Below are 288,358 nucleotides of genomic sequence, written 5' to 3'. Positions count from 1 at the left end.
GCAATTCCTACCGCCAGTGAGTGCAGCCCCGGCCCTGCTGCAGAGCTGTGGGGAGTGGGGGCAGGGCTGGGGCGGAGCAGGGGCAGGAAGAGGCGGGGCTGGAGCAGGGAAGAGGTGGGGCAGAGCAGGGGCGGGGGCCTTGGGGAAGAGACAGAGCAGGGGCTGGAGCAGCACGCAGCTGTGCAGGGCACCAGGAAATTTGGTGCCCCAAATTCCTTGGTGTCCTGTGCAGCTGCGTACTTCGTGTATGAGAAAAGATAGCCCTGCAGATTATTAGGGTAGGTTTCTTCAGTGTTGGTTGAACTGTTGTGTCTTTTGAAGACAGAAGGGAAGATTCTTTTTGTGAAATGATGAGTTGGCTATTTCAGACAGAAATGGCACCAGTTGTTCATGACTCTTTCAAAAGCCAACTAGGTCATGGGTCGACTTCACAAGTTTTGGGTTGAGACTTTAGTCTTCATTTTGTAGGTTTGAAATCAGCTGGAAATTATAACAAAAACATTATTTTAAGGCCTTCTGGCTAAGGGCTTTTTTGCCGAGTGGTTACTTAGAAGGGGTGCCATCTGGTTTGCCACTTGCATCCTTGCATTCTACAATGTGACTTTGGGTTGGTTAACCTAGTTGAGGACTCCTGTTACTTGACTGTGGCTGGCTGACCTAGTTGGCTGGGTCACCCCCAGCTTTCATTATTTGCGTGATGGCCATAAAAGAGCCCATGGTGCAATAGGAGGCCTTTTTTTGCTTTCATGCATATACACCTCAAGAACCCAGCAGGTACATCATGTGTCAATCATGCCACATGTAAATTATTACCATAACCTTTTCTGCAGCCCTGCAGCATTGATTCCCCAATACCTCATTGACCATTTTTGAGATGTACCACAGTAGCATGAATACAGGTAAGGTGAAGATGTATAAGATAACCATGACATCACTCACATGAATCACTGTGAATGTGCTATTTTCACTTGTTTTATTTATTTGCAGTAGCACCTATTATGTGTTAGGTGCTCTCCAAACACTTCAAAAGGTCAGTCCCTGCTCTGAGGAGCTAATAATTGAAGGACAGAAAAATACAGATTGGGGAAGGGAAATATAAATTGCCTAGTGTTATACAAGTTAACTTGAGTCACTGTAGGCAGCACCAGAGAAATAGGTCTTTAAGAAGGACTCAAATATGATAGGACAGGGGCCCTTCTGATGAATTCAAGGAGATCATACCATGCATGGAGGACTGCGAGGAGGAAAGCAGGAGGTGACGGTGTGAGAATTTGACAGACAGACTGATGAGGTTGGGAGTGTTGGAGGAGTGGGAGTGGTGGTTTATAAGATTTTGCTTTTAGAAGAAGAATACTGAAGTCTGATGTTCCTAATAGACTCTAACAACTTGAATTATGGTGTCTAAGTAATGTTCATTGGTTTATCAGGCATTTTATTAGACTCTGTTTGTAAATTGTACAAATTTAGGCTCATCTATAAAAACAAGCAATAGCACTGTTAGCCTTTTCAGAAAGAAACCAAACTCTGAATAGACCTAGCTCTTGGACTCTTCTCTCACCCCTAGAACTGGGTTTACCAGATCAGGATCCAACTTTCCATTGTGATGTCCTGTAAACTTATTCTTTTGTATACCAATCAGTGGTGCTGTTAATTTAATACTGCTCCTCCCCCCAGCCATTTTGCATGTAGTTAGGCTTGTGTTGCCACCATTCTTTCAAGAAACAGCTTACACGTCTGTATCCAGGAGAGGGGTTCCTGGCTGTGGATCATAGACAGAGATGGGATTGGGTACCTCCTTCCAGCGCAGACTCAGGTACCTCTGTGAGAAGGAGGGGGCTTAGGAAACACCTCTTTCTTCAGTATCTTATATTGGCTAACTTAGGCAGCTCCCTGCCTAGTGTGCCAGCTTTGTGGATTCTATTCTCAGGTGCTTAACACTCCCGATGCATTGAATAGGGAGCCTACATGCTTAACTCAGGGCTTGTAGGTTCCGCTGAGTGGCTTAACACCTAAAAATTAGGCGTTGCAACATCTAAGTGCCTTGGTCAGTTTTGAAAGTAAGAGTTACAATGCCTAACTGATGTAGGAGCCTAAAGTTGTGTCCATGCAGCACTTAAATACTTTGGGCCTTAGTCTATCTACCAACCTGACAAACTTGTTTTTTCATAGCTATTCTTTGTAGTGGCCTAAAAAGCCAGAAGGGACTGATTTAGTGTCCTAACTGAAAACATCAAGTCAATCCACCAAAGTGATGAGGAAGGACTGGAGGGAAGGGAATTTCTGACACAGAGTATCATTTTTTAAAGGTAAAATAAACCACTAAAACTTAGACCCTAATCCTGCAAGCTGTTCCATGGTGGGAGACCCTGCAACCAGGAGCTGTGTTTGACTAGTTATTTCAATGCCTTTTCTTTGAGAAGCTTATTATATTTATATTGTATTATAATTGTCTTACAGGCATTATTCATAATATGAAGATATTAAAGAAGGTTGGCAGAGTTGTGATAAAATATCTGCAGAGATTTATTTTCCTATTAGATAGTATTCCAAAAGTGGCATAAATCTCCCCCTTCGGTTAAACAAGTATTCTAACTGTCACCATTGTTTACATTATTAACAGAGCTCTCATAATAACAATGATCTGTGTTCGTAGTGTGCAGAAGACTCAACAAACAGCCTTCAGATTTATCATTTGGGGAAAACTATCTCATTATCTCTAGCAGTAAATTCCTTTCATAAATAATCTTGTGTGCTCTGGCTGAAAATAATGTTGGATTCAGTCTAATGAAATATAATAGCTTCTAAGTGGTCTGATTTGCTTTCACTCACAAACCCTCCTCCAAACTCATCAGTGTCTAGCTTTCTTCATTGTCTAGAAAGTCTAATGAGTTTGTATCTGTTAAGACTTTTTGTCTTTTACTGCACTGTAAATTCACAGATTCCAAGGTGACAAGGGACCAGTGTGGTCATCTGGTCTGACCTCCTGTATAATACAGGCCAAAATAATTCCTAGGGTGATCTCTCAGAAAACCATTCAATCTTGATCTAAAAATAGCCAGCAATGGAGAATCCCTCATGACCCTTAGTAAATTGCCCCAATGGTTAATTACTGTCACTATTAAAAATGTATGCCTTATTTGAAGTCTGAATTTGTCTAGCTTCAACTTCCAGCCACTGGATCATGTTATATCTGCTAGATTGATGAGCCCATTATTAAATATTTGTTCCCCATGTAGTTACTTATAGACTGTAATGAAGTCACCCCTTAAACATTTCTGTGTTAAGCTAAATAGATTGAGCTCTCTGAGTCTCTAACTAAAGCATGTTTTCTAATCCGGTCATTCTGGTGGCTCCTCTGTAAACCCCCTCCAAGATAGCAACATCCTTCTTGAATTGTGGGCACCAGACCTAGACACAGTATGCCTTCAGCAGTTGCACCAGTGCTCTCTTTTCCTACTCCAGATTCCCCTTTCTATGCATCCCAGGATTGCATTAGCTCTGTTGGCCACAGAATTACACTAGGAGCTCATGTTCGTCTGATTATCCATCATGACCACCAAACCTTTTTCAGAGTCACTGCTTCCCAAGATAGAGTTCCCCCTTGTGTAAGTGTGGCCTGCTTTCTTTGTGCCTAGATGTAAACATTTCCATTTAATCATATTAAAATGCATAATGTTTGCTTGCGCCCCATTTGCCAAGCAATCCAGATTGCTCTTAATCAGTGACCTGTCCTCTTCATTATTTACCACTCCCGCATTTTTGTGACATCTGCAAACTTTATCAGTGATGATTTTATGTTTTCTTCCTGGTCACTGATAAAAATGGTAAATAACATAGGGCTAAGAGCCAATTCCCGTGAGACCCCACTGGAAACACATCCCCTCAGTGACAATTCCCTGTTTATAATTACATTTTGAGACCTATCAGTGAGCCAGTGGTTAATCCATTTAACGTGCACCATGTTAATTTTATGTCATTCTAGTTTTTTAATCAAAATGGAGCAATGTCTCAATGTAGTATTCATGTGCAGCTAGCTATAGAAGAGAGAGACACATTTTGTACTCTCCTAGGGGACCTTACTTTTGTTCTCTCTTAAATCCAGTTTTGTGCAATGGTTCAATAGCTATAAGTGACATGTGAAATCGAATATGAGAATTGTCATGCTAGATCAGAATGACTTACACACTGTCATAAATTAGAATCTGTCCATGAAGATTTTGTGAATGGAAAGCAGGACTTAAATTTGCGTTGAATGTCATTCACAATGAATAATTCAAGCAGCTCAAATACTAACCCACATCAAAATAATGTCATGAGGCTTAATTAATGATCCAAATTCTACTTGTCTTATTCAGATGAACTGAATTTGGCCAAAAGCATGTAAAGTGCTTTGAGTGGAAATTATTATTTAGAATCCATGTTCTAAATACCTCTGTGAAATAAAAATACATATTTTATGTATGTAGGGGGAAAGCATAAGAGTACTGTGCATAGCATCATGAACTAAAGAGCTCCATTGTGTCATGATTGTTTTTCCAATGACACTAGCCAATATCATGAATTTCCTTCTCAAAATAGATCCCTAAGCCTTCATTCAGGATACATTTACAAAGCTGCATGTGAAGCTATGGAATTTCTGAGTTCTAAATGCTTAGCACTTCTGCAGATTTTTGCCTTTATTTAGCCATATAGATCAACAAGAGTCATGAATCTAAACCCATGAGAAACTAGAAAAAAATACTTCTGATTGTACTGTAAATGAAACCTATAGGAAGCAACAATATGTCTGTTCTAATTACCAGTAATTTGTTTTATGGTGTAGCAATTATAAAGGAATTTCCATACTAATACCAGTCCTTTGCTGTTTCATTTTTATATGTATCCTTGTGTGAGAGTATAGTAGGATAAGGAGGACAAAAATGTATAATTCACATCTAACAGTCTGATCTACTTTTAATGAATCAGATCTACAGAATTTAATTTCCCCTCATGTAATCTACATTGGATGGGCAGATAGCTCTGCAGAAAGAGAGCACCACGGCAGATAAATCCCTTTCAGCATCAGGACTGGGAGACACATACACCCACCAAACAGGAAAAGCAAAGCAGATGAATGCTGATAATGAAATTGGAAATTGAATGACAGTTTACACCACCATTTCCCCTGAGTTCTCTCAGTAATTTTCTTGTGAATGACTAATGGAGCAGCAGCAGCTGTTGCTGCTGCTGCCAACAGGAACTGATATCCTATCAGGACTGGTGAGTCACCAACCTGACTCTTTGTATTCATTTGAAAATGTCAAAAGAAATTAAAGAGGCATCACTACATTTCTGGGGTGCTAACTACACACCAGTGACTTAGAATCTTGTCATATTTTTACCCCTCTTTGGAATGAATACAGAGTATTGCTTTTAAATAACCTGCCTTTGGACAGCTAATTATATCTACCACTTAATTGTTTCAGTGCATCCTGTGAATTTAACTGTCTGAATTATAATCCTAAACTCTCATTCTGTGGCTATAAGCATCCAGTTACCCCTAGATGTGATTTTTGCCCAAAATATTCAACACTAATAATATTCACATTTTTACTCATCCTGTATATTAACAGAAAGTCAATATGCCAATTAACCCCAAAATGTGCTTTTCAAGGGCTGCAATTTTAAAATAAAACAAAAAACACCAGCACCTCTGTTTGGTTTTATATGCTCCATATAGGCCTTCCCTTTTGTGCATTCCAGGATAATCTTATGAGTTAATTGGATAATGCTAAGTGCTGTGGACAGCCAGCAAGTTCCTTGTGCTTCCAAGCAGAGAACAAAAGCATGATATAAAACCCTAAAGAGACAGGTAGGGAAGCGTCCTCAAATGCACTGCATGCGTAAATTCATTGCTGCTTTTAGACTATGTTGCTGCAGACTTGAGTCTTGCTTGACTGGTTCACAATATTTGTGCCACTTGCACCTTTTGCAGGGGAAGATGTGCTGGAGGTGAGCAGGTCGTGTTTCTACTGCTCCCTTCCCTGGAGGTGTAACAGAGGAAACTGGTCTAGCTTATGACAAGGAATCTACAGAACCTTGACGGGTGAATTTGCCTGGGGAAGTAAATGAATAAGTACATTCCCCAGATCCCTAGCCATGCCCTTCTCCAGCAAATGCTGCACACTTTTGAGGCTGCACTGGCTGGATTTGGATAAATCAGTGGTTGTAGGTGATTTGTACGGTTACAACCTTATTGTGCATGGACTTGCTGCTGCTGGGTACCCATAGCCCTGAATTTCTCTGATAGAAGCCAGCATATCAGAGTGGTGAATCTGGTCACAGGTCTCCAACCCTAGGCAGAGTGAATGGGAGTATGTTGGCCTAGCTAGTGCTGGCCCTTCCAGTGCTTGGAATGCAGAAGAATCCACTATCTAACTCCTCAGGCAGGGATGTGGCAAGTGGAAGAATTAACATCTGGCCCAACACCATAATTTGAGTAACTATCTGTTAAGACTTACTCTGTGTATGTAAGGAAAATCCAGCTCACTCTGAAATGCTCATTCCAAACCAGGTGCACAAATGATTGGCCTGGGAAGTTTGTGTTAGGGGAAATATACACTCCCTCTCCTTGTGGTATTCTCTGCACCAATCACTGGTCCCAGTCTTGGGCCTCCACATCACAACTTCAGACCCGGGGCTGGTAGAAAGTGGGTACCTTTCTCACTAACTCCTTTCTTCCTGCCAAAGAACGGCCACTTAACCACGTAATAGTCCATTTTATTTTGTTGACACCTGGCTGAGGCATTAGTTTATCTTTTGTCTCTGAAGAACTGTTTTGTGCCTGCTTTTTTAAACTTGGAGCAGGTCTCAGTAAAGTCATACAGTAGAATCTTATAACTTTACATACAATATTGGTACACATATTTTACCAGGACAATAATGTTCAGTTGATTATGAGTTTTCAGTTATACCTCTGTGACGTTCCCCTCTGATGTTATCTGGACCAGTGATCTGCTAGGTCACTCCAATCTTTGACTCTGGGAGCCAGCCTTACCCTGCTCTGCTGTGAAAACCCCCACTCCTGGGCTGTTCACTCACAATCTCTGGCATGTAAGCTGCTCCTTGGATTGTGCAACCGAATGACACATGCCAATATCTCCCGTCCCAGACACAACCCTAGGAACCTCTGTCTTGCAGCATCCAGTTATGCCTGCTGGACGCTGCAAGCTTATATGAGTTTGTCAATTTAACAAAGAAATTGATATGTACCAGGCTTGTTATCCCAAGGAGAGTCTTTGACATGCTTCAAACCAAACACACTGCTTCAGGTAGAATAAACAGATTTATTAACTGTAGAGATAGATTTTAAGTGATTATAAGTCAAAACATAACAAGTCAGATTTGGTCAAATGAAATGAAAGCAAAACGCATTCTAAGCTGATCTTAACACTTTCAATGTCCTTACAAACTTAGATGCTTCTCACCACAGGCTGGCTGGTTGCTCTTCAGCCAGACTCTCTCCTTTGATCAGTGCTTCAGTCGCTTGGTGTGGTGTCTGTAGATGTATGTGGAAGAGAGAGGAAGAGCATGGCAAATGTCACTCCCTTCTATCATGTCCTTTCTTCCCTCTTGGCTTTGACACCCCGCCCCCCCCACCCTTCAGAGTCAGGTGAGCATTACCTCATCGCAGTTCCAAACTGACCAAAGGAAGGGGGGGTGACTCCCTCGGGAGTCTAACAGATTACTTTGTTGCTGCCTAGGCCAGTGCCCTTTGTTCTTGTGAGGCTGGGCTGGGTTTGTCCCATACCTGCCCTGATGAGGTGTGAACTGCCAAATAAGGAATTAAAATAATTATATGTTTGATATTTGTACAGTAGCTGATCTTCCAGGAAAATAATATAGCATAAAGATGAATATGTACTGTACTTTCATCCCTACAGACTCTGACATTGGTACTGGAGGAGGACTGCAAGTTTTCAAGTGACTAGTAATGGGATGTGGATTTTTTTCAACTCTAATTCAGATCCAATAGACGTAGTCAGTGGACAAAAGCTCTTATCAACTGCTTTCTGTCTGGCAACTATGTCCAAAATGTTCTCTCTCCAGTTTCTTTTGGAGAAGTGTCCACATCATTACTGATGCCCATTGGCATCCTTGGCAATCTCAGTAGAGAGGTCAATAGTCGAAGGACAGCAGTGACTGGACCATCCTTAGAGATCCCTTCAGAGTACAAATAAGGCAAATCGTTTGGCATTCAGCTTGCACTGTATCTCTTTGGTGGATAAACAGAGGCTTTGATCCAGCAAAGCACATGCTTAACTTTAGGAACCTGATTAGTCTATTCCCTTTTTAAAGTTATTTGCTGGATCAAGGCCTCAGTTTCCAATGTTATCAAACCAGTACAATGTGAAGGCAGTTCACTAAGCCTGGAACATTTTTAGAAGTTACTTGCTCTTTTGCTTCATGAAAATGTGGTCAAACTAAAGAAACTTCATGGAGAAGATTTGTTTATGCCACATTTGTACCTGACAGATTGTTTGCCATTTTCTCGATCACTTTTCTTGTACCTGACAGATTGTTTGCCATTTTCTCGATCACTTTTCAGAGGGTGGGGGTGCTCAGCATTTCTGAAAATCCGGCCCCTTTCAGGCGTCTCAAACAAGGCACCCCAAAATCACTAGACACTTTTCAAAATGTAGTCCATATAGTCTCACTAGTTCCTTCTGTGGTCTTTTTTGTGTATTCTGCATCTGCTTTGGTTAGATTGCAATGTCCCTTTGGTGCAGGGATTGTCCATCTTTTTGTCTTCTGCAATTACAGGCACGTTCCTGATGTTTAACAACAAACAAAAGTAATAAAATAATAATAATAATATAATATGTTTCTTCAGAGTACTGCAACAGCAAGTTAGACTCAAGAACATAAAATTCCTAATGGAAACAGTAATACAGTCCTATGATTAATTAATCTTATGAGTTGTTGCTAAAATACCTTTGAGAGAGCTAGAGCATTTTCAGATCACTGAAGAGCCTCTCTGTAACCAAAAGTAATTGTTTTCATTAAAGTGCTGTAGCTAATTGCTATCTCAACACTTTAATATCCGTACTAACGATCACATTTTGTGCCAATACTATACTGTGCCTGCTAATACCACTAACTGTTTTGTTGTCCTTTTAGTACTTTCTAAAATGGACTGAAAAACATACTGCAGTCAAGATGATGGCCTCGGTAATTCACTCACTAAATCGAACTGCATTCTCCAAATGAACTATCAAGTTGCCCTGCTATTCATCCAGCCATGTAAAATGGCTAGATATGTAAAATTACAGTGGGTAAAGCAAATGATCCGGTTAGTATGAGTTAACTATCACATATCTTAGAACACTAATTAGGGTATTTTAAAAATGGAACAGCATAAATCAGATCATTGTACTTCTTGAATGCTGGAGACACCTGTCTTCCAGCCTCCAGTCTTACTACACACCTCCTCCATATGGTCATCTCACAATAACTGTGTGCTCTCTTATGTGTTTTGTATGGAATCTTCCAATAATCCATTTACCAAAAGGATTCCTGTAAGCCTGTTGGAGGTGCTCAGATGGTCATATAAATATCTCGGAAGAAGAAGGGTTACCTCCTGTTCTCTGCTTCACTTGTGCAAAAGGATGGAGGGGGCAGAAGGAGTCTCTCTACATCACATGCAAGCAGACAGGCAGAATATGTCCATGATATACAACAGTGTGCTCAGATATACACCTGGCTGATGTGCCTCAGTATGCCTGTGGGAATGTGGTCCACTGGAAAAGGGGTGTACACAGCTTTTCTGACAACTAGCAGGTAGCCTGTGATCAGCAGCAAGGGCTAGTTTGTAGTAGGTGAGAGGAGCAGTAAAGGGAGCATCTCATTCTCATTGCACTTCCACCAAGGGCAGGATTTAGCACTGCCCTAAGATGGTAGCATGCAACTCGTATGGACATCAATAGGAGATGCATGTGTGTATCCAATAGAACTATTCGGCCCTAAATGTTTATACACAATAAGTAATAAAACATTTGCGACTTGAAGTTTTCACTGGGGGAAAGAAACTCTGTAAACTACAACAGATTCATATTGTGTCTAATGTGAAGAAATTAAAGCAATTTTTAAAAGTGGGACGATGATAATTATTCATACATTTCTCTCTCTTCTCCTTCAATTCACTCCTTCAGGCCTTTTTTTTTTTTTCATGGCACCTTCTCAGCAAAGATATTTCCATGCCTGCCCACATCTGCTCTATTGACCCAGTTTGACGATGTGTTACACAAAACCACAGTCCCTGCCCAGAAGAGTTTGAAATCTCAGTTACTAAAGTGCATTGTTAGTGAAACGCCACTCTTGCACTTAAGTGCATCCACTGAAGCAACAAATGGGTATATGTGAGCATAGAATTTGGCCCAAGATAAATAATTAATAATCATTAGTGAATGCTTTTCTTAAAAAAAAAAAAATCGGACACAGGGCCAAATTCACAGTAACTCAAGTCAGTAGAGCTGCAGCAATTTACACCAGCAGAGAATTTCATCTACTGGCTACAAACAAAATTCCACATAAAGAAAAAGAGAATAAATACAAAAGCTAATGTTTTCAGAGTTCCTTTGGATCTATTAGTGCTTAATAGCTTTGAAAGTCAAGCTATTTTAATATACATATCTAAATATGGATGTAGGTGCCTAATTTTCAACACCCAAGGTTGAAAATTTTGACCAAAAGACATAACACCTAGATAGTGCTAATAAAATTCTTTAGGCCTTGTCTAGCGCCGTTCATCAGAGACCCTGAGTGCTTTGCAAATGTTGTTTAGTTAAGCCTCACAAAATCCTTGTGACGTACGTAAGATAGAGAAACTGTGGCAAATTGCTTTTAGTGGCTTGCCCGTGATAATATGACAAGTCAATGATAGAGAGGAGAATAGAATGCACATCATCTGATTCCCAGTCCAGTGCTCTAAACGCTAGAACACTTATTTCTCTATCTCATCTAGATATATGTTATCTACCCTACTTTTTCCTAATACCGGAAATACTTGTTGCTAAGTATAATAAAATAATTAGAATTATAAAAGTAGATGATTGATATTGTTTGGAACAGTGTGTTTTATTTTTTCTGAACACCTATTAAGGATTATTAAAGAAACTAATTCTCCCTTCATTTCCTTTTAAAATGAAAAACAGACTTAAAATAAAATAGCAAACTTTAGGTCTGACTTTGTATTCACAGTATGTGTAGGAGGACAAATAATCATAACTTGTTAGCCGCGTATGGAGCTAATAGATGAATTGTTCGTTCATCAAAAAGCACATGAAGGCTCATCCACTGAAGTATATAGCTCAATAGGCAAAATATGCAATAAAAATACATCCATGTTCAGAGGATAGAGAGAGCATTTTCACTAAGAAAGAATATTTAAAATAATTTGTTACTGATACTTGTGCTGTGACTATTTAATTGACCAATGAGTGAATGACATAGTACAACCAGAAATGTGTACTATAAAAGATGAACTACTAAATTGTGTATGTTTATTAGTAAAGTTCATGTAGATTGGATGGAGGGAACCATGCCTTTGACCATCATCTGAGAAAGAAGGAAAGAGCAGGGCGGGGCGGGGGGGGGAGTCAAGATTGTATTGAATGCTTGATTGCTTTTCAGACTCTTTCCATTAGGGATTCTGTCAATCAGCCTTGGAGAGACCATTCCTTCTGATGACATTAATGGACTTACTGAATAGTCCTTATCATGAGTCTGAATACATTTCTGTATTTGAGTGTAGCTCTGTGTTTTTAGGCTCAATCTTCCAATTTACTTGTAAAGAGGAAGGGAAATTGCTATGTATGAATAGTTAACTTCCTAGCTTGGAGCCAAGAGATGAGTAATGATGGCATAGATATTTATGGGGAAAATGGATTTATCAAAGATGAAAAAATTAATAAACAACTCTTTGACTAATTTTTTTTCATTTTTCAAAAAAGTTTTGAAACAATTTCTCCAAAAAAATCCAAAATATTAAGTATTTTTGAAATTATTCCTTTCAAAATGATTGTAAAATTGCATTACAACCCAACATATTTTGTTCTGCTTTTACTATATTTCAGCACCCATCAATATTTTAGATTGAAAATTTGTGACACATTTCACCACTCCAGTTCTATCTGAAGCTAAGGATATTGGTCACTTCCTATTTCAGTTACAATTTCATACATCTGCATTTATCATAACCCAGATCAATCCAACAATTCTTCTCAACTCCATGCCTTACAATTTTCACTATTTTTGTTGCTAAATCCATCATGATGACAGAGTTGTCCTCTGGATAGGCACAGAGATAGGAACCTGGTAACCAAAGTTCTCTTCCTACATCCAACACTGCCTTGTGTCAGTATGGGCAGTTCACTTAATATCTCTGTATCTTGGTTTATCCATCTTGAAAGTGGGATAATAGCACATGCTATTATAAAGTGCTTTGTGATCTATAAATGAAAAGTGCTATATTTTTAATTAGTTTTTATATAATATCGGAATCTACTCAGCAAATACTGATTATCATTATCATAGCTTTAACATGCCTTTTGTGTAGGATGATGTCCATTTTTCAACATAAAATACTGCTCAGAAAAAAGTAGCCCAGCTCTGCATGACAGTTACAGACCATTAGATCAATGAAACTGGCAACCACCCAGAGGGAGGTTCATGAGTGCAGAAGACAGAACTTTCACAGGATTTAAACCTGGCTATGGAATCCATCTCCACAGGACATTAGCTTGACCATGGACTGGCACACTTTCAGAACTAAATGCAAAATTCATGGACTCATGGGCTCTTCAATTTAGCAGAGAAGGGTATAACATGATCCAATGGCTGAAAGTTGAAGCTAGACAAATTCAGATTCGAAATAAGGCATACATTTTTAATGGCGAGCGTAATTAACCATTAGACCAACTTATCAAGGGTTGTGGTGGATTCTCCATCACTGACAATTTTAAATTCAAGATTGGATGTTTTTCTATAAGATGTCCTCTATGAATTATTTTGGGGATGTTCTATGGCCTGTGTTATACAGGAGGTCAAACCAGATGATCACAATGTTCCCTTCTGCTCTTGGAATCTATGAATGATGCACTTTTTCCTCTCTAATTTATAGAAATAGCTTCAAAAGATCTGGACATTTCTTCTCATTGGTCATTGGACAATGTTCAACCAGACCACCTTCTCTGGACAATTAAGGTAATGCCCAATACAGCATGATGGACTAATGCTCTTGAAGTCTGCACATTTTGAGCAGCTCTTTTATTGGGAGCTTGCTTGAATGGGGTCCCAACTGCCTTCTGAATCATAATAAATCTAAACATTTTATTTTTGGACAGACACCGGGTAGATTTTGGGATGAATATCACTGAGTGGCATGTTTAGGTTTGCTGACAGCGAGTCTGAGATTGTCTAAATAGCCATAAAACTGTGGAACTTTCATAGCTCATTGCCTGTATTTTTTTTTCAGCAGAAAAAATCTGTGAAGGGTATGCAAAAGTTCTGTCTGTTGGATGTATAGTTTCTAAATAATAAAACTGCTGGTTTTAAACTAGGAATAATAATAATATAGCCATAGTATATATGTACAAATGAATTGGAATTTGGTCCCTTTTATTCCTTTATGAGGGGAAAAAACATTTTTAAGTGAACCAGCAGTTCTAAGGTGTTTGCAGATACACAATGGTTTCCTGGTGTAACAAGATCTCTTATGGGAAACATTAAACACATTTAATCAGTCACATTTACAGCTCTTGCAACATGAATTATTAAACATCTCTAATGTTCTAGAATCACCATCCAAAAGGCAGGAACAAAGTTGCTCTTCAGATAATTGACACTGATTCAGGGCTCATCCTTCCCATTCTATACACTGGAGGCTTGGCACTTGATTGCTTCTATTAATTTGATAGTCTTGTAGTGCTGACTGAGTTAAATCTGACCTTAGGCACAGAAGAGGTGAGCAAATTCAAAGATGGACTGACCTTGCATAGTGCAGTAACACATTGGAGAGGCTACACAGGGTACAGTTCCCATGCACAACTGGCGGGGGAGGGATAACTCAGTGGCTTGAGCATTGGCCTGCTAAACCCAGGGTTGTGAGTTCAATCCTTGAGGGGGCCATTTAGGGATCAGGGGCAAAAATTGGGGATTGGTCCTGCTTTGAGCAGGGGGTTGGACTAGATGACCTCCTGAGGTCCCTTCCAACCCTGATATTCTATGTTTCTATGAATTAATGGCCACAAATAAGTCATCCATATAAATTCCCCAATTCATTGATATGAAACTATAGACTTTCTCCTGAACTTCTTACCACAGCAAAATTCCTGCTGAAGTCTATGGAAGATTTGCCTGTGTAAGGATTGTAGAATGAGAGTTTACAACAGTTTATTTTCCTAAGATAATGATGATGCCACAAGACACAAGTGGCAGAGTGAAACCTATGGCTAGAGCACTGGACTGGGACTCAGAAGACCTGGATTCTATCCTGGCTCTGTCACTGCCCAGTTCGGCAAGTCATTTCACAGCTCTGTGATACTGACCTCCTTTTGTGTAAAAAGTTTTAAGATCTATAGATAAAAAAGTGCAATTTAAGAGCTGGGTGCTAGTAGTTTTCTTTCCTCTCACACAGTCCATGTGATACCAAACCAGACAGGATTATGTGGTAAATCAGCCTTTGCTATGGAAAAAACAAGAATTGATGTGCTAACATTATTTACATAAATACCTCTTTTCGAGAACAGTTTTTTCACAGGTGGAGTTCACTATGTAAACCAAGATTCATCACATCTAGAAGATGACGGGAGTGCCTCCTCTTCGCTGCCCGGGAAGTGTGGAGGCTCATCAGCCCATCCATCTATGCAGGTACTTTTATGACCCTTGTCACTGAGAGCCTCACAACCATTAATGGGTTTTATCCCCAGCAAGGGACGAACAGCATCTCTTTTCTGAGTGTAGGTCTACATTTGACCTGGGAGGTGTGATTCCCAGCTCACAGAGACGTACCCGCGCTAGCTCTGCTTGAGCTGGTGCCTAAAAATAGGTATGTGCCACACCAATATGGGCGGGAGCTTGGGCTAACCACATGAGTATGTACACAGGAAGTCAGGCTTGATTGTACTCAGGCAGCTAGATCAGTGGCCACCTGTGCCACTGTAGGACACGCTGCTGGTTTTCGGCACTAACTCAAACAGCTTGTGCAAGTACAGCTACAAAAACTGGGTATCACACTTCCCATCTCAAACGTGGACATACCCCTAGGCATCAGCACTTGTCTCTTAGTGTCCTTTCCCACAACTAGCGATTTCAGCAGTAGAACTCCCCCCCTCCTTCTGCACCTGCAGAAAGGACTTCCGCCAATGGGGAGACTCCATTCTTGTCCTTACATCCAGGAAAATAGGGCAGGTTTGGGTACTAGCTGCTCAGCATTAGGGAGGCTTCAAAAACTTCTTCATAGCCAGAGAAAGACATTGCTTTAAAAAGAATGAAACCTAGTGTTGACTAACGCCTATAAGAAGGGTTGAGTGAGGTACAGCTCCAGGTACCTAAGATAGTGGCCACAAGCCTGATGAGGCATTAATCACAGGGGGAGGGGCTAGAAGGAGCCAATCAGCAGCCCATCTCTTCCAAACCAGCTAATAAGCAGCTGTAGAAGGCAGAACTTTTTGTCCTGCTCTCTTCCCATTGCGCTCTCTGCCCTCCTCAGAGGCACTATGTGCGCCCATGGGGGGGGGGGGGAAGCGTAGGGACATGTATTCAGAGGCTTTCAACCACCTCCCCTCACAGATGGACCACAGGGGGTGGGTGTCTGTATGCTTGGCCTTCTCTTCTGGGAAGGGAGCAGGGCATTATATTACAAATCCTGATTCAATTAAGCTACTTTTCCTGCAGTACCTAAAGCAGAACCAGTGCATTGTAATGGAGATTTCACCAGCAGCTCAGCAACTTTTACACAGCCTTCGTAGTAGTACTTTTGTTCCTGGGGACCTGTGGGTGTCTAGCAAAAAGTACCTACAGCAAGCCTTGACTCCTTTAAAAAAGAAAACGTGGCCAAAGTGAAAAAAAGTCCCCAGTAAATATCCCCAACAACCAAAAAAAAATTAAGCCAACATGCAAAGTACATACACTAGTTGAAGCCGCATATAAACAAATGCAAAACCAAACATTGTCTTGCCTTAAGGTTGGCTCTGCTGATAACTGCGATATGTGCAGGAGGAGAACATTCAACACTTGTCAGCTCTTGATAGCGAAGGCCCCGTATACCATTCTCTTTAGATTATATTGAAAGGCAATCAGTCACCCGTTTATTGGAAGTGGAATTTCTGCCCATTTTGGCTGAGGCTGATAGTACTGAATTACAAATATGAGACAATTCAGGCCCTTCATAGCCTGCAGGATGAGAAGATCCATGTGTAGCATATTCTTTTGCCTGCCTAGCCATTAAGTTATCTGGAACGTACAATCTAAAGAGCATTGTAGAATCTTATATCCCAAGAGCAGAGTTTTAAACTCCATGCTTCTGGGAGGTCTGATTCGGCTAAATTTACTCATTAAAGTCAATGGGAGTTTTGCCTGAGTAAAAACAGTAAGTGTAGATATCTTATTTCATATAAAATAATAAGTGTGGTATTCAGTATAAGGTACAATATGCATTCTATTTGCATTATTAACAGCATGACTATTTGTCCCATAACATGCATAAGGAAAACATAAAAAAAAAGTAAAATGAGAGCAGACACCATGTTGAGTATTAGAAACAGTGAAGCACTAAGATATATGTTATGAGATCTGGCGAGTTATTTTGGAGTGGCTCAGCCAAGCAGATATGATGAACCATGTGACATTCTCTTGTGCATTTTGGTAACTATAGCCTGTGAACTCAATTATAAACAACTGTTGCTTTACAAGATCCTGGGTTAAATACCATGGGATTACACTTGCTTTACCAAGATGTTCTTAAGCACTGTTCTCCTTGCAGTCTTGTTTTTATAATCATGCATATCATACCTGGGTTAGGCTATTTTATTTAATACTTTCCTATTTTATTGCTGGTTTTTTTGGTGGTAAAGTGCAACTACTTTTTATGGATTTTTTTATTTGTTTTTTAGTGACAAAGGCTTTACACTGTATTTCCCAAGTAAATTAAACATTTATTGTATTTGCTTTCTGAAAATGGAAGAGTAGAAAACTTTGGTGAATCTTTTAAATGTTAAATCTACTTAAAACCTCAAAGATGCTCAGTTATACCATGCAGACCTATTATGTCATTCTCAACAACCCAACTGCTGTTCCTCAGCTATCATGAGTATAAGTTCAATGGGGCGAGGAGATATGAAAAGGAAACAAGGCCATGACTATTCCTGGAAAATCTCTCCATGGCTCCCTTTGTCAAGGACCTCCAGCACACCATCTTCACAAATGATGGAGAAAGGCAGAAGATGGGTGGCCAATTTCTCCCTTTGTTTCTGCTTCTGGATGTGTTTTCTCTGGTGGGAGCACAGTGCCCACAAGGATGTGTCCATATGTACGTATTTAAGAAACTGAAACTCCCTTTTATCAACTAGATTCATTATTATCATTCTTTTTTCCAGAAGATTAATTTAGATTCCCTTGTACAGAATCCTTTGGGGTCCTGTGTATGATAAGCGACATCAAAGAGCTTTCCTTTGACAAAGACCTTCACGAGCTTAGGGAGAACATAAATCCAACAAATTGAAAAATAAATCTGTTGCTTTGGCTGCAGCACAAATCATGTGACTTGACTTGTAAACAAATGTATATTGTCTTCTGGTAAAACAGTCAACTAATGGCCGAGGAGGAAACCTGTGAAACTCAGATTCCCTGCAGGTAAAAATGTCCTCTCATGAGAAATGTAATGCCTTAAAGACATAATAATAAACTGAGTTACATACCCTTCTTATTTTTAAATAACTTTTGTGTTTCTAGTATTAAAAAGCCTGTGGGTAAAAAATACATTATCAAGAGTTGGTCTCTGCAGAAGATATTGAGTACTACTTACTACATGCTTGCTGAGTAACCTCTACTCCCGTGGTTCTCAACATATTTACTATTGTGGGCCGCACATGCAGCTCGCTATGTGTTGTGTGGGTTGCATCCACACAATATATATACTACCTGCATGGCCTGAGGATGTTACATGGGCTTCAGCTGTATGCTGATAGGGCCGCAAGTAGGCCACAGGTTGAGAACCACTGCTCTATTCCCTTCCAAAATCATTAGAATCTATCTGGTTTCAATGAAATTAGTAGAACAAACAGTGCTTAACAATGCTTGTACATATTGAGTCAGTGAAAAAGGGAATTAAAAATAATTCATTGAGCTCATTGCACAAATCTAAATGCAAGTTAAGGCTTAAAGGTCTGGGTGGGAGGCTATGCCTATGTAATTTTTAACACAAAGCAGAAACCAAGGTTGAAACTTGAAAGCAATTTTAATCAGCAAGTTCTTTAGCACCAGGATGCATTGTTCAGTTACCATCTAACAGAGTGGCCAAGCAATGAACCCCTCACTGTGCTGATCTTGTCCCTGCTGCCATAGCAACCTGTTGGTTCAGAATTGACTGCTCGCATCATGGCTAGAAGGGAGGCTGCAGCTCTGAGGAGTTCTGTTTAGCAAGCATCGATGGAGAAACAGAATAGACATTATTTTTATAAGCCACTGTGTGTCATCATTTAGAAAATGAAGCAAAAATCAAACTTTAATTTCCAAGTGACAAGTAAAAAGGGTGATTTGTTTATTATTTTATCATCTCTTTTGGAGGCATGGAGAAAAATCCTTATATAGTACCTTTGAGGTACAAGAAGTGACACAAGATGTTAGCTCTGATGTGTGACCTTAATATTGATCCACAACCACTCTGTGTATAGATTTTAAAAACCACAGGCACAGTAATCTAATATAAGAAAGTGAGTCTAAAGTCTCTCTATGAGCATCTAATAATGTATGGGACAGCCTCACAACTGAGAAATGTATTGTCCTGGAGCCTTTTCCAAAGCCCATTGAAGTCAATAGAAAGACTCCCATTGACTTCAGTAGGTTGGCATCAGGTTTCTAAACAATGTTATCATAGAATCATAGAACTGGAAGGGACCTCGAGAGGTCATCAAGTCCAGTCCCCTGCACTCAAGGCAGGACTAAGTATTATCTAGACCATCCCTGACAGGTGTTTGTCCAACCTGCTCTTAAAAATCCCCAATGATGGAGATTCCACAACCTTTCTAGGCAATTTATTCCAGTGTTAAACCACCCTGACAGTTAGAAAGTTTTTCCTAATGTCCAACCTAAACTGCCCTCACTGCAATTTAAACCTGTTACTTCTTGTCCTATCCTCAGAGGTTAAGAAGAAATTTTTTTCTCCCTCCTCCTTTTAACAACCTTTTATGTACTTGAAAACTGTTATCATGTCTCCCCTCAGTCTTCTCTTCTCCAGACTAAACAAACCCAATTGTTTTAATCTTCCCTCATAGGTCAGGTTTTCTAGACCTTTAATCATTTTTGTTGGTCTTCTCTGGTCTTTCTCCAATTTGTCCACATCTTTCCTGAAATGTGGCACCCAGAACTGGACACAATACTCCAGTGGAGGCCTAATCAGCGCAGAGTAGATTAGAAGAAATATGTCTTGCTACAATACTCCTGCTAATACATCACAGAATAATGTTTGCTTTTTTTGCAACAGTGTTACACTGTTGACTCATATTTAGCTTGTGATCCACTATCACCCCCAGATCCCTTTCCGCAGTACTCCTTCCTAGGCAGTCATTTCCCATTTTCTATGTGTGCAACTGATTGTTCCTTCCTAAGTGGAGTACTTTGCATTTGTCCTTATTGAATTTCATCCTATATACTTCAGAGCATTTCTCCAATTTGTCCAGATCATTTTGAATTTTAATCTTATCCTCCAAAGCACTTGCAACCCCTCCCAGCTTGGTGTCGTCTGCAGACTTTATAAGTATACTCTCTATGCCATTATCTAAATTATTGATGAAGATATTGAACAGAACCAGACCCATAACCGATCCCTGCAGGACCCCACTCATTATGCCCTTCCAGCATGACTGTGAACCACTGATAACTACTCTCTGGGAATGATTTTGCAGCCAGTTATGCACCCACCTTATAGTAGCTCCATCCCTAGTTTGTTTTATGAGAAGGTCATGTACCACAGTATCAAAAGCCTTACTAAAGTCAAGATATACCATATCTACCAATTCCCCCCCATATCCACAAGGCTTGTTATCTGTGTGGCAGGACCAAGATGCAGGAGCCCTGCCCAAGCAAACAGACATCCCCCAACAAGTCTTGGGTGGCGGGGACTGGAGGGGCTCTGCTACAATCCCTGCCATTCTTAGGCCGGGAGGGAACTCCTGCTGCCAGCCCTGATGCTCCTGAGGGGAGAGTGAGCTCCTGCTGCCACTTCTGGGAGGTGAAGGGGGCCCTGTGCTACTGCTCCTGACTCCCTGGTAGGGGAGAAAGGCCCCTCTGTCACTCCAAGTGGGGCATGGGAGCAGGGCCCTGACCTAGGCCTAGGGCCCTGATTGCCTTAATCTGGCTTTGAGGCTACAGTCTGATGCTGAGAAATACTGAGAGAACAGTGCGGAGACAGTGTCCACTCTGCACTAGCTGGGACCCATTCAGGGGTGAGTCCCAGGGAGCTGGTTAAACATCTTTGTTCAGGGATGGGAGGGGTAGTCCAATATAGTGCACACTGTGATAATTTAATCTAGAGGTAACATTTTTAAATGTGGTTGGGGGAGCTCAAGATTAGTTTTCAAAAGAGATTTAGGGTCCAGTGCACAAAGGGCTGTAGGTGCCTAACTGGCACTTTAAGCATGGAAATCTAAAGTTTAGGTACCTAGAACACTCACTCAGCTGCTTCCTTACCCTGTAAATGCGTAAATTGTTGCTGGAAGATGTGCATAAAGCTGCCTTAATCCTGACATCTGAGAAAGACTCTATAGCCACTATAACCACTGGGTTAGAGCACTCACCTAGCACAATCAGGTTCCAGTCCCTGCACCAATGAATGTTTCAGTCTTTTATACAAAGTGAAACTGTTTCAACAGCAAGAGAGGCAGACCCATCCCAGAATAGCTCATAGCCTGGTGGGCAGTGCACACACCTGGGAAGTTGGAGATCTGGATTTAAGACCATACTCCAAATAAGGCAGAGTAGGAATTTGAAGCGGGGTTTTCCATATCCTGGGTGAGTGCTCTAACCCCTGGGCTATAGGGTAAAGGAGGGGCTTAGACCCCACCCCTCTCCTCACCCTTTCTGCTGGCTAGTTTGGGCAGTGCTGGCTTTTGTGAATCCCATTCATAGGTGCCCAGTTCTCCCCAGGTATTGTACAGGGAGCCTGGGCAAATAACTCAGGGCTGTAGATTCCACTGGGGGGGAGGGGGGGAAAGGTTCCTAAATTTTAGCCATTGCAATGCTGAGTCTAAGTCCCTTTTGTCTCATTAAAACTCAATGGGACTTGGACTCTTAAGTCCTTTCTGAAAACTAGACTTTGGCGCTATTGGCCATTTTACCCTTGGCATGGATAACTGGTAGACTCTAGATTCAAAAGAAATGCAGTCTCATTTGATAAGACATAAATGGAGCGGGGGAGTGGGGGACCAGCACTTTTGGCCACTGGGGCCAAATAAGCACTCTCCAATTGTGACAAAGTGTGGGCACATAGTTTTAGTAATCCTAGCAAACAATACCCTCCATGCTTTCAAGATGCTTTCCCCTACCTGCCCATCTCATCTCCATCAGTTCAACTTCAACCTGATGCCTTTCATGGAGGTCCCAGGCTCAGCTACACTCAGGAAAAGCAGACAAACACACTAGCTGGGCTCGATGGCAGCGACATAGGGCTAGATCGTGATGGTAAATCCCAATTGGCCTGATGTGGTCACTTAGAGTAGTGCTGGGCAACCTACGGCCTGTGGGCCGTACGCGGCCTATCAGAGTAATCTGCTGGAGGGCCACCAGGTAGTTTGTTTACATTTGCTCGGCCGCCCACAGCTCCCATTAGCCGGGAATGGCAAACCGCAGCCACTGGGAGCTGTGGGCGGCCGTTGAAATGTAAACACACTGTCTGGCAGCCTGCCAGTGGATTACCCTGATAGGCTGTGGGTTGCCCACCACGGACTTAGAGGCACAAATGCAATGAAAACAATGTTACTGCCAGAGCAATGGGCCAAACCCGAGAGAACCTCTGCGAGGAGATGGCACACCATGCACTAGAGTGCCATGGCAGCTCTGTATTTCAGAGTATAGAAGGGGAAAGTGTGTAAGTGTTGCCACTTTGGATCCATGTGAGACATTGTTTGGAGAAAGTGGGGGGTGGGGGCTGCCTCTGCTACTCCCATTATATCCTGTGTCTGAACTGGCCACATGCCTGGTGTCCCAGCCTGGAGTGGAGGATTCCATCCCGCACCTATTTAATGATTGAGAACACTTTCTTTTACTGTCACTCTACTTGGGCTGAGCACGGTTCTCTGGCTATGGCTTATTTCCAGTGAAACGTGTATATGCTATAAATCTTGTCTTTTATGAAGAAAATAAGTTTTAGAGCACAGGCAAAATATGGAATCGCGTAGTATTGTCTAATGAGATCATGTCTTCTGGAAATTTTTAAGTTGAACTTTAACATGAAAGTGGCAGGATTCATTCCAGTCATTCTGTGGTTTAGCATTTACATCATATTATACAAAACAGAAGATCAGTATTTGCTGACGACAGCTACCTGTGGAATATATGTCCTTTGGAAGCAACCTGATGGTTACTATTTATTGAAAACTGCAAGCAGTAGGCTACTTCCTAACTTTTTTTAAGGCCTGCTAATCATGTCATAGTTTCTTCCAGCTGAATCGACATCAGTACAGAATATGGGAGGAACCCTACTTTGGCCGCCATCCTGGTACATTAGCCAATCAGATAATTAAAAAACAAACAAAAAACAAAAACCTGTAATATGAACGGTTTTAAGAAACATCACTGCCATGATGAAGTGTATCGCCATCAATAGCAATGAAGTTATGCCAGCTTATTCCAGTGGCAAATTTGGCCCAGCATGGTATGTTTCATTTTTGTGGATACATTTTTACTCGTGCAACTAACAGACATTTTTTTAACAAAAAATCTAGCCCAAAGCAAGGAACCCTGATAGTGGAACCCTGATAAACTGCAGCTGAACAGGGATAGTGATGAGACCTAAAATAATCATTTCTCTCTGCAGCATTTGTATAGTATCTTTATTAGCAATTTTATGACCCACTCCCGCTAAAACCATATCCTCCCACACCCATTCACCATAAGTAGTGATCAGATGCTTGAGAATATGGGAGGAACCCTACTTTGGCCTCAGTCCTGGACATACTTTAACTACGCCCATGAATAGTCCCCCTGAAAATCAGGGGCCATCTCGTATGCATAAGCATTTGGAGGAACAGAACCTTAGAATTTTCAGGGTGTCTTCTAAAAGGTCTTAACAAGGTCTGGAGAAGAATTTTAAAGGATCCAGAGCTATATCTCACTATTAAATCCTTCCTTGACTGATACATAACCTAGGAAAGACAGTTATGGCAGCCATTTGCCTTTACCAGGAGCCTAATTAATGGAACAAACTTCCATGTAGAGTGGGGCCATAATAGCCAAAACTTTTTTAAATGGTAAGGGAAGCAGTCATCATTTTTATAAACACAAAAAATATGTAAGGAAGGAGTCCCCATCCATTGTGCTACCATAGTCACAAAAATAAGTTGTCTTAGCTCATAGCTGTGGGTTAATGCCTGCTTGCTACACAGCAACATAGGGAAAATTTATGATATTTTGAAGAACCTACTTGCTGGAGCTTTCTCTTTTCTGATTAGATGTAGAACTGTCATGAAAAGTTTGGTTTTCACTTTTTTTATATATATTTATAGGCTTCCAGTGCAGTGTGTCTTTTCTGTTGAATAGATCAACCTCCCCTAGATCCATAACCAATCATCTTATGTGGCCAGATTTTCAAAAGATTCCATTCAGCCTCAGCTCCAAATGATACCAGGAAAGAACTGCAATTGCTCAGCACCTTCACCAATCAGGCCAGTACATGACTGTGTAGCCCAAAAAGCCAGAAGTATTTTCTGCTGAATAATTTCAAAAAATCAGTTAAAGCTAGGAAGATTGGATATCGAAGTAAAAAATGTTTTTCTCCTAAAAATCACATTCTATCAACTGTCATAAAGAAACACAGTCTACTGTCCAGAAATAATATTTATTCATCAACAATAAAACAAAGAATAGAAAAAGCCTTATAAATAAAACTATATATATGCTGTATTTTTATTCAGTACTCCACAAAAAAACACTACAGACAGTAATAAAATAATTGAATTAATTTAAAAAACTTCAAATATGATAGCACTGTTCATTTATCATGTTGTATCAACAATGCAATGGTCATTTGTTTACATATTACTATTTTACTTAAATTCATAACCCTGCTCATTAAAACAATTGAACCAATTTGTACTTGATCCAAGATTTATAACACATATGTATATCCATAAACAATAACAGCTCTGAGAAAGTTATGCAGACTGTTCAACGGTAACTGCAAGTTGTTTAGGGGGGAAAAATCACAAATGAATTGGGGTAAAAATCAAAACATTGCAGAAAAATTATATGTGGGTAACAATTACATATTTTCCATTGCCCTTTTATTAATGTGATTTCTTCCTTTGTCTGATTGCTCCTGGTTTAGGTACTCCAGCACCTTCACTAACATATCTTCATCCAGATACTGCCTGTTTTGTGTGTCGTCATTCTCCCGGGCCATGGACAGCCTTTTGCTGAGTGAGGCTAGTTTATCAGATTCTTGTGGTCCCAGCTGATTTAGATGTTCTTTGATTGCTTGCTCAAACTGGTCATCTTCCTGTAGATCATTTTCAGATGAAACTGGGACTGGAACGCGTTTCAGCTGGTTTGTATCGATAACTTCAGGGTATTTTGCCAACATCTTTGCCAAGTAATCTGCTAGTTCTTCATCTTTTACATTTAGTTTTTCATATTCCATTTGTCGTCTTTCCAAATCATTAATCCAAGCAGCTTTAGGAAGTTGATGTCCTTTAGGTCTTCTGGGAATGTAGGAAAGTCTTGGAAAGCTGTTCTCTTCATTAAGCTGATTTACAAAGTACGAGGTTTTCTGATTAGCTAAATTATCAGTCCCTAAAAGATTGACAATATCTTCAATATTGAGGTCTTCAGGTAGATTATCTGGCATAACATTAATTGGCTGCCTCATGTAACCATTTTTAGGGTTCATTTTATTTTTAAATATATCTGTGTGGTCTAGATTAGTTTCAGAGATGTCATCCTCAAGATCTTCTGGGAGCTCTGGTTCTTGCTCGGTCTCCACCCTTTCACTCTGCTGCTGCTTTTCTCCAGTTTTCAACATGTCTAGTAAATCCTCTGGAGGGATTTGTAAATTCCTTGAGATTTCTACTAGTTGAGAGATAGACTGAGGATCAAGTTTTTCCAAAAATATACCTGCCCTTTTTTCTTCATGTCCAGTCCTTACCCTGCCATTTCCAATATTGCTCATCAGCCTCTTCAGATAATAATTCATTAGCTTTGTAATGTCATCTGACATTTGATCTTTACTGTCTCTCCTCATTTCATCTTCCAGGAAGCCTTGCTTCCCTGATCTCTTCATTTCATCATCAATTTCTTCTTCATTTTTATCAATTTCCTCTTTACGATCTTTTATCTCTTCTTGTGTTTGGCTTTCCACTTTTTCCTCTATTGGATTCCAGTCTTCTCCTCCCACTACATCTTCATAAGCAATATTATTAACTTTATATACATCATCTTCATCTTCTGTGTACAATTTCTGATCTTCATCCAGCCTCTCTTTTTTGTGATTATTTGGTCCTGTCATTTTCCCCAGCTCCTGAAAGACAGACTCCAAAGTAGCAAGGCTTTGGGGTGTATATTGTTCTTCTACTATTTCATTGGTGCGCTTGAAAGGACTGTCTCTTGAACTTTCTTCATCATGTACATGTGGCATTTTGTCATGTTTGTGTCGTCTCTCAGGCCACTTATAAGCCTCATAATTATCACTCACTCCAGCTGGGAAGTTATCTGAACTCATACTATATGGTTTATTTTCTTTTGATCCAGCCTTTGACTCTTTTTCTGTTTGCCTCAAGGCTTCCAACATTGACCTAACCCATTGTGACTCATCTTCAGTCAAAGAATCTCTTCTATTATCTGATAGGTGACTCTGATCTTTGCTTTCTTTCTGCTGCAGAAAAAATGGCGCACCTTGATAGAAGCTGTAATCTTGGCCATTTTCTCCCTTGTTAGCTTGTTTGCGGAGATTTTCTATATATTCCAAGGCTTTGATCATATCTGGGCTTGGGAGCCTTTGTAAATTTTTCCCTAAATAGTCTGGGTTTTTCTGAAGCAGCTGATAAGGTTCGATTGACGCTGCATCAACACAACAGATTAGGACAAAGAAAAAGGTGAGAGAGGAGGCTGCTCCAAGCCAGCAGGGTTTAGTATCTGCCATGTTTGAAATCTTTCCTTAAAATAAAGAAAAAGGACAGTTAACATACAGAGACAGTTAGTAAAGTGTGAAGCAAAAGCAAATTTGAGATTGCTGCTTTGAACTGGAACTCATGGTATTTATGTTTTTATTAATTATGAAAAGCCAACAGAATTCCCATATGATCCCTTTATGGCAACTCTAGATTTATTGTGGGTTTATCTGGAAGTCTTTTGGGTCATTCCTTTGATAAGGTTAATGGAACCAATTGGTTTGAAATGATAAAACCTTTGCATCTTTATACTTTGTCAGGTAAAAAGCCCCTAATAAAGTTAACTTATATATAAAGGAACTTGATTTTCCAATCTAAACAGAAAACCGAAATCCTACATAGTTCATAAAATACCCATTTATGCATCTAGATACTGATTTGAGCATCAGCATTTGAAAATTTGGCCTAAAATATTAATACAATCTTAGTGATAAACTGTACATAGAATCCTGTTGCCCAGTTGTCCAGTCTGCTACTACACTGACTCCACTGAATGGTTTTATTCCAGGCTAATGCCAATGTGACAGAATGGCCAATAAAATCATGAGGTGATTTATATGTTTACTTGTATGAATATTTAAAAAATATTAAAATATTCCCTTATGCTGCTTTTCAAGAATATTATTAATACACACGTTTGTTAATTTTTCCATAGGCAGTGAGGAAAGCTAAGACCCTTTGTGGGTTAATCTATTCTGTCCCTTAAGGGTATCATATGTTGATGTCTTCCTAAATCACTGTTTTTAAATGGACTTGGTTAGGCAGAGACGGAGTGGCAATTTCTTCTGTGGTGGCTAACCAGTCTTTCATTTTTGCTTTGAAATGAAAATGGGTGTTTTGCCATTCACTTCAAGCGAGTAGGATGGATACACATGTAGAATCTTGGCATTACGGGCCAAATTCTCTGATGCGTGAAAGCCCCATAAGTTAGTGAAAGTGCACGGCACCAGAGAATTTTGCTCTATAAAAAAACAGAAGTAAAATAAGTTAAAATATTATACCATCATATATAAGTAACACAGTCATGTCACTGCAACATATGAAAATATTTCTATAAAAGGCCCAATCCTACAAGGTGCTGGGCATTCTTGCCACCAACTGAGGTTAAAGACTCCACTCCCAGGAGATGCTTAGCACCGCAGAGGACTTGGCTACAACAAATACTAGCCTATTTTACCCAATTCAATTATATTATTCCTTCAGTCATGCATAAAGTACAGTAAATGAGAAAAATGGTGAGGATAGAAAAAAAAACACTGAGCTTAATTGGCCTTTTTTGTTTCATGCACTTTTCCCATGAGCCTATGGAAAACATCCTGGTAAGATGTTAGTGATTCATACTAGCAGAAGGACCTACATAGAGTAGAATTTACCCATGGTTGTAACAGTGGATATGTTCACTTCAACTTACACATAGTGTTTCCATTCAGATGATTCTTTATTGTGGTTTAACATGAAATAATTGGACAAAATAAAGCAAATAAAGTAGCCTCAGTTACCCACAATTGCTTTTTTTCCCTCCATGCCTGCAGCAAATTATCATTGTGAATATCAAATATTTTATCCAATCACGTATTAATACTCCAGAATGGATTATTTCAGAGCAATCAATAAACACCATCTCTCTGTATCCTTAAACAAAAGCAAGAGAACCCTGTACCTTCTGTTATGGAAAAGGCTTTAGCTTTGAAAGGGATAAAATCTGTCCAAAAAACCCCACAAAACCCTGCACAGTTAACATTTTTATGTTGATTAGAACCTATAGTTGCAATAGAATGAAGCTAATGTTTTTCAGTGGAGAAGTTGGTTATTGATTAATCTTTAGTTTATTCATAAATAAAATACTGTGCATTTTTAGTTGCTGAAAAATTATTTCATAATAATAGATCTAGATCTTCCAGGTAAAACAGTCCATTAAAATCCTCCCTCTGATAAAGATGATTAATTCAGCCTCTGACAGTACATGCTATTTATACACTTTTATATCCTCTGTAAAACTCAGGAAAATCTAAGTAAAATCATGAAAGATAAACACAGGCAAAGTTTAGACTGGCATTCGACTAGCATTTTATTTAAAAAATATTTCATTTTGAGATATGATATTTTATTAATTCCCTTCTGAATATTTCATATGCACTTCTGTCTGGATCAGTTTCACTTCCAATTTATTGGTAGATGATATTTGAAATATTTGAAAATAACAGTTGTATATAATTTGTTTTAAAACCCCTGAAACTAGATTACAAAAATCAGTTCATTAAATGTGATACCTTATTTAGGGAAAATAGGCTCCTCCCCAATCCTAATTTATAAATATGAGAAAAATAGAGTACATTTCTCTTTATGTCAAATCCATAAAAAACATTCTCTATTATTCCTTTTAAAGCACATTACAATAAAACAGCTGTTTTCCCAACAGCTGTATAATTGTGGTGCTACTCTGTATGTGCTGTCCTGTTAGCGCCTAACAAAGAGAGAAGTCATCTCTTACCCAGACTCTTATCCATCAAATTAAGTAGTCACCATTCATAAAATGAGGGGATTGAGTTCTCAGGGTAATGTGTACTGTCAAAGGAAATACAGAGTGACAGAGGGTCTTCTGAGAAGAGGCAAACAATCAAAACCAAAATTCCCTTTCTGGGGTGTTTCCATGGCAGCAGTAATATTTCCCCTTGAGCCCTTTCCTGTAGATTCACATGGTGCTCTGATAGGAATATAATATTTCCAATTAAAATTTTGCATGAAAACTCATAAGCTTTCCTATGGAACTTGCACAGAATTCATAATGCTCTGTGAACTACAGCAGGAATCCCTATGGGACTTGTCTGTAAGGAAAATGTGAAAATGCAACACCCCCTCTTCATCATTTGTTTGCTTTTTGAGCAATTAAAATTGGTTGCAGTCAATTAGCTTTCTTAAAAGTTTGTCTTATTGCTAATATACAAACTAGGGTTCGTATTAAGATGAATTTTAGTATTTTGTAAATCGAGTGGTTTCTGAATTGGCATACTTGATTATTTAGATGGGTGGAAGATTAATTGAACTGTACATGTATCCAAGGCAACCTCTTATTTTACACAATGATTTTACATGCCAGTGAACCATCGGGAGTGAATGAAATCACAAAGAGAAACATTAAATGATGTGTGATAGCTTCAGCGAACAAATTAAGCTGATGTCAAATTGTAATCGCTAGCTGTAGAACCATTAACTTTTCCCACTTATTCAGAATTTTAATTATATCCTTTTAATTATTTTTAAATCCATATCTAAATCATAGGTAAGAAATAAAAAAGAGAAAGATTAATTCATCTGGAAAACCCTATTTCTATGCTAAATGAAGTGCATCAGGTTGTTATGGTCCCTAATTGTGCTGGTTTCCTGGTGTAGAGTGAATGGGAAAAGCTCTGAACAAACAACTTTACATTCAGTCTTTGACAGTACAAAGAAAAAAGCTCCCTTACCTGTGTGACTTAGATAGCAGAGCGAACCCAAAGCATGATCTTCCTTGTCGTTTTGCTGTGAGTTTGTGGACTGTTTTCAGCACTAGAACAGCTCCCTCTGCTTATACTGTACATCACCTGACTCTGCATTGCCACGTTGACGTCACCTCACCCAGTCACAAACCACAAGCGCGGCAGAGCTGTTGAGAGAATGCTGGAGAAAAATAAGTTTGGGCTATTTTTGAGATAATTCTTCTGTACAATTATGCCCTCTGTCTGCCTCTAGAGATCACTACAGTTTTCATAGAATCCAAAAGACTAAGGGCCAAAGAGACCCTCTGAATAACAGAGACAAGAATACTGGGAAAAAACCCTCAACAAAAATTTTAAAAAACTACAATGAACATTCTGTGATCTGCATACAATTAATAGACGGCATTGTGACTTTCAACTCTCAGCACCCTCTTTGAGAATACCAGCCAAAATGGCTATGAAATTATTTTTCTAATCTAATACAATAATAAATGCTTTCAGTTTATAAAGTCAGCATATACCTACCCCAGCTTTTAAACTGCATACAGCCCCTAACATGTATACATTGGAAGGAGCCCACAGTACTGTTTCCAGTTTGATTTCGATAGGCCCACACAGGTGACCAGACTACATGTGCAAAGACTGGATAGCAAAGTAGAAATACGTGAGTTTTATAAAGCATGTGCCCTGGTGGCCAAGGATTAGGACACGGTATGGAAGGGCTCACATGATACACATGGTCAGGCTATCTATTGCCCAGTTTTGCATATGCCTTTCCTGTGGGGCCACTGTGCCTCTCAGGAGCTGGACCTCCACAGTTTGAGTGGGATTGTCAAAAGCACTTGAACAGGCCATCATGGAACATTTATGAAACTCCCACTTCTTAACCGCATAAGGAGTCAATCCTGTCCTTCCCATCTCTCTCTGAGCTGTCATAGAAGGCCCCCCCCTCAAAAAAAAAGCAGTGGTGAGGGGAAAAACCCAGGCATGAAAGAGTGTTTCCACACTGCCTGCGTATTGTGGGTACTGTGGGGGAGGTGGTGTAGCCATTCCACTACACTAATTCACTGGCCAAAGCCTCTGCATAGACATGCAGAGTACAATGCAGTTTCTACTGCATCCCAGCATGACAGTAGAATGGCTCTTGGCTTCAGGATGGAACAAAGGTCCAGGACTAGCTCTCCCACTCTGTCCTGCTTTTGTTTCCTTCTGGGTGCAGAAGTGGGTAGGAAAGGCTCACACTTTTCGCGCCCAAGTATTAACTTATTGACATGTAAACAATGATGTGTCATTTAGTAAACTCTGCACTCAGTTATCAGCATACCAAAGCTTGTACATATAGGCAAGAGGACAAAAATACTGCTTGGCTATAAATCAGAAAGCACAAAATATAATGCATGGGTCATAAATATAAAGGGAAGGATAAACCCCTTTAAAATCCCTCCTGGCCAGAGGAAAAATCCTCTCACCTGTAAAGGGTTAAGAAGCTAAAGGTAACCTCACTGGCACCTGACCAAAATGACCAATGAGGAGACAAGATACTTTCAAAAACTGGGAGGAGGGAGAAAAACAAAGGGTCTTTGTCTGTCTGTATGATGCTTTTGCCGGGGACAGAACAGGAATGGAGTCTTAGAATTTAGTAAGTAATCTAGCTAGGTATGTGTTAGATTATGATTTCTTTAAATGGCTGAGAAAATAGCTGTGCTGAATAGAATGAATATTCCTGTCTGTGTGTCTTTTTTGTAACTTAAGTTTTGACTAGAGGGATTCTCTATGTTATGAATCTAATTACCCTGTAAGGTATTCACCATCCTGATTTTACAGAGGTGATTCTTTTTTTACTTCTATTAAAAGTCTTTTTGTAAGGAACTGAATGCTTTTTCATTGTTCTAAGTTCCAAGGGTTTGGGTCTGTGGTCACCTATGCAAATTGGTGAGGATTTTTACCAAACCTTTCCCAGGAAGTGGGATGCAAGGGTTGGGAGGATTTTGGGGGGAAAGACGTGTCCAAACTATGTTTTTTCAGGAACCCAGATAAAGTTTGCTGGTGGCAGTGGAAATCCAAGGGCAAAGGGTAAAATTAATTTGTACCTTGGGGAAGTTTTAACCTAAGCTGGTAAAAGTAAGCTTAGGAGGTTTTCATGCAGGTCCCCACATCTGTACCCTAGAGTTCAGAGTGGGGAAGGAACCTTGACATGGTGGCAGAGTGGTGGGATTAACCTGAAATCATTTTGAGATCAATTTGAGATTTTATTGAACCAGAAACACAGATTTTAAAAAGGAAATATTTTTTTTCCTTTGGGGCTGCTGGAAAGGAGGTCCAACTGAAAGTTATTATTATTTTATTTATTTATTTATTTTGCTTTGCTTTGGGGCCAGAGCAGAGACAAAAGGGAATTGTCTTTGGGAGCTGCAGTTTCTCTTCCTAAAGGCAGAGTAGTTAACCTCCTGCAGGGAATTCACAAGTCTTCACAGACCTAAGGGCAACTAGAGGGGATTTCTACCTATTTGCCTGAAGACAAAAGTGTTAGTTTTTGGGTTTTTTAGGATTTTTATTTTTATTTTTGAACAAAGAACACAGATTTGAAAAGGAAATTTTTTCCTTTGGACTGCTGGAAAGCAGGTCTCCAACTGGAAATAGTTGAAAGCTTTTTTGCTTTGTTTTGGGGCCAGAGCAGAGACAGGTTTTCTCTACCAAAGGCAGAGTAGTTAACCTCCTGCAGGGAAATTCACCAGTCTTTTCAGTTTTTTTAAACAGTTCATACTTGTTCATGTGTTCTTTAGGTTTCAGAGTAACAGCCGTGTTAGTCTGTATTCGCAAAAAGAAAAGGAGTACTTGTGGCACCTTAGAGACTAACCAGTTTATTTGAGCATGAGCTTTCGTGAGCTCATGCTCAAATAAATTGGTTAGTCTCTAAGGTGCCACAAGTACTCCTTTTTTTGTGTGTTCTTTAGGCATTTCAGCCGCCACTTCAGCTAAGGGTCCACTGAGCTGTGGCCTCAGCTCTACCATGTATTGGTCTGTAGAGATGCCGTACCCAAGGCAGGCCCTTTTGAAGTTTAACCTAAGCTGGTAAAAGTAAGCTTAGGAGGTTTTCATGCAGGTCCCCACATTTTTAAAAAATAAAAAAAAAATATTTCCTTTTTAAAATCTGTGTTTCTGGTTCAAAAAAATCTCAAATTGATCTCAAAATGATTTCAGGTTAATCCCACCACTCTGCCACCATGTCAAGGTTCCTTCCCCACTCTGAACTCTAGGGTACAGACCTGAAAGGTTTTTTTTTCCTTTTTTTTTTTTTACCGAAGAGTAACTTGAGGGGATTTCTACTTATTTGCCTGGAGACAAAAGGTGTTAGGTTTTGAATTTTTTTTTTTTTTTTATTTTTCTGTAGGCTGATAATCACTATCAGAGAATATAGGTATCCTATTCCAGCACAGCAAAATTTTACAAGCCAAGTTTTGTTTGTTTTATTTCTAACCCTTGGGTATAAAGTTAATTAAAAACAGAGAGGTAAAGATGACAGACACCAAGGCACTACACAAATTGGAGTTAGCCAAACTGGGGACAATGAAAGAAGCCGAAAAAGCTCTAGAAGCTGCTCACAGGAGAGCAATGGAGGCAAAGGACAAAGAAATGGAGGCAAAGGATAAAGAAAAGGAGGCAAAGGACAAAGAAAGGGAGGCAGCGAAAGAGGCAGAACAACACCAAGCGGCTGCTCACAGGAGAGCTATGGAAGCAAGGGACAAAGAACTGGAGGAGAAGGAAAAAGAGAGGAAGCATGTGGAGGAAATGGAGAAGATAAAGGCTCAGCAGAATATACCAACAAACCCTAGCAATACTTCTCCAGGTACCACTTCCCATCCCAGAAAGTTCCCCACCTACAAGGCAGGCGAGGATACTGAGGCCTTCTTAGAAAACTTCAAAAGGGCCTGCCTTGGGTACGGCATCTCTACAGACCAATACATGGTAAAGCTGAGGCCACAGCTCAGTGGACCCTTAGCTGAGGTGGCAGCTGAAACGCCTAAAGAACACATGAACAAGTATGAACTGTTTAAATCCAAGGCGAGAGTCAGAATGGGGATAACACCCGAGCATTCTCGTCGGAGGTTCAGAGCCCTAAGGTGGAAACTAGATGTGTCATTTACCTGACATGCCTACCACATTGTGAAACATTGGGATGCCTGGATATCAGGACCAAGTGTTGAATCTCCAGTAAATTTGCCCTTCCCAATGCAAATGGAACAATTCTTAGTGGGTGTTCCTGAGGAAATAGAAAAATACATCCTAGATGGGAAGCCCAAAACTGGAATCGAGGCAGGAGAGATTGGAGTCAGATGGGTGGAGGTGGCAGAGAAGAAGAAAACGGGTCGCAGTTGGAGCGGATACCAGAAGGGACAATCCCAGACCACACCCTATTACCGGGGGCCGCCCAAGGCCCCACCTACCTCCCAAAGAACCCTCCAGACACCTTATCGTCCCACCACCCCGTTCTCCAGCAACCCACCTCGCCCCAGTGACCCGTCAGCTGGACGATGTTTTAAATGTAATGAGCTGGGGCATGTAAAGGCCAACTGCCCCAAGAACCCCAACAGATTACAGTTCATTGCACCGGAATCACACCAGAGGTCCGCAGGCCCAGATACCTCCCAGATACCCTTGGAGCGGAGGGAAACTGTGAGTGTGGGCGGGAAGAAGGTCACCACATGGAGGGACACTGGAGCACAAGTGTCAGCTATCCATGCTTCCTTAGTGGACTCCAATTTAATCAACCCAGAAATCCAAGTGACGATTCAACCCTTCAAGTCCAACTCTTTCAATTTGCCTACAGCCAAGTTGCCTGTCCAGTACCAGGGCTGGTCAGGAACGTGGACTTTTGCAGTCTATGATGATTATCCCATCCCCATGCTGTTGGGGGAAGACTTGGCCAATCACGTGAAGCAGGCCAAGAGGGTGGGAACGGTCACCCGCAGCCAGGCTAAACAAGCCGTGACGCCTAGCTCTGTTCCGGAAACTTCTATCAGGACCCAGTCAGAGGTGATGGGCCTGGGGTCCAGGCCAATGTCTGCAACAGCAGTAGTGGATCCAGTCCCAGAGACCCAGACAGAACCAGTCCCAGAACTGGAACCAGCGGAACAACCAGCACCAGACCCATTCCCAGCACTGAATCCAGTACTTGCAACCTCAAAACCAGAGGGCCCCACCGAACCTAAACCGGCAGCAGCCCATAACCTTACACAAGAGGCTCAGTCGGAGCCTGAACCCCAACATAGTGTCCCAGCGGAGAGTGGTTCACAGTCAATGGAAAAAGCCTCATCCCCTACATCGCTTCCAGAGGGACCAAGCGTAGGTCCACAATCCAATGAGGAACTGATGTCTCCAGCACCAAGGGAACAGTTCCAGACCGAACAGGAAGCAGATGAAAGCCTCCAGAGAGCTTGGACGGCAGCACGGAGCAACCCACCACCTCTCAGCTCTTCTAATCAATCCAGTTGTAGAAAGAGGACTTTTATACAAGGAAACTCTTTCTGGTGGACACCAGGAAGACTGGCATCCTCAGAGACAGTTGGTAGTTCCAACTAAATACCGGGCCAAGCTCTTGAGCTTAGCCCATGATCACCCTAGTGGCCATGCTGGGGTGAACAGGACCAAAGACCGTTTGGGGGGGTCATTCCACTGGGAGGGAATGGGCAAGGATGTTTCTACCTATGTCCGGTCTTGTGAAGTATGCCAAAGAGTGGGAAAACCCCAAGACCAGGTCAAAGCCCCTCTCCAGCCACTCCCCATCATTGAAGTTCCATTTCAGCGAGTAGCTGTGGATATTCTGGGTCCTTTTCCGAAAAAGACACCCAGAGGAAAGCAGTACATACTGACTTTCATGGATTTTGCCACCCGATGGCCAGAAGCAGTAGCTCTAAGCAACACCAGGGCTAAAAGTGTGTGCCAGGCACTAGCAGACATTTTTGCCAGGGTAGGTTGGCCCTCCGACATCCTCACAGATGCAGGGACTAATTTCCTGGCAGGAACTATGGAAAACATTTGGGAAGCTCATGGGGTAAATCACTTGGTTGCCTTGCCAAACAAATGGCATGGTGGAGAAGTTTAATGGAACTTTGGGGGCCATGATACGTAAATTCATAAATGAGCGCTCCAATGATTGAGACCTAGTGTTGCAGCAGTTGCTCTTTGCCTACAGAGCTGTACCACATCCCAGTTTAGGGTTTTCACCATTTGAACTTGTATATGGCCGTGAGATTAAGGGGCCATTACAGTTGGTGAAGCAGCAATGGGAGGGATTTACACCTTCTCCAGGAACTAACATTCTGGACTTTGTAACCAACCTACAAAACACCCTCCGAACCTCTTTAACCCTTGCTAAAGAAAACTTACAGGATGCTCAAAAAGAGCAAAAAGCCTGGTATGATAAACATGCCAGAGAGTGTTCCTTCAAAGTAGGAGACCAGGTCATGGTCTTAAAGGCACTCCAGGCCCATAAAATGGAAGCATCGTGGGAAGGGCCATTCACGGCTTGGCTATAAATCAGAAAGCACAAATATAATGCATGGGTAAAAGCCATTCCTTGAACTGCAGTTCTGAATGTTAGTGAATTCCTTCTACTTCCTTTCTATGCCATAATGGTCAGTTTACTTCAGCTACTTCCTTTCCCCTAAATAAATCTTTCTTGACAATTCTGACCTTTTACAACACAAAATGAAAAAACTAGGATGAATGCCCCATCCAAACCAATAAATATTACTAAATTAAATTGTCATAAGGAACAGTAAGGCAGAGAAAAACTCTACCCGGAAACCACACACCCACTCACTACACTCATTGCATTTAGTGTACCTGACATGGACCTCTAAAGGGTATAACAGTCCTCTCTTCCTTTTCACCTAACATAGTATGATGGTAAAATACAGGGCCATGCTGTGTCTGGCCCCTGTATGGATACACAAGGGAGAGCCTTTTTTTCCCATTGCATTCGTTATTCGGGATCTGGTCAAAATCCTGCACTTTCCGTTAGGACCTCGAACCAAATGGAAGGAAGGGACAAGGAGAACTGTGGCCCTTTGCAGCTTCCCTACTGATAGGAGAGCGACAGTGATTCAGTTGCAATGTAAACAAAAGTGATTTTCCTCATTTGAGACATTTGACGTATGCCGTGTAGCTTGTTGGTTCTCTGGTTTACAGACTGCAAAGCACAGTGTTGTGAGGCCTATTTCCCCCACACAATCCAGCTAAGTCAAGGCCTGGATTAAGCAACTGTGGAATGGATTGCTGACTACAATACATCCTGTCTCACTCAGCATGGACTCTGCACTCTCAAGAGGCTACAGTTACAGGTATGCTCCTCCAACATCCTGAAGAATACTTTGAGGCATTAGCCTTCTCTCACACATATTTCCCAGTGCAGCAAAGCCACTCTGTACTGCAACAATTTGAAGCCCTATGAGCCAAACATAATCTTTGTTCTTTTCACTTACACAATTATAGTCCTTGTCCCCTGTGTTATAAGTAGCATGGATAACCTTAACCTGCTCTCTTGGCCCTCTAGCAATAGGCCCAGAATCATTCAGTGGTTTTGGAAATATATCAGCTACTGCAACTGTCATCCAGCTTTTTCCTTCCTCATGAGGTCAGTCATTCAGGGCCCCTAAATCATGTCTCTCCTTATACCACTTACTCTCAGTTGAAATCAATGGACGTTAGGCATCTAAGGGTATGTCTACACTACGAAATTAGGTCGAATTTATAGGTGTCATTTTTTAGAAATCGGTTTTATATATTCAAGTGTGTGTGTCCCCACAGAAAATGCTCTAAGTGCATTAAGTGCATTAACTTGGCGGTGTGCTTCCACAGTACTGAGGCAAGCATTGACTTCCGGAGTGTTGCACTGTGGGTAGCTATCTCACAGTTCCCGCAGTCTCTGCTGCCCATTGGAATTCTGGGTTGCGATCCCAATGCCTGATGAAGCTAAAACATTGTCGCGGGTGGTTCTGGGTACATATCATCAGGCCCCCATTCCCTCCCTCCCTCCGTGAAAGCAGCAGCAGACAATCGTTTCACGCCTTTTTTCTTGAGTTACCTGTGCAGACGCCATACCACGGCAAGCATGGAGCCCGCTCAGGTACCCGTCAACGTATGTCTCCTGGGTGCTGGCAGACGCGGTACTGCATTGCTACACAGCAGCAGCAACCCCTTGCCTTGTGGCAGCAGATGGTACAATAGGACTGGTAGCTGTCATCGTCATGTCCGAGGTGCTCCTGGCCAGACATGGGTGCAGGGACTATATTAGAAGTGACTTGACCAGGTCATTCTCTTTAGTCCTACTGAACCATCTTATGGTGAGCAGGCAGGTGATATGGATTGCTAGCAGTCCTATTGTACCATCTTCTGCCGGGCAGGCAAGAGATGAGGATGGCTAGCAGTCCTATTGTACCATCTTCTGCCGCGCAGCCATGAGATGTGGATGGCTTGCAGTCCTTCTGCACTGTCTGCTGCCAGCCAAAGATGTAAAAGATAGATGGAGTGGATCAAAACAAGAAATAGACCAGATTTGTTTTGTACTCATTTGCTTACCCCCCTCCCCCATCTAGGGGACTCATTCCTCTAGGTCACACTGCAGTCACTCACAGAGACGGTGCAGCGAGGTAAATCTAGCCATGTATCAATCAGAGGCCAGACCAACCTGCTCGTTCCAATAAGAACAATTACTTAGGTGCACCATTTCTTATTGGAACCTCCATGAAGTCCTGCCTGAAATACTCATTGATGTAAAGCCACCCCCTTTGTTGATTTTAATTCCCTGTAAGCCAACCCTGTAAGCCATGTCATCAGTCGCCCCTCCCTCCGTCAGAGCAATGGCAGACAATCGTTCCACGCCTTTTTTCTGTGCAGACGCCATACCAAGGCAAACATGGAGGCCGTTCAGCTCACTTTGGCAATTAGGAGCACATTAAACACCACATGCATTATCTAGCAGGATATGCAGCACCAGAACCTGGCAGAGCAATACCGGGCGAGGAGGTGACGTCAGCGCGGTCACGTAAGTGATCAGGACATGGACACAGATTTCTCTGAAAGCATGGGCCCTACCAATGCATGCATCATGATGCTAATGGGGCAGGTTCATGCTGTGGAACGCCGATTCTGGGCTCAGGAAACAAGCACAGACTGGTGGGACAGCATAGTGTTGCAGGTCTGGGATGATTCCCAGTGGCTGCAAAACTTTCGCATGAGTAAGGGCACTTTCATGGAACTTTGTGACTTGCTTTCCCCTGCCCTGAAGCGCATGAATACCAAGATAAGAGCAGCCCTCACAGTTGAGAAGCGAGTGGCGATAGCCCTGTGGAAGCTTGCAATGCCAGACAGCTACCGGTCAGTTGGGAATCAATTTGGAGTGGGCAAATCTACTGTGGGGGCTGCTGTGATGCAAGTAGCCCATGCAATCAAAGATCTGCTGATATCAAGGGTAGTGACCCTGGGAAATGTGCAGGTCATAGTGGATGGCTTTGCTGCAATGGGATTTCCTAACTGTGGTGGGGCCATAGACGGAACCCATATCCCTATCTTGGCACCGGAGCACCAAGCCACCGAGTACATAAACCGCAAGGGGTACTTTTCAATAGTGCTGCAAGCTCTGGTGGATCACAAGGGACGTTTCACCAACATCAACATGGGATGGCTGGGAAAGGTACATGACGCTCGCATCTTCAGGAACTCTGGTCTGTTTCAAAAGCTGCAGGAAGGGACTTTATTCCCAGATCAGAAAATAACTGTTGGGGATGTTGAAATGCCTATAGTTATCCTTGGGGACCCAGTCTACCCCTTAATGCCATGGCTCATGAAGCCATACACAGGCAGCCTGGACAGTAGTCAGGAGCTGTTCAAATACAGGCTGAGCAAGTGCAGAATGGTGGTAGAATGTGCATTTGGACGTTTAAAGGCGTGCTGGCGCAGTTTACTGACTCGCTTAGACCTCAGCGAAACCAATATTCCCACTGTTATTACTGCTTGCTGTGCGTTCCACAATATCTGTGAGAGTAAGGGGGAAACGTTTATGGCAGGGTGGGAGGTTGAGGCAAATCACCTGGCTGCTGGTTACACACAACCAGACACCAGAGCAGTTAGAAGAGCACAGGAGGGCGTGGTGCACATCAGAGAAGCTTTGAACACCAGTTGCATGACTGGCCAGGCTACGGTGTGAAAATTCTGTTTGTTCCTCCTTGATGAAACCCCCCGCCCCTTGGTTCACTCTACTTCCCTGTAAGCTAACCACCCGCCCCTCCTCCCTTCGATCACCACTTGCAGAGGCAATAAAGTCATTGTTGCTTCACATTCATGCATTCTTTATTCATTCATCACACAAGTAGAGGGATGACTACCAAGGTAGCCCAGGAGGGGTGGTGGAAGAGGGAAGGAAAATGCCACACAGCACTTTAAAAGTTTACAGCTTTAAAATTTATTGAATGCCAGCCTTCTGTTTTTTGGGCAATCCGCTATGGTGGAGTGGCTGGTTGGCCGGAGGCACCCCCACCACGTTCTTGGGTGTCTGGGTGTGGAGGCTATGGAACTTGGGGAGGAGGGCGGTTGGTTACAGAGGGGCTGCAGTGGCAGTCTGTGCTCCAGCTGCCTTTGCTGCAGCTCAACCATACACTGGAGCATACTGGTTTGATCCTCCAGCAGCCTCAGCATTGAATCCTGCCTCCTCTCGTCACGCTGCCGCCACGTTTGAGCTTCAGCCCTGTCTTCAGCCCGCCACTTACTCTCTTCAGCCTGCCACCTCTCCTCCCGGTCATTTTGTGCTTTCCTGCACTCTGACATTATTTGCCTCCACGCATTCGTCTGTGCTCTGTCAGTGTGGGAGGACAGCATGAGCTCAGAGAACATTTCATCATGAGTGAGTTTTTTTTTTCTTTCTAATCTTCACTAGCCTCTGGGAAGGAGAAGATTCTGTGATCATTGAAACACATGCAGCTGGTGGAGAAAAAATAAGGGACAGTGGTATTTAAAAAGACACATTTTATAAAACAGTGGCTACACTCTTTCAGGGTAAACCTTGCTGTTAACATTACATACATAGCACGTGCTTTCGTTACAAGGTCGCATTTTGCCTCCCCCCCACCGCGTGGCTACCCCCTCAACCTTCCCCCTTCCCTGTGCCTAACAGCGGGGAACATTTCTGTTCAGTCACAGACAAACAGCCCAGCAGGAAGGGGCACCTCTGAGTGTCCCCTAAAGAAAAGCACTCTATTTCAACCGGGTGACCATGAATTATATCTCACTCTCCTGAGGATAACACAGAGAGATAAAGAACGGATGTTGTTTGAACGCCAGCAAACATACACTGCAATGCTTTGTTGTACAATGATTCCTGAGTACGTGTTACTGGCCTGGAGTGGTAAAATGTCCTACCATGGAGGACGCAATAAGGCTGGCCTCCCCAGAAACCTTTTGCAAAGGCTTTGGGAGTACATCCAGGAGAGCCGCGAATGCCAGGGCAAAGTAATCCTTTCACATGCTTGCTTTTAAACCATGTATAGTATTTTAAAAGGTACACTCACCGGAGGTCTCTTCTCCGCCTGCTGGGTCCAGGAGGCAGCCTTGGGTGGGTTCGGGGGGTACTGGCTCCAGGTTCCAGGGTGAGAAACAGTTCCTGGCTGTCGGGAAAACCGGTTTCTCCGCTTGCTTGCTGTGAGCTATCTACAACTTCATCATCATCATCATCTTCTTCATCCCCAAAACCTGCTTCCATGTTGCCTCCATCTCCATTGAAGGAGTCAAACAACACGGCTGGGGTAGTGGTGGCTGAACCCCCTAAAATGGCATGCAGCTCATCATAGAAGCGGCATATTTTGGGCTCTGACCCGGAGCGGCCATTCGCCTCTCTGGTTTTCTGGTAGGCTTGCCTCAGCTCCTTCAGTTTCACGCGGCACTGCTTCGGGTCCCTGTTATGGCCTCTGTCCTTCATGCCTGGGAGATTTTGACAAAGGTTTTGGCATTTCGAAAACTGGAACGGAGTTCTGATAGCACGGATTCCTCTCCCCATACAGCGATCAGATCCCGTACCTCCCGTTCAGTCCATGCTGGAGCTCTTTTGCAATTCTGTGACTCCATCATTGTCACCTCTGCTGATGAGCTCTGCATGGTCACCTCTGCTGATGAGCTCTGCATGGTCACCCGCAGCTTGCCACGCTGGCCAAACAGGAAAAGAGATTCAAAAGTTCGCGGTTCTTTTCCTGTCTACCTGGCCAGTGCATCTGAGTTGAGAGTGCTGTCCAGAGCGGTCACAATGGAGCACCCTGGGATAGCTCCCGGAGGCCAATACCGTCAAATTGTGTCCACAGTACCCCAAATTTGACCTCGCAAGGCCGATTTAAGCACTAATCCACTTGTCAGGGGTGGAGTTAGGAAATCGATTTTAAGAGCCCTTTAAGTCAAAATGAAGGGCTTCATCGTGTGGACGGGTGCAGGTTTACATCAATTTAACGCTACTAAATTTGACCTAAAGTCCTACTGTAGACCAGGGCTAAGAATCTTTGTGAATCTGGGCCTGAGGCCCCAGTGTCATAGGATGCCGAGTGTCTCTAAAGAGATACAGTGAAGTCTCCACTTCTGTTGAAGTCAATGGCACTACATGTATGAACAAGGGTTACAGGACTACCAGTCCATTCTATGGACATGGGTAGGATAAACATACATTGTACCAGCCTGCAATCCCTTACTAAGTAATCATGTCTTGACAGTGGTTTTCAAAAACATTTTAGCCACATTAAGCTCTCCACTACACTTGGGGCAAAACCACAGTAGATAAATCCAATGTTTTAAAAATGCTGTGTCTATATGGTGTGTTTTGTAGCGTAGATAAAATTTAAGTGAGAGCCCCAGATGTACAACCATTAATATAGTAAGTAAAGTCTCCATCCTACTGCATGAAGTAAAAGCTAAGAGACTCAGAACGTTGTGTATGAGTTTGAGAGTAAATTTTAAAGAGAGATTTTATGTCACATGTTAGGAAAAAAAATACCCTCTCCTTTTTTGAAACAAAACCAAAATGACTTCAGATTGCAAGTGTCCTGTATAGCACCATCAATGTGGTAATAATGGAGAGGGGAAAAAAAATAAAAATTTGGAAGAGCTGCTGCTGGAAAACAAGTGAGAGACAGCATGGTCTAGATTAGAGGACTGGGAGTCAGAACATCTAGGTTCTACTACCATCTCAGCCCCTGACTTGCCAGTTGACCTTGGTCAAGGCTCTTCCTCTCTCTGTGTTCCTGTTACCTTTCCCACCCTTTCTCTATTTGTCTATTCAGACTAAGCTCTTAGTTGTAGGATGTCTCTCACAATGTGTATGCACAACCTGTAACACAATGGGGCCCTGCTCTGGGGTGGTATAAGTAATAAACAACAATTGATAGCATGCTCATTTGTTGCTGTAACTGTATTTGCCAACAGCAAAGTGATTTGCAGTTTGTGAAGAGTTAACCTCAGTCTATTTCCTAGTTCATATAATTGGTGTCAACAAAGGTCAGTGCTGCTTAAAAATAAAATGGGATTGTGTCAATACTGAAGTAAATTGGATTTTTTTGTCACTCTCTCCCGCTGGCAACTAAAAATAATTTACTATAAATGCATAGTTTATATGCAGTCACAACATTTTGAAATTGCTTTCTTATCTGACATCAATATCCATATCATCTTTTCCTCTGGGGAGAGGGGAAATGGAGCTTTTCCTTAACTCAGAAAATGACTGTCATTGTAGACAGAAGTTGGTCCAATAAAGGATATTACCTCATCCACCTAGTCTCTCTAATTGCAGCTATGGATATTTTACTCAATATATACATTTGACATCAAACTTTAGCGCTATATTGGACCACTTATTTCCTGCGCGTGGTTGGTGCTCAAAAGATCAAATGTATTTGTATGCAAATCTCTCTGACCTCAATAAACTTAGTTCAGAATAAAAGGCTCACATTTCATTATCTGATTTATACAGAAAAACAGTACAAGAACAAGTTAAGGAAAAAGTTGGTGCTTTGCTGGTTTCAGGTTGTAATGACAATCCTGAAGGATTGTAGGGCAAGAGTCTGTGGGGGTCCTAGATCAATGGGAGAAATTCCACATTGCAACAGGATTCAACAGATTCAAAGCCAACCTGGCCAACATGCCTCACTGATCAGCTAGCGCTCATTCCACAGGGACACTTCTAGAACACAGATCTCTAGGAAGAGCAAAATCTACTTGCATCCAACATTTACGTGTTAAGGATCTTATTCTGCTTGAATTTAAAAAAGAAGCCTAACTCTGACTTCTGATACATGGGTGAATATTTACAGCAACTGCGCTGACCTCATATTCCTTTCCACTAGGATATTCTCCTGAGCACCCAATTCTGTTTTGTTCTTCCGGTGTAAATCACAAGTAACTCCAGTTAAGTGGAATTACATCAGGTAAACTGGGGTAAGCAAGATCAGAAAATCAAGCCCTGTGTGAAGTGCAAGTGCTCGTGTCCCAAAGGCAATGAGAAAAATCTGTCCTCATAAACACATTAGTAATTTCCACTACCTGCGGTGGGCTCGTCCCTTGTCTGGTTGTGACTGTTACAGGCCAAGTTGTGCTTTAGACCCCTTTTAATCCCTCTCAAGTGCATTCCTATGGTGATAGGTTTTGGGTAGAAGCCCACCCTTAGACTGAGGTTCTAGGTTGCAGCCCCCTATGAGAAAAACAACAAGCTCAATTATATTTGGCACCTGCAAGAGCTTTCCTTCTGGGATCCTAGGATCAGTAGCTGATTAAAGGAACTCAAAACAGCTTCTTCAAAACACAGCACGATTGAGTCACCCAAAGGTACATACCTTCAGAGAAGTGAGTTAAAACAGTTAAAGGCCTACAGACATGGGTCTCACCTAGACATTATCCTTTCCTGGAAAGTTTTGGCAAGTTCCACTCAGTCCAGACACCCCTACTCATGGGCTGGGAGATATTGGCAGCCACTACGGAATAGGTTGCATTTCCCTCAGTCTCTATCCTGAGCAGCTGCTGCCCACTCACCACCACCCTTCCTTTCTAGGAAAGGGTCTAACCATTTCGTTTAGGAGGGACTTTTTTGTTTTGATTTTAATCTTAAGATCAGGCAGCTGGGCATTCCTGAATTCAGAGCTCCTCCATTATTCTCTTAAGGCCCTTTGGTATTTTCCCTGGCAATATCTTATTTCTCTCACTGTTTCATTTCCTGCTCATTTCCTAGTAGCCTTTGATTTAATTCTGTGTGGTCAGACAGAATAATATCAGGCAGAGAAACTGAGTACGTATAATAGTCATAAACACAATACAGCTCTCTCACTTATTCTCCACAATGGTTTAGTTCAGAGCTTTGCTCAAAGAGCTTGATTTCTTCAATGCTTCCTTGCCTATGTTGCTTAGGAACCAAGATCACTCCCACAACAGGAATCTACAAAACCATAACAGACTAGCCAAGATGGAGCGTTTGCATATTATAACAATAGCTTCATAGCACCTGCTCCTGCTCCTGCAAACCCATCCTGTGGCACCAACTTGCCTGGGGAGTTGAGCAGAAAACCAAACACAAGAGACTAACATATTCAAACCCAAAAACAGATAGAATAAGATTATTGGAAAGAGAGGGCCGACGCCATGACCAATGAGTGACCCTGATTATTTTGATTTTAAGCATTGGAGAGGATTCAGGCAAGGCAGAGTTCTAGGAGACGTGCTTCATATGCTAGGGACTGTCACAAAGAAACCTCAGCACCTTCCCACCCCAGATGGAGATTGGGATAAGACTATTATTGTGTAGTTAGAGCACTATTACACTACCACCTAGGGGGACTCAAATAGAGATCAGGGCTCCATTGTGCTAGGCACAATGAGTTGCCTAAAGCCAGTAGCAGAGCTGGGAATGAACCCCAGTATTCCTGAGTTTCAGTCCAGTGCTTGATCCACTAGACAATACTGCCTCTTGGGACCCAATTGGTTGTTACCTTATGGCTTCTTTGTATCAGTTTGAACTCCAGAAACAATGTGTTCAAACCCAGTGTGTTTGAAAGGGTATCTGTTTTCAAAAGGCTCTGAACAGATACTAATCTGAGGTTACTGAAGTGTATACCAGGAGTAATCCCACTGAATTTGAGGATGTTTTTCACTACCATAATGGATCAGAATCTGGACCGCCTAGTTTTCCCCCTCCTGTAACACTTCAAGACTCTCATGCTTCTCTTGTATTCATAGTTGGGGAACACCCATCCTGGGGGTGGTGCAAAGCATCTCAATTTGTCCAGCTATACAGACAGGGCTTTCTGCGATAACATGAGGTGCAAATGCTAACGACAACGGACAAGATCCTCAGCTGGTGTAAATCTGCCCCGCTCCATTGAAGTCAAGTCAATGTGTCAAGTTCATGATTGTGTGACTCCTTTGAAGGCAAGAAAATTGATACAGTTACACCATGAATTAATTTAGCCAACCATGCCAAATCCCCATCAGATTCAAATGTATCAAAAACTTAAGCATTTGTCAATTAAAGTAACTTTCTATTGAGTGTATGTGGGAAGCATCGTTCATGATTTTAGTGTTGCTCCTTTCTCTGACACTAGTACCCACTCTCTGCTGCATGATAGCCAACATCTGAAGCTATGCAAGTTGGCTTCCTTTACGCTGAGTGTACTTGCTTCGTTTATACCTATACACCATTCCTGAAATGAGATGATCAAACAGCATGCACAGCAATCCCTTCTTCCAGTTCCTAGGGAGCAGGTCTGCCTCAGGAATTGACTCTAATCAGAGACCAGGACTCAGAGAAAACTTGCTTGTTGAGCTCACAGCTCCCTCGCCCCCGAAACTGCATTTACATGGAACCTGGTGTAACCCAAAAACTAAGTAAATACATATCACATCTTCCCAAGAGTCAGTCCATATTTTTACAGTAGTACATTCAACTCAAATCAGACCTAACAGTGAGCAGAATGTGTTGGGAACTATTCCAGTCCTCCTCTGGTGGCTCTATCAGGACTTTTAGCAGAGACCAGGTCAGCATTGTCTTCCTGAGTCTGCAGACACCCAGAAACAATGAGCCTATTCCTTGGATCCAACTGAGCTGCCTCAGCCCCTGGCATAGGTTAGAGTTGATTTACACCAGGTGGTAATGGTCCTTAACTCCCAATAGACAATGAATCACCACAGCATTGCAAATGGGCCATATCTGAGGCCAGGTTCGGAGAGATGTGAACTATCCCCTTCATCTTATCAGGAGGTGAATTCTGATGGCAAATTTTTCAGTTCGTGGGCCAACTATTAATTATTTCACCATTGTTCAATGTGGTTAAAGATCGCAGAATGTAGAGATGGAGTAGAACTATTTGCTCATCAACGGCTTGAGCCTGTGCCCATATCAGTGAGTAGCAAAGCTACTTTTGACTTAAATGATGCAAAATTAGGCCCTTAATTTGCTCGCTGCCAGTGGAGGTTTTGTCTCTTACATTATTCCCTCCAATGTTTTGTCCATTTCAATTGTGGGGCTTCCACTAATTCTTTTGGGATACTTGTCCACACTGTGGAAGGTGCCTGGAAGCAATTCATGATTTTTTTGCCTGGCCTCTTAGTTACACCCCTTGCCTTGAACAGAGAAGCCAAAATGAGGTCAGCAGCCACCACAGAATGGAGAAGGGGACAGAACCCACCACAGGAAAGAGAATGTAAAGGAGAGAGCAAAACCAGCATGACTAGAGTTCCACTATTCTTTTCCAGTTCAGCCCCCGAGGTGGGTAATGTGTACTAAGGCAAGAAAACATTCTAACAAATTAAAATGTGCCTTTTCTTTTAATTAGCAAAGTATTTTATCCCCTTCCTGTCTCTTCCCCTCCCCTGTTCCCCCCAGTAGTTTAGATGCCTTTACAGGCATATGACATCGGCTTCCCAACGTTTGGTGTAAAAATATCAATATCTGTTTTGCATGACTGCTATGAGCGAGTTACATTTACCAGCTGGCAAAGATCAAGAGTCTTCTGGGAGCTTGCTGGATCAAACTGTCATGATTTCAGCACTGCTTTGCGTCAGACAGATGAATTTAAAGTCAAAACACACAGTTTCAGGGAATAAGACAATGAGCAATTCTGACTCATACTCTGCTGAGGGTGAAGAGAAGAGATTAATAGACAGCAAACATGAATGAAAGTGAATGTCTCATTTCAGTCATGCTGCCACTTCTTAAACTCAAAATAGGATTTATTTTTAGTCATCCGGAATGAAGAGGATTTCTTTGCACCTTGCCAAAGAGAATTTAGAAAAGATTTTAATCACTGCGGGCCAGACTCCGATTTCATTTTCACCAATTAGAATGTGGCTCTGTGTAGTCAGAAAAGGTCTGCTGTTCGCTATTAACTCTTAATGATATTTCTTCATCCATCAACTTTAGCACAAATTGCACTTATTGGAGCTTTCAATGTCGTTAGGGTGCAGCATGACATAGTCCTGTCCCGTCAATTCAGCCAGACGAGAAAACAAGTTGCAGACATACCAAAAGTTCAGCCAAAATTGAAAAATAAAATAATTTCAAGAAAATAAGGCTCTGTACATCCTCACAGGCTGGGTCACTGGAGAACCACCTACTGCAAGTGTTGACGTGAACCAAACCTCGGACCTCTTCACTACAGCAGTGGTCACAAAGGACAACATCAGCTCTTGAAGCCCCATTATTTCTGCTTCTCAGAATAAAGACAACGGACTGGGTGGCCTGGTTCTGCTCTCACTCCCATTGGTGTAATTCTATTGACTTCAGTGGTGTTATTTCCAATTTTGGAATTCCCTCTGAATGTAGGTGCTTAAGGTTAATTCAAAAATATGGCCTGCCATTTGTGACTTTAGACCAAGGCCACTGAGCAAGTCTATGTCAGAGCTTGAATTAATCTCAATGCATTAAATCTCTCTAGTGGCCTCAGAACCCCACCTTATTTAGACAGTTGCAAAACTTTCTAAAAAGTTAGCAGCTAAGCAGAGCTCCCAGCACAAGGTACTGAACTCCATTTCTCCCACAGCAGGAGGCTGGGATTGCGAGGGACAGAACCTCCATGTGCTTCAAATAAAACGAGTCCAGGTGGGGACTATACCAAAGAATTAGTTCGCTAACCCACCCCTAACTCCTCAGTAAGCTTGTTGTAGTTAAATCCTTTAGACCAGGGAGCAATTAAAAAAAACTGGTTTGCAAGCCCACCCAAGAATGCAACATTTGGCTCCTGTGTTGAGCACCACAGAAATACCAATAGAGAAAACAACCATTCTGCCTTTGATGAATTCCCCCAGACAAACGCACGACAAAATCTTGCTGGAATGATAAAGACTACGGTCTAGAACCTCATCTGGTCTAAAACAATGCAGCAACATTAAAGGCAATGAAATTATGGTACGGCTCTGGCCTCCCCTCATCACTAGACAGGCTTTACTTCAGTATGAAGAATAGGCTGGAGTTACTAACACACGGGTTATATTGCACATTTTCTGTGCCCCGTACTGAGACTGAAGCAGAACATAGCTTAAAAAAAACCACCCACACTGATCAATACCTACTTGATGTTTTCGGTGCGTCAAGACAGACAATGATCTCAGGATCTGTGATGAACTCACTGGGACTTGAACTGTCAAATAGGCTCATGTAAGACACTGTAATAGAGGAATTCATATGCAAAAAAAAAATCAGAAAGGGCAATCTGCACCTTTGAGCTGCTTGAGTCTGAGTCAAAAATAGTTGCAGTAAAAGTCTGATTACCAGGCACTCAGATTTTCGAGGCACAAAACAAGATGGAGGGGAGAGGTGATCGGGAAGGGGTGCATAGAAGGGGCTTGCCAAAGTTGTGGGGAAGGCATGGGGGGGGGGTGGGAATGCCCATTCTGCCCTCTAAAATTTTTCCTTTCTTTACTCTCTCCTGTGTACTGTACGCGTTTCTCCTTCCTTTTGCATCTCTCATTCCTCCCCATGTGTTATTGTCTCTCCTTAGTGCCCCCTCTCTCTGCTATATTTATTCATTCTTGGTCACATTTCTTTATGTTCCCCCCTTACTCTCTTTTGGTTTCCCCCTACCACAATTTGCTGTGCACTTGTGATGAGGGAGAGGTGAGCAGAAGCATGAATGCTGGCCCTAGCCTCAGTCTGTAGCCACCTGCACATGGTCGTGGAGCAAGCTGAGCTGTTTTTTGGCTCTCCACCCACAGCTGTCTCAACATGGCGCAGACACTATGTGGGGGAAGGCTGGCTTGAGAGGGCTGTTCTCTGGGAACTTCATGGAGAGTAAGGTGACGTCACTACGGAAAGACAGACCTGGGGGTAGTCCCTGAAGTGCTCCCTTCCACCCTCCCATCCCCCGTCAATTCACCAGCTCAGCTGGCTGCTCTATGAGGTAGCTACTATGAATAGGTTTAACAAAAACCAGCAGCTCTGTTTGCTGAAAAAGGAGTGGGCATTACTTGGGGACATACCTGGTTTCTAGGGACACGTGCTTAGCTTATTTCTTTATAGCCATGGCGGGTGTGGTTTTCATTCACCTGCATATAGAATGGGGTGTGAACATCATGGACAAAGGCTAGTTTCGGGGAGTGTGAAGTGGATCAGGCGTCAGTAATTTTGAGGATGGTGATGGTTTGGTGGGAAATATCTGGTAAAATGGTTCAGAGTCCTGGCAAAAGTATGTTAAGGCTGGCACTGGAGATGATAGACTGTCTCCCTACCTTTCAAGAGGCATTGGCAAGCTCAAGGGGAATTAATGAACTTCTTTCACAGTCTATTGTGCTTTTAGGATGTAAAACATACACTTTCACAGTGTATGTCATTAACAATTTACCTTGAATGAGGGTTTCATGAATGAACAAATACACGTGTGGGAATGTGGATTCACATTAGCTCAGCAAGGATCTATACATTAGACTCCTCCACAGTAATCACTGGTTTGAGCTTGCTACATTTTAAACAAGTGGATAAAATTGTTTGAATGCTTATGGACAAGGATTATTTACACATTAATTCTTATTCTGATAAAGGACTTGCAGAAACTCTATGCCACAAGAGATTTTGGGGCTAAGCCATCTGTAGCCCGTAATGACACTAAAACCTCATGAAGTTGCACATTAGTCATTCATAAACCTGAAGAACGTTCAGTGATTTTGGATCTGTCGCTAGCATTCAAACCCTCACATTTTTATCAGCAGGTCTGTCTGGGAATATGGGGCACCAGTTTATAGTAGGACATTTGCCATTTATTAATACAACTTATTTCATTGTTTGAGATATTAAATAATTCACAAAGGGTAGCACAGTGACCAGAGCAAAGTACATGCTCAATTACAGAATAGAGGCCAAATTTTCAAAACGGCCTCGGCTGTCCCCAAGATGCTAAAATGATATGTGCTTTAGCAATGCAGTTAGATGGAACTCAGCTTCTAAAGCACTCGTACATGACCAAGTTTTTGTTCACCGAAAAACTCAGCAGGCGACTGATTATACATCCCTTGCAAGGGTTGCCAACTTTCTAATAGCAGAAAACTGAACACCCTTGCCCCGCCCCCTGCCCCCACTCACTCCATCCCGCCGCCCTCCATCACTCACTCTCCCCCACCCTCACTCATGTGCTCATTTTCACCAGGCTGGGGTAGGGGGTTGGGGTCCAGGAGGGGTTGAGGGCTCAGGATGGAGGGTGTGGACTCTGGGGTTGGGCTGGGACCATGGGGTTTGGAGTGCAGGAGGGGGCTTAGGGCTGGGACAGACTTTGGGTGCAGGGGGGGAGCTCCGGGATGGAGCAGGGGATTGGGATGCAGGCGGGGGTGAGGGGTGCTGACTCCAGGTAGTGCTTATGTTAGGCTGCTCCTGGGAAGCGGTCAGCATGTCCCTCCGGCTCCTAGGTGGAGGTGTGGCCAGGAGGCGCCGTAAGCTGCCCCCACCTGAAGGCACTGTCCCCACAGCTCCCATTGGCCATGGTTCCCAGCCAATGGGAGCTGCAGAGTCGGCACTCGGGGTGGGGCAGCGCGCAGAGCAGCTGTGGCCGCCCCTATGCCTTGAAGTCAGAGGGACATGCCGATCACTTCCCAGGAGCTGCACGGAGCTGCGTAGGCTGCCTGCGTTGACTGGACTTTTAATGGCCTGGTCAGTGGTGGTGACTGGAGCTGCCAGGGACCCTTTTCAACTGCTCAAGTTTGTTTTCATTAATGCCACTAACCCACTGTGACACACGGACCCCCTTCATGCTAATCGTGCAGGGCACAGGGGGAACATAGGGTTTAATATAGGCATAATTGTTCATTGAAGCATGGCATAGAAGGTCTCTACCAGAAGCCAGTAGCTCACTCATTGTCATAACTGTTGTGAAATGTCTGTATGGATAATATTTAAGAAGTCATGGCTCTACACTGAAAATTATGTTTTTAAGGTCTTGGAATTAAGGCAGGCGACATACCTCAGACATGTTCCTTTCTGGCAGAAGATAGCAGCCACATCTCCCTGGGCTTGTGTACATATACAGTGCTGCAGTGGCATTCTTCTGTTTGTGTTGGTACTCTGTCTCCCTGAGAGGCAGTAGATATGTCAAGAGGAGAAGCTCTCCTGGCAACATAGCTCTCTCTACACTGGAGGTTAGGGCTGTATAACTACATCTCTCTGGGGTATGGAAAAGCATGCTAAAGGCAGGTGGTATTGAGGTGCCTCACAACCTTGGGTATCCCTGGAAGGCATCACACCTGCCAGTAGTGTTGGGATTGATCACATAAGCCTGGGCTGTAGACATATGTCCACATTGATTCGCACTTCTTTAGAGATAGTTGGAAACCAGAATTTATATTCCATGGGCATTTCCAAAATTCAATTTAAAAATCATTCTAAGTCAGAACAAAAAAAGCCAAAATTTCAAAATTTTCTGCAGAACAGAAATTTCCCTACCACCCCCAAAAATGGAACCAACAAAACGTTTAATTGGAATAACTTCAATTAATTTAATTTAGACTTTCATGTTACATGTTTAAATGTTATAGTATTGTATAAAATAGAATTTTAAAATATCTTTAATATAAAAATCAAAACAATCAAAATGATAAAGTGGAAAAAAACAGACTTTCTGCCATTGAAAATTTCATCAAAATTGATGAAACATGATCCAGCAAAATGTTTAGACAAAGCTGTGTCTTTCCCTGGGAAATTGTTCCGCTGAAATCAATTTTTGACCAGTTTTTGTTCTTTGTATTATAGCAGAGATGTTAAGCTTTCATGGGTGAATACCCACTTCGTCGAATGCATGCATGTCTATAAGGTGCCACAGGACTCTTTGCCACTTTTACAGATCCCAATTGACATGGCTACCCTTCTGATACTTAGCAGAGAGTTTGTATTTTATCAGTTACATTATTTTTATTTAAACCATACGTGACAGAACAGCAACATGAGCCTGCTGTAGGCTCATGACGCCCTGCTCTCTGGCGTGCTGGCCCCCACCTTCCAAAATGGAGGGTGATCTTTGATCTCTGCAGCCACATCCCACATTCTTACACTCTGACAGCTGCTCTGTGGGGTTGCAGAATCAGCTCTAGAACTGGCTGGAACATTTTTGTTGAAAGTTTTCAACTGGAAAATGCTTTTTCTGTAAAACTGATTTTTTTGTTGCTGCAGTCAAAAAAGCAAACGGGATGTCAGGAATCATTAAAAAATGGATAGAGAATAAGACAGAGAATATCTTATTGCCCTTATATAAATCCATGGTACACCCACATCTTAAATACTGCGTACAGATGTGGTCTCCTCATATCAAAAAAGATATACTGGCATTAGAAAAGGTTCAGAGAAGGGCTGAAATGATTAGGGATTTGGAACGGGTTCCATATGAGGAGAGATTAAAGAGACTAGGACTTTTCAGCTTGGATAAGAGGCGAGTAAGGCAGGATATGATAGAGGTATATAAAATCATGAGTGGTGAGGAGAAAGTGAATAGGGAACAGTTATTTACTTGTTCCCATAATATAAGAACTAGGGGCCACCAAATGAAATTAATGGGTAGCAGGTTTAAAACAAATAAAAGGAAGTTCTTCTTCACACAGTGCACAGTTAACCTGTGAAACTCCTTGCCTGAGGAGGTGGTGAAGGCTAGGACTGTAACAGGGTTTAAAAGAGAACTAGATAAATTCACGGAGGTTAAGTCCATTAATGGCTATTAGCCAGGATGGGTAAGGAATGGTGTCCCTAGCCTCTGTTTGTCAGAGGGTGGAGATGGATGGCAGGAGAGAGATCACTTGATCATTACCTGTTAGGTTCACCCCTCCCACTTCCCGCCCCCTGACTGCCCCCCTCAGAATCCCCAACCCATCCAACCCCCCTTGCTCCTTGTCCCCTGACTGCCCCATCCCGGAACTCCCTTCCCCTAACCGCTCCCCTGGGACCCCACCCCCTAATCAACCCTCCCCTCTAAAGCCGCTTTCGGAATGCAGCCCTGTGAACATGGGCGGAGGACTCAGGGGGAGCAGAGGCAGCCACACAGCCAGAGAGAAGGGGCAGTTTCCCCTTCAAAGCGCCACTCCTCTCTGGCCAGCTGCGCAGCCACCCGGTGCTCCTCCTGAGTCCTTCAGCCCATGTTCTCCGCGCTCCCGCCACCCACACATCAGGCTGTAGATGAGCCTCCCTCCCTGCCCCCGCAGTGCAGCCCTCTCCCCGCCCCAGCGGGGGGTGCGCCGGTGTTGAGCTGCCTGAGTGCCTGGCCCTGGGACTCCCTGTTGTTGGGGGGGCCCGTGCCAGGGCACCCTGTGTTTACTGGTAAATCTGCCACTGAGCCTCATTGCTCGGCTGAAGCCAGCCATGCTGCCACGCTGCCTGGCAGGAGCTGGCAGCCCCACCACGCAGAGCGCTGGTGGCATGGCGAGCTGAGGCTGCGGGGGTGGGAGAACAGTGGGAAGGGGCCAGGGGTAGCCTCCTTGGCCCAGAGCTCAAGGGCCGGGCAGGATGGTCCCACAGGCCGGATGTGGCCCGCAGGCCATAGTTTGCCCACCTCTACTCTAATAGCACCAGGCCTGTGTCTATGGGATCCTTAGGGTACATATTTATTTGCCCAATGCACCCTGCAGTTGTCATTAGTGCAATATGTATCAAAGTGCTTGTGAATCTCGTCAATTTAGTAAATTTGGTCACAAAAAAAATCCACTAAAAATATAATTTAATACATATAAGTCACCAAAAAGGTCATCAGCCTTCATTACTCAGGCAAAAATCCCACTGAAGGTAAAATCAGGATAACTGCAGCCACAACTCTCAAGGAAATATGCAAAGAGAACAGAAGTGATATAGGTTAATAAGCTACCTCCAGACAAGCAGGAATCTACTGGTACTTAAAATACTTGTTCACCAATATTGCAAGATGCTCTACATCAAACTTAATAGATAGTATGTGAGCATGTTCAGTACCTTTAACATTTCTCACAGAAATATGAAATCCATAAACCTAACATAGAATTGGGAATAGAAGGGAGAATTATTTGAGATCACAATGGAGCTGACAAAGGCTACAATTCTCTGCCATTTATTATTGACATTTCTCCATACTGTTTTTGGCTGCAAATGATTTTGGCTGCCTTTGAAAATGATTGACTTGTTGCTTTAAAAAAAAATAATTTAAAATCAGGGAAATACAAAAGTGTGACAGTTCTCGGAGGCTGCGAACAACCATAAATTATTTCTGTGATGTTTTATCATTTTGAAAACTCAGTTATTGATTAGACTTAATATCACTCAATCTAGAAAAGCTCATTTGAGCTAGATGAAACAGACAGGTTGCACTCCACATTATCCATCAAAAGTCAAAATGCAAATCAATCAATATTATTCCCCCAAACTAGCTGCAAGATAGATGAAAACTAATAATATATCTGCAGGTTGAAGAAAGAAATTGCCTTAGACCTCCAAACTGTACTCCAGATAGTCCCTGATGGATGAAAAGTAGTGTGTTAATGATAGACAGCTCTGCTTTAGCTAGAAGTCTTCTAAAATCCCTACTTTGCTTCTCTGTCGGGTGAAAGGGTCTTGACTGGCAGGTATAGTACATATAATTAGGGGAAAGTACTGTGATTATCCATTACACTACAGTAATACATTGTTCTTCAGCCTGCTCTCTCACTTGCAGATCACACACAGTACCCACCAGTATTAGAGACCAGCATAGTGCCCGCCCTAGTCACAAGGATTCTGCTTTGGAATGCTCCAGCAGGAGTGATTTGGAATCCCCCCTTAGACTACCAGTTAGTCTCTATGGGCATGTACTAGAAGTTGAGATAATGGTTGGACAAATTGAATCCTACCAGTGCTTACTGACTGGACTGAACACCCTCCCATAGGGTAAAGGCAACCAATGGAAGGAGAGAGCATTTGTGTTCTTTCACAGGCATTGCTGAGCTCTTCCTTGCCCTCCCTTTCTGAGGAAGTCGGAAACATACACTTTGACTGTAGACACACAGTGGTGCAGACAGTAGGAAAGATTGTCAGGATGGACAGATGTTGGAGTGATCTTTGCTAGTTCTGCTATTGATACACTGATCACGAGGGGATTTGGCAAAAGCTTTCCGCCTGAAACAACAGTCTTTCCCATACAAGGGGAAGAAGGGGGAGAGAGAGGAAGGAAAAAGAAGTTTCCATCTTCCTTAGAATTTGGAAAGGATCAAAACTTTTTACCTAATTATAGTATATAACTGGGGGAAGGTCATCAGAGATGATAGGGGATGGATTCTTGACTGGCTAGTTGCTCACCACAGCAGCAGTAGGTGAGTATGTTAGCCTCCCTCAGGCTAAACATAAAGCCAGAGGAAAGGGCAGAGGGGAACAATATATGGTTTTGCTCTCAAACAAGAGAATTTAATGAAACTTTGAAAGTTTTTACAGAGATTGTCATTTCCGCAGTAACACAAAAGAAATATACAACGTGGTTTAGAAAACGTTAGACATATGCTATTTTCCCAGTCTAATAAAATGTGCTCAAACAAACTGTTTACGTCAAGGGATCCTCAGAGACAGCAAAAAGAAAAGGAGTACTTGTGGCTCAGCTGTAGCTCACGAAAGCTTATGCTCAAATAAATTAGTTAGTCTCTAAGGTGCCACAAGTACTCCTTTTCTTTTTGCGGATACAGACTAACACGGCTGCTACTCTGAAACCTGTCAGAGACAACAGAAGGTTTGTCATAAAGCTAAGTGCCAGAGTGTTGGTCTGATGATTCATTTTCAAGAGGGTATGAATTCTTAAAGCAAACAGACACACAGTTGAATCTCATTCTCCAAATCTGCAGTGTTCCTACTTCTGTGATTTCCCCCATGACACATTCAAAAATGAGCATCAGACTCAAAAAGCATAAAACTTCTCAGGCAATGGGTGCCTAAATTCCAGGAGCCAGAATCCACCATTATGTTTTGGTGGAAGTAAACAAGTTTTCAATAGGATTCAGCTAGACTCTTTATTTAATTTAACTAGACTAACTCAAAGGGCCCTTACTCATGGTGAGTAGTACCTTAATTCACAAAAGGTTCCACTGACTTCAATGAAGCCACCCATGGTGAGTAAGGGTAGCAGAGGCTGACCAAAGATGATACAGTGCTAGACCCTTGTCTTCTCTTGGCTCCACACCTAAACTCCTTCGACTGTTCTCGAACAAATACTGCAATCACTCACACCTGCTCCATTAATTAATATTAGATATGTCTGCAATCAGATCTGCCTTTATGCACCTCTGAAAAGCATAGTTATGCTTGCATTTGTGAGGCTGGACCACCAAGTGGTAATGGGATGATGGTATTCTGCCATCCTCCAAATTGGGCAAATCTCTGCATCTTTATCTCCTGCACTTGTGCAATGAGGGATCCCTTAGAAGGAACAATATTCATCCAAAAATGTGTGTTTTTAACCCAAGACAAAAATGATTCATTAGCTACTGTCTAAAAATCGATCGGGTGGCAAGTCACTGCCAGCCTTACCTGGAATAAGCTTTGCATATGTGCCTGCATAGATGAGTATGTCAGTAGGGAGCTATCTGTGGTTTTCTATTGCTATGTCTTACAGTTATACCAAAGAGCCAGATACTAAATCTAGCACTCCAAGATCTTGTTTTGAGGACTAAAGGGATTACTCATCCATGCATGGAGATTTTCTCCATCTGTTGCAGATGTAATATTGATGAGTTGCTTAATTGTATTTAACTGCTTCAGGATATCATGCGATAAACACCCCAACAGAGTGGAAATTGCTTATTTTTAATTAGGGTAATCACAACCATAAATGGTGCAGGGGACTTTGTGTTGTGCTATAAACAAACCTTGGTATTGCATTATAATTAGCCAACTTTTTGCATTTTAAGTTAAGCGCTATAGCAGCTAATCAAACTCACCCTCTCTCTGGAAAGGCTCAATTTGCTCATTTTTTTCATGGGCAGATAAGATGTTCTTTCCCCTCCACCCTACCTCTGCTCTGCTGGCATGATTTATAAGATGGCACAATACTGGCTGGATTTTGAGCAGAGGTGATTCTCTTTGCTAACGAGGCCATGGTACAATTTCCCTTCCCTTCTCTTTTTAACAATATTGTGAAGGCTGGCAATCCCTTAGTTTCCTTTTCTATGCAAATTCATGAACTCTGTGCAATTCATGTGCTCTAGTCACTGACTGTCAGAACTTTATTTAAGATGTTTGCAATTGTGTCGTCTAGATGACAGCTACCAAAGGGATTTTAAACACTTAACCTTCACTCCCAATTTTTGGAGACTTGGAAGCAGGGCTTGGAACTAGCTGGTACAATGGAAAAAAAGGGAAACGATCTTGCCTTGCACATGAAACATGTATACACTGAGGTTGAGATAGAAGCAGATGGCAGACCTATTGAAAGTCCCTGCGTAAAGATAGAAGGGGTTAAAAAAAAGGGTGAAGTCATGGTAAGTGACTACTATAGAACACGTAACCAGGAAGAAGAGGTGAATGAGGGTTTTTTTAAAAACAACTAACAAGATCATTAAAAAAAAACAAACCACAGGACTTGGTGGTGATGGGAGATTTTGACTAATGATACATCTGCTGGGAAAATAATCCATCTGAAACCAGATTATCCAACAAGTTCTTGGAATGCATTGGACACAGCTTTTTATTACAGAAGGTGGAGAAAGTGACTAGGGGAGAGGCTATTCTGGATTGGATTCTGACAAATAGGATGGAACTAGCTGAGAATCTGAAGGCAGAGTGGGTGAAAGTGATCATGAAATGATAGGAGGAAAAAACAGCAGAATAAAGACAAAGCACTTCAAGACCTTTAGCAAACTCAGCAAATTGGTAGGTAAGATTCCATGGGAAGCAAGTCTAAGAGAAAAGAGTTCAGGACAGCTGGCAATTTTTTAAAGAAACATTATTAAGGGTACAAGAGCAAACTATCCCAGTGTATAGGAAAGATATGAAATATGGTAAGAGGCCACCCTGGCTTAACCAGGAGATCTTCAATTCCCTGAAACTAAAAAAATACAAAAAGTGGAAACTAGGTCAAATTACAAAGGATGAATATTAAAAAAAAACACAACACAAGCATGTAGGGACAAAATTAGAAAGACCAAAGCACAAAATGAGATTAAATTAGTGAGGAATATAAAGGGTAAAAAGAAAGCATTTTGCAAATATATGAGAAGCAAGAGGAAGACCATGGACAGGCTAGGCCCATTACTCAATAAGGAAGGAAAGACAATAACAGCAAACGCAGCAATGGCCAAAGTGTTGAATGCAATTTTTGTTTCAGTTTTCACCAGAGAACGGTTAGCATTGAGTATACAATTAACATAGTGATCATCAGTGTAAATGAGGTAGGATCTGAAGCTCAAATAGGAAAACAACAAGTTAAGAATTACTTAGACAAGCTAAATATCTTCAAATTGGCAGGGCCTGATGAAATACGTCCTAGGTTACTTAAGGAACTGGCTGAAGAGATTGTAGTACCTATCTATAAAAAGAGAATAAGGATAACGCAGGGAATTACAGACCAGTCAGCTTTAGTACCCAGAAAGATAATGGAGCAAATAAGCAATTTGTAAGCACCTAGAAGATAAAGTAATAAGTAACAATCAACATGGATTGGTCAAAAACAAATCACAACAAAAACAACTTAATATCCTTCTTTGACAGGGTAACAAGCCATTGTGGATATGTGGAAAGCAATCTATGTGATATCTCTCAACTTTAGTAAGGCTTTTAATATTGTCTCACATGACAGTCTCAGACAAATTGGAGAAATACAGCGTAGATGAATCTACTGTAAGATGGGTGAACAAGTGGCTGGAAAACCATGCTCAGAAAGTAGTAATCAATGGTTCATAATCAAGATTAGAAGTGGGTTCCTGCAGGAAGAATGGGTCAGTAAGCCTTCAAGAAGGCCAACACTAAAGGTATGGGAGGGTTACTTCAAGTTAGCAAGTGGGAGACCAGCTGTAGCACTCACCTCAGGTTTTATATGATACAGCTTCCTATTTTTATTGGTTTCTATGTTCAACACGATGTGACTTTTCAGGCATGTGCTTCTGTGATTGACTCCTGACCCTTCGCCATGTAAAAAATGTGGTCTATTCCTTATCATCAGACACAGTTATCCTCCTATTTAAGTTTTAAATTGATTTGTTAGTTTCCTGAATCTGTGCAATACCTCCTTAACATGTTCTTTTAACTATTGAAATTAGTTTAGAAATTTAGAATCAAGTCATCCAACTACCATTTCTAGCCTATTCTTATTAACTTCTTGGTGCCAGATTTTGTAGCTCTTGCCTAAGTTGAACTGACTTCAAATGGGACTATTCACATGAGTAATTACTGCTCAGTTGGAATAAAGATTACAGAATTTGGACTTGAGTAATTCTATTGGAAAACTGTCCACCATTGACCTTTGTGTGGTGAATATTATACAAGGCTGGGAGACAATGACTTTGTGAAGTGTTTTAGAAGAGTGAAATAGTAACTTAAAAGTTTGAGACAAAGCATGTAGAACACAGACTTCATCATCACCTTCTCCTCCTCCTCCCTCCCACCCCATATCCCCTGGCTTCTTGACCTTGACTGAGACAACACACTGGTGACATTTCTTTCAAAAAACTAAGCAGCAACGTTCAATTTTCAAGCCTGTGCAGAGCGTTTAGTAGCCAGAGACGGAACAGATTATGGCATGTACATATTACAACATTCTTCAGCAACTTTCCACACCTCAATGCAAACAACTTTTTGCAAAGAGACAGTACCATCTGCTTGGTTCCGTCTAATGCTTGGCAGCTCACCCAGTATCAAGACACAGCAGGTTCTCTGTTACAACAGAAAATTAAGCCATAAATTCACTCAAGTCGTTTGAAATAAACAAACACTCATGCTCTGCAGACACAGCAAACATGTTTACTGTTTCGGAAATGAGATTTTGGGTCGCTATGTTTGTCTCTATTATGCTGTATGGAGGAGAGACAGAAGCAGCACATCATGTGACCCCCACCTGCCAAGCCCCAGTCTAGCACAAGCAGTGGGGATTCAGCAGCTGTTCGGACACCAAGAGGCAGATGGGTCGCCAGATCTTATTTACAATGAAAAGGCACATGGACCAAAACGTTGGGTTTGTTTTTCTTCCAATTTCACCCCAAAGTTTGTCATGTTTCAAGAGTGCATTTGTTTGGGCACCGACCCCTTGTTTCATTACAAAAATAATCAATTTCTCAATAGTCAACAGCTTGGGAATTCAAGTCAGAACAAATCAGTTGGAATTTTTGAGAAGAAGGATAGTCTAGTGGTTTGGGTGGAACCTAGGATTTGGGTGTTGTGAGGGTGGATACATTAAAGATTGTGAGGTGCTCAGACATTATGGTAAGGTACTTGTATGGCACTCATTACCTAAGTTCATTCATCATCAGTGTATGGCACTCATTACCTAAGAGTATCTTCATCATCATCACCATAAAAAAACCCTCTCACACACACCACACAAGCCCCCATCCATCTGCACACACACTTTGCAGGAAAGTAAAGTTTGTGGGGCACAAGATTGCCCAAAAACTAAACAGTGAATGTTTAAGAGAAACTTTGTGGTGGAATGTTCACTCTTGTGCTTCAGAATTTTCTAGAGTTGCATGATTCTCTGACAACATTCCTGTGCATCATAAGGTTATTGCCTTCAGATCATTCTAGTTCTGAAGCATAATGAATTTTAATGTGGCAGATTTTACCCGTCTAATTAAAAATGATGATAACCTCACATCATAGGTTTCACATTTTCAAAGCGTCTCCCTAAACAAAACATGAGATGAAAGAGTCCAGGTTTGCCTATTCAGAGCACTTTCCATTGATGTGCTGTACAGTGAAAGGCATTAAGGGTATAACATAAACATTGAGAAATCTGTCATCTATATTGAAAGGCCAGGCTCCCCAGGGCTCACTGTTAACAGCATTGAAAGAAATAGCTTCACCTGGAATCACATTTTAATTCATCTTGGTGAACAATTTGGACTGGAAACTCTCTGCTTCAGATTTGGATAACATGCCACTTATTAAACAAAACAGAAATGAAATCAGCCATTCATTATTGCCAGGTTCACATTTCTAGGCCCCAACTGTGACTCTAATACACGGCACTGCTGATAGCTAAATATCAAGGATCAACAATTTTTAAATGTAGTTACTTTTAATTTCCTCAGGCAGTCTTACATAACTTCCACTATCAACTCTTTGGTGTGTTCCTATTTTATGCATAGTTTCAGCTGACTAACACACAGCTAGTTCAAATAACTAGTTGCACATTGTCTATTTTCCTAATTTTTCCAGCACCCTTTTTTCTGTCTATGATACTTATCTGACTCCCCAACACCACAGTATCTGAGAGCCTCACAATCTAATGTATTTATCCTCATAACACTCCTGTGTAGTAAAGCAGTGCTATTATGCCCATTTTACAGATAGGAGACCTGAGATACAAAGAGGCTAAGTGACTTGGCCAGCGTCATACATGGATGTTTGTGGCAGAGCAGAAATTTAACTCTCAGCTCTCACAGCCCAGGCTAGTGCTCTAACCACTGGATGGCACTTCCTCTCTGATCCAGAGATCTAGATTCCTCACAAAGTATAAACACACACAAATTAGAATGGTAAATTTAATGCAAAACTTCAACTCATTTTTTTAAGTTAGAGATTTTCCAGTTTTTAGACTCTCCCACAGGAACCAGAGAGCTACTCTACTCCTCAAAATCATGAGGCCCTTTGCTACTTAAATCCACTTGAGGGAAGAAAGGCAGTAAAAAGGCAACTGCCCATTCTCCAGTGGCTGCCAGATTCATTCAGGCCTTCTGCGGCCCCACAAAATGCTGATGGAGACCAATTTAAAGAGGGGGGAGTTTCAAAAACATTCAGCAGTGACCGAACTCTGCTCCTGTTGAATAAAGGCTTTACCAGTAATTTCAACAGCAGCAGAGTTATGCTACCTAGAACTCTCTTAAAAACTCCACTCTAAAAACTGATGTTAATAAAGATAGAAATTGAGACGTCAGATCATTAAGGTGAGGAAATTAGAGTCTAAATGTTACTGCCTCCTTTGTGGTGCATATAAATATTGAGAACAGCTGGGGATCTGTCTTACACAGGCAGCAATATATGGGCGGAGCTGGATAAAAGGAGGATTGAGAGGCAGGCTATTTTTCTTTTCATTGCATTTGTAGGTTTAGTTGAGATTCTTGATATTATTATTTCAATGCTTCTCTTCCTTTCCCCTCCTCTCCCCCCGCCCTTCCCCAATTTAATCATAAGGGCCAGATATTTTAGCTCTGACTTCCAGTTTTGCACATGCTTTTTGATACACAGTCACCCATAAACTGGGAAGTTTCATGAACAGATACCAATCTGCATGCACAAGCATGGGTACATTTGTCAAATAAATACTCATAACCATATAGTCATTCTATCTGTGCAGTCACAGGCACATAAAAGCCACCAGAAGGCTAGGTATGTACAATTGCCCCTTAATATATGCTCTGTTAGATTAAACAAATAGTGTGCAAATATAAAGCTAGGTGGATGTGCAGTTCTTCATAATTTGCTTTTATTGGACTCATATTTGAAACCCAGCTGGATGTATCTTTCCATTTTAGCTAAATACCAAAACATTTTGATTTGCAAAATTATATTAATAGCTACTGCAAGAAGCTAGGCAAACAGTGATGGATGACAGTTTTAGTTCCCTGTCCTTTATTCCCCCTTAGAAGAAGTGCGTATGGAACAGCAGTGAATACTGTGCATCGCATTTTAGAGAGCTGATCCTATTACTTTGTGGCTGTGTTGCAGTTGCAGCCTCTCTTGAGATCTGCCAGGGGAGCTGAGATTTATCAGGAAAGCGATCGTGCCGAACATCCAGCAGCTTGCAGTCAACTTGTTTACCATATTAGCTGCTGTCCAGTACTTCTGGATTAGGAGACCTTGAATGCTGCCACTGTTCATCACATACGAGAAGACGACGTGTGTGAAACAAGATGCTTCTGTGATTTTGCATTTGTCTGCAGGGAACATCTATGTTTCTATTAAAAACATTGAAGGACAGATTTAAAAAAACAGATTGTGCCTGCAGCAATTTTATACTAGATTGATTCTAACAAGCTACTGGTGTTTAATTATTAAGGTGTTGAGGGTGACTCATGCAAGCAGAGTTCTCTTAACTAATACTTCCAAAAAAGACTAGTGCAGGGCAAGAGCCTATTGTCTATTCTCTGATGCCTTTGACAGAGGAGCTGTTTACATTCCTATCTATGCAGCAATACTCCCCTGCTTGTGAGCAAGTCAACAGCCCCAAGATATTAAAGTGGAAAGAAGTTTGTGCATTTCATTCTTCATCTTGCAGTTTGCTGCAGGCACATGGAGTGTCAGTTGGGTTCTATGTGGTCAAGCTGCTGTGAGTTATAGCAGGGAGGCAGATATTAGGAGGAATTAATTGATGCCTAGAAGGAGAGCTGTAAAATGCAGAAGCTCTTTCACACGTTAAAGGAACAGTAGCAATTTGAAATCTAGTCAATTTCTAAAAGTGAATTAACTGTAGCATCCGGTGCTGTATCTGCCCCTGAATTCCCCTATTAGTTTTTGAGGTTTTACCACCACCACCTGTTTAGAATACATTTTTTCCTTTCACCATTACTGTGCAACAGAATCACACAGTGGAAACTGACTAGAATGAAACAAATGTTACATCGTGGTGAATTCACAGAGTAACCAAACTGGAAAGATAAAGAATTGTTTTCCCCTAATAGCTTTAAATTCGAGCAATACTAAGTAGCAAAATTTCAGACAGAAGAGGGGCAGCATGAATTTTTAAATACACACACACACACACACACACACACACAGGACCCCCCTGCCCCCATGAGTCACTGAGCATCTGGCAACTTGAAACAACACCAACTGGAGTTGTATAGCCCAGCAGCTCTCAGGATTAGTCCCAAGTTTAAGGGGATAGTTTCCTTTTACTACAGGCTGGAGTAGTCTCTGGAATGTCCATATCCCACCTGTGAGAATGTTGTGTTATTATTATTGTTATTCAAGAAAGTGGTATTTTAAGTGTCTCCTTCCGCCTCATACTTGACAAGGAGTTAAGACAGTCATCCACTATGTCAGGAACTTGCCATATTTAGCTTTGGGCCTGAGTGACTTTAGTTGGCCCAATGTTTAATGAAAGTTAGCATTGCTAAGAGAAGTTTGAATCAGCTTTTAGGTGTGTAGGCAAAAGATGATTAGAACAGTCACTCACTTGCCCTTCACTCTGCCCCCACTTCTTAGACTACTTTTCCAATGTCAGGTTTCAGAGTAACAGCCGTGTTAGTCTGTATTCGCAAAAAGAAAAGGAGTACTTGTGGCACCTTAGAGACTAACCAATTTATTAGAGCATAAGTGAGCTGTAGCTCACGAAAGCTTATGCTCTAATAAATTGGTTAGTCTCTAAGGTGCCACAAGTACTCCTTTTCTTTTTCCAGTGTCATAATTAATTAATTGCCATGAGAATGTATAAAAGTGAATGAGTGATGATGCTGATTGGGTAATTATATTGAAACAATCAATACACTCATGTCTGGGATCTAAGCAGAAGTTTGCCTACCAGGTCCTTATGTTACCTTTTTGCATCTGATTTTTGAGACACATCTGTTTTAATAGCAAGGACTCAGTTTATGACACGTATGTACCAAACTGGAATCTTCAGTGTGAATCTCAGACTGTGAGGTCATTAATCCATAATGAGCTATCGCCAACATGCTGGAACCCCTAACTGGGCTCAGTAGAGGAGTCCCTGATTCCTACAAAAGATGCCAACCATGCAGAGTAGGGGAAGGGGTCTTTCTCTCGCAACGAATACCTGAAATTGTATCCTGCTCTCCTCTTCCTTGGACTGGCCACCCACAGGGAGAAAGTTGAAGGACTCTGACCATCAGCTGAGACAAGCCTGAAATGCAACTAAGACAGAGGACAGATCAAGCCCACTGCATGCAAAAGCACAAGCTACATCTTATAATTGATGAAGATACTGGTAACCATTTACTTGTTCCAAGAGCCAAGACCAGCCACGTGAACTATAGATTTTTAGACAGTGTGAACATCCTGTAGGATAACTCAAGGATGCTTGAATCATGCCAATGCCCACAATTGTAAGAGTGTGTGTGTGTGTGTGTGTCTGTTACTTACTGTTCCACAATTTAGACACTAACCCCTAAATCTGTTGTTAAAACAGTATAAGATCTTTGGACCAGGGTTGCTCTAGAGCTGCTAGAAGTCTGGGATTTTAGAAATCATTCTGACAGGTTTCAGAGTAACAGCCGTGTTAGTCTGTATTCGCAAAAAGAAAAGGAGTACTTGTGGCACCTTAGAGACTAACCAATTTATTTGAGCATAAGCTTTCGTGAGCTACAGCTCACTTCATCGAATGCATACTAATGTAGCTCACGAAAGCTTATGCTCAAATAAATTGGTTAGTCTCTAAGGTGCCACAAGTACTCCTTTTCTTTTTGAGAAATCATTATGTGTCTGTGCTAATCTGCCAGAAGGATACAGGCATTGTGTTAAAGTGGGGAGGGAAATATATGAAACAAATCAAGCTTAATGTAATCTTTGCAAACAGTGAAGCGTAACAGGGGAAAAACAGCCAAAGAGGAAGATACCAAGAAATTATTTGGAGCGATGTACTTCCTTAAAACTAAAGCAAGTAACAGCTTTGGCTGCTGACAAACACTGAACTAAATAGCGTACATGAAAGGAAACAGATTCTCCCCTTCTCCTTATTGTAAGTTGTTAAAATAATAGTTTTGTTTAATTTACTCATTGTTTGATCCCGTTATTAAGTACAGTAATTGGTGAACCCGATAAATCGAATCATTGGACCTACTGACTGTCTCAATATAACCTCAGTTTGACCAGTGTATTGTAATTTAAGTTAGGAAAACTAGACTTGAACTTACCTAATGACGTTTTGCTTAAGACTTTTTATATAACTCCTTGCTTAAATCTTTTAATAAAAATGTAAGAGTTACTACAAACTGGTTTATTTCTCAAAATTTTAACTCAGACAAAGTAACCTATGTAGGAGAAAAAGCTAAAATAGTTAAAAATCATTCCTGAGTCCATCCTCTATTTTAATTACGTAAAATAACACCTTATGATTCCTACAGTTGAGCATGCATAAAAATCAGATCTGGTAACCATCTTTATTATGCTAATAGTAGCTCCTTCATTTTTAATTGTTACTTTTATGCATAAAGGTGTCGAGATGTGTTCTATACAATTACTGTGTGACATCTGGGAAAGGGTTAATCCGCTCTTGGTGGTTGCTAGGCAATAGAGGTCTGCTCATGTGGTATGTTCTGCCAATGAGAGGCTATTCTGGTGATGTAATGTTCCTATCGCTTACGGGGAGAGTTTTATGAAAAAACTCGTTCTGCCATGGAATTAGATTTCCAGCCTGTTCATGTAGTTATGTTTAGCTACTAAAAGCCGTTATTTTTTAATTGCCTTTGAAACTGTTGAACATTCGACTCAAAAATGACCAAAATCTATTTAAGTCATATTATTATGTTTGAAAAAAATGACAGAGAGCACCCCCAATAACCATTTTTGGACAACTAAAAGGATTTCAGCGACATCTAGAATTTCGTTATTAATGCACCTTGAGTTATGACTCTCAAAATAATAATAGTAGAGATGGACCAAAGCAAATCCCCAGATACGAACCTCTCAAACCTTTGGAAATGAACCTTTGGATCTGGATTCAAACTTAATAGCTGGCCCTCCCCTCCCTGGGAATAGGGCATATAATCACTTATTTTATAGATGCCTGAGTAAGGGTGGTCACATCGGGTCAATAATAAGCAGAACCAAAAACCTGGATTTGGACACAGTGTGGGGGGTGCTGCACATCACAAAAGAAACGGAAGTGCCTAGGGTTTTCCCAGCTATAAGGCACCCCTCTCCTCAGAATTCACTATATCTTGTTTATCCACCCAGGAACCAAACGCTACCTTTGTGAGAGAGCAGCCTTACTATTAGGTCTTGATTCATCAATAGCCAATGTTTCTTGCCAAATTCTTATTTCCTCATCTTATTCAGAGAACTATTCATATTCATTTGGAGTGTGTTCTTTGCTTAATGTGAGCATAGGTGCTGGAACTAGGGGTACTGGGGGTGCTGTAGCACCCCCAGCTTGAAGTGGTTTCCATCATGTACAAGGTTTACAGTTTGGTTCAATGGCTCTTAGGACCCCCACTATACATATTGTTCCAGTAACCCTGAATGTGAGTGTCCTCAAATGACAGCTGAAGAATTCCACAATAACTATTCTGGCAAATGCTGGCCAGATCTAGAAAGATGCTGAACACTCACAATACCCTTGACTCAGTATCTCTCATAATTATTTGTTTGCTGTTATTTGCCAGCTAAGATGGCATCAACTTAAGGAAGATCATTTGGCTATCAAGAGGTCTTCCTCCAGCAAAGAATCCTAAAGCAGACTGGGAGCACTGAAGTTCACTGCCTTGAACTTACTGGGACGAAGTACAAGCTTGAGTGAAAGTACGTGATTGCTCTGAGACAAGTCTTTTAATTTGGTTCTTGCGATTTTCATTAAGGGGTAGATAATGCATTTGGTTTTCTTTCAGTCTGTTAATGCTTACCCTTTACTGGACTGGTCTTTACTCTCTGGAGCTTATGATAAGACAAACGAACAAGCCATTTTGGCAACAGTACTGGGATTTACAGTTCTCACAAATTGGTTTGCTCTCAAAAGAGAAAATTAAAATCTTTTAGGAGAAGGTGGCTGTACTGATAAAAGGTCAAGAGAACAGCAACAATAAAGAAGAGATTGTTATATTAAAATAAATGTAAGAAATAATTTGCTAACTGGCCTTTTCTTGATTTTCAAAACAAACCTGGTTTGGTTTAAAACAGTTGGCTCTCCAGCTATTGTTGGGATAGCTTACTCAGCGTGACGTGAAGGAAATAGGATCCTTTGGCCTTTGAAGAGAGGTAGAAGAAGCTTTCAATCTACTGTCAGCTCAATTTCTTGGGCTACAAAATGGATCAGGAAGGCCCTGGAAGGGTCATGAAACACACCAGGGATGAGAGATAAGCTGTGAGGAGATAGCAGCATTTGTGGAACAAGGCGTAGTGAGCTCCAATATTCAGATCATCAAGAAGAAAGAGGTGCAGCTCTTAACTAGGGGATCTCACACTTCCCAGCTTCTGCAGGCTGAGTTAATTGCACACACCGGGGCCCTCTTGCATTCCAACATTCCATCCCACAAGCTTCCCATGTGCACCCTCCCATCCTTCTCTAGTTCAGGGACTCCCTGAAACTTCAGCTTTGCCCTCCCTTGTGTCTGGAGTTGTTTATCCTCACTTCCCCCTCCACTACATGCCAGGGTCCCCCATTCCAATAGCTCTGCATATATCCCCATTCCTAGTCCCCCCAGCTCCATGTCCTCCATTCCCTTCCCCCTCCCTTGTTGAGACTTTGTATACCCCTACCTCCATACCAGGTTCCCCCATCAAGGGTTCTGTGTCTCCCCCTGCCCCGCTCCATCCCTCTACCCATTCCAGGGTCCTGCATTCCCCCCACATGGCAGATGCTCTATGAACCCAGTTATTCACCTCCCCCCATCCTAGGGGCTCTGTCTGCCCCTCCACTTCCCTCCCCCATACCAGGATCCCCCATTTTGCTCCCTCCATGCCAGGAGTTTTGTGCATGCCCCTTCCCCCCATTATTCTTTCCATCTGGGAGACGTGTTATTCAGGGAGTCAGCACTTTCAGCTCTGTTGGGATAGTAGGCAGGAATACTAGATAAGGGTGTTATGTTGGAAGGCATTTAATGGGTGTCTTAAGTTTTGGTGCCACTAAAGACCTGGTGAGGATTTACACACACACACACACACACCTTTCCCCCGAGTCAATAGGGTTTTGATCATTATGCCTAGAACATTCCCTGAAATTCTGGAATGGAATGGCTGTGACATTCAAATTCAATGCATTACATACGGACAAACATCTCTAGCTGAATGTAAGGCCTTCACAAGCTCAGCCAATTATGGGGCCTCATCAAGCTGGCGAGTCCCCTCAGAAACCATGCCAGGAGCTGCTTTCACTTGAAGCTCATGCACCATAACAAGGTGAGAGAGAAACTGATGAAGTGCTAAGTGTCAGCATCCACGGAGCAGGCCTGGGGAAGAAAGGGCCAGGGGAAGAGGAACAATGAAACACTTTAGAACTGGGCAGGGAGGATTCTAAAGGGCTATTATCTTCCTTCAGTGATTGGCTTTTGTAGTATAAGCACATTTGGCTGAGAACTAATGCTAACAGGAAATGGGCCCTAGCCTTGAAATTTGCCTAACTTTCCTCACAGGCTGCTGGAGTTGGCAATCAGGATTTTAGGTCAGGTCTGCTACAGATAAAGGCCCAGTGTAGATTTAGATCTAGTTCAAAGTCTGTGGGATGTTTGGCTGCAGGGTCTGAGTTTGGACTCATCTTTACCTGTAAGCCACAGGAAAGGCAAGTGCATAAGCCCTTTAAAGGAATGGCCAAATATAACACCTCTGATTGATCTCTCTCAGTGCAGCTGAAAGAAACAAAGACAAATTTAAAATGCCTCCTCTCCAAAAAAGAACATGAAGTGCCCAGGAGTTCATTCTGAGACTTTTTCATGGAGTTTTTAAGCATAAACATGAGCTCTGACTCAGTGACTAACTAAAGGAAATGAGTCATGAAAAAAGTGTGCTTAGTAAAAAAATCTGAGTGTCCGACTCTTTTAGCCAGTTTGAGTGAAAGCCTAAGCGGCTGGATAGTATTTATATTGTATTTGCTGAAGAGAGCTAATGAAATAAGCTTGGAACCTGATAACTATACATTTCATCTTTAAAAAGCTATGTCTCATTATACAATACTGTGGCTCTCTGACTCTTATCCTTTATTCCACAGGGGAAATAGTCTTCTATTTTTGTCTGTGGCATTTCCAACATCTGCATGCGGCATACACACGTGGACTGACAGTCCTCTGTATAAGGCAGATGTTTTGTTTTTGTTTTGTTTTTTTGTCTCTAAGCCCATAGATATTCAAAATTCCAGCAAAGGGAGATCAGGAACAGCTATATAATCATATAGCATCTCAGTCTATTAAGTTAATCATAGATTGATACATCAATAGTGTAAAAGTGACGGAAATGCATAGTTATTCAAGGCTACAGGAATTGGGCTATTCACGTGCCCAATTTATTCATTTATGCTCACTCTAGCCTACAGTTGGATAACCATGATTATCAATCTGTTATTTCAATAATCAATCTAGGTTTCTATGAGCTCACAGTAGAATATCCCTGGAATCCCAACAGCCTGAATAAAGATCTCCTTTCAACATAAGGTGGTCCAGCACATTCCATTTCAAACTCCTCTCAGATGATGGCCTTCTAATCTTCTGCTGCCCTCCTGTATACCTGTCCCAGCAGGCACTGGATTGGAGCAGAATCTCCCTCCACTTCTTATTTTAAAAGGGAAACATTAACATGCAAAATCTAAAAGCCAAAACATTTCAGGAGTGTTTTATGACACATACTTATCATTTTTGCACCAGCAGTACATTCTGAACATATTTAATCCCGTATATCCCAGCATGCTTTTCAAGTGCGGCCAGCATTTATCAATATTAGAATTTTACATGACTAGTAAGCGATTACTACCTAGAATTAAGCCATTTCTGCTAAAAAGGAATCAAGTTCAGATTTTTCACATGGACTTGAACCTAGAAGACAGGCATCTAGTGGTGGCAAGAAGAGAGGCACCCTATTCATTTGAAAATTCAGAATTAACTGTTGCTGTAAGAGAAACCAACTCATGCATGTAATGCCTTCAGACTGTGGCTTCATGTTTTTCCTCACTAGAATTCTAACTACATCCATGAACATTCATCTAAAGCACAAACACATAGTGAAATGAATGTAACACGGACCATGCTACGCTGTGTGGGAAACACCCTGAGGTGCCAGTCAGCCCTGATCATTTCCTAGCCTCAGCTCACACTCTGCTACAGAACATTTGCACCCTTATATATATGGAATTATCACTTGTGTTGCCACAGATCCAGAGGGTACCTCAGGGCTACAATCACACTGAAAGCATTGGGATTACAATAATTGTCATTCCACAAGAGACCGCTAGACTGTTGGGTCTGAGATCCTGCCTTTAGCAGTAATCTATAGAGGAAACATCAGAATAGGAAACCTACATACTTCTTGTCACACTGTGTGATGTTACACCATGTGTGGATGCAAGGAGGGAAATTCCTTACTTACCCTATGAGGAGAACACATATATTCCCAGGAGCATGAGAATAAGTGTCATTTGTAACTAAAACCTAGCTAGTATAACTGTAGGTGCTATTCATAGTCATATAAAAAAATACAAGCAATAAAAACTGTATGATCTAGCCTTAAGTATTCTGCAAATAATTAATAATGATATATTAAACCTAACATCTGTGGCATTAGAAGAAATCCCCTTGCTGAGTGGGTAGATATCAACTGCTGTATAAAAGAGGCAATGGAGGCAATAAATCCAGGCAGCATCTCCGAGATGAACAGGACCTGATTTAAAATGAAGGGCCAAAGGTGAGCAAAGAATTTAGAATATTTGACTAAATGACAGGTTGTACTTTGATGATCCCTTAAGAGATGATAAAATTCACAGATATGGTGAAGTTTGGGATAGAGGGAAAAGCAGATTTGTCTGTGCTCATGAGTTTCTTTCTTACATATATATGCTTCCCCAACTTCAAAACAGGGCTACAGTCATGATGTCACTGCCCTGTATCCTCCTCGCCCCATGCTACATACAACCACAGCTCAGACTGAGTGAAGAATCAAGGCCATTTTCTATAGACTACCAGTCCTATAGCTGGTCTTCCATGTCCACTTAACCTTTGCTTCGTCAGCTGATACAAACTATAAGGTTACCAATTAATACCAACTTTAGGCGGTAATTCTTACCTTTCCCTTGGGAATTAGGTTGAGATTTACTCTCTTTTCACATATAAACCATTAAACAACCATCGGAGGGTTAACAACTTTTGGCTACTACTGACCTAGGCTGGACCTGTAAACAAATAGCTGAAAGTTTGTGTATCTCTTTACTAATGCCCAGGTTGTTCCAGTCCCTCATGATAATGTTTTGTTTCTCTCTTCAAAGGCCTTTTTTTTATTTTTTAAAGTTTTTCCAGAAAATAGTCTAGACCTGTGGTTCTCAAAGCCGGTCCGCTGCTTATTCGGAAAGCCCCTGGCAGGCTGGACCGGTTTGTTTACCTGCTGTGTCCGCAGGTTCGGCCGATCGCAGCTCCCACTGGCCGCGGTTCGCCACTCCAGGCCAATGGGGGCTGTGGGAAGGGCGGCCAGCACGTCCCTCTGCCCGCGCAGCTTCCCGCAGCCCCCATTGGCCTAGAGTGGCGAACCGTGGCCAGTGGGAGACGCGATCGGCCGAACCTGCGGATGGAGCAGGTAAACAAACCGGTCCGGCCCACCAGGGGCTTTCCCTGCACAAGTGGCGGACCAGCTTAGAGAACCACTGGTCTAGAGAATTGCTGGAACAGCAGTTAATGTAAAACTAAACTAGGGCTACATCTCATTTAGAAAAAAAATAGATGTGGTTGGGAAAAACTGAGACAGTTCTCTTGGAATTTTCCATTTAATTTTTTTTCCTGACCAGCCCTAGCGAATGCAAGTCAGTACAGATATGATCACGACGGGGAATTTATATTCACCTCAGCTCTTGTCATCCACCACACTGTTCTTCATCTTACTATCCTTCTCTGAAGCTCTTTTATTCTCATGGCTTGCATAACTTGCATAACAGTCTGACTGGACATCCCTCCTAGCTTTTGGTTCCATAGAAGACCTCTTGTTGATGTCTTTATCTAGCTGCAGCTCAATCTCATAACAGACCTCCCCTGGCCAATTACTCCAGGTGGCTCTTAATAAGTTTACAATTTTCCCTATGTCAACAACTCTTCAGTAAGACCTTTTAAATAGATATGATACTTGAATTTACAAAATATATTTCCTTTGAGTGTCTCCTTGATGCTAGGCTTCAGGGAGATTGTGCTTTTTAAGTTTTAAAATCTTTTCCCACTATTGATACTGTTCATTTTTATATCTAATATGTTTCTTACTCAGTCTTTAATGCCCCCCTTTTCCATTTTCTTTAATGTTTTAACTTCAATTTGCCCTGAAAAGTCACTTTGTAAAATTATGTTTTTGGACTCTATATAAAATTTGCCCCATTTGCAAGTAAAAAAAGTTAGCTTATTTGCATTCCCCTGCCAGTCCAATCAATTCACGGTCACACTGGACTCTTTCTATCTGACATGTCACAGATTTGCCAACCCTGCTGGTTTTATAGCAAGTCTCACAATATTTGGTGTTTGTGAAATTTGGCATCATACAATTACACCAAAATCTCAGCTTCCATTTAAAAAAAAGTTCCAGCTCTCATGGTTGCTGGGGGTGGGGAGGTGGGAGACAAAAAAAGAACACCTTGAAAATACACTCCCAAAAGTCTCAGAAGCCAGAAGGCAAATAAACTCCAAGAGTGAAATTTGACTTCAATTATTTCACCCAAATGTCTTATTTTTAAAATATTGGGGCTTGGTGGTTGTGCTGGCTCATGATTTTTGAACACTTGGGCTTCAATACGGCTGTCATTAATAATAAACGTTCAATATGTCAACGTCAGACCTTTGGTGACATGACACCTATGAAAGCCCATTGTCTCCAGATTATGCCCCAAGTAGGTTTGAACAGATGTCACTAAAGGCACAATCTGAAGGGAGACAATGGAGTAGCACTGGTATTTTGGAGTGTGTGTACATTGCAAACAAAAGACCCTTGGCAGTGAATCTCACAGCTCGGGTCAACTGACAGACATGCAGGATTAGCGCTACCCGGCTAAAAATAGTGAGTTGACTGGGGTCTGAGACTGGTTTTTGCAGATCTTTTTTTGCAGTGGAGACATACCTCTAGAGTTATATTCAGCCTGAAGACTCCTTACTGCTATGTGTGATTGGCAGGGGGTGCAGTGGGAGAAACAGTTTTAAACTGTATCAAAGCCCAGGGTGAGCTTGCAGGCCTGGCAGTTAGAAAGAAGTAAGTATCTTTGTACTTGCAAATTGACGAAAGTTTGCTAGGGAAATCAGCAAATCATGAATATGGAATACCACACGGCCATTCTCACATGTTTTTCAGGTAGAATGACATTTTTAAGATGGTTTTTAGGGCCGGGAATAGGTCTTTTTGTTCCACTTCAGTTCCAAAGAATGCCACACATTTCAGTTCTATCACTGAAAATGCTAAGTACTTACAGAATACATTTTAACGTGATGAAAAGCTTTAGAGTGAGGGCAGAACAATTTTGATATTCAGATGATTATATTGCCAATTAAACTGATGTACTAGGCAATTAGAAGTGGTAAATCTACAGTAATTGGCCACCATGCTGAAGGAAGTAAATTCTACCCCTTTCTTTCACAAAGCCTCATTAGTTTACTCTTTCTGTGGATGTGGCCTAACAGCCTCTGTCTCCTTTTCTGTAGTTGGAAACTGTTGTATTTTAGCAGTGATAGCCAACTACAGAAGGAAAGTGACATCCTTTGTCACTCTGTCTAGCAGATAAAAAATGATGGTTTGGTATTTTTATGTAATGCAAATGATTGAATAGAGCATAGTAAGTTTAGGCCTTACCATAGGTTTCTATCACTTCAAAAACTGAAGTAGATTTTTTAACAAAATTCTTAAATTAAAAGTCATTTCAATTAATCAGTACATGCTTGCTGCCAAAGTTTTAAAGAAAGTCAGACTACTGAATTGGTGGAAGCCACTGGCTAACCACCTGGAACCAACTTTTGACAGTGGTAATCTCTTCTGCAAATGCAGAGAGAATAAGCTGAAATGAAGAAAATATTATACTTGTTCAGTTCAGTGACTAATTCATTCAACGTTAGCAAACTGATTAGGAGTTGAAGAGGCAGGAAAGCTTGTTTTTCCTTTTCCAACTTGTGAATAAAAATGAGGTGTGAGGATGAAATCTACCAATTCTAAAATCTTGAAAGATAGAGGAACAAAATCAGTTCAATTAGCTAAATACAGATACTGTCTCCTTTAATAAAATCAGTTCATTTTTACTGCTATATATGTTTTGATACAGAAGTTTATCAGTCCATTTAAAGGTGATTTTTAAAGTGTGCATTTTTAATGCATTCCAATTTTAATGCAAATAGAGCTTGACCCAAATCACAAGTAAAATGTTAATTTAGTAAAAAATGCATCACTCATGATTTTCGAACAAACATGTAAACATAAAAATTCAAATAAGTATTTTAAGCTATATAATTGCTTAAATAAGTATATAGATACAATGTAGCCTCCTAGTTAGCAAAAAGTAGTAATCATACTACTATTACAAAAAGTAAGTAGCATAAATGCTATATTTAGTTGCAATTAAACATGTTGTCATAGTTACCAACCAATGAGAATCAACCTCTCCTTAGTAAAAATCAAAACTGCAAAAAAAAAAAAAAGTTTAAAACCAATTATTTAAATAAAGGTTTTTTTAATTTAAAATAATAATAAGTTATTTGAATTGTTCTTTTTGTTTAAATTCACCCAGCCTGTTGTTCAACTTCAGTGACCTTTGCTCTCGCTTCAGAATAAAGTGAGTTTTGACTACTTTCAGTTTCAATACAACTCCCACCATCCCGAAGAAGTCAGTAAGGTCAGTGTATAGGACTCACTTTACTTACAATTGTAATGCACCAGCTCTTGTTGAATACCCAGAGATAAGACAAAGAGATGGATAATGCTATATATGGTTGGACCATCAGTGGAATTTAGGTATGCAGGATGTTCTTACCAGGTTGGAATAACAGTTCTATCCACTCTTCCGAGAAGCCCCATATGATGGGTTCTAATGATCACAAGTGGTCAACACCTCCTCTTTCTCTCTCATCCAGCAGAAAGCAGTATGGTGCCCCCTAAAACCATAACTGGGGCATTGGTTCAGTATTAACTCAGAGAGCAACATCTCTTCCTGGAGCACCTGTGGGTGTTTTTGGAAGGGAGCCCTCCAACAAACAAATCTGACCAACCTTAATTAGTTTGAGAGCTCAAGGTTGTATGGCTACAGGCTAGAAATACCAGTCAAGTGTGTCTATATTAGAAACACTACAGCGGCAGCACTGAAGCTGTGTCACTGTCACACAGACATTTACTACAGCGAGGAAAGGGGTTCTTCTGTTGCTGTAGTAAGTCCACCTCCCTGAGAGGCAGTAGCTAGGTTAATAGAAGAATTATTCCACTGATGTAGCCCTGTCTATTTTGAGGCTTAGGTCAGCTTCACTATATTTCTCACGGGTTTGAGTTTGTCCATACCCCGAAGCAACATAACTAGGTCAACCTAACTTTCTAGTCTAGGCCAGCCCAATTTATCAGCTAAAAGAAACTCTTTGATCTCTTTTCATACAGAGTACAATTACTAGTTTCCCCCAACACCTTCATCCTGTGGCTCTTTCTTAGCAAGTATGTGTATGGATAAAGTGCTCACTACAAGCAAGACAACTGTGCTGATAAAAGCCAAGTTACATAACCTGTTTTGTATGAATCTGGTAACTCACGTGCACAGTTGATTGGCATAGATGACGACCCAGAAGCTATTTATAAAAGCATCAACAGAGAGCTATCTGAAAATTCTCTTTGTCAATACCTGGCTTCACACAGATCCTTCCCATAAATCAACCACATCCTCATAATGAAAATAGAAATTTAATTATTCACAGGCATGTCCTTTGAGCTTTCTCTGATCTTTTTGTGAATGACTAAGAGCAGCTGGTGCACACAGAGTACACCATCTCTGCTGGCTGCCCTGTTAAAAGCAGTGACTCATCAACACATGACGTCAACCTCTCCACTCTTCTGAAATGGCAATAAATAAATAAATAAACGAATAAAGTTTAATTAAGAAAGGGGAAAAAAGGCACCTGAACAAAACAGCCTGCACTTCCTCCCAAACAATCACTTCTTTGGTCATATATCATCCGAGTGGCCATGAAAAAAAAAATCCAGCAAAAGAAGACTACACACATCTAGTTTGGTCTTTTGAGTGGAAGAGTGCTTTTCTATTAAAGTGTCAGCTGATAAAACATCTTTCCTCACAAAAACTGGCTAATTACACAGTAGCTGTTACAAAATAGCATTATTCCCCTTGGTAAAACCTACATACATATTTTGCACGTGTATGCTTCATCTCTAAGTAGTGTTCAGTGTCTTCCAAGGGAGAATAACTCAAACAGAAGAAACTGATATAAGGAAGACTGAAAGCAGAATATAGCGATCGCTGTGTGCTTATAAAGAATTTTCATAAGATGTTTTCATGATACCAGGTATCACAGATTTCAAGTAGTTCTACAGGCTCAAAATACACACAAGTGAGGGAGCCCTTACAAGAATATTATGAAGGATCATAATATTTCAAGGAATCCCTGTTGAGGTTACAGGGACAAACCATCCCGATGAGTCGAAAGAATAGTAAATATGGCAGGCGACCAACTTGGCTTAATGGTGAAATCCTAGCGGATCTTAAACATAAAAAAGAAGCTTACAAGAAGTGGAAGGTTGGACATATGACCAGGGAAGAGTATAAAAATATTGCTCGGGCATGTAGGAATGTTATCAGGAGGGCCAAATCGCACCTGGAGCTGCAGCTAGCCAGAGATGTCAAGAGTAACAAGAAGGGTTTCTTCAGGTATGTTGGCAACAAGAAGAAAGCCAAGGAATGTGTGGGCCCCTTACTGAATGAGGGAGGCAACCTAGTGACAGAGGATGTGGAAAAAGCTAATGTACTCAATGCTTTTTTTGCCTCTGTTTTCACTAACAAGGTCAGCTCTCAGACTGCTGCGCTGGGCATCACAAAATGCGGAAGAGATGGCCAGCCCTCTGTGGAGATAGAGGCGGTTAGGGACTATTTAGAAAAGCTGGACATGCACAAGTCCATGGGGCCGGACGAGTTGCATCCGAGAGTGCTGAAGGAATTGGCGGCTGTGATTGCAGAGCCACTGGCCATTATCTTTGAAAACTCGTGGCGAACCGGGGAAGTCCCGGATGACTGGAAAAAGGCTAATGTAGTGCCAATCTTTAAAAAAGGGAAGAAGGAAGATCCTGGGAACTACAGGCCAGTCAGCCTCACCTCAGTTCCTGGAAAAATCATGGAGCAGGTCCTCAAAGAATCAATCCTGAAGCACTTGCATGAGAGGAAAGTGATCAGGAACAGCCAGCATGGATTCACCAAGGGAAGGTCATGCCTGACTAATCTAATCACCTTTTATGATGAGATTACTGGTTCTGTGGATGAAGGGAAAGCAGTGGATGTATTGTTTCTTGACTTTAGCAAAGCTTTTGACACGGTCTCCCATAGTATTCTTGTCACCAAGTTAAGGAAGTATGGGCTGGATGAATGCACTATAAGGTGGGTAGAAAGCTGGCTAGATTGTCGGGCTCAACGGGTAGTGATCAATGGCTCCATGTCTAGTTGGCAGCCGGTATCAAGTGGAGTGCCCCAAGGGTCGGTCCTGGGGCCGGTTTTATTCAATATCTTCATAAATGATCTGGAGGATGGTGTGGATTGCACTCTCAGCAAATTTGCAGATGATACTAAACTGGGAGGAGTGGTAGATACGCTGGAGGGGAGGGATAGGATACAGAAGGACCTAGACCAATTGGAAGATTGGGCCAAAAGGAATCTGATGAGGTTCAATAAGGATAAGTGCAGGGTCCTGCACTTAGGACGGAAGAACCCAATGCACAGCTACAGACTAGGGACCGAATGGCTAGGCAGCAGTTCTGCGGAAAAGGACCTAGGGGTGACAGTGGACGAGAAGCTGGATATGAGTCAGCAGTGTGCCCTTGTTGCCAAGAAGGCCAATGGCATTTTGGGATGTATAAGTAGGGGCATAGCGAGCAGATCGAGGGACGTGATCGTTCCCCTCTATTCGACATTGGTGAGGCCTCATCTGGAGTACTGTGTCCAGTTTTGGGCCCCACACTTCAAGAAGGATGTGGATAAATTGGAGAGAGTCCAGCGAAGGGCAACAAAAATGATTAGGGGACTGGAACACATGAGTTATGAGGAGAGGCTGAGGGAGCTGGGATTGTTTAGCCTGCAGAAGAGAAGAATGAGGGGGGATTTGATAGCTGCTTTCAACTACCTGAAAGGGGGTTCCAAAGAGGATGGCTCTAGACTGTTCTCAATGGTAGCAGATGACAGAACGAGGAGTAATGGTCTCAAGTTGCAGTGGGGGAGGTTTAGATTGGATATTAGGAAAAACTTTTTCACTAAGAGGGTGGTGAAACACTGGAATGCGTTACCTAGGGAGGTGGTAGAATCTCCTTCCTTAGAGGTTTTTAAGGTCAGGCTTGACAAAGCCCTGGCTGGGATGATTTAACTGGGAATTGGTCCTGCTTTGAGCAGGGGGTTGGACTAGATGACCTTCTGGGGTCCCTTCCAACCCTGATATTCTATGATTCTATGATTCTATGATCAACAAATGCTTCATAATAAATGCAAAACACCTACCCTGCTCTAGTGCAATATTAACTTAAAAAATGGGAGTTACAGTTGAATGCACAACCATTACTTCAGCCTCTTGTGCAAACATTTGGTTTTGATCCTGTTTCCAACAAAGTCAGCAGCAAAACTGGTACTGCAAAGAACAGCATATGTAAGATGCAGATTCTTCTGCCAGAAAGGCTTGCTTTCCTGAATAAGTGTGGAGGCGTTTTGCATACAAAGATGATAAAGCAGTGGAAAGAGAAACAAATGAGATTCAGCCTTTGTCAAGGTTCCTCCCCCACTCTGAACTCTAGGGTACAGATGTGGGGACCTGCATGAAAAACCTCCTAAGCTTATCTTTACCAGCTTAGGTCAAAACTTCCCCAAGGTAACAAATATTACCCCCGTTATCCTTGGAATGGCCGCTACCACCACCAAACTAATACTGGTTACTGGGGAAGAGCTGTTTGGACGCGTCCTTCCCCCCAAAATACTTCACAAAACCTTGCACCCCACTTCCTGGACAAGGTTTGGTAAAAAGCCTCACCAATTTGCATAGGTGACCACAGACCCAGACCCTTGGATCTTAAGAACAATGAACAATCCTCCCAACACTTGCACCCCCCCTTTCCTGGGAAATGTTGGATAAAAAGCCTCACCAATTTGCATAGGTGACCACAAACCCAAACCCTTGGATCTGAGAACAATGAAAAAGCATTCAGTGTTTTACAAGAAGACTTTTAATAAAAAATAGAAGTAAATAGAAATAAAGAAATCCCCCCTGTAAAATCAGGATGGTATATATCTTACAGGGTAATTAGATTAAAAAAACATAGAGAACCCCTCTAGGCAAAACCTTAAGTTACAAAAAAGATACACAGACAGAAATAGTTATTCTATTCAGCACAATTCTTTTCTCAGCCATTTAAAGAAATCATAATCTAACACATACCTAGCTAGATTACTTACTAAAAGTTCTAAGGCTCCATTCCTGTTCTGTCCCTGGCCAAGACGACTACAGACAGACACACAAACCCTTTGTTTCTCTCCCTCCTCCCAGCTTTTGAAAGTATCTTGTCTCCTCATTGGTCATTTTGGTCAGGTGCCAGCGAGGTTACCTTTAGCTTCTTAACCCTTTACAGGTGAGAGGAGCTTTCCCCGGCCAGGAGGGATTTCAAAGGGGTTTACCCTTCCCTTTATATTTATGACACGCCCCCCAAATCTCAGCTAGGGTGAAACACTGGCTGGGATTTCTTCCTGGAGCTCTAGGAAAACAGAGTTAATAAGACACATGCATCTCTAAATATACTACCAAGTACATAAAGACTAACAATATTTTCCACATCTCAAGGACGATTTTAACCAGTTGATTCTGGGAAACTTTCACGGGAGAGTGCATCAGCCACTTTGTTAGAAGCTCCTGAGATGTGTTGGATGTCGAAATCAAAATCTTGGAGAGCTAAACTCCACCGAAGAAGTTTTCTGTTAGTTTCTTTGACGGTGTGAAGCCACTTTAGTGCAGCATGGTCGGTTTGCAGGTGGAAACGCCGTCCCCAAACATATGGGCGTAGCTTTTCCAGAGCGTAGACAATGGCATAACATTCTTTTTCAGTGACTGACCAGTTGCTTTCCCTCTCAGACAGTTTTTTGCTGAGGAACACTACAGGGTGGAATTCTTGATCAGGTCCTTTCTGCATTAAAACTGCTCCCACACCACGCTCGGATGCATCTGTGGTTACTAGGAACGGTTTGTCAAAGTCTGGGGCCCTTAGTACAGGGTCAGACATGAGTGTCGCTTTAAGCTTGTTAAAGGCCTTCTGACACCTTCCGGTCCACTGAACAGCATTTGGCTGTTTCTTTTTGGTTAGGTCTGTCAGTGGGGCAGCGATTTGGCTGTAGTGCGGTACAAATCGTCTGTAATAACCGGCCAAGCCTAAGAAGGATTGAACCTGTTTCTTTGACTTTGGGACAGGCCACTTTTGGATAGCATCCACTTTGGCCTGTAGGGGGCTGATAGTTCCTTGACCCACCTGGTGTCCAAGGTAAGTCACTCTGTTTAGGCCTATTTGACACTTCTTAGCCTTAACAGTTAGTCCTGCCTCCCTTATGCGCTCAAGGACTTTTTGTAGATGTTCCAGGTGGTCTGCCCAGGAATCCGAAAATATGGCCACATCGTCAAGGTAGGCGACTGCATATTCTCCTAATCCCGCTAGGAGACCATCTACAAGTCTTTGGAAAGTGGCGGGTGCATTTCGCAGCCCGAAAGGGAGTACATTAAATTCATACAGCCCGAGATGTGTGATGAAGGCTGACCTTTCCTTGGCAGATTCATCTAGCGGTACCTGCCAGTACCCCTTGGTTAAGTCCAAGGTAGAGATGAACTGGGCCCTTCCCAGTTTCTCTAATAGTTCATCTGTGCGTGGCATGGGATAGTTGTCTGGGCGAGTTACAGCATTTAGCTTACGGTAGTCCACGCAAAAACGTATTTCCCCATCTGGTTTGGGAACTAGAACCACTGGAGATGCCCATGCACTTTCAGAGGGGCGGATTACACCCATCTGTAACATATCCTGGATCTCCCGTTCTATAGCAGTTTTAGCTTGAGGAGACACCCGGTAAGGGTGGACCCTAATTGGGTGAGCATTACCTGTGTCAATGGAGTGGTATGCCCGTTCAGTCAGTCCTGGGGTGGCTGAGAACGTTGGCGCGTAGCTAGTGCACAGCTCCTGGATCTGCTGTCGCTGCATACGCCCAAGGGTCATGGAGAGGTTCACCTCTTCCACACCACCAGCACATTTCCCTTCGTAGTAAACACCTTCAGGCCACTCAGCGTCGTCTCCTCCCTGGGCTGTAAACTGACAAACCTTTAATTCTCTGGAATAAAAGGGCTTTAGAGAATTAATATGGTACACCTTAGGCTTTCGGTTGGAGGTGGGGAATGCTATGAGATAATTAACAGCTCCCAGGCGCTCCTGGACCACGAATGGCCCTTCCCACGATGCTTCCATTTTATGGGCCTGGAGCGCCTTTAAGACCATGACCTGGTCTCCTACTTTGAAGGAACGCTCTCTGGCATGTTTATCATACCAGGCTTTTTGCTCTTTTTGAGCATCCTGTAAGTTTTCTCTAGCAAGGGCTAAAGAGGTTCGGAGGGTGTTTTGTAGGTTGGTTACAAAGTCCAGAATGTTAGTTCCTGGAGAAGGTGTAAATCCCTCCCATTGCTGCTTCACCAACTGCAATGGCCCCTTAACCTCACGGCCATATACAAGTTCAAATGGGGAAAACCCTAAACTGGGATGTGGTACAGCTCTGTAGGCAAAGAGCAACTGCTGCAATACTAGGTCCCAATCATTGGAGTGCTCATTTACGAATTTACGTATCATGGCCCCCAAAGTTCCATTAAACTTCTCCACCATGCCATTTGTTTGATGATGGTAAGGAGTGGCAACCAAGTGATTTACCCCATGAGCTTCCCAAAGGTTTTTCATAGTTCCTGCCAGGAAATTAGTCCCTGCATCTGTGAGGATGTCGGAGGGCCAACCTACCCTGGCAAAAATGTCTGCTAGTGCCTGGCACACACTTTTAGCCCTGGTGTTGCTTAGAGCTACTGCTTCCGGCCATCGGGTGGCAAAATCCATGAAAGTCAGTATGTACTGCTTTCCTCTGGGTGTCTTTTTCGGAAAAGGACCCAGAATATCCACAGCTACTCGCTGAAATGGAACTTCAATGATGGGGAGTGGCTGGAGAGGAGCTTTGACCTGGTCTTGGGGTTTTCCCACTCTTTGGCACACCTCACAAGACTGGACATAGGTAGAAACATCCTTGCCCATTCCCTCCCAGTGGAATGACCCCCCCAAACGGTCTTTGGTCCTGTTCACCCCAGCATGGCCACTAGGGTGATCATGGGCTAAGCTCAAGAGCTTGGCCCGGTATTTAGTTGGAACTACCAACTGTCTCTGAGGATGCCAGTCTTCCTGGTGTCCCCCAGAAAGAGTTTCCTGGTATAAAAGTCCTCTTTCTACAACAAACCTGGATCGATTAGAAGAGCTGAGAGGCGGTGGGTTGCTCCGTGCCGCCGTCCAAGCTCTCTGGAGGCTTTCATCTGCTTCCTGTTCGGTCTGGAACTGTTCCCTTGATGCTGGAGACATCAGTTCCTCATGGGATTGTGGACCTAGGCTTGGTCCCTCTGGAAGCGATATAGGGGATGGAGCTGTTTCTGTTGACTGTGAACCGCTCTCCGCTGGTGCACTATGTTGGGATTCAGGCTCCGGCTGAGCCTCTTGTGTAGGGTTATCGGCTGCTGCCAGTTCAGGTTCGGTGGGGCCCTCTGGTGTTGAGGTTGCAAGTACTGGATTCAGTGCTGACACGGGGTCTGGTGTTGGTTGTTCGGCTGGTTCCGGTTCTGGGACTGGTTCCGTCTGGGTCTCTGGGACTGGATCCACTACTGCTGTTGCAGACATTGGCCTGGGGTCCAGGTCCATCACCTCTGACTGGGTCCTGATAGAAGTTTCCGGAACAGAGCTAGGCCTCACGGCTTGTTTAGCCTGGTTGCGGGTGACCATTCCCACCCTCTTGGCCTGCTTCACATGATTGGCCAAGTCTTCCCCCAACAGCATGGGGATGGGATAATCATCATAGACTGCAAAAGTCCACATTCCTGACCAGCCCTTGTACTGGACAGGCAACTTGGCTGTAGGCAAATTGAAAGAGTTGGACTTGAAGGGTTGAATCGTCACTTGGATCTCTGGGTTGATTAAATTGGGGTCCACTAAGGAAGCATGGATAGCTGACACTTGTGCTCCGGTGTCCCTCCACGCGGTGACCTTCTTCCCGCCCACACTCACAGTTTCCCTCCGCTCCAAGGGTATCTGGGAGGTATCTGGGCCTGTGGACCTCTGGTGTGATTCCGGTGCAATGAACTGTAATCTGTTGGGGTTCTTGGGGCAGTTGGCCTTTACATGCCCCAGCTCGTTACACTTAAAACATCGTCCAGCTGACGGGTCACTGGGACGAGGAGGGTTGCTGGAGAATGGGGTGGTGGGACGATAAGGGGTCTGGAGGGTTCTTTGGGAGGTAGGTGGGGCTTTGGGTGGCCCCCGGTAATAGGGTGTGGTCTGGGGTGGTCCCTTCTGGTCTCCGCTCCAACTGCGACCAGTTTTCTTCTTCTCTGCCACCTCCACCCATCTGGCTCCAATCTCTCCTGCCTCGATTACAGTTTTGGGTTTCCCATCTAGGATGTATCTTTCTATTTCCTCAGGAACACCCTCTAAGAATTGTTCCATTTGCATTAGGAAGGGCAAATTTACTGGAGATTCAACACTTGCTCCTGATATCCAGGCATCCCAATGTTTCACAATGTGGTAGGCATGTCGGGTAAATGACATGTCTGGTTTCCACCTTAGGGCTCGGAACCTCCGACGAGACTGCTCGGGTGTTATCCCCATTCTGACTCTCGCCTTGGATTTAAACAGTTCATACTTGTTCATGTGTTCTTTAGGCATTTCAGCTGCCACCTCAGCTAAGGGTCCACTGAGCTGCGGCCTCAGCTCTACCATGTATTGGTCAGTAGAGATGCTGTACCCAAGGCAGGCCCTTTCGAAGTTTTCTAAGAAGGCCTCAGTATCATCACCTGCCTTGTAGGTGGGGAACTTTCTGGGATGGGAAGTGGTACCTGGAGAAGGATTGCTAGGGTTTGTTGGTATATTCTGCTGGGCCTTTATCTTCTCCATCTCCTCCACATGCTTCCTTGCCTCCATTTCCCTCTTGTGGGCAGCCTCCTGTACCTCCTTCTCCAGCCGCATGAGTTCTATCTGTCTTTCATGTTCCCTTTGTTTTTCCTCAGCCTGAAATTTGGCTAATTCCAGCTGTAGTCGAGCTGAGGATTTGGTCATTCTAACCTCTCTGTTTTTAACTAACTTTACACCTGAGGTTTAGAAATAAACAAACAAAACTTGGCTGTAAAATTTTGCTGTGCTGGAATAGAATACCTATTCTCTGATAGTGATTGTCAGCCTACAGAAAAAGACAATTCCCTTGTCTCTGCTCTGGGCCCAAATTAAAGCAAAAAACCTCCAACTACTTGGAAACCTGCTTACCCAGCCCAACGAAGAAAAAAAAAAATTTCTTTTCAAACCTGTGCTCCTTGTAAAACAAAAAAAAAAAATCAAAATCCTAAAAAAAAACCCTGCCACTTTTGTCTCCAGGCAAATGGGTAGAGCACACACCCCCTATTTACTTTTAGGAAGAAAAGAAAAAAAAAAACAAACCTCTGGGTTGGAAGACTGTGAATTTCCCTGCAGGAGTTAAGTACCCTGCCTCCAGGCAAATGAAACCTGCAATTCACAAGATAATCCCCTTTTGTCTCTGCTTGGCCACAAAGCAGAGAGAAACCAAGCTGCTTTCAGTTTCAAAGCTGCCTTCTGGACTTCCTAAAAATTCCTTTTTAAAATCTGTATTTCTAGTTCAAAAAATCTCAACTGGATCTCAAAATGATTTCAGGTTAATCCCACCACTGTGCCACCATGTCAAGGTTCCTCCCCCACTCTGAACTCTAGGGTACAGATGTGGGGACCTGCATGAAAAACCTCCTAAGCTTATCTTTACCAGCTTAGGTCAAAACTTCCCCAAGGTAACAAATATTACCCCCGTTATCCTTGGAATGGCCGCTACCACCACCAAACTAATACTGGTTACTGGGGAAGAGCTGTTTGGACGCGTCCTTCCCCCCAAAATACTTCACAAAACCTTGCACCCCACTTCCTGGACAAGGTTTGGTAAAAAGCCTCACCAATTTGCATAGGTGACCACAGACCCAGACCCTTGGATCTTAAGAACAATGAACAATCCTCCCAACACTTGCACCCCCCCTTTCCTGGGAAATGTTGGATAAAAAGCCTCACCAATTTGCATAGGTGACCACAAACCCAAACCCTTGGATCTGAGAACAATGAAAAAGCATTCAGTGTTTTACAAGAAGACTTTTAATAAAAAATAGAAGTAAATAGAAATAAAGAAATCCCCCCTGTAAAATCAGGATGGTATATATCTTACAGGGTAATTAGATTAAAAAAACATAGAGAACCCCTCTAGGCAAAACCTTAAGTTACAAAAAAGATACACAGACAGAAATAGTTATTCTATTCAGCACAATTCTTTTCTCAGCCATTTAAAGAAATCATAATCTAACACATACCTAGCTAGATTACTTACTAAAAGTTCTAAGGCTCCATTCCTGTTCTGTCCCTGGCCAAGACGACTACAGACAGACACACAAACCCTTTGTTTCTCTCCCTCCTCCCAGCTTTTGAAAGTATCTTGTCTCCTCATTGGTCATTTTGGTCAGGTGCCAGCGAGGTTACCTTTAGCTTCTTAACCCTTTACAGGTGAGAGGAGCTTTCCCCTGGCCAGGAGGGATTTCAAAGGGGTTTACCCTTCCCTTTATATTTATGACAGCCTTTATATGGGATTCTGTGGTGTCTGACTTCAAATTGTCTGAAAACAGAGCATGTATCCACCACATTTGAGCCTCAGCCTCACTAAGATAATTTGAGCCCCAGCTCCCTTAGACAGTCCTTCGCAACTGGAAAGCTTTCCCCTTTTCTTCAGACATGTAACTGTAATGCGGGGTGGGAGGCGAGAAGAGAGAGCTTCTGTCTGAAAGATGAATTTAGTTGTATTTCAGGGTTGCCTTGAAGGTAGTATTGCTTATAAACAGCAATTCACCAGTTCCTCAGGACAGTTATGCTAGAAGCAGGAGAACTGGAATTACTGGCTCAGTCTCTTCAGAGGGAGTCAAATGGGTTTGGAAAGATCAGAGAAGGTCTGAAAAGGCAGTATGGCACTGAGAAGTTAAGTGGTACGCTAACGGTCACATTCTGTAACAGAGTTGGGACGAGAACACAAATGCCCTGATATGCACACATTTGCTTTTTCCTGCATTAGTCTGTCTCCAGTGTTTCTTGCTCAGGTTAATTGCATTAGTGTTTAAATGCAAGAACCAAGGATAATTGCCCAACCACATGGCAGTATCAGGATGTGTTTAATACTCAGTGCAGAAAACATGGCATCAGAACCAAGAGTTGTTGTTTAACAAAACTGATGCACACCTCCCCCAGTCTTTTGGTCACTTAGCAGAGATGCTTTTACAAGCTGACCTTTTAAGCACTAACTTCATTCTTAGTGCCATCCTCTCATAGATTTTCTACAATGCTATTTTCCTAGCAGCATTTGTATCCCTAGAGGTAGATGTGCTGTTTTCTCACTCCGAAAGGATATGAGGCTTTTCCCTGGAGGTTTCTGTCATAACCATGGACACTAGAGTCTCCACTAATGCTTTAGTAATGGCAATCCCAAAGGAAAATAAAAAGCAAATAGGTCACTGACTTGGTCCCAGATCAGCATGTGCTTAATTTTAACCACGTACTTGGTACTTAAAAAGTGTGATTAAGCATCAAATCATGAAACCATAGGCCCGTTCACCTAACATATACTTTGCATGAAGTGCTAATCTGATAACTAAAAGGTTAATCATCTCATTGTATGCCTGTGAAGTAGGCTGGATTCCATGATTACTCATAATACAGTATCAGAGGTTGGGAACCATACTAGGAAGCGTAAAAACTCAGAAGGGCAAGCCCCTTCCCAGAATTTACAGGTGAAAGAGATAAAACGTTTAATCTCTAGGAGGGCAAAGGAAAGGGGTAAGTAAACAAACCGAGCAATCAGAGGGAGGAGGGGCACATACATACTTGATTCCAGATCTTTATTTTTTTCTGGTGGGGGAGCGGACTGAGTAGGAAATGACAGAGGGAGGGAGTAAATAGGACTTGGGGGTGGAGGGAGAGAATGACTGAAGAGGAAGAGGGAGGATGGAAAGGAACATGGAGGGCAGAGAGGGAGACCAGCCAAGGAAGGACTTAGGAGGGTGGGGGGAAGCAGGAGGAGATTGGAGAAAACAATATGCTAACAAATAAAAGTCATCCTTAGTTCCCTGTTGAGCTCACTCACCTCCAAGGGCTGTGAAGGTTGGTGTCCCTGGATGGGACCTCTCCCTTCCCCCCCCCCCACCATTGCTGTTCCTGGGACAGGTTCTCCTTTGCTTCTCCCATCCCAGGTGGTGGGGAAACTTGTTGAACCCTGAAAGCGGATGCCTCCAGAAGTCTGTTGCTAAGGAAGAACTTGCTGCTTCTGGGGATTAGCACCAGCCCCAGGAGATCAGGCTTTGCTTTCTCCATGTCATGTGACCAGGGAAGAGGGGAGTGCTGGTGTACCACAGAATTAGCTCCAACATCTCCCCTAAGCAGAAGTGTTATTGTTTTTTATGATTGGTGATATCCCAGCTTTGCTTGTTTTGTGGCTGATCGGACATCACTTTGCAAAACAAAGGGAGCAGGAGTTAAATTTCTACTCATGAACCACCCCTCCAGAGCTGCACCACAAGGCCAGGGCCTCTCTTCAGTCAAATACCTCCTTCTAGTGAGTCTACTTCTTCTGTAGTGCTGACTAGACATTAGCTGCTTAAGACATTTGATTATTAAATCAAGAACAGCCGTCACTCCTTCATTCTGTGGACTAGCCTTCACTGAGCAGTCACACAATCTGGGCCCTGTCTCGTCTCTCGTGACACATCACAGCTCTCTTGTTACTATTCACACACACACTTTGTTGGGGGGCATGGCTGAAGTAAGTCGGCAAGCTTTCGGTGGCAAGGATGTCTTCTTCCTTGAACTGAGGTATCTAGCATAGTAAAATGAAGTGGGCCACACTCATAGGGAGCTGTCCTGGTGCTGAACCCCACTTCTCCACCAGGACTGTCATTCAGAGACAACGTTGCTCCTGCTTTGACTTTCGTGTGCAATCTCCATTCCCCACAGCAGAAGGAAACAAATATCTGCTGCAGAGAGTGAGGATGCAGGAAGAAGGTTGCGTCTCTCCCTGATCTTCAAGCATGGTAATTCCCATTGCTGCTTGCCGCAGTGCAGGGATCGCCAGGGTCCCAATGCAAAGGAAAATGTGACTGAGCTCAATCGGAGAGCTTTACTGAATCCCCAGGACTGTGCTCTAGAGAATCTTTTAACTTAGCCCTTCCAGTCACAGGAGCCAGACCAGCCCTGTGCAGAAAGGGAAAGTTCACCAGAAAATACCATAGATTTTCCCTTGTATTTTCTAAAAAGAGTTTACCAGAAATGGATGAGATGTTTTAAACTTTGGCTGCACAAAGCCTTGATTTCATTTAAAACACCTGGCTATGGAAAGATCTTCAGCATTGCTATACTGCATCCTAGCTTTAGGAAGCCTCTGCCTTTATTTATTTGACTGGCTATGGGTTGCTTATCATTGTCTTGACCATGTCTCACTTTACCTACTGTATCACTCAAAAATACAGCCACTTTTAAAGCTTTAGCTTTCTTCCCCTCCCCGCAATCAACTCCCCAGGCTATTGCTGCTGCAAACAGTTCTCCTGCCTTATGTTCAGAAAAAAAATAACCATGGAACTGTCTAAACAAATCTATGCCCTGTATTCACTATTTTACCTGCTTAATTCTAAGTAAACTTTTACTCCTATCACTCTAAAATCAACTCTTATGGGAGAGTGAACTGAAGTCTGCTGCCTCACACATCAAATGATGGACCTAAATTCCAAGGCCCCAGTTCAACCAAGCACATAATCACGTTTAACTTCAAGCCTGCATCTAGTCCCATCAAAGTCAGCTGGGCTACTCATATGTTTAAAGGTAAGCCTATACTGAAGAGATTGGCCTTACTGCCAGACTGTTATTAGCAGTTAGATATAGCTAGAAAATGGAGGAGGAGAAGAATTTTTCTAGAATTGCATTTCTGGTTTTCCAACAATTTATTCTTCATCTCCCTTGTCTAACCAGCGCTATTAGTTAGCCAACAGTGAACATGGCTTGAATATCAGCTCCTAGGGTAAGTTTGCAGGGTTGGGGCTTTTGGATAGTGGGGGGACAGGCACAGAAATCTCTTTATACTTCAACACTGTGAATATTACATGGAAATTAGACATTAAGCACAGAATCCCACAATGCTATCTTTAGAATGCTGTTTCAGAGTACAACCAGATTAGGTTTGCTTTGATTATTTTTCAGCTTTATTGGGACAGTGCTGTTATCCTAAACTTTGTCATATTTTCCCCAGTGTAATCCAGTTGGGAAGCCATTAAAATGACTTGCTCTTTTGTTTGTTACCTTTTAAATCTGTTTTCTCATGTTTCATTCAGTCCTCTGCACACACACACTTTTCTGACAGCAGTAGATTTACAATCCATTCTTTACCTAGTGTTTTGGATAAGGCCAAAATATCTGTTCCACAAGTTTAAATTTTTCCCATCAATTGCAAGAGACATGATGGGGGGGAACAGCATCCACTAAAGCCAGCAGGAAACGGATTGTGAAAGCCCTACTCCAAAGACCAGAATCCCTGTTATCCTTTAGTCATGGACAATATTTCCTGGAAATATTCTGTCTTGATTCCATAATCAGCAATCATTTTACAGCCTCACCTGGCACTCTTGTTTTAGCTCTTCTCATGGAAAGTTCCTGAACTGAGATCTTCTTTTGTTTATTTCCTCCAGCGCTACTCCTCAGCACACTGTTCTCCCAGGACCCTTTGCCAACCTCTTCAAAGTAATAAGTGTGACTGTGACAGGCCAGATGCCAACTCATGCCAAAGCTAATTCACTTGTGTATAATATAGATCAAAGTGATTGTTACATTCATAAGAGTATATTTGGTGTTTAAACTTCATGAAAACTAGTGAGATGTTATTTGCATTGTTTTCACTTAAATCTATATCCTGTTATAATGTAGCATAGTAGTAAAAATTTACATTGTATTTACTCCTGTAGTTAAATATCCCCATCAAAGGAGAAAGAAGTCTTGTGGAATATAAATGAAGAACTTTGACAAAGAAGTGCTCATTTCAAAACATTTGGTCATTGTGTGTGATGATTGGAGGTCAAAGATTCAAAAAGCATTCCTCCTCAACCTGTCATCCAAGGAAAGCCCACCTGGGTAGTGACACTATCAGCTTGTTTTCTGTGAGAAGCTAGAAGAATGGATTCAAAGAGCCTTCATCTCTGGACTAGTTGGCCTCTTACCGGGAAGTGTACCAGATGCAAAGTGGAGTTCACTAGAGACAATCTGGGAACCCTGAAAAGACTTTTGGGAAACTGGCTATTTATTACATCAGTGTCACCATTTGGGATTATAAACTGTGACTCACCTGTTAATATATTTCAAATGCTTTAGCCTCTCAATAACTCTCCTTTATCCAGCATTAGAGGAAAGTAATTCTTGCTGGATTCGCAAAAAGAAAAGGAGTACTTGTAGCACCTTAGAGACTAACAAATTTATTTGAGCATAAACTTTCATGAGCTACAGCTCATTTCATCGGATGCATTCAGTGGAAAATATCAATACCTGGATTGATACAGGTGTAACTGAGTACTCAGTATGAGCTTATGTATGTTGAAATGTTCGGGGTCAAGTAGCAGAGATGGAGCTTGTTACTAGAAAGACATCAGCTCTACTTAAAGGGGTCACCTATGTTGTTAGGTCTAGTAAGGGGCAGATCTCCAGCTGGTGTAAATTGTCATAGCTCTGTTAATTTCAGTGGAACAATTTATACCAGCTGAGGATCTGTCCTATGTGTCTGAACATGTCTTTTTAATAAACATCAAATACAGAAATGATTTTGGTGGAAATTCTTGTTTTCTTACTTTTTTATTTTTTTGTATATTAAAACATCCTGTTATGAGAGCTGTTATCCTTCTTTCTTTTACTAGATAAGCCAGTGGAATTTAGAATAAATATAACTTCATTGTATCATCATAAACATTGGTCTTTTTTAGGGTTTGCTGAATAGTTACATCATTTCTTTTAGCCTGGATCCCATTAGTCATATTCTGAGTCAATAGGTTTCCATGACAGCAAGTTTCTGTGCAATGCAGCAATTCATTCTTTATTTCGCTTCCATTGATATATTTCAACCTCGACCTTATAAAAATTTCCTTTATCAAAAGTCATTTAATACAACAACTGGATTTTATTTATACATGATATTGCTAAAGAAAACATACACTATTTAATTCAGTAAAGGTTGCCAAATTCTCCAGATTTTCTTTCCAGAAAGATGCTTTTTACCTGGTTCTACCTCACAGATTTCTGGCAGCAGTTAGCCCCCTTTCCCCCACCCCGTGTCAGGCCTTGACTTTGCAATGAGCTCCAGCTGGGTTGATCCCTGTGCTCATGCAGAGCCCCCAAATCTCCACTAGCATCTGAAGCTGTGCTTTAAAAAAAAATTCAAAACATATTTGTTGAAGACTAATAGAATTTTAATGACCAGCATAGGCAGGGGATTTTTGCTCCTGAAGAATTGTTTTCAGTCCTATTATTTTCAATGAGAATGGTGCATCTAAATCACATAGGGCAGCTCTGAAAATCTCAGCTACAGTATTTAGTTTTTATTCTTTCTTCATAAATCATTTCTCCCCCACCCTCTGATCTCCTTATTGTGTTGTATTTCTTCTATACAAGATAGTGCTCAGCCACACATTTCCTGTTGGAAGGACCATAAAATAAATAACCAACCATTAATTCAGTCCTCATACTCATCTCTCCAACAAATATTTTCAAAAGCCAAAACTGGACCCAAACATTAAATATTTTCCCCCCTGGTTGTTGGTTGTTTTTTTTTTTTTTTAAAGAGTACACATTTCATAGACTTTGTTTCACATAGCCTTTTTTTTTGTGGGGGGGGAAGGGAGAGGGGTACAGCTCCATTTGAAAGGGCCTTTGTTAAACACATGCTTTGTAGGAAGTAGCCGATCAAGGTGATTCCCACCCAGATATGTGTAAACAGTCAATATACTTCAATGAGCTAGAAATTGAGGAACAAAATACCAACCACAAATTCAGTGACAACTAATAAGAATCCATGAGACTTCATGAGGTCTTGCAATACTTGGGCACCCTCCCCCGCACCCAATTGCATTTAATTGTCAGTTTTTAATATGGAAGTATATCTGTTATTGATATCTAACTGCCCTACTACACTCATTGATGCCCCAGCCCACCAGTCACAATTAGCTGCATAGCAGAGAACCAGCCCTGTCACCACTGGTAGGTGAACAGATCACAGGAAGAATCCCACAGGCAGAGAATGCTAATAAGAAAATGGAAAAGCTTATAGTCAACACAGCCGGCAACAGCAAAGAAAGAAATCTAGGCCAAAACATGCCCGTGTTGAATGGTTATTTTGAAGCTATATGAGCGCTAAGCTCTTCAGCACGGAGAATTCAGATAACTGCATTTTATCTTGGTATATAGGTTGGTTATTACAAGCAGTATCAGTATTACTTATCTCCTGTTTTATTGATAACTGTTTGAAAATCAGTCAGTAATGACACCAAACAGTCTCTCATAGACTTAGTAAAGTTTAAATCGGACATTTTCTATTGGATGGAACATACAGAGAGATTGAAATTTAGTAGGGTAACTACCAATACTGTCAAATTGGGCAACACTAAGACAGTTGTAATTTTGTACCTTGGCTATTTTAAGAATAACCAAGATCAAATCTAATATGAGATATTAAGGCTCCAACCCTGCAATACACTGAGTGCAGCCCGGTCCCTGCATCTGTATAGGGTCCCTTTGAAGTGGGGCTCTCTGTAGGAAAAGGGACACCCCTACCCACAAAGCATTGCAGCATAGGGCCTAAAAGTGATTCTACAATGTATTTGGGGTTTTTTGCTATTATGTAACAATATGAATTAAGTCATCTGAGTTACTGACACTGTACAGAAAGTGAAATAAATCTAACGTTCCATAATCCTTCTGAAAAATAACTTGTTCCCATTCCATCCAGTTGTAACCCACCTATACCATTCTAAATAGGGTCTCTTCCTCTTCGTTGTTTAAAACCTTCATATGCTGATAGCTGTAGACTTGTGCCTCCCCATTAATCATTACTTAGCCACACCATGTGGACAAAGTTCAGCTCCTAGCACCAGTGGAAAGTAGCTGGTTTCCATCTGCTGATGAGTTCACAGCAGGCCAGAGAGCTAGGCATTTGCAGCCTCTATTATTTCCATTCTGTAGCCCTTGTGTACAGGGTATTATTGGTGGGAAGGGACTGAGGCTGGAGCACACTGCACTTCAGCAACCCTCAGCTGGCCCCTTGGGAGCTGCAGTTAGCTAGCATAAACCACAGCACCTCATGAAGTGCTAATCTATGCAGTGTCTATAGCATGTATAGGGTAGATGCAACCTGACAGTAAGGGAGCCACAAACAGCCTTCTTGCAGTCCCCCAAACTGGGCATGGCAGAGAATTTAGGCCACATTATTTAACTCAGATATGATGCTGATGTGGGCTATACGAGCACCTAGCTCTCTACTAGTGAGATTAATACTTCTTCATAAGCATCCCTCCAGGTCTCTTATTATTATTGCTATGCAGGATAAAGTAAAGCAGTAGGTGAAGCCTTATGTTCCTTCTTAGAACGACCATAAGGGCCAGATTTTGATATTACTCAATCAGTGTAAGAGTATCTTATCCCTTTAGCTGCTCCATTTGATCTCACTGAGACTGCTTGAGGAATAAAGTACTAATCAATGTGAGTAAGAGTATCACAAATTGGCATAAAATAAGTGAGAAGAAAGGAAACTAATTATGATTCAAATTAAAGTCACTTAATCTGAATAGCCAGTATTTTAAAAGATCTGTACACAGTATGAACTGATTTAAAAATACTGAATTTATTGTTAAATTCCTGCATTTCAAACCACGATGAAATAATATGCAGTCACCCAGTTTCACGTACTTGAATGTTAAAACCAGTGTTCTGAAGCTATTTAAAGCCTTCAGTGTTTTCACTTTTTCCATGGTATTGGAAGTATCACTTTGACATCAATATGGAGAAAACAGATGGCTACAGTAATGAACAAGTGAGCAGTATGATACTACCAACTGACTACTCACAAGTTTGACTAACAAATTAGATAACACAGACAGAAAAGAAGTGGGATGGTAATTAACAAAGTTGGTGCTGTATGTCAAAGTATTTAGAAAACCAGTAAGATACAAATAGACTCTGAAGGGGGTAGCAGTGAAATATTTAGAATAATAATTCAAGAAGTTTAATGATGAAAAAGGAACTGAAATATGGCTTTTACCATTCTGCCAAGAAGATTAGAAGTGAAGGAGAAAAAAACCATACATTATTGGGGAAATCAAACCTGTACTTTTGGTGACAAATACACAGAGATTAAAGAATTCCCTAAATTATATAGAAGACAATTTCATAATTTGGAAAGGCTCTAGAGAGGAATAATGTGATGAAACAGAGAAAAGAAAAACTTAATAACTAGGAAAAAGTCTCTTAACTTAGAAGCCTATTAGAATGAAATAAGAAAAGGAGTACTTGTGGCACCTTAGAGACTAACCAATTTATTTGAGCATAAGCTTTTGTGAGCTACAGCTCACTTCATCGGATGCATACTGTGGAAACTGCAGAAGACATAGACACAGAGACCATAAAACAATACCTCCTCCCACCCCCTCTCCTGCTGGTAATAGCTTATCTAAAGTGATCACTCTCCTTACAATGTGTATGATAATCAAGGTGGGCCATTTCCAGCACAAATCCAGGTTCTCTCACCTCCCCCCCCCCCCTTTTTCCAAAAACCACACACACAAACTCACTCTCCTGCTGGAGAGTGAGTTTGTGTGGGGGGGGGGGGGGGGGCAGAGGGTGAGAAAACCTGGATTTGTGCTGGAAATGGCCCACCTTGATTATCATACACATTGTAAGGAGAGTGATCACTTTAGATAAGCTATTACCAGCAGGAGAGGGGGTGGGAGGAGGTATTGTTTCATGGTCTCTGTGTATATAAGGTCTTCTGCAGTTTCCACAGTATGCATCCGATGAAGTGAGCTGTAGCTCACGAAAGCTTATGCTCAAATAAATTGGTTAGTCTCTAAGGTGCCAAAAATACTCCTTTTCTTTTTGCGAATACAGACTAACACGGCTGTTACTCTGAAACCTGTTAGAATGAAATAATCACTCAAGTGATGAGAGTTCAGTCAAACTACAGACAGGTCAAAGCACTCAAGATCAACCCAAAGGGAAAAAATACGTCATTGGAAGGAAACTAGACAAGGCAACATGCTATTTTTTTCCCCTCTCCTGAAATGGTTTATCAAAACATTATTATAAAGTTAGTCCAAATATTTGATTCTTCTCATCTCTCTTGTTATTCGTGGTCCCTTCTATCTTTGTGTAGTCTGCAAAATTACAATGGGGTTTATTATAGTGTCCATTCTTATCAACATTAGGCCACTTGCAACTTTTAAGAAACAGGCTAATCTCTATGTGTATGTCAACTTTGGACAGGCTAGTTTTCAGGGGACTGTGCTGGAGAGGAGTAGCCATTTCTGGACACTAGAAGGTATAGTAAGCTGGAACTCGAGGGAGGAGTAAATTCCACCAGACACCAACAGTCCCTCTTGCCAGGACTAATCTCTCCCTCTCAAGACCTGCCCTCCCAGTGGGGTCTATCAGTCATTCTCTTCTTTGGTCCCAGGATCTAACAAGGGGGAAGGTTATACCAGGTCAGGCTGGGGTGGGGGAAAAACATGGAAATAAATAAGCCATCAGAACATAACGGCAGAGAGGGCTCTCACAGCCACATAGAAACATGAAGGGCATAGAAGATCACAGAATCCTACTTAGGGTATGTCTACACTAAGGAATAAGGTCGAATTTATAGAAGTCGGTTTTTTAGAAATCGGTTCTATAAATTCGAGTGTGTATCCCCACAGAAAATGCTCTAAGTGCATTAACTCAGCGGAGCGCTTCCACAGTACCGAGGCTAGAGTTGACTTCTGGAGCATTGCATTGTGGATAGCTATCCCACAGTTCCCGCAGTCTTCGCTGCCTATTGGAATTCTGGGTTGAGATCCCAATGCCTGATGGGGCTAAAACACTGTCGCGGGTGGTTCTGGGTACATATCGTCAGGCCCCCGTTCCCTCCCCTCCTCCCTCCGTGAAAGCAAGGGCAGACAATCGTTTCGTGCCTTTTTTCCTGAGTTACCTGTGCAGACGCCATACCACGGCAAGCATGGAGCCCGCTCAGGTAACCGTCACTGTATGTCTCCTGGGTGCTGGCAGACGCGGTACGGCATTGCTACACAGTAGCAGCAACCCATTGCCTTGTGGCAGCAGATGGTACAGTACGACTGGTAGCTGTCATCGCCATGTCCGAGGTGCTCCTGGCCACGTCGGCTGGGAGCGCCTGGGCAGACATGGGCACAGGGACTAAATTTGGAGTGACTTGACCAGGTCATTCTCTTTAGTCCTGCAGTCAGTCCTATTGAACTGTCTTATGGTGAGCGGGCAGGCGATATGGATTGTTAGCAGTCCTATTGCATCATCTTCTGCAGGGCAGGCAAGAGATGAGGATGGCTAGCAGTCCTACTGCACCATCTTCTGCTGAGCAGCCATGAGATGTGGATGGCATGCAGTCCTTCTGCACCGTCTGCTGCCAGCCAAAGATGTAAGAGATAGATGGAGTGGATCAAAACAAGAAATAGACCAGATTTGTTTTGTACTCATTTGCCTCCTCCCCCGTCTAGGGGACTCATTCCTCTAGGTCACACTGCAGTCACTCAAAGAGAAGATGCAGCAAGGTAAATCTAGCCATGTATCAATCAGAGGCCAGGCTAACCTCCCTGTTCCAATAAGAACAATAACTTAGGTGCACCATTTCTTATTGGAACCCTCCGTGAAGTCCTGCCTGAAATACTCCTTGATGTAAAGCCACCCCCCTTTGTTGATTTTAACTCCCTGAAGCCAACCCTGTAAGCCGTGTCGTCAGTCACCCCTCGCTCCACCAGAACAACGGCAGACAATCATTCCGCGCCTTTTTTCTGTGCGGACACCATACCAAGGCAAGCATGGAGGCCACTCAGCTCACTTTGGCAATTAGGAGCACATTAAATACCACATGCATTATCCAGCAGTATATGCAGCACCAGAACCTGGCAAAGCGATGCCAAGCGAGGAGGCGGTCAAGTGAGTGATCAGGACATGGACACAGATTTCTCTGAAAGCATGGGCCCTGCCAATGCATGCATCATGGTGCTAACGGGGCAGGTTCATGCCTTGGAACGCCGATTCTGGGCTCGGGAAACAAGCACAGACTGGTGGGACCACATAGTGTTGCGGGTCTGGGACGATTCACAGTGGCTGCAAAACTTTTGCATGCGTAAGGGCACTTTCATGGAACTTTGTGACTTGCTTTCCCCTGCCCTGAAGCGCATGAATACCAAGATGAGAGCAGCCCTCACAGTCGAGAAGCGAGTGGCGACAGTCCTGTGGAAGCTTGCAACGCCAGACAGCTACCGGTCAGTTGGGAATCAATTTGGAGTGGGCAAATCTACTGTTGGGGCTGCTGTGATGCAAGTAGCCCACGCAATCAAAGATCTGCTGATATCAAGGATAGTGACCCTGGGAAATGTGCAGGTCATAGTGGATGGCTTTGCTGCAATGGGATTCCCTAACTGTGGTGGGGCCATAGACGGAACCCATATCCCTATCTTGGCACCGGAGCACCAAGCCACCGAGTACATAAACCGCAAGGGGTACTTTTCAATAGTGCTGCAAGCCCTGTGGATCACAAGGGACATTTCACCAACATCAACATGGGATGGCTGGGAAAGGTACATGACGCTTGCATCTTCAGGAACTCTGGTCTGTTTCAAAAGCTGCAGGAAGGGACTTTATTCCCAGACCAGAAAATAACTATTGGGGATGTTGAAATGCCTATATGTATCCTTGGGGACCCAGCCTACCCCTTAATGCCATGGCTCATGAAGCCGTACACAGGCAGCCTGGACAGTAGTCAGGAGCTGTTCAACTACAGGCTGAGCAAGTGCAGAATGGTGGTAGAATGTGCATTTGGACGTTTAAAGGCGCGCTGGCGCAGTTTACTGACTCGCTTAGACCTCAGCGAAACCAATATTCCCATTGTTATTACTGCTTGCTGTGTGTTCCACAATATCTGTGAGAGTAAGGGGGAGACGTTTATGGTGGATTAGGAGGTTGAGGCAAATCGCCTGGCTGCTGGTTACACGCAGCCAGACACCAGAGCAGTTAGAAGAGTACAGGAGGGCGCGGTACGCATCAGAGAAGCTTTGAAAACCAGTTGCATGACTGGCCAGGCTACGGTGTGAAAGTTCTGTTTGTTTCAACTTGATGGAATCCCCCCGCCCCTTGGTTCACTCTACTTCCCTGTAAGCTAACCACCCTCCCCTCCTCCCTTTGATTACCGCTTGCAGAGGCAATAAAGTGATTGTTGCTTCACATTCATGCATTCTTTATTCATTCATCACACAAATAGGGGGATGACTACCAAGGTAGCCCAGGAGGGGTGGTGGAGGAGGGAAGGAAAATGCCACACTGCACTTTAAAAGTTTACAACTTTAGAATTTATTGAATGCCAGCCTTCTTTTTTTTTTGGGCAATCCTCTGTGGCGGAGTGGCTGGTTGGCCGGTGGCCCCCACACCGAGTTCTTGGGCGTCTGGGTGTGGAGGCTATGGAACTTGGGGAGGAGGGGGGCTGTAGTGGCAGTCTGTGCTCCAGCTGCCTTTCCCGCAGCTCAACCATACACTGGAGCATACTGGTTTGGTCCTCCAGCAGCCTCAGCATTGAATCCTGCCTCCTCTCATCACGCTGCCGCCACATTTGAGCTTCAGCCCTGTCTTCAGCCCGCCACTTACTCTCTTCAGCCTGCCACCTCTCCTCCCAGTCATTTTGTGCTTTCCTGCACTCTGACATTATTTGTCTCCACGCATTCGTCTGTGCTCTGTCAGTGTGGGAGGACAGCTTGAGCTCGGAGAACATTTCATCTCGAGTGCGTTTTTTTTCCTTTCTAATCTTCACTAGCCTCTGGGAAGGAGAAGATCCTGTGATCACTGAAACACATGCAGCTGGTGGAGGAAAAAAAAAAGGGACAGCGATATTTAAAAAAGACACATTTTATAAAACAGTGGCTACACTCTTCCAGGGTAAACCTTGCTGTTAACATTACATACATAGCACATGTGCTTTCGTTACAGGTCGCATTTTGCCTCCCCCCCACCGCGTGGCTACCCCCTCAACCCTCCCCCCTCCCTGTGGCTAAAAGCAGGGAACATTTCTGTTCAGTCACAGGCAAACAGCCCAGCAGGAATGGGCTCCTCTGAGTGTCCCCTGAAGAAAAGCACTCTATTTCAACCAGGTGACCATGAATTATATCTCACTCTCCTGAGGATAACACAGAGAGATAAAGAACGGATGTTGTTTGAACGCCAGCAAACATACACTGCAATGCTTTGTTGTACAATGATTCCCGAGTACGTGTTACTGGCCTGGAGTGGTAAAGTGTCCTACCATGGAGGACGCAATAAAGCTGCCGTCCCCAGAAACCTTTTGCAAAGGCTTTGGGAGTATATCCAGGGGAGCGGCGAATGCCAGGGCAAAGTAATCCTTTCACATGCTTGCTTTTAAACCATGTATAGTATTTTAAAAGGTACACTCACCGGAGGTCTCTTCTCCGCCTGCTGGGTCCAGGAGGCAGCCTTGGGTGGGTTCGGGGGGTATTGGCTCCAGGTCCAGGGTAAGAAACAGTTCCTGGTTGTCGGGAAAACCGGTTTCTCCGCTTGCTTGCTGTGAGCTATCATCTTCTTCGTCCCCAAAACCTGCTTCCGTATTGCCTCCATCTCCATTGAAGGAGGGAAACAACACGGCTGGGGTAGTGGTGGCTGAACCCCCTAAAATGGCATGCAGCTCATCATAGAAGCTGCACGTTTGGGGCTCTGACCCGGAGTGGCCGTTCACCTCTCTGGTTTTCTGGTAGGCTTGCCTCAGCTCCTTCAGTTTCACGCGGCACTGCTTCGGGTCCCTGTTATGGCCTCTGTCCTTCATGCCCTGGGAGATTTTCACAAAGGTTTTGGCATTTCGAAAACTGGAACAGAGTTCTGATAGCACGGATTCCTCTCCCCATACAGCGATCAGATCCCGTACCTCCCGTTCGGTCCATGCTGGAGCTCTTTTGCGATTCTGGGACTCCATCATGGTCACCTCTGCTGATGAGCTCTGCATGGTCACCTGCAGCTTGCCACGCTGGCCAATCAGGAAATGAGATTCAAAAGTTCGCGGTTCTTTTCCTGTCTACCTGGCCAGTGAATCTGAGTTGAGAGTGCTGTCCAGAGCGGTCAAAATGGAGCACTCTGCGATAGCTCCCGGATGCCAATACCGTCAAATTGTGTCCACAGTACTCCAAATTCGAGCCGGCAAGGCCGATTTAAGCGCTAATCCACCTGCCAGGGGTGGAGTAAGGAAATCGATTTTAAGAGCCCTTTAAGTCGAAATAAAGGGCTTCATCGTGTGGACTGTTGCAGGTTTACATCGATTTCATGCTGCTAAATTCGACCTAAAGTCCTAGTGTAGACAAGGGCTTAGACTAGGAATGTGGGCTTCTAGTACTAAGTGGGGGTGGTGTGCTTAGGGGGTGGAAGTGCTCTCCTTTTATTGGGTGGAAGAGCCGGTGGTAGAAGGAAAATAGTACTCCTACTAGGAAGTGGCAGGAGAGGGTGAGCTGAAGAGATGCATATGCATTTTAAGTGTTAACACGTCTTCAAAGCAGACTCCATAAAAAAAAACAACTCAGCTTTTAAGAAAAATTATTAGTATTAGACCAGAATAATCATTACATTCAAAAAATATACTATTACAAAAGTATACTGATGCAATCAGTGATGGATCAAAACTAGTATAAATATCTTTTGCAAATATTTTCTGAGACTGAAAAGTTCATAGCTAAAAGCCATTGTATAAAACTAGTTTTTAAGTCTAGGAGGAGGATAGTGGCTAGATTAAGTGTAATAACAGTTTTAAGAAACTCCTAGGTAGAACAATATACACTACTGGAGCTGACCTTCATTTTGACTACTACACAAATCCCTTTAGTTATTGGTTTTTGGTATTTCTCAGAGGATCTGGCACATAGAAAAGCAATTTCAACAAGTGAATTTTACAGATAGTAAGCAGCATCTCTGTCCCTCCAGGAGGTTTTAAAGTTAAAATGCAGGTTTGTTCATATATTCCTCCATTGTCTGGAAAAAAAAATAGCAAGTGAGGTATTACAGATTGTAAAATACTATGAAATTCAGTAAGGACCTGACCTGTTCCCATTGAACAGGGTTGGAATTTATTTATTTATTTCCATCAGATCCAGGCCCTATGAACAAATGCTAATCAATTAAATAGCTACAATAATAATACTTTAAAACCCAGTTAGACTGAACATCTAACTTGCACATGTAGTTGCCATATCTAGCTGGCCTTTTGTACGTGCCACTACTGCAAGCTGGTGGGCTCCTCAACAGCCCAGGAAAGAACCAGTGTCTTGCCCATGCCTCCCTCAGGCCCTTGCTCCAGGGCAGAGAGTATTCTTCAAACACAAAACAAAGCTTTTCCTTTGACCAAAGCAGACGCCTTTCTCCTTGCCTCTCACCCCACCCCCTTTAAATCCATGCTGAGTTATGCACAGGCCACTCAACGCTCTCCTGCTGTTTCACCCTGTTACCCTATGAGCATGTGCAAATACCAGCTTGTACTGAAAAAGCCGGCGGGGAAAAAACTGCAAAGGGCCTATTCATGTAGTATTTCCCTAACTAGTTCTACCAGCCTCATTTTTTCCACGCTAATGATCATCCTGAAAACGGAATCACCCATAGCGTTTGCCAGTTCTTACCATTCTCGGCTCCTCAGGTAATTTACAACGTAAGAAAATGAAGCGCATTCCTGCAGGTTTTTGAATACAAGTCTCACACCTATTCCTTGTAGGAACCATTACGTGGTCTAGTTATGGACAAAGTGGAGGTTACCAGCACATACTTGTGCTGATTTTGATATGACCATGTAGGTCATTTGTCAATTTATTAATGAAACAATAAAAAAACAACCAAATAAACTTAAACATTCAGGCTCTCTACCTTGATGTGTTAAACATCATTTAAAAATTATATAAAACAAATCCTTAATGCAGTGTCTAATATCTAGCAACTGACATGACTGATTAACCTCCTTGCAAAGTAGCCAGGGATAGCATATGAATAACTTGACACCATATCACAGGATGCCAGAGGGTTGAACTAAGGGTATTATATGTTGCCACCTTTTGTAATTATACATTTTGTACCTCATAGTACTAAACTTCAGACATGTTGGGATATCAAACACTAGTCCTATCAGACAGAACAACTGTAGTGAGGTGTGCGCCTCTGCTGTCTGCCTCTGCCTTACCTCTTGTAACATATCAGAATCTTCTATGGCTTTCACTGCTGATTTCTTTGATGTTTCTTGTATTTCTCCACCCATTATAAACTCATCAAGAATAAAATAAGCCTTTTCAAAATTAAAGATAATATCCAGCTCGCACACCTGATGAAGCAAAATACACATTTAGGCACAATATTATAGCATTATATGTATTAGCATTCCTAGAGCATACAGATTGCCAAACCTATTCAACGTATGCACTCTTGTGGCAGACAGTAAAGAAAGAAATAGAAATATGAGTATTAAGTGATATCACAACTTCAGCACTAGTGAAATCATATTTTTTCTCTGGACAGAGACCAAGTATAGACAGATTTGTTTAAACACTCTGTTACAGAATACTTATAAAAAGTCGTTTCATGGAGTAAGACATATTCCCTGCCCCAAACATCTTACAGTCTCTGACAGACCAAAAACAAAAAGACAATGGAAGACACAGCACAATGACTTATGTTAAGGAGGAGTCAGAAAAATCAACTGCTCAAGAGAACATGGTAGAAAACATTCATAAAAGGGGGTCTCCTGTAGCACCTAATGCCTCCAATAGACCATCTCCATGTCCCCTGGCTCATATCACCCTCATTATGCCCCCCACAACCACCACCACCCTGCTGATGTCTTGCCTTCATGCGATGTTTCTTGTTGCTTGATATGAGCTAAAAAAAGTCAGGTCATTTTTGAAAATTTAAAACAAAAACAAAAAACAATCCTCCCCCCTCACCCCACCATTTTAAAATTCTTTTGCTCATTTTTCCCCAAACTTTCTAGATATCATCTCCCCTGGAAAGAGAAGTGGCATGTGAAATGTCAGGATTGGCTTCTCTTTTTGGACGGGCACATTATGGAACATTAACTGCTTATAAATAGCCTGGGCACTATTTTACTGTCACATCCACCTAATGCTGTGCAAGCAAGGCAGAGGGAAAGGATGAGTAAGAGCAGCTACAGAGATTTTCACGCCTGACTTTGTGGTAAACAACTAAAGGGCAAAAATCATCATAACTAACTTAAGGAAGAAAAGGAAACTTACATTTCCAAAATACCTGTCCAGTAGTTCTACATAACGATGAACAACCTCCAGTGTCAGCAGCTCATTATCCTGGTCTTCTGTTGCACAGCAAAAATATAAACTAGCATACCTACAAAAATAAAAATGAAAATGGGTTAGTGCTTGGTAAAACATGAAGTAATAACTCAATCACAGAGATAATTTGGTTCATATCCCTGCCTATGCAAGTCCGTTCGCTACAGTAAGGCTAGGTCTACACTAGCACTCACTGTGGTATAATTTATGTTGCTCAGGGGTGGGGAAAAAGCCATCCGCCCTTAGCATCATAAGTCATGCTGCCCTAAGCGCAGGTCATTGTGAGAGCTTCTCCTGCCAACATAGCTACAGCTGCTCATGGGGCTGGAGTAGTTAAGCTGACGGGAGAGCTCTCTCCCACTGGCTTAGAGCAGTTACATCACAGAGCTTATAGTGGTGCAGCTGCACCAGTACAACTCTGCTGCTGTGAACTCTCTAGTGCAGCTGTAGCTTAACAGGTGAATTGATTTTCCTTTCTCAGCACCTTTCTTTTAAAAGGAATATATTAACAACAGGAAAGAATTATTCTTTTTGTAAAAAAGCTGAGCGGATTTGTTGAATACCTCCTCAATGTTTAAGCTTCAGGACTACGCATAAAAACAACAACTGGTAAGGGACAAAACTCTCCCCAAATGCTGCAGTAGCCCCTACTGTAGGTGTATTGTTTTAGAATGTAGAATAATTTTGTGCTTTAAAAAAAATATGCACAGAAAGAACAAACATTTGGGCCACTATTCAGGCTACCAAATGGTTAATAGGGTAATTTATGTGTATTTCAAGAAACAGATTACATGTAACTACTCATGCTGATCAATTCTTTCTACTGATTGGTAGCAGAGTTTTATATTTAGTTAGTCCAGCTTCATGGGGGGTGGGGGGGTGGGAGAATAACCACCTGAGCATTCTTCCCAGGGTAATGGCTAGAGCACCATTTCAGCAAAGCATCTAAACCTGTGTCCATCTATCCCTTTTCAACAAAGCTCTTAAGAACATACTTATTTTTAGTGCTCTGTTGAATAAGGGTGGACTTCTGTTTTAGGGCCTTCATTTCTCCCTTGTAACTAAAAAGGCAGGGATAAGCCTGTTATCACTAAGGCTCATATACCTGGGGAAGATACAAGTTCCAGAATGGTAAATACTTCAAAGATATGATTTGGCAGAAGGCTCCTCCATACCATGCGTGTAACCTTGCAATACACTGACAAAGCACAACATGCTTTTCAGCACGATACCTTTAAATTAGCAAGATTAGCTAGGCATAGCATCTTCTATCATTTAAACTGTCAATCAAGTCAATCATTTTTCTTCAGTGGTAAGCAATACCAGTATTTTTTCTAATGGCAATTTACTGTGTCAATTTATGGAATGGGGAAAAGGCAAGCTGATTTTGTTTAGAATCAACCTGCATTATTCCTAGTTTCAGGCTCTTACATACAGCATTTTCAAACCTTCATGGCACTCATTGTTCCTCATGTGTTTCATCCTAGTAGCATTTATAAGATGGGGGGTGGAGGGGATCGGTGTGTGTCTCTCTCTATACATACCACACACACACACTTACTTTATTCTTTTAAAACTACTCACACCTTTTGTAAACTAGCTTTAGGTCTTTCCAGTCGACAAAACTGCTCATCTTTTGACTGCGAGCCAGAATAATCTGAACAATTTCCCGTGTGATCTTTTTCCTCTCTTTGTCAGGTAACGTTATGTACCACTTCTGAAGTCTTAATTTCCCTTGTCGGCTGAACAGCAGTATAAAGCGTATCTAGAGTAAACAAAGCAACATGTTAATACCAGGTTACACGCAATTGTTTTTCCAGGAAGCAGCAATTCAACTGCCATTCTTTACTTTATTATAAAGGAACATGGCAACTGCAAAAGAACAATTCACCCATGTGCAGAGGACCAATATAATGCCTATGGCACCTACGCTCTCAAGAATTTTCTTATTACCGTACACATCTAATGTCTGCCCTAGTAAAACACATTCCTCACTTAAGCATATGAAAGAAATGAAGATGCAATCAAATGCATGATTTTTATTTTATCAAGAGGTTTTAAGGGCTAATCTAAAGAGTTTTGTGCATTATATAATGAAAGATACCTGGATATATATTAGAATATTTCAGATGTGGCAAGCCACTAGTACAGTCCCACCCCTCTCCTAATTAGAGGGAAGGAATATTTTGATAATTGAGCCTACAAATTTACCCTAATTCTGAGCTCAACTGTAAAAAGTATGTAAAAATTCATAAGTTGTCACAATAACCTATAACAACAAATGTTGATGGGAAAAGGTATGAAAGGGAGACAGACTAAAATTAATCTAAACAAAAAGGCCCACTGATATAACTCAAGGACTGTGTTACGATCATGCTTGGCAGACAAGAAAATGTGGGTCCGGAAATTAATGAACCAAAATTGGGGTGTCAGATATTAGGCCTAATTGGAGGACAAAATAATGAGAGGCTGTGCTATTCCAACCATTCTTCTCTGTTTGGGTACTTAAAGAAAGACTTGGATGTGGGAAGAAATGATGATGAAATCCATCTTAAATCTGGTATTTTTCCATTTAAAAAGGTGGGGGTCGGAACAAGCAGAGACAAAAGATTTCCACCTTGTGCCAAAGCTATAGAAGGGAGTGGAGCAGGACAAAAGGGGCTGCTAGTCATGAGAAAACCCCTACTTACCTGCATTGTTTCTAGTTTCAGGTTCTTACATACAGCATTTTCAAACCCTCATGGCAATCATTGTTCCTTACCACCTGAGATGTCTGCAAGATCTAACAAAGACTTTACCAGGGGAAAGGACTAGGCCCAGACAAGGAAGGAGTCTAGTCTGTGAAAGAAGCTTATTGGAACATCTCTGAGGGGGAGATATAACCTGTCATTGGTTTCTTAATGTATTAGGCTGACTTGCATGTTTTGTTTTATTTTACTTTGTGATTTGCCTTGTTCTGACTGTTACTACTTGAAACCACTTAAATCCTACTTTTTACACTTAATAAAATCACTTATTTATTAATAAACCCAGAGTGGGTGGTTAATACCTGGGGGAGCAAACAGCTGTGCATCTCTCTCTATCAGTGATATGGAGGGCGAACAATTTATGAATTTACCCTGTATAAGCTTTATACAGAGTAAAATGGATTTATTTGGAGATTGGATCCCATTGGGAGCTGGGTGTCTGGGTGCTGGAGACAGGTAACCTGCTGAGCTGTTTTTAGTTAAAGTCTGCTGCTTTGTGGGCATGGACCAGACCCTGGGTCTGTGTTGCAGCAGGCTAGCATGTCTGGCTCAACAAGGCAGGGTTCTGGAGTCCCAAGATGGCAGGGAAAATGGGCTCAGAGAGAATTTCAGCACACAGGTGACAGTCCCAAGAGGATCTCTGTGACTGAACCCATCACTGTACCTTACTGTGTAAACAGTCTCATTGATTTCAGTGGCATTACTCATGAGTTCTACTTATTGCAAGGGAGGGCAGTCAGAGTCAGATCTAAACTAGGGTTGTCAATTAATTGCAGTTAAGTCACACGATTAACTCAAAAAATTAACTTCAATTTCAAATATTGTGATTAATACAATCACACTGTTAAACAATAGAATACCAATTGAAATTTATTAAATATTTTGGACGTTTTTTTCATTTTCAAATATATTGATTTCTATTACAACACAGAATACAAAGTGTACAGTGCTCACTTTATATTATTTTTATTACAAATATTTGCACTGTAAAAATGATAATAGTATTTTTCAATTCACCTCATACAAATACTGTAGTGCAATTTCTTTATCGTGAAAGTGTAAATTCCAAATGTAGATTTTTTTTGTTACATAACTGCACTGTTACATAACAAAGGAAAACTTTAGAGCCTACAAGTCCACTCAGACCTACTTCTTATTCAGCCAATTGATAAGGCAAACCCTGAGCAAGATTCACCAGCCAGATACCCAGGAAAGAATTCTCTGTAGTAACTCAGACACCCCATCTAATATCCCATCACAGGCCATTGGGCCTATTTACGATTAATATTTAAAGATCAATTAATTGCCAAAACCATGTTATCCCATCATACCATTTCCTCCATAAACTTATCAAGTTTAATCTTGAAGCCAGATAGGTCCTTTGCCCCCACTGCTTCCCTTGGAAGGCTATTCCAGAACTTCATTCCTCTGATGATTAGAAACCTTCATCTAATTTCAAGTCTAAACTTCCCGATGGCCAGTTTATATCCATTTGTTCTTGTGTCCACATTGGTACTGAGCTGAAATAATTCCTTTCCCTCTCCGGTATTTATCCCTCTGATATATTTATAGAGAGCAATCATATCTCCCCTCAACCTTCTTTTGGTTAGGCTAAACAAGCCAAGCTCCTTGAGTCTCCTTTCATAAGGCAGGTTTTCCATTCCTCGGATCATCCTAGTAGCCCTTCTCTGTACCTGTTCCAGTTTGAATTCATCCTTCTTAAACATGGAAGGCCAGAACTGCACACAGTACGCCAGGTGAGGTCTCACCAGTGCCTTGTATAACAGTACTGGCACCTCCTTATCTCTACTGGAAATACCTCGCCTGATGCATCCCAACACTACATTAGCTTTTTTTACGGCCACATCACATTGGCGGCTCACAGTCATCCTGTGATCAACCAATACTCCAAGGTCCTTCTCCTCTTCCGTTACTTCTAATTGATGCGTCCCCAGCTTATAACTAAAATTCTTGTTATTAATCCCTAAATGCATGACCTTACTTTTCTCACTATTAAATTTCATCCTATTACTATTACTCCAGTTTACAAGGTCATCCAGATCCTCCTGTATGATATCCCAGTCCTTCTCTAAAATGGCAATACCTCCCTGCTTTGTATCATCCGCAAACTTTATTAGCACACTCCCACTTTTTGTGCCGAGGTCAATAATAAAAAGATTAAATAAGATTGGCCCCAAAACCGATCCCTGAGGAACTCCACTGATAACCTCCCTCCAGCCTGACAGTTCACCTTTCAGTAGGACCTGCTGTAGTCTCCCCTTTAACCAATTCCTTATCCACCTTTCAATTTTCCTATTGATCCCCATCTTTTCCAATTTAACTAATAATTCCCCATGTGGCACCGTATCAAACGCCTTACTAAAATCTAGGTAAATTAGATCCACTGCATTTTCTTTGTCTAAAAAATCTGTTACTTTCTCAAAGAAGGAGATCAGATTGGTTTGGCACGATCTATCTTCTGTAAAACCATGTTGTATTTTGTCCCATTTATCATTGACCTCAATGTCCTTAACTACTTTATCCTTCAAAATTTTTTCCAAGACCTTGCATACTACAGATGTCAAACTAACAGGCCTGTAGTTACCCGGATCACGTTTTTTTTCCTTTCTTAGAAATAGGAACTATGTTAGCAATTTTCCAGTCACACAGTACAACCCCCGAGTTTACAGATTCATTAAAAATTCTTGCTAATGGGATTGCAATTTCATGTGCCAATTCCTCTAATATTCTTGGATGAAGATTATCTGGGGTCCCCGATTTAGATCCATTAAGCTGTTCGAGTTTCGCTTCTACCTCAGATATGGTAATATCTACCCCCATATCCTCATTCCCATTTGTCATGCTACCATTATCCCTAAGATCCTCATTAGCCTTTGTCATAAATATAAAGGGAATGGTAAATACCTTTAAAATCCCTCCTGGCCAGAGGAAAAACCCTTTCACCTGTAAAGGGTTAAGAAGCTAGGATAACCTCGCTGGCACCTGACCAAAATGACCAATGAGGAGACAAGATACTTTCAAAGCTGGGGGGGTGGGAGAAACAAAGCTTCTCTCTGTCTGTGTGACGCTTTTGCCAGGAACAGAAAAGGAATGGAGTCTTAGAACTTAGTAAGTAATCTAGCTAGATATGCGTTAGATTCTATTTTGTTTAAATGGCTGATAAATAAGCTCTGCTGAATGGAATGTATATTCCTGTTTTTGTGTCTTTTTGTAACTTAAGGTTTTGCCTAGAGGGATTCTCTATGTTTTGAATCTGATTACCCTGTAAAGTATTTACCCTCGTGATTTTACAGAGGTGATTCTTTTACTTTTTCTTCAATTAAAATTCTTCTTTTAAGAACCTGATTGCTTTTTCATTGTTCTTAAGATCCAAGGGTTTGGGTCTGTGTTTACCTATGCAAATTGGCGAGGATTTTTATCAAGCCTTCCCCAGGAAAAGGGGTGTAGGGTTTGGGAGGATTTGGGGGTGGGGGGAAATATATGTTTCCAAGCGGGCTCTTTTCCTGTTATATATTTGTTAGACGCTTGGTGGTGGCAGCAATAAAGTTTAAAGGCAAAAGTTAAAATGGTTTGTACCTTGGAGAAGTTTTAACCTAAGGTGGTAAAAATAAGCTTAGGGGGTTTTTCATGCAGGTCCCCATATCTGTACCCTAGAGTTCAGAGTGGGGAAGGAATTTTGACAGCCTTATTAAAGGCTGAGGCAAAGTATTTGTTTAGATATTGGGCCATGCCTAGATTATCCTTAACCTCCACTCCATCCACAGTGTTTAGAGGTCCCACTTCTTCTTTCTTTGTTTTCTTCTTATTTATATGGCTATAGAACCTTTTACTATTGGTTTTAATTCCCTTTGCAAGGTCCAACTTTACTTGACTTTTAGCCTGTCTCACTTTGTCCCTACATGCTCTGACCTCAATAAGGTAGCTGTTCCCTCCCATCTTCCACTCCCTGTATGCTTTCTGCTTTTTCTTAATCACCTCTCTGAGATGCTTGCTTATCCAGCTTGGTCTACAACTCCTGCCTATGAATTTTTTCCCCTTTCTTGGGATGCAGGCTTCTGATAGCTTCTGCAGCTTTGACTTAAATTAATCCCAGGCCTCCTCTGCCTTTAGATCCATAAATTCTTCAGTCCAATCCACTTCCCTAACTAATTTCCTTAATTTTTGAAAGTCAGCCCTTTTGAAATCAAAAACCCTAGTCAGATTTATTTTTGTTTATCCTTCCGTTCAGTTTGAACTGAATTAGCTCATGATCACTTGAACCAAGGTTGTCCTCTACAACCATTTGTTCTAAGAGGTCCTCACTACTCACCAAAACCAAATCTAAAATGGCATCCCCTCTAGTCGGTTCAGCAACTACTTGATGAAGGAATCCATCAGCTATCGCATCTAGGAAAATCTGAGCCCTATTATTATTACTAGCACTTGTCCTCCAGTCTATATCTGGAAAGTTAAAGTCTCCCATGATCACGCAGTTTCCATTAGTATTTACTTCATTAAAAACATTAAAGAGGGCTCTATCCATATCCAAATTAGATCCCGGTGGTCTATAGCACACCCCAAGCACTATCACAGGGGAGACTCTAGTAGTTTTCTTCCCCAGTGTGATTTTTGCCCAGACAGACTCTGTCTTATCCATTCCATCACTTATTTCTTTACATTCTACCTCATCATTGATATACAATGCTACTCCACCACCTTTACCTTTATTTCTGTCTTTCCTAAACAGCACATACCCTTTAATAGCTGTAGTCCAGTCATGACTACTATTCCACCATGTTTCTGTTATCCCTATAATATCTGGTTTCAGTTCCTGCACCAGTACTCTAGTTCTTCCATTTTGTTACCTAGGCTCCTCGCATTGGTGTACAAACATCTTAATTTTTGCTGTTTGGCCTCGCTCACATTCTATACCCGATTAGGCATGGTCATTCTACAGCCAGTATGACCCATTAGACTTGTATCCACACTGCCCTTCCTCCTTATGTCCATTCTCCTACCCATGGCTTATCTGCTGACTGCTTCTTATTTACAATGTCACCTGAAAGTGAGAACAGGCATTCACATGGCACTTTTGTAGCTGGCATTCCAACGTATTTAAATGCCAGATATGCCCAACATTCATATGCCCCTTCATGCTTCGGCCACCATTCCAGAGGACATGCCTCCATGCTGATGATGCTTGTTAAAAAAAATAATGGGTTAATTACATTTGTGACTGAACTCCTTGGGGGAGAATTGTAGGTCTCCTGCTCTGTTTTACCCACATTCTGCCACATATTTCATGTTATAGCCATCTCAGATGATGACCAAGCACATATTGGTTTTAAGAACACTTTCACAACAGATTTGACAAAACACAAAGAAGGTACCAATGTGAGATTTCTAAGGATGGATACATCACTCGACCTAAGGTTTAAGAATCTGAAGTGCCTCCCAAAATCTGAGAGGGACGAGGTGTGGAGAATGCTTTCAGATGTCTTAAGAGAGCAACACTCTGATGCGGAAACTACAGAACTAGAACCACCAAAAAAGAAAATCAACCTTCTGCTGGTGGCATCTGAATCAGATGATGAAAATGAACATGCGTCAGTCTGCTCTACTTTGGATCGTTATCATGCAGAACCCTTCATCAGCATGGACGCATGTATTCTGGAATGGTGGTTAAAGCATGAAGAGACATATGAATCTTTAGCACATCTGGTATGTAAAATAAAGAGATTGCACTATAGTACTTATATTAGATGAACTGAAATATACTATTTCTTTTGTTTTCTACAAATATTTATAACCAAAAATAAATATAAAGTGAGCACTGTACGCTTTGTATTCTGTGTTGTAACTGAAATCAATATATTTGAAAATGTAGAAAACATCCAAAAATATTTAAATAAATGGGATTCTATTTTGTTTAACCGCAATATTAATTTTTTTAATCACTTGGCAGCTCTAATCTAAACTATTAGTTTTAAAATAAGAACACCAAGCACATGTGCAAAAACTGGACTGTGGCACCTTGGTTCAAATTAAGAACCACCATTTCCCTCCCTTGATAAAGCTTCATTTACACATTAGAGAAAATAAAAAAGATGGGCCAGAACCAAATTCCTGGATCCAAACACCCCTGGACTCTGGGGTTGTTCAAAATCAGGCCCTATATCTGAATTCCATAAACTGTCCCATCTTTACTGTGAGTCAAATGGGTCCAGATTCACTGGGACAGATTCTCTGGGACAGAACTCAGTAGGTGGAGGGAGAAGGCAGCTTTGCACCACCTCTGCATTCCCCCTGAAAACAGGCCAAGCCAGGAACCAACCTGGCCCTATCACAGGTCAAGAGCATTTTTGGCCAGCTGCCCACAGCCCCAAGAGGCTATTCTGTCAGCTGAGGATTGATGAGACAGAACAGCGCACAGCCCCTCGCTTTTTCTCCGTCACAAGAATCCCCACATGCTGTGGGCTGGGAAATAGGGTGACCACATGTCCCGAATTTATTGGAACAGTCCTGATATTCAGGACTTTGTCTTATATAGGCACCTATTACCCCCACACCCGTCCCAATTTTTCACACTTGCTGTCTGGTCACCCTACTTGAAAGGGAGTTGTGCAAGGTGGCTTTACACTACCTGGGGATTCCTTGCATACAGGGAGAATCGTGAAGAGGCTGAATTTGCTGGGTTTCTGACTCCTTTAAACTGCAGGAGTGGATGCAAGAGTCAGGCTCTAGACAGCGACATTTCAGATATGAAATGCTCAGACTCCAGATGTAAATGCTGAGCCATGCCCTCTGCTAGTGTAAATCTGTGGAGTTCCACTAAAGTCAATGGGGCTACTCTGATTTACATCAGCTGAAGATCTAATAGGATGTGCCATGGACCCATGTCTTATCTCTGGACAATTTAAAACACATTAAAGTATTAAAATTCAGATGATAGTTAAGATTCAGGATTAAAATTAAGGATTCTGCAAAGAAAGCCTTGCACTATAGTAAATTATAAATACATCCAGCAAACAGAAGTGCACTAGTGAAGCTTCTTTAAAAAAAAAAAAAAAAAGAACACCACCCTGCTTCTAATCTCTCTGCAGCTGGTTTTTAAACAAAATATTTATTCATAATTCAGAACTACTTGGTGTCTAATAAAAGCCCACATTTATATATTCCACATTGAAGAACGCTCAGTGGGAAGAAAAAAAAACCTTTGATCATGTTTTCTTAATTACAGAATGATTTGTTTAAATATTTCAAGTAGCACCAGCAGAGAGAAATAATTGTTTAAGATTATTCAGGATATAACAAATTGCTTTTTCTAGCTGTAAATCTTTTAGAGAATAAAAATTGGCTTGCTGTGCACAAGTCACACACACATTGTATGTCCCCACATGGAATGAAAAACCCTCTTCTAAGAGCATTAACAGACAATTCTGTTGGCAACAGAAGAAAATACTGTATCTTATTCACGGCATTCATATTTCATAATGGATCTGAACTACAACTAGTTTGTTTTTTAGTAGTTTTGTATGAGAAATCAATGGCCTGAAATACTCTGTGATGGATTCTAGGCCCTTCCTGCCTTCTGAAAGTACTGTACTGCATTCACACCTTGATAATGTGCCTGTCATATTGGTAGGCAAATGACTTATCTGGAGACTAAAAGTTGTGAATTAATCAGGAAGGTTTCAAAAACGTGATCATTTTGGGGAAGGTGAAAGGTTTTATTCTATTCTCCCTGTGGAAGGATTAGTAAAGCTCCAGGAAATGGCCGTTGCTACTATTAGACTGTTTGCTTGATAAAATGAACGGGATTTTGTAGCTGCTGAATATCTAATAGTTTTAATGGTGTTCCAATGAGTTACCTAAGTAAAAAAATAAGTTTCTGGCAGCTCAGCAGGAATAGCCCAATTACGATCAAAGGACTATGTCCCAGCATGGCTCTGTTTGTACTATCAACTTGTTTTGACATAATGAGGTTATAATAGTTCTCTAGAGTTGTAAAGGCCACCTCCACAGAGATTCAGGCACAGTGCTCACTGTACATAGAGTTGTCTGCTGACCGGGGGTTGGGTGGGCTAAGGGTTATTTTGCCTTCTGCACAGCAAGTTACCTCTGCGGCCTTTGTTAAGATGCTTGTATTTTCAAAAGCACAGCGTTAACTCTCAGAGGATGAAGGCAATTGGTGCACTGGGTCAGCAGATGAACAGCTTCAATAGAAGTAGTCCCACAACAAGAGAATTCCTTAGCTCGCTGGTTGGAGCCCTCCCCTCAGAGGTGGGAGACCCCTGTTTAAATGCTCCCCTGCCCCCTTTCAGGAAAATTGAACCCTGATCTAACCATTCGGCTAAAAGTTATAAAATAGGCACCAGAACCACCTCTTCCTCCCCCCCCCAGCCCAATTTTGAATGGGACCTGATCCAATAGGCAGCTTCTGAGCATACTACCAGAAGTGGCCTTGCACACTACATTACTGAGCAACCAAATCAACATGGAAAATGTTCATTATAGAATTAGCTAATCTGTAACATCTCAATATGCCAACCATTTTTTTCATACATTGCAAAGCACCCGTTCTTCAGTGAGGACTTGTGTATATCAGACATGAAGTGTTAAACAACCCTCCAAGTTACCCACATTCAATAGCTGTATTTGAACTGCTTGCTAAATCCCAGTAGAATGGTAAACCCACAAGACAGTTCACTTACACATTCACTCACTCATTTCACACACAGTTCACTCACTCACACACCAAACAAAGGGTAGGAAAAATGTTTGAAAGAAATGGAAGTGAACCTCTTTTGTTGGGTGCACTTGCCCACTGATGTTTTCACAGCTCTAAGCCGTTTTCCTGCTGCACAGCCAGCAGCTTGAGCTCACATTTTGTTTTTGTGGTCTTTCAAAAAGTAACAGTTTACATTAGAACCCTAGGACAGTTCTCCTCATGCTACACAAAGCAAACCTAATTAGGGGCCAAATTATTTAACAACAGTTTTCAATAATACATCATGGCAAAAGGATTGCACGTTATTAAATGTTCCCTTGCCCCTTATCAGCCTCCTTCACATCTGTTCCTTATTTTATTTTGCTTCTTTTTCTTTATATTTTCTTATACGATAGGGCTTTTAATGTAAATGGGCTTTACTACTGTGTTTGTCCTAGCCTAACGTTTGATGTTCATCACAGATCCATTTCCAATGAGATAGTTTCTTATATCTGAAGAAAAGTAAGTTGGTTGCCTGAAAGAGCAATTTAGCATGGCAGAATAGTGAAAGGGGGTTCTATTTTATATTTAGCTGTTTACATAACTAATCTCCTTTGGGTCTTAAAATCAAGTACCTCTGAACAATAAAATACCTCTAAAAAATTTAATCTTTTTTTTTTTTTTTAAACCAGTCACCTGGAGTAACTGTGACCATTCTTTTCCTTTTCCATGCATCAACTGCTTTCAAATGTGAAACCTTCTTCTCAAGCAGTTACTTTTTCAGCAGCTTATTGCTTCTCATATAAAACATTGAAAAAATTATAGCCACGATTGTGTGTCTGTAAACTTTATTTTTAAACACACACTACTGGATTTTTTCCAATCTGAGGAGATTTCAGTGAATAATACATTGTATATTTTTCTGTAGCAAACTGATATGTTTTATTAGAGCTTGGCAGGAAATTATTTTCCTGAGAGAGAGAGAGAAACACACATACACACAGATTACCATTCCAGCTATGCCTGATTTGAAACAGAGACTTTGAACCCAGGTCTCCTGCATGCTCAGCGAGTGCCCCAACTACCAGGTTATAGGCTGGTGGTCTCTTGCAATCTCTCCTGTTGGAGATGATCCACTTGTTATAAATAGTTAAATATTCATTGACAGAGATTGACTCTGCGGCCCAGTGGTTTGGGCACTCACCTGGGATTTGAGATACCTAAGGCCAAGTCCCCGTAGCAGGGATTTTAATGTGAATCTCGCGACATGCCAGGTGATGCCCTACCACCAGGCTACTAGCTACTCTTGGGTGGCTCCCTCCCAGAAATTCCACCCTGGACCTGAGAAACATTCCAGACAAATGTTACATTAAAACTGAGTCTTTCCAGTAAAAAATTTTGGTTTCACTGAATCGGTGTTTTTTGAAACAATTTTGTCAAAAAAAATTCCCAACCACTTGTGGTCTATGCATGCTCTTAAATGTGTGAGTATGGGCACATTTGGGCTTTTCATTCTATACATACACGTTGTGAGATAAGGTCTCAAGGGGAATATTGTGCCCACTTCTGGGCATCACACTCCAAGAGAGATGTGAACAAACTGAAGACCAGAAGAAAGCAACAAAAGTAATTAAAGGCCTAGAAAACATGACCTTTGAGAAAAGATTGAAAAAATTGGGTTTGTTTAGTCTAGAGAAGAGAAGGCTGAGGGAGGACATGACAACAATCTTCAAGTTCCAACAAGGTTGTTATAAAAAAAGAGGGTGACAAATTCTTCTCCTAACTGCGGAGGACAGGACAAGAATTCATGAGTTTAAATTGCAGCCAGGGAGATCTAGGTTAGACATTAGGAAAAACTTCCTAATGTAAGGTAATTAAGCACTGGAACAAATTATCTGGGGAGGTTGTGGAATCCCCGTCATTGTTAAGAGCAGGTTAGACAAACACCTGTCAGGAATGGCTTTTCAGTGCAGGGGACTGGATTAGATGACCTATTGAGGTCCCTTCCAGCCCTACATTTCTATTATTCTATTATTGTGTGCGTGCAGCATGTAATTGTATACAAACTAAACTAACGTTATTATTATACTTTCAAAAGATTTCCAATGAGAGGATAGGTGAGAGTCTCTACATCTGTCCCCCTCCTACATTACAGTTCGCAGTAAAATAGTACACACTAAGCTCAAGCTTATTGCAAAGCTTTGGCCACTCCACTACTACTCTAACAGAAGCAATTTCTGAGAAAGCAGCAGACAATTATACTTAGAAGAGGAGAAACCATTTGTCTTTCTATTCCCTCTCCTCCCTTTTCCTAGTCTCCAAATTTCACACAATCTGGAGCATCCTCAGGGAAACAAACAGCAATATTACATCCACAAGAGCTCAGTCCTACTTCCCAGGACCATAGACCCCAAACTGCAGCTGGCATTATGATGTCACTATTGGATAGACACTGCTTCCTTCACTTCAGCTTTGCTCGTCTCAAAAGTATTGACACAGTATAGCATGTTGCTCACCCTCACAAATATGTTCATGAAAGCATACCGTAAAGCTGGGATCTCAAACTCAAATCACCACGTGGGCCACATGAGGACTAGTACACTGGCCTGAGGGCCACATCACTGAAACCTTTTCATACAATGATATAAAAGTATAGTCAAAAATGAAAAAAAATAATAATATAGTATGCTATTAAAAGTCAATGTAAAATATAAACACTCAGTAATGCTCCTCATTCAAATGACAAAACACGCATTTACTTTTAGAATTACTTTGGTTAAAGCCCCACTCTGCCCCCAGCCCCGCCCCTACTCCACCCCTTCCATGAGGCCTCGCCCCGCCCTGCCTCTTCCCACCCCTATTCCAACCCCTTCCCCAAAGTCCGCACCCCAACTCCACCCCCTCCCTGCCCCTATTCCAACCCCTTCCCCAAATCCCCGCCCTGGCCATTCCTCTTTTCTGTCTCCTCCACTGAGCATGCCGCATCCCCGCTCCTCCCCTGTGGAAAGTCCTAAGCACCGCCAAACAGCTGTTTGGCGGCGGGAAGCGCTGGGAGGTAGGCAGAGGAGTGGGGATGCGGCGCACTTGGAGAAGAGGGGAGTTTGGCTGCTGCTGGAGTTGGTGCCTATGGTGGGCAGCAGGAAACAACTCCGCAGGCTATGTGCCCCACGGACCGCGTGTTTGAGACTCTTGCCGTAAAGGAATATTTTTTTATACCGATGGACTTGGAAGTACTGAAATGTGTAGACAAAACACTAATATCCTATCTATGCAGTGTTCTTTGAGAGTGAAAACATATTTGCTTTATCACTTTATTAATAAATTAATTATTGACATTGCCATTTGTCAATCAGATCCATTTTATAACATGTAGCAATAGATAACCTGTATTTGGATGGTCTCCATAAACATCATTAGAAAAAACTAAAAGGTCATACTTTGTATTACATTTGTAAACAGTGATTTTATATTTTCATTCTAGTCCAAAGAAACCTAGAATTTATGTAATCTTATGGTTCAAAATTAAGCTCTGAAAACCCGAAAATACAGAACAAAGAAAGTTAAGGTTTAACTTTGCTCTCATGGTACGTTCATATATGGTCTTTCCACATATCTTTATAATTTATCTATTGCCATTAAATAAAATATATAATTAAGTACAAACCAGAATTTCTTATATAACCTGTCTTGCAGGCAGTTACAGTTCACAGAGTCTCAGTGAAATCTACAAACCCAACCCTGGAGGAAGAAAGTCATGGCAGTAGTTTTAAAAATTGAATGTTTAAAAGTGGAATGGCCCAGAGTTTGACAATCCAAACATTCTCACAGTAAATTGGAAAAGATCAAAACAATTCTTTTCATTTTTTGAACTTGCTCAGTTTACAGATTAATAAGTAGTGTGTGGGTCCTTTACTGCTTTCTAAAGATACAAAAACCACATCTCACTTACCTCATTTTGGTTGTGGGGCGTTGGCATAATCTGGTGGTACCGATTTATGTGACCTCGTTACCTTAATTGTTTCCTTCCCACAATCAACATCCTCTCCAACTTCAGTTTAGTTTAGATTGATGGGTCACACCTGAAACTCTGGGTAGGGTTGCCAACTGTCTAATCACATAAACCCAAACACCCTTGCCCTGCCCCACTCATTCCATCCCCCCTCCCTCCATCGCTCACTCTTCCCCCACCCTCACTCACTTTCATCAGGCTGGGGTGGGGTGTTGGGGTGTGGGAGGTGGTGAAGGCTCTGGCTGGGGATGAAGGCTCTGGGGTAGAGATGAGGGGTTCAGAGTGTGAAAGGGGGCTCTGGGATCAGGCAAGGGGTTGGGGTGCAGGAGGGTGTGCACAGTGCAAGCTCTGGGAGGGGGTTTGGATGCTGGATGGGGTGCAGAGGTTGGGGTTGGGGTGTTGGAGGGGGTGTGGGCTCTTGGAGGGAGTTTGGGTATGGGAGGGGGCTCAGGGCTGGGGCAGAGGGTTGGAGTGCGGGAGGAGGTGAGGGCTCCGGCCGGGCGACACTTACCTCAGGCGGCTCCCAGTCAGCAGCGCAGCAGGGATATGGCAGGCCCACTGCCAGCTCTGGCCCCATGCCGCTCCTGGAAGTGACTGGCACATCCCTGCGGGTGGTAGAGGGGGCTCAGCACACTGCCCCTGCCTGCAGGCATCGCCCCCACAGTTCCTATTGGCTGCAGTTCCCGGGAGCTGTGGAGTTGGCGCTTGGGGCAGAGGCAGCGCGCAGAGACCCCCTGTCCCTCCCTGGGGCCGCAGGAACATGCCAGCCACTTCTGGGAGTTGCGTGGAGACAGGGCAGATAGGGAGCGTGCCTTAGCCCCGCTGCAGTGCAGGACTTTTAGCGGCCTAAAAATCTCCCAGTTTGGCTTCAGTAGCCTCCAGGAGATAGAGCCCAATTCCGGGAGACTCCCGGTGAAACCGGGAGGGTTGGCAACCCAAACTCTGAGCCACTCAACTTCAAACATTTCTAACTCACAGAAAATCAGTCAAGTTGTTTCAAACTTGGAACGTTTTGTAGATCTCACAGTTTCAAACCTGGCCATATCGGAATGTACTGTATGTTACTTTAATCTTGCATAAAAAATTCCAGTCTATATTCTTTTATATATGGACTTAAGAATCTAACAATTGATGAAGATATAAAATGAGAGAAACTATAGGTGAAGACATAAGCATAAGGGGGCAGAGTTAAGGTTGAGCTTTACACCTGAACTGATTTATCCTGACTTCTGAGAGCTTGATTTTTCAAGCTTCTGGCCCAATCCTGCACACACCTAAAGGGTGTAGTGCTTCCTACTGTGAGCAATTCCTCTGGGCATGTGGGTTTAATGCTGCTGTGGGAATGAAGGTGCTAATGTCAGAGATGCTTCTCCCACTCCCACACAACATACACATCCAGCACAGCACTGTTTCCAGAGGATGTCAGGCCAGCCACATAACATCTAGTAACACCACTTCCTTTGTCTAGGGCATCGCATGTGGGAAGAGTGTGGACATGGGAGAGCTCCATCATTATTGGCTATGGTGCAGGAGAAGGTGGAACAGAGGTGGGGCAACCATAGGAGTGGAAAAGAAAGCAAACTTCTCTTTACTTCCTCTCCCCAGGTTCTTGCTGAGTTCATGGCATTTTGTCAGGATTTTTTCTCCTCAACAGGTGAGTGTGATTCACTTCCTGATCATGCTCTGCCATTCAATACCATAATTCTAGACTCCTTACTTCGGCTTTAGGAAGAAGATTTACACATCCAACTTAAAAGCCTCACTCATCCCACAAAGTTTTGAAAATGGTGAAAGGTTTCTGGAATTTATGGATATACATCATTGCAAATTAGAAGGAAATTAAAAGATTGTATGCCTGGTGAAAGGGGAAATTGTGTTAACATAGACTGACTGATGGAACTTAATCATATTTATTTTATTTATCAGTGACAATTGTACCTTTGTACTGATGTTACAACAATTGGATGAGGTCACATACAACATGCTAATAAAGACATAATACAAATTCACATAATATAAAAGATTGTGGGAGAAATTAAGAGACACACCTGTCATTGTTATGATATGACACACAAATTGCCAGAGCACTGAGAAAGCAGACAGGCTGGCCACAGCTGGCTGAGACAAAATGACTTTGAGATATAATTACAAGGTGTTGTAGCTATGTTAGTCCCAAGGTTATGAAAAAGACCAGGTAGTTGAGGTAACATCTTTTACTGGACCCACTTCTGTTGTTCACATGAGTTGGTCCAATAAAGAAAATATAACCTCACCCAACTTTTCTCTTTCAAATGTAAGATTTTCATCTTGCTTAGCCAAATATTTCATTTAACACAACTTGAAGTCTAGCTAACTATCTATCTTTTTGTACTGTTTCAGGTTAGTGGGGTTCACATTATGCTTAGCTTTTATTGTTTGTTATTTTCTATGCTAAATAAACATTGTATTTACCAACAAGTAGGGCTGGTCAGAAAGGTTTTCAACCCACAATGACAAAAACTTATGATATGAAAGGGTTTTTTCCCCATTTTCATTAATATTTTTGTCAGTAGGGATGATTTGTTTTTATTCAAACACAAATACACAGAAAAATAGCAAGAAACACACAGCCACTGGCAAAGTTAACTACATTTTTTTTTCTCTCATAGATGTGATTTTTTCCTTTTGCTCCTAGGTTCAAACTCCCTAGTTCCTATACCAAGGCAAAAATCTATGTCAAGAAGTTTAGTAACACGGGAGGACAGTATAATGCACAATCATCATTTTAATTATATTATTGTCTCTGATGCAAATGTCAACCCCATTTATTAGATGAGGCTTCAGGATGTTGACACCATTTAACATTGAACCAGCTCAGAAAATATTCTGACCACAATGGCCTCAGATAAGTTTAAAAGAAAACCATTACAAATTCTAAGCCACTTTACAGAACCCACAACTTGGACTAGAACTATTCCTCAGGGGTTTAAATCTCACTCCCTATCCAAGGACTGACATGCTATCATCACTGTTGTCTATGCCCTTTTTCAGTCACCAAAGCTGTAGCAGGACAGGTTAGATGTGCCCCGTCCTCTCGACCGAATCCCACACTTCATCAGTTGATAATATTCTCTCTTAATTACCTCCTCCTGGACATACAGGCAGTTCACAATGTTCCTTCCTACAAGCAGCAAGGCTAGTCTCCTCTCTCCAGAGAGATGCTTGGGTTCATAGCATTTCAACAGAGAAGAGACAGGATGTGGTTGTAATGAATATAAAGGGGATTTTATTTTCAAATAGCTGGGCAAAGACAGTCCCTGGAAATTCTCTCAGGCTCAAAGACTAAACACAGCCTGCTCTCCCAAGTATCACAAGAATAGTGCCTTGTTCTTCTCCTGTCACTTACACCTATATAATTCTACTGACTTCAATGGAGTTACTCCCAACCGAGTTACCCTAGTGTAGGTGAGAGGAGAATCAGGCCTAAAGTCTCCCTGAACACTGGCCTGGCTAGTAATCATAGAATGCGTTGTGACTGAATTACAAGGGTTCAAATCCAATTAGCTAAAACAAGAGAGATATTTGTTGTACATCTGAGAAGATGACATTTAAGGGTGATAAATTTTAACCTCAGCACTTGAGAACCTAGATGGTTCTGGTGATGCTATTGATTATCTTAGGTCACATGAAGCAACAGCATTTAAGACATTTAGAACAATTAACTATGCAATCATACCCTTCTTTTCCAGTCAACTAGTTTTAATGGCAGTCTGACCCCAAGCTAGAGTCTTTCACAGAGAAGCTCACTGTCAGCACAAAATGGCATCTCTCTCTGCTCTCCTGGTCTCCGAGGTCTGCTTTTGTAACTGTCCGTACACTTCTGAAAATAGCCACTGCTCAGTTACCATATGTACGAGGAGAGAAGCTAAGGGTGAATGATGGAACAACAATCTGAAAGGGCCACAGATGACGAAGAAATGACTCAGCAGAAAAAGAAAGAAAAGAACCTCTTGGTCAGCCAGGCTTTTTTCTTAAGAAATTATGTTTATACCAAGAACTTAAAGTAAGTTGAGCAGAAAATTCCATATCTAGAGGTTCAACCGAGTCCTACAACCTTCAGTGCAGAGTCCTAAATTCCAGGACATTCTATACTCCCTACCCCACTGGCAGCTATTCTAATAGCTGTTTCTCTGAATACATGTGCAAGCAGAGAGGGAAACTGATCTGAAATTAAGCCCATGTTCGTGGTGGCGGATAGTGCCCCTGCACTCTGTCACAGCACATTTAAACGTCCCCATAACTTTTAGCATATCCAAGGTTATCTGCATCAGTACAACCACAAAGGAAAGCCCTGCTACCTGGGAATTTAATCCCAGCACCCTCCTCTGATTCTGACCTTGCAGGGAACCAAGCACTTTGTTGTTCTGGGGATGTGAGGCACTTAAAAACTATCAAGTTTCAATGACTTCCCACCCAGCTGATGGCATAATATTTCATCCTGAGGAAATCAGTGTCTGGTGGAACAAGAATGTTCTGAGCCATCCAGCAGCCTCATGAGTCATGACATGAGACTAACAGGGAAGGGTGTGCCTTTGTTCCCTTCTCCAGCTCACCCTCTGTCCTAACACAAATTTCAAAGTTCTTCATGTTAAAGGAGATATTTTCAATTTACATCTTACAGTTACATAATTAAAAGGCACAGATTCAGATTGAACTAAATCAAATAACAGCCCATCTCACCTTCCATCTGCAACACACTCTAATCCGACTCCCACTTTATTGTTTAGCTGCATTTTACAGATTGGAAACAGGCATAGAGAGACTAGTGACACTGGAAGTGTGGGGTAGATCAGATAATCAAACCTGGCCCTCCAGGCTAGCATCAAAACCACTAGACTATCCTTCCTCAACTTTGGAGTTTGTTTCCTTATCCCTTACACACCCTTTTGGTCTGTCAGGACCTGGAAGTGTTAATTTTAGACAAACCACAAGGCTTACCTCTTGGGCAGTGCTTTTGGGGAATGGCTGGGTTGAGAAGGAGAGTTGACAGAGTAGGGATGTTACTCCCATAAAATAGAGAGTCATTCATACTCCACAACAGCTCCAATTAGTAGTTCTGAGAGTTTACAATGGCTGAAATTTAATACAAAAGGAAAGTGCATTTCTAGAACTTAGAATGGAAAACTGAACACTAGCTAAGAGCTTAAGATATTTGCCTTGGAATGTTTGTTATGGAGAACTTCTGTAATATTTTTATGGAAAATATGCATGACTCAGTTATCCCCTCTCACATTTGTATTATCACCAACTCAGATTGAGGGTTTAATGACAGGGGAATCAGAGAAGAGTGCTGGTCATGCAGGCATGTCTGGGTTGGTAAGAATGAAAATACAAGAACTGTCAACTTGTGAATGGAGCTACCTTGGAGATGCAAAGGACAGCAAGGACCAGACCATTCACTTTTAAGACTGCTGGGCCAAGAGGAGTTTTCACAACCCCCTCCCTGGCCTGGGCCTCAGGAGGGATGGAAGAGGGTTGTAAAATTTTAACCTGTAAGCATTAGTCTTACCAGTTAACCCGCCTTAATGGGTAAACCCCAGGCTGGCTGGTTGACCCCAGAAGCCCTGTACTGGCCAGAGCAGCCCCAGCCATGCTGGCCCCTCTCCCTTTAATCGATTAACCATTTAAACAATATAATTTTAATCATTTAAATGGTTAACTTTTTAAACAATATTTACATCCCGAGTGTGAGCAGCTCACATTAAATCAGCATGACAGCAGTTTGAAACGAAGCACTGAGCATTAAGCATGCTACTGCCCAGTGCAGTAAGAAGTTTGAATTGAGGGGCAAGAGAAGCAGATTGTGTTGCCAGCATGCAAGCTTGCTTTTCCATTCTAACCAAAGGAGCCTATACACTGTATTCCTGTTGACTAAGACATGCAGTCTTATTTTGAAGAGGCTGTCCTGTGTAACTGCAAACATCTACTGGTTGCATAGCTCCCAAAAGGGTAAGTCTCTGACACAGGTCTAAACTCATTAGGACCTGCTGGAGGAGCCATGGTGAGAAACAGAGGTGCTGAAGCCAAGAACTCAGTCTTGGGTAAGCAAGGACTGCTGGGCTCATCTTTCCAAAAAGGGGAGGCCCTGGGCTTAGCACTAAAAGGTGTCCACTGCCAGAGGGCAGTGAGTAAAGGCCAGAGGCAGAAGACACCCTTTAGAACCATGATAGTACAGCAGTTAACTAATGGCAGGAACAGTTAAATTCTTGACAGGGGTAGAAGCTGCGCAGGTGTGGTAAAAGAAGAGTTATTGTACTCACACTTTCAATAAGAGTTCAATTCTACTCTCATAAACATCAATGGAAAGGCTCCCATTGACTTCCATGAGAGCTGGACTGGGGCCTAAATGAATTGTGGTAAATACTGTATGTTTTACAAGTGAAGTGCTGTTGCCCTAATGTTTATATTTTCATTGTTCAAAAACAAAACAATTATAATTTTCACTGTAATCTGCAAGAATATTTTGCTAGCCAAAACACAAGACTAAAAATGGGAATCTTTTAAAAGATTCCCATCATATAATATTAGTTACCCACATTTGGTGGCAGTGGAATATACCAATCGTCACCAGACAACAAGATAGCAGTTAGCTTTGTATTTTTTTCTTTAAATTGATGGCTTCATCATTTTAATGCTTTGTTGCACTTTGTTACCTTTTACTGTATATCCGATTCTTTATATCCTATCCTGTGGACCTTTTAAACACATCATACAAAAGGGCTGCTAAAGATCAGGGTGCTGGAGCCTTCCCAAAGGTGAGTGGGTCCCCCACCTGGGTAGGTGGAGGGACCCAGGCTCCCCACAGCTGCCCATATGGCTCTCCCTGACCCGGCTCCAGTCAGGGCCTCGAAGCCGCAGCCCGGCCACGATATGAGCTGCACTGGCAGCTGTGAGGAGCCATGGCAGACCCTCTACCTGCCCTGGGCTGGAGGGCGGGAAGGGAAGGGGCACCCAGAGCAGCCTCCAACCCGTATCCCCACCCCTCACCCCCCCACCAGGGTAGGTGGAGGGTCCTGGCCAGAGCTGGGTCAGGGAGAGCATGCGTGCAGCTGTGTGGAGCTGGTGTGGAGTCCTGGACTCTCCTCCTCGACCTGCCTTGGGTCAGGTGGGAAGATGGACCTGGGGCTGCTCTCAGTCCCCTCGTACCGTGAGCAGGTGGAGGGGCTGCACGCGTGGCTCCCACAACTGCCCAGGCTCCTGTCCCCGGCCAGGCTCCATGCTGGCTTGGCCAGGTGGGCAGGCCCCACCCCAGCGAAAAGTGGACCAGCCAGACCCACCCATTTTCAAAAAGTGGGAGGGCCATGGTCCCCTGCCCTCCTGGCACTACTGCATCTTGCATGACATTCTTACGTTTGGCAGTTTGACATTCTCACATGTCTGCACATAGCCCAGCTATTTTTCATGCATTCAACTGCCTCAGTTTCTTTGCACATCCCCACAGTCCCATGATCTCCCAGCAACCCTCCCCCTGGCTTTCCCCATCCACCCACTACATCCTCTCTGGGCTGCACCACTGCCCCAGAAATCCTCCAGGCTCTCCCTACCCTAACAATCTCTCTTCCAGACTGTCCCCGCTACAACATATCCTTCTACCGGCTCTCAACTCCTTGCAATACCCCCAGTTCCCAGGCTTCCCTGATGTTTCCTTCTAAAGTGTGCAGAAAATAGGTTCCTACCTCTCCCATACCTATTCCCAATGCTCAAGCTGATCTTGAAGGGGAATCTATTAATTTTTTTCACTTTCCAGAAATGTCACTCATGGAGTGCACAAAACATGGCAGCTGGATTTTCACTCAAACCTATGTGGGCCTTATTTCAAAATATGACCCAAACTAGTGGTGCAGCTACAGTTCTATACCTAATAAGTCAATTGTTCCTTTTCTCCAGGCCTAAGAAGTAGATTATGGTATCCTGGATACAGATTTTGCTTATCTTATCAGACTTTTTGTTTGACAGGAATGATTTCCCAATCCTGAAAAGGTGAACTGGTTAATTTTTTGTGTCTGCACAGTCTCAGCTGGGAGCATAATAAAATAAATAATAATATCTGAAACAGTTAGGGAGTTAAATGTACTCTTTTTAAAAAGCCTTTCCCTTGATGAGAAATAATAGTTGGGCAGAACAGAGTGACCTTCATGGCATGAATTGAAGTTATGCTACATACCGTGCTTATAGAGCATTTTTGAAGTGCATAGATCAGGGAGACTCTGGAATCAGCTTTCCATGTTGGTCAGGCAAAGCCCAAGTTTGTTGACTTTCAATGTCAAGTACAAGCTCGAGTTTTACTTACACTTATGGGAATGACGGAGTCAGCTGACCTAAGGCGGCGATCAGAAAGGTAATACATTGTAGGGATTGGTGGGAAGAGAGGGAAGGCAAATAAAAAGAACACAAAATGTATTATCTTTTAAAAATCTCATTATTTGGGAGGGGGACTGATTTATTTCTTTTAAAACACTTGGAGGTAGCAATACTGAACACTGTTGATGTAAAAATTGGATTTCTTTAAATGTACATTTTTCCTGTGTCTAAAAACAGCTCAGATTATTAAAACTGGAATTTTGAACATCTGAATTACCTTTTTTTCCCCATTTCTCTCAGTGTGAAAATAAGGGTATGGCTACACTTAAATACTACAGCGGCACAGCTGCACCACTACACTACGGTGTAGACATTCGCTACACCAGCGGGAGGGGTTCTTCCCTTGGCGTACCTAATCCACCTCCCCAAGAGGCAGTAATTAGGTCAAGGGAAGAATTCCCTTCCATTGATCTAGAGCTCTCTATACTAGGGGTTAGGTTAGCTTAATTACACCACTCAGAACTGTGGATTATTCACACCCTTGAGTGATGTAGCTACACCAATTTGATTTTCTACTATAGACCAGGCGTAAGCTAGTCAATTTCACTTTTGTTCAGTATCTGGTTCACTTTCAGGGCCTTATATGCTAATTAGTACCTATGCTGAATGTTTGCACTGTGGAGACTGTTAATGAATAATTGTTTAAAAGATCTGTTTCCACTGGATTGTTTTATACTTTAAGTGCCATGCAAACATTTCTGTTTGTCTTAGGTTTTCACAATATTTATCTGGTCAAATTTGAACGGAGTGTCTTAGGCCCTGACTACACAACAACATTTTGCCTCAATGAATCTATTCATGGGCACAGAACATCTTAGAAAACTGAGGCCTTAGGTTTGGCCTACACACAAACCTGCTCTGGTTTAATTAAACCAGTTTAAACCCCTGGGGTGGACACACTTATTTCAATTTAGCTTAAACAGGTTCCTAATTGACTTAAGGTCAATTATAATAAGCCTAATTTAAACCAAAGTAAGTGTGTCCATATAGCCTTTTGCACCAGTTGAACCAAGTCAGTTTAAAATGAGCCCTAAAGTGAAACCAATGGAACTCTGCCTGTAGAGCAGCCCTTAGAAGAGAAGTGGTAGATGTTGCAAAAGCATATGTAGCCACAAAACTGAAAGGCAAAGAAAGACAGTACCACTGCCTGTCTGCTTGAAAGCCCATGATCTACAGAGTACAAGGAAACAGAAGTAGATGTCACAGAAATATGATGTTCTCTACCATGTTAGAAGTCACCCTCTGCGGGGATTGTGCTGCAGGGGTGGGTGAAGTGATTTAAGCTCTAAGCACTGGGGTAGAGTACAAGAGGGGAAGCGGACAGGTCACCCACCTACAGGCCTGGGGCACAGAAGGGGTCACTTGCCCAGGGCCCATTTGCGACAGCCCCCCCCAGCGGCGTTATGAGCCCGTGCGCAAGGTGGCCGTGCCACCCAGGACCATGCTTCAGGGAGCGGTGTGGTGACCCGAGGGGCCAAACCCTAGTAGCACAGCCAGCCTATGGGCCTGCTGGAAGTGCCCAGAGCGGGGCCCAGCCCTGCCCACTGGAGTACGTGCCCCAGGCAGGATCTGGCCAGCCTCCCCTCTGGGGTCACGGGGGGAGGGAGCGGGCAGCCTCTCTTTCAGATGTTGCCCCCAGCCCCGCAAAACCGGATTTTATCCCGGCCCAGCCTGAACAGTGGCAGGAGGCTCCCACGGCCGTGTGGCCGAACCCCTGCCTGAGGGGAGGGGGCTCTCCCCAGGGCGGGCCCTGCCAGGCTGAGCGCGGGAAGGTGTCTGGGCCAGGGGCGGCCCCAGCCCGGCTGGCCGGGAGCAAGTTCCCGGCACCCAGTGCCCGCCGCGGCCGGGGCTCGCTGCCTGGCGGCTCCTCGGGCCCCTCAAACCGCCCTGGAGCCCGCGCCCCCGACTCACCATGGTCCCTGCTCCGGGCAGCTCGCCCCGGCTCCCTCCCCCCTCAGTGCCAGGTGCGCTCCCCGCCGCCCATCCTGCCTTCCCACAATGCCCGACACCGAAAGCGACTCCGCCCCGCCTTCACCTGCGCCGGGCAGCCCTCGGGAGGGGCCGGGCACCTGGCGCCGGAACAGCCCGTCGGCGGGCCCCGCCCCAGCGCCAGGGGGAGCGGCGAGCCCCTGCCGGGCGAGCCCCGCCGGCCAGCCGCCGCCCCCCGCGCTGCGCCAGGTGGCGGGGATGGGCGCTCCCGGGGCGCGGGCGCGGGTCGCTGCTCCCAGTCTCCAGGGGTTTCCCACTTGCACCACGAGGCCAGCAGGCGGACCCAACATGCAGCACAGAAATAGGCAAGGCAAGCTGTGTCCTGTAACTGTATATAAGCGCCCGAGTGAAATTCACGCACAGGTTAACCAGTTACATTTACAAAATACCCAAGCACACAAACAGTGGCAGATAGGCAGGCTAGACTGAAACTGTTCTTAGCAAATTCTAGGCTCCTGGATTTCCCACTGCTTGGCGTTCCCAGCCGTCACCAGGCGCAACAGGACAGATGAATAAGGAGGAGGGTGGGGGAGTCAAGATTCCGGGCTCTTGTTCCCATCTCTACCCCTCGCATATCTCTTGGAGAAGACTCCAGTTCAGCAAAGACAGCCGAGAAGTTCTGTTGGTTTCAGTGGGACTATTCATGCTTAAAGTTAAGCACACGCTGAGGAACGTTACCGAATCAGGACCGAGAACCTGTTTTAGTGAGAGAGAGAAGGCTGGTGAAGCCACCAAGATTACACCCCCCTGCCTGTTGTTTTGGTTGGTTTGGATCTTTCATCTCCATTTAGATAGTTACCAGAGGTGGGCAGAAGTTATCTCAATTTAGTGTCTAATGAGAAGGATGGTGAAGCCTGCCTTACTCTAGTACTGTAAGGTGATGAAGTGAGCTGTTGCTCAGGAAAGCTCATGCTCAAATAAATTGGTTCGTCTCTAAGGTGCCACAAGTACTCCTTTTCTTTTTGCGAATACAGACTAACATGGCTGCTACTCTGAAACCTCTCAACATGAAGATTGAGTAAGAGTGCTGATTTGCAACTTGAACCTGTGGACATTTAGTCCAGAGGTGAGAGCGCTCGCAGCAGGGCAATACTGATTTGGCATTAAACTCATGCTGCAATCTCTATGTTGAGGATTTATCAAGCTACACCGAGGCTTGGTGAACTTCCAGCATATTGAGTAACCTCAGGCCCTATCTCCTGTAGTTCCACTGAGAACATAATGGCTCAAATGGAGCTTTTGCAGTCTCAGTGGAAAGATCATAGTGACTAACTGAAGTGATACCAAGTTCAAAAGACCTGATAAAAATGCAGTGATGGTAGGTCATGCATTGTCTCAGTGAGAGATGTTTGAAAAAGAAAACAAAACTTGGACTTGAGTGGTAATGCTAAGGTAAAACCGCAAACAAATAACTTTCTCTACATCTGTACTAAGAGCAGGTTAATTATTAAAAGTTAAAGATTTTAAATCCAATTTACCATTTGCTTGCTTGCTCTTGGAACTCTGTGGTACCTAGTTTTGATTTCTGGTTCTCAGGCATTTGTACAAAGGTGCAACGTTGGGAAATATATAAATCCAAACAAAAAATTCCAGATAAACTATTTTCAGTATCTTTTATAGAAAAAATCATGACAATATTTCTATACCTATACGTCTTTATGTTTTTTCAAAACACAAGCAACCTAAATTTGAGGCCTGGATGGTGGCTCTTTAAAATTGCTAAAGGTCTGAATCAAAGCCCCAGAATCTAGGCTTAAGGCTTTTCATTCAATTGCCATGGATCTCATTAGGGAGATTTTATGTCTTGCATGTACTGAAATACCTAATTATAGTAGCATGAGACTGGGAATAGAAAGCCTAACTTCTGTATTTATTGATTTTGGGTGGAGATTTAGGGTAGCCCTGATACACCAGTCATTTACTCCATGTGTCATCAAAAAGATGGGCCCCATCCCACAAACTGCAGCCTTTCCATGCTTTGGGGATTCATATTCAGTATCTGGCTCAGGCCCATTATACAGAGAGGTTTTAAGGCTTGAGTGTCCAAATCCCAGGTCTTGTTCATCCCCATATAATTGAGAATAACAGATAAATATGGAGGAGTGTAGAAAGTTACCTACTGATGTCACATGTCAGCCACAGCTCACACTTAATAAATTCCCTTCTTCAGTCTTTGAAAAGGCAAAGGCATTAGTTATTCTTAATTATGCTTAGCAACGGGCAAATTGTCTCCAATAAAAGCATGTAATTCCCACTAAACTCCCTGGGCAGTTGCATAAGTGTAGCCAGGGCTGTCCTTAGGATTTATGGTGCCCTACGCAGTATTATTAAATTGGTGCCCCTATATTCCACTAAAGGCAGTCCCCAGCCGGCACCACTGACCCCAGTGTGTCGAGGGGGCACAGCCACCACCCCTGTCTACAGACCCCCAGAACTCCTCTCATTGCTGACACACACTGAGCTTTGTAGGTAAGAGATGCTGCAGTGGTGGCTCAAGGCAGGCTTTGGGCTGTCACATGGGGGCTACATCTTCCCGGAGTCCATAGCCCTCCTGCACCCCCGAGCCACTCCTGGCCTTCCATGACCATTTTGAGGGAAGTACCAAACCGTAATAACAACAATAATACAAGTGTATGTGTGTGTGTGAGAGAGACTGTGTGACAGTGTGTGTGTTGGGGAGTGTGAGACTGTGTGTGTGTGAGACAATCTGTTTTGGAGGACTGTGACTGGTGAGAGGCAGAGTGTATGTGGGTGTGAGAGCCAGTCTGTGTGTGAGAGGGTGTGTATGAGTTAGGGAAGTGTGAGATAGTGATCACACTGTTACTTTAAGTGTCCCCATCCTTTCCCCACTCCTCCCAGCTTTCCCCCGCACTGGCTGACTCATGTCAAAGTTTTGCTCCTCCTGTCCTGACCCCGGCCCAGCCCCCGCCGGAGACCGAGTGACACAGGCAGGTAGATCCAAGGAGGGACTCCATTCTGGGTGGCGATGGACCGGGCCGCCACACCGCCAGTGACCAGCTGTGCTGCTCTGGGCTCCAGCCAGCTGAGGAATGAGCGAGGGATGGGGCAGGGTTGGGGTCGGGGGGAAGTCTTCCAGCCCAGCATCAGCGAGGGGTAGGAGAAGAGAGGTGCTATACACAGCCTTGTATGCCTAAGGACAGCCCTGGGTGTAGCAAAGGAGACAGTTTGGCCCAGGGTACGTGCAACTTGCCTTTGATATCCCTTTGTAGCTGAAGAAGTTCCTGTTTATAAGAGCTGCTCATAAAAAAGAAAACATCTTACAAAAGTAGTTTTAGAAATTTTTCTCCACTTTTAAATTTGAAAAATCAGCTATCATTTGTTAAAAAAAACCTATTTGAAATCCCCTTTTCAAAAATTTCAAGAATGAAATTTACTTTGAAAAAAATGACTAGCTCTGCAGGTGGTCAAACAGGAAAATAATTTTGCTAAAATTTAATAGAAAATATTCCAAGTTTTGAAATTTAAAAAAATTCAGAAATAAAAAATGACTACCCCTACACTTCTTTATTTTAATGTAGGTTTGAATGAGTCAAAGAAAACACTACTGCAAATAAAGAGCTCTACAGCTCTCTAGCAAAGGTAAACCTAACAATCAGAAATCAGTCTTCCTGTTTCTTTAATGGATTAAGTATTAAAAACTGAACATTTTAAGCTATGGTCACAAAAAACACACTCTTTCATGTACTCACATCCAATCTACCCTAGTGTTTTAGTCTGCTGTCTGTCACCGTAGTATCTATTTTTGTGTGACAATCATGTATCAATAATTTTATTTTTTTTTAAAACAAAGACCTAAATTAGTTTAGGCATAGGAGTTCAGGTACATTGGTTCACAGTATCTGAATTTATGCAAATATTGCATAAGAAAAAGAAAGGGAGCAGGGAGAAAAGGAAAACACAACCAACAGGTACGTATCACATGTTCATTGCCTGGCACCAGCTTTCCTAATTATTTATTCTTGAGGGCTGATCTAGCAGGTTTATGGAGGTAATAATTTGGCAACAGAGGTTCAGAGGTATTTGCAGATACAGTAATCATGCCAAGATATGTACCCATTTAAGTCAATGATATTAAAAATCAAACAAGTAACCTCTGGCTAACAGCCAACTAGAAGCTGGAGATAACTGTTTACTTGTGGGTGTGCATAATCTTGCAATAAATCATCTAACTGAATGTCACTTACAAACTTCCTAAACAAGCTACTGATGGTTATCACCATTACACAGAGGGGAAAAAACCTGTAATTTCACCTTTGCACATGTCAACAGTCACATTCACAATGGAAGTCAGTGTCTTGCTTGGCAGTGCAACAATTTCAGGGGGAGTTGTGCATACACAATTGATGGCATAAGAGGGCCTCTGGTGTCCAGGGCTGGGACTCTAATGAGTTTGATAATGCTACCAGATTGCATGGTTTATTACTGACAGCCTAGGTGCTGTCATAAGGCACTGATTTTGTCATGGTGGAAGGTCAGAAGATCTGGACACATGGGGTCCCATTCCTTACAAGCTTCATACAAGGGTCTATTAACTTTAGGAGGTTTCACATGGATTCAGAGCTCATGGCATAATCATGGCCATTGTAAGCAAAGATATACATATTTGATAATTAGCTGGGAAACTATATTTTTGTACATTTCCAACATAATGGATGAATCCATGCCAGGTCACAGCTGAAAGGAAATGAAGAGCAGCTGTTATGTAAAAAGGTAGCAGGAAATAAGTGGACAAAATAGAACATTCTTGTTCCCTTTTGAGAAGCAGCAAGCCCTGGCCCTGGCAAGCAAAGGCCCTGGATAAATCTACTTCAACCACAACAAATGTGGCGGAACATTTGCCTATTATATTAATTCTAGCCAATGGTAGCTATAGGCTGACTTCAAACCATCTAGGTTCAGATTCTCTCAAAGGTACACAACTGTGGAATAGTTAGGATAAATAGCTCATAGTAGACTAAAGAGTTCAGGCTGATTGTTATACCAATAAAATAAAAACCAGCATGATCTTATTAAAGAGGAAAAGGCAAAATACCACTTTTATTGTGAATACAGAAAGAATCATAGTAAGCAGTTATAGCTATAACATTCCATTCAATCTCGTATTTATTCACACATTCATTCATACACACACACACACACAGGTTCTGCAAGGTTGTTATAGTTACCAGCCTTAGAGTTGCTCATGCCAAGCCACTGGCCAGGTGGCCTGGACATGAGGAGGGAGCAGGGCCTTGTCAGATGCTCATCTGATGCTCCTGGAAGTTGGTTTGCAGAATCAGACCCCCGAAGTTCTCACTTTCTAGAGTCCATTTTTATAGGAATTTCTTCCTATGCTAGTCTATGGGAATTGCTTCATCATGCTGTTGCTGAATCAATCAGCAGATAGCACATTCCTGACAGCTCCGTGCTGCTAGATGTTATCTTATTCTTTGGTTCTCCCATCCTTGAGGCTGTTGGGTGGATTCCAGTCTGCCCTCCGGGGGTCCTCTGGTTATTTCCACTTGATGCCTTCTTCAGCCAACGGGCACTGGATTCTTAGGCTGGCACCTCCCTGATCATTCAGTTATTATCCACACCAAGCATCCATCCACATACATCCTCCATCTCTATTTTAATCACAATTGTTAACAAAGCAAGATGAATACAACAAAAAGGCAGGGAGTCTCTGGGTGCTGTTTCTGTTGTTACAGAGTATTGTTTTGAGTCTCTCTCTGTGTGAGTAGTTGTTATTACAAAGAATTGCTTTGAAAACAGACTCTGTCTTAGAATGTACTAACGCAATTAGCAGCTTGCAAGTTTAACACATAGAGGGAGAGAAACAGTACCAAAAACCAAGAGACCTCTTAATTAGTAATACCCTGGAATTTAAACTATGGGGAATCAAACTCATTTGTGATTTTAATACAGAACTTCTTTAATATGATCCAACATGATGAATCACACCCCACATGCTTTTGTATGAGGCCTGTGCAGAGTTTTTTTTGGGGAGGAGGGGAAAGATGAGAGGGAGAGTCTACTTTATACTAAACCTCATTTAAAAAAAAAAAAATCGATCTAAATTCAACAGAAGGAGCTACTTACTAATTACGTTTTGTTCCTAGATTGATCACTTTTTCCTCGATTACAAGGGTGACCAGATATCCCAATTTTATAGGGTCAGTCCCAATATTCGGGGCTTTGTCTTTTATAGGCGCCTATTCACCCCCCTAACCCCTGTCCTGATTTTTCACATTTGCTATTTGGTACCCTAGTTACAAGATAGCTATCTCTACTTCTACATACCAATTTCTCCCTGTATTTTGCTTGCTCACTTTTAAATCATTTGCAGGCAAGATTTGATTTCTTCACAGATCAAAGCTAGAAGAAGATTGTGTTCTATAAATCACATATAGCATCATACCCTGGCCATGGTGATGTAGGTTTTGGTACAAGTACTGCCACGGATGGGATGTGCATGAAGTAGCCCTAACATCATAGAAAAAATGTGATCAAATTTGCAGTAATTATAATCTATACTGAGCTTAATGATATTTTTAGGTACTTCCAAGTATGTAGAATAGTTCTCTACAGCTAGAGAAAGGAATAAAATGCTAAGAGCAGAAGAATATTGATGGGGCATTCAGGAAAGTTTCAGACTGAGCTCCATTTTCCTCAGTCAAAATGTGTTATTGGAGCCCTCTTGTGTTCACTTTGACTAATAACCACAGTATCCATCGATTGCCTTCCCACTTCAAAATCTAGAGCAATCTGCCCCGTAGCTCCATTATGGCAGGCTTTCTGCTTGCTCAAACTGAACCCTTGCTCTCCTTTTCACAGTCCTTTCTCCCTGGTGTAGTCCCTACCTCCCCTTCACACACACTTTTCCTCACTGATCTCTTTCACTCCTTTGTCGTGTCCTGTGCTTGCTAACTGCTGGTAATGGGAGAATAATGGATGTGAATTATGCCCTTTGCAACCCGTGAAGCATTCAGCACAAGGTAAGCAAAATCAGTTGTGTTTGTTTAGAGGACTACAATATTTTATTATGTATAGGCTACATCTACATTGTATGATTTGCAGTCTGGGTAGACATACCCTCGCTAGCTTTAATCTAGCTAGCATGGCAAAAAAACAGTGAAGACACAATGACGTGGGTTTCAGTGTGTACTAGCAACATGACTACATACTCAAAAGGGCCCAGGCAGACCATACAGAACTTCCGTTATGCTGCCACCTTTTCACAGCCAATTTTAGCAGGCGAGCTAGATCAAAGCTAGCAGCTGCAATTACACTTGTAACTGCAGTGTAAGCATAAGCACATCTTTACCCTCCAGTACCCTTCACAAAGTAAGTTTGGAGATTGGAGTGAATGTGCTAGAGCCACCTTGCCTCACTTTACTAGATCAGGTCTAGAAGAATACATTTTAAATTTAGTTTTCCCTAAGCAACAAATAGACCCTTAACAGATAGTCTCCACCAGTAGCATGGAAATTAACTGGTAGTTTCCAAACCCACTAATATATAACAACTTGGGCAGGAGCTAGTTTAGATAGGCAATGGTGAGTACCACATTAGGCTTTAATGCCATATATAAGATATAAATGCACTTTCACAGAAGAGTAGTTTCAGTGGTAAGTGGGGGGTTGAGGCTGCCTTCCCAGTTGGGTGGGCAGTACAGGGGCCATATGTCCTCCCTGCCAATAGCAGGTAGCAAGATTGCAAGGACTGGGGGCCATAGCCTAAGTAACTAAAGGTTTAAGGTCTGCGACGTTGCAGGCAGGCGCCTTTGCAGTATTGTTTTTCCATCATGGGATGACAGAGAAGAGATGAATAGGAAAGGGTGAAGAACGCTGCAGGGATGCTGGACCTGCCCCTGCTAATGGAATAATGCTTTTGCAGTTGTGGGCAAAACCAGCAAGTGACTTCTTGAAAGGCATGTACCCTTCTATCCTAGCTGCCCCACCCATCCTTAGTTCAGCCAGTCACAGGAACAGCTCCAAGATCTCTGCCCTGTTAAGCTGCAGGAGCATGTGCTTGTGAGCCAACGATGGATGCCCCAGACCATGGCATCATAGAGGAGACACAAAAATGTAACCAAAAGGACACAATTGGAAGAGAACTGGCAGAAAGGAGTGGTCAGAAATGCAAGATTGTTACTCAGCAGAACTGCAGCTGTGTGAAGTGACTTGGCAGATGGGTACCACACTCCTATCCCTCACACTGAAAGCTGGACCAGAAAGAGGCTGGGCACCCTTGCTTTACACTGTTACCTTTCAGCTGTGTGTTCCTGGGGAACCAAGGCACAGCGTCCAGCCTGTCTGACTCACAAAAGACCTTCCCAGCAGCCCCCACCACGGCCTCTGCTTGAACCAAAGCCACTCAGAAGACAGACTTACAAAAAGCAATGAAAAGGCAGTGGAAAACACACCTAAACCTCCTGGACAAGGGTGACAGGATTAAGGGAACTCCCCTAGCCTCATTTGCATTGAAGATAGGAGAGAGAGGCATCCCTATTAGCATATAGAATGGAGAACAGATTCCAAGGCAAGAACCGCACTGAGCCCTAGGACCTGAAAAGCAGAGAATCACTGCATGATGGGGGATGGGTTGGGAGAATCTCTGCTCCTGATGTTAATGAACCCACACCTACACACACCCAGCTCAGTAGTTATCAGACCAATTCTAGTAATAAATCCTTTATTGGTATCCAAAATATTGAAGCTGCCTAATTGCATTGCAAGCTCCCTTGAAGGACCACCACCCATAGTCAGGAAAAATCAGTTCCTATTGTCTAGCCTGAACAAAACAACTTTGGTATACTCCCTTAAGCCCTCAATTTACCCATAAACAAATCTAGTGTTCTCCCTTGAACTATTGTTCTTTCCCTACAAAAACCCCTACCCACGCTCATGTCGGTGTTCTGATGCCTGGATCCAACATCTGCATCAGTTCTGTTGGATCATCTTCTCCTGATTGATTGTGGTGGCTCTGCCTGGCTCCAGCACTCCAGACCCTCAGCTACCACCACCACCACCTGGGACCCCCAATCGATTCAAGTTTCACAGACTGGTGAGAACCCAATGAGCTCTCAGTATAGCCTTCTGACCCTGACTTGTGTGATCAGTTATAGTTTTGTAAACCTGACTTTTATAATCAAATTTAAGTTATAATATTTAAATCTAACTGTTTTGTTTAGCTCCCCTTGTATGGTTATTACCTGTCAATAAATAACTTTCATGGTGAAGCTGTTTGCTTCTCTCTCCCCCACTCGTGTTTTTTGGCTTCCCCATTTGCTCTGCAGCAATGCTCCTCGTACCTAAGCTAAAAGATCCCTGTGGTGCCCAAAAATCCTGTGGGGTTTGCTCATCAAGTGGGTTTCTACCAGAACAATTGTAATGTGAAAGTGGGGATCGGGACGTGCTGAACCTGGGACATATGAAGGGGGCAGCTTGGAAGTGCTGCTTGCCCCAGTCTGCTCAGGCATACTCTATTCCGGTGCGGTGCCCATAGCATATGAGGGTGACAGCTTGGAGGTGCTGTTTGATCCAGCCTATTGAGTCCAGGGGCATACAAGGGGTCAGCTTGGGAGTACGGATTAACCCAGTCCTCTCAGATGCTCTCTGGTGTGTGGGTTGGAGTGTGTGCACACGCAGCTGATTCTGGGGCTGGAAGAACCCAGCCCTATAGGGAACCTAAGTCCTGCAGGACAACTCCACTGGGGGGGAACATAGAGCAGGAAGAAGTAGAGCTCTGTATGAGAACATAAGTGACACAAGCAGTACATTGATAGAAATACAGAACCGCCCCCCACCCTGAAGAGTAACCCTAATAAGTGAGCATACCCCAAAGTACGGGAAAACCTGGTAACACCACCATACCCACATTCAACAGTTTCCTTTAATGCTGCATGCACATGGTACTGGCAGTAGAACATTTTAATCTTAAAGCCAGATTAAGGTTTTAGGACGCCAAGCTAATGTCCTTCTCTACAGGAAGGGCCATGCTGCTATAGGTGCTATGTATTCTTATTAAAGTAGGTGCCATGGGATCTTCTGTATGTCAATGAAAATGTAGTGGTAAAGTCAAAACACACTTTTTATCCACTTCCATGTCCTTTCTCTCACTTTGAGGGCAAACATCAGCTTACTTCACTATCTGAGGTCTTAAGAGCTGCTAATGCTAGTGACAAATTTAGTCAAGAGGGCTATTATAAGGCACTTCAGAGGAAGGATGGAATGAATGTACATAACAGACTGAGGAAATGTTACAATCAATGAGATTTTTATTTTTTGCATTGGGTACATACAGATGCAGTGAAACTGCTCTCTTTTCCAAAAAGCATTATTGACAGTCCTTGAGTACTGGCCAGTTTGAAAACAAAAATTGACTGACAGAAGTTAAGAAAGTTGTAACAGCTAGTTACAGGGAACACATGCTATCTGTTTAGTGAACGATGCAATGGGTTAAATTGTCCATTTACAAATCATACAATCTCACTGAAATCAATACAATCACATGGAGTGTAAATCACAGTCTGGCTCTGCTTTTCTGTGTAAATTCAAATGTTATAAAAGCTGGTAAAAAAATGTAGGGGTGGAGAAATACAGGAAGTCCATGCTGACTACACACATGGACGACTAAAGGAAATTCAGATGGAGAGCACAGCTTCTGCTTAGTATAGTGCCTTTAGAGAGAAAGACCGATTTTAGAGTCACTGAGGCTTAGGGTATGTCTGCCCTGTAATAAAACACCTGCAGCTGGCCTGCATCAACTGACTGGGGCTCGGGCTCCAGGGCTAGATAACTGCCCTGTAGATGATGTTCAGGCTCAGACTGGAGTCCAGGCTCCAGGACCCAGTGAGTGGGGAGGGTTCTGGAGCCCAGTCTCCAGCTTAAGCCCAAGCATCTACAGCCCCTACAGCACAAGCCCTGCAAGTCTGAGTCAGCTGCCGCAGGTGTTTTACTGCGGTATAGCTATATCCTTGAGGATTTCATTTAATGAGGTGTGTGGTGCAGGGGATAGGGCACTGGCCATGGATTTAAGATCTAGGTTCCATTCCTGGCTCTATCTTTTCCTTAAACATAAAGGTTCAATACACGACATCATGAAAAAGGCAAAAGGACTACAGTTGGAGGTTATATTCTGTAGTCTAGGACATTTCAGAGGGGGAGAAGTGGCTTCAATTTCATCTCTTAGCTGCTGCGAACTAGGATCCTGATCCAGTGATGTGCTGGGAGGAGCACAAATCAATGGATGTATTCAAAACAAGAATATTCAGGGCAACATAGGATGTTTCCTAAAAATAATGTCACCTTATTGTTCAATGTTCTCCATAAAAAGTGAGATTTAGGGCCAGATTGTCAGAGGGGTTTCAACTCCACCTTCTTCTCTGGGATTGTGTAGATACCTGTGTACACATTTTTCAAGCAGATACTTACAGATGAACTTGAAAGAAAACAGGGAGTTTGCACACAGTGGCCCTGGTGGGGGTCAGCCCATGCCAAACCACTTGTGGGCTTCTCCCTGCCACTCAGCTGAACTTCTACTATATATGCAGTTATGAAGCCACCTTCAGTACAGGTCCTATGAAGGACTTACTGTGATTGATTGCTGCAGCTGATATTCCCCTAACATCTAGGAGAAATCCTCAGAGGACAGAGTTAATAAAAGAGCAGGCATCTCATCATTGTTTTTAGGGCAGCGCTGCTATAGTCATTTGAGTAAGTTGGCAGTGATTTGCTGTTTTCTGTAGAGTTCAGATACATGAAAATTACTTCTCATGATTAACTAAGCCGGTCTTTATCTAGGATTTTTTTAAATTTTGTAAAAATAAATTTTTTTGAAGAACTCTTTTCTAAAGTTGGTTGGTGGTGGATATGACAGAACATAACCTATTTAGTGCACAAGGGAAAAGTGGCTGTAATTTAGAATCCTGTTTGGGATGAGTGTTGGTATTCTAAGTATGCATTTCTTTTAAGGCTATGCCTGATGGGCTATTTCACACACCAAAGTACTAAACTTTTTGCAATAATATATGGTGAGGGTGGAACCTGAAAGCTTAGCACTGAAATGCCAGATCAAGGTACTTTAAAAAGTATGACCACATTTACAAATAAAACACAAACTTACCTTACGACATGGCGAGCAGAGGTTACCGTAGATCTCATTAAATAAGCTCACGTTAGCTGAAATATAATTTACAGAAAGGCTGAGGTGGGAGCTGACCTTATGTTCTCAGGCAATTTTTTTTCCCTATTGAACTGAAAAAGAGCAAAGACATGTTTGCATACAGCCCAGAGCTGCTGCAGGACCTATCAATATTGTTCTCGCATGAGGTGGGGAGAAAGTAATAGAAATCATAAGCTAAACTGGTCATTTTATTTAATAGTCTTGTTGATGAAACATTAGAGGTACTGTATTGCATGGTTAAAAAGATTCTTCTCAGAACCAACAGGAAGAAAGATACAGCATAAAATAAAAATGTAGGGTCCTCAGGCTTAGTCTGATTGCATCTTATGCACTGAATACCAACAGAGTAGAGAGCTTGGCTACATTTCACGTAGGAAAGAACCCTCAAGCCTTTAACACTACCCATTCTGGTAAATGCTTCAGTACACAAAGCTGTCGGGAGAGAATTCTCAACCTGGGGGTCATTAACAAGTGTCAGGGGATCGTGACCCATATTGCTAAAAGGAAGGGGAATCCAGCTATGGAAGAGATTGACCACCATTCCATGCATTTCAAATCAAGGGGGCTTAAAATCTGACATTGTAAGTGACGTCAAAACTAATATCCTTTAAAATAATTTGAAATCTAACGGAAGTGCAATGCTTTCCCCTCCCCCATATACTTGATACAAAAGGGATGCACATGATTTGAGCCTTCTCTCCAATGTTTGGAAAGGCTCTTTTCTTGACAGTAAGCTAATTAATAAGCAAGATCTCCCAGCATGGTATAATGAAGCAACTCCATTAGGGGCAAGGAGAAGGTGTTCTCCTCTTCTGGCTTAACTGGACAACAGAAGTGAGTGGGTAGGGAGGGAGAAGTCTGTGTTCTCAAAACACTCCACTCTGCAGAGCCAGCTGCTCAATGGTGCTACAGGCTCCATCCTGCAATGTGTGCTAGTCTCTGGTTATGGGGCTCCTTTACAAATCATCTGATTCTAACTGTGGATCTAAAGGATGCCTTCCAGCCAAAAGCCTGGATCCTGCTTTAATCCACCCCTATTCACAAGAACACTGTGTAGTTTATTTACCAATATTTGCTGCAACAATGAAGACCAACTGAAGATGGGTCATCAGAATAAATTAAGTGACTATCAAGAAATTTTATTATACATGTATTCGAAGTTAAAAATCCAAAGAGGGAGCAAGATTTATCTAGCATCTCTAAACCATGTGGAGTACAGTATTTTGTAGAAACACAGCTGGTAAAGAACTTACAATACATTAATGGTACCCTTTGCTCCAATGAAAAAAGGCCATACAAAAGAAATTGGTAATGCTTCAAAATAAATCTCCTGAATAATTGCACATTTGAACTCACTGGAATAGTTATTGTATTTTAAATTGCACAAAACAGTATATTTCTTCAAAAATAGGTTAGGTGTTTTTACACAAGCAATATATTCTTCAGTGCATTATTAGTTTGTTAAATCTCAAGGTTTATTTTTGTGACCAGCTGGTGTTTTGCCAGCCATAATCACCTTGTTATATCTAAGTGATGCTATAACTATGTTAATTTCATATATTTATTATAGAAAATATATTTGTTAAATTTAAAAGCTATGTAGCAGATTCTAGATTATCTAGTGGTAAAACCTTAATATGATTGCCACGGATGGGGGAATTATCCACAGGGAAGGGGAAAAAAAATGCTAAATATGGGAGAGGTGCTAGATAGCCAAATTGACAATCTGTTTTGCAAGAGAACATCCAAAGAAGCTGATGCTAGCGGGTACTAGCTCTTTTTTTGCTGGAAAGGGGCAATCCCAGTAGTATAGATTGACGTAGGGGACAGATTGAAATTAAATCAGCTAGCGTTTAATCATACAGTTCATTATCAAATCTACATAGTTTAATTTCCCGAGGCAGGCACATAGCTCCTGTTCATATTAATAGGAGGTGTGCGTCCCCACTCCCAAATCTTTGGGGCACAGAACTTACAGTGTGGCTCCAAACCTCCCCAAGTTTTATTTTTGCTGCAATTTAATCTAAATAAGAAATTGATTAAAAGGATTGTAAATACATAACCCATCTTGGTTTTTTAGGGTAGAGAGAAACATGGAGAAGAAAGTTTTCACAGATCTCTTCTTGTTAATCTTTACTCTTAAACCAGGTGATTGGAACAAAAGAGTTTGATCCAACATGTGTGTGAAAAAAACCAAATGTCAGTTTCCTCCCTGATTTACATTAGCTCATTACCTAACTTCAGGTCCTTTCTGGCACACATGATATTTCATATAACTTGAAAACAGAAGTCTTTCCAAAACTAAAACCTTCCATCAGGTAGCAAGGAATGGAACTAATTAATGTAACTCTTCAAATGTAAAACATTCAACATATTCCTTTCAATACAGTTTCAGATCATTGAAATCAGGCCCCCAAATGTATCTCTTCCTAATACAGACTTGCCAAAAGCTCTAAATTAGCGTTTACTCATTCAGATTTCAAATTTAAGTGGATAATACAATCAAACACTAGCCTGATGCCAGTTTCTGAGGGAAGCTATGAGAAGTATGAAGAATTAGGAAATATCAAGTTAAAAAAAATCCTTTAGCAAAATATTTCTGGAGAGGGCCCATAAAATGGTAAGTCATAAAGCCAGTTCCAAAATATGTGAATCAAGAATATACCAGAGATAGTATTTAGTAGCATGGAATCTACCATATTATTGTTTTTGAAATGAAAACTGAGTAAGATCATGACGCATTACAGTCCCATGATATTAGCATACACTAGCTATAGCAGGCTATAAATGCAAAATTTTTGTATCAAAAGTATATGACAATGATTTTAATTCAGCAGTGACAATAGCACCACTTGGTTGTTGCTGCAAGGCTAAAATCGCAGTTCTTTCCAATAGCTCAATTTTTCTGCAAGAATGAGCACGTCACTTCCAACGGCAGCAGAAAGAGCTGACCTGCACATATTTCTTCCCTCACTACATAACACACTATAACATCAGCTTTTGTGAAAATCCAACAAACTCCCATCTCCTTTGCAACTCCATGGTACATCATGATAAAGTTACATGAATTTCATTTTCAAACTGTTTAATAAGCTCTTGTAAGACAACCTTATGGCATTACATATATCCTAACATTTATGGAACATAGGTAATTCATGTACTTGACAGAGCAACATACAAGGGAAATATTTCCCTAACTGCCAGCTGGAATCATGCAATCCATGAAAATGTCAGACTGCCTCACTCAGCGTATAACAGCAAGGACCACCACTGCACATAGCATTTAAGATTAACAGCCCTCATCTGCACTCAGGCCAACTATTCCCAAGAAATATTTTGTATCTTCATAGTTATTGCTTCAGAAGAGAAATTTTAGAAATGTTTAACATTAATTTTTCTTCAAAACAAAGACAAGGTGGTAATTAAGTTAATGCTATAGCTACATATAGTTTCTTCATGATAAATGGGGAACTAAGCTTTTCCACATAAAAAATTAGTTCATTAATGTAGGAGGGGCTTTTTATTTTAGCGATTACTAAGATAACAGGCTTGCATAGCCCCCCATTTTAACAGCACTGTAAACATACTGAATGAGCATATGTTTTGTGACATATCATGGGCTGCCTTCACTATTGAGAATGTGCAGCTTATCCACTAAATAACAGCTACAAAAGTTCACTCGTTATACGTTAGCCAAGAAGAGGGAATAAATATAGTTTCAGCATGTCTAAGAGCCTGGGATTATTTACAGAAACTCTCAAGCTATCTGAACAGAACAGATTATTTTAAAGTAGTTTTACCAATAACTGAATTTGCAGACAACACTCCAAGAAAGCCAGTAGATCAGGATCTCTCATGTCAAGCATTTACTCTTACTGCCACTCCAACAGAGAGGGAACACCTGCCCCTTTATTCAAACATTGCTTAAAAAAATAAGTCAGTCTTTCCTTCTTCCAAAGTTATAACCAATACTCCTTTTGGAGGCAGCCTAAACAGCTGCACACCAGACAAAGAGTTCAGTGGGGGACTGCTTATTGGAAGGGACAGTAAGTTATTTATTATTTGCACAAACCTGAAAAAACTAAACGCATTTTACTCTGGTAATCCTTTAGCTACTGTACAAGATATTTCAGCAGAGAAAGCACATTGTTAACACTACATGTAAACCAAGTTATGACAGATCCTTTTATCGCAGTGTCACGTTGCAGGTAAGCCATTTTATGTTACATCAACAGGCTGGGAAATTGCATTTCTGTATCAAGGTGATTCCCACTGAAGCCTATAGAAGAGCTTTGCTCTACAAAGGTGACTGTCCATCCTGGAAGAGCAAGAGAAAAAGGATCCAGCAATCAGTGCTTTTGTGACGATATTCCTAGGAGGGATTTCATTCATTCGGTGTATGTTGCTGTACATAAGGTGCATGAACCTGTCAGGTCCTAGGTCAGTGTGAGGAGAAGCTGGTTGCAAGGCTGCAACCAACTACTGGCGTCATGTCCCATATCTATAAGAAAAACAACATGTGGGAAACTACTCAGCATATCATATAGTATTAAAATCAAGAGTATAAAGACTTACACATGTAGCCAAAAGATTAGAGTAACAATATGCCCTAAAAAAAAAAAAAAATCAGCATTCAACAGGATTTTGAAATAGCACTGTTTATTTTCAGCTTGATCACCTTCTAAAAGTTATACTAGCCTTGTGAACCAACATAGCCAAACTATGTTTGAAGAAAGGATTCTAGCTTGCACAGCACATTGTTACAGAGCTACAGAACATTAAATGAAGAGGGTTTCCAAAGCCAAAACTGTTTTTCCCTACACACAGGCTTATGAAAGAGTATAAAAGTTACTGGGCTGTTTCATTACTAGTATTTGCAGGAAGTATAACCACAGTATAGCATATTATCAAAAGATTTTATGACTTAAGGAAATTGAGTATCACTGCATTAGAGCCAAAAATAGGGCATGTTGCCCAAGGGTTATATGAGCAGTGCTCTGAATTGCTGCTTATGGCATTCCACTTGCTTTCTCTAATGTGTGTTACAGAAGCGTTCCAGGCTTTCCAACACTCCAGGATACACCTGCAGGCACTAGGCAAACATACTGGCACTGTCAAGATCCTCTCTCATCTGCCCAGCCAGCCACAGTAGTGAGGAGACAAAGCATAGTGAGACATGAGAACAGGGGGAAATGAAGATAGGTATCAGACAGTAGGAAGTTGGTAGTGTCAGATGGAAGATGGAATACCAAACAGGCAATACTAATATAATGTTTGCATCATGGCAATTGTACACAGAGATTCCTCAAGATGCAGTGCTGAAATACAATCTTTACTTCTCAAATAGAGTATCTGATATTTGTGAGCCTGAAGCAATCACTGTTCCACAGTTAAATCCCAAAACAGCATCCAGACATTTAATTTCCTCTACAGTCATCTCAAATGGAGTGACACAAGGGGTATTAAGACAAAGCATTTTAAAATGCAAGTCCTTGGGCATGTGCTGACAAACCCCTTTGCTGAATGTACGCTATCAGCAAGAGATAGCTCAGATTAAGTTTCTCATTTGGAAGCCTCAGACTCTAAATGGCAGTTAATTTAATATCTTAATCAGATTAGTACGCGTCTGAAAACAGTTTCACTAAGAGACTGGATGATCTCTAGGAGGTCACCGATTATAGGGAACTCTGAATAAGGCACATCCATCCCTCTTGGGGTTTGTGAAGAGCCCAGTTACCTGTAGAAACTTCATACTTGGACCATGTGTAACACAAACGAACTATCATATAATTTAGGGAAAGTCCTTCAAACCTCAGCGACCTGAGTAGTTCCCCATTGAGCTTCAATAGGATTGTTTTGCACCACAGAACCCTTTGATTTCAGATTCCTTGGGAGCAGGGACCAAATATCTCCTTAATGTATGGTGCTTTACAGACACTGTTACTCAAACTATACAGTCCTTTTAATTCATGGGGATTTCCGGCATATTCACCATATAGAGGCTGAATGACAGTAGTAGTGGAATCGATTATTAGAAAGTCTTTGTCCTTCACTACAATAATCAAGTACTGCTAAGTTTTTGACTCAAGCTTAACTCTTCCTGTTCACAAAGCATCAAACTGCCAGCTTGATTAAGTGTTTGCAACCATTAGGAAAGGCAAAAGAAAGTGTCACCTTAACTGATGCATAAGCTATTTAATATTGTAAAACCCAAAGTAAAAAAGCAAGTTATATAACCTGCAGAGAAGAGAAATCCTACCTTCACAATCCGATCACTTCCACAGGTCACCATTAGTCCCCTAGAAATGTCCATAGACATGTGGGAAATGTTGTGTTTTCCTTCATGAAAGGTTGCCAGGGAAGTACGACTAGTAAAAGAAAACAGCTTAAATAAAAACCATCTATTAGACATTAAAACTGGATGGCGTCATTGCAGCAATACAAAATAAAGCATTTACAGGGAAATTTCTGAAAAGCTAATAAGTTAGACCTGACAACATCGCCTACCTACATGACAATGAAATAATCAGTAAGCTCTGCCCAGAGTACACTGAATTATAGGAGTGACACATGCTTACCTGGGCTCCCACTTGATATTTGGAAGTCCCTCAAAACACAACACAAAGGAAAACAGGAACATGGTAGAGAATACAGTTCTTTACTTCTAACATTTAACAGCTGTAAAGTCTACTTTCCAACAAGCTTCTCAACTTTTCTTCCAGCTGTATTGGCTACTAGATTAAGCAAGTGGCTGCTGCCCCTCTTCTCCTCACCCCCCTCCCCTTCAAAATGTGTGCAAAGAAGCCCCAAAAGAACCACCAATGTAATACAAGCAAGTTAACCTGACTGTGAGGCATCAATGTTTGCTGCCTTGTGAAAGACAGAGGTCAATAATATTTCCACGCTGGTAACTTATGTATATTCTTTCCTGTGAGAAGGCTGCACATTAGAACTTGAAGGTATCGGATACATAAGTAAGAGTTCCTTATTTACATATTGATTATAAACATGGTATGTAGTTTCTGACATTTAATAAAAAGGCTGATTACAAACAGATGGAGCCAGAGCTGCCAGAATTGTAACCAGAGAACTTAAAAGCTACCAGTTAGGTTCCTCCAAAAGTTTCAGCCTTTAGTGTATAAAGTCAGTAATGGAACAACATCAGATCTTTAAGCATACTCACTCTTCATCTTTGATTGACTCAAAGCAAGAGTCACAGACACGGACCTGGAACTCAAAGCCCATGATTGGGTAGCTGGACCGCTTAGTGCTGCACTTGCCACACACTGCTTGACCACATTTTCTGCAGTGATGCTTCAAAGAAGAATTAAAATAAGATGGACATTTCAGGACACGAAGCGCTACTTGAGAACTCCCAAATCATCAGGAGGGATGACCAAAGAAATTATGTAACATCCTATGATAGTTACCTTTCAAAACCAGTTGTAACCAAGGACCAAGAATCCCTGGGTTATATGCCAGCCCCAGGGAATTTTGCCACTGACTTCCAATAGAGACAGGATTTTACCCATATACTCTACACAGTGGTTCTCATACTTTTGTACTGGTGAATCCTTTCACACAGCAACCCTCTAAGTGTGACCCCCCTCCCCATAAACATACAAAAAAGTGTTTTTGTTTTTTTTAATTTAACATCATTATAAATGCTCGAGGCAAAGCAGGGTTTGGGGTGGAGGCTGACAGATCACAACCCCACCCCCCGCCATGTAATTACCTCATGACCCCCAGTTTGAGATGGTAATTACATGTAATTACCATCTCAACCCCCAGTTTGAGATCCCCTGCTCTACATCCCTTTTCTCCAAGGGATCTGAGGGAAAGTGCCTTACAAAATGAAAGATGTTCTTTACACTCTTGCCTTCACTATCATCAAGGGTTGGGGGGGGGGGGGGAGAGGGAAGAGGGGAGAGGGAAGAGGGGCATGAGCATGAGTGGATTTCTCCTGGAACATTCAGGAGGTGAAAGTTCCTTTCAACATTTACAAGAGATTCACACTCTGGCGTAACTGAAGGAGGGCAAGGCCATTAGTGCTTCAGCACACCGTAAGGTGCTCAATTTAAGGCTGACATTTTGGTAGTAATTTGCCAGTATAAGATTGTAGGCCATTTTGTGCATTCAGTATTTACTAACTGTAGCTCTTTCTTACATGCACACTTGTGCGCAAAACAGGTTTTACTTTTTTTAAACCCCATTATTCCCACACAGGACAACCCAATTTAATGCTTTTTTTCCACTGTACTTGGTAACTTCTCAGCACCAAGTTGAAATTTCCTGATTCACAACACTTTGCTGGCAACGCAGACGCCAATGACCTCTGCTGCTTTATAGTATGTCTTTCTACTCATTTTTTCCTTTTCAAAAACGGATTGGAGATGAAGTTTAGAAGTGCTGAACAGCAAGTCAGGTATAAAGCTAGAACACCACTGACACCAAATTCTTTACACAATGAACAGCACCATGAATGATTTACAACCACATCCTCACCTGTCTCAACCCTAGTGTCTTTGTGTCCCACATCTGCTTTATATTCCAGAAGAAAGGCTGTTCACATTTCTGACAAGAATCACTTTCTAACCACTGAGGAGCCTAGTGGGGGAGGGAGAAATAAATACTCTTAGCACATGTTCAAAATCAGCAAGGTTATGAACAGCTCGGGTTTTCATTTTTGTTTTCAAATGAAGATATATAGTGAAATTTAAATACATTTCAAGAGAAGCCCCCTCTATCAGCTATGGACATTACAAACAATACACAAGAAAATCTGAATTGCTTCACATTCAGTGCGAAAGTTGGCCACACTCTAAAAGCAACTTGAGAATTCAGTGCTGAACTGTGTGCAGAAGGCAGTCATAATTATAGTTATCTGTTACAAAGATCTTTATGCTCTTCTCTCACAGTTTTTACCCCACAGCATTTCTTGTTCCTGCCCTAATGAGAAAACCTGCTAAGATGCATCTGAATTACTGGATTGCTGCTGGGGTTGTAGACCCCCGGGTCTTGCTGCCAGGACGATTCAGAATGGCTACAAAGTAATCTAAGATACAGAAACTCTACAGTGAATCAATTACTCCCTCAGAAGCTGTCATTCTCATCATGTCCTTTTCCTGGGGCTGTAGCATTTGAAGCAATTAAGAAAACTTATCAGCTGCAACCCCCAACCCTTTGCCCTCACTCTAAGTATACACATGCCTCTGCTTCCTTATCCGGAAATAATGCTTGACTATATTGGGCTCTCTGGATGATGCGAGATATAGATATGCTAAGTAGTACTAACATTCTCAGATATTAGTGTGCTATAGCAGAGTATTCAAAGCATAACTCTGAAGTTAATACTTGCATTTTTTAGTAAGGTACTTTTGTGGGATGATACAGAATAGTTCTAGGGCACCTCCTTATGTGTTGGGTAAATATTCCCATGCATCTGATAAGGACCATATACCCTGAAAGCTATTTCAAGGTTAGTTTAACGCCCTTAAATTTCACACCACTGCAGTATTGCACTTGTCTCTTTTTCTATTCTCTTGGGCATATTATTGTTCTGTGATGAATCACTTCCCATCTCAAATTTCAGAATAACCATGACTACCCACACTGACTGCTGATTCAGTCTCTCCACATTCCATAATGCTCTCTCTCAATAGACTACACAGTAAGTGACATCCATTAACATTCCTTTTTCCATCACATTGGTGGACCTTCCTAAAATAGATGCATCAGTAAAAGAGTAGCAAATTCTTGATGGACAACAAGTCAATTAAGAGTGAGTGAATATTGAAAATGAAAGACTGTCTCCATTTCAATAATGATGTGATGACAGTTTCAGGGGCCATTGTTTTCATCTCCTGCCCATTTGGGTTCCCACTATTGGTTCAGTGGCTTCTGTTTCTCATTTCTCAATCTCTATTTAATGGCAGAAAATAGATAAGCCATTACAGAAGTACAGTACAAACCAACGGATAATACATTATTAAAAACTACCAAAGTTTAATCCAAACTCCCACTAAAAATCTATGCTGCTAGTTTTGGGAATTTCCTCACCATGCTGCCAACAAGGGTCTAAAAAGCTCTAGTGCATGAAGATTTTGTCTAGTCCATACTTTGTTCTTTAACTTGGTAAACAAAAAAACAAGCTCCATAAAAATCATCTCCTCACTGCTCTAGAGGAATTTTCAAAGGCAGTGTATTCAGCTCTATTACAGCACCACGTAATGACTACGCCTATGTCTACACTAGCGAGCTTACAGTGGCACAGCTGTACCGATGCAGCTGCGCCGCTGTAAGATCGCTCATATATCCGCTCTATGCCAATGCAAGAGAGCTCTCCCACTGACATAAAAAACCCCACCTCTACAAGCAGCTGTAGCTATGTTGGCAGGAGAAGCTCTTCCGCCAACATCGCCAGTGTGAACAGTGTTCTTTTGTCAATGTAACTTATATCGCTCGGTGTGTGGTTTTTTTTCCCCCCACACCCATGAGTGAAAAATTATACTGAGAAAAGTGGTAGTGTAGACATGGCCCTACACCAATCCTAAACTAGTTAACAGATTCTGGAGGAGAAAAAGGAATCTATGGGTTTGTCTATGCTGTGCGTTAGTGCACACCAGCTGGAGGTGTAGATTCTACTGTGCACCAGCATGCCGTGACCTAACTGGCTTGTGTGGACCTTAGAAGTGCTCTCATGCATGCTGATGTCAGACTACATCACATGGTGTAGGCAAGCCCTTTGTTTAGCACTCAGCAGCAGTCTCTTATTTGTTCCCTTTGCACAGCACCTAGCACCATGGGGTTCTGGTCCAACATGGGCTCCTAGGTGGTACCACAATATGTATAATGAAGACAACAGTGCTTGTGGCTTTGAAGATCCCTTACAAAGAAAAACAGGGTGTGCAGAGACAGAACTGAGAAAAAGCAGTAAGAGCAGTCTATCACCAAGCCATTTTTGGTTGGCCTGACAGCATTAGTGTACTGGTGGCAAGAAACTACATCTTCACAGGCTACACAGATTTTTCTATAGCACTTTATTTCACAATACACTAAGGAACATGTAACACAGAACAGGTCTCAAGCCATGCATAAACAATACTTCATTTTATGTCACTTTTATTTAGTGATCAAGGGCTCTTTAAAATCTGGCTACTCCGTGAATGACTTCTATACTTTTAATATCCTTTTTGAGGAGAGAGGGGAAGGGCTAAACTACAATACCATTTTACTGAGATAACTCAAAGCAAATATTTTGTCAAGTCTGCATAATCCTACAGGGAATTCAATACAGTCTGCATTAGGGAGTTGCCTCCTGTAGTACCCTACAGGATTCTTTCCAATTATATTAACGAGAACAGATGTGAAGAGGCTGTACCTTTAGGTCAAGCATGGCAGAGATCTATTATGTGGTCCATCCTTGTCTTTAATATGGAAGTGTGGTCTGGGGGAGTTGAGGTTTCAACATGCAAAGCTTCACCTTTGTCCACATGGCCAGACTTGCACTGAACAAATCTCAAGGGTCTTCGTGGACTTTGTCACTGCCTTTATCTTTATGGTAATCTGATACTTTTCATGGAAGCTGAGGCACTGAACGCCGATTCCTGGACAGTTACCAATGCTTGGTTAATTTGGGGTGCCCTGATCTAGGATGACAGAATAAGCTGGAAAGCATAGCCATTGCAGAGTTCACAAAGCGGTAGTACCAGATCCTCTGATCTAGCACATGTGCTTACCTCTTCTCTGCTGATATCCATATTCCAAACAGCAATTCCTCCATCAGCTGAACATGAGATCAGTTGCCGCGTGAGCTGGATGTAACAAATGGCCTGCACCTTGTCACTGGAAATGAAGTGGCCACTATTAATTCTTCCAAACAATTAAGCAAAAGCAACATCCCTAACAGGTCTGGGTTTGAATTTTTAAGAGTCACCTGGAAAGCTGAAAACAATGTCAGTAACCAGGCACTGTCAGCCGTAGAACTATTTTAAAGCAAGACCACTAAGTAGTAACCTAAAGTGCTTGAAACGGAGAATCAAAGTTTAGAAGCTGGACTTGGTACCCTCATTGCCAAGTGTGATTTCAGCACTGAAGTAGCTGCGATAGAACAAAGTGTTAGCATAGGAAGCAGCTCATTTGACCTGTAAGCTGAAGATACAGCATCATGTCAGTGTTTTGCTAGTGAAGCCTAACAAACGGAATGCATCTCAGGTGACAGGTGTCTGAACTGAGCAGAACTGCAAATACGCCCCTTCTTCATCCACACTTGGAACGCAACAGAACACCAAATTATCAGGAGACAATTGTGAGAAAATAGCCATCAAGGAATTATGTCCTTAAAGATTCTACTGGAAACCCTTTTGCTGATGTATGAGTTGTTAGGGTTGGCAGAATTCAATTTAAAAGATTGATATTTATTTTCATCTATTTAAGTTTTTTTAGTTGCAGGAAATTATGGAGGAGTCAGACCACAGGGTGGTTAGAATAAATTAACAACAGTAGATGTGGATTCAAAAAGTTATAAACTTTTAACAGTTAAAACAAATTGTCAAAATCACGTCAAATAAATGAGATAAATATCTTTAAATCAAACTAAATAGTTTTCAGACAAAGTACAAAAAATGCTGCTTCCCTGTAAGTTTTGATTATTATTGATGGAAGTATTTTTTCCTTGTTTGCGCGCATGTAGTGGAAATTGGCGTTTACTGACGTTTACCAATAAAAATCTAATCCTGTCAAGCCTAGTTATTGTGATTCAATTTCTTAATCTCTTTCCCCCCACAAGTTCCTGTTTCCTTTAAGTATGGTGTTCACTCGCTGTGTGAATATTGACTTTCTTCAAGGAAGAAAACTGACTTACAGAAAAACAAGAATCTGTTTTTGATATAGCTGTCCAGAACGGAAATCTGTTGTGGATCTCCTCACTTTTAGTCACAGCTTGCAAAACAGTGAAAATTCAGTTTTTAGTTCAGAAAGAAAAAAAGACTGCTTTTGAAATGGAATGATATTTCCCACACTTTGTAAAAATTCCGCCACCTTCTGTCCAGTGTGAGATTAGACAGGAAAAAACTAATAGCTGATACACACAATCTTCCCAACAGGATACATGGAGGAGGAGTGAAAGAAGCAGTGGAAGGTCTTCCAGTCACGTAGGTGTCAAATTACACTATTGTAGCCAATATGTAAAAATGAACAGTTGCATGTCAATGCACAGAAGAGTGGGAATTCATGTGCACTTGTGAGAAGTCAGCATAGGTACTTTAAAAATACTAACTATGCCAGTAAAATAATTCTGTGATTTCATGACTAGTGTCTAAGATGAAGAAGCAGCAATAGAACAAAGGATTCTATATATACACACGCTACTATGCGGATGTCATTATACATTTCCACCCCCTTCCTGCACAAGCATCTTAATGAAGGGTACATTATAGCAGTGGGATTTGACCTCCATGCAGCAAAACCTTACAATATTAGATGGAACACAGCTACAACACTGCAAACAAGGGTAGTCATAGTATTTTCACCCATCTCTTTATTCTGTGAACTATATTTATTCTCTGATCTCATTACTTCCCACATTTAAGTCATAGCCAAGAGAACAAAAAGGCCCCTTATGACAGTAATGCTGCTCTGACATTTGTTCCCCACAGTTCCCATGCATCACTGTCTTAAGAGAATGCCCTGAAATATGCTATCTTGTCTAGTTATTATTCACAATACTTGGGAGCTTGTCACATTTAGTCTTTCTACAACCCCACAAACTAGTTAAGTATTTGGAAAAAAATAAAACAGGAAGTCACTGCTACATACTGATGGCCCTGAAGCAACAGTGTTCGGCCTTTCCTTCCACCAATATCCCACAGGATAATGCTGTGATCGGATGCTCCAGAGAAGAGTAGCCGTTGAACAGGATCCCACCACAGGGAAGCAACACTTCCTTTAAAAAAAAAAAATTGGGTGAAGTAATCTCTTTTATTGGACTAGGAGAGAAGCTTTGGAGCTCATTCACAGCTCTTCATTCATGCTTCTGTTAGATCAAAGGTGAGAGTTAGTAAAGAAACTCGCAGCCTAACAGTTTAAAGTCACTGAACTATCATTAGTTGGACAATCAAACTTCAAAAGACAAAGGATGGTGAGCAATGGGATAATTTGGTTTGGTAGAACTAATGCATATTTCTAAAATGCTCATTGTTCATGAAAGGTTTCAGAGTAACAGCCGTGTTAGTCTGTATTCGCAAAAAGAAAAGGAGTACTTGTGGCACCTTAGAGACTAACCAATTTATTTGAGCATAGGAAAGTTCAGGTTTTCACATAAAGCCATTTTTGTTTGAAAGAAATTTAAATACTAACATCTAATAAAGAACAAGATAAGATGCTAAGCAATGAGTTGGGTTTTCTAACAATGACAGATGAGCTATGAATTAGGTTAACAGCTTTCTCAAGTATATGCATCAGCAGCCTAACAAATTGTGTTTAATGCCATTCTTACTGGGCTCTTTGTAAGGTGAACATAGCCACTGTGACAACTGAATAGAGCAGGCAGCAATTCGTTCATAACACCAATACTTTAACAAGACAATAATGCATAAAACTGGCAGTTGAGAGGAATACAAATGATCTCAGTCATCATACACTGACCTCTTACATAATTAGCTCTGAATACAGTTGTGCTCTGACAGTTTATTCCAAATATTTTAATGGCAGTGAGAAACTATCAGTCACAGGACAGACATATTGCAGGGCAAAATGTATGTGCTCCATTGTTTTTTACAAAGATATTCTTGTATGTGTTTTATACTCCTTATTAAAGAGCCCTTCAGTTTAACACACTGGCTTTGTAATTACTGAACACAAAATGCATGGTACTACATTAGGCCACCACCGTCTCATCCAAAAAAATGAAAGGAGTAGAATGACACTATTCAGCGGGTGACACATATTAAACCAGCGGTGGGAAAACTACAGCTCGTGGGCTGCATCCAGCCCATCAAACCTTCGAGCTCCAGCCAGGGAGCAGGGTCGGGAGCTAGCCCTGCTCCATGCAGCTCCCGGAAGCAGTGTTCACCCTCCAGCTCCTACACGTAGGGCAGCCAGGGGGCTCCGCATGCTTCTCCCTCCCCAAGCACTGGCTCTGCAGCTCCCATTGGCCGGGAACCACAGCCAATGGGAGCTGCAGACGTGGTGCCTGCGGATGGGGCAGCATGCAGAGCTGCCTGGCCATGCCTCCATGTAGGAACCGGAGGAGAACATGCTGTTGCTTCTGGTAAGTGCCGCCTGGAACCTGCACCTCCTGACCTCCTCCAGGACCTCAACCCCCCACCCCAACCTCAATCCCCCTCCCACCCTCCAAACCCCTCGGTCCCAGCCCGGAGCACCCTCTTGAACCCGAAATCCCTCATCCCCAGAGACTGCAGCCCACAGCCGGAGCCCTCACTTCCCCCCACCCCCCAAACCACAATCACCTGCCGCAGTCCAGAGCTCCCTCCCGCACCCTGAACTCCTCATTTCTGGCCCTAACCCAGAGCCCGTACCTACAGCCATAGCCCTTACCCAGTCCTGCACACCAGCTCCCAATTTAGTCAGCATTCATGGCCTGCCATACAATATCCATACTCAGATGTGGCCCTCGGGCCAAAAAGTTTGTCCATCCCTGTTTTAAACCTTCAACAAAACTGGACTTTCTGAAAGATCAATAAGGACTGCTTTACATCATCAAGTTACTGGATGCAATATTCTATTCCTTCCTTTAGGAATGTGTACTTTTATAGAGCATCTTTCCATAGTTCAAGTGGCATCTTTTCGGTCACTAGCTCAATTGATATTCATCTTGTTTTAATTAATTACAGCCTCAAATCAAGCCTCTCCTTTCTGGCTTTTATAATTAATAGCAATAAGATTTGTTTGGTTGCTGCAGGGCTGAACAGGATTTATTTATTTTTAAACCAGGATCCCTTTGGAAACATTTTCATGGATATTAAGAAAAGTAATAAGTACTCATTCCCAGACAGACCACTTTGAAAGCCAACATGCTGTTTTGGTGCATATCTGCTATTCAATTGTAGTGAATTGCCAAAGAGTTGTAAGGAGGAAATGAGGATAAAGAAACAAAGCTTAGTTAAAGCAGCCACCTTTGAGGTCTCCTGGACATGGGACCCCGTCTTACAGAGCAACAAGATTCATTATTAAATATAAGCATTTTGTGAAAGTTCTCAGGCCTTGTCCACACAAGTTGTACCAGTTTAACTAAAGGTGTTGTTTTAAATCAATACAAAAGGCTGTGTGGACACTTATTTTGGTTTAAGCCAGTTTTCTTTCCATTATGGTAAGCTGAAATAAACCACTCTTGAAGCAAAAAAAGAGTCCCATCTGGGCTTTGACCAGTTTAATTAAAAGGGATGATTTTTAAACCAATGTAATTAAACTGTTGAAACTCAAGTTGACAAGACCTCAGCAATAGCAGACCCACGGAGGGAACATGAGCGGTAAGAACAATTCAGTGTGGCACCAAGTCATCTGTTTATATGACATACAAAGCTACATGAAAAAGGACACTTGAAAAATCTGCTTTGATTTAATATTTTATAGCTCACTGAATTCTAAGTATTAGATCAACAGAATACAATAGACTAATTCACACTACACTCATTAAGTAGCAGTGTTAATTCAAATGTCACTTATTTAGCTTGAGATCAATATAAGGAAAGCCCAGGCAAAGAATTCTGTAAAATAATTATCTTATTTTCACACTGTTCCAGCAAGCACAACCCAATTGCTATTATTCTGTCCTAAATATGGGGGGTGGGGGGAGGGGAACTTCCCCGTTTTCTGTTTTGACTCCTCCACCAAAGTTTATCAAAGATATCTTTGTATTGTTTCACTTCATGGTCATGGTGATCTGCATTGCAGAAGCCCATTCAGTATTAGACAGACAGACAAAAACCAAACAAACCAAACAAACCAAACAAACCAAACAAACCAAACAAACCAAACAAACCAAACAAACCAAACAAACCTTTACCAACTAACATTTACAGCCAGCAACAAGGTAAGCAGAAACTGGCATTTTCCACAGGACCACAGCCTTGAGACCCAATAGATCAGCATTGTTAATACAGCAGGCCGATAAATTGCTATTCTGGATTCTAAGTCATATGAGGTCATGAAAAAGCAAGTCACTTTAGTTATTCCTTTCAGCATACCCCTGCCTCAATAACCTCACCCTGAAGCACACCCTAGATAAACACCTAAGAATCTACATCAACCATCACCATAATATCTATACATCTTAAATAGAACTGGGTCAGGCAAAACTGAGCCAAAACCTAACACTGCACATATTGTGCCATACATCAGGTTACAAGAATTAGTTTTTACTCAATACACAGGCCCTATGTGATTCTACCAACACCTTATGATATGAAATGCATGTCCAGTGCATGAACTTGAGAATTTATCCCATAATTTACAAACTCCTCTAGACAGCTTTGCAAAGTTTTCTTACATTTGATTAAAGCATGCGGTGATAGCAATGTTGATCGCTATACAAACAAGTACAAGACACACTGCCTTAAAGTGGTAACATTCTAGACACTAAGATGGAGCCATTCCTTTACATGTTAGTGAATATAGGCTGACATTTTGTAAGGTGGGCCATTTTGTAAGATGGGCTAGGCATATATACATGCACCATTTAAGGCAGTTACTTTGAAGCTCATGTTCTATAATTGGTGCCTAGGATGATGGCAATGTCATTCACAGCAGAGTTCCCATATGAACCATAGCCCAGAGTTCCCTATGAAACAAGCAGAGTTCTTAGCTACTTAAATATCCTGCTAATTTAAGACGTATGAGTTTTATTGAAAACTTCTCTGTATGGAGAAAGCTTTGTTCAGAAAGTGGTGACAGGCAATGAACTCGAGAGCTTAGGTAAGAACCTGCTCTTGATTACATTTCCCATCTTCTGCTGACAGAAAGTTGTATTACCAGAGACTGAATTAGCCAGGGAAGTGAAGGGGGAAAGTTAGTTTACCTTCATGACCTTTGAGCGTTGTGATAACCGTGCAAGTGTTCTGTTCAAGCTTCAGCAGTGTGATCTGTCCAGAATAGTCCCCAACGAAGGCATGCTGGGTTTCAATGTCATATCTGAACATAAGTCAAGGAACACCACCAACTGTTTTCAGTCTCACTTGCTTCTCTTTACAGCAAGAATACTCTGCCAGCATGACTAAAAAACAAACCGGTTAAAGCAACAACCAACAAAAACCATACTGAAAAGATCGTTAGTGTCCCATAAACATAAATACTAGAGTGCTGATGTAGTACAAACCTGTAAACAAAGAAACAACGTTAAAAAAAATATTCAGCTTTGCTTTCACCAGAAGTTTAAAAAGTGCAAGAATAATTGAACCTTCAATTAAGGATGTTCCTGAAACTCAAGAGGTGCCAAAATATTTTATGAACTAGACTGGAGACTTGTTTAGACACAGATCAATAATCCACTTTTTACTTACCTGAAAGTGCAGAAGAACTCATGGAACTGAGTCTTGCCTATGTAAGGTACCTTATATTCAGATTTAATGACAAACAGGATCAGAAATTACTCGTTTACTTCAGTCAAGGAAAGGGGGGAAAATAAGAGAGTCTTGTTGCTACGGAAGGGCCTAAGGGAAGCCAGAGCTGTGTCTCAGGATTAGAGTACCTGGAAATTCTAATTAGCCCTACCTTCCATGGCAGGTATCTACTGACCTCCTATTTGCATTATTTGTATTCCAGTAGTACTTTATATCGCCCTAATCAGGATTAAAGGCCCTTTGTGTGGCACTGTACAAAACCAGAGACTGCCATGGAAAATAAAAGGCCATGCCATGGAAAGCTAAAGAAAACATTCTGTTAAAAACAAAGTATTCTAAATTTCCCCCTTTCCTAGGAGCAATCTGTTCCAGATATTCACTGAAATGATTAAGGATTAGTTAGTGACCAGAGTTTCCACTGGATGCTTATGGATGAGAACTCGGGGGTTGGAGGAGAACACCGGATTGTTTTGTGAATAGATCTTGTAATGAGCACTTATTATGCACAGTTCTGTACTGTTATGTCAACATACCTCACTGAGAAGAGACTGGTGTGAAACAGAGCATCGCCAAGAAAAAACAAATGTAGGAAGACAGAGCTACTTTCAGTTTTTGGTATTGTGTTTTGCAAGTTAAGTGTGGTAGGCCAAATCAGTGCATAGACCTCAAAAGAACACACATGCTTCAAAGCAGTGTTGGCAATTCAGCATGAAGCATTCTTCTCTATTTGGTATAGAGCTAATCCCTTGGCACATGGTTTGGGGAACTATACTGCTGGAGGGTTACCATTTTTAAAGAGGAGTGAGGCAATTAGTAGCGGGGACACAAAGGGGGCACCAGCTAAGGGGGGGCGGCACGTGACCACCCCATGTGACCTGTCCCCACCCCACCACATGATCCCCCCATGTGACGCCCCCTGCTCTGCCCCCAGCCCAGGGGCCCCAACCTCTCCCCGTCCCCTTCCCCATCTCGCATTACCTAGCAGGGGGAGGGGGAGCTCTGCTCCCGTCCCCCTGGCATGTGTGGAGCCACTAATGCAATCTCCCAGGCAGCCTCCGGCCACACTGCCTGGGCTGTCCCAGGCAAGCAGCGTGGCCAGAGGCTGCCTGGGAGAGTGCAGCCACTGCGTGCTGCACCAGACAGCATTGCCAGAAGAGGAGAGGCTCTGGCCCCGCCTCTTCCCTTCCAGCTTGGGCCCTGCCCCTTCATCTCCCCTGCTTCCGGCCTTGCCCCACAACTGGACACACCTATTCAATAAAAGGAACAAAACCAGGAATGTTAAAATATCCAACGACAAGAAATCCAACACAAGCTTGCAGTATTAAGCAGCAAAAAAGATGCACTTTAGTTTAAGCCAATGATACACAGGCATCACATTAAGAGATATTAGACCCCATTTATAAACAGCTCTGGCTATGCAGCTTATGAATTATGTTCCCACCTAAGCATTTCATTCCTTGAACCTTGTAACAGACAAAATGGAGTGAGTCTAGAAGAAATCAGACAAACATGATCACGAAGCTGGAGGAACTGACAGATTTAGTAGGATAAAAAGATATGTAGTTTGGCAAAGGAAATTGGCACATCAGTCTGCAATTGCAGAGAGAAGAGTCACTAAGTACAGCACAATGGCCTATCATTAGGAGTAATGAGAGGAAACCTTAAGGCTTAAGGTCACGAAAAGCTTTCCAACAACAAAATCCACTAAGCAGAGGAACAGGCTTCCAAGGGAAGCAGTGGGCCTTGTCACTTTGGAATTTAAAGCTGACCCAGACAGAAGACTAGAAAATACACAGTAGGGAACAATCCTACTGCGGGACAGGGAGGAGAGAAAGGAAGAAAGAACCATAAGATCAACTAGTTCATTCTTTTTTATCTCTATGTTCTGACTAGCTAAATCTGAATTGATTGTCGAAAATATGGCACATATTAATAGGACATGAAATAGCCCTAATGAAAGGGGCTACGTAAGGGCTGATGGGTAGATAACTACACCCCATACAATATATATCTCTTGTAAGATTTATTCTGGGATATAGATTGTGGGCTGGTCTACACTACACAGTTAGGTTGACATAAGACAGCTTATGTCAGGGGTTCTCGACCCCTCAGGGGGTCATGATGTTATTACATGGTGGGTCACGAGCTGTCAACCTCCACCCCAAACCCCACTTTGCCTCCAGCATTTATAATGGTGTTAAATATATTAACAAGTGTTTTTAATTTATAAGGAGGGGGTCACACTCAGAGGCTTGCTATGTGAAAGGGGTCACCAGTAAAAAAGTGAGAGCCACTGGCTTATGTCAACCTAATTATATCAGTGTCTACACTACAGCCTTCCTCCCGCCGATGTAAGTGCACTACTATACCGACATAACTACTCCACCTCCACGAGAGGGGAAAGGCTTATGTCGGCACAGTGTCTATGAAGACACTTACGTCCTTTACATTGGCTGTTGGCTGTCTTGTCAATTTTACAGCTGCCCCCACAGCACCCCAGCAGGAGCCTGGAAGCCTTGTCAATTTCACAGCTGAAAACTTCCTCCACTCCCTGTGGGCAATGGGGCGAGGGAGTGAAGGGGCAGCACACCGGGAGCCGGTGGAGAAGCTGGGGTCCTGGCAGGGAGCTACCAAAGGAGACGAGAGTCCAGTCTCTCAGCTCTCCACTTTCCCCTTCTTAAGTCAGTGGAAGCGCTCCTGGTTAGCACATGCACCACTGACACAAAAAGGGTAGTTTGGACATGCACCACTGCAGTGGCTGTAAATCAACCTAATAGAGGTCGACTTACACTATGCCTCAATTTGGAGAGACATAGCAGATGCCGACAACGTTCATACTTTGTGTATTAAATTTCTGGATAAGATACTTAAGTTGTGTGCCTTCAGTGCATAAGATGCCATGCTATTTCCATCTTCTTAAATCAAATCTGCATACCATATAAGCTACCTGTTTCTGTTTAATTACTAACAATTCAGTCTAATCCCAATTTTTAAATGTGTATAGGAGGCCAACAATCATATGAGCATTTGTAGATTGTCTTTTTAATTAAAAATTTTTCTTTGACAGAAGAATGACCTGGATAAACAGGATAGCAAGTTATATACGTGCTGTGGAGAGAAACCGAAGAACAGAAGTTTCAGTATCTTTAAGATGTATTCTTGTAATTTTGTAAGCTAGAAGCTATGCATTTTAGAGAATCTGAACAGTAGAATCATACTATTAACCGGGGGAGCCATTGTAGATTGCGAACTCTAAATTCAAATAAGTGAAAAAATACACTGAAAAATAAAAAAAAGATACAGCATCACAAGATGCGACTGAATTTTGCCAAGTGTAGTTTAGTATTAGTTATTTAATACTTTCTATGCTAACTATACTGCAGTGGATTTTGTAATGATAAAATTTTGTCTTGTGATTTGTTAGTAACGTGATCATTTTTGATGGATACTGTAAACATGAAGCCCAAGAGGTGAAGTAATGTCTTCCCAGCATATTCCCACTCCTGGTGCACATCCAGCTGACACACTTGTCATGGCCAGTACTGATAACCCACTCTGCTGCCAGGCAGAAAATGACAGCCGACACCCGATTCTGATGAGCTGTGGAAATAAAGGAAAGGATCTAAGCACTTCAGACAGAAGTATTTCAATCAAATCTTCAGTTACACAGTTAGAAACACAGGTTGAAAGTGTTTGGCGGCGGCGGGGGGGGGGGGAAGTAATTGCCAGAAGAAAGAATTTTACTTTCTCTGTCACACTTACTGCAGCCCCAAAGTTTGATAAGGTTAGCAAAGTTCTCAATTTATTTTGCATTTTCCATCTCAGTGATTGGCCTTTAATGAATCGGGCAGGTCAGAAAAAGAAGTCAGCTCATTTGAATTGTCCTTTCATTTAGTGATTTCCCTCACATAGAAATGTGAGGGTCCCTCTCCTTTGAGGGCATGCTGGCAACTCAACTCCAGTGAGAGCACTCTGTACAGTGCTGAGATCATTTAAGAAAGAAGATGTAGAGGAGACAGAAATGGAAGAAAGAATATAGGGGGAGGGTGTATTAGATATACTTCTTTTGGACTGAAATGTAAAGTCATCTGCTTTTAGGATAAAGGGGCTTTTGTAGCTTTTAAAAACAAGGTCTCTTTTAAACAAGAGCACCCTTTTCCATTAGAGGATGATAGGAAGTCATAAGACAAGCTGTATTTTGTTTTCCTATATTTTTAGCCGTCAGTACAAAGTCTTCTGTACATCGTCAAGTTATTAATTAATAACCGTGGAATAGAAGTGACTGAATTTGGCTGTACATTCTTTAGAAGGAATACTAAATAATGCTTGGAAAGAACCTTGTATCTTTCATCTACATTAGTTTTAATACAGTAGTCCCCTCTTCTGCCAGAAATACCTAATGAATGGGGATCTTGTATGATTTCAATTCTTACTGTACTACTCAGTTCTTACTACCTCAACTAAGACCCAAGAGTCCCAGTGTTTACTAACAGGCATTTTGGCCTAATTATTGCACCTACGTAAGTACTACCCTCTATTAGGACTATACCACCAAACTGTTTTTAAAGAGCAGAATTTCCCCCTCTCCTTATATCAGACACCAGTACTGCATCAGTTTTCCCCCCTTTAGAAAGTCATCTGCAGATTAAAGCATCCACAAATGTATAACCACTGATCAGTGCTGAACAATATAACCAGAGTTAGAGACATTCAGCACATTACCTTACAGTTATGTGAGGTTTTAATACAGCTCCTACTCTCCATCCTTTGGGGATTCCTAGCTCCCACCTGTGATGACCTTCACACTGCAACCACCTCCCACTCACAAACTTCTAAAAGATTTGGGTCAGACCGTCAGAGTGTTTTGTTTTCTTTATATTGGTTCTGAATGTAAAGCTTTTCAGAAGGAATGTTCTCCATAGCCAACTATATCACAATGAAGCCAGCAGCTTTGCAGTAAGACTATGGCCAAAAAATAATTTTAGACGTTAAACATTCTAAAATCCTATACTTGGGCTACACGAATTGATCCTATTTTGATTAAAAGGTAATTACAAGTAATTTACCGATATCTTTCCTACTATTAAAGTTAGAGTCAATGTCTAGGCTCAATTATGAAGGTGCCTCCCAATGTATCGAATGTTTTAAAAATCTCATCTGCGAAGTAAACACATTAGTGAAGACCCCATGCTGTATTACCTGGGTACGTCTTGACAAAGTTCATCTTATTGAAGTCTTCTGAGATATGGAATTCCTAATATCAAGGAAACACAGTTAGATGAAGTAAAACGGCACATCCTCTCAGGTTGAAATGGGAATCAGACTGACTGAGGAAAATCTTTACCACCAAGAACACAGGAATAACCTCATATAAGCAACAGACTTAAGTTGGCAGCCAACAACCACCTATCCCGCTACAAAAAGATAGGTTTGTCCTCGGGGCCTGTCTACACTTGAAACAATACAGCTGCACCACTGAAGCACTTCAGTATAGACACTTACTGCAGCAAAGAAAGGGGTTCTCCCATCGTTGTAGTTAATTCACTTCCCAAGAGGCAGTAGCTATGTTGGTGGAAGAATTCCTCCATCAACATAGTGCGTACACACAGGGACTTAGGTTGGCTAAACCATGTGACTCAGGGGTGTGGATTTTACACACCCCTGAACAACATAGCTGGGTCAATCTAATTTTCTAGTGGAGACCAACCCTTGGAAGCCACAGGCTGGCAGATACTACACTCAGTACCACGCTGATCACAGATTAAAGTGCAGATTTATTTGTATCAGCTGCATGAAGATGAATCACTCATCTTTTCAACAGAGGATTTGCATTCGGAATCAAGTCGACCAAAGACAATGTGTTGGAAGGAAAAAAGGAGAAATTTCATCAGGTATTAACAGTTACCCTAACCTGCATCACCTTGTATTTTTACGGATTTCTTATGGAAGTGAAGCTTTCGGCAGTCACAAGTTTTCATCCCTTCTCTGAGATTAGTTGTGTGTTCCCGCCACCCTTTTCTCCCCTTGTTTGTAACAGAGGGTTGCTCTCTGCAACATTTTTTGTGGGAGAAAGTACATGTGGCAACAAAGGGGGAAAAACAAGAGTGTAAAACACGACAAGAAAACAGGAGAGACAAGGAAGGATGTAGCCTCTGCACCAAGGAATGAGGTGAGGGATGCATGATTGGGTGACCCACACAAAGGACAGAGAAAGGGCTGAACACTAATGCCATAGAGCTAGGTGTGCAAGAACTACGGACTAGAATCAAACACAAGGACACAAAGCCCCACAGCAAGGAAACTGAGATTACTTCCCTAAAACATGCAAACAGTTTTCAGTTATTCTATAGCTTGATTTAAGTATAAAATAAAGGGCTGGCTATATATACTGCTCATGGACAATTCAGTCAAGTCTGCAATTATTCAGCCACTACCAAAGAAGCTTCACAATTAACTTGTGTTCTTAAAAGAAACTGCAGCAGCAAAAACTTACCATAATGGCACCATTATCCTGGCCTACAAATATTCTTCTGCTGTCATGATGATAAGACATAGCTGAACAAGGAGCTGCCAAGAAGACCATCACAAGACAATTGTTAAAGTACATATCATATCACAATTAACACTGAATGTTTTTGGCCTCTAGGAAGGAAGATGCCTGGTTTTGATAAACAGATTCACAGTCAGGCTCCAACTGAAGAGATGGTCTTATTTTATTGTGTGTGTCTTTGTTTTGTTTGAAAGATTTAACTCCCTGTTGCTAGGCTACAGCAAGGTATAGTAGTGCTGTAAAGGAAACACACCCCATTAATTCCAGCCACAAACTGGAATGAACAAATGGAATTTGACCAGGACTGAAAATCTGGCTTGAAGAGTTCATACACAGAAGCTGACATCTAAAAGCGAAGCTTGCTATGTTATCTCAAGTTCAAAGTCTTTGAACTGCATACCAGAGCAACTATTCAGGACCTTTCTTGAGTTGGCATAAGGTACTGCTAGAGGCGGCAGACTTCAGGGCAGAAATAATATTTGATCGCATGTTAACCTCGTGTCCGACCATGCATTTCAAACCTTGCACATCTGTTGTGGTAAACAATTATATTTTGTGATTCTGTTGGCAGCCTTGCAAAAAGATTCTCTCTCATCTGATTATATGCAGTCTATTCTGAGAGCCCATTACAAAACCAGAAGAAACTTCAAAAAAGGGAAGAATGTCTTTAGACGTACTTAGTGAGAATGTGGTGAACCGAGCTACAAGACAGACAATGAAAGAGTAATAAAATTTAATGCAAAAATAAATAAGGGTGACAAATCATTTCATCACAAATTCTACATCACCAAAATGATTAATCTTTCGCAACACTAGCCACATCTTTTTGTGGGGGAGAGGCTCTGATTTACTGCTTTTCCTCTAATACCTTGGCAGATATTTCTTTGCACATCTAACACAACTTAAAGTTAATGATTCTTTTTCCAGTTTCCTTTGATACATAATGCTAGACAAGACCATTCCAATAATCTAATTGGATCTCTTGCATAACACAGGACAAAGAACCTCACCCAGTAATTTCTGTATCAAGCCTAAACCTTCTGTTTGAGCTACAGTAAGTCTTTTAGACTATCTAGTCTTGATTTCAAGAGATGGGGAATCCACATAATTGCTAACCAAATTGTTCCATTGGTTAGTTACACGCACTGTGAAATGAGGACCTTATTTCTAGTCTGAATGTGTTTAGCTTCAGCTTCCAACCCACTGGATCTCATGTCTTTTTCTGCTAGATAAAAAAGCTATCAAATCTCTTTCCCACATAGGCACTTGTAGACTATGATCACATCACCTCCTTAAACTGCTCTTGGATAAATTACATAGATAGAGCTTTTTTAGAGTCTCATTAGAAGGTTTGTTTTCCAGACCCTGAATCCAGGGTGAATAAAAATGATTTAATTTTTTTTTTTTTAAAATCAGATTTTTTTTGATAAAGTGCTTTGAGGAAAAAAACGTACCTAAAGATAGTTTTAATTAAGATACATTATAACTCAAAGATAACTCATCATGGAATAGGGATTATAAATTCTAATTCTATAGTATGAGACAATATATTCACATAATGTTTAAGAAAAGTTTTGTAAATGAGTTCCAATAGTTCATGGATTAGGTACTCAATTTTATGGGGTTCTAGGGGCTTCTGTATAAATTTAGGTTAATCTTTCTATCTACCCAATGGGACTAAGTGCTCAGCCTAAAACAGGGGTTGACAACCTTTCAGAAGTGGTGTGCTGAGTCTTCATTTATTCTCTCTAATTTAAGGTTTCATGTGCCAGTAATACATTTTAACCGTTTTTAAAAAGGTCTCTCTCTATAAGTCTATATATTATATAACTAACTATTGTCAGTATGTAAAGTAAACAAGGTTTTTCAAAATGTTTAAGCAGCTTCATTTAAAATTAAAATCCTGATCTTACGCCACCACCCCGCTCAGCCCGCTGCCAGCCTGGGGTTCCGTTCACGTAGGCCGGCAGCAGGCTGAGCGGGGCCTGCTGCCAGGACCCCAGACCAGCAAGGAGCTGGCAGCCAGAACCCCAGACTGGCAGCGGGCTGAGCGGGGCCAGGGACTGGGACCCCAGACCGGCAATGGGCTGAGTGGCTCAGCCCACTGCTGGTCTGGGGTTCCGTCTGCCAGCTCCTGCCAGCCAGGGTCCCGGCTGCCGGCACTGCTCAGCCCGCTGCTGGTCTGGGATCCCGGCCCTGCCCACACAGAGTGGGTACCTACCTTCTCCCTGCTTCTAGCCCATTCTCTTCCTCTCTCTCTGCACTGAGCTGAGGGTGGGAGTGCACTGAGCACAGGGCTGGGGGTGAAGAAGCAGGCTGGGGGTTGGGGTGTAGGATCTGGCCAGGAGTTAGTATGAGGTAGGTGGCTCAGGGTTGGGGCAGGAGGTTTAGGTGTGGAGTGCTTACCTGGCAGAGGGGTGCAGGAGCTCCCATTTGGTGCTCAGGGTGGGGATAAGAATGGGGGAGGGTCATGGCATGGGGGGGCTGGGTATGTGTGAGGAGGGTGCAGGAATCAGGACATGGTGGCGCTGGGTATTTGTGGGGGTGCTGGAGTCAAGGCTGGGGTTGTGGGGGTACCAGGGTCAGGGCAGAGGGCTGGTGGGGTGTGTGAGGAGGGTGCAGGAGTCAAAGCTGGGGTCATGGCAGGGGTCAGGGCAGAGGGCTGGGGATGGTCCCAGCCTCCTGCCCAGAGCGGCTCACGGCAGCGGGCTGGAGGGGATATGCCCTGATTCCACCCCCCTTCCCCAAGGCCCTGTCCCCACCTCTTCTCTGCCTCCTCCCCAGAGCGCGCTGCGGCTCTGCTCCCTCCCTCGCAAGGGCCATCAGCTGATCAGCAGCAGGGAGGGAGAAGAGGAGGGGCAGGAAGCCAGCACAGCGGTGGAGGGGGAGCTTGCCTGCCCTGCAGCAGCAGCTGGCAGAACCAAGCTTCTTCACCCTGCCCCCGCAAGGTGGGGGGAAGGGGGACACGGAGAAGACCTGGCCAGGGCGGGCAGGATTTTTAATGGCACGCTGCTGCCTGCCGGGGTCCCGGCCTGAGTGCGACAACGGGCTTAGCAGGGCTGGCGGCTGGGACCTGGCAGGCAGCAGCGTGCCATTAAAAAAAAAGAAAAAAAGAAAAGAAAAAAATCAGCTCGCGTGCCATCTTTGGCACGCGTGCCATAGGTTGCAGACCCCTGGTCTAGAAGATACCATCAGATGCTTAGTTTTGCGGTTCTCAAACTGTGGATTTGTGTCTCCAGAGATAACATGCTTGTTAATAACAAAAATGTTTTTAAATAAATAAAATATAGAGGTGAGAAATAACAGACCTCAATCCTATTGTCCCTCTGCAAATTTGTGTACACAGAGTCACTCCCTTACCTCTCTCCTCCTAATTCAGCATGGCAAGAAAATCCTCCAAATATTAATAATTAACTTGTTGAATTGGAGATAGTTCACCTCCCAATGACTTCATAAATATCTGCTTCAATTACCTTTGGTAAATGAAATAACCAAACAATCATTCATCTTCTGATACAGCTGTAAAACTAACCTGAAAAGTTTTCAAACTAAACTATTTTAAAAATGTACAGTGTGTACCTTCTAAAAATGAAACTTACATCTGAGTTGTGAAGAATATGTATTAAGGTTATAACAACCAACAAGAATGCACTTTTATGTAGAAATGCATGATTAAATCGAGTCTGACTAGTGATTTAAAATCATGATTTAAATCAAATCCACCCTGCCTGATTCATTCTTGTAGCTCTTTGCTGAACCTACACGGTTTTTCAACATCCTTTTTAAAAACTGTTGACACCAGAACTGGACACAGCATTCCAGTAATGGTCTCACTAATGCCATATGCAGAGATAATACCACCTCTCGAATCCTTCTTGATATTATCCCTCTTATACATCCTACGATCACATTCATCCCCTTAGCTACACCATCATACTGGAAGCTCATTTTCAACTGGTTGTGTTCTATGACCCCTAAACCTTTTAGAGTCTCACTGCTTTTAGGATACAGTCCCCAATCTTACAAGTGTGACCTATATTCTTTGCTCCTAGATGTATGACCTTACATTTGGCAACATTAAAATGCATGTTCAAATAAGCCCACCGAATGATTCAGGTCCTGTAACTAACCTGTTCCCATCATTTACCATTCCACTAATTTGTGTCATCTGCAAATTTTACCAGCAATGATCTTATATTTTCTTCTAAATCATTGACAAAGATATTGAATAGCATTGGGCCAAGAACAGATCCCAGACAGACCGCACAAGAAACACCTCCACTGGATCACTATTCCCTGTTTATAATTACTTTTTGTGAGCTATTAGTTATTCATCCATTCAATACGGGCTGCATTGATCTTCAAGAGGTTCCTCCCCAAAACAGAACGTTATGTGGGAATACATCAAATGCCTTACAAGTCTAAGCATACTATGTTTCCACCTTTATCAACCAAACTCTCAAAAACCAGTACATTTGACAAGATGTTTTTTCTGTAAAAACATACTGATTAGCTTAATCGTGCTACAATCCTGTAATTCTTTCTGACTGCATCCCAGATCAGCTTTTCCAAGGCTGGGATTTTGCCTGGGACTGATGTCGGTCTAACTAGCCTACAGTTTCCTGGATCCTAATTTACAACCCAATTTTTGTCAAAAATATTAGCTTTTTCCAGTCCTCTTGACCTTCATGACTACCCCAAAATTTATTTTAAAAAATTAATGGTTGAGAAAAAATGATGCTGATGCACAAGTTCAGTGGTTAGTTCAGCTCAGCCTGTAATTAAGATTTGTTAGTTGGCGTGCACTGTACCAGAGGAAACAGAGCAGAACGTTAAGGGCCAAATCCTGCAGTCCTCAGTCAAAACTTGCACTGTCTTCAATGGTAGCTTTGATTGTACTGCAGCACTTGGCCCTATGTTTGTGTATATCCTAGACTGTCATGGTTTAATACCATTTATGTAAAGCATCTAGGCAGCAGCTCTACATTTAAGTAGTGATTCTTTAGGCAGAAAGATTAAAGCAGAAGAGATTTTATGGGCAATACATTCAGGTTTTAAGAAGTGATGCATCACAACTAACAGTAAGCATTTACCCCCTGTGATCAACTCCTAAATATTTAAATACACTAGCAGGACCATGTGCAATAGCAACTTCTGATTCCAATAATACTACATAGATAAACAAGATGCTCTTTCAGTTTTTAATTTCTCATTAAGAGTTTTAAGGCTAAACATTCAGAATCCAGCAAACACACACACACACACACCCTAGAAACTTTAAGTCAAATTCAGACCTAAAGAATTTGAGAGTGTTCCTTTAAAAAGTGCATATAAGTGTAATGTTGCCAAACTATGAGACATCATTACTAAAGATGTTCCCCATTATATGAGTTGGCACAATGCCCTTTAAAACAAAACATAAGACTAAAGAACTATTTTGACAAAAAATTAGTACATTTATACTGAAACTTAAAAACTCAGCAAATATTTCTGTTTCTGAGCTTATCTACAATTAGTGTGAAATTATTCTAATTCAAATGGGGTTTCACATAGCCTAAGCATAAATAAATTACAATTACTTTTCTTTAACGTTAAGAATTCAACATAGCCACAGAATGGACTCTATGTTTGCCTCAACCTAGTAATCAACACTAATAATCATAACATTTACGTATAGTGTTACTTACATGACATTGTGTGGTAAATGCTGGGCCAGTACTGGCCACTGTCCCTTTTCAGCCATACTCGAATTGTTCTGCAGGATGTAGGAGAAAGGAGGAAGAAAAAGAAAAGTTGTAAGCTTGTATATCAATCGTTACACCTATACTGGTGGGGTGTTTTTTGTTTGTTTTTTTTTATAAAGACTCAAGTAACCCCTCTGCTTTTCTACGACCCCATTTTAATATGGTACAGGATAATGCCTTCAGAGAGTACTCTGAACAGTTTCCTCCACAGCAGTTGTAATGTTATCTGAGTAGGTATGGCAGGCTTTGAGGAAGACTATTTCAACCCTTCCATCAGAGAATAATTCATCACATCTCTATATATTCTTTGTCAGTCAGAATCAAAAAGAAGAGATTTAAGCCTGATCCAGGAAGCATCAGGTCATCCTACTGTCAAACTAGACCACATTTTATACATAATCATCATATTTATGTTTATACTACATAATTACATTCAAACTAACAGACAGTAGGTCAAAAAGATCAGTTGGGTGACCCAATCTGATTCTCTGCATTTTTCAGGGCTGCTCCCTTGTATTTAACAGTAGCAGTGATGGTGGCTCAATCCCTTCCTTTTGTAGTCCATTCCACTGCACGTTCCCCTTCCTCCTCCATGCATAATCTTAGGATTACTTTATGTATGACCAATTTTCCTATTTTGTTGTTAGTTGTTCTTGGTCTCATGCACTAGCATGAGATCACGTACTGCTGAGGGGAATTCCCTTGTACATAAAATGCAAATAAAAACTGTTGATCTGTTTAAATTAGCAACAAAAACAGAACAGAAATGGAGACAATATGCAGGTTTGCGCACATAAGGCCTGCTCCCATTGAATCCAATGGTGCAGTATCAGGTCCTTAAAAAGAAAGGAAAGGGCTGAAAAAGTGATCTTCAGAAAATTTAGTACCGTTGCTCCTGTGCCTGCCCTGAAGGTTTTTTGGGGCTGCGGGGGAAGAAGAGGAGGAAGAACAGCTAGAAGTAGAAAACCCATATTTTTATATGATATATATTTAAAGAAAGTTTAAAATATTTGAGACACGACATTTTAAAAAAGTTTCGGCAGAAGATTTAAAAATAAAAATTGAAAGATTCAAGTAGATTTTTTTTTCCTGTCCAGTTTTAACTTCCACTCTTCCAAGGCTTTGTTACCTAGTCTCCTCTTTTGTGGCTGAGAGTAATTTGGACCTCCATTTATACTGTTATCTTGATGGTAGTTACAGATTACACCATGAGGGAATGAGGAAATCACATTTACAAGAGACTACCACGAAATATGATATTCAAATTAAAAAAAAGAGAGAGACATGCACTGTTTTCACAAATGTTGGATGTAGTTGGTTGATTGTTTTGGGTGGCAGGGGGAATGGCAATTTTATTGCTTTTTAGAAGTTATGTCCTGTCACAAGTTACAGCAAGCTTACTTTTTAAACTCACCCACACAAGACTGTTAGACAACTAAATTAATTTTAACTACAATAAAAGAAAGAAAGAGGACAAACAGATATGGCATTTGGATTGGTGTATTTTCAAGGCTGGACTACAGTGTATTATATTAGAATTACAACCAAAAATTTTACATAAAAAAAAAGCTATTCAGTTTGCAGTTCATACTGGTATGAATGCCAAAGTTTTGACGTGGCAAAGTTAGAGTTGCCAATGCATCTCCTAACACCGGCGACTTTGCATATGCATTATTAAAGTTATATCATATGTGACCACATACCCAATTTCCCCCAGGAAGGCTGGACATCGAGCTGCTGTTCAATTTTTATTTAACATGTCATCCCATGCACCATACTGTACTCCACTCAAATCCCTCAGTTAGATATGTTATCTGCCACAAATGTGCCTTATTTGGAGTAAGTGACATGGTTCCCCTACCACCATCCACAGACTGTGGCAAGATCCAGAAATTATGCTTTCCAGAAGCAGGGGTTGTTTTCCCTCATTTAATAGGGCAGATGTGAACCATTCATAACATTGTTCCCAAAAAGTCCACGTGCTCCTTCCATTTGGGCACTGCTATTAAAAAAATCTATAACCACCATTATTTTTTCCATAGCTTTTAGAAAGTTCAGATCATTTTACCTGCTGCTTTTTATGCAACTTCATCACACTCACCAAAAAGGTTTGAAGAATTTCTAAGTGCAGCTTTGAGCTGCACTAATTCAAGCCTCTTTCACTTTTGACCAAAGTAATTCAATTATCTTTGTTCTCAAATGACAGAAGAGTGAACTGCAGTAACCATAACAATTGAGAAAATTCATTACAGATTTTGCAAGCATATATAGCCGTTGTTTCCTCTTAGGTCTCTTGTATATTTCACTGTTCTTGAAGACAGTACCATGAAGACATAACATTGCCAGTGTGTTGCTAGTCAGATAATTTCTTGAGAATGTGGTGCATATAGTATGTTACAAAGATACAGTTCCTCTCATTGAAGGCCACATAGCTGGAGACAAGCTGCAAAGGTCAGCCAAACAAATCTCTTAGAAAGTTTCTTCTCATTTTGATTTAAAAGAAAATCCAGATAAGAATTAAACCACCAGTGACAGGTTTGCATTTTGCAATCATTCAAGACTGATGAGAATATTATTGCTCCAGTCCCTCTGTTAGTACCGTAAATGTATAATGTTATGAAGCATAGCAAAATCTGAAGAAACCCTTGTCAGCAATGACTAATTATACAGCCAATACTGATTTCTCCACTTCTCTTTTCTCTCTTAGCTGTCTGCAGCTGCAATGCTCTTCCTCTTCCTGAACAGTAGAGTGAACTTCTTGGTAGGTAGGGTGACCAGATGTTGCATTTTTAAAGGGACAGTGCCATTCTGGGGGTCTTTTCCTTATATAGGCGCCTATTACCCCCCACCCCCTGTCCCATTTTTTCCCACAGTTGCTATCTGGTCACCCTATTGGTAGGTGATGCCAATTCTAATACAAGTAGGTACTAGAATGAGTGCTCCTATAGCAAATAATGATCTTTCCACATACCCCTCTTATGTACACTATTCATTTCAGGAGTTCCACAACATTAGAGCCAAAATCACTCATGAATCCCAGCTCTTTCATTATCAATCCATTCTCAATCCCATTTTATTCAACAAATGGTCCAATGCTTAATACACAGAACTAGAACTCCAGGGAATTTGGTTCTTGCTTATCCTTCCATAGACTCTTCTGTAACTGTAGATAGCATCACTTAACTTCTCTGTACTCAGATTTCCTTATGAAACAGAGGTAATATTTTAGATGGATGTTGTGAGGCTAATCCATTAACGCAGATACAACAGAAGTGTAAAATATTCTGTTACATTGTTTATTTCAAGTGATCATTAAAGGATACTTTTCTGGGATGTAATATAAAGTGAAAAGTGGCTACACTAAAGTAGTAGTCCCTCCAGGGTGACAAACTGATTTCTAGAGATATTACAAATCATAGCTACGCCCATATGTGAATTTCAGTTTGTACTCATTGTGTGGTATATAGCATGCATGAAATGTTAATTTAAAATGAAGTATTTTTCAGAAGCTGTTACAAACCATATTTATTGTGTCCTCAAGATTTGAGCAATTGGAGTTTCTCACTTGGTGTTTCATTGGTTGAACATTTTGTCACTTGAGATAACCTTCTGAAGACATTAAGACCAAGGAAAAGTTCTGGAATTCTGCAGAACTCCATCAACTCATGCAGTGCAGCTAAACTCCAACTTATTTTCAAATTCAAATTACTCCTCTTTGAATAATTAGGCTACTTTTTTGGGGGGAAATGCAAGGGCCAGGAGTCTGGAAAAAACAACAACAACTGAAAGTAAATCTGCATTTGTGCCATTAGCAAGTCTGAGTGTGCAAATATTGGTACACCACAAACACCATCCTCTGCTTTAAAAGAAGTAGCACTTAATGACTTTTGCTTCAAATAATTCTGATAGGCTAACAAAAATTTCAAGGCAGGCACAATTTGCTGGCAGACTGAACAACGTAAATCTCCAGCAAACTGAACGGAACACTACCATTGACATGTTTCCAGAACAGAGTATTAAAAAAAATCTAATTCAACCAGCATCCTTGAGCCTGAACAGCAGAGTTTGCAGCCTAAACTTGAAATGAAAAGATGCAATAAACTATTTGTCAGGAAATGTTAATTACTGGTCAGTATCAGCATGTCTGAACTGAACTAAAGTTCACATTAGTTATTAAAATGTGATTTTCATATTTGAGTTAAAGTAGCCTTGAGAAGATTGAATAAATATTGGGATCAAATTGTGCTAGGTGCTCTGTAAACATGAACTGGTAGAACTTACATAGCTTCCATCGCTACTGTATTTGAGCACCTCAGTTTATGTATTCATTTATCCTCTACATCTCATGAGATAGAAACATATTATCCCCATTTTACAGATGGGGAACTGAGGCACCGAGAGATTAAGTGACTTGCCCAAGCTCACACAGGAAGGCCGAGACAAGGCAAAGAACTGAACTCTGATTTCCCAAGTCACAGGATAGCATCCAACAAGTGGGCCAATCTTTATATCTTCTGTACATAGATGCAGTCCCTATTTCAAAACCTTACAATCAATATTGCTTCTTTCAAAGTTAATCTTAGAAGACAGAAGTCTTCAGCCACCATGCACTACTTGCAGAAATTATGGATACATCTTTATATATGCAACCTTAATTTACAGCTGCATTTATATAGGCTACAGAAGCAACACTTCTTCCACTATCTAAACTATTGCCCCAGGGCCAAATCCTGGTCCCAAACAAGCCACTGAAAGGTATGCCAATGAATTCTAATGGTCCCTGAATTGGCCCCTTGATTTACATACGAACTATAAGAAATTCAAGACTACTTTGCAAATTAGTTTAGTTCAAATGTATTTCATGTAAATACAAAAGCTCAGACAAATGCCTACAGAAACAAGAACTAGCAAGAAATTGTTGAGTATTCTCCAGTTCCCTTGGAAACTTTCATATTACAAATAGTTTTCTTTGCTCGAGATTTATCAGTCTTGTGATAGAAGTCACAGGTGCTTGGATAAACAGACAAACACGATCTAACTGCAGGTTTCAGAGTAACAGCCGTGTTAGTCTGTATTCGCAAAAAGAAAAGGAGTACTTGTGGCACCTTAGAGACTAACCAATTTAAAAAACTAACTGCAGTGTTAGTTTCAGGATTAGATTCTGCTCTCATTTGCATCAACACAAGTTCAGAGTTACACTATGACCTACAACAGCATTACCAAGAGTAGCACTCAACCTCCTGCATCTGCTGAAAAACTGATTTGAAACTGATAATCATTGAACAAATATCCCCACAGGAATAGAATATTAGGGAACTGTTCTCTTTCTGCACCCAAGTTCCACCTGCATAGCAGTAACTCAAAGGTTGTGCTACAGTGCCATAAGGATATGATCAACCCACATTAGTGAGATCTGCACTGAGGGTCTTTTGGCTACCTCCACAACCATTTACAATGTTGAGAAGTGATGCCCTGTAAGTTCCCAACCAGGGCTTAAAAAATAAAAGCCACACAAAGTTTAATAAATAAAATTATTTAGGAAGTGCAAGCTGAACCCATAAGTTTAAGGAGGTGGCTCTGTGATGTTAAAAAAAAGATACATAGTTAGTTTATATACTGATGTGTTTGACTCACTCATCACAGCTGCTACTGAAAAGTCTGTGGCAAATTTTCGGAAGAGAATTACCAAATAAATACTGTAGCTGAAAAAAAAGTTTAGCACTGAGAATATAGCTAGCATCGTGTTCAAGAAACCATCACTACTGGGAAGTTGGAACTTGCATAAAAATCGAAGCGTATTTAATAATTTCAGCCATAAGCCAAGCCAAAGTTTCATCCCAAGCAGCTTTCTTCAGGCTGTTGCATTTAGAGCATTACTTGAAAAGCTAGTTTAACAAGGCCACTGCCTCCATGAACACCCTCCATAACACAAAGAAAATACATAACCACTGTGCAACAAGATAATATTGAAACATATTATAACCTTTGAATATCTAAGTTACATTAGTTCACTCTCTTTAAAAACCTCCAGGATTTCAATATTTCAGCTACTTTAGAGTTACTAGCTTATGCCTTTGCTCTGCGTTGTGAAAGGCTGGAGAGTCAGCATGATAAGCATTCAGAGTGTGGGAGAGTGATGACTCCTGAGTTCTGGTTCTGTCACTGACTCACTGTGACTTTGAGCAAGTTCCATAACAAGAGTGTTTTTGGTTTTGGGAGGGATGTTTCCTGTTAGTGGTGCTGTACACGATAGAATCATAGAATATCAGGGTTGGAAGGAACCTCAGGAGGTCATCTAGTCCAACCCCCTGCTCAAAGCAGGACCAATCTCCAACTAAATCATCCCAGCCAGGGCTTTGTCAAGCCTGACCTTAAAAACTTCTAAGGAAAGAGATTCCACCACCTCCCTAGGTACCTATTCCAGTGCTTCACCACCCTCCTAGTGAAAAAGTTTTTCCTAATATCCAACCTAAACCTCCCCCACTGCAACTTGAGACCATTACTCCTTGTTCTGTCATCTGCTACCACTGAGAACAGTTTAGATCCACCCTCTTTGGAACCCCCTTTCAGGTAGTTGAAAGCAGCTATCAAATCCCCCCTCATTCTTCTCTTCTGCAGACTAAACAATCCCAGTTCTCTCAGTCTCTCCTCATAAGTCACGTGTTCCAGTCCCCTAATCATTTTTGTTGCCCTCCGCTGGACTCTTTCCAATTTTTCCACATCCTTCTTGTAGCGTGGGGCCCAAAACTGGACACAGTACTCCAGATGAGGCCTCACCAATGTCAAACAGAGGGTAACGATCACGTCCCTCCATCTGCTGGCAATGCCCCCACAGATACATCCCAAAATGCCATTGGGCTTGGTGGCAACAAGAGCACACTGTTGACTCATATCCAGCTTCTCATCCACTATAACCTCTAGGTCCTTTTCTGCAGAACTGCTGCCTAGCTATTCGGTCCCTAGTCTGTAGCGGTGCATGGGATTCTTCCGTCCTAAGTGCAGGACTCTGCACTTGTTCTTGTTGAACCTCATCAGATTTCTTTTGGCCCAATCCTCCAATTTGTCTAGGGCCCTCTGTATCCTATCCCTACCCTCCAGGGTATCTACTTCTCCTCCCAGTTTAGTGTCATCTGCAAACTTGCTGAGGGTGCAACCCACACCATCCTCCAGATCATTTATGAAGATATTGAACAAAACCGGCCCAAGGACCGACTCTTGGGGCACTTCCCTTGATACCGGCTGCCAACTAGACATGAAGCCATTGATCACTACCCGTTGAGCCCGACAATCTAGCCAGCTTCCTATCCACCTTATAGTCCATTCATCCAGCCCATACTTCTTTAACTTGCTGGCAAGAATACCATGGGAGACCGTGTCAAAAGCTTTGCTAAAGTTAAGGAACAACATGTTCACTGCTTTCCCCTCATCCACAGAGCCATTTATCTCGTCATAGAAGGCAATTAGATTAGTCAGGCATGACTTGCCCTTGGTGAATCCTTGCTGACTGTTCTGATCACTTTCCTCTCCTCTAAGTGCTTCAGAATTGATTCCTTGAGGACCTGCTCCATGATTTTTCCAGGGACTGAGGTGAGGCTGACTGGCCTGTAGTTCCCGGGATCCTCCTTCTTCCTTTTTTTAAAAGATGGGCACTACATTAGCCATAAGTGCCAGAATTCTCATTTGGGGGTTTTCATTTCAAGACAAGACAAAAAACCCCAAGCAATTAGTGAAATCCTAATAGGAGCAATGATGGAACAATGATCAAATGCTCACTCTTCTAGGATCCCTATCTCCCTCTTTGCAGAACATTTTCAATAGCAAAATTCCACGACCCACCGAAGGTCTGTTGCATATTATGCATGAACTAAGGCAGGAAAGTCACACATTAGTCCAACAAACTTCAAACTTGACTGAAAGCACTGCACTGCCTTTAAAAAAATAACCTACAACATTCCTGAAGGAATGTTTGAATGCTAATAAAACCCTACCTAGTACAGTCATAGTTAAACATGCTTAGCACAACAGAGGAGAGTACTAGTTCATAGCCAACTTGATTTTAATGTTACCTGTATCAAGTTTTACTATCCACTACACCACAATCTACTCCAGAGGCATGCTGCTTAAACTGGGAGGGGCAGAGGGATAGAATGCTCCCATTGTTATCCCTGTTTTTTGCTGCCAGCAGATGTGAGATGCTACTGTATGGAACAGCCACCTATGCTGTACAACTCCTATGTCTCAAAGTTCAAGCACTGTTCTGAAGTAAAAGCAGATGAGCACAAAGTTTGAAGTCAAACAAACAGTTTGATACCATATTAAGCTGTGGCTCAGAGATACATGACAATCTTATATTCCCCCTACTCTCAAGAGAGCAAGCACTCTCTTACATATAATCTAATGCAACAAATGCTGAAACCTGAGAATCCAAGAACCAAAACAATAATTCCCTGGACTAATGAAACAGATTATAGGACTGCTTATAGACTCTCAGTCTTGAGCTATAGTTCCTTACCGCCTTTGGTGTGTCACTTTTAAAAAGACATTTTGGACTTTAAAAAAGGTGGAATGTTTTGGTATGAATTGGGGATACAGTATCTATCTGAGCAAGCTCTAGATTATTATAGGGAGAGCAAGCAGCAACCCCATTATTAACCCTAACACCATCACAAAAAGTAGTTGCAACCTTTTTGTGCGAAGTTCCACCACCACCACTGTTTGCAACAGGCCTTTGATAGCTCTGGGGCTAGAGATAGAGTGCCATAAAATGCTGTTCAGGGTTGGCAGGGATAACGTGTTGAAAAATCACTGTCCCCCTTATGTCCTTTGCATGGAAGCATATCGAAATAAATGACCACCACACTAATGCTGGCTCCACACTGCCACCTAAGCAGCATTAGAAGAGACATGTGCGAGAGCAGCTGTAGTGAGCAGTGCGGGAGGAAGTTGAGTTGGTCAGGCTTCACCACAGATCCAGAATATTTCCCCCACGGGTATTTAATGGGACACAAGATTTCCCCATCTCCATGGAACAGGGCTAAGGAAACTGGCCCAGGCTTGCTCTGATCACATCCCAGACCCAGCACACAGTGCTGGAGTCGGCTATGTGTCCATGGTAAAAACTGAAGTCCATGTGGGGGCTCACCTCAGGCAGCTCCTGTCCCTGCCATTGCTGACACAGGCGCAGCCAGGCGCCTCTGCAGGCACACTGCCTCCATCCCCGCTCCCCACGTGCTGACTCGGCTCCCAGCCCATTGGCTGGGAACCTCAGCCAATGGGAGCTGCGGGGGTGGTGTCCGCAGACAGAGGCAGCATGCCTGCAGAGCGGACTCCCAGACCCTGTTGCTGGGGAGGCACGGCCAGGCAGCTCTGCACACTGCCTCTGTCCCTGAGCACTAACTCTACAGCTCTCAGTACATTGGCCAGGAACCTCTACTGATGGGAGTTGCGGGGGCGGCGGCAGAGCCGCCTGGCCAAGCCTCCACATAGGAGCTGGAGATGGGACATGCTACTGCTTCCGATAAGCACAGCATGGAGCCATATACCTCTCCCCACCCCACCCCCCGCATCCCACCCCTTGCCCGAGCCCTGATCCCCATTCTGCCCTCTGAACCCCTTGGTCCCAGTCCAGAGCACCCTCCTACACCCCAAACCCCTCATTCTGCAGCACCACCCCAGAGCTCCTAAATCCACATTTAGCTGCCTATGGGTGGTATTTTTAAAACCACGCAAGTAACTTAGAAACACATGTCCCACTGATCGGCTCCTAAATCCAGCAATGCCAATCCTAAGTGTTTAAAAATCAGAGTCAGATCCCCCAAATCATGATTTTGAAATAACAGTTTTGGATACTTTGCATTTGCTTTCTGATTTGAGCCTTCAAGGTTCACATTTTTGAACTTTTCTCCATGATCACGAGGGCTGGGCTAAAGACTAAATGTGTCCAAGACTAAAACGTTACTCTGAAATCTAGAGGTTCTAATCTACTTTATCAAATGGAAGTGGGTTTCCCAACCACCTCACAAAAGGCAATTCTGTCTCTGCTCTGCATATGTTAATCCAAACAATAAACAAAGACTACTTGTTTACAAGACTCCCTTATGCAGTCTTCAACTTCTTCCTTACAACAAAATACATGTTAGAATCCGAATTCTTTCCAGAATTTAAAGAAGTTCTTGATAGGCTAAGCAGAAAAAAAAATTCATGTTATCCTCCTCAGAACAGAAAGTAAATATGGATTCACATTTTCTGTCTTCTCCCTTGAGAAATGCTAGTCACTCCTTTACTAGTATTATGTTACTAAACCCATTTAGTGTTTAGTACTGTTAAGTTACTAAACCCATTCCTAACTCCTGTTACAATATACACAGTTTGTAGAACCTCCCTTAGGAAATCACTATAAACAAATATGCTTGCAAATATATATCATGCAGAGTTATTTGTTGTTTTAAACTGAGTCAATGTTTATAACAAATAATGGTCCTTATCTGTAACTTATTTTTCCCCCAGTTGAGAGCTGCTGCTTTGATGTGAGGATATTTTCCAGTCTCATAATTACCCCTGCCTTTATCCAGTCTAGACTATAACTTTCCTTTAGAGCAGAAAACAATGAAATGTTTTGAACTGGATAAAAAAAGAAGCTCCCATTTCTTCTGCTTCATTCCCAACTGCTGGAAAGTTCTCCAGCTACCACCACTTCACAACAGCATCTTGCAGACAACCTTGATGGGCTGCACCTCCCTTCCAGCCCAACAATCCCCAGTGGCTCTGTTCTTCTCTTTAACAGAAGTTTTGCTGCTTTCCCCTCCCAATAATCATAGAAGCAATGTGATCTAGAGATTAAAAGAAAGCCTGATCTAATCCTAGCTCTGCATTAATTCAGGGAAGCCATCTAACCTTTCCACATGTCTCCATTTACCCATCTGTAAAAGAGGTAACAATATCTGCCTGCCTACCTCAGAAGAGAATTAGGAAGCTTAATTTATGTTCACAAAGTGCATCAAGATCCTCAAAACAGGTTGTCTGAAGTATTTGTTGGTTCTAATATTCAGAAGTGCCTCTCATTCCTAACCAACCCCAAATGGCAGTATGCTAGCCAACTCTTGCTCAGTTTCACAATTCACCACCCCCAGTGTAACAAGTGGTTCATTTTCCCTAATCAATGTTGCAATCCACTGTTTCTTTATGGCTAGTGGCAACAGTCTCTATTTTGTGCCTTCTGGCAAAATTTATGCCTTAAAGAGAGTGCCTTTTCACACTAAGAAAAGGAGTCCTAGTGGCACCTTAGAGTCTAACAAATTTATTTGAGCATAAGCTTTGGTGAGCTACAGCTCACTTCATCGGATGCATACCGTGCTAGAGAAGTCTGAGCCGAGTTACTCTGATTTCTAGCGATCCCTAGCGTACCGGCGAACAGCCTCGGACTCTTTAGCGGCTGTTTAAAGAAAAGGCCTGCACACCTTCCTCAGGACGGACAAAGGCGCTTCTCGGGACTGAGGTGTCTAACGGATTTTTCCGGCAACCTGCACCGGATTCCTGAAGCAACACTAAAGCTGCAGCCCAGGGCTCACTGACGAGCACGGGCGCCTTACTCCGCCCGCAGCCCGCTGCTTCCCCGCGCCCGAAAAGCGCTCCCTGACCCGCCAGCTCTCGGCGCCTTCGTCAGCGAAGCCTCAGCCCCGGCCCTTCACTCCTCTGGCGGGGAGGGGTCCCCCCGGGACTAACACGCTTTTCCTACCGATCCCTCTCCGCCCCGGCCCTGCCTGGGAAGGCAGGCGGCGCCTCAGTGCCGGCTCTGACCCACAGCCCTGGCACCCCGGAATGGCACGAGGGGCAGCCCGGCCATCCCCCCTCCCCCGCGCCCCGGCTGCTCCCGGGCGCGGCGCTGCCAGAGCCGGGAGGGGTCGGAGCGCGGCCAGCCCCCCACGAGCTGCTCCTGCAGGGGGCACCGCGAGGGGCGGGCTGCTCGGGGTAGCCGGGGGGCGGGGCGGGGCGCGGCAGCCCCCCCCGAGGGCTGAGACGCAGCGACCTGCGGCTTACGCCGCCGGCCAGCCCTGGGCAGTGAGCCGAGGGGGCTTCCCCGGAGAGAGCCGGAGCCCTCGAACCGGGGGGCTGGGGGGTCCCCTCCCAGGGTGGGGTGGCCCGGCGCCCACCTGTCCTCGCTGGCTGTGATGAGCCCGTCCTCCTTGGGGATGAGGAGAGCGGCGCTCACCGCGTCCTGGTGCCCCTCGACCTTGCTGAGCAGGACGGGCCGGCTGCTCTGCGGCCTGGCATGGATCTCGGCCGCCATCTCGGTGCGGAGCCTCCGCCGGGGGCGGCCCCTCCGCTGAGTGACAGACAGAGGTAAAGGCTCTGCTCGGCGGAGGGGACTGGGGGGGGGGGGGTAATACACGATGGGTGCCCGTAATATCAGGTGTAGCGGCGCCACCGGAAGGACTGGGCGCTGGAGGATCCCGTAATATCACGAGTAGTGACGCTTCCGGAAGGAGTCGAGCGCCCCTCGTATCGGACGAGCAACGCAGAGCGGAAGGCCCAATGCCAGTCAGAGGCTCCCGTATACTCTGAAGTAGAGGAGCCTCTGAAAGGTCCCGACTCCGAGGATGGGCTGCGTATTCTCCAGAGAAGCAGGGCCTCTAAAAGACCCAGGGCAGCACGCAGCGTGATGGAGCTTTCCTACAAATAGCTCTCTGCACCTGCGCTGGGCAGATTAGGGGTCGTATTTCATAGAAAAGCTGGGAATTTTCTTTTGGGCGTGATGTGTGTATAAGGGTGAAGTCACCTCCTGGATGATCCAGGAACCTGAGATGCCAGTGGTGCTGGCACAGGGCCCTGAGCACCAGCCTCCCACAGGCCCCCAATGGCAGCAGAGGACGATGGACCATGAGTAGGGTTGCCAACCCTCCAGGAGTGTCCTGAAGTCTCCAGGAATTACGGATTAATCTTTAAATAAAGATAATGTCATGTGATGAAATCTCCAGGAATTCATCCAATCAAAGCTGGTAACCTTAACTGTGAGCAGCCAGCCCAACCCAACCTTGTGCTTTCCCCATAGGGCTGGGAGCTCTCCAGGGCAGGGTCTGTTGTGCACAGGGCAGTACCTCTCTGAGAGCCATAGCCACCCATCAGACACTGCCAGAATGGGAGCAAGAGTGGCAGGTGCCCCAGAAGCCCATCCATGCACTGGGAACCAGGCTCGTCTCCTTTGGTTCTAAACACAGGCCTCTATCTCCTAAGATAAAGGAGAGCTCCCTTTACTGGCAGCAGTAGCTGATCTCTTATCCTCCCTGTGCGAGCCTGAGACAACTAACACATATGATCTGACACCGACACAAAGCCAACCTCCCCCTTTTAACCTACCCATTCCATGCTGTCTCTAAATATTCAATAGCATGCCTGCTATTTTCTCCTCCTTTAGACATTTGTCTGTGTTCTGCATTATCAGTGCTTCACCACTGTGCAGAGTTTGCCTGGAGTACTAAGGCCTTTCCATGCTTCCTCTCAACCCCTGTGCCCCAGCCCTCATTAGGAGTTTCCCAAATAAATCCTGGCACTTGACAGTTGTCCTACATCTTACACCCAACGCCCACATTTGGAAGTCTCATAGTGGTAGGGTAGATAATTTATGTCAGCCACGCTGGATCAGTAAATTGATATTAGAAACACTAGTGTTTACACTACAGTAATTTATTCTGTGGTATGTAAAATTTCATGTGCCGTTCATATTATTTTGTATCATTGCTCCATGTTGCATCTCTCATATTTTGGCCTTGAGAGGTTGATACAGACCCAGCAGAACGCGCAGTGATGTGGTTCCTCTGTATCTGTGAAAGTCTCAATTTTAACATGGAACTGTGTGGCTGCTGCTGTCTAAAACTTAGTCTACGCTTAAAAGTATTGCCAGGATAGCTATACCATCTATACCAGCAAACCCGTCCTAGTGTAGAGACAGCCTATACCAGCAAAAAAGTGTGGGTTTTTTTCTGGTAAAGGTTATGCTAGGTCAGTGAATGAAATAAGTGATATCAGCCAGTGTACTTTCCTATCAGTATAACTGCATCTATACGAGGGCTTTTAAAGATGTAGGAATTTTTTTTTTTTTTAAAAAAAAATATCACACCCCTAAATGACATTGCTAAACCAGAAAAAAAAAATTGGTGTAGACCTGGCCTAAGTGCATTGATCTCCTAAATGCTAGTTTTGTCCACTCTTAGGGTATGTCTACACTATGAAATTAGGTCAAATTTATAGAAGTCAGTTTTGTAGAAAGCGTTTTTATACAGTCGATTGTGTATGTCCCAACACAAATGCTCTAAGCGCGTATAGTCAGCGGAGTGTGGCCACAGTACCGAGGCAACCGGCAACTTCCGGAGCGTTGCACTGTGGGTAGCTATCCCACAGTTCCCGCAGTTTCTGCCACCCATTTGAATTCTGGGTAGAAATCCCAGTGCCTGATGGGGCTAAAACATTGTTGCAGGTGGTTCTGGGTACATATCATCAGGCCCCCCTTGCCTCCCTCCTTCCATGAAAGGAAGGACAGACAATCGTTTTGCGCCTTTTTTCTTGAGTTACCTGTGCAGATGCCATACCACAGCAAGCATGGAGCCCGCTCAGCTAACCGTCACCGTATGTCTCCTGGGTACTGGCAGATGTGGTACTGCATTGCTACACAGCAGCAGTTTATTTCCTTTTGGCAGCAGACAGTGCAGTATGACTGGTAGCTGTCGTTGACGTAGTCCTGGGTGCTATTTTAACCGATCTCGATGAGGTCGGGGCACCTGGGCAAACATGGGAGTGACTCAGCCAAATCATTTCCCTTTTAAGTTTAGTCTCATGGGGATTGAGTCCTACCGGCAGTGCACTGGCTTTTAATCAGCAACCAGCAGAAGATGATGGCCAGCAGTCAAAGTGCACTGTCTTCTGCCAAGCACCCAGGAGATGACAATGGTTAGCGATCGTACTGCACAGTCTGCTGCCAGCAAGTTGTATAAAGATAGATGAAGTGGATCAAAACAAGAAAGAGACCAGATTTGTTTTGTATTCATTTTCTCCTCCCTCCCTCCGTGAAATCAATGGCCTGCTAAACCCAGTTTTGAATTCTATCCTTGAGGGGGCCATTCAGTTCCTCGCAAAGCCACCCTCTTTGTTGATTTTAAATCCCTGTAAGCCAACCCTGTAAGCCATGTCATCAGTCGCCCCTACCTCTGTCAGAGCAATGGCAGACAATTGTTCCGCACCTTTTTTCTGTGCAGATGCCATACCACGGCAAGCATGGAGCCCGATCAGATCACTTAGGCAATTAGGAGCACATTAAACGCCACATGCATTATCCAGCAGTATATGCAGCACCAGAACCTGGCAAAGCAAAACCGGGCGAGTAGACAATGTCAGCGCAGTCACATGAGTGATCAGGACATGGACACAGACTTCTCTCAAAGCACGGGCCCTGGCAACGTGGACATCATGGTGCTAATGGAGCAGGTTCATATGGTGGAACGTCAATTCTGGGCCCAGGAAACAAGCACAGACTGGTGGGACCACATAGTGTTGCGGGTCTGGGACGATTCACAGTGGCTGCGAAACTTTCGCATGCGTAAGGGCACTTTCATGGAACTTTGTGACTTGCTTTCCCCTGCCCTGAAGCGCATGAATACCAAGATGAGAGCAGCCCTCACAGTCGAGAAGCGAGTGGCAATAGCCCTGTGGAAGCTTGCAATGCCAGACAGCTACTGATCAGTCGGGAATCAATTTGGAGTGGGCAAATCTACTGTGGGGGCTGCTCTGATCCAAGTAGCCAACGCAATCAAAGATCTGCTGATATCAAGGAGAGTGACCCTGGGAAATGTGCAGGTCATAGTGGATGGCTTTGCTGCAATGGGATTCCCTAAATGTGGTGGGGCCATAGACCGAACCCATATCCCTATCTTTGCACCGGAGCACCAAGCCGACGAGTACATAAACCTCAAGGGGTACTTTTCAATAGTGCTGCAAGTACTGGTGGATCACAAGGGATGTTTCACCAACATCAATGTGGAATGGCTGGGAAAGGTACATGACGCTCGCATCTTCAGGAACTCTGGTCTGTTTCAAAAGCTGCAGGAAGGGACTTTATTCCCAGACCAGAAAATAACCGTTGGGGATGTTGAAATGCCTATAGTTATCCTTGGGGACGCAGTCTACCCCTTATTGCCATGGCTCATGAAGCCATACACAGGCAGCCTGGACAGTAGTCAGGAGCTGTTCAACTACAGGCTGAGCAAGTGCAGAATGGTGGTAGAATGTGCATTTGGATGTTTAAGAGCTCGCTGGCGCAGTTTACTGACTCGGTTAGACCTCAGCGAAACCAATATTCCCACTGTTATTACTGATTGCTGTGCACTCCACAATATCTGTGAGAGTAAAGGGGGGAGACGTTTATGGCAGGGTGGGAGGTTGAGGCAAATCACCTGGCTGCTGGTTACACACAACCAGACACCAGAGCAGTTAGAAGAGCACAGGAGGGCGTGGTGCACATCAGAGAAGCTTTGAAAACCAGTTTCATGACTGGCCAGGCTACGGTGTGAAAGTTCTGTTTGTTTCTCCTTGATGAAACACCCCGCCCCTTGGTTTACTCTACTTCCCTGTAAGCTAACCACCCTTCCCTCCTCCCTTCGATCACCGCTTGTAGAGGCAATAGAAGTCATTGTTGCTTCGCATTCATGCATTCTTTATTCATTCATCACACAAATAGGGGGATAACTACCAAGGTAGACCAGGAGGGGTGGTGGAGGAGAGAAGCAGTAGGAGGGGTGGTGGAGGAGGGAAGGACAAGGCCACACAGCACTTTAAAAGTTTAAAAAACTTATTGAATGCCAGCCTTCTGTTGCTTGGGCAATCCTCTGGGGTGGAGTGGCTGGGTGGCCGGAGGCCCCCACACCGCGTTCTGGAGTGTCTGGGTGAGGAGGCTATGGAACTTGGGGAGGAGGGTGGTTGGTTACACGGGGGCTTTAGCGGCGGTCTGTGCTCCTGCTGCCTTTCCTGCAGGTCAACCATACGCTGGAGAATATTGGTTTGATCCTCCAGCAGCCTCAGCATTGAATCCTGCCTCCTCTCATCGCGCTGCCACCACCTTTCAGCTTCAGCCGTCTCTTCAGCCCACCACCTCTTCTCCTGGTCATTTTGTGCTTTCCTGCACTCTGACGTTGTCTGCCTCCATGCATTCGTCTGTGCTCTGTCAGTGTGGGAGGACAGCATGAGCTCAGAGAACATTTAATCGCGAGTATGTTTTTTTCACCTTCTAATCTTCGCTAGCCTCTGGGAAGGAGAAGATCCTGTGATCCTTGAAACACACAGCTGGTGGAGAAAAAAAAAGGCACAGTGGTATTTTAAAAGACATTTTATAGAACAATGGGTACACTCTTTCACGGTAAACCTTGCTGTTAACATTAAATACATAGCACATGTGCTTTCGTTCCAAGGTTGCATTTTGCCTCCCCCCCACTGCATGGCTAGCCCCTTGTCCCTCCCTCATCCCCAGCAGGGAACATTTCTATTCAGCTACAGGCAAACAGCCCAGCAGGAACGGGCACCTCTGAATGTCCCTTAAGAAAAGCACCCTATTTCAACCAGGTGACCATGAATGGTATCACTCTCTTGAGGATAACACAGAGAGAGAAGTTTCAGAGTAACAGCCGTGTTAGTCTGTATTTGCAAAAAAAAAAGGAGTACTTGTGCCACCTTAGAGACTAACCAATTTATTTGAGCATAAGCTTTTGTGAGCTACAGCTCACTTCATCAGATGCATACTGTGGAAAGCGTAGAAGATCTTTTATACACACAAAGCATGAAAAAATACCTCCCCACACCCCACTCTCCTGCTGGCAATAGCTTAGCTAAAGTGATCACTCTCCTTACAATATGTATGATAATCAAGGTGGGCCATTTCCAGCACAAATCCAGGGTTTAACAAGAACGTTGGGAGGGGAGGGGGAGGGTTAGGAAAAAACAAGGGGAAATAGGTTATCTTGCATAATGACTTAGGCACTCCCAGTCTCTATTCAAGCCTAAGTTAATTGTATTTAATTTGCAAATGAATTCCAATTCAACAGTTTCTCGCTGGAGTCTGGATTTGAAGTTTTTTTGTTGAAGAATTGCAACTTTCATGTCTGTAATTGCATGACCAGAGAGATTGAAGTATTCTCCGACTGGTTTATGAATATTATAAAATTCTTGACATCTGGTTTGTGTCCATTCATTCTTTTACGTAGAGACTGTCCAGTTTGACCAATGTACATGGCAGAGGGGCATTGCTGGCACATGATGGCGTATATCACATTGGTGGATGTGCAGGTGAACGAGCCTCGGATAGTGTGGCTGATGTTATTAGGCCCTGTGATGGTATCCCCTGAATAGATATGTGGGCACAGTTGGCAACGGGCTTTGTTGCAAGGATAGGTTCCTGGGTTAGTGGTTCTGTTGTGTGGTATGTGGTTGCTGGTGAGTATTTCCCCCCAACCTGAAGCAAATACTCACCAAATACTTCAATCTCTCTGGTCACGCGATTACAGACATGAAAGTTGCAATTCTTCAACAAAAAAACTTCAAATCCAGACTCCAGCGAGAAACTGTTGAATTGGAATTCATTTGCAAATTGGATACAATTAACTTAGGCTTGAATAGAGACTGGGAGTGCCTAAGTCATTATGCAAGGTAACCTATTTCCCCTTGTTTTTTCCTAACCCCCCAGACATTCTTGTTAAACTCTGGATTTGTGCTGGAAATGGCCCACCTTGATTATCATACACATTGTAAGGAGAGTGATCACTTTAGCTAAGCTATTGCCAGCAGGAGAGTGGGGTGGGGGGAGGTATTTTTTCATGCTTTGTGTGTATAAAAGATCTTCTACACTTTCCACAGTATGCATCCGATGAAGTGAGCTGTAGCTCACAAAAGCTTATTCTCAAATAAATTGTTTAGTCTCTAAAGTGCTACAGAGAGAGAAAGAATGGATGTTGTTTGAATGCTAGCAAACATACACTGCAATGCTTTGTTCTACAATGATTCCCGAGTACGTGCTACTGGCCTGGAGTGGTAAAGTGTCCTACCATGGTGGATGGAATAAGGCTGCCCTCCCCAGAAACCTTTTGCAAAGGCTTTGGGAGTACATCCAGGAGAGCCGTGAATGCCAGGGCAAATCAATCATTAAACATGCTTGCTTTTAAACTATGTATAGTATTTTAAAAGGTACACTCACCAGAGGTCCCTTCTCCACCTGGCAGGTCCAGGAGGCAGCGTTGGGTGGGTTCGGGGGGTACTGGCTGCAGGTCCAGGGTGAGAAACAGTTCCTGGCTGTTGGGAAAACCAGTTTCTCCGCTTGCTTGCTGTGAGCTATCAATCATCATCATCATCCCAAAACCTGCTTCCGTATTGCCTCCATCTCCATTGAAGGAGTCAAACAACACAGTTGGGGTAGTGGTGGCTGAACCCCCTAAAATGGCATGCAGCTCATCATAGAAGCGGCATGTTTTGGGCTCTGACCCAGAGCTGCCGTTCGCCTCTCTGGTTTTCTGGTAGGCTTGCCTCAGCTCCTTAAGTTTCATGCGGCACTGCTTCAGGTCCCTGTTATGGCCTCTGTCCTTCATGCCCTGGGAGATTTTGACAAAGGTTTTGGCATTTTGAAAACTGGAACGTAGTTCTGATAGCACAGATTCCTCTCCCCATACAGCGATCAGATCCCGTACCTCCCGTTCGGTCCATGCTGGAGCTCTTTTGCGATTCTGGGACTCCATCATGGTCACCTCTGCTGATGAGCTCTGCATGGTCACCTGCAGCTTGTCACACTGGCCAAACTGGAAACTGAAATTCAAAAGTTTGCAGGCCTTTTCCTGTCTACCTGGCCAGTGCATCTGAGTTGAGAGCGCTGTCCAGAGTGGTCACAATGGAGCACTCTGGAATAGCTCATGGAGGCCAATACCGCCTAATTGTGTCCACAGTACCCCAAATTCGACCCAGCAAGGCCAATTTCAGTCCTAATCCTCTTGTTGGGGGATTTTAAGAGCCCTTTAAGTCGAAAAAAGGACTTCGTCGTGTGGACAAGTGCAGGGTTAAATCGATTTAACACTGCTAAATTCGACCTCAACTCCTAGTGTAGACCAGGGCTTAGGAGCAGTAAAGGTCAATGTGTTCTTCATTGTCTTGCCCTGTAAACCAGCCTCCTTACAAACCCCACAAAAGGAGAGGAAAGGAAGTTTGGATCCAGCTCAACTTCCCAGTTGTGTGAGAGGATGGGAAGAAAGAAGGTCAGTCATTGTCCCACTCCCGACTATTAAGTAGGAGACAGGGCACATCTACACAGGGATAAAAGACCTGCAGAAGAACAGCAGCAGCTGGCCTGGGTCAGCTGACTCGGGCTGACAGGGCTTGGGCTGTGGGGCTCGATTTTTAACCCCTCAGGGAGTCTATAGATCTAAAAGTCCACCCTTGCCTGGTCCCAGAGTTCAGGCTCCCACGCAAACATCTACACAGTGATTTTTCAGCCCCAGAGCCTGAGCCCTGCAAGCCAAAGTCAGCTGACCAGGTCAGTCATGTGTAGATGTACCCAAAGAGGCCAGCCTGACCTCAGACTTTTGAGGGATTTCACAGACCCTTGGGACAGACTGCAGAATTTCAGGACTTCCCACTGCACCAGAGTTATAGCCGCTACAATTTCAAAAGTAACTTTGAACCCAATAGAGGAGGAACCAAGAGATGGGTCCAGTTTAGTCAGGCTGCAGGAAAGACAGTCCTTGAATTAGTGAGCCTCAAGTGACCATATGCGATTAAAGTAGAAGATCTTGTTCTCTAGTGCTTCATGGTTGTCATCATGCTATGTGCCATGGCTGTTTCGAACACCACAGTGACAGTGGGAATAGAACTCAGACCTTGGTGTTCCAAAAGAAAAGGCCTCTGAAGTCATCGGACTTGTTGGCAGAACAGGGCCTATAACCAGAGTCACAGTTGAGCAATTTTCATTCCATTCAGGAGAGCACAGTGGTGTGCACGCATTCACACACAATCCAGTTCGGACATCACATACCATTTTCCTGAGTTTAAACAAACAAAAACAGTATTTGAAGCCAATTTCTGTATATAGCTTCCAGAAACTACAGGGCAGTAAGGCTGTTCAATCTTCCACCACAGGTAACTAGGGGGAAGGATAAGCAGAGGATGAGGAGAAAGAAGTCAACAGAGAAGAGGGAGGATTATTCTTGGTTGGGTCAACAAAACTGTAGAGCCAACTTAGTTTCAGATTATCAGTGGCAGAGTGGTCAGTAATTGCCAACACTGAGTATGGTTTTCAGAACTTTATCAGTCAAGTTTTACTTTGGATCCAGGTTCTGTTTGATCAAACCACAACCTGTCTTCCCTGGGGGCTACAGAGGGAGTGTAATATGCAATCCCCTGAAATAGAGTTAATCTAATAGATTTCTAAAGGTAGTGTAAAAATATTGTACTATTTATTTATAGGTCTTTTCATCCATAAAGCCTACAGCATTTTACAAAGATGAATAAGCATTGTTGATTCCCTTTATTATGAGAGAGGAAACTGAGGCAACAGGAGAGCTGTGGGGCCAGATTTTCAAGTTGTTTTCAGCCCTTGTAACTAGGACCACAGTTTCAAAACTGCTCGGCCCCCAGCAGCTCCCACTTTGACACTTATGGCCAGCACCCAAAACAGTGAACTAAAAGATTTGAAAATTTAGCCCTAAATTTTTGGCCAAACTCAACAAAGAGTCAGTAGCAGTGTTAGAAGTTGAATTCATATTTCGTGACTCAGTCTTCCTCAGACCTAATACCCCTAACTCTTTCATGGGTTTTTTTTATGACCATGCATGGTGAAACTCTCTCCTCTTAATGACATCACTCCCAGCAGCCCAGTGCTCCCAAACTTCAGATTGAGGTGTTAGCTCAGTCCTCAAAGGGAAATGTTCTTAATAGGTCCCCTGTGCAAGGACTAAACGGCGTTAGACTGGGCCAGTTTCCTAGGCCTACAGATGAGCTCTGTGTAAGCTCAAAAGCTTGTCTCTCTCACCAGCAGAATTGCAGAACTACTAACTGTGGTATGTAACTTATGGCTTACATCAGCTTCTGTGCCAGGTGACTTGAGCTAATGTGACACCAATTTTTTTTATAAAGGCTCCAGAGGCAATCCTGGCAATTACAGGCCAGTAAGCCTAACTTCAGTACCAGGCAAATTGGCTGAAATTATAGTAAAGAACAGAATTATCAACCCGATCTGTTGGGGAAGAGTCAACATGTTTTTTGTTAAAGGAAATCATGTCTCAGCAATCTGTTAGAATTCTTTGAGGGGGTCAACAAAGATGTGGCCAAGGGTGATCCAGTGGATGCAGTGCACTTGGACTTTCAGAAAGCCTTTGACAAGGTCCCTCACACCAAAGGCTCCTCAGCAAAGTAAGCTGTCATGGGATAAGAGGGAAAGTCCTCTCATGGATTGGTAACTGGTTAAGATAGGAAACAAAGGGTGGGAACAAATTATCAGTTTTCAGAATGGAGAGAGGTAAACAGTGGTGTCTTCCAGGGGTCGGTTCTGAGACCAGTGCTGTTCAACATATTCACAAATGATCTGGAAAAGGAGGTAAGCAGTCACATGGTAAAATTTGCAGATAATACAAAATTATTCAAGATAGTTGAGGGGTGGGGGGACGGAGAAGCGGGTCCTTGGGTGGAAGGGGCAATGGAGACTTAACATTGTCCATTTCGGACAGGAGCAGAGGTAAGCACAAAGCAGAAGAAACCTCTGAACTTCAGTTACATTACAAAACACAAATCTGGAGGCAGCTGTCTGTCTGCTTCATGGGTACCAAATTTTCAATCACTGGAGGTTATTTACAGGCAAAGACAGAAAAAAGCAGCAGTTCAGATCTGCCCTCAGTTACGCAGGTACTGCATCCTTTGAAGCCAATTCAGTCAAAATAACAATTAACTGTTCATTTTAAAAGTCTACATTAAAAGACATTTGAGGCTGAAAAGTTAGGCGTTTAAGTTAGGGAATGCCCAAATTAATGCCAGAACTTTAATTCTGACCGAGGGAAGCATGTGCATTAACATGTAGTCTCTAATTACATACTATTTTTTCCCCAGGACCTCTGCCTCATTCAGAGCACAGGATGGATGGTGATCATTGAAGGAGCAGCTATTCAATATTTCTTTTGTACTCCTCATTCAATGTGTCCTTCCCTGGGGCTGCACCTTGACATGGTGGAAAGGCCGGTGTAGTCCAGTAATCCTGAGCACTATGCTGGTGGGAGCCCTAACTCCTTGTAGGGTCACCCAAGCCAGACAAGGCAAAGGACAAGGACCAGATGAAAGGCAGTGTGCTGGGATCTCTATAGTGGGGTTGAGGGATAGGTCAAGAACCTGTTGTCAAAAAGTTAAGTTATAGAACACAACAAGATTTTGCCCTCGGCCATGTCTGACAGCACGGGGAGGATTAAGATTCAGGGTGTAGCCCTATGCATTATTTAGTACACACCATCCTGAATTCAGAATTATTCATTTCCCCAAAGGTTTTTCTATGGTGCTGTCATCACGTTACTCAAGTGCTTTACAAACATTGATGAAATTGTCTTCAGGGAGGTGAGTTGAGCTATTCACCTAACTAGAATCTTAATTCAGTCATAAAAGCCCTGTATACACTTTAAGCATCCAGAGCCCTTTCTCTGCTGCACTTTACGTGAAACTGTTTTCAATACTTTAGCAACTAAATATCTGTTTTGGAAGCTGATTAATTAACCAAATACCAGAAATAATAGCTTAGCCTAATGTACTACAGGAATGACGACTGCACATAAATGCATTTGTAAAAGAACAGCCATAGGCCAATTTCTGATATGGTTCTGAACTTCCCCAGGAGCTTCTTGAAAAGTCAATGTTTTTGGGGGCAAATTGTTGGCCTTTAATCCTAGTGGAGCATAGACTGAATCCAGTTTGTGCTACTGATTGAACCAAGATCAAAGGATCAAGAAAATAGCTGATCTGCCCAGTCTCGGTTCTGGTTCTAAGATAGATATGAACTTTAACCATGGGGAAAAAACAGCTGTGGGTTTTTAAAATCTACCAAAGCCCTCGGCTGGAGCTGGGGGTGACCTCTGGTAAACTTTTTGGCATATGTGAATGAATAATGATCAATAACAGCTGTCAAGCAATTAAAAAATCATGCGATTAATTTTTTTAAGACTGTGATTAATTGTGCTGTTAAATAATAGAATACCATTTATTTACATATTTTTGGATGTTTTCTACGTTTTCAAATAGTGATTTCAATTACAACACAGAATATAAAATGTACAGTGTTCAATTATTTTCACTGTAGAAAACAAAATAAATATTTTTCAATTCACCTAAGTACTGTAGTGCAATCTCTATCATGAAAGTTGAACTTACAAGTGTAGAATTATGTACAAAAAACCCCTGCATTTAAAAATAAAACAATGTAAAACTTTAGAGCCTATAAGTACAATCAGTCCTACTTCTTGTTCAGCCATTCGCTCAGACAAACAAGTTTGTTTACATTTGCAGAAGATAACGACGCCTGCTTCTTGTTTACAATGTCACCTGAAAGTGAAAACAGGCGTTCGCATGGCACTGGTGTAGCCAGTATCACAAGATATTTACATGCCAGATGCGCTAAAGATTCATACGTCCCTTGATGCTTCAACCACCATTCCAGAGGACATGCGTCCATGCTGATGACTGTTTCTGCTCAATAATGATCCAAAGCAGTGCACACCAATGTATGTTCATTTTCACCATCAGAGTCAGATGCCACCAGCAGAACGCTGATTTTGGTTTGGGTTCTGTAGTTTCCGCATCAGCGCGTTGCTTTTTTAAGACTCCTGAAAGCATTCTCCACACCTCATCCTCTCAGATTTTGGAAGGCACTTCAGATTCTTAAATCTTAGTTCGAGTGCTGTAGCTATCTTTAGAAATTTCACATTGATATCTTCTTTGCATTTTGTCAAATTTGCAGTGAAAGTGTTCTTAAAACAAACATGTGCTGGGTCATCATCCGAGACTGCTATAACATGAAATATATGGTAGAATGCAGGTAAATCAGAGCAGAAGACATACAAATTTAATTAACGCATTTTTTTAAACGAGCGGCATCAGTATGGACGCATGTCCTATGGAAGGATGGCCAAAGCATGAAGAGGTATATGAATTTTTAGTGCATCTGGCATGTAAATATCTTGTGATGCCGGCTACAATGGTGCCCTATGAATACCTGTTCTCACTTTCAGGTGACACTGTAGTTAAGAAGTGTGCAGCATTATCTCCCGTAAATGTAAACAAACATGTTTCTCTTAGCAATTGGTTGAACAAGAAGTAAGACAGAGTGGACTTGTAGGCTCTAAAGTTTTACATAGTTTTGGTTTTTTACATAATTGCACACAAAAACAAAACAATCATGAAAAAGTGAAATTTACAAATGTAAAGAGATTGCACTACGGTACTTGTAAGAGGTGAATTGAAAAATACTATTTCGTTTATCATTTTACAGTGCAAATATTTGTAATCTAAGATAATATCAAGTGAGCACTGTACACTTTGTACTGTGTTGTAATCAAAATGGATATATTTGAAAATGTAGAAAAATCCAAAATATTTAATAAATTTCAATTGGTATTCTATTAACAGTGCGATTAATCACGGTTAATTTTTTGAGTTAATCACGTGAGTTAACTGCAATTATCGACAGTCCTAATATATAAGTTCATTCATATATTATATATATGCATATGCACACACACACACACACACACTGTAATGCTTTTATCTTAAGAATAAACATGCTTGCTTAGAAGGAGCTGCATGGTAACTAATAACTGTAAGCAATACACTGGTCAGTCTTCAGGGAGAAAGCAAAGCACACAGGCACTGGCATTTTAGGCAGTCTGGCTTGCTGAGCATTTTGCAACGTAAGAACTTTATTATGAGAATAGTGATTGTACCATGATCATCTTTGCTTTATGGTAATAACTGAACCTTTTATCTGTTACCTCCTTTTGCTCGGTGAATTGTCTCTCTCCTCTTTCCTGGTGACATAATCTTTTTTCCTTCTACACTATACTAATATGATTCTCTCCCTACTCTGGCTGTCTGTGTCACTATTTTGGAAATCTGGAACTTTAACATGCACATTTCCAGCCATTGTATATTTAATATAAAAGGACAGACAGCACTTGCTTCCACCACCCTCACCCCTGTAGATATTTCACTGAAACCATGACACATACCAGGCAAAGAATGACACTAACACATTGGTCTATTTTGACATGGTAGTTGCATAAAATACAGAGAGCTGGATTTACCCAGGTTGGCACAGGGCAGAGTCAAACTAGCCTTCTGTCAGCCTAGGAGTCTGTGCCAGAGAGAGCCTCACCCCACACCTACTGCCTTCCCTCAGCATTTCTGCCCATAGCCCTCTTTGTACCTTTGACCTCTTTCCCATGCCTAAACAATTCACCACCCAGTTGACTCTCCTCTGCTACCCCTTGACTCGGTCTTCTGCTCCTGTTCTAGGTCATAGGCTCCAGTCTGCTACTCTCAACTTCCGAATTCTCCCATCGATCTAACTACCAGCTCTCAGGGACGTGGATTTCCTACACCAGTGGGAGAAGCCCTCCCATTGGCATAGGTAGGGTCTTCATTGAAGCATTACAGTGAAGCCAAGCCCTATAACAGCTAAAGATCAATCAGACTTTTTGCTGCTCAACAACTTCCCTAGTCAGGTTAGAACAGCATGGTGAGTAGAGCTAGGCAGAAAATTTCAGTGAAAATAAAATGTGGATGAAAAACCAAGACACAATTTTGGTGTCCTCCTCCTTACATTCTGACCAAATACAGAGAAAAAAATATTTTTCTGGATATTTCTCTGGATAACAAGAATAGCCGAGTTGCAATTGTGACAAAGTGGGAATTTCCTGTAATTTTTTTTATGCATCTTGTGTATGCGCCTCAGTTTCTCTCATATTTCACAGGAGTATCCAGGGTCAGGGGGAAGGACTGTTTGCTCTCTGGGCAGGCTAAAAGACATAGGTATAATTGTCATCTAGCTGTCTGAGCCTGAATGCCTCATTAAAAAAAGGACCGGTCAAGGCAACTCCATATCAATGCAGAATGAGAGAAGACAGTGGCAAATCCAACCAGGAGGCCATAGATACCAAGAGACCAATGACCTAGAGGGATACGGATTTCCCCACTGCTCAGAAAGGAAGTGCAGCAATATCCCCCAGCTGGAGAGGTGTGAAGTTGGGGGCTAAGAGTTGGCTACTGAAAGGAGGCTGGGCTCTCACCTGTGATCTGAGGAAGGAGGTAAAACAGAGAAAGACAGAACTCAGCTGGGTTCCGGGCCAACTAGAAAGGACTTGGGCTATGCTCTAACCTTCCTTCCTCTATGCCAACCTAAGGACTTTCTATCCTGCACTCTGACTTATAGGCACTACTGCTTTGACAACACTGTGAGTGTTGCCGCGAATGCTTCGCGTTAATCCCCAAAGAGTGTACGAGTCTCTTCCAGGAGTCTATCTCAGTTGGCCTTGCTGAACAGAGCTCACAGTGTGAAACAAGAGTGCTGGAGCCCCTGAGCTTCAGTTTAAGGAGGCAGTAAGGCCCTGAAGAGATTCCTCCTAGAGACTGTTCCCCAAAGCTGGGGGCATAGCGCTGATACTATGGCTCCATGACAACAGCAGATAAGAGCTTTGAAACCAATATCCTTCAGGGTAAAAGTCAGCTACTAGCTACTGGGGGTTAGGAGGAACCTTTTCCTGGGGACAGATTACCCCAGAACTACCTGCTGCTAGCTTCTTCCTCAGACAGCTGGCCTGGTACTGTCCACTCTGTCAGAGATAGGATACTAGACTAGCTGTTCCATTGGTCTGATCCATTATAGCAGTTGCACTGCTAACAAAAATAGGATTTTGGCAAAAAATAAAACAAATATTTGGAAAACTGTCACCATTGTTTTTGACCTTGTGCTGTCTCATTCCTTATGGCAGCAGGTACGAATCTCAAAGAGAAATCTAAAAAGTGTTGTGGTTGAATTTTCTTGTATCTTTTTCCTTCTGCACTCATTGTTAGTGCAGAGCAGCTTTAATTTGTGGTTAGGGCTCCATAGGATACAACCCATCAAGGATCTACTATCTATCCTGAAGGATGACCCATCACTCTCACAGATCTTGGGGGACAGGCCAGTCCTTGCTTACAGACAGCCCCCCAACCTGAAACAAATACTCACCAGCAACCACACACCAGAACCACTAATCCAGGAACCTATCCTTGCAACAAAGCCCGTTGCCAACTGTGTCCATATATCTATTCAGGGGACACCATCATAGGGCCTAATCACATCAGCCACACTGTCAGAGGCTCATTCACCTGCACATCTACCAATGTGATATATGCCATCATGTGCCAGCAATGCCCCTCTGCCATGTACATTGGCCAAACTGGACAGTCTCTACGTAAAAGAATAGATGGACACAAATCAGATGTCAAGAATTATAACATTCAAAAACCAGTCGGAGAACATTTCAATCTCTTTGGTCACTCGATTACAGACCTAAAAGTGGCAATTCAACAAAAAAAACTTCAAAAACAGACTCCAACGAGAGACTGTTGAATTGGAATTAATTTGCAAACTGGATACAATTAACTTAGGCTTGAATAAAGACTGGGAGTGGATGGGTCAATACACAAAGCAAAACTATTTCCCCATGTTTATTCCCCCGCCACCTGCTGTTCCTCAGACATTCTTGTCAACTGCTGGAAATGGCCCACCTTGATTATCACTACAAAAGGTTCCCCCCCACACTCTCCTGCTGGTAATAGCTCACCTTACCTGATCACTCTCATTACAGTGTGTATGGTAACACCCATTGTTTCATGTTCTCTGTGTATATAAATCTCCACACTGTATTTTTTCACTGAATGCATCCGATGAAGTGAGCTGTAGCTCACGAAAGCTTATGCTCAAATAAATTTGTTAGTCTCTAAGGTGCCACAAGTCCTCCTTTTCTTTTTGCGGACACAGACTAACACAGCTGCTACTCTGAAACCATTTAATTGTAAGTCAAGGCTTTCTTTGAAGTAGTTAAATACAAAGCAAGTTCATACCTTGGCCACAAGAGGGTGCTATAATCATGCCTTGTTCATTATACATACCAAATCTTATAAAGGGTATGTCTCTATACACTTTACAGATGGCAAATTTTATTAGCTCCCTGAAGAGGTGTTAATAAAAGAAGATAATATTAAATACAGAAGTGGATGTTTAAGTACTACCACATGTGATAAAGCCATCAAAGGCCAGGAAATTCACCAACATTATTGGCTCATTTAACCTGGTTCTTGTAGGATGATTTAAAAATAAAAGTTTCGTTCTAAAAAGAAAAAATGAAATGTCACTGAAACTACAGAGCAAATTCTTCAACTTCCCTAGCTCCTTATGTATGCTAGGCATGAGTAGACACTCTGCTATGAAAGATGCTGCTCAGATAGGCATTAATTCTATAAGGAACTAAGCACTATGATCCTGATCCAGCAGAGCCCTTAACCACATGCTTAAAGTATATAATTATTTGTTTCAGCAGAGCTCAGTCCCCAGGAGGATGATCCCATCCTATGGCGATGGGGACCAAAGTTGACAAAATGTGTAGGCTATTAATTGTCAGGTTAATAACTGAAAGGAAAAGGCCAAAACCAGAAAGTGAAAGAGCAGCAGCACTTCAGATATACAGGCAGAGTGGAAATCTGGGGCTGGAGGCAGTTCTGTTACTGTAAAGCCCTCTACAAGTGGTCATCTGACAGGAATTGGATCATGCCCTAACAGTTACAGCCAGGTAGGGTTGGAACAGGGACACTGTAGTGAGGTCTGGCCTGACATGAGTGATTAACACAGGGAGAGAGGCCTCATCTTTTGGAAGACAGGATTAGGGAAGGAAATAAATTAGGCTGAAAACAATATTTGTGTTAAATAAGATAAGTAAATAGGTCGGCATGCTAAGACGACAGAATGTCTGAGCCAACTAAGATAAGAGGGAGAACATGCAGGGATCTATTTATGATGAAATAGATAACAAGGGAAGTTAGGAATGTAGAGATGAGGTAAAGAGCAAGCTGAACCATGGTCAGTGCATGCTGCACAGGGATTGGTTCCTGCCAAGTAACCAAGCCAATCCAAAAATGTGTGATGCAATGTATAGTAAATGCAATGAGATAGGTAATGTATATAAAGGGAGAAGATTTCTGTGCAACTTTGGATCTGTGATGTACCCTGCATCTATCCCCCCTGCGTTTGAGTCTGATCAACTCAGCATAGCATTGCTGTATGGCAAATAAAGATATCTGAGAGATGAAGGCTGGAGTCGAACTGCGTTCTCAGGAAGCAGAGTGGAAAGAGGTCTCACATGGAATCCCAACACGTATCTGGAATGTACTGGTGACAACTTGGCCACTCTGCTCTCACACACTTTTACATTTCATGGGGCCAGACTCTTTCCCCTCATTCTGGTGACCTTTGTGTTTCTCAGATGCCACAAACTGACTAACTGCCCAGCTAAGAATTCCCCTGGAACAAGGGGAGTTCAGGTGGCATAATGCTAGTGGAGCATGTTAGGTATAGAGCAGAGCTGCATTTCAGCAACCCTCAGCTACTGCATGGTACATTAGGGTCTATAGCCAACTGGTGCAAATTATATCAGTGCTGATGCAAATATGGCTTGTAAATCAAGATATCAAAACCAGCTCCTTAGTAGGCACTCCTCTTTCTAGAAAGAAGTGGATCTTGGCACAGGAAATAATCTGGCTCATTAGTATTTGCTTTTGATGTATCCCAAAATGTGTTAAGTGCTTCATAAAAGAAATCTGATGGTCTCATCCTGTTGCATAAACACTCTTTTGGTAGATAGTACACTTGGATTTGATGACTCTGCATTTCAGGGTCACTGAGAAATAGGAATGGAAATGAAAGTTCTGGAAGGTCTTGAAGTCCAGGCAGGTGGAAAAAAGTGTGTGGGAGGATTCCCAGCCTCTCTCACTAAGGAGCTAAAATTGGACCAGCAAGATTTCCAGAGGGATCTGAATGTAGCACGGGCCCACAAGTTTGGGAGGAAAACAATGTTGAGGTACTTTTATTACTCTAGAAGCTAAAAACACCTCACTCAGCCCATAAACACATATCAACAGTGCACAGAGAAGCCTAATCAGCAAACGTACCAATTTAGGGTTGTAGTCCAGAAGTGGTGGTGTCTGGTCTGATCATCTCCATAATGTCACCAGTAGATGGTGCACTTCCCTGGGACTGACAGCGGGATCCCACCAGTTGTATCTCTGATTTGCTATGTGACCTGAGTGATTTCACCTGTCTGTGCCTCTTGTCTCTGCCTAGGTGTGTCTATTTAGACTGAAAGCTCTTCAGAGCAGAGACTATCTTGCACTGTTTGTACAGCGCCTAGACTAATGGCATTCCAGCCACTATGATAATGCAAATCACCACCAGACAAACTGCAACCACTGCCTCAAACCATAAATGAACCATACTTCAGATTAGAGGCCTAAACTTAGAACCTGAATTATTAAACATTTTTTGATTTGCAAGTTTACAGCTAAAGCACTTTCCATTTTTTAAAGTGCGATAAGATGGGAAAATAGTTATTGTTTCCACTCCTTAGTGGAGGTTGCAGCTCTGTTCCTAGATGTGGATCTGAAATTCTTATTCTTTTTAACCTTTATTAGCCTTGGTCTACTACAGTACTATATTGCCAGGTGACAAACAGCATTTTAAGAGAAGTAACTTTCTGAAATTGGTTGCCATGGTTGAACTCTCTGGCCCAGATCCTCAGCATGTGTAAATCAGCATAGTTTCATTGAAATCAATTGAGCTATATCAGATTTACACAGGTTGAGAATTTTGCTTTTTTCCCCATTAATGGCCAAGACTTAAAAAATAAAAATAGAACTAGGTTTAAGTGGGCCAGGCTGATGGCATATGCAGCATGCAAGACCTCAAGAATATTTCAAAAATTTAATAAGATTTAAGAAAAGCATGAGAGAAAATATTTTAAGCCTCTGAAATTATGAAAAACTTTACGATCCACCAGATGAACAAAATTTCCTTTTCAGAAAACAAATGAGTTCATTTCTAGTAGACACATTTAACTATGAGAAATCCTATGTAGCCACCCAGCCTCACTACCTTTAATTGCTTTCTAAAGAGGATGCACTTTCGTATCCAGAGTTTCTTGATTGTAGCCCTTCTTGCAGGAAACAGTCACTGACTGTTCTCCCTCTGTTTCCTTTCTTCTTCCTGCCCCTCAGACTCACCCCAAAAAATGCAGATAAAATTATTTACCCATGTTCATTCCCTGCCCAGCGCACCATCCACATTTGAATAATACCTAGCTCTTATTAAGCACTTTTCATCAGTAGATATGAAAGTGCTTTATAAGGGAACTCTGTATCATCATCTGCATTTTAGAGATGGGGAAAATGGTGGTGAAATATTTGCACAAGGTCACCCCGCCGCAGCACTGGGAATAGAAGCTACATTTCCTGAGGCCCAGGCCAGTGATCAATCCATTACGACACACCACCTCTAAGGAAAATAGTTTCCTTCCTAAAGGATGCCAATAAGAGGTAGGTTGTAATTAAAAGCGCAAGTTCGCTTCCATATGGTCACTCTGTTTCCAACCTCTGTTTTGAATACGGAGGCAGAATTATTTTTCTACCATCACAGGGATGTAGGCAGGCTGGTTATTGTGGGATTGCACACATCTATAGGGCTACAGACAGCGTGGTGCCCCTTGAAGAAAAGAAAATAGGGTACAGAATCCTTTGAGTCTTTTGTGGGGTAGAGATCGAGAATTAGATGGGCTATGGAACAAACAGGGGCAGTGGGAGAAAAAGTGTGATTCGGGCCCAGCCACCTCAATATTCTTCCTTTAAGTGAAGTTAAGATGGATGTCCAGAAACATGAAGGCATCAAAATTCCAATTTCCAGAAGGTCTTGGGTGGATACTCAAAAAGCCTTAAAGAACTGGGAAAACAGCCAGTAGACTGAAGAGACTATGGTGCAATAAGAATTAATGAGAAAAACACAGCACAAAGCACAAGCACAGTTCAGTGCTAAAGCATCACTCTATCAGTGGCCATTTGGATATTTTATATGAAATAACTCACTGAACTCAAAGTCTGTGTTTGTGGGAACAGTATTGTTGCTGTCAGGGGTTTATCATCACAAAAACACCCTTGACTCTGCAGGGATCTATAATCTTTACAGTGGCCAATCCAGCCACTAACTTTTTAGATACATATTTCTCTCCCTTCTCCCAGACCTTCTGCTTATCCCTCTTTTAGACTAAGGGTTTGGAGAAAGTCAATAAACAGAATATATCTTGTTCAGACTCATTTTATCACCTTTGTTAGACATTTCAATCAGCTTTTCAGCCTTGTGTTACTACTGAAACAATTCTACAACGGGGAGCATCAAGAATTGTGGAATTCAAGAAACGAGTCCTAGATACTAAATATTTCGACTGCGGATCCTAAAATTTGTAGGCGGATGGGTAGATTTCACTGACACTGTCTTTGTTTAGCTCTGTGCTGCTGCTTTTACTTGGAAAATTGTTCACTAGTCCCAGTCTGATTCAATAAATGACATGTCACTAAATTATGAACAAAGAGGTCACAGACTCCACAACTAAAGATGAAAAGGTTTCTGTTGAAAATCCAATTTTGACCCCTCTTCTGATTTTCAAAGGAAGCCTTCCGGTGTGCCTGAGGATTCAAATACTTCATCCCATGCCAAGAGAAGGGTTTTTTGTTTACTTTTTGCAGTTTTGGAAGGGAAGGATAAAGTAGTTGTTTAAGGGGAGAAGAGGGCTAAGTTAGGACACACAGTAAAGTTGCTGTTTTTCATTTCTGGAGACATGAACACTTTTTTGGTCCCCCCCGTAATTCAAACCCTTCTTATCGTACAAAGTTCATACTGTTTATTCTCACTGATAGCTCCTGCCCAAGTCCTGTTTGATTAAAAAAAAATTGTTTATCTGAAAACCCAATTTATAGCTGAAAAACAGTTTTGATGGAAATTTTTGACCAACTCTTTAACTTCTAGTCAGATGCCTGGAAAAATTGGAAAGTCCCACAGGGAAGAGCAGAGCTAACTTACATTTGTGGGTTTAAAAGGGCTTAGAATTCAATTTTTCCATTTAAGCAACTAACACACGTGAGCCTCATCTGGCTCCTCTCTGTGCTCAGGCTCCTTATTTCCATCCTTACCTTTAGACTGCGTCTAATGGAGGTGAGGCTTGCTGGCCAGAAAGGTTCACCAATACAACAAATTAGGATCAGTTACACAACTAGGCATCTGGAGTAGCTAGACCCAGCTCCTGTAATTCAGTGCATCATGGACAGAGATAGGGAAGAGGATCTGGTTCCTACTGACTTCCCCCTCAACTTCTTTGGGGGTTGTAGGCAACGAGATCTGGCTTCTTCCAAGAGTTATCTACCATCATAGGGCAAGATCTACCTCCTCGCAACATCTTTGGGGTGAATTAAGAGGTGAGCAAAAGAAGGGGCACTCTCTTAAGAGGCAGCTCAGCTTCATTCAGGCCCTCTGGTTTACTGCTCTTAATGTACACAAAAAGAGAACCACATGGGAGTCAAGGTTCAGTGGCACTTGGGGCTGAGCCTAGTTAGCTGCTTTGAGAGCTGTACTAACATACAGGTTTGAAAACAGGTCTGCCTCACTGTAGTATATAGGGACTAAAATTTCAGAGCACTCCTTTCCCCACCCCAGAAACACAGGGCCCTGCCAAAGAGTGAGACTAGTAACAGCTTCAGGGTATGTCTACACTACGAAATTAGGTCGAATTTATAGAAGTCGGTTTTTTTGAAATCGGTTTTATATATTCAAGTGTGTGTGTCCCCACAGAAAATGCTCTAAGTGCATTAAGTGCATTAACTCGGCAGAGCGCTTCCACAGTACCGAAGCAAGCGTCGACTTCTGGAGCGTTGCACTGTGGGTAGCTATCCCACAGTTCCCGCAGTCTCCGCTGCCCATTGGAATTCTGGGTTGATATCCCAATGCCTGATGGGGCTAAAACATTGTCGCGGGTGGTTCTGGGTACATATCGTCAGGCCCCCGTTCCCACCCTCCCTCCCCCCATGAAAGCAAGGGCAGACAATCATTTCGCGCCTTTTTTCCTGAGTTACCTGTGCAGACGCCATACCACGGCAAGCATGGAGCCCGCTCAGGTAACCGTCACCCTATGTCTCCTGGATGCTGGCAGACGCGGTACGGCATTGCTACACAGTAGCAGCAACCCCTTGCCTTCTGGCAGCAGACGGTACAGTATGACTGGTAGCCGTCATCGTCATGTCTGAGGTGCTCCTGGTCGCCTCTGTGAGGTCGATCAGGAGCGCCTGGGCAGACATGGGCGCAGGGACTAAATTTGGAGTGACTTGACCAGGTCATTCTCTTTAGTCCTGCAGTCAGTCCTATTGAACCGTCTTATGGTGAGCGGGCAGGCGATACGGACTGCTAGCAGTCGTACTGTACCATCTTCTGCCGAGCAGCCATGAGATGTGGATGGCATGCAGTCCTTCTGCACCGTCTGCTGCCAGCCAAAGATGTAAAAGATAGATGGAGTGGATCAAAACAAGAAATAGACCAGATTTGCTTCCCCCCCTCCCCTGTCTAGGGGACTCATTCTTCTAGATCACACTGCAGTCACTTACAGAGAAGGTGCAGCGAGGTAAATCTAGCCATGTATCAATCAGAGGCCAGGCTAACCTCCTTGTTCCAATAACGATAACTTAAGTGCACCATTTCTTATTGGAACCCTCCGTGAAGTCCTGCCTGAAATACTCCTTGATGTAAAGCCACCCCCTTTGTTGATTTTAGCTCCCTGAAGCCAACCCTGTAAGCGCCCCTCCCAGCGTCAGAGCAATGGCAAACAATCGGGCATCTGAGAGTGCTGTCCAGAGCACTCACAATGGAGCACTCTGATGGGGCTAAAACATTGTCGCGGGTGGTTCTGGGTACGTGTCGTCAGGCCCCCGTTCCCTCCCTCCCTCCGTGAAAGCAAGGGCAGACAATCGTTTCGCGCCTTTTTTCCTGAGTTACCTGTGCAGACGCCATACCACGGCAAGCATGGAGCCAGCTCAGGTAACCGTCACCCTATGTCTCCTGGGTGCTGGCAGACGCGGTACGGCTTTGCTGCACAGTAGCAGCAACCCATTGCCTTCTGGCAGCAGACGGTGCAATACGACTGGTAGTCGTCCTCGTCGTGTCCGAGGTGCTCCTGGCCACGTCGGCTGGGAGCGCCTGGGCAGACATGGGCGCAGGGACTAAATTTGGAGTGACTTGACCAGGTCATTCTCTTTAGTCCTGCAGTCCTATTGAACCGTCTTATGGTGAGCGGGCAGGCGATACGGACTGCTAGCAGTCGTACTGTACCATCTTCTGCCAGGCAGGCAAGAGATGAGGATTGCTAGCAGTCGTATTGTACCATCTTATGCCAGGCAGGCAAGAGATGAAGATGGCTAGCAGTCGTACTGTACCATCTTCTGCCAAGCAGCCATGAGATGTGGATGGCATGCAGTCCTTCTGCACCATCTGCTGCCAGCAAAAGATGTAAAGGATAGATGGAGTGGGTCAGAACAAGAAATAGACCAGATTTGTTTTGTACTCATTTTCCTCCTCCCCTGTCTAGATCACACTGCAGTCACTCACAGAGAAGGCGCAGCGAGGTAAATCTAGCCATGTATCAATCAGAGGCCAGGCTAACCTCCTTGTTCCAATAACAACGATAACTTTGGTGCACCATTTCTTATTGGAACCCTCCGTGCAGTCCTGCCTGAAATACTCCTTGATGTACAGGCACACCCTTTGTTGATTTTAGCTCCCTAAAGCCAACCCTGTAAGCTGTGTCGTCAGTCGCCCCTCCCTCCGTCAGAGCAACGGCAGACAATCGTTCCGCGCCTTTTTTCTGTGCGGACGCCATACCAAGGCAAGCATGGAGGCCGCTGAGCTCATTTTGGCAATTAGGAGCACATCAACCACCACACGCATTATCCAGCAGTATATGCAGCACCAGAACATGGCAACGCGATACCGGGCGAGGAGGCGACGTCAGCGCGGTCCCGTGAGTGATCAGGAAACAAGCACAGACTGGTGGGACCGCATAGTGTTGCAGGTCTGGGACGATTCCCAGTGGCTGCGAAACTTTTGCATGCGTAAGGGCACTTTCATGGAACTTTGTGACTTGCTTTCCCCTGCCCTGAAGTGCATGAATACCAGGATGAGAGCAGCCCTCACAGTTGAGAAGCGAGTGGCGATAGCCCTGTGGAAGCTTGCAACGCCAGACAGCTACCGGTCAGTTGGGAATCAATTTGGAGTGGGCAAATCTACTGTGGGGGCTGCTGTTATGCAAGTAGCTCATGCAATCAAAGATCTGCTGATATCAAGGGTAGTGACCCTGGGAAATGTGCAGGTCATAGTGGATGGCTTTGCTGCAATGGGATTCCCTAACTGTGGTGGGGCTATAGACGGAACCCATATCCCTATCTTGGCACCAGAGCACCAAGCCGCCGAGTACATAAACCGCAAGGGGTAATTTTCGATAGTGCTGCAAGCTCTGGTGGATCACAAGGGACGTTTCACCAACATCAACGTGGGATGGCCGGGAAAGGTGCATGACGCTCGCATCTTCAGGAACTCTGGTCTGTTTCAAAAGCTGCAGGAAGGGACTTTATTCCCAGACCAGAAAATAACTGTTGGGGATGTTGAAATGCCTATATGTATCCTTGGGGACCCAGCCTACCCCTTAATGCCATGGCTCATGAAGCCGTACACAGGCAGCCTGGACAGTAGTCAGGAGCTGTTCAACTACAGGCTGAGCAAGTGCAGAATGGTGGTAGAATGTGCATTTGGACGTTTAAAGGCGCGCTGGCGCAGTTTACTGACTCGCTTAGACCTCTGCGAAACCAATATTTCCACTGTTATTACTGCTTGCTGTGTGCTCCACAATATCTGTGAGAGTAAGGGGGAGACGTTTATGGCGGGGTGGGAGGCTGAGGCAAATCGCCTAGCTGCTGGTTACGCGCAGCGAGACACCAGGGCGGTTAGAAGAGCACAGGAGGGTGCGGTACGCATCAGAGAAGCTTTGAAAACCAGTTTCATGACTGGCCAGGCTACGCTGTGAAAGTTCTGTTTGTTTCTCCTTGATGAAACCCCCCGCCCCTTGGTTCACTCTGCTTCCCTGTAAGCTAACCACCCTCCCCTCCTCCCTTTAATCACCGCTTGCAGAGGCAATAAAGTCATTGCTGCTTCACAGTCATGCATTCGTTATTCATTCATCACACAAATAGGGAGATGACTACCAAGGTATCCCAGGAGGGGTGGTGGAGGAGGGAAGGAAAATGCCACACAGCACTTTAAGCACAGCACTTTAAAAGTTTACAACTTTAAAATTTATTGAATGACAGCCTTCTTTTTTTTGGGCAATCCTCTGTGGTGGAGTGGCTGGTTGGCCAGAGGCCCCCCCACCGCGTTCTTGGGCGTCTGGGTGTGGAGGCTATGGAACTTGGGGAGGAGGGCGGTTGGTTACAGAGGGGCAGCAGTGGCAGTCTGTGCTCCAGCTGCCTTTGCTGCAGCTCAACCATACACTGGAACATTCTGGTTTGGTCCTGCAGCAGCCTCAGCATTGAATCCTGCCTCCTCTCATCACGCTGCCGCCACATTTGAGCTTCAGCCCTGTCTTCAGCCCGCCACTTACTCTCTTCAGCCCGCCACTTACTCTCTTCAGCCCGCCACCTCTCCTCCCGGTCATTTTGTGCTTTCCTGCACTCTGACATTATTTGCCTCCACGCATTCGTCTGTGCTCTGTCAGTGTGGGAGGACAGCATGAGCTCGGAGAACATTTCATCGCGAGTGCGTTTTTTTTTCTTTCTAAGCTTCACTAGCCTCTGGGAAGGAGAAGATCCTGTGATCATTGAAACACATGCAGCTGGTGGAGAAAAAAAAAAGCGACAGCGGTATTTAAAAAGACACATTTTATAAAACAGTCACTACACTCTTTCAGGGTAAACCTTGCTGTTAACATTACATACATAGCACATGTGCTTTCGTTACAAGGTCGCATTTTGCCTCCCCCCACCGCGTGACTACCCCCTCAACCTTCCCCCCTCCCTGTGGCTAACAGCGGCGAACATTTCTGTTCAGCCACAGGCAAACAGCACAGCAGGAACGGGCACCTCTGAGTGTCCCTGAAGAAAAGCACTCTATTTCAACCAGGTGACCATGAATTATATCTCACTCTCCTGAGGATAACACAGAGAGATAAAGAACGGATTTTGGTTGAATGCCAGCAAACATACACTGCAATGCTTTGTTCTACAGTGATTCCCGAGTACGTGTTACTGGCCTGGAGTGGTAAAGTGTCCTACCATGAAGGACGAAACAAGGCTGCCCTCCCCAGAAACCTTTTGCAAAGGCTTTAGGACTACATCTAGGAGAACCACAAATGCCAGGGCAAAGTAATCCTTTCACATGCTTGCTTTTAAACCATGTATAGCATTTTAAAAGGTACACTCACCAGAGGTCCCTTCTCCGCCTGCTGGGTCCAGGAGGCAGCCTTGGGTGGGTTCGGGGGGTACTGGCTCCAGGTCTAGGGTGAGAAACAGTTCCTGGCTGTCGGGAAAACCGGTTTCTCCGCTTGCTTGCTGTGAGCTATCTACAACCTCCTCCTCATCATCATCTTCTTCGTCCCCAAAACCTGCTTCCGTATTGCCTCCATCTCCATTGAAGGAGTCAAACAACACGGCTGGGGTAGTGGTGGCTGAACCCCCTAAAATGGCATGCAGCTCATCATAGAAGCGGCATGTTTGGGGCTCTGACCCAGAGCGGCTGTTCGCCTCTCTGGTTTTCTGGTAGGCTTGCCTCAGCTCCTTCAGTTTCACGCGGCACTGCTTCGGGTCCCTGTTATGGCCTCTGTCCTTCATGCCCTGGGAGATTTTCACAAAGGTTTTGGCATTTCGAAAACTGGAACGGAGTTCTGATAGCACGGATTCCTCTCCCCAAACAGCGATCAGATCCCGTACCTCCCGTTCGGTCCATGCTGGAGCTCTTTTGCGATTCTGGGACTCCATCATGGTCACCTGTGCTGATGAGCTCTGCATGGTCACCTGCAGCTTGCCACGCTGGCCAAACAGGAAATGAGATTCAAAAGTTTGCGGTTCTTTTCCTGTCTACCTGGCCAGTGCATCTGAGTTGAGAGTGCTGTCCAGAGCGGTCAGAATGGAGCACTCTGGGATAGCTCCCGGAGGCCAATACCATCGAATTGTGTCCACAGTACCCCAAATTCGAGCCGGGAATGTCGATTTAAGCGCTAATCCACTTGTCAGGGGTGGAGTAAGGAAATCGATTTTAAGAGCCCTTTAAGTCGAAATAAAGGGCTTCACTGTGTGGACGGGTGCAGGTTTAAATCGATTTAACGTTGCTAAATTCGACCTAAAGTCCTAGTGTAGACCAGGGCTCAGAGTCAGGGAGCTACAACGGCTCTCTGAAGGCCCCCTTCCTACCTCCTGTTCTGCGCATATCTTGGTGCGGGAGAGAACCTGGCCCATGTTGGCAGAAGGGTTACAAATGCTACTGACTATGCCAGCAGTGCTTTATTAAATTTCTTGTATTCTTCTTTAAGCGGACTCTCAGAAGTTACAAGTTTTATTACCCGTTGTCTGCCACACAGCACAGAGCATATAGTGCTACTTCCCTATATAGGTACGACTTCTCCACATAAGATCTCCTGAAAATCACAATCATTTTCTAGACATAAATGATCAGATATTTCCTTATTCCTGCTATTGCAAATAAGCAGTTATCAATGTTGACAGCTTATTTTAATGAGACCCAGTCCTGATATCTCATACTGCTGATAATTTAAATCCGGGACAGATGCAGATGTGCTTGTTATGTGGAACTATCATTTTCTTCAACTGCTAAGTTAACAAACTAGTTCACACAAGTTTTAAATGCTCTTAGGCTTGTGATAAACACAATGGGCCCAACTCTCCACCACTCTGCACCTTATGCAGACAGTTACGCCAATGCACGTGTGTAGGACTCTACTGCAACAGAATGGGAGCATTTTATCCACACTGAGTCTCTGTTGCCTTGCACCAGAGCAGACCCCAAGTCACAGGGATACATTTGCTCACAGAGAGGTGATATGAGGGACTCAAGAATCTGCTCTTTCCATACTTCCAGCCCCACCCCAACTAATTACACAAAAATGCTCTCGAACAAGTAGGAAGGCAACTCAGTGATAAGCAAACCCATCACGTGCTCTTCCTTGGAACACTTTGCTGATACACTGTTCCTAAACGATATCCTCCAGGTGTTGATAATAATACTGTTTAACTTGCATCCTTTGAAGTGTGGGAAAGGACCTCCTAGGGGGGAGCTGAGATCTCCTCCTCCGGTACATTTTTGAAAACACCTGCCATTAGGTGCAATCTGGGGCACTGCAAAGACAAAATATTTGCTTTTCAAACATATTTTTGAAGCCTTAGGGATAAGTCATCCACGGCAGGACTCGTTTAGCAGATTGCAGAGAGGCTTAGCTCCATCAGGCTAGGGAAATCAAGAAAACCATCCTTTCAGTTGGTGGTAGAATTTTAACAAGTGGCTCCCAGGAGTCCTGCCCACAAATGCTCACCAGCACATTGCTGTGATACCTTGGCTTCTCTGACTGTTCATAATGCATTTTATTTTTCCTTTGTACAAAAACAGATATAAAATTTAAATCCAATACAAAGTGAATACTAGCAATGACAAGTTTACATTACAGTAAAATAGGACATCAATGCAAATGTGTTATCAAGACATTAGTTCTTTAAAACTTTACCTCAGTGTTACATGCATTATATAAAATAAACTGCTAGAGCTTTTCATCTAGTTCCACAAAAGATACCCAGTCATCAAGCCATTCAAGGGCAAAAATAGTGTTGAAGGGACATCTACAAACCCAAAGACATTTTCCACAGAAAAATCAATGCTAACAGAAATGGTTTGTTTAGTCATGCTCTTGTTAAAACCCTCCCACAAGAACTATGCATAAAATTCTTAGGACAGAAAAAGCTCAGTAAGTTTGTTAGCATAGGCAACCATTCAGTAGTTCAAAGAATCTTTTAGACATTTTGAAAAGGTATCATAGTTTTCAATTTGTATTTTCCCACAAAACCAGAACTACATTGACTCTTTTTTCAAAATCTAGTCACAGCAGGCTAAAAACTAGTTCTTGAGTGAAGTGAAAGTAGTGTACGAAAATATTTAACGGAACTAGCAAGGATGTATCAAATGAGTCTCTACTTTGCTTCTTAAGGAAAACCTTTTCCGTACTCAAGGTTTGTTTATTTGTCCCATAAACAAGACTGCACCTAAGGGATTAAATAAAGACTAATATTACTACATATATCCAATTTGTAAGTATTGTAGAGCATTCACTGAAAAATACATTTACAGAATGCATTCAAATAAAATCTAGGTAAGAAGGCTGTTTCACACTCCATGAGCTTTCTTTGTTTTGGTTAGGGGAACTGTAGATTAACAAACTATTTGTTTTTAGGTGAGTTTGGAGTGTATACGAATATAGATTCTCCCAAGACCCTCCCATACACTTTAAGGTCAGAACGGACCATCATGATCATCTAGTCTGACCTCCTGTGGAGTAGGTTTTCCAGTTCTTCTGGTTTATTTTAAACAAAGTTAAAAGCATAAGACAGAAGCATCTTTTGTATTTGTTTTAGCAGCACCTACTGGACAGCTTCAAGCTTTCCCACCTAGAAATTACAGTTTGCATGTAGTCATTATACTGTATGAACTCAACTTGCACGCAAAATAATACAAACTTTGCTTACCTGTAGGATTGTGACGGATGAAAAATACAAATGGTCTGTCTACTATAAACCAAGGAGGGGAAGACCTGGCTATTAAAATTGCAGCTTCCAAAGAAAGTGAAAGAAGAGAAAAATGGGATGGAAAATTAAACAAGCCAAACACTATCACACTACAAACAGTGCAAATATGAAGCATCAAACAGGTTTATGATTTGCATTCGATATTTGTTTGCTCCTTTAGATGTTCCATTTCACTATCATGCATCAGTTTATTAATTGTTTTATAATCACCAGTGGCAGCATGGGTCAGCCACAGGAGGCCATTTTATCCAATGCTATCTATTGCAAATGAGCCTTCTTATATTGCTCACCAGAACCACACAATCCATTCAAAAAAGAGAAGAACTAATAATTAACATCAAAATTCAAGATTGTTCCCCTACAGGAAAACCCAGCTGCCATCTTAGAGCAGTGTGGCATAAATGCGTGCCTCTGGAACAGCACAAGGAGGCATATTAGGAGTCAAGGATTTGGCCACTAAATTTTAAACTTGATGCTGTTCTATAGGTAGCTAGTGGAGTGAAGAGACTGTTTACAATTTGTGGAAGGCTATGTTTAACTAATTCTGTATTGACATAAAATTCACTTAAACAAAAACAAAAAACCACCTCTCAATGGTAAAATTCACTTGATTTTTTACTGTCCTTTCTGAGTACGTGCTTCTGCTGAAGTGATCTCAATTTAAGCGTTCACAAAAGGTTTCCCACTTCAGAGAAAATCTAATTAATTTGTTTTAGTATAGTTACTTTTAATTAAGGATTAAATTAAACCAGAGAGAGAACTACATACTTGTTGCTGCAGAAGCTTTGGTTCCATCTTCACTAACTTCAATTTTTGCTTTTTGCAAAATATGAGATACATGAAGGCTCTCTGTTCCTGTGTGACCAAAACAAGAACAGCACTTGTATTAACATGCAGTTATACATTTGTTATACTGTATGTAAAGTTTTCCAAAGTAGTAAGTTTCTTGTATCTGGCAGACCAACTGTATAGCAGAGCATGAGAAGGCTGCTACAATTCTAGCAAAGACTAGGGTTGCCAACTTTCTATTCACACAAAACCAAACACCCTTGCCCTGCCCCGCTGCATGCTGTCTCAGAGGCCCTGCCCCCCCTCTCACTCCATCTCCCCCATTCCTTCTGTCGCACACCCTCGCTCATTTTCACCGGGCTGGGACAGAGGATTGGGGTGCAGGGGATGATGGCTCCAGCTGAGGGTGCAGGCTCTGGTGTGGGGCCAGAGATGAGGGATATAGGATGCAGGAGGCTGCTCTGGGCTGGGACCCAGCGGTTTGGAGGGCGTGAGGGAGATCAGGGCTGGAGCACAGCGGCGGGGGGGCTCTGGGCTGGGACTGAGGGGTTCAGAGGATGGGAGGGGGATCAGGGCTGGGGCAGGCACAGGGGAGGAGGGTCGGGGTGCAGGCTCCCAGCGGCACTTACCTCAATCAGCTCCTGGAAGCAGCGGCATGTGCCCTCTCCGGCTCCTACGCAGAGGTGCGGCCAGGCAGCTCTGTGTGCTGCCCCCTCCTCAGACACTGCCCCCCGCATCTCCCATTGGCCATGGTTCCTGGCCAATGGGAACTGCAGAGCCAGCGCTTGGGGCGCAGACAGCATGCTGAGCCCCTTGGCTGCCCCTATGAAATAGGAGCTGGAGTAGGGACATGCTGCTGCTTCCGGGAGCTGTGTGGACCCATGGCAGGCAGGGAGCCTGCCTTAGCCCTGCTGATCGGACTTTTAACAGCCTGGTCAGCAGTGCTGACCGGAGCAGCCAGGGTCCCTTTTCGACTGGGTGGTCTGGTCAAAAACTGGACACCTGGCAATCCTAGTAAAGATTGAAATCATGGTGTAAGCAAGAGGATTTTGTCCTGTTGTTAAGATGCAGTTGCTGGATCTGATCACTACAGAAGCAGCCAATCTGATGACACCAAGCAGAGAAAGCATACAATATGCTTCATGTAAAGGAATGGATTAGTGGGACTTCTGCGTGACTGTTTCTTATATAACCGTAGTATATCAGTTGTTAAATTGAGAAGTATTAACACAGGCACAATGTTGCTATTAGTTAACACATACATTAGCCAAAGCACAGAAAGAGTGCTAATATGAAATTTAACACACTAAACAAGTCTGCTATGGCATTTGTGTATACATGCCATTGCAGTATTAGCACATGCTTGTGTATATAATTAAAACAAACACATGGTGATGGACAATGTCCAAAATCAGAATCTTTTGCCCTGGCTTTATTTAGTGATGCAGAAATCAGTGGCACAATTCACTCACTGATTAAGTGCATTATGTTTATGATGACAGTAATAAAATAAATGGGATAGAAAATGTCTAGGTGACTGGAGGACATAGTTTACCCTAAAGATGCAGCAACACAAATAATTTTTAAAAACTACTGGTACAATCTTAGATTCTGAGCTTATTTTGTGGTTTTAAAGGTAAAACTGAAAATTTGTAATCAGAGTAATTTTTTCTTAAATACAGAAATTATAGCAACAGGTAATACAATTTAAATTCATCCTGAGTACCTTAAAAACTGTTTAAATAGAACACTTTGCTTCCAATAAAATAAAGGACTAAGGGCTCACAATTAATTGCAGTAAACTCACGTGATTAACTCAAAACAAATTAACTCAATTAAAAAAATTAATCGTGATTAATCAGTTTTACTTGCACTGCTAACCAATACCAATATAAATTATAAATATTTTCTATATTTTCAAATATATTGACTTCAGTTACAACAGAATACAAAGTGTACAGTGCTCACTTTATATTATTTTTATTACAAATATTTGCACTGTAAAAAGGATAAACAAAAGAAATAGTATGTTTCAGTTCACCGCATACAAGTACCGTAGTGCAATCTCTTGATCATAAAAGTGCAACTTACAAATGTAGAATTTTTTTTTTTAAATAACCGCACTCAAAAAAAACAAAACAATGTAAAACTTTAGAGCCTACAAGTCCATTCAGTTCTACTTCTTGTTCAGCCAATTGCTAAGACAAAAAGCTTGTTTACATTTACGGGAGATACTGCTGCCTGCTGCTGATTTACAATGTCACCTGAAAGTGAGACCAGGCATTTGTATGGCACTGTTGTAGCCAGCATTACAAGGTATTTATGTGCCTGATATGCTATACAGTCATATACCTCTTCATGCATCGACTTGTACATTGCACTTTTATTACCGTGCAAATATTTGTAATAAAAATAATGTAAAATGAGCATTCTACACTTTGTATTCTGCGTTGTAATAAAAGTCAATATATTTGAAAATGTAGAAAAACATCCAAAATATTTATAATAAATTTAAATTGGTATTGTTAATGTTTAACAGTGTGATTAAAACTGCAATTAATTGCAATTAATTTTTTTAACCGTTCGATAGCCCTAAAAGGAACTTAATCTCTTATTTCAAGTGGAGAAGTGTATAAGAGATATAAATGAGTTGCGTTAACAAGCAAGGTCTTTTTGTTTTGGATGTTTTTTTTTTCCCCCCCGAGTAACTAATCAGAAATCTGATGGTGACATAAAATTCATAGCCACAAGACATCCAGTTCTCTTTTAGAAGTCAGTGCTCCATTGTCAGAAAGAGAAAAAAGTTTATGGATCAATTAGGCAGTTCAATGACTGTTCCATTTTTACTCAACATTACCATCAATTTGGCAGACATCCTTCCTTTCTCTCAAGTCTGTTGATGCAAAGTTTATAGAACAAATTGTAAAAGAAAAAAAGTGCCTCAATTACATCTTCCATTATGGTCTCATCTAACATGATTTTTTTGTAAGCCAAAAGGAAAAATATTGAAGAAAATGTACGACTCTGACTGTGAAAATGCCTCATAACATTTTATTTACTTCTCGCAAGACACACCATATGGTTAACTTTGTTATTAATTTAGATGTTTGCCTTTTGGTGGAAATGTTTCAAAGCAGCAGGTTGTTTTAATAATTGCAATTGTAAAACAGCAGTTCTAGAAAACGTGAACAAAAACCGGAAGAAGAAGAATTTAAACAAGACAACCTACTTGTTATTTTTGCAAAGTTTGCCTTTGACTGCTCAAACATATCTGTAATGCCAAGTACTTTCAGAGGCTCCTTTAAATCTGTTTCTGCTACTGCTGTGAACCTGATTGCAGCATGCAAAATAGAAGAGACATCAGAATTATGACTAAATGTTGCTTTAAGTGCTGAGAAGGACTATAGAAGAATTCCTTATTTTGGGGGTTGGGGGGGGGGGGAGAAGAGACTGGAAGATATTAGTACTCACTTGGGTAAAATAACTTGCACTCTCTTTTGTATCATGGTTGTCATCCAGCTCTGTATTGTTTTTGTGCTGATGTGAGGAATGATGGCAGAGAGAGGGGTAGTGCTTTCTGTAGGCAGAGCAATCAACATACTGATGCTTTCGCCATGGTAAGGCAATTCAATTATGTTATACCACAAGTCATTTGGGGTACTTGTTGTGCCTAAGGAGAGGGAGAGAGAGAAGTCATAATTCTCAGTTAAAAGCCTTCAACCTCGGATATTCAAAAGCAGTAGTGAGTAAAAATGTTAAACCTATTGGCAAAGCTTTAATATTATTGTAACTGTAAAGTCTCAATGTCACAGTTGGGTTACCATCTTCCAGTAGAGTTCACTTACATAACAAGCATGGAGTCTATATAAATGTTACATTTGATAATGCAATGCAGATAGAGCCAAAAAATCTACTCTATGGTGTCTCAGATTAGTTTCTACAAGTTACATGAATATTACTTGGTGGATTGTTGGAGTTCCTTTGAAAATATAAATAGCCATGCTGCAGCCTGCTTCAGAGTCTCATCAGCATCTACTGAAACGGTAGTGGGTGGGAGACATGATGGAAATAAAAGACCATCCAAAAGAGAGCACGAGATTCCTTTTGTAAAGCAGGTTTTCTTTTCCTCTAAGGACTATGGTACACTGGGGATCAGAAAGAGTCTTTAACAGTCTCTGCCAACTGCCACAACATCTGCATTTGAACCCCTTTGAATCTTGTGCTGCTTCTGAACTGTGAGTAAAAGAGCCTACTGCTACAGTTCACCAAGGAGACTCCCCTGGAAACAGTAAGGTAGGCAAGTAAAGGACACAGATAACAATAAGAACAGAGGGTAGCAAAAAAAAAAAAAAAAAGACAAGCTTAGGAACTTAGATATTGCCCAGGATAGGACTGCCAGCAGTTTGTAAGCACATGATGCACAACAGATTGTAGCAGGCCACTGACTATCTGTAATGTGCAGGACCATATTCAGTGGGTAAACATACATGGGGTCTCATCCAAAGGCCACTGAAGTCAATAGGGGTCTTTCCATTATTATTAAAAGATGCAAAATCCTGTTAGTGTTTTAAAAGGCAGTTTTCAGTATGTGATCGTTCAAAAGATTATTGGATTTTTTTGTCCCATGTGATGCTACTTTAGCAGCAGTTTATTGTGGCTAGACATAAATCCAATGGTGCATCCTAATAAAACTTTCCAGCATAAACACCTACATACAAATTATGCTAGCATTCAAACTGCTGCTGGTAATCCACCAGGGACCATAACTACTTTAGTTAAAGACCATAATTACATCAGTAGCATACTATTATGAGCATAGTAGCATACTATTTCCATACCACTTGGAAACAAACAAAAAACCCAGACTATCCTCTTCCTTGTTCTGTTATGGGATATTAGGACATGAAACTGAAAGTACTATGCAATAACACTAACAGGGCTGATGAAAAGCACAACAGGCTTGTTTACCAGTTGGAAAAGAAAGTAGAAAAAAAAAGTCTAGCTACTTGAATGGATCTTGATCAGCAAAGAATACATATGGAGACAGAGTTACAAGAAAATAAGTGGTCAAAAAGGCTAAGGGAACTGAAAACCATTTTATATGTTCCAGGACACAATCTATCTGGGAAATGGACTAAAGTTCTCCTTATTTTATAGTTAACAGAAAAAAGGAAGAAGTTAACAAATTAAGTTAATCACAAACTTGTTTCACAATAACATCTCTTCTCACAAAAAGAAAGCAATAAAAAGACATCCTGAAATTTATTCAAGAGTAAAGAGATTTCCACAAGTAGCTCCTATTGCTGGTAAAGCATTACACACCATAATAGGCCTCCAGCCAGCTCAGCTCATGCTAAGATTCTTAAAAGACCCTTTTAACTATCAAGACACTAACTGGTACTTTAACAAAACATCACAGGTGTTAGTCATGGAGGATTACAGCTAGCAGTTTATCTATAGATGTCCCATCTCAGAGGACTGCATTGCAACTTGAAGATCCATTAGCAATCTGAGAGTCTTTCCTATGTCTAATTACTAGCATTTTATTTAAATTAAATTAAATAATTAAAGCTAATTATTTTCTTTACTTTTCTGGAGACACGTTGGAGGCTGATAGACTCTAATAGGTTGGTTTCCTAATCAAAGAGATTCCTTTTTGTGACAGGGAATCCTTTATCAACTAGAATTCTTACCATCATCAGCTGGGTGGACAGCATGCTGCCTACATATTTAGCTGAAAAGCACTTACTTGTAAGACCACGAAGGAAACTCTTCCCTCAGTGTTATGCTCTATGCATTTAGATTCTGTTGTAACATTGTCTTGAGTGGACAGTCCCTTTATAGGGTTGCCAACTTTGAAATATTTAAAAACTAGACACACCAGTAGGAGTGCCAGAACCTCCTCCGCCCCACCTCTTCCCTCCAAGGCTCCACCCCATTCACTCCTCTTCCCACATCTCCTCATTGTTTGCTGCTTTTCCCCTCTTACCTCCTACTCCCCTCTCCCTAGGTTGGGAGGGACTCGCAGCCATCCGATGCAGGTAGGAGGCAGCCCCAGCTGAATAGGGGTTGGCAAAGGTGATGACCCAGTGCCTCTGCTGCCACCTGTAACTGGACTTTGGGTATCCAGACTGTACTGCTGACTGGACACCAATCAAGTCCCTTTTTCAACTGGATTTTCCAGTCAAAAACCAGGCAGCTGGCTACCCTAGTTGAATAGGGTCCCTCTTCCTGCTCCACCCTTTTTTCAGTTAATATGGCTTTTTAGACAAGTGCCAAAAGAACAAGTTTCATCAGAGCAGACTTAAAGGAGTCTCTCAGATGAGAAGAGCTCGTCTATGTGCACAGATCACAATGTGCTAGAGACTGATATTTGGGACAGAGTCACTACACAGCAGCAACATCTCACTACACTTCCCACTCTGGATCAAAATCCCCATCTGCATGCCAACCCAAATTGATGAGGGATTTCTATACCAGAAAATTAACCTTGTTAGCAGAACTCTGCAACCTTAAGACTGCTTGCATGAAATCAGCTCATTACAGAGATGGTAGAAGGGAGCAGTTACCTTACCTCTTTTTCTAGCTCACCTCCTTTTCCAGCTCAACTAAAGAAAATGTTTTCTGTCTCATTATCTCCTTTACATTAAGCTTGTAGTTCTCAAACTAGTGGTCCGCAGAGAGCCTGGTGATTACATGTTGACAGCTTCCCTCATTCACAATGGCTAAATTACATTTAAAAAGAGCAACACACACTTTACTTTCCCATACTAGGTTTCCAAACAGTTGCTGTAGTTGCCATAGGATGCTGTGATCTTCAGAGCTGAAAATGGGGATGGAGGGTATCTACAAGATGTTTTTGCTCCTCAGATGCTTCTCACACTACTAAGAAATCTGAGAACCTCTGCATTCAACTGTATTAAGACACCTAACCTGAAACATGTGTTTCAATTCTGAAACAGGAAGCTTAATACTTTCCATCTAAAGGCCTTGAAAATAATGGCCTTGATTCTAATCACAGTTACAACAATGTAATAGAAGAGTTACTCCCTATTTACATCAGATTCTGGCCCTATGAATTTTAGGGTAATACAAGAATTGTAAGCAAGACCTGACCGTGACGTGTGGTCATTTGCTGAAGTATAGATCCTAAATATTTCAATACGTGATTTTCATTCACAGCTCTCAAGTTTTATCTGTCTTAAGCATTTAATTTTTGCTTTAATGTGTAAAGATTTTCAGGACATGGCCAAGGTACAAAATAGTTTCATATTTTTTAAACCAGAGAGTGATCTATTTTTAAGCTCCTATGTTGGCTAAACGAGCACATTTTTAACACTGATCACTTATAAGCGAAAAAATAGAGGCAATACATTTATGTTTGCCCTCTTGGCAAGCTGATGGTACATTCCTTTACCAGTAACATTATTTTTTCAGATATATTTCTACATTTATTCATTGTAACTGTGTTTAGTGCATACAAAAGCAAGTTACAAATAGCATGTCTCTCATCTTAGACCACAGGCAGAAAACATGCATACACACTTCTAAAAATGCTGCCAATGCACTGTGAGCCTGACCAGCAAAACCCATTTCAGTACTCAGGTTTCAGAGTAACAGCCGTGTTAGTCTGTATTCGCAAAAAGAAAAGGAGTACTTGTGGCACCTTAGAGACTAACCAATTTATTTGAGTATGACCTTTCGTGAGCTACAGCTCCGATGATGCATCCGATGAAGTGAGCTGTAGCTCACGAAAGCTCATGCTCAAATAAATTGGTTAGTCTCTAAGGTGCCACAAGTACTCCTTTTCTCATTTCAGTACTGGCACTCTTGAGTAGAGGCTGCCAGTCATGTGGGCGTCTGTTCTGGTTTTGTGACAGACATAGAAATTAGGCTGAATCCAGTGAACTCCTTTTCACTTGCAACCCAATTTAGAATTTAAATGCTGGCCTCCAGAGGTAAACAACTAAAATACTAACCCTGTGCTACTCAGTCCCTTGATTTAATGGCTATTGTCTGAAAAGCTGTTTCCAGCTGTCCACTACTTCAGAATCTAAAGTGAATTTAAGCATGCTTTGTTTACACTTATTATGGCCTGCTATTAAAGAACTCTGTATTTTAATTTTTATTTGCAGATTTTTAAAGCATATTCCTTCCCACAATATATGGGTAAAATACAATATAAAAACAAAGTAATTCTAAGGTTTTCTACTTTAGATAGGTTTTTGATTAAGGACAGGACACATTTTATTTCTTATCTATTTGGCCAAAGGTTTTGAACAGGAGCATCTAAAACAATGCACCTAAATAAAAGTCACCCGATTTCCAAAGGTGCAGACCATTCACAGTTCTCAAGGTTTAATCCACAGGAGATACGAGTTTAAAAAGTTTTCCCACTTAACCAACAGTAGCTTTCAACACAAATATCTACTCAAACAGGAATGCTATGTATCCCCCCCACAAACACATACATTAACCTTCTTTGCCTACATTTTGAAAGGAGTACAGTGCAAAAAGTTTTGTGTTTCATTTACAAGAAACTAGCTCCTGAGCTTACCACAGCGGAACAGAGACAACTGGGCCAGCATAGGTACTTGGTAAGTCTTCCCATCAGCTCCATTAAATGTGCGTTTCTTTGTATTTTCAGGTTGAAAACGAGATTTCCATAAGCCTTTGAAATACACCGCATTTACCAGCACCAACCTGGTCAAAGCACCATCAATAATGTCTGGAGATAAGAGATTATCAATCATACCTGAAAATAAAATAAAAAAGGAAGTGGGGAAATTGAGCATTTTCTGTCACAATGTAAGCCAGTTGGTCATGAGGAAACAGAAGTGCCAATGTACTTTGTAATTCACTAGGTAACATTCATTCTGAATTGGAGCAAAGATGGCTGCTAACTCCAGCCTGAAGAATTATAGCTCCGCTCATTTCAGGGCCCGCTGACATCAGTGGAGTCATTTTACTGAGTATAGTGGCAGCTGTATTAGGATCTTAGTTTTCACTAGCAAGGGAACACTCTAGCACCCATCTAAGAGTTGTGCTCAGGTAGGGCGTTATTTAGCAACATTTGTTGTGTGCTTAGTTTAGTAAACAATTAAGGCTGAATCAGCCACAGCCTGGAAATGAAAGTTAAAAGGAAAAATCTCCAACACTTGTTGCCACCCATCTATTGCCTTTACCACAATCAATGACACACTGCAAGCATCCCCATGATGTCACTCATCTCCCAACAGATACCAAGATGCAACACAAGCTAATTATGCTGTAATGTAAAACCCGAACTCTGGCCTCAGCAATATGTAGATAATTTTGAATAATGGGAGTGGTAAGTTTTGCAGTTTCTCTTTGTTTATGAAAATAACATCACTGGAATTAGCTTCATAGAAGTGACTCTTAAAGGACAATTGATACCATGCATCTCCAAGTAGTTAGGCAAGGTGCACCCAAGTTAAAAAAAATATATATACTAGGGATAAGTTGAGATGCTGTAGTGTCTTCCCACCACTTTTAAAAAACTTTTTACCTCTCTCTTAACTTTAGTGTGTATATAAAATAAGTGTTTAACATAGTTACACAAAAAATTCAATACCTACCCCTTGTTTCATTTTTCACCCACTGGTTTATGGAACTGCATGCTGCATTTTTGTCCTCGAAATCCACCGTCTTGACACTGCACTGAAACACCTCTTTGTTTCTTGTAACAAAAGGCACTTCCATTTTAAAGCCACTCTTTACAAACACTGCATTAGCAACTGTCACAATGTCTTTATTCTTCTTTGAGACTATGGCCTTGTTTATCTTCTTTAATACTTTACCAACTCCTAGTTAGAAATAACAGCAAGTTTTATTTAGAAAGGAAAATCAAAGAGAAGCTTTAAAGGAGTTAACTTGTACCAGTAATTACGGACATCCACACACACACTAACATGATGGGGTAAAGAAAGAATACCAATGCCATTGACAGACATTCTTAAACACTCATCTGAGCAACAGGATCTCTGACTTATCTGAAGGACACTACTTCACAGCGAAGAATTTGGCTCTTTGTCTAATCCTTGTACTGTACATCAGAGTCCTGATGTGGTATATTAATCAATAACTTTCTGGCATGGACAATACAGTTAAAATGTTTATTCCTGAATAGGTACAAACAAACAAAAACAATCTAGTTAAACTGTCATCAATTACACTAGAGAGCCACAACATAAATTAGGCTGCAACATCCTGACCCTATGCTGACATGTTTACAGCACTGCAACTTAACACAATACTACAATGTTATTTTGTGGATGAGAGTCCTCATCTTCCCAGCAGCTACAACTGAATAGGAATATTCATTCTGGCCACTCAGAGTAGAAGGACCAGGGGAACTACCCTTATTCCTGTGCCTAAGAGGCAGAAGTCATGGGGGGGGGGGGACTAGACCATAAACTGAAAAACTAAGGTAGTCATTTTTGATCCCTCCATTCCATTCAGTAAGGAATAGAGTGGATATAAAAAAGTTTTCTGGAAACTGTGTGCTAACCAAAAAAAGAGAGAGAGACCGACCTTTGGAAAGTTTCCGGAACAAACTAAAATTAAATCTGAAGACTAGGCTACACTAGTAAGGAAATTCAGTATTAGACTCCAACATCTAATCAGAAGCAGAGTATTTATCCAAAGGTATCAACTATTAATAGGTTGCAATATGCTCCATAAAAGTCTCTATGAAAGAGTGGTCTTCCAAGGAAGGTGTTATGACCCCCGTAAGTATAGACATGCCCTTAGAGCAGCACAGGAAAACTATTACATTGGTCACACCTCAGTTCGGTCATTAATGCTTCTAAAAAGCCACACAAAAAAGGAGCTGAGAAGGGAAAAAAAGAAAGCAAAAGATTCAACAACCACCATTTCAGCTCCATGTAGGATAAGTCCTCAATAGTTGGCCCTGCTGGTTACATTACTGTGACTCCTTTAGTAAGACAGATCACATGATCTCCGTGTATTCACAGTCTTCAATATTATGGACATATTCTTTTGGTGAGCATACCATAACGGATGTTTTCAAGTTAGTCTGTACCCCACTAGTCATCCACTGAAATTTGCTGGTGGTTTAGGGAGAGCTGGCTGCGCACATGGTACTGGCTCTCCTCCTTGCTTCTAGATACTAAATTGCATTAAAAGATAGCTAAAAATGCTTTAAATACGTCCCTAGAGTTACCTTTCCAAGTAAGCAACTTTTGTAGCTGTCACAGGGTTATTAGGCAATCATGAACAAGAGAAGAGGAGGTCCATGCAAACATAAAAAAGGTGGTGGTCCATGAGACTCTTTATATTAAGATATGGGTCACACTACAGAAAAGTTTGTCTCATGTGTCTAGGATTGTTAGACTAAGTCAACCAAAACTGAATAAATTCATTAATTTTGAAGCATTGAAACTCTTGCAAATAGCTATGTTTAGAAAACTCAAATGCTTTTAAATTCAAGATTACCCCATAAAAGGATTTGAATCTTCAACATTTGGATATTTTATTAAGCAACACTAAATCATTTAGCTGTACACAACACAGAAAACTGCACAGCAAAGCAATTAAGGAGGGGACAGTGTGTTACAGGAAAACATCAACATTGCTCATTCTTTATAGGTCTGAAAATGTACTCACCTTTTGGAAGGTTTCACATTTCATAAACACAGCTCCTTTAAGATTCTGTAAGTGCCAGCATTCTGTGCTGCTGCTAAGCCTCACTGGCATGCTAAGAAGCAGCAAGTACTCTCACCCTACTCTCTAGAGGAAAGGAACTGGTAGAGGAATAACAGGGATTTATGCCAATGTCAGGAACAGAGACTGAAAGAAAGGGATGTTTGAATAGAAAGGCGGCCCGGGAAAGGCTAGAGAGTCTGGGATCTTGACAGAAGAAACAGAAGCAAAGCCAAAAAAGCATCAAAAGATCCAAAAGAGAGCCCGCCAACTAAATGGGCTCAGAGGCCTATAAGAAACTAAATATAAAAATAATTTTATTGCCCAATAATTTCTGAAATCTTAAATTAAAGGCTGTTGTAGTACAACAGGGATAGAGGCATTGCAATCTACCCATACTATGCTGGCATTGGACTTCAACTTTGTGCTGCAGAGATTATCTGTAAAGCTACAAGGACTGTTTAGTCTCATTCATTTCTTGGCCCCTTGGCTGAAACTGCCAACAAGGTCTGTATCCTGGGACAGTCCCAAAACATGTGAGCCAGTGTGGCTCTACGAGACCCAAATCTCCAGCAGAAATATATTTTGGCAAGGCCACACACTGTAACCTACACAGGAACCAGTATGAACAGCAACAACAAAAATGATCACCTACCTTTCGTAACTGTTGTTCTTCGAGATGTGTTACTCATGTCCATTCCATTCTAGGTGTGTCCGCGCCTACAGCTGTCAGACTTTTGCCTTAGCAGTATCCGTAGGGTTGGCTGTGGCGCCCCCTTGAGTGCTGTGCTCATGTGTCAGTATATTAGACACTGCCGACCCGACACCCCCTCAGTTCCTTCTTGCTAGTAACTCCGACAGAGGGGTAGGAGGGCAGGTAATGGAATGGAGATGAGCAACACATTTCAAAGAACAATAGTTATAAAAGGCAGGTAACCGTTTTTTTTCTGCGAGTGCTTGCTCATGTTGATTCCATTTTAGGTCACTCAAAAGCAGTATCTATGGAGGTGGGCTCAGAGTTCACAGTTTCACAGCTTGCAGTACTGCCCTACCGAAGCCAGCATCATCCCAGGCCTGCTGGGTAAGTGTGTAGTGGGATGTAAACGTATGGATGGATGACCAAGTGGTCGCCCTGCAGATGTCCTGGATAGGCACCTGGGCCAGAAAAGCAGCCTAAGAGGCCTGTGCCCTGGTCAAGTGGGTGGTGACAATCGCCAGGGGCAGCACCTTCGCTTGATCATAGCAGAAGCAGGCAGTGATCCAAGAAGAAATTCTTTGGGCGGATACACGGTATACTTTCATACTGTCAGCCACTGCAATGAACAACTGTGTAGACTTATGGAATGGCTTGGTCCTGTTGATGTAGAAGGCTAGAGCCCTCCTAAAGTCCAAGGCATGCAATCTAAGCTCCGTTTCTGACTTATGCGGCCTTGGAAAGAAGACTGGTAAGTAAAGGTCCTGGCTTGAATGAAACAGAGATCACCTTGTGCAGGAAAGCCAGGTGGGGTCTCAACTGGATATTGTCCTTGTAGAAGACCATATAGGGTGGTTCGGAGGTGAGCACCTGAATCTCCGAGACACGGTGGGCTGAAGTCACTGTGGCCAGGAATGCAATCTTCCAAGACAGAAGAAGGAGAGGACAGAAAGCCAAAGGCTCGAAAGGAGAACCCGTGATAGCACTAGGTTCAAGTCCTACAGGGGAACAGGGTCCTCGACATGTGGGTAGAGGTGCTCAAGGCCCTTGAGGAATCTGGCCATCTGGGAGATCCTCTAAGATCAACCAGTTGATCACGATCAACCGGTTGGTGACCACTGATGTACAGATTAGGTAGAACAAAGGTCTATGAAGAACCGCTCGTGCTCTTGCGAATGGCGAGACGAGGCACTCCAACCTCATGGGAGGTAAGAAGGAACTAAGAGGGCGTTGGGTCAGTGGCGCCTAATATACCAATGTATGGGTGCAGCACTCAAGGGGGTGCCACAGCTGACCCTACGGATACTGCTAAGGCAAAAGTCTTCAACAACTGTGCACGTGGGCGCGCACGCACCTAGAATGGAATCAACATAAGCAAGCACTCGAAGAAGAAATAATTTTCTGCTGGATCAGTCTTAACTGTAGATCAATAGTAGAGCTTTTAAATGGTTTGCAAGGCACTTCCCCACAGGCCAGGGGTCAACAACACACCAATCTTTGTTCCAGTCATGGTACAGGCAATCTAAATTCAGGAGGATCTTTTGGGTCAGGAAGACATAACAGGCTACAGATGTTCAGGTGAACCTAGAGAGCTCTCTACACATCACCAATTCTGGAGTCTCCGGTGCTCCCAAGCACATCCGGATCAAATGTGTCCTTCAAGAGATGCTTAAGCTGCACGTAATGCCATGTAGCTGGACCAAGTAGATTGTATTGTTGTTGGAGGAGTACTTGGAATGGCAGAAACTGATTTTCTGAGCTCAAGAGACTCAAATTATCCCCATATATCTTTCCATATCCTCCACATAAATAGTTTATAGGTCACCCCAAAGCATGGCACCAACATCAGTGAGAAGGGATGGAATTTGAATTTTCTACCTAAACTGGGTCCATGTTTATCTGGTAGCCTATATTGTAGGAGACATTTTAGGAGGTATGGCCTTCTCTTCGTGCTGATCATTGTTTACTAAAACTGGCTTGTGATGCAAAGAATGTAGCAGAATTTGAAGAACCCCCCATTAAAATATATTGTCCTTCCAGCCTTAAAAGTTTATGAATCACTGTATAAAAAACCTGCATAACAACAGATAAAAACTGACCATTTACGCTGTATCTCATCACAGTTGTCAGCTGCTTCTTTGTCTTGCCATCAGCACCCAGCTGAAGTATTCCCAGTACAGATGCAATCCCATGTGGAGAAACCACAATATTCTCCTGAGGTCTAGCTTTGACTATCTGATTGAAAACTTGGATTCCAATGTCAGAGCCAAGTTCCTCAAGAGATAAAGGATTGAACTGGGACCACACAGATGTTAAAGTCACAGCGGTGAAAAGGAGAAGGAAGTGCCAGTTCATGATTTCTAAACAAAAATAACCTAAAGGAGACAAAAAAACAAACAAAAACAAAACAAAACAAAAAAGTTAAAGACCACTTTCATGAGCATAAAAATTCTCTGCTACACTTACATGCACTAAATGCAGTGTAGTTGTAGCTGTCTCTCTAACATTAGACAAAGTCAGGCATATGTAGTGGATGTTTTGTGAAAATTTTACATAGCTTTGCCAATAAGCCTCAAACCTCAAGTTCAGTACCCCTACTATTCCAAGTCCAGAGCCTTCCAGAAGCAGAAAGAATGACAATTGTGCTGAGTCATATGCTTATTTTATGCTGCAGGTAAAACTCCACTAAAACAGACTAAGTCCAAGTTCAGTTACCTGTGTCTTAATAGACTCTGATCCCGGTTTTAAGACATCAAACTATCACAACACTCATACAATTGGATTTAGAGTGCACTACTTCTGATTAAGGCAAATACACCATAACATCTTCACAAGGATAGTTGATGCACTTGTACACACAATAGCCAACTGTCCATCAAAAGCAGAGATGCATGTATGCACACAAGAGAAGGAGGACAAGTGATTTGAAAACAGACCTGACACCTGCAGTTAACTCTGAAATACAGTAGTCCAATTTACTTTACATTTTTATTGGTTAACTTTAGGCATAATTGGCATTTTTCACAGAGAAGAAAGATTACTAATATTTGCTAACTTCTCAAAAGCTGGTATTGGGTTTCTAGTTTTTCCAAATATGATTTTCTACTAAGAGTCACCCAGTTAGCTTATAGTAAAGCATAACTGCATTTGAATTATTCTGTATTATAAATACTACCTAGCTTTTATATAACATTTTTCATTTGCAGATCTCAAAGTGCTTTACGAAAGGATGTCAGTATCATCAATCCCATTTTACAGATGGAGAAACTGAGGCACAAAGAGGGCAAGTGCTCCAAGGTCACCAAGCAGGCCAATGACAAGCCAGGAATAAAAACCAGGTTTGAGTTCCAACCAGAGCTCTATTCATAAGACAACATAGCTCTCCTATGAAGCTTTATTTGTAGGAGCACAGAGGTTATAAAATAGATGTGTCATTGAATACAACTTGATAGTGATAACTTGGTCCAGCATAATTTATGGAGTAATTGATCATCTTTTTTCCTCTTGCATATTTGAAATGCATCATCCTACTTGCATATTTGAAGAGCTCAGATTTTTCGGACGTTAATAATGCACTAGTACATCACCCTTTACTGTCTTTTGAGGTCTTAGTTGTTCCAACTATAAAACCTTCTTTTCCCTCACCATAGGAGACTTGTTTATTATTTGCACTAATATGGACTAGTGTGTATTCCAAAAACTACTTAGAAGGCTCCAAAGCAGTAGCCCTTGAACATACAAAAGTCACTAGTTACCTGGTTTACTGAAGACCAGTTACAAAAATCATTATCTAATAAGTCTTTATAATATATGTATATAAAGGTTATATACACTCAATAAAACTCAGATAATTTGTATAGTACATGCAAAAGCTCTATAAATGGTTTCATTCCTTCTCCCTTTGAAGATCCTGACCTCTGTTGCATTTGCAGTTTCCAGAGAGCACTAATTGTACAAGTCATTCATATACACAGTGACTTTCAGTGCAAATCTGGCAATGTCCAAAATCAGCACTGTACTGAAATTTGAATAGTCATTTACATTAGAGCAAACGGATTACAAAGGAGATGTAAAACTCTACCAGGTCAGAATGGGAACAGTTTGCACCCATCTTGCATGAGTGTAAATGACTGCACAAGGTGCAAAGCAACAATGATCGATCAGTGTACTTGAACTCTGCTAAAACCTTGGAAACGGAAGAACCAGAAATGCTGTATTTGTCAAGGCTATAGCATAGTTCAAGGGATATAATTCAATCATGGTTTCCTCCTGTACCGCAGATGGAACCAAGGCACAATTTAAATGCACCCAAGAATAGCCATGACCCAACCTAGTCCCCCAGCACAATTGTATTTGTAGTGTATCCAGAGAGATGTATCCAGAGAGAAATTCATGGGTCTTGGTTTACTAAGTTATCTAGAAAAGGAATTCAGATTCAGTATTTCACGTATATATGCATGTTACAGTCCTTAGTTTGGAGGGGAGATAGCTTTTTATTTTAGGATTTGAAGAACCGTTTGCCTATGTTCATTTTAAACGTCTTGCCTATCAACCTAAAGTGGTGGCCCTTTAAACTTTAAACTTTTTTTGAAAATTTTTAGAACCATTCTTAAAAAGGATTGATGTAAAAGCAACTATTAGTTTGCAAAACAGTGAGTTGGAGCTCTCTGAGCATAGTGCAGACTAAACTGGATTTGAACAGTAGCAGTTGATAAAGTTTTTAAGGGGAACTACAGAGGTAACTGAGATCCTATCCACATCACAATACAATACAACCACCATGTTAGTTACAACACAGTTGATAGCAAGAATCTAGTACAGTTTCCTTGACCTGTACAGGTAAGATTTTTTTCCCCTTGTCCTCCTCCCCCAAGAACCATGACATAGGCTAGAGCTGGACCAATAATAGGAAAAATTATTCAGTCAATTAGATGAACTAGAAGCTGAATTTCAATCCATCATGTTGACTATTAGTTTTGTTTATGAACATTCTTACTAGTAGGGTTTACTTGTACTAATATATTTGTAAACAAACTTAAGTGTCAAATTTTGTTTTGGGTAGATGAGGAAATAATAGACTTCCTCCTTTTCAAAGTTTGTCCAGTCCAAGAGGGAGGAGGAGTGGTGGTGAAGGTGTTGTTTCTTTGATGTAAGTCACTATGTCCTGCCATTTGTAGGCAAGCCAGGTTATGACAATGAAACTATGCTGGTAATGTCCATGTTAAGCTTGCCTCCTGGCCTACATGCATCTTTTTGACTGACAAACCCTGACAAAAAACAGGAACTCAGTAAATGCACTCGGTACATAGGTGAAACAGTGATGTAAATGGAACAAGATCAAGTGTCTGAACAATACATTGTCACTGAACAATATTGCCAAAACCCTAAACCAAAGCTTTTGCATAACACGTTTAAACAATATTAACAGGACACTGGATTTTACACTTTGCAGGACTAGGCAAAAACTCCAATCAGAGGCAATTAAATAAACAGATAAGGATATTGCTGCAATCTGCATGGCTTGGGACCATGCATGTACATGCCAATATGCAATTACTCTTAAATCGGATCCCAGAACTAATTCTACAACAGGTAATTTTATTTATTTAACAATTATGTGCCAGGTAAGGCCTGACTCAAGGAGCTTGGTAAAGAAAGATTTTAAAATATTCTAAAAATTCCCTAATCCTGTCAGCCTAGTTCCTCCCAGCTCCACAAACTGTCCTAATCCTCTCTCTGAGAGAAGCAAGAGATCAGGATGGGTATAATGAAATCCCAGTTTTCTGCATTCATCCAATCAGGGAACAGAAACAATACCATGTGACAAAAATCACCAGTCTCAGTAGATATGGCACAAGTACAGTTCACAATCAATCCATATGCTGAAATATGTTCATATTGACTCTTCAGACAATTAGAAATGCATAAATACGAAAAAAGTTAGAATTCGCTTGTGAACAGAAAAATGGATTCGCTCATCAGATAAATTGTTATAAATAGCTCACACAGCTTTAAGAGGACACCAATATTTTTCTTCCATACTGTTTAAGCATGAATGTAGCACTGTAGCAGCTTGCAGCAAATATAGAAGAGAGAGCTTAATATTGATTGTCCATGTTCTCAGAGTCAAGTCAGGTTTGTTTTTTGCTTTTATGATTCAGTGAACAATTTACAGTCTCTCTTATGTCAACTTCCCCAGAAGTAACACCATCCCTGCCTAACCTTCCTTGTTAAGACAGACAGACAAACAAGCACTGAAATGGTAAAGGGCTGTGCTTAGCAGGTGCCTGCTGACTAAGTAAAAGTTTGTCCCCTGCCCCCTCCACCCACCAGCACCCCTGGGGGAGACTCAGTGCCCCCTGCCCCATTCCCCCATCAGCATCCCCGGGGAAAACTGGACCTCCTGCAGATTCCCCTGCCCCATCCCCCCACCAGTGCCCCTGGGGGAAACCCAGTGCCCTCTGCCCCATCCCCTCATCAGCACCCTTGGGGGAGACTCAGTGCCCCCTGCCTCATCCCCCCACCACTGCCCCTGGGGGAGACCGGACCTCCTCCAGTTCCTCCTGCCCCATCCCCTCACCAGCACCCCTGGTCTAGGGAGGGATATGGGTCTGGTCCAGTTCGGGGGGTTCAGACTAGGGAGGGATGCAGGTCAGATCCAGTTCGGTCTGGGGAGGGATGCAGGTCAGGTCTGATTTGGAGGGTTGGCCTTGTCTTTTGGAGGCACAGCTGGTCCTGATCCTAGTCTCTGTGCCTCTCTACCTGGGGGAAGGACTAGCAAGAACAGTATGAATAAGGACACTGTAAATAAAATGTATTAAAGTTTTTCGTATTTTTTATTTTTAAATAGTTTTTAAATTTGCCCCAATTTAATACAAAAGTTTAATTCAAGCCCTGGTAGTTCATATGAGAAATGTGAAGGATGAGATAGTGTGATGGTTCCCTTTTAGTGGGAGCAGCACATGGCTAGTGTTTTGTCCAGCTTTGGCTTTTGTTAGTGGTTTGTACCCACACACACACACTCTCACACACAGTCTCCTCCCCAAACACACACACCAGGACTCCCTAGATCCAGGTCACTTTCCCCACCTCTGCTGTGCGGCATCAGGAGCTGCTGCTCTTGTGCCCTCTCCTTACGTAGCCCAGGCGGGGAAAGTGACCTGGATACAGGGAACCCTGATGTTGCTCCTCGCTCCCCTGCCACCCCACATACCCCTAGGGGTGTGCGAGGCAGAGGAGCAGCAGTCTCGGGGGGGGAGTGAGCAGCAATGCCAGCTACATTGTGCATCCAGGTCAGTTTCTCCACGTGGGTGCAGGAAGGGGATGCAAGAGTTAGAAGTGAAGGGGGTGCAGGGATTGGGGCGTGGGGGAGGGGGGAGAAGACCTTTGGGGCAAAGGGAGGAAGAGGAGCCTGGGGAAGCCATGGGGGCCAAGGGCACCAAAATGCAAGTTCACCAAGTGTGCCATTTTCCCCTAAGACTGGCCCTGTGTTAGACTTAAAAGCATGTTGCAATCTTAACTATATCGCATTCATCATTTAGCCCCTGCTGTACCCAGCCTGCTCCAGAACAACTTTAAACAGCGTAATAACAGTAGACTGACACACAAACTAATTTTACTAATGAGCTTGTTTTAATTCATGGCAGAAACGACTTCCACATATTATGAATGAATTTGGCATGGATTTCAGCATTTTCAACTCTGCAATGTTATGGAACAAAAAGTAGAACTGACCATCCTAGGAGACAAAAAAACAGAGTGTAAATAGGATCAAGATGTAATTTTCCACAAAATATGAGATGACAACAACGTAGTCAATAATCCACCTCACACAGAAAGATCACTGCACACTCACTTATGAAGCAAAACACCCAGGACATATAATAGATTAAAGAGAAACTAAAATTATCTTAACTGATTTGCATTGAGGGTCGTTAATTATTTCAATATCTATAGACATTAGGGCTTTTGAAAGGTGCTGGTTGGTCTCAAGGGTCAACATTCTTGTTGATCCACAGAGCTGACACATTATAGGAAGTACAACCCCCCAAAATGCAGACTTCCTCAAATCACTCTGCCAGTCTTAATTAACTCTCATCTAGACAAGGAACCCCATTTAGAGTGAAACTGTCCATGCAGATTCAATACTTTACCTCTATGCTACAACTCTCAACCGAGACACAATTAAAATGCCATAAGCTAGTGATTTTATGAGGGGTGCATCTGCCCCTGGGAATCCTACAGAAAACATCTTTATGTTAATGCCTTACTGAATACCATTATTTAGAATGATCGATAGCATGTTGATTTACTTAATTAGTCCAGACAAATTCAAACTACCACCCACATTTAACTCTAGTTGGAAGTTAAGGTACTGTACATTTAAAGATTAACTGTAAGAGCAACAATGTGGTATGTTTGCTCTTCGGCTGATTAAAAAGATACAGGACATACTCCTTTGAGTTCTCACATCCCAATTCAATACCACACTTGTTTTGTGCGCACATGGCACTTGTTCGTTCTCTCTCACACTAAATGTCAATGTTAATTTCTATACGGATATTTCCCTTCCCCCACTACACACTTGGACACAAGAGCTCAATGGAATTGCAATGTTTTGGAGCCATCAATCTATCTCAGCCTCCTGAGAATATGTCAAATTCACTCATCCTCATACAGTAGACAGCACAAATTCAGAGCTCCCTCCAGTCCCCAAATATTTCTTAACTTAGTTCTCTTTAGTTTAGTCAGAGTTTCCCTATTCAGACAGTGTTAAAATGGCCAAGAATCAAGAAGAGCGTAACACAGGGTAGCCAACAAGCAGATCGCGAGCAAAATCCGCACCACCAGACACTTTTGAATGGACCCCGAAATCTTTTTATTTACTTATCATTGTTTATATCTTGACCAAAAAATTTGGTCCAAGGTCCAGAGTCTTGACAAAAAATAATTGATTACTCCTGTAAGAGCAAGACCAAAAATAGGCTCTTCTGACAGCAGGACATTCTAGGCCTGTTGAGTCTCTGATGCCAACCCTTTGAAGAGTCACACGATGAGTCTGAGGCCATAAAGTACCCCCACCACAGCAGCAAGGAACAAGTCTGACAGCCAAGTATCTTTGGACCAGGTAGGCAATAGTAATGCACAAGCAAATCAGTGCCCCCTTATTTCTTCCTTTTTATTAGTCAGTGCCTTTATTGCAGCTACAGATTATCTGGACATAGCTAAACAGTGGACGGCAAACATAATAAAACAGTTGTGTTAGGATGAAATAAACCCACAGTTAAAATCTGCCATTTAAAGCTAAATACGTCCTTCTGAAAGAACCAAAAAGTGCAACTATGAAACGGGTCAGATCATTGGAGAATGACTTTTCCATCCTAATGTATTCTTGCCATGATATACTAATTTATAACACAAGGGAAAACAGTTCCAACTCTCGATTTAAATCTGCATGAACTACTGACAGGATGACTGAACCCTTCCAAGAAGGGCTACAGAGTTAAAGCCTATAGGAGTTTTTCTTGAATAAAGATTACACAGACTCAAAAATGAATTCTTTAGGGAATCTGAAGCACAATGCTGCTTATTTCTTATCAGAGTGTCAACCATTCTGCTACCTTACAATTTAAATTCTCATGACAGTTGCACTACAAACTTTTGCCAGGATACCAGATATTTTATTTCAAGTTAATATTTTTACAAGGCTCTAATGCCTGAAGCTAAAGACAGACGTTTTACTTTTGCTGCTAACCCTCTGTCCAGTCCTGCAGGAAAAATGTTCAACAAAACTTGTAAATATTGGTTGAGACAGGCTGTGCTACACAGAACAACTGTTCCTTCAAAGCAGTAAGACCAGAATCTAGCTACATGGTGAAGCAAGACAGAGCAGGATGAATCCATCAGGAATATGCTGCCATGACTGCTAGTAGCAGTTATATCCTATTGGCAAGCTCTTCTTCATGCTAGTTAAAGGCTGTTCACAACTCTTCAATTGCCTAAAATTCTCGGGCTCTTATCTCCTTGCCCGCTAAAGTTGCCAGGCTCATGCACCATTAGTCTCCTTCTCTTAGTCCTCTATTTCTGTTCCATCTCTAGGCATGCCATTTACCACCATGGCTCATCAGCTCTACGCATTCAAAATTCCTGTCTTTCACAATGCTCACCAAATGTGGACAAATCCAACCAAACCCTCAAAAGATATAAGACAACATTTATCCTTCTTTGGGGCTTTCCAGTGTCCCCTCAGTGTTATTTCCTCCCTTTTGTCTTTTAGATATTCAATACTCTGGGACAGGCAATGACAAAACAAGGTCTCATATGCCACCCAAAGACATTATTGTTGCCTCACAAATTGTAATTTGTTAAGCAACAATCACCAGCTTTTCAGATTTGCCAGATTTGAAAAAAACTGCTGAGTCAGGTGCAGTATATCTGTCTTGCTGCATCTCTTAAAGTATGCTGTTTACTACTCAGTAGCTAGAAAATTTAGTATGTGTAGAATGTTGCTAAGAAAAGCTGATTGCTAGCTTTAAAAAATAGTTATGGCACTTACTACATTAATCTTAACAGGGATAATATCTTGCTGGCTGCATAAACTGGTCTAGTATATGCAGATCAATATATTTGATTTGAACAATTTGGAAAGTTAGAAGATTTCTGCTTCAGACTTCTTATTGTGCAGCAAACCACATGACATACCGTATATACTTGTTCATAAGCGGAATATTTTTGGTAAAAAAATGATGCATCAAAGAGCGAAGGTCAGCTTATAAATGAGCCTACCCCAAAATCTGATGATTTTAAACTCTATGAAATCATTGAACTGAATATCTAATACATTGTCGTTTTGCTTACCTGGAGCGTCAGCAGGCACTTCCTGCAGCTCCCATTGGCTGGGAATGGCAAACCGCGGACACACGGAACTGAGGGGCTCCATGCCTGTAGACGCTCCAGATAAACAAAACGTCCTGACCCGCCAGCGGCTTACCCTGATGGACTGGGAGCCAAAGTTTGCCAACCCCTGAAATATAAGGTCGGCTTATGAAAGGGTCATGCAGTTTTTACTATTTGTACCTATCCATCGGGGGGGGGGGGGTCAGCTTATAAACGAACGGGCTAATGAATGAGTATATACGGTACTATACAGTAACTAAGAATAGTACTGCGTTACTGTATGCTAGCAGGCAGTCATGGACCAGGATCCCACAGTGCTAGGCATTGTGCAAACAAAGAAAAAGAAGATGGCCCCTGCCCCAAGGAGCTTACAACCTAAGTAGAAGACAAGTGACAACAGATGGATACTGACAGAAAGGGCAATATGAGGATAACAATGTTACCTGCTGCATGGGGGAGTTGTGAGGATAAATACAGTAAGAGGTTGTGAGACTCTCATTACTATAGTAATAGCAGCCATACAAGTACCCAGGAGGGATAAAATGGTGTGTTCATTTAAAAAATAAAAAAATAAAGTGGAACAAATCTTCTGAGAGGATGGTTTAGCCAGTTTGGGATTACACTGCAGTCTTGAGTAAAAATCTCAGTTATACGTGAAAGGAAGAGGATACAATTTCAATACTCAATAGGATTTGGAGGTTTATTCAACACACCCGTCTTCCTCCCCTCCCCAAAAAAGCAAGAGACTATTTAAAACACTGGGTGGGGGCTGGAAAATTAGGTCAGTTGGAGAAAGCACTATTTCATTGAACATCAAATATGATGGATAAGTAAATTTGTGGCAAATCTGCACCTGTTATAAATTGTCATACCTCAATTAATTTAAATGGAGCCATGAAAATTTATACCAGCTCTGCCCGTTATATATGGAAACATGTAATTGTCCAATTTTTGCCCCAACAGATTTGAAAATGTAAGTTACATTTAAATGTACAGAGAAATTAAATTGTGTGTTTCCTAATGAACCACACCGTACCAAACATGTTAGGTGTTTATTTCCATGATTCTACACCTTAGGGTTCTGAAATACCTTCTGTTCTTGTGTTTATAGAAACGTGGATTCTAGTGTCATTTCTGTCACTGGCTTCCCATTGTGATGTCACTTAAACTCTATACTAATTTCCTAATTTATAAAATGGAAAAGCTTTCCTACCCCAAGAAGGCATAAAGCTAAATTAATCGTAGAATGAACTAAGATCCTCGTCTGGAAGATACTGCAAGTACAAAATACTATTGCAGTGAAAGAAGCCCAAACTCCGTACCAGCCAAAGGTATGGCAGATATAAAGGAGAATTCTGCAAGAGACAGACAGCCATCATTTCTCTGGCTGAAAGCAGGGCAGGTTACACAAGATTTAGTATGATCTGTGACTTGATATCTTGTTCTTTTAAAACATTTAAGATTGTGTTTGAAACAGTGCTACTTTTCATAGTTGCATAAAGTTATTACTAGTGTTGCGTTACTGCATATTTTAGAATGACCTTGCAAGTTGTATTCCATCACTAAATAACTTTTAAGACAACAGTGACTTGACACAACCCTTGCATATTCTGTTAATGATAAGCAAAAGAACGCTGGTTAGTCAGGATCTCATGCATAAGCAGACCTGACAGTAGCTTTGTACAAACTCATCTGTCTCTGAGACCTATGATAAACAGGACAAATGATTTGCAGCTATAGTATGGCATGCCCTTTCAAATCTTGATCAAGAGAAGCAGCTGTACATACAGGTATGTCAAGAAGGGTGTTCTGACCATTTTCTTTCAGCTTCACTTGTAACAGCAGATCTGCCAAAGTGAAAGTTGACCTGCACCTACACAACTTTATGATCATACCACTCAACATACAAAACTCTCACTGGTGGATTTTTAGAGCCCTTATCTGGAAGTTGAGAACATAATTCATCTTTGTTTGGGATGTAACCCAGGATTCAAATATTTATCTTCAGAGATGAAAGGCTAGCAGATTAGTGTTCTGTAAAACTTTCTGTAATATTGAATTGACAGACAATTCAAGTGTCAAACTCTGCTCTCAGTAACACCAGAGTAAATGCAGACTAACTTCATTGCTAGCAGGACTTTTATACTCAGAGATGCCTCAAACATTGGACTCTAGTGGGATGATGGCATCAACTGAACTATATTGCCATCTTCACTAATGTAATCAACTCCACCAGCACAATGGTATGGGACTTACAACTGCCTCAAACGCTGCTGGTATGATGTGCACAGGGATTAACTAACTAGCTTCTAGACAGCTCAGTGTTTTAAGATGACATGCCAAGGAAAACAAACAAAAAAATTGTGCTTGTGCTCTTTTTGTTTCTTTATGATGCACAAAGACAGTCTGAAATATTCCCTTAAACCTCCATTAGATATATGAAGGACCAGAAAGTCAAATCTAGTCCTTTCTGGTTTTGCTGAAACTACTCAGATGTGCAGTGTTGCTTATGAGCCCTTATTTGAATAAATACTCTCCTAGACCCATGGATTTTAAGGTCAAAAGGGACCATTATGATCATCTAGTCTGACCTCCTTCATATTGCAGGCCACAGAACCTCACCCACTCCTGAAATAGACCAACCTCTGACTGAGTTACTGAACTCCTCAAATCATGGTTTAAAACTTCAAGTTACAGAGAATTCACCATTTACACTAGTTTAAATGTGCACATACCCCATGCTACAGAGGAAGACCAACCCCCACCAGGATCTTAGCCAATCTGACCTGGGGGGAAAACTCCATCCTGACCCCCAAAATAGCGATCAGTTAGATCCTGAGCACGTGGGCAAGACCCACCAGGCAAATACATAGAAAAGAATTCTCTGTAGTAACTTAGAGCCCTTCCCATCTAGCATCCAGTCTCCAGCAATTCGGAATTGCTGAAAAGATTAGGGAAAGACACCTCTTTTTACAAATGTTTTCAAGATATTTGTGTTAAAAATTTTAAAAAGCACCACACAAGGCACTTGTAAACAGCCCCATTTTAATTAATCTGGCTATCTTGTATGTTATCACTGATGACTTAATCCTACCAGTTTACCATAGCCTCTAAGAAAGGCTGAATTTTGAGTGCAAACAAAAACCTCACATCTTGCAAGACTTCATGCATCATAATAAACCAGAGGCACAAGTCTTCTCTCACCTCCCCTCACTTCTCTGCAGATCCCCTTTAATTAGACCCAAAAAAGGTGTTACTTGGTTCAAAATCCAGCCAGAACTGAAAACCCCCATTTCAACTCTCGTTTCACCTAACAAAGACTCAAAGTAAACTGGTATGTCAGGCTAGCCTACCACAGAAGCGACCACATTAATGCTCACCAGGAAATACTTGTGATTTGATGAAAAATTATTCATCTGAAATCTAACTATGTTTTGACTCTTACCAGGTTACAGTCATGGTAGTGACCAGGCACAGGCCAAGGATCAAAAAAATCTGGCAACCACACCATTCCCTTGAAAGCCAACGGAGCCCTACTATATACACATGACGGAACAAACTACTGAAGCACCATAACCTCATTCAGTCAGGAAGTCTGACACAGTGATCACAAAAATCGTGTTATTTTCCATCTTTTCCGGCTAATCTCCAAGACATTTTTTGGAGGGAGGGGGGGAAATCATGTTAGTGTCACAGCCAATGATGAAGATTTTGGGGATAATCTTATTTAACCTCTCTTTACCACATTCCACACCCACATTGGGGTGGGGATGGGGGAAGAGGTTCTGTTAGTGAAGGAGAAATGCACATCTATCCAGTCCGTTGCCTCTGATGGGATTCCAAGAAGATGCTGATGCTGAGAGCAAGTGGGGCCAGGTTGGGGTTTCAGTCTCAATGATATATGAGGCTTGGTCTACACTAGAAAATTAGGACAACATAAGGCAACCTAATTATGTCAGTATCTAGACTACAGACTTGCTCTCACCAATGTATGTGCCTTACAACACCAACATAGTAACTCCACCTCCACAAGAGGCATAGGGTTTATGTTGGTGGAGTTAGGGTGACACGGTGTTTGTAAATACTGCATTCCTTACATCGACTATTGGCTAGAGCCGTGAAATTGACAAGAAAGCCAGGTCCACAGGTGGGCTGCTGCTGGGTTTCTGCTCCAAGCCGAGCTGCTACCCAAGGCTTCCGGCTGGGGCTAACACCCAAGCGCCACGCTGGGAGCCCTGCTGATCACCAGGGTCCTGGCTCCCCACCAGGGGCACAGCTGCCAACCGGACTCTGGGCACAGATCTCCCTACCTGATGTGAGGAGCACCAGGCAGCAGCTGGGCTTCTAACAGGGAGCTGCGAGCCCCGGCTCTCAGCCCCCCACACTGCTCCCATCAGTCGGTGGAAGCGCTCCTGGTGAGGACGTACACCACTGTCAGAAGGTTAGTGTGGACATCAGCCACCGCTGTAAGTCAACCTAAACTAGGTTTACTTACGATTGTTGTGTAGACTTGCCTTTACACTATATTAAAAACAAAACAAACCAAACAAGACAAATCCAGGGGTGAGGATTCCTCCAGTCACTTGTCCTTCCAACAGTGGAATGATTAGGATGAAAATATGCTGGCTGCTAGATGTAAGAACAAAGAAATGCTGGTATCTCTCTTTCCTAAGACTGCTGGTTGACTTAATAATATTGTGGAGATCCTTGCAGTTAAATAAACTAGGATTTTTTTTTTAAGCTTAATCCAACTGGAGCTTGTAACATTTAGACCAGTCACAAGTTATAATACAAGCATAAATGGCTTCTAGTAACTACATACTGCTCCATGCCAACATGTTAAATCATCCTGTGACTAGTTTTTAGAGAATGTGCATTCAGAAACAAGTGTTGTCGTAGCCCTGTTGGTTCCCGGATATTAGTGTGATAAGGTGGATGAGGTAATACCTTTTATTAGACCCTCGTGTGTCTCTCGCCAATGGAAGCTGGTCCAATGAAAGATATTATCTCATCCACCTTGTCTCATGTAGAAACAAGTTATTTTTAACCTGAATTATGAACAGTCAAAAAAAAAGCAGCAAATTTTTAAGAAGTGGAACAAACTTTGGAAACTACCTTTTCTGGTTACATGCAAACTTTCCTTAATAAGGCTCCCTCTGGACAGACTACACAGTGATTGTCACACAGAAAAGAGGGTCTTGGGGGATGAGGGCGGATATCTTGTTTGTTTTTTAAACACAGATTATTCAATAGATTATCAGGTTTATAAATGAAGGTGGTCGTACAAGGTTAACTTTGGAGTCATGATTTGATTATCTTGACTGCAATGCCTCTCCTTTTGGAGAGTTTATTTTCACTCCATTGTACCACAATGTTCAGTCCTGACTAATCTGCTTTTTAAGCAATAAAAAAAGAAGACATCCAATAATGGGGCTGTCTCCACCAACCCTGTTACTGAAATTCTATATAATGTTGCATAAAAATTTATTAACTCAGGTACAATTACACTCACCCATTCTTCTCGTGACAAAAACTGAGTGGTACCTTACTTGCTCATGAAAATAAAAAGTAAAATAACTTGCCACAAGCAAGCTGGTTTTGGTGGTTAGTTTATTATTGTAAGCAGGAAGAATATTAAATGTACCAAAAAGGGTCCATTCTTGGGAAACCACTGCTATAATTACTAGGTAGAAGACACATGATTAAGAATGCATTGAATTTTTTCTTAAGACCCTTTCTCTCCTCCATTCCTCAATACAGGTACTACTGGAGATTCCTCCTTACCTATCCCTGAGGGATTATAGCAGGCCATTCTTTATTACAGGGATGTAAAAGGTTTTGCAAAAAGGTGGGCCTTGCACCATGCGCCTGGACAGGCTTACAACCATTACAATGGAATTCTTTAGGAAAGTGCCCTCTGCTAAAAATGCTCTGCCCTCTCTTCCCCATCAGATGGAGTATTTCAGTGGTTCTCAAACTGTGGGTTGGGACCCCAAAGTGGGTTACAACACCGTTTTAATGGGGTCACCAGGGCTGGCATTAGATTTACTGGGGCCCAGAACCAAAGTCCAAGCCCCACTGCCCTGGGCAGCAGGGCTCAGGCTTCAGCTCCAGCCCAGTGCGGCGGAGCTCAGGTTTCAGCTCCAGCCCAGGGCTCAGGTTACAGGCCCCTCACCCATGGCTGAAGCCACTGGGCTTCAGTTTTGGCCTCCCCGCCTGAGGCAGCGGGGTTTGGGTGAGGTTTGGAAAAGCAACAAGACCCATCAGACCCCCCAAAACTGTATACTTCCCTCAGGGGACAAGGCTGACGTTCCCTCCAATTCCTCAAAGCAGGAGTTCAGATTTGAGGCAGCTATTTTGCTCTGGTTCTAAAACTTTTGAGATACATGAACGAAACTGGTTACAGAAAGGTCAGTAGTCTCCATCCTAGGTGATTTCCTCCCCCCACTGACAGACAGCTGGGCCAGAGCCATGATTGCGGATGCTAAAAAGAGAAGGCAAGCTATTTGTGCTGTGTAGTAGATCCAACAATTATCGTATAAAGGACCAATCAGTATTGTTTACCCAGTTGTGCCAAGGACTGCACAAACACTCAGGAACAAAGGGTGTCTGAAAAGCTAGGCTCCTCCAATATACTGGTGGCACTGCAATATAGGATATCTCAACTGCTCTAAGCAGTCAAAAATTAATGAAAGCAGGAGATGGGTATAAGCCTTGTGAAACTTCACTAAGTCTTTTGGCAAGGAACTACTCATCACAACATTGTAAACAGTCTATAAGAAATAATCAAAACCAATTTTGAGCTGCAGTTGTGAGAGAAGCACTGTCATGCATGTGATCAGCAGCACCATATGGCCAACTGTATCAAAGGCTTCTGAAAGGACCTGAAGTATAAGCATGAAAGTTTGTCTTGTTCATATCCATAAGAAGGTTCTTAATCCATATCAGATGCATCAATGTGGTGCCTAGAGACCTTCTGCTGTAGGTACTTACAAGCATAACAAAAATATTTTTATTTAGGAGTGTTTTCTATGTACACTAAGATTTTTTTATACCTCTGCTTTGTAAAGTAAAAATCTGCTTTGCTATTTTGTGAAAATGTTATCTGAACCATCCATAACTGAAGAACAGGGCAGGACAGGCATGCATTGATAGAGAAAGCTAGCAGAGCACTTGTTTGTATTATGACATTACTGCCTTGGTTACAAGGCTACTAACTTCATTCACAATGAAAAGCACATTTCTTTCTTTATACCACACTGCAACTCATGTAGTACAAATTAATCCTTTCAAGAATGATTATGGTTTCCCAATATTTTCCACTGTAAGCCCCTGTTTTCAGTTGCTTATAAACTTTGCCAATTTTAATAGTTGGAGCTGATTTATTTATTATTAATTATTATTATTATTTCAGACGCTTCCAAGAATGAGGCTAAACAAAAAATACATTGTTTTGCCCATGCTATTTAAAAAAAAATTGAGTCCTTTTCTTTTAAATGCTCTGGCACCCCCATGCTTGGTAGCAGGGGCTCTCCTTCCTTCCCCCACTCCCTGAGGGCCAAAAATTTCAACTTCCTACTCCCCTGTAGAAAAAAATAATATGATCAGATAATTAAAGATTGTGTCATAATGCATATGAATGCAGAAGCATACGCATGGGCAATCATACTTCTGGCATTTCCTAATTTTTGAGTGCTTGATTTTGAAATTATGGTGTTCTTTTAGCAATTTTTGTGTGTGTGTAATATGTAATTAGTGGGATAAGCATTACTGTATATAATTTTCACAAAAACTGAAGAAATCAGAATATACAAACTAAGATTAGAAGATTTCCCATGTTTGTCCAGCAAGATATTTTCAACATATCTAAACAATCTACACAGATTGTGCTCAAGAACCCAGGAGATTTACAGCTTTACCTTCTCAACCCACCCCCTCCCAAAAAGCCACATTTCAGTTAGCCTTTCAACAGATCTCAGTGCGTAATCAAGTTAGTAGTAGATTTTTAAAATTTTTGTAACAGTTTCAACCGGTAGAGGGCGTGCTTGAACATGCAAGGGAACCTGAATATATCCAGCTAAGTTTCACACACTGAAAACATTCAGACATATCTTACGGAAATATCAAGAAAGTTATTTCTGTAATAAGATTCTCTCCTCATCTTGTAATGGTAGAACTTTCAATAAACAAATACAAAAAAAGGGTTGACTCTTCCATGCTACATTCCACCTCAAAGCCAAAAGAAAAATGTATTCTACATTTTGCTTTTAACAGATTTTTCAGTTTGTTAGTTCAGAATTGGTTTGTGGTCAACGTCGGCTGTCTAATCTACATGTCATTTTAAAGTAGGTATCCTGGCAACGTCTGCTGTGAAGTTATTTCAAATTAAAGTTTTATGACTGTTTGGGGCGAGGGACATCTAATGCAATGCAAAAAACAGCAACCCTTTAAAGATCACTTACAGAGATGATTAATCTGTTATATCCTCTTCTTTCCCAGGATATGTGACCTTTGATAGTGAATTCTACTATTACTTACTCAGTTTAGTATACCAAATTAACAGAAAATTCTTTGATGGTTGCCTTTGGTTTTCCCCCAATGAATACTAAAAGGACCTATGTTATACATGTTTGTGATTAAGCAATCAAAACTGTCTAGACAACCCTAAATAAGATTCACAAGAAGAAAAAGCCTCCACTGGGACTCTCTCTTTTTATCCAATTGCTTAATACTATTTTATCAGTGTTAAAAAGACTGGATGGCTCATGGAACTGTTAAGATACTGAGAGTCTTTCACCTCTAGTTCCACAAGTTCAAATCTAACCCAAGCCAGCCCCCATCCACAGGCATCTGAAATGAATGTATATGTTGTTGTAGCCATGTTGGTCCCAGGATATCAGAGACAGACGGTGGGTGAAGTAATACCTTCACTGGACTGTTCAGAAGTTGGTCCAATAAAACACATTACCTCGTGCACCTTGTCTCTTATTAGGCAAGACATCCAAGTAATCAAAACACAACTGAATCTGGTTCATATTTATAAACTGGCCAAGGATAAAGTAGACTTATCAAATAAATTACTTTTCCACATTCTAGTTGGTGTCTGAATTATGTTTGACTATGTTCTACATGGCTCCCCCTCTCCACAAATACACATACCAGTTGCAAAGCATGATATACTTGTTCTACAACAGTTGTTGAACTGCTGACCACGACCAAATCTCAGGACTTTAGATGTATGCTAAAAAACAAAAAACAAACACCTTTGTAGACTGTTGCGACGTTAACCTAGTTTACTTGTTGTCACTGATAAACAGTAGGAACAGCAATATTTCTGCATATACCCGTACGTGAGATTGATTATTATTTTGAAGCCTTATGCAATTTTCTTTTGTTGTACTGACATGAATTTACCTCATCACCTAGCTAAGGTATGTGGTGTAACATGTAAGCAACCACCCATACCGATTACTATAATCTCCACCGATCTGAGTGAGAAAAAGTCATATTTTTTTGCACTTGAATACCTTAGTAATGGATGCAACAGAAAAAAAACAAAATAGATTTTGGTGGGGGCAGCTTTTGTAACATCTTAAAATGGCCAGTTTTGACCTGTCCATTGTGCAGATCTCAACTGTTATTAGTAGATGCTCATTTTACACCCAAGTTTACTGATGTACCAAACACCTGCTTTCCCTATTTCACACTATCTTTCCATCAGAAATGCTAAATCTTGCAACGTGCAAATTTTATACACACGAGAATTCATTTATTTAATCAATCATCTTTCTCTCCAGTTTGGGCTGTTCCTCATTTTCTGGGTCTTCAAAGTATATTTGGTAGTTCCACAGGTATGCAGCAGTATTTTGATCACCAGTATATGCACCAGATTCTCCCATTCCCCAAATCACACACAGTGTTGCTATATACATCTGCTTACTGCTTGTAAGTAGTCACTTCACTGAAATTCACAGGAAACCTGCATTTTGGAGGGGTCAGAGGAATACTCAGAAAAACATTCTTTTTCTTTGCTATCAACCTACTTTCTCCAGGATTACAAGAGGAATTAATTGCTTGGATTATTTTTGAAGAGCAGCTCAGGATACAAAGTCTGTTTAAGGGGTAACAGAACAGTATGACAGTAAACATACAGTTACAGGGAGATTACATTTTGGGGCCTCAAACTTGAAAGTGGCCCATTTTAACAAGTTAAGAGTATCATCTCAAATTATTTCCAAAACCACGTCAGAGATGCCATTAGGCTTGCTAACTAACTGAGTTATGTAAAACAGCTCCTTCTGCATTTGCACACTTGCTACTCAAGACATTACTGGCTACTATGAACAAAAGCCAAAGGGCCTGATCCTGAAACATACTGAGCATCCGCAACTTCCACCAAAATGAAAGTGTTGAGGATAATCCATGTCTATCAAGATAAGTACAGCCCTGCGCAGATACAAAATTTATATCCACATCCGATCCGCAAACATTGTCCATGGATATCCGCAAATTTGTGAGACTCTAAAGATGCAAAACAAAGGTACTAGTTAACTACAATTTGCTATTCTGATATGCACTCAGGGTCTTTCTTTTGTACTTCATTTTTTAAAAAAGCATCATTTACCCCACTCCAGCCAAGATAAATCCTTGTCTTCTTTCTTCCTGTATTTCTCCCCCACTAGTTCATCACCTGCTTAAGTCAACTTTTTACATAAACATATTGCCACCTTTGGGAAAAGAAAAGTTACTTGAGAAGAGTAACTTTCATGGTTGACCTTTAAACTTGTGCTGCAGTTTCTCCTACTAGTGTTCTATTTCTCACAGTAGAAGATAGTCAGTGATTGAATGACTGCTTATAATATTAAAACTAAAGAAACAATATCTGACAAAACATTCATTGGGGAAACAAACACCACAAAAACAAAACACCCCAGCCCATGTCTGAGATTATGATTAAATCTTTAGGTCTGAAAGGGACTTCCTTCACTGCTTGTAGACACTGTTCTTTAATTGGCTGAAAGAGTTGCTATTGAGCAAGTCAGACCATAAGAACGGCCATACTGGGTCAGACCAAAGGTCCATCTAGCGCGGTATTCTGTCTTCTGATAGTGGCCAATGCCAGGTGCCCCAGAGGTAATGAACAGAACAGGTAATCAACAAGTGATCCATTCCCTGTCATAAACAGAAGCTAGGGACACCATCCCTGCCCATCCTGACCATCCATCCATCACTGAGTTGGACCAGTAGCCGCTTCTGGTTCAGGGAGCGAGATCTGGCATTAAACCCACATGACAGTGTAAAGCATTAGGCCTTATGATTTAATTTAGGGCATTTGATTCCTAGAAGTTTGGTTCAAAAACTAAACAGACACTATCTACTTTAAAAAAAATAAAGCATTAAGAAGTACCCCCGTCATGCTACAGTTCCCTCATATTACTATTGAGTATGTAACAATTTATGCAAGTGGTGGCACTAAAAATACTGGAAAAGACTTTAGAGATCAGGATAATCTATTCAGTTGAACGACATAATATTTAGAACTTGCATAGTACTTTATATTTTCAAAGTGTAAGTCAAACTTCAATCTTTTGTTAAAAGCCCATTTGTTAATACTTGTTCCTATATAGTTTAGTTAGTTAGTTGGTGTGGGTGGGAGTTGTCAAAAATATTTATATTTGTCAATAAATATTCCATGTTGAGAAGACTTTCCACCTATTCCCCAAAACATTTGCTGAACAAAATTTCTCTGGGAATTTGGACAGCTCTATACAGAAGAGGTGGTCATAAATCTTTAAAAAAATAAACCACACATAAAAAGTCCTGTCTGTTGCATAGACAAAGATCACATGGCATTTTTCATAAGATTAAGGATTTGTCCTTGTGTTATTGACCCAAGATTTCCCCCGTGGGCCAGTTGGTTATTGCCCCCCCCATCAGAAAGGTGGCTGCCCAACACTTTAGCTGTATGCATTCAATTTTAAATTCTTTTTAGAGAAAAAAGCTTTTAAATTATTATTGAAGATGCAGATAAATATTTTAGACAAAAATGATTTTTAAAATGATTTTTAAAAGTGTACCAAAGAATAATCACACATTTAGGAACATTCAGTTTTTATCCAGTCTACCATTTGGCACATACAGTACTCCCATAGGTTAACTGAACCGTCATTTTATTAGGGTGTTATCCTGATAGACTAGAACAGTTTCCCATAAATCTCCAGCTCAGATTCTCATCTATTTCCAAGTATAATCAGAAAAAATGTTTCCCTCCCGCTTGTACCTCAGAGTACACCTCTGCTCTCGTTTTTCTATTTTAACTTCGTAATTCTTCTTTAATGGCAATGATAGTGTTCTGAAGACACAGTACAAGCCACAGTACAAAGCTGCATTGTAATATTTGTACCAAGTGTTTATCCAATAGCTCCCTCTCTTGTCCTTTCCTAAAGAGGTCCTATTCTCTTCATCCTTACATCTGTTTAAGACCAATATAAGCCCATTACCTTTAGTGGGGTTACACTGGGAGTCAGTGAGAGCAGAATCTAGTCCATAGTCTTTTATGGGCCTCCTTACTGTCACTATTCCGATATTAGCACCAACACAGATGTTCAGCAGTGTCTACCCGAGGCCCTCTACAAGCAATTTTCCACGGTTTTCAACACTGACAGTAGTCACAGTGGTGTAACGTAGACAAAGCTCCCATGTGGCTGCTGGTGCTTTTACCCCTATGTCACTCTAAGGCCACAGGGGGTGGAACTAGGGGAGCCTGGGATGCAGCAGCACCCCTTAGGTTGAAGTGGATTCCGTCAATAACAGGATTTAGAGTAAAAAGAAAAGGAGTACTTGTGGCACCTTAGAGACTAACCAATTTTTTTTTTTTTTTTTTTTTCACCTTAGAGACTAACCAATTTATTTGAGCATGAGCTTTCGTGAGCTACAGCTCACTTCATCAGATGTTTACCGTGGAAACTGCAGCAGACTTTATATACACACAGAAATCATGAAACAATACCTCCTCCCACCCCACTGTCCTGCTGGTAATAGCTTATCTAAAGTGATCAACAGGTGGGCCATTTCCAGCACAAATCCAGGTTTTCTCACCCTCCACCCCCCCACACAAATTCACTCTCCTGCTGGTGCTAGCCCATCCAAAGTGATGGATGGGCTAGCACCAGCAGGAGAGCGAATCCGTGTGGGGGGGCGGAGGGCGAGAAAACCTGGACCCGCGCTGGAAATGGCCCACCCGCCGACCACTCCAGACAAGCCACCACCAGCAGGACAGTGGGGTGGGAGGAGGCACTGCCTCACGATCTCTGTGTGTATACAAAGTCTGCTGCAGTTTCCACGGCAAACACCCGATGAAGTGAGCTGCAGCCCACGAAAGCTCATGCTCAAACAAACTGGCCAGTCTCCAAGGTGCCACAAGTACTCCTCTTCTTTTTGCGAATACAGACTAACACGGCTGTTCCTCTGAAACCTGTCATTATACCAGCTGAGTTACTGCTGAACCCATGGCCCAGGGTGGTGCTAGGTGCCATTACACTATTGCAGGTGCTCACTTTTGAATAATTTCAAACTGAGCTCATAGCCACTTGAAATCATTAAAGATACCATGAAGAAAAGGAGTACTTGTGGCACCCCAGAGACCAACCAATCCATTTGAGCATGAGCCCTCGCGAGCCACAGCCCACCCCACCAGACGTTCACCGTGGAAACCGCAGCAGACCCCACATACACACAGAAACCACGAAACAAAAACTGTTCCAACACCCCTGTGTCAGGCAACAGAGGTGACAAAAAGCACAGGCAGCTGTAAGCATCTCCTCTACACTAGGCTCCCACGGGCACAACCCTTAATGCGGCTGACCGAACCTTAGCGCCAGTAGGGAAGAGCTGAGTGTAGAGAAGCCCTCCTGCAGGGCAGCTCCAGGAAAGTCTCTGGCCAGGAAAGGGCAGGGTACGGATGGGAGGCAGGACTCAGACGCTCTCTCCAGCGCTAGCCGCCTTGCGCCAGCAGGGGACGGTAACAGGGGGGATAGGAAGTGGGGGTGGGGAGAGAGGTTCCCCCAGCGGAGGCAGGCGATGGGCAGCCGCGGGGGCCGGACCCCTTACTCCCGGGGCCACGGGGATCTGCAGGGGAGAAGAGGACCGCGCACCAGGGCGGCAGGCTCAGGGGACGCAGGACCCTAGGAATCGGGGGGGGAGGGGGCGCCGGCGGCCAGGAGGCGGGTAACGACCCCCATCCTCGAAGCGGGCTCAGCGCGACTCCAGGGCACCGAGACAGCCGGCTCTCCGGGCAGGACCGCGCCCGCCCCGGGGCTAGCAGCGGGCACTGTACGGAGCCCACGCACTCACACAGGGGGGTGGGGCTCCGGCTGCCCCAGGGCTGGGCCGGGGCTTCCCGAGCGGGACGCTCACCTACTCTCCTCGCTGCGAGTGCCCGGTGTGCGCAGCCCAGGCTCCGCCGCGGCTCCGGTCCCTTTAAATCCCCTCAGCAACTGAGCAGCGCGGCTGCCGCCCTCGCGATTTATCCCCGCCTGAGGGGAGCGGGCGGCGCGAGCAGAGCCCCGCCCCAATCCTGCCCTCTCGCCGAGACCCCGCTCCCGCCCCAGCCAAAACGCTTCCGCCTACGCAAGCCCCGCCCCTTCTGAGGGAAACCACGCCCCCAGCCTCCACGGGTCCACACCTGGCCTTCACCTTACCCTCGCCCCTCTGAGCCAGGTTCGTCCTCTCCGAGACAGATCCTGACTCCTGTTCTCATCCCAAGCAGCTCTTTTGAGACCCCCCCCACCCTTCCCATAAACCTATTCCACTCACTCCCCTACTCTCCATCGCCACCCAGAAACAGCCTGCCCCCTTGTGCCTTACCCCAAACTCCCCCCTCTCCCAGTGCCATGTTAAAATAATCCATACCTCTCCCCCCCAACCCCCGCCTCCCGACCCCCACCATTGCCTTCAACCCTTGTGTGAGGTAGCTGGAGCACAGACCACCACTGCTGGTCTGGGGAGGCTGGGACATCACCCCTCACCTGACCACTGCTCCTGGGCTGCAGTCTGTCCCGGAGGAAGGACTTGGTATCCATACACCCAATGTGAAGGTCCCTGCTCACATCTCCTGCATAGAAACATGATGTGGAGTCAGCAGCAAGCCTTCCCCACACCCCCACAAGAGCAGCAGGTTTCAGAATATAAAACCCTATATCATTGCCCACCCCTTCTCCAAACTCTACCCCTTCCCCCCTGTAGTTCTACAGCAGAGCAAGAAAGAGCAGAGGGATTGAAGCACATGGGCAATATGGAAGCTATGCAATCTAAATCTCAAAAAATTCCCGACACTACAGTTGCTAGGAAAAGTTTGAAAATAGACTCTAATAAAATGAAGAAACTTTAGGAAGTAAAATATTCAATAGTGCCTCCACTCTGTTCTCCTTCCCTACCCATGATAGTGCTATACTCCACCCTTACCAGACAAAGGAAGCAACCACCCACCTTTTCCAAACTCCTCCCCATTCCCTCCCTGCCCCACATTCTTCACCTTCTTGCATGTGTGAGAGGTTGCCCACCTTTACCTCAGACTCACCACTCCACCTGCCTAGGAGAACCCCAATCCAAAATACTCTCCCCTTTTGCCTGGGTAAGAAACCCTTCCCAGAGACTTCTTCCCCTCATGCCTGTGTGTGCAATCACTCCACTCCTGTCCTAAATTCCCCCATCTCTAGCCTCAGAGAATCCTCCTTGCCTGTCCCTAACTGTTCCCTTCTTGCCTTATTAACTTCCTTACTTTATTTGCAGGTGAGATTATCATTTCCCCTCCCAAACCTGTTAGTCCAGCAGTGAATAAAGCATGCAGAGTTGCTGTAGTCATGTCAGTCCCAGGTCATTAGAGAGACAAAGGGGGTGAGGTAATATTTTTTATTGGACCAACTTCAGTTGGTGAGAGAGACAAGCTTTCGAGTTTGCACAGAGTTCGTAAATAGACTTGAAGAAGAGCTCTGTGTAAGCTCCAATGCTTGTCTCTCTCACCAACAGAAGCTGGTCCAATAAAAGATATTACCTCAGCCACCTTGTCTCACACACACACTTTGTCACGCTAAGACACTCACCCTGGGTGTGTGTGTTCAGTCTCATGTGTTCTATGTCACAGGTGCTACTGTTAGTGACGGGAGCTGGCTAATTTCCTGGTTTGAAGGGGCTTTGGCCCTTCCCTTACATTTTGATGCCATCTATGGCAGTGTGACAAGGAGGAAGTATTATACTGGGAAATGTACATTAATCTTAACATTGGCTGACAGCCCTGAGGATCCTGACAGCCCTATTAATACCACGTGGGTCATTTGCAAACTAAACAAATAGGCATCCTATGAGCGTAGTGGAGTGTAGCAGTCATTGTTACACATTAGAGCTGTTTGAAAGTTACAATTTTTTTCATTTTACAGGCTCATCAAAGGAGATGCAGGCCAGCAAGAGAGAGGGACAAAGTTGCTTTAAACCATCTTTATGCTCTTGGATTTCTGTATTGCTCTGGGAGCCAATATACAACCCAGCATAAACTAGGACAGCCAGAGGATGCTTTAATTTATGGCAGCCTCCTCAGGGCTGCTTATGGATTGTTCCACAGTCTGGAGCAGCTCAGAATCTCTGTACCAGTCTGCACTGTGGAGAATCTCCTCTCCCATCTCTGAAATGCCCCCAGTTCCAGAACAACTCATCCAGAACAACTCATGAGAGGGGAGCCAGGGGTGAGGCAGTAAGGACTGGGATTTGGGGACAGACAATGTTCCATAATGTTTTGCTTTATTAGCAGTATCAACCAAAATTAGTATTTTTGCAAGTGTTCAATACAAATGCCACCATTGTTCAATACATGGCCCATTTTTGCTTATTTCCACTCAGAAATGCTCTTCCCCCCTTAAAAATGTGCACACTTTAGTGACATTTTCTACAAAAATGGACCCATTTAGAGGAAAATGCAAAAACCCTTGAATTTCAAGTAGTTTGACATTTGTCACGCACACTGATTCTCAAACTCTTTCTTCATGTGGACCAAATGTTAATATGGAGATAATCTCATGGATGCATTCTTCTCCTTCTGAGTGATCATGCAGACCCTTTCACCTTCCTTTCATGATTACAGAACATCCCTGTAAAAACTATGTGGAAAACTAATATTAGGAATGGATTTTTAGCAACACTTTAATGCAATTTAGCTTCTGGGAATAAGGAGGAGGGGGAGCCAGAACCAAGTGACTGGCCAGCTGTGTGGACCACTAGCAAGTACCCCTTACTCTCTAAAGACAAACCAAAACCCCAGCTTCAAATATCCTCAAACTTTGGCAAAGTTTGGATCTGAATCCAAATTTTTCACTCTAGGTCTGTTTCTAGTTTAAACACAGATGTTAACAAGACCAAGAGTGTTTCAACTAAATTAGCATGAAATGGTTTTCAGTTGTATTTAAAACCCAGTTTGGGTAGCACAGTTCCCAGCTCAGCGTAAGCAAAGCCTTGGACTTATGCTGCCAGAAAGCAGCCTTCTTCCTTCCACTTTCTGGTTGCCATAGTGCACTGTCAGTATAAGATGGTGTAGAAGAGGGCAGCCACCTCTAGCCCAGATAAGTAATCACTATTTTTCTAATACATTAATGGCCTTACATAATTGTACTTGTACCTATTATAAAGTAAATTATTAACACTCGTGCAGGTATGTAAAGAAAACATCATGAATCACTCCTGTTAGTTATTTTGTATTAGCACTGATTGATTTTGTATGTAGGCTAAAATTAATGCACCAAATCCTGAGGTCCTTACTTAGGCAAAAACTCCAGTGACTTCAACAGAAGTTTTCCCTTAGTAAGGATGACAGGATTTTGCCCTGAATTTGTATATAGGTCTGAATTGAATATATGTCTTATTATTATTTGAATTCATTTGTATGAAGGTACTTATGTGCACCAGAATTTAATATAAACATATGTATATAAAAGAAAACTTCATACTCATATCTAATGTTAAAAGGCTATACTTAGAACCAGATAGCTTTGTCAGATGAGACCTAGTCATTTTGAAGGGACAGGGTTAAAGTCACATACAGCCACTAATAAGGCTTCAGAAAATGTCAGTAATTTCTATTTCACTTATAGCAAAATATCTCTTGTCATGATGGAAAAATGTGACATGTTATCAGATTCAAAAGGGAAAAAAATCAACGTAATATGGGAAAATTGATTCAAATACAAGTAAGTCTAAAACTGACAAGATTGTCTGTCAGACTACATCCTGTGTCTATCCACTACCTAATTTTGGAGAATGCCTATTTTTTGGTATCTATGAATGCTGCCATCTGCTGAGGTTAAAAGGTTTAGATTAGTGTTGCTAAACCTTTTCAGATGGCAATTCTTTATTCAAAATCAAAAATGTTTCAACCCCCTTGCATTTGCTATAAAAGAAAAAAAGTATCAATGATTACAATGAAAAGCCTATATAATTTATTTATATGCATTTTGAGACCTTGGTAGAGAATACTTGAATTTGAAGAGAGTGTGTGCAGGAAGTGGGGGAGTGAGATTTTCTGTCCTTTAGACTGTAATAAAATTTTCAGTACCTCGCAACCCCCTAATTGCCTGTAACCCCCCAGAGACATGAACCACTGGTTGAGAAATAACATACTCCAGACTACTGACAAAATATAATATATAGCACACAGCAGCTATTTACAAAACATAAATAAAACCCAACAACAAGTAATCCGATCTAAGACCAAATCCATCATTCATGGGGTATGTTAACTTGAATGGAGTTTCTCTGATTTACACTGGTGTACGAGACCAAGATTTGACCCCAAACCATTTGGCTGAGTTTTGGGTGAGGATAAGATTAAAAAGTTTTCCACTCTGTCCCTTAATCTGTAAGCACAGTGGACTGTTAGCTGCTATGCTTTTGCTCATTGACAGGAATCAGATAACATCACTTATCAGCTAAGTTCTTATTTATCTGAAGAAATCTAACTATTAGTATTAGTGACGTGGGTTATAATAGGCCTGTAAATGAAAACGCCAATGTGGGACACTTAAACGCAGCAATAAGAATTATGTTAACAGAGATAAGAATTTTTGCTTTTTTAGAGTTCATACTCAATACAAAGCTGGAGTGAGCAATATCACCTAGGTTTTTTGAAGGCTAATTGGCTCATCTGTGTTTGGCATAGTCAAGGATCAGCGAGATCCCTTACTAAACAATGGTTTCCTGAAATAGGTTGAAATCCATTAAGGGGTTATTAGCAGAATATGTGTGTATAATTGTGGTGAGAGTACATTTAAAAGACGCTTAGTCCCTTTTCAGAAGATTTTTATGGCTCAATCAGATATAGGTGCTGCTTCAAACCTAGAAGTGATAGAGTCCATCTTGTGTGAGAGCCTCAGGATGGAATTAGAATGGGTTGCCTGCTTGTACCTCAGAATCTGCGGCTGAGTAGAGTTTCTCTCTGGAGGCACAATGAAGTCATCAAACATATTATTTTGGGTGACTTCAGTGTCCACTGGAGATAACTGAAAAGTGATTTCTAGCTTCCTAACATGACATTCATGCAGCTATTCCAGCTGGGTTCCAGCTCAACACGTATAGCTGGCCACTCTCTGGATCTTCCACTGTATTTTCCACTGCCTGCATCCGAGGAAATGGGTTTTAGCCCACGAAAGCTTATGCTCAAATAAATTTGTTAGTCTCTAAGGTGCCACAAGTACTCCTAGTTCTTTTCTCTGGATCTTGTTTTCCAGTTGGGATTAAAGATGTGAGCAGTGGAAGTAATTCTTTTATCTTTGACTGACCACTGTTTCCTGTGATTTGATGTTGGGGCACATTTCTGTCATGGAGGAGAGGAACCCACTGTGGATTAGATTTAAGGATTATATTTATACTTTGAAGTATACTCCACCCATGTCATCCACTGTGTTCACACTTGGCACATTGTGACCTTCTTAACAGGTGTTGCCAGGCAGGAAAGGCCTGCCTACTTCTTTGGATTACTGGGGAAAAGAGAAGGTAAGGGAGCCAACTCCAGACCTAGAAGAAGGTAACAGAGCAGACTTGGCACTAACGAAAAATAATGGGCTAGCTGGCCTCTGTGAAAGAAAGTCAGTGGACCCAGACTTAAGCACAAACAAAGCAAATGGTAGTCCTAAACAGGGCCGTCTTTAGGATTAATGGGGCCCTAATACAGTATTATTAAACTGATGCCCCTATGCCCGACAGCAGCCCGGGCTCACAGAAAGAAATTGGAGCATGTTTTTCACTGCATGCCAGATGGGTGCAGACTGGGCATGCAGAAGGTACCCAATTAAAAACACTAAACTTGGGAATAAAAAATGTCAGTCACAGGTTTCTTGATATGCCCTGAAGGTTGTCAGAGATTTATTGGCAAAAACATTGTAGTAAGGGTGAGTCAGCTGTCTTGCTGAATACAACATTAAATATTATGGAATATATGATGCAACTCTTCTCTGTTTTACATTTTCTTAATCAGTATTTCTAAGCTGATTTTATATTTTAAATGTACTCTTAAGCCTTCATAAAGTAATCATTCCAGATTACTACATATTTAACTCACTGAAACAAAGACATTATTTTAAATTAATCAGTCACAGAGGTTTAGTGTGTTCATAACAATGTTCATTGCTTTTAGAAAAAGGAAACACTAATTTACTTTGTGTGCTCTCCATAACAAGACATGTTTATGAAATTTCACCAATTTTAAAAAATGTTTCCAAAGATTTTAGGCATAACAAAGGATTTTATATCTTACTAGGTACTGATTTTGCTGGAGGGTTCTCTTCAAACTAGTTCATCAGATAGTCAGAAGTAAAGAAAGGGAAACTCTTTGTCCAGCTATCTGGAAGGAAAGGGGTGTTGTCCCTTTAAGGGCTCTCTTCAATGGGGAACGGGCAGGGGGGAGAGGGTGGAGGTGGTGAAGGGAGAAAGGGATGGACAGAAAGACTTTGGAAGCAAGTTTTTTTTACTATTGTAATTAAAATGACAAGTTTCAGAGTAGCAGCCGTGTTAGTTTATTCGCAAAAAGAAAAGGAGTACTTGTGGCACCTTAGAGACTAACAAATTTATTTGAGCATAAGCTTTCGTGAAGTGAGCTGTAGCTCACTAGAAGCAGTTATCAGAGCAAGGACATTATTTCTATGTGGGCTGCTCAACCTAACACAATCTGATATTCAGTTTCAAATAATACTTGAACTAATTAACATGGGCAAAAAGAAAACAAACAAACAATCTAAAAGGTGTAACAAGAGAAACCAAAATAGTCTAAGATGTACTGGTCCCAACAGAAAAGCTTTGTGCATAGTCTTTAAAACAACTCCAAAGGGACATAGAGAGAGGATTTCATAGACTGAATCCCTAACGTGTAAAGGTATTTAGGCATTGCGCCCCTGAGTATTGGGTCGGACTTTTTATTGTCGCCAGGCCCCCATCCTCTGCTGCCCCAGAACCTGCTCGCACCCACTTTCTTTTAGTTTTCAGCCAATAATTTGATTCCAAACCCTTCCACCAACACCAGTACAGTGCAACATCACAGTTTTTAATCCCTATGTCTTTCAGTACCTCATTTCCAGGGCCAGAGGTGGAAGAGAGGTTTCCCTGTCTTGAGAGCTCTTTCAGTCGGGACTCAGCTACCCTCCTTAACACTTTCTTCTTAGCTTTTATCAGATTAGCCAGATGAGGGCTAATTAGGTCCTTATCTCTCCTTCTGATAAGCTAATTTCTCAAATCAGTCATCACTGGGGAAACTAATTGAGGCTACAGTGATCAGAGTGCTGACCCACCAGTCAGGCCTCAGCACTCTGTCACACTGTGATTTATCAGCATAGGTCACACTGTGTTGCTCTGGTTCTTCCCCGAGGGCACAATCTGCACTACTGATTTGGCAGGCTTATTCTCCACACCTGATGTCCTACCTTCAAACTGAAAATGGTGCTATGTGGTAGTTATTATTGCAAATGTGCCAAACAATTCAAGGCCTAATGCTGAAAAAGATGCTTTTCATTCTATGTTAGATGACGTATCTAGTATGTCACCCTGAAGATATCATCTGGAGAGATATAAGCATGCGAACTGGCCATGAAAGAACTGGATTTGAACTGGTACAGGGATCACACAATTTACTAGAAGAGAGATCAGATCATGGTGCATGTTTATTAGAATGTGCTTCTGCACATGGATTATTTTTATAGCTACCTGGTTTCAGCACAAGAATTGCCGTAAGTATTGATTTTGACCTCTATCGAGTGACAGTGCAACCTTGCATCACTTGCTAGTACAGAAATCCTTGACTAAACTCATCTGGGATATACATGTATTTATTTAGGGGGTGCTAATCTTGCTCCGGAACATGATCATTAACTCTGAATAACAATGATGTTCCATTTAATAAAGTTCCAGAGATGGGTATTTATTGTATCAAAACACTACCATATAGATAACTTTCATGGTGAAGTGATTGCTAATAGTCATGTGGTAGTGATTTCAAACAAATATTCCACATTGGATGAACAGCTTTCTATTGCAGAGGGAGAGTTTGTTTCTGGATTCTATCACAGAGCTGACGGAGAACAACTGAGACTAAGGAGAATGAAAAAACAATGTTAGATTCCAAATGGTACCATCAGATTATGGGAGAGAAAAAAAGAGGCACGATGCAGAATGGATGCACTTGAAAGTCAGAGTCAAGTCAGTGAAGACAGGAGGATATGGGCAATAGAGGAAAAAAAACGTCTTGAACAAGCAGTCAAGAGGGGCTGTCAGGAAGACAGTAATCAACGGTGGAATAGTATGGCTCATCACATTAAGGAAGCCTATGAAAGACATGACCAGAAATGTACATTTGAGACATGAAATGATAGAGTTCATGATTCTAAGGAATGGTAGGAGGGAGAATAGCAAAATAAAGACAATGGATTTCAAGTATGCAGACTTCAGCAAACAGGGAGCTGGTAGGTAAGATCCCATGGGAAGCAAGTCTAAAGGGAAAAACAATAGAAGACAGTTGGCAGTTTTTCAGAGAGACATTATTAAGGGCACAAGAGCAAACTATCCCAATGCATAGGAAAGACTGGAAGTATGGCAAGAGACCACTCTGGCTTAACCAGGATATCTTCAATGATCTAAAAATAAAAAAAAGAGTCCTACAAAAAGTGGAAACTAGGTTCAATTACAAAGGATGAATATAAACAAATAACACAAGTATGTAGGGACAAAATTAGAAAGGCCAAGGCACAAAACAATATTAAACTAGCTAGAGACATATAGGGTAACAAGAAAACATTCTACAAATACATTAGAAGCAAGAGGAAGACCAAGTACAGGGTAGGACCATTACTCAATGCGGGGGGGAAAATAATATCAGAAAGTGTGGAAATAGCAGAGGTGCACTTAATGACTTCTTTGTTTCAGTTTTCACCAAGAAGTTTGGTGGTGATTGGACATCTAACATAGTGAATGCCAGGGAAAATGAGGTAGGATCAGAAGAGGCTAAAATGGAGAAAGAACAAGTTAAAAATTACTTGGACAAATTAGATGTCTTCAAGTCACCAGGGCCTGATTAAATGCATCCTAGAATACTCAAGGAGCTGACTGAGGAGATATTTAAACCATTGGTGATTATCTTTGAAAAGTCATGGAAGACAGAGGAGATTCCAGAAGACTGGAAAAGGGCAAATATAGTGCCAATCTATAAAAAGGGGAATGAGGACAACCCAGGGAATTATAGACTAGTGTGACAAAGCTTCCTCTCCGCCTTGGTGGGTCCCGTGCTTCCATTTAGCGGAAGTCTGGGGTATTCCTCTTTTCCCTCAGAATTTTCCGCATGCCCCGGGGTTTACTGTCCACACCCTGTTGGAGCAGAGTTCCTCCTGGCCTCCCTGATGGGGAGAGGAGCCTCTCTGTCTCTGGCAGCCCTTCCGGGCATGGCAACAGACCAGACACCTGGTTCAGTCTCTTCCCTCAGACCTCCGGGGCCCGGAAGAGCCGTCCACCCTATTGGGTGGGGATTCTCCCACTCTTTACCTCTGTACCTGTGTGGCTTCTCTCCTAATGCTTGTCGGTGTCTGCACTGCTCAGCTCTCCAGTAGCTCACCTTCCTCCCTCAGCTCCTATCACGCACCCCTATCTGGCTGGAGGGGGGGCTTTTAACAGGTTCTGGCAGGCCCTTGATTGGCCCCAGTTGTCCTAATTAACCTAGAGTAACCCCTGTTTAGCTACCAAGGGAAAAGGGACCAGCTTATCCTGGGACTAATATATCTGCCTTCCAGCACTCTTCTCAGATCTTAGGAGAACAACTGAGACTAAGGAGAATGAAAAAACTATGTTGGATTCCAAATGGTACCAACAGATTATGGGAGAGAAAAAAAAGAGGTATGATGCAGAGTGGATGCACTTGAAAGTCATAACTCAAGCCTGACCCCAGATGTACAGTATCTTCCCTCTTAATTTGTGTAAATTTGATTTTAAACATTAGCTTTAACAAAATTTTTAAATCTGTTCTTATCAGTTTAATAGACTGAATCACAGAACTACACTCACTTCCTAAAATTTATTTTCTCTATCATGGACCCCAGAACTAGGAAGGAAGACCACTATGCTCCAGGACAGACAGAGGATCGCTCCCTTGCTGGCTCTGCAGAAACCTTCAGCGGGTGCTGCTCCTGCATCTACTGCCTCCCAGAAAACTCAGGAGGAACCAACCTCGAAGACCACTCTTGCCACTTCTAGGAAGATGTGGACGACCAGCAAGGATGAAAAAATTCAGCGCCTTGCTGAAGAACACCCCCGGGAATACTTCTGCAGGGAGATCTTGTGCCACGAGGATGGCTCTTCTAGACCTCACAGCCAGGAGCAACAACATCTCGCCAGCTCTTCAGGAGGAGAAGGACCCGTGGAGAACCTCTCCCACTGCCCAGGACCCAGATGTTACTAATCACCCTACTACTCCTGAGCAGGCTGCTACCAGAGGAGCCCCCGCGATGACCCAGGACCAGGATGCTGATCGTTGCCCTGCTGCCCCTGAGAAGGCTTCTACTGGGGAAGCCCCCATGACGACCCAGGACCAGGATGCCGATCGCTGCCCTGTTACTTCTGAGAAGGCTGCTACCAGAGGAGCCCCGCCAACAACCCAGGACCAGGATGCCGATCGCTGCCCTGTTACTTCTGAGAAGGCTGCTACCAGAGGAGCCCCGCCAACGACCCAGGACCAGGATGCCAATCGCTGCCCTGTTACTTCTGAGAAGGCTGCTACCAGAGGAGCCCCGCCAACGACCCAGGACCAGGATGTGGATCGCTGCCCTGCTGCTCCAGAGAGGGATACTCCCGAAAGAACCACTTCCTCAAACCAGGACCCCGATGCTACTTATTGTCCTGCTGGCTGGAGGAAGGCTGTTCCAAGGGGAACACACTCCATGGCCCTGGATCTCGATGCTGCACGTTGTCCTATCAGGCAAAGAGATATCACAACCAGCAAGTCTAGCCCCCGCCCCAGAACTTCATCTCTTCAAGCTACTCTGCCAGACTGAGAGGAACCACTCAGCGAGCCTGCAGGCACAACAGAGGTCTGCCCCAGAGAGGGTGAGGTAGGGGAAGATGACTACACCTACCTCCCATACCCAATTCTACGGGCCTCCTCCTCTGCCCTTTCTGCTTTCCCTTCCATGGAGTCCAGACCTTCGGGGCCCTCAGCAAGCACATTCGGAAAGCCCACAACAAGCAGACTGCCTTCTGGTGTAGCCACTGCGGCCTACCCTTTGAGACTCAAAAGAAATGTAAGTATCATCAAACCACATGCAAGGGACCCCTCACGATGGGGATGGCCAATTCTACTGACACCCTGCGGGTGCCTACTCTAACCCCCAACAATGCTCTGGCTTCAGCACCCCAGCCAGTGTCCCCAGAGCCACAACTGCCAGCCGAGGGGAAGCGGGGACCAATTGCCAGCCGACCTACGCCTCGAGGACCGACCGACAGGACAACGCCACTAAAAGAGCTAGCCCTGCCTCCAGAATCTCCACGCTGAACCCTGCCGTGAGGGGGATTACTGCCATCTTGCAAGTCAGCAACCTCACCAGACGCCTCAGCGACCTCATAGAGACCATCCAGCACAACATGGATGCGAGATGGGGCAGCGCTCCTCCACAGGTAACCTCATACTGCCCTGCCGTAGGAGCACCCAGCACCGCTTCCCAGGCCACCCAGCGAGATCCAGCCGACGGAGGAGCCTCCCACAGCCCCCAGATCCCACAGCGGCACCGCACCCCTGGGAGATCCAACATCTCCTCCAGGGTTGTCCAGCGAGACCCCAACCGCGAAAAAGTCCTGTGCCCATCGAGGACCTCACAAGCTGGACACTACCTGCAGAAGAACCAGCACTGTCCCCAGTGCTTCCGGACAGGACCATATCCCCACAAAGTCCAGCACCGGTGCTTCCAGAACCTGCCTCCCTCCTGAAAGAGCCAGCGCTGCCTCAGAGACACTGAGAGCTGCCCCCCCACACTGCACCAAGACCCCCCACCTCAAGATCCACCCAAACGCTGCTCACCACTCCAAGAGACAACAAGGCCGCAGTTCGACCCCGCAGCTCCTGAATCTACGAAGACAGCACGGCAGGAGGGACGACGACCGCAAGCGAGGGTCACCACGCCGTGGCAAACCGCCTGGACAGAGGAGCTGCGAAGGCTGACAACTTCGAGACTTTGACACCCTGATGGACAGACTGACCACAGAACTGTCTGTGGAAATCACAGCTGGGAGGAGAGAACCCCAGGAGATCACACGGATCACTCGCAGATTCCCTACACTGAGCCATAACACCACCACCAGAGAAAGCAGGCGAGGGGATGCCAGCCGCCACTACAATCCGGTGGCCGCATCCCATATGCAGAAACTATACAGGACTAACTGCCCAAAAGCCCTGAGGGAGATCCTCGATGGGACCTCATCCAACTGCGCCATCCAGTCTGAGAGGCTCTACTGCAACTTCAAGGACATGTTCTATCGCGAGGCCCAAACGGACGTGTGATGTCCAGAGTGCCTTTTCCTGCTACCCCGGATCAACCTCACAGAGGACTTGGAGTGAGATTTTTCCCCACAGGAGGTGCTGGTGAGGTTGACGAGGACCAAAAACACCACCCCTGGAAAAGATGACATCTGCTACCACCTGCTGAAGAAGCGAGACCCCGTCTGCTTGGTGCTCGCCGCCATCTTCAATAAATGCAAGCAGTTTCGCCAGACCCTCCGCTCCTGGAAAAAATCCAGGACTGTGCTCATCCACAAAAAAGGCGAATGAGACAACCCCAGAAACTGGAGGCCCATCTTTCTCTTCTCCACCATCTACAGGCTGTATGCCAGCTGCCTCACGGCAAGGATCACAGACTGGTCAGTGTGCCGGGGCGCCGTCAGCTCAGCACAGGAGGGCTTCATGTCCTGTGAGGGATGTTATAAGCACGACTTCCTTCTTCAGATGGCCATCCAGGTGGCCAGGAGATCTAGGAGGCAATGTGCCGTAGCATGGCTCGACCTGGCCAACGCCTTTGGGTCCATACCCCACCATCACATCTTCACCACCTTTGGAGAGTTCAGGATGCCGGAAATCTTCCTCCAGATCCTCCAGGACCTCTACAAGGACTGCATCACCACCATCCACACCACGGATGGAGAGATGGACACTCTCCCCATCTGCTGCGGCTTCCCCCTCAGCCCCATCATCTTCAACCTGGCCATGAAACAACTCATCCGAACCATCTCCAGCAGCCTGGCCGGCTTCGACCTGCGTGGCAAGAGAATCAACATCCTGGCCTATGTGGATGATCTGGTCCTGGTCACCGATAGCTCGGAAAGCCTCCAGAGGATGCTTGACGTCACCAACCAAGCCGCCAAGTGGATGGGCCTCCACTTCAACCCCCAAAAGTGCACCTCCCTCCACATCGACGGTGGCGGCGGCGCCAGGGCTCTGGTCTGGGCATCATGGTTCCTGATCCAGGGCAAGCCCATGGCCTCCCTCTAGGAGGGAGACGTATACTAGCACCTGGGCACACCCACAGGAATCCGCGTCCAACAGACCCCCGAAGACACCATCACAGAGATCCCATGGGACGTGGCCCAAATTGACTCCTCCCTGCTTTCCCCCTGGCAATCAATGCCTTCAGTACCTTCCTGATCCCCTGCAACTCTTTCATCCTCAGGGGATCGGCCATGGCCAAGGTGCCCCTGAACAAGGCTGACAGCACCATCAAGCAGCTGGTGAGAAAATGGCTCTACCTTCCCCAGAGGACCAGCACCGATATCAATATTTCTCACAGGCAGGGCAGCGCCAACGTGCCTCGGATGGGTGACCTGTGTGACGTGACGATGATCACCCACGCCTTCCGCTTCCTGACATGCCTGGACCTAATGGTGAGGAGCATAGTGGATGGCACCATATGGGACGTGGTCAGGAAACGCATCGCCAGGGCCCCCCTCTGACATCACCCTGGAAGCTGAGTTTGGGAGAGAGGAGGAGACCTGTCCTCTCTCTGGTCCTGCACCCGCAACGCCTTGCGATGTCTAGAAAAGAGGATTGGCTGCTGCTGGAAGTGGTGTGAGGAGCGCCGGAAACTGGGAGTACATTAGACCACACCATCATCACCCCAAATGCCAGAACGATGCTGGAAAGGACCCTGAAAGACACCATCCGCTGCCACTACACCAAGAACCGCAAGTGGAAGCCGGACCAGGGCAACGTATTCGAGGTGACCAGAAAGTGGGACGCCAGCAACCACTTCCTCCCTAGGGCAGCTTCACCAGGTTCGCTGACTGGCGGTTTGTCCACCAGGCCCAGCTCAACTGTGTTCCCCTCAATGGAGCCAACCGCCGTGGCAACCGGGACAAGGACGGCAGGAAGAGCGGCTACCCCAATGAGATCCTGCCCCACATCCTGTGTGGTTGTAAGCACCACTCTGGAGCCTGGTGGCACCACCCACAATGCCATCCAGAACCAGTTGGTGAAAGCCATCCCGCCGTCCCTCGGGAAGATCACCATTGACTCCGCCATCCCTGGAACGGGACAGCCAACTGTGACCCGACATCATCAGGACCAACGCGGAAAAGAAGAAGGTCCTCATGGTGGACATCACGGGGCCATTCAAAAACAGGTCCCCAACCTTGCATGAGGCCCAAGCTCAGAAGGTATTGAAATACAACCTGCTGGCCGACACCCTGAGAGCCCAGGGCTACGAGGTCCAGATACACACCCTGGTCGTGGGAGCCCTGGATGCCTGGGATCCCCACAACGAGCCAGTGCTTAGAGCATGCAGAGTCGGTTGGTGCTACACCCGGCTCGTGAGACAGCTCATGGTGTCCAACAATCATCAGGTGGTCAAGAGACAGAGCACATCACGGGACACCTTCAGTACCAGGAGGAGTAAACGAGACCGCTGGTCAGGGAAATAACCCACTTCCTTAACCTGATGAACCAAGGACACACTCCACCCATGTACCTATTCGCTACACCAATACTGACTTGGACTCTAAATACATTCTATGGGTGGCATACCCCCAAGATTACTTATTCACTGATGCTTTAAAAACTCCTGCACCCCAATCTGGGTCTACGCTGGTTATATACTATGTATGTATCTCGTGAACCTTGTAACCAATACTTGTAATTTCTCATAATTCAAGCCTGACCCCAGATGTACAGTACCTTCTTTCTTAACTTGTGTTAACTTGTGTAAACTTGATCTTAAACATTAGCTTTAATAGAAGTTTTAAATCTGTTCTTATCAGTTTAATTACTGAGGCAGAAACTGCACCTTCTAGAAGACTTGACTGCCTATCCTGAGGAAGACTACCACTTTGAAGATGGATTCTACTGCCGCTACTTCAAAAGAAAATCTTCATGCTGCTTTGGAGACTCTAGGACAGACTGAGAAGATGATCGCTCCCTTACCGATTCCACGGAAATCTTCAACTGCTGCTTGGACCGCTGCTGCTCCATGGAGTGCCCAATGGGGAACAGCCTCTAAGAAGACTCTCAGCACTTCCAGGACATCGCAGATGAGCAGCATTGATTGGAAAAGCAGCGCCTCCTTGAAGAAAACCTGTGGAGATGCTGCTGCAGGGAAATCTTGCACCTCGAGGACGGCCTTCCAGGACATCACAGCTAGGACAAATATAATCTTGCCTGCTCTTCAGGAGAAGGATGCTAGAAGGAGAACTTCTCCCACCTCCTCAACTGCCCAGGATCCTGATGTTGGTCATTGTCCTGCTGTGTTGGAAGCGACCCCAACTGGCGAGACCTCAGAAACCATCCAGCAGGACCTCAACATCTCACTAGATGCCTGCCCAGTCGAACCTAGCAACGAGAACCATCCAGAGAATCCGCTGATATGACTGAAGTCCATCCAACAAAGGGAGAAGAAAAGGAGAATGACTGCATCTGTCTCCAGTATCCCCTCCCTACAGACACACTCCTCTTCCCCTTCTGCTATCCAAGGGTTCCAGTACATTGGCAGTCTCAGCATACACCTCAAGAGAATCCATAGCAAGCGGATCACCTTCTGGTGTGCCCTCTGCGATCTGCCTTTCGAGACGCAGATAAAATGTAAGTCTCATTAAGTCACCTGCAAAGGACATCCAAACTGGAAGAGTCCAACTTTACCAGTCTGTGTTGCCACCACCCCATCTCTGCTCCGAAAGCAGAAACACCACATGCTCCAGCTCCGGCTTCCAACTCCCCAAACACTCTGACTACTGCATCCCAACCAACTCCTCCAGAACCACAGCAAGAAGAGGTGGTCCAACCATCTACTGAGGAAAGGGTGGTCCAAGGGGCAGGGATAGCCCAACTGGATACTACCAATTAAAGAGTAAGTGCTGCCTCAAAAATCCCTAAGCTGTACCTTGCCAAGAGTAGGATTGGCGCTCCCTCGCAGCTTATACAAGGCAACTCCATCTCCAGACAGCTTAGTGCTTCCTTGCAGTATGTCCAGCACAACACCGTAGTCAGAAGGGTAAGCGCCCCCCCACACACAGGTAACTTCACGGGATCCTGTCGTCAGAACAGCTAGCACGATCTCACAGGCCACCCAATGAGACCCAGCCAGTGGAGGAGCTATCTCCACTGCTCGGACCATGTAACAGGACCCCACGTGTAGGCAGACCAGCATGGCCTCCAAGACCACCCAACAGGACCTTGTCCCCAGAAGGGCTCACACTGCATCAAAGACACACCAGACAGAACTCATCCACAGAAGGGCCAGCATTGCTCCGGAAACTCCCAAGCAAGACGGCATCCCTAAAAGGGCCAGTACTGCTACCTCTAAAACTGTCCTTCCTAAAAGGACCAGTGCTGCCCTAAAATCCGTAAGGGAAGACACTGCCCTCGCTCTGGAAGATCTGGCCAAATGGAGTTCTCAACACCAGGAGAGAAAAACACAACAGGCTAATTCCACAGCAGTTTTCCAGCCTGAGCCTGCGGAGATTGAGCAGCAGCCCATGGTGAGGGCCGCCACACCATGGCAAGCTGCTTGGATGGAGGAGTTGGCGAGTACAGCCTCCTTCGAGGACTTTGACCTCCTTGTAGACAGACTCACTAAAGATCTGTCTGCAGAAATCGTATCTGGTAGGAAGGGAACTCAGGAGAACACACCAACTGTGCACAGAGCTCTGCGTCCTGACAGAACCAAAACAACATGAGGGAACCCAGGAGAAGGAACATCAGTCACAGCTACAACCCAGCAGCAGCAGCTAGGATCCAGAAGCTCTACCGCTCAAACCACCCTAAGGGTATGAGAGAGATCCTTTATGGGCCCTCATCCTACTGTGCAATCCCGTCAGAGAGACTATTCTCGTACTTCAAGGGGGTGTTTGACCATGTAGCTCGGAACGACATGCAGCGTCCAAAGCGCCTTCATTTTTACCCCGGGTTGACTATGCAGAGGACCTGGATCAAGATTTTACATCATGGGAAGTAGAGGCCAGACTTACAAAGACCAAAAACACAGCCCCAGGAAAAGATGGCATTCGATACAACTTCCTGAAGAAATGAGACCCCAGCTGCCTGGTACTAACTGCCATTTTCAACAAATGCAATCAGTTCCGCTGTACTCCCAGCTCCTGGAAGACGTGTATGATGGTGCTCGTCTACAAGAAAGGCCAGCGAGATGACCTCAACAACTGGAGACCTATCTCTCTCTGTTTCACCATGTACAAACTGTATGCCAGCTGCCTCGCGGCTAGGATCACAGACTGGTCGGTGAACGGAGGAGTTCCATGAGCTCCATCCAGAAAGACTTCGTGTTGTGTGAAGGCTGTTACAAAGACAACTTTGTCCTTCAGATTGCCATCCACATGGCCAGGAGGGCACAGAGGCAATGTGCCATAGCATGGCTCGACCTGGCTAACGCTTTTGGATTGATGTCCCACCAACACATTTTTGCCATGCGGCAAGAGTTCAGGATGTCTGAAAACTTTCTCTAACTGGTCCAGGAACTGTATGAAGGCTGCACCACTCCCATCCGCTCCATGGAAGGAGAGACAACCGAAATTCCTATCCATACCAGTGTGAAGCATGGCTGCCCCCGAGCCCCATTGTTTTCAACTTAGCCATGGAGTTGCTCATTCGAGCGATCTCCAGCAGTCTAGGTGGTTTCAATCTGTACAACAGAGTGAAAATTATGGCCTACGCAGATTATCTGGTCCTGAGATGAGACAACCCCGAGAGTCTCCAACAAATGCGTGAAATCACCAGCCAGGCTGCCAACTGGAAGGGACTCCGCTTCAATGCCAGGAAGTGTGCATCCCTTCACGTTGATGGCAGTAGAAGGAATTCGGTCCAGGCGACGTCTTTTCAGATCCAAGGTGAACCCATGATCTTCCTCGAGGACTGGCAGGCATACCAACATCTCAGCACAGCGATGGGTTTCCTCATCCAGCAGTCATCTGAGTATACCATTGCGGACATCCTACAAGATGTGGCCAGGATCGACTTCACCCTACTGGCACCATGGCAGAAGATCAATGCCTTGAACACCTTCCTGATCCCCCGTATCTCATTTATCCTGAGGGGATCTGCCGTGGCGAAGGTACCTCTGAACAAGGCAGACAGCACCATCCGGCAGCTGGTGAAGAAGTGGATGTTTCTTCCCCAGAGGGCCAGCAATGAACTGGTGTACATCTTGCACAGGCAGGGCAGCTCCAATGTCCCTCAAATGGGTGATCACTCCCGCCTTCTGCCTTCTGACGTGGCTGGATGCCATAGTGAGGAACATTGTGGAGAGTGCTCTGCAGGATGCCATCAAGAAGTGAATCGCCAGGACCCCCTCCAACCAAGATGTTGCCATCTACCTGAGCGGCTCACTGGAAGGTGAATTTGGAAGAGATGGGGGGATGCTTTGCTCTGGACTCATGCTCGCAACACTATGCGATGACTGGAGAGCGTATCGGCTGCCAGTGGACATAGTGTGAGGAACGCCAGGAGCTGGGAGTCCTGGTGCCACAAGTGAAGAATACAGATCACACTATCATCACTCCGAGAGCTAGAACCATGCTGGAGAGGACCCTGAAGGACGCCATCCACTGCCAATATGTGGAAAACCTGAAACGGAAGCCAGACCAGGGCAAGGCATTTGAGGTGATATGCAAGTGGGACGCCAGCAAACACTTCCTCCCCAGGGGCAGCTTCACCTGATTTGCCGACTGGAGGTTCATCCACAGGGCCCGTCTCAACTGCGTCCAACTGAATGGAGTCATCCACCACGGCAGTCGGGACAAGTGATGCAGGAAGTGTGGTTATGCCAATGAGATGCTACCCCGCATCCTGTGTAGCTGCGAGCCCCATTCAAGAGTTTGGCAGCTGCGACAGAACGCCATCCAAGATCGCCTGGCCAGAGCCATCCCGCCATCTGTGGGGAAGGTTGATGTAAACTCTGCCATCCCCGGAACCAACAGCCAACTTTGACCGGACATCGTCATCACCAACGAGAACCGGAAGAAGATCATGATGGTGGACGTCACAGTGCCATCGAGAACAGGACCCCAGACTTCCACGATGCCCGAGCTCGAAAGGTAGAGAAATATGCCCCTCTGGCTGAAACCTTGAAAGCTAAGGGTTACCAGGTCCAGACACACGGGCTGATCGTTGGAGCTTTGGGTGCACGGGACCCCAGTAGCAAGCAAGTGCTGAGAGAAAGCAGAATCGGTCAACGCTACGCTCGGCTGATGCGACAACTCATGGTGTCAGACGTGATCAGGTGGTCGAGGGACATCTACATAGAACACATCACTGGACATAGGCAATACCAGGAGGGATGAGCTGGAGTGCCGATGAGAAGCACAGTCAGGAAAGTAACTGAAATATTTTCCTCATGGATTGTATTTTCTAAATGGACAAGCAACCTAATTCTCAATTACGGCGGGACAATCTCTCATTGATATATTTTTCTTTCCATAACCAAATCTCCTTACAAATTTTCATGAGTGATGTACCCGAGTATTCGGCTTCTAATATCTAAATTGTATTGTTAAATCTATTCACCTAAATTTGGGTAATTGCTGATTATGTACTCTCTGTATCATATGACTTTTAAAAACTAACTTTATATTTATGGATAATCTAAGCACTATACCCAGATGTACAGACACTCTTTTCCCAACCTATGTATTATATATATATATATATATATATATATATATATATATATTTTAACATTAGCTTTAATAAAAATCTTAAATCTGTTCTTATCAGTTTAATAGCACTCTCCTGTAGCCATCTGGCCTGACCCCGTCACGCCAGTCAGCTTAACGTCTGTACCCGGAAAGATAATGGAACAAATAATTAAGCAATAAATTTTCAAATATCTAGAAGATAATAAGGTGATAAGTAACAGTCAGCATAGATTTGTCAAAAACAAAATTCTGTCAAACCAACCTGATAGCTTTCTTTGACAGGATAACAAGCCTTGTGGATAGGGGGAAAGCAGTAGACGTGGTATATCTTGACTTTAGTAAAGCTTTTGATACTGTCTTGCATGACCTTCTCATAAACAAACTAGGGAAATGCAACCTAGATGGAGCTACTATAAGGTGGGTGCAAAACTGGTTGGAAAACCATTTCCAGAGAGTAGTTATTAGTGGTTTACAGTCATGCTGGAAGGGCATAATGAGTGGGGTCCCGCAGGGATCAGTTCTGGGTCCGGTTCTGTTCAATATCTTCATCAATGATTTAGATAATGGCATAGAGAGTACACTTATAAAGTTTGCAGACGATACCAAGCTGGGAGGGGTTGCAAGTGCTTTGGAGGATAGGATTAAAATTCAAAATGATCTGGACAAAGTGGAGAAATGGTCTGAATAAATGGGATGAAATTCAATAAGGACAAATACAAAGTACTCCATTTAGGAAGGAACCATCAGTTGCATGCATACAAAATGAGAAATGACTGCCTAGGAAGGAGTACCGCGGAAAAAGATCTGAGGATCATAGTGGACCACAAGCTAAATATGAGTCAACAGTGTAATGCTGCTGCAAAAAAACTGAACATCCTTCTGGCATGTATTAGTAGGAATGTTGTAAGCAAGACACGAGAAATAATTCTTCTGCTCTACTCTGCGCTGATTAGGCCTCAGCTAGAGTATTGTGTCCAGTTCTGGGTGCCACATTTCAGAAAGCAAGTTGACAAACTGGAGAGAGTCCAGAGAAAATTAAACAAAAATGATTAAGTGGCAAAAAGTTCTGTGGCACCTTATAGACTGACAGACGTATTGGAGCATAAGCTTTTGTGGGTTTCAGTGAACCCACGAAAGCTTATGGTCCAATACGTCTGTTAATCTATAAGGTGCCACAGGACTCTTTGCCACTTTTACAGATCTAGACTAACATGGCTACCCCTCTGAAAAATGATTAAAGGTCTAGAAAACATGACCTGTGAGGGAAGACTGGAAAAACTGGGTTTGTTTAGTCTGGAAAAGAGAAGACTGAGAGGGGACATGATAACAGTTTTCAAGTATGTGAGAGGTTGTTATGGGGAGGAGGAAGAAAAATTGTTTCCTTAACCTCTGAGAATAGGATAAGAAGCAATGGGCTTAAATTGCAGCAAGGGAGGTTGGGGTGGACATTAGGAAAAACTTCCTAACTGTCAGAGTGGTTAAGCACTGGAATAAATTGCCTAGGAAGGTTGTGGAATCTCCATCATCGAAGATTTTTAAGAACAGGTTAGACCAATGGTTTTCAAACTTTTTATCTGGTGACCCAGTTGAAGAAAATTGTTGATGCCTGTGACCCAATGGAGCTGCGGATGAAGGGTTTGTGGTGTGGGAAAGGCTCAGGGCTGGGCCAGAGGGTTGTGGTGCAGGGGTGAGGGCTGTGGGTTGGGGCCGGGAATGAGGGGTTCAGGGTGTGGTAGGGGGCTCTGGGCTGGGGCAGGGGGTTGGGGTGCAGGAGGGGGTCAGGGCTCTGGGCTGCAGGTGCAGGGTCTGGGGTTGGGCCAGAGATGAGGGGTTTTGGGTACAGGAAGGGGCTCTGGGTTTGGGGGTAGGCTCAGGGCTGGGGAAGGTGACCAGGGTGCAGGGTTATGGCACAGGCTTACCATGGGCGGCTCCCGGTCAGCAAGGGTGCTAAGGCAGGCTTCCTGCCCCATGCTGCACCCTGGAAACGGCCAGCAGCAGGTCCAGCTCATAGGCCCATAGGCATCGCCCCCCCGCCCAGCTCCCATTGGCCGGTTCCCAGACAATGGGAGTGCAGAGCAGGTGCTCGGGCAGCGCGCAGAGCCCTGTGGCCCCTCCACCTAGGAGCCGGACCTGCTGCTGGCTGCTTCCGGGGCGCAGCGTGGTGTCTGAATAGGTAGGGACTAGTCTGCTTTAGCTGGGCAGCACCGCCGATGGGACTTTTAACAACCCAGTTAGTGGTGCTGACCAGAGCCACTGCGACCCAGTGCCTTACATTCCGTGACCCAGTATTGGGTCGCAACCCACAGTTTGAAAACCATTGGGTTAGACAACACCTGTCAGGAATGATCTAGATAATGCTCAGTCCTTCCATGAGTGCAGGGGACTGGACTAGATGACCTCTCGAGGTCCCTTTCAGTTCTATGATCCATTCTCACAGCTTCCACCAGTTAAGAACAAAAAGGAAAATACTGCCAGGATATTGAAACACCACTTAAGCGTTGGCCTGAGCATTTTTATGAATTAATGGAACAGACCCCCACCAAGATGTAAACTACAATTTAATCCAGAAATAAGTTAAAAATTTATCTTTAGAGGATCCTGAGTATGTGGATGATATAGCCTTACTGACCAACTACAGCTAATGCTGGAAGAGCTGCAAAAAACTGCAGAATCAATCAGGCTTAAGATCAGCCATGATAAAACCAAAGCTATTTATTTCCTATAAAATGGAAATGAATGACCTGCCAGTGCTGCATAAAGATGATAATGACATTGAATGGATGAATAATTTAATTTATCTGGGGAGTCAGTTGACAGCAGGAGATTCTATAACAAAAGAAGTCACATGCTGGATTGGTCTTCCATCAATGGCATTTCACCATCTTCAGAGGTATCTGTTTGGATGGCAGGATGTCTATATGACAACTAAGGTGCGAGTTTTTAATGTGATGGTGATAACTCTGTTATATGGAGCAGAAACATTGTCATTAAAACAGCTGAAGAGAGGAAACTAAACAGTTTTCAGTTTCAAAAGTTTTATGGTATATTCTGAACATCTGTTGGTTTGATTTTGTCACAAATGAGGAGATACTTAGAAGATCCCAGCAAGTTGCAGTCTTGCAGCAGTTGAGAACAAGATGACTGCAATGTTCATGTCCAACATGCAGAAATAACCTTTTTACAGAAGGTTTACAGAGCTGAGCTTGAAGGAAGTAGAAAATAAGGCTGACCACGAATGAGGTTGGAAGGTGCAATTTTAAGGGATTTAAGAAGCCTAAATTCTTCCACATTGACTCTTGCCAAAGGAAAAAGACTTACAAGGGACAATTCAAGATGGAAGTCCATTCTATGCACCACCATGTGTAGCCATGTGAATTTGCTGCTGCTGCTCTGCATTGCACTTAGCTATCTAAGTTCCATTATCAAAAGTCACTTAGGCCCAGATCCTCCAATGGTATTTAGATGTCTAACTGTGGGAGTTAGGTGCCTAAATATCTTTGATGATCTGGACTATAGGAGTCTAAATCCCATTTACAATGAGATTTAGGTTTCTAAATGCCTAAGTTACTTCTGAAAATGGGACTTAGCCATCTAAGTCACTGAGGCCAGATCCTCAAAAGTATTTAGGTGCCTATCATTCATAAAATCAATGGGAGTTACGCAGCTAAATACCTTTGAGGATCTGGACCCTAGGCCATGCAATGCTGGGTGGAGCAATGCCTAAATAAGCTTTAAAAAGCTGGGTCTTGAGTCCTGACAGCAAGAAGGTCCTGCCCCTGGCTCACTTCAGACAGACCACATGATGGAGAGCATGGGAGCCTGGCCAATCTTAACTGCTTTGTACAGACACAGGGAAAGAGACACAGTGATCTAGTAGACAGAGCACAGGACTAGGAGTCAAGAGCTCCTGAATTATAACCCTAGCTCTGCCACAGAATTCCTGGCTGACCACAAGCAAGCCATCTAGTCTCTTTATGTTTCAGTTTCCCCATGTGTACAACAAAGCTAATTTTTACTTACCTATATCACAGGAGTATTACAAAAAATAATTAGTGTTTAGCACCAGACTAAGTGTTATTATATAGAGTGAAATATCCATTACAGTACATTAGGCCTAGATTATATTAAGGGTTATACATAGACCAGTAAATTCTTGAGTTGAATCGTTTGGCTTACTGGCAGCCATTGGAAGCCAAAGAAAGTGAGCATTTATGGTTTTCCCACCTCCATGCTAAGGAGCAAATAAGCAGCCACATGCTGCACCTGTTCCACCCTTTGTGATCCCAGTGAGGGAATCTAATTAGAAGTGAATTGCAATAGCTTAGCCTAGCGATGATAAAAAGATAAATAATGCTGAAGAGAAAGGGTCAGACTTTCTGGTGAACCTGGAGATGGCAATATCCATTGGGGAGCTGTGCCTTACCAGGAACGAATGTTACTGTTGAAAGAGTAATTCTGAGCAGTCCAGAGGGTGAAATGAAGAAAAGCTGTCCAACCTAGGTAGCCTAGTGACAACATACTCCATTGTGATTTAGGAGATGAAAATTTAGGCACTGAGCTCTCTGAACAGCATGAAGAAGAGACCTAAAGAAGAGCTCTGGGTAGCTCAAAAGCTTGTCCCTTTCACCAACAGAAGTTGGTCCCCTCACCCACCTTGCCTCTCTAATATCATAGGACTAACATGGCTACAACTACACTGCAAGCAACAATGGAGCAGCATGAAAACAGCATGCTCGATTGGTCACTTTGCATCACTCTTAAGGAAACACCTGTGGCACATGCTTCTGAATTACACTTACAGGATAAAATCTGAAAAAAAAATGCAACTTAAGGTATTTTACATGAATACTAATATGTCTTAACAGAAAGTATCTCTATTTATATGACCCCCATCACCTTAATAGTTGTGTATATCACAGACATTAATGGATATATCTTTACAGCACCCTCGTGAGGCAGAGCAATATTATTCCATTTTACTGTGAGAAACTGAGCGAGATAGAGGTTAACTGACTTGCCCAAGGTTGCACAGGAACTCTGTAGCAGAGCTGGCAACAGACTCCAGATCTCCTGAGCCCCAGAGCATCCTTCTGTCCAAAAGAGACAGAAAAGGAGCAAATAAAGGAAAAGAACCAAAGAAAGTAAAGAAAATAGCTGAAGAGAAGCAGAACAAAACTGTTTAACAAAGTTTTTTCACTTAAGTTAGGGCAGCCATCCAGTGTCTTAATTCTTCTCAGTGATCGTTTCACATTTGGGAAAGTATTTTTTTGGCATTTAAAATAAATAAATCTAGTTCTGTGCCACCACTAAAATGACTCACTGCCCTAAAGACACACAAGATGTCTGCAATAAAGGAAAAATGTTACTGAATATTAAATCTGAGCCACGCAAATGAAAACGGTGCTGTTCTGGGAATTCATCTTCCTGAATGTTACAGTGCTCTAACACATGAAAAATGAAATACCATGGAAAAAAACCTTTGAATTCAATGAGATTTTTATCTGAGTAAGGAATGAGTAAAACAGTGAGCAAGGACTCTGGATTTGGACCAGATAGTATAGCAAAATAAAATGCCAGTGAATCATTTGGGACCTGATCCCACTGAAGGGATCAAGGGAAGTCTTTCGAAGGACTTTGGATTAGATCCTTAAGGAGGGAAGTGCACAACATATAAACTAGTTTATTCAAGATGAGCAATTGATAAACATTTCAAACTCTTTTAGCCACTGATTGTTCACTTACTTATACAACACATCGTTTGAGAAACTCAGGCTTGATTCTTTGTTCTGCCAGAGCTGCTCTATTTTTAGTTATATGTAGAGACAAATGGAAAAATAAAAAAGTGGGGCAAGGAATATCTGAAAATGCTCCATTTCAAAATCTGATTTTTGTATCAATTTTTTGCAAAACATACTTTTTGACCAGCGCTAGTTACTACATTCTTATTAGCCATCCTTCCAGGTTCACCTGCATGTTCACATATGACCAACATTTAACATGTTGTACCCCACTGTCTTTTCACATGGTAGTTACCTTACCATCAGAATTAGCTTTACACATAAAGGCATCTTAAATTTGGATGGAGAGAGTTTGCTATATTTTGTACTATTTCGGATAGGAGTGATAGCTGGCACTGAAGGTGGCTATTTCAGCTTTACACCAGCAGATTTACCCCTACATAGGTCAGCCAACCCATACCTAGCCTTGATCACTTTTCCTAGATAAGAGTTTAATAGATCAATTAACTCAGTACTAGACTAGGATTGCTATCTACTGTCTGTTTCTATTGGTGCTCCATCTTCTCTATGATAGTTATAAATCCATTCACTTCTTCACTTTGCCACAGTGCTACAGATAATGATAGCAGATCTCATGCTTTTTAGTCCTTTCTAGTGTTCATACTAAACAGTTCCTCCCTGCCAAATAATTAGCTGACATTAGTTCTTACAGTAAAATTCCTATTATTCCATCTTCTGTCATTATTGTTTGCTATTTCTTCAAAGGCCTTTTATGGTATATTTTGTGTCAATTACATTTTATTTTCCTTTCTGTATTTTAAGAGATTTTGCTTAACATGCTGTCCTTCATAATTGTTACAGCACACAAGTAGGTCCCTTATCTAACCTGTTTTCTTTCTTTGCTACTCAACAGAACTTTTCACTTAAAAATAACCTTTTACTGTGGAACTAAATGCCAAGCTACATTCTTCTGCATCCACCTCTTCAGTCATGTTCTGTGTGACTTCTCTAGAGCTTAGGAGTATTTGTGTTCTTTTTCTATTGTTATATTTTGCCTTCTACCGTCTCCACATGATGTGACCTGAGTGCTTTGTGAAGCTACAATACCATTACAGGTTTCCATTCTCTCCTGCATTCTTTTATTCAGCTTCTTCTAGGCGTGGGATGTGCTTTTCTTCTGTTTCATAAAAAGGTTTTAGCTTGATCTCTCTTGCTTCTAGTTAAGCTTGACATCTCCTTGCACCACTTTGTGCTGCAACAGCTAAAATGATGTGGATAATTTGGTTCTGAGTGTTCTGCCCTTCAAGGGTTAAGCAAGTGATTGCTCTAAGTGTAAAAGACCAAATAAGGGTCTTTTTTTTCTTTTTAATTATTAATCATGGCTGGACTGCTTTTGAATCTATTGGATTGAGTACTAAATGGTTTATGATCTAAATCCCATTCTTGAAGGAAATTATTGAATAATATCAAGCTAAACTGGTTTATTGTCTTATTTTCTGAGATAGAACAGCATCTTAACTTGTGAAGATTGATTTGCAGTCTGTGGTAACACCTAAGGAGGGGATAACTCCACTTTTTTTTAGATTCAGTAACCTCTATACATCACCATAGGGTGATCAGATGTCCTGATTTTATAGGGACAGTCCTGATATTTGGGCCTTTGTCTTATGTATACGAGTTACAAACCAGCCTTCGCAAAGCACAATCATTTATTCTTAGCATTACAAATTATATAAATTCCTGTATGCACGCTAAAAGCTTACCAGAGGTCATCCATCAATCCCAAGAGTCCTGGTATGCCAAAGTCTTTCCAACACTTCCACAAGGGTCAGGGTCTCCCTGTCTGTTGGCTGAATCAAAAGAAGGCCCCGTGTTAGTTTAAACCCCGCCGTTTTATATCCCAAGTCCTTTCTCTCAGTCTCTGGAAAACCCAGTTAGAACCAGTATATCCAAACCCTTCCAGTGGGTGGTACCTCTCTAGAGGTTGTTCAGTCTGTGACTTGCCTTAATCCCCTCTTCCCCCCTTCATTTTAGATCTTGGAGGAGTTGTGGTAACTCTCCCCCATGGGGTAGAACACAGACATAAGCAATTCATAAATTTAAAACAATGGCCCCCAAAGATACTGCATGGGTTTGCAATACCTGTCACAATGAGCTCTGTGGGGGCAGGGAACATCTGTGTTATATATTTGTACAATGGCTAGCACAATGGCGCTTGAGGATCTACACATTACCACAATATGGTATTGGTCTGTGACACCGTAGAAAGGGCATGACTCTACTTCAGCATTTCTCTAACTGGGGTCCGCAAGGGTACTCCAAGGGGGTCCACGGGAACCCTCTGATCAACTCCTCCCCCTCCCTCCCAGAGCCTCCTGCACACTGAAGAATAGCTGTTCAGTGGCATGCAGGAGGCGCTTGGAGGAAAGGGAAAGAGCGGGGACGGGGTGCGCTCGGGGGAGAGGGCAGAAAGAGACAGGGAAGAGGAGGGGTAGGGGTGGAGCAGGGATGGTGCCTTGGGGGAAGGGGTGGAGTGGGGGCGGGGCCTGAGGCTGAGCAGTACTAGCCACAGAGGATTCTTCTTTTAAATTGATGGCTGTATAACATTTTCCTTCTTTTCAGATTTTATATTGCTTTCACTCCATTTCTAGCTTATTTAGCAGTTACTGAGCAGGCCCAGAAATGCATCTCAAATGGTAGTCAGGGCTGCACAATGCAGCTCCACTTTTCTTCTTGTGAACTCCTAGTTTGAGTGAGAAGCCAAAAGAAAACTAGTGGTATTGCTCTATGTCTGCCTGTCTACAGTAATTAATTACCATTTGTTTAAAAAGAATTATCACTGGCTGCTGAGTATTCATATATATCAGCTACAGTATTTTTCTAAAAGACTTGCAGAAGGAAAGCTGGTAACTGGGCTTTAATACTTTTAAGAGCATCCAGTTATCAACATGCATCAACTCATTCAGAGCACTGTAAATTTCCCTTACCTCTAGGAAATCCATTTTCCAAGTCTCTTCCGGTCAGAGAGACAAGGTGGGTCAGATAATATGATTGGAACAACTTCTTTTGGTGAAAGAGACAAGCTTTTGAGCTACACAGAGCTCTTCTTCAGATCTGGGAAAGGTACTCAGTGTGTCACATCTAATTACAAGGTGGAACAGACTTTTTAGCATAAGCACATTCTTTAGCAGTTCTCTGTGCTATGCTTGTTTGAGATTGGTTTATCTTTTGTAAAAGCAGTCTTCTCTGGTAGCTCTTTACAGATTATCCTGGTAAACCGCCAGGTACCCAATTTCTGCATGCTCTCTCATGACAGACGTTGAGTAGCCTAATATTTCACAATTTGTAATCCATTTTTGCTGTATTAAAATCATGCACAGAGTAAGAACATACTATATACTACTTCTTTTCACAAAATATGTCCTAAAAACAGAATCAAAATACAGGCTTTAGTACCAAAACCTACCCGATTGGCTATATTTGCATACCAGAGCTCTGATTCCTCACTATCTTGTAACTTGTGTCATTTGTGCCTGTGCAAAGCTAGTGCAAAGTGGGTGTAAACCAATATGGATCTGATTCTCTTAGTGTAAGTGACAAGTGCATCCTTCAGTTCTGATTTGGTAGCATTTTTATACTCATTTTGCACTGTTTTATATAGCTACACAATGTGCAAGGAGGTGGAGAATGAGATCTGGGGTATCCGTTCATCATGATGTACATCATGACATGTATTGATAAAACTATTGCATAATTGTACTCATCTTTCCAATTCACTATCATAGTTATTCTGAAAAGCTATCACATGTTCAATCAGTAACATCTTCAGGGTCAGATTTTCAGAGGTGACAGTATGCATGTATGCACATCCAATTATGGGTGCTAAATCTGTTTGCATAAATACAATAACTGTGTGGCCAAAAAGTGGTATCTGTACATGCATATGATCATCTAGGCATCAAACTATCTGCTGGCTGTATACACAAATGCCCAATTTGCACCTACAAGTTAGGTGCCCACACAAATGCCTATGGAAATCTGGCTCCTAATTTCAATAAGCAATTTTTAAAACAATGAAAACAGTCCAGCAGAACCAAAAATTCATTCCATGTAACTCAAACAAAATCTTGTGCCAAGTCTCATTTAGAACCACATGCAGCAATATGGGTTCTTTTAGGTGCTTCATCCCATAATGGTTAACACATTGCATATTAATTTGGTAATTCACATCTGGTCAGCATACAATATTTTGAACTCTCCTTTTACACAACTCCCTTCCCAAGTGACTCTATGTATTACTGTCAATGTCTCTTCTCAGAAGCTTTTTGGAATTAGTAGCTTATTCCTTTGAGAGACGAGCTAGTCCTAGTTGCTGTCTGAAGGCTAGGGTGTTGAAGCGGGGAAAACAAATGGGGAGATACTCTACTTTCAGTTCTTGCTCACCACACCACAATTACATAGCTGCAACGTGATGCCCAACACTCCCCAATTCACTGTCACTATAACCTCTGGTTTCTTGAGGAGAGAGTTGGGCTTGCCCTGGAGCATTGGCTCATAGTACTCCAGACCATGTAGCTGATGCTACAGCTGTTGTTTGAATGAGCACTAGTGCTCTATAGTACCAGATCACATGTGCACAGCTCATATAGTGGCAAATGGCACCATGCCGTTTTCCCCTTGTTATTTCCTCATAGCAACTTCCGTTAGAGTCCTGCTGAAACCTCAATATTTTTGTGTCATTAGATACTTCACATTTTTCGTCTCACCTCCGTTTAAATTATTGCCTTTGTGCAAACAGATTTAGCACCCACAACTAGGTGGGCAATGCTTGCAACATGACAGCATTTGCAGTGTCTAACTGACAGCCATTAAGCATGTTTTCTGATATTGACAAGTATGGCATCATGAGGCACCACAACAACATCTCTAATCACACCTTCTCCAAATGCAAATATGCTCTTGATCAGTCATCTGCTTTGCTGTTAACTCCTTTCTGGGCACTGGCATTCAATCTTTCCCTTGGCATATCTGGAGTGTTACAGCTACCTCCCTATTCTTTGTAGAGTACTCAGTGGAGGTTCTCTGAAAACACCTCAAACACCCAGCAATCTGTTTCGTTTCCATAGATGTATTAGTGACAACCCTTATTAGTGCTTCTATTGTACTTCCCCAAACAATGAGGCCTTACTATACTAAGTGCTGTAC

At 42.7% G+C, this 288,358-nt stretch overlaps 5 protein-coding genes across 9 annotated transcripts; all 5 read right to left on the bottom strand.

Annotated features, from left to right (window-relative positions):
- Nucleotides 1-24,361: 24,361 nt before the first annotated feature.
- SCG2 (secretogranin II) lies at nt 24,362-30,234 on the bottom strand. Its single transcript, XM_073359937.1, has 2 exons — nt 30,098-30,234; nt 24,362-26,619 (listed from the first exon to the last, which is right to left on the bottom strand). The coding sequence occupies exon 2, from the start codon at nt 26,603-26,605 to the stop codon at nt 24,731-24,733; it is 1,875 nt and encodes a 624-aa protein (XP_073216038.1). The 5' UTR covers nt 26,606-26,619; nt 30,098-30,234; the 3' UTR covers nt 24,362-24,730.
- Nucleotides 30,235-64,020: 33,786 nt separating this feature from the next.
- Nucleotides 64,021-132,622, bottom strand: AP1S3 (adaptor related protein complex 1 subunit sigma 3). 4 transcript variants are annotated; one of them, XM_073359934.2, is made up of 6 exons: nt 132,522-132,622; nt 108,331-108,509; nt 106,691-106,799; nt 105,625-105,762; nt 66,493-66,590; nt 64,021-64,672 (listed from the first exon to the last, which is right to left on the bottom strand). In XM_073359934.2, the coding sequence occupies exons 1-6, from the start codon at nt 132,522-132,524 to the stop codon at nt 64,540-64,542; spliced, it is 660 nt and encodes a 219-aa protein (XP_073216035.1). In that variant the 5' UTR covers nt 132,525-132,622; the 3' UTR covers nt 64,021-64,539. The 4 variants fall into 4 exon arrangements, 3 of the variants coding, with proteins under 3 accessions (XP_073216035.1, XP_073216034.2, XP_073216036.1); XR_012160803.2 differs by lacking the exons at nt 64,021-64,672; nt 66,493-66,590 and adding exons at nt 101,742-102,266; nt 102,858-103,637; XM_073359935.2 differs by lacking the exons at nt 64,021-64,672; nt 66,493-66,590 and adding an exon at nt 103,645-104,432.
- A 10,237-nt stretch (nt 132,623-142,859) lies between these two features.
- WDFY1 (WD repeat and FYVE domain containing 1) lies at nt 142,860-188,174 on the bottom strand. Its single transcript, XM_073359932.2, has 12 exons — nt 187,807-188,174; nt 175,601-175,668; nt 169,857-169,930; nt 168,563-168,617; nt 166,813-166,963; nt 162,823-162,935; nt 158,604-158,730; nt 156,527-156,632; nt 153,294-153,395; nt 151,972-152,102; nt 151,048-151,156; nt 142,860-149,289 (listed from the first exon to the last, which is right to left on the bottom strand). Exons 1-12 carry the CDS (start codon nt 187,941-187,943, stop codon nt 149,230-149,232), a joined length of 1,233 nt encoding a protein of 410 aa, XP_073216033.2. The 5' UTR covers nt 187,944-188,174; the 3' UTR covers nt 142,860-149,229.
- A 25,819-nt stretch (nt 188,175-213,993) lies between these two features.
- Nucleotides 213,994-217,388, bottom strand: LOC140917339 (uncharacterized). Its single transcript, XM_073359931.2, has 2 exons — nt 215,287-217,388; nt 213,994-214,698 (listed from the first exon to the last, which is right to left on the bottom strand). Exons 1-2 carry the CDS (start codon nt 215,867-215,869, stop codon nt 214,157-214,159), a joined length of 1,125 nt encoding a protein of 374 aa, XP_073216032.2. The 5' UTR covers nt 215,870-217,388; the 3' UTR covers nt 213,994-214,156.
- Nucleotides 217,389-217,530: 142 nt separating this feature from the next.
- SERPINE2 (serpin family E member 2) lies at nt 217,531-257,276 on the bottom strand. Of its 2 annotated transcripts, none has more exons than XM_073359930.2 (9): nt 257,152-257,276; nt 233,936-234,211; nt 229,057-229,284; nt 228,015-228,212; nt 222,929-223,127; nt 222,687-222,787; nt 219,437-219,523; nt 218,609-218,692; nt 217,531-218,128 (listed from the first exon to the last, which is right to left on the bottom strand). In XM_073359930.2, exons 2-9 carry the CDS (start codon nt 234,189-234,191, stop codon nt 218,091-218,093), a joined length of 1,191 nt encoding a protein of 396 aa, XP_073216031.1. In that variant the 5' UTR covers nt 234,192-234,211; nt 257,152-257,276; the 3' UTR covers nt 217,531-218,090. The 2 variants fall into 2 exon arrangements, with proteins under 2 accessions (XP_073216031.1, XP_073216030.1); XM_073359929.2 differs by having other exon boundaries at nt 217,532-218,128; nt 257,148-257,276.
- Between the last annotated feature and the right edge of the window lie 31,082 nt (nt 257,277-288,358).

This window comes from Lepidochelys kempii, chromosome 9 (genome assembly GCF_965140285.1).
Source record: "Lepidochelys kempii isolate rLepKem1 chromosome 9, rLepKem1.hap1, whole genome shotgun sequence".
Taxonomy (NCBI): Eukaryota; Metazoa; Chordata; order Testudines; family Cheloniidae; genus Lepidochelys; species Lepidochelys kempii.
This window is presented reverse-complemented; position numbering and strand designations above follow the sequence as displayed.

Bases quoted from the DNA above. Each gene is read 5' to 3' on its own strand.
- LOC140917339 (XM_073359931.2), bottom strand. From the start codon at position 215,869: ATGCAGAGCTCATCAGCACAGGTGACCATGATGGAGTCCCAGAATCGC. The intron at 214,699-215,286 runs GTGAGTGTACCT...TTTCTCCACCAG, and splicing joins AGGCGGAGAAGGGACCTCTG to CTGCATGTGTTTCAATGATC.
- WDFY1 (XM_073359932.2), bottom strand. From the start codon at position 187,943: ATGGCGGCCGAGATCCATGCCAGGCCGCAGAGCAGCCGGCCCGTCCTG. The intron at 175,669-187,806 runs GTGGGCGCCGGG...TACATCCTGCAG, and splicing joins ATCACAGCCAGCGAGGACAG to AACAATTCGAGTATGGCTGA. The intron at 162,936-166,812 runs GTATCCATCAAA...ACTTATGTTCAG, and splicing joins TCTTGGGCTTCATGTTTACA to ATATGACATTGAAACCCAGC.
- SCG2 (XM_073359937.1), bottom strand. From the start codon at position 26,605: ATGGCAGATACTAAACCCTGCTGGCTTGGAGCAGCCTCCTCTCTCACC.
- AP1S3 (XM_073359933.2), bottom strand. From the start codon at position 103,419: ATGCAGAGCTCATCAGCAGAGGTGACCATGATGGAGTCCCAGAATCGC. The intron at 102,267-102,857 runs GTGAGTGTACCT...TTCCTCCACCAG, and splicing joins AGGCGGAGAAGAGACCTCCG to CTGCATGTGTTTCAGTGATC.
- SERPINE2 (XM_073359930.2), bottom strand. From the start codon at position 234,191: ATGAACTGGCACTTCCTTCTCCTTTTCACCGCTGTGACTTTAACATCT. The intron at 228,213-229,056 runs GTAGGTATTGAA...TTTTATTTTCAG, and splicing joins GGTGAAAAATGAAACAAGGG to GTATGATTGATAATCTCTTA. The intron at 218,693-219,436 runs GTATGTAGTTCT...TTTCTTTGGAAG, and splicing joins CAAAGCTTCTGCAGCAACAA to CTGCAATTTTAATAGCCAGG.